The 208,105-nt window shown below is 36.1% G+C and overlaps 3 protein-coding genes across 4 annotated transcripts; 1 reads left to right on the top strand and 2 right to left on the bottom strand.

Moving 5' to 3' along the window:
* Positions 1-26,055: 26,055 nt before the first annotated feature.
* TXNDC16 (thioredoxin domain containing 16) lies at positions 26,056-106,185 on the bottom strand. Its single transcript, XM_037155765.2, has 20 exons — positions 106,039-106,185; positions 98,446-98,681; positions 97,385-97,467; positions 92,250-92,323; positions 91,162-91,236; positions 78,948-79,069; positions 75,262-75,352; positions 66,892-67,042; positions 63,724-63,890; positions 63,304-63,361; positions 61,720-61,843; positions 60,191-60,334; positions 59,616-59,675; positions 55,392-55,560; positions 54,914-55,050; positions 45,854-45,938; positions 43,805-43,943; positions 34,953-35,113; positions 31,922-32,112; positions 26,056-27,198 (listed from the first exon to the last, which is right to left on the bottom strand). The coding sequence occupies exons 2-20, from the start codon at positions 98,606-98,608 to the stop codon at positions 26,936-26,938; spliced, it is 2,457 nt and encodes an 818-aa protein (XP_037011660.2). The 5' UTR covers positions 98,609-98,681; positions 106,039-106,185; the 3' UTR covers positions 26,056-26,935.
* A 598-nt stretch (positions 106,186-106,783) lies between these two features.
* On the top strand, positions 106,784-152,650 carry GPR137C (G protein-coupled receptor 137C). 2 transcript variants are annotated; one of them, XM_053669998.1, is made up of 7 exons: positions 106,784-107,277; positions 129,330-129,373; positions 130,814-131,042; positions 148,084-148,233; positions 149,442-149,567; positions 149,927-150,045; positions 152,368-152,650. In XM_053669998.1, exons 1-7 carry the CDS (start codon positions 106,834-106,836, stop codon positions 152,393-152,395), a joined length of 1,140 nt encoding a protein of 379 aa, XP_053525973.1. In that variant the 5' UTR covers positions 106,784-106,833; the 3' UTR covers positions 152,396-152,650. The 2 variants fall into 2 exon arrangements, with proteins under 2 accessions (XP_053525973.1, XP_037011447.2); XM_037155552.2 differs by lacking the exon at positions 152,368-152,650 and adding an exon at positions 150,933-151,110.
* Positions 152,651-154,327: 1,677 nt separating this feature from the next.
* ERO1A (endoplasmic reticulum oxidoreductase 1 alpha) lies at positions 154,328-199,009 on the bottom strand. Its single transcript, XM_037155649.2, has 16 exons — positions 198,727-199,009; positions 187,036-187,155; positions 185,943-186,026; positions 182,201-182,239; positions 177,695-177,771; positions 177,530-177,603; positions 172,944-173,064; positions 170,890-170,936; positions 168,567-168,578; positions 165,050-165,076; positions 164,843-164,935; positions 163,757-164,003; positions 163,222-163,291; positions 158,666-158,752; positions 158,445-158,578; positions 154,328-157,257 (listed from the first exon to the last, which is right to left on the bottom strand). Exons 1-16 carry the CDS (start codon positions 198,838-198,840, stop codon positions 157,197-157,199), a joined length of 1,407 nt encoding a protein of 468 aa, XP_037011544.2. The 5' UTR covers positions 198,841-199,009; the 3' UTR covers positions 154,328-157,196.
* Positions 199,010-208,105: the final 9,096 nt, after the last annotated feature.

Below are 208,105 nucleotides of genomic sequence, written 5' to 3'. Positions count from 1 at the left end.
TAAAATTTAATGGTGATTGGGTCATGAAGATTAGAGTAAGTTAATGTATGTAAAGTGTTTTTTGTACAATGACTGGTATATAGAAGTGAAATATTACTATTTCCCCCCTTTAAAACATCACATTTTAGCATCATCTCGTTGAAACTACAGCGTACGTGTATTGGAATGTCCAATGTTTTGGTGTTTCTGGGCCACACTGGAAAAAGAAGAGTTGTCTTGGGCCACACACTAACTACATAAATACTAATGAAAATAAAACATTTCACCATGTTTTAAGTAAATGTATGATTTTGTGTTGGGCCACATTCATAGCCATCCCAGGCCGCATGTGGCCCGCGGGAGGCAGGCTGGACGCCGAGAACGATGAAATAAGTCACAAGGCTGCTGGCAGGGCTGAGGCGGTCAGAAAGCCAGAGAGGTACATTGACCCTGGTTTGTGGCAGGCCTGAATGGCTAGGCCAACAAGTCTAGCTTCATCTTGTTGGCATTAGAGAAGCATTTGAATTTTTTGAGCCAGAGAATGAGATGAACATTTTTCTCTCTCAAAATCAACCACAGCAGAGTTCAAGTAGGGTGTGCAAGTGCCTTGCCTCTTCTCAGGCTGCCAGAATCTCTCTGCCCTACTTCTCCAAGTGATACCGTCACAGGATTTGCATTGCAATCTGTGGTTTCCTGAAGCAAAGAAGGATTCTCCAGCCATGGAGGTTTCCATCTCTGCCCCAAGAGGATGACAGTTGAACCAAACTTGGAAACCCCAATGTACATTCTGACAGCTCTCAGCCAACTACAGTCCTGGAGTCATTTAAATTTTTCCTTAAATCTTAAAACAGGTATTTGGATTAGCTCAGGCATTTTGGAGATTTACATTCCAGGCCTCTAGCAAGTCCAAATTAAAATAAAAGAGCAAGGCAACTGGGAATAATGTCAGGGATCTTTCAGGAGTAGCTGAGGCTCCCAGATACTGCAGGGGTTTTATGTAACAGAGAAACTGGTAGCTTGCTCTCAAGTAGCTTGTGGGTTTAGAATCAAGGAGTTTACAGCTGAGACTTTGGGGGTTGGCCAGATGTGATACGGAATGTGAAAAGTTTTACAGGATGAGAATTTTGCCTAAATACTCTCCCATATGTTAAAGCCAGAGTATGTAATATTAGGTAACCTAGCTCTGGGCTTCTACTTAAGAAAAAGACAAAACACTCACATAAAATAAATATATTCCTTCCAAATGAGGAGCAGGGGGTATTTGGGAAGTGGAGTTGAAGTGATATAACTTTTGAACCTGGTTCTTCTCCAATTTGGGGAGAGTCATGTAACACTTAAATCTCTCTTCTCCCAAATGAAATGGTAATAGCAAATGTGCAATCATCCAGATGTGCTAAAGTTCAACAAATGCTAATTAGTGCTTCCATGTGCTAGCTTCTGTGTTTTATTCTTTAAATCCTTGCCACAAGCCTGCCGACTAAGTAATATCATTAACCCCACTTAACAGATAAGGATGTTGAAGCCTGGAGAGGTTAAGTAACTTGCTCAAAGCCACAAGCTCGAAAGGGGCAGATTCAGGATCCAAACATAGGATCTAGTCTTCGTGAGTGCAAGAAAATGCACTCACTGCCCTGAACAAGCTCAGAGCCTGGTGGGGAGAAATAGAGCTCATACAGGCATGCTCACAAGGCAGGCGCATCTGTGGGACAGCCACAGGACAGCCATATGTTAAGGGAGAGAGAAGACATTGTTGCCAGGGTCAAAAAGGCTTCTGAGAAGACTGGTGTTGGAAATGGGGCTGAAAAAGTGTGTGCACAGAATTCTACCTGGCAGAGAGCATGAAGATGTTCTGGATAGAGGAAACAAGTGTGAACACTGGAAGCGGGTGAGGGGAGCAGAGTCAAAAGGAGAGGTGATCATGGAAACAAGGTTGGAGTAATGTCACGTCTCAACCCACCATTGCCAGCTTTGGGGTTGTAAGGCGACAGTGAGTCAAGACGTACGGGCAGTCCCTAGAAGCTGGAAAGGACAATGAAACAGTGTCCCCAGAAGGAACATAGGCCTGCTAACACACTGACATTAGCCTGGTGAAAGAATTTATTTTGGACTCCTGACCCCCAAATATGTAAGTGGTATGTTTTTGTTGCTTTAAGACACTAAGTTTGTGGTGCTTTGTTGCAAAAGTAATAGAAAGCTAATACACTATTATAATTTATTCAATAAAAATTATAAATTTATTTTATAGGCTTTTATTTTTAGAGAGGAAGAAACAGAGGCACAGAAAGATTAAGTTGCTTGTCCAGATCTTGATTACTTAACGTTATTCTTTCTTGGGGGCTTCCTGGTTTTTCTTCTACCTGTCTCCCCACCTTTTCCCCGGGCTCCTCGCAAGTTCCTTTACTCCTACCCAATGTCTAAATCAGGAATTTATCCTAGATATTCTTTCTTTCTCTTTGAATTCTTTTTCTGGGGTGATCTCATCCATTCCCAGAGTTTTAAGTACTGCTTGGAAGCTCATTACTCCCCAGGCCATAGTTCTAATTGGCACCCCTCCTCTGAGCTCAAACTAGTAAGCCTGTCACCTGCCAGCTTGATATCTTCGTTTGGATAGCTTACAAACGTTTCAAACTTAACATGTTCAAAACAGAATCCATTCCTATAAAACCTCTTCCCCATTCCCACATTCAATTACATTTGTCTCAAGTCAAAAAGTTGATTCCAACTTCATTCCTCTCTAACTCACCCTCCACCTTCATCCCACCACCGATCCATCCATTTTTGTCTGCCTTCATTACTACCAGCCTGGTCCAAGTCACCACCATTTCCCACCTCAAGACCCAGAGAGGCTTCCCAACATCTTTCTGTGTCTTCCTTGTTCCTCTGTGGACCCATTTGCCTCTCCCAATGAGTGTCCTTCTGAGCCAGTAGATTAGATCTTCTCAGGTCCCTGTGAGCACCTTTCAATGGCTTTCCATTGTAGTTAGAGTAAGATGAAAACTTCTTTTCAGTGACTCATAAGTCCCCTCACAATCCAGCTCCTGCCCACCTCAACAACCTCACCTGTGACCGTGGCTCCTCATTTTATCACCTTTTTTTGAACTACACCAGGCTTCTCTCAGTGCCTCGATGTCTTTATGTATACCACTTCCTTTTTGTGGGGTGTGTATACACACATACACACAGCTTTGTTTTGGGGAGAGGGATCAAAGCATTATATTGAGGGTCTACAGGGGAGGGTCCAAGGGCTGGGAGGTTGATATCTGATATCCTTGTCCTGGCCAGGATGTCCACAGCTTCACAGCCACTGACGGCCACATGCACACCTTTTCCCTGTCGGAATTTTCAGGTTCAATATTTCCTCCTTAGAAAGGCCCAAACCACACAATGCTATCTAAAGCATTTTTACCCTGCCAGCAACCCCTCCCAACCTCATTCTTTATTCCAGCCCCCATTTGTTTTTTGTTTGTTTTTAGCACTTATTACAACTTACACTTATGTGTCACTTTGGTTACTTTATTTTTTTTCCTAGAATGCTAGTTCCAAAAGGGAAGAGTCTGTGTCTATCTTGATTACCAGTGTAATCTCAGAGCACTATGCTCAACACATAGTAGGTGCTCAATAAATATTTGTTAACTTTTGAATAAATATCATATGTACAAATTCAGTAATGCTTAAAATGATACTGATACTCTACATCACCTAAGAATGCTATATAACTACTTGAATAGTAAATTTAAGTCAATAAATGATAAATAGCCACCAGAGATTATGTTTTATAATATTCTGTTATTCCATTGACTGTACTTATCTATATGTTAAATCCACTGTGCATTCAAAGTAAAATTTCATGTTATGACAAATGTGATTTTTTTTTTTTACCTAAAGATGCTTTGTACTTCTTTTGACCCCTACTTTATACTTGTGGTAAACCACATGGTACAAACTCAAAGAAAGGAAATATATATTTAGAAAGTTGGAGGTGCTAAAGAGAAATGTATGGGCCAGACATGGTTTATAGGAAATCCCCCAGGAGCAATAAAAATAGGACATAAATAATTCAAATTATATATAGCAAATGACTAGTGCTTCTCAACTAGGTGTTTGGAGAGGAGGAACAAAGTGATAAAATCTAGTAGCAAGCAAATGCAATAATAATGTTGATATATTTTATGTCAAATAAGGCTATGGTTGAATTAGTATAGTCAGGAAGGAGCCTACTCCTTTGAAAAGTATCTGTAGAATAAAAAACACCTTTGTACTCCCTCCATCCTTTATGCAGGCAATGTACACCCAGTCCCCCAAAGAGGAAAAGTGGTGATGCAAGACCATTAAGTTTGAGGGATAATGTTCAATTCCATCAGTACATTTTTATTTTTACTTTTACTTTGAGATGATGGCATGCTAGGTGTTTTTGAAAACAGCAAGATGAATGAATCACAATATCTGATTTTAGAAACGTTACAATCTGGTTGAAAAAAAAAACAAAGCAAAATATGCGAATAGTCCAGCAACACATCAGGACCAAAGATTCCACAAGGCAGCATGAAATTACTGGTCACATATATGCCCTCACGAGGCAGACATGGCATCAAGTTTGGGCTCTGAATCTGCATCAGCTGGACAATTTTTGTCAAGCTATACAACTACAGGACCTCAGTCCCTCCTCTGCTAGAAGAGAATGATAGAAGTATACCTACGCCTCATAGGGTCACAGGAAGATACAAGGAGATCATCTAAGTAGAGTGCTTGGCATTGAGCATGGTACAAAGCAAGCCTTCAATAACATTAGACATTGTAAGTTATATGAATAACTGTTTATACAAATGGATACAGAGAAAAGTCTGTGTTGGGAACTATTATTGGCAAACTGTTATTTGTTGTAAGGAATTTGTTGTAAGGAAACTTACTGACATCATTAGGACAAAGCCCACTCTATTACGCCAGAAGTTTGTGATGTTGAGGTGGCACTTCTTGGAGTTAGGAGACTCCTTCCTTCTTTTGAGATGCCCTTCTCTTCATTAAAACCCTTGTGCTGCCACAAGGTAAGAAGTAAAGGGATCTTACTTATGGTCACATGGCCTAATATAAAAATGCAATTATTCAATGAAAACTTTTATTGAAGAATACAAACTACCACATATAGTTACCACCCTTAAAAGGCACATATATGTGTATATATTTATATATGCAAGGTTATGTACATATGTGTATATGTGGGTTGGGCAGGTGACTTTAAGAAAGTTTCTGCTTTCACACCTGAAAAGCGGGTCTGCAGGTTTTTTTCCCTCTAACACTTGTTGGCTTTCCTTTTCCACCTTTCCAAAGCCTTCCTGTCGTCCCTGGCTATATATCGAGGACCTGGGTGAGACACTTCCCGTTTTTCCTGGGGATTTAAAAATCAGTGGTCCCTGGGCGTCAGCATGGACTAAGAACTCACCATAGTTCTGAACACTGGAAGCTTGATTTGTCTCGAAAAATTTGTAAGCACATTTTAAAACAATTTGGAAATTAATGGGATATCTTAAATATACTGTCTTAATTTTTACAAAACATTTGACAGAGGCTCTCATGGTGTTTTTACGGATAGAATGATGAAAGCTAACATTATTGTACTGCTTATGCAGAGGCACAGCCAAATGAATAATACATTGAAAGAATATTGACTTACTGACTCTGAAAAATGTTTTCTTAGTGGCACACCACCTACCCACTGCTTGTCCTTGGCTCTGCCTAGTGCGATATTTTCCATAAGTAATATGAAATAAAATTACATATAATTGATTAACACACACACACACACACACACATACAACTATAGGTTCAAAATGATCCTGACAGGCTAGAATACTGTATACATGTTTTTAAATAATAATCACTTTAAATAAATATTAACTGTTAAGCTCTACATTTATTCTCAGGATAGAAAATTTGGAGCTACAAATCAATAGATATGAGTACACAGTTAATTACAAGTACAAAATTAGTTGGGAAAAAGTGTGGTTGCTTTTCAACTAACTTAGTTTTAAGTATTATCAGGAGCATAATTCTGAGAACTCAGGAAGTAATATATCCCCCAGCATTCAACACTGATGAGATATCATCTTATGTAATATCACAGAGGGAGATGTAGGGGGAAAAAACTAGACTATGTCCCAGAAGAAGTGACCAAATAAATGGAAAACACTGAAGGATCTGGAAAACACTGAGGTCAAAGGGGTCCTGGGGATGTGTAACTTGAGGAGGACAAAGACTGGGAGAAACGTGGTCTTCAGTCCTCCCAAGGCCTCACGGAGCAGAGGCTGCAGGCTTGTTCCCTCTACTTCGCAGAACGGAGAGAGCCAGGACTGGGGGGAAGAGGGACGGATGAAGTGGGCTCCATCTGGCTCAGGATGAGAGAACAAGCAACCGCCAAGGGAACTCTCGAAGGGCAAACCCTCTGTCACAGGCTGGTCTTCAACAAAGACTGCATGCTTCTCAGCAGAGATCTTGAAGAAGGGCAGTTCTGTTTATCTGGTAAAACTGAATGGTAAACTCAGTGGTTCCTTCCAACCCTAAGTTTATGCAATTTGTTTACAAAATAGATATGAAGTTAAATCATATAGACACCAACCCCTTACAACATCCGTATTTTCAAACACGAGGTAAGCAGGAGGAGGTGCCCATGGGAGTCTTGCTGTCTCAGTATTTACCTTTTGTAGTAATTATTTTGCTTTAGTCACTACTGCAACAAAACTGGAATTTCTGTCTGGTTTTACTCCATTCGTGTAGCAGTGAAGAGCATGAGCCCTGGAATCGGAGGGCCTGTGCATAGACTTTGGTTCTCCCAGTGTAGGTTTGGGGCACGTTACTTACTCTTCAAGCCTCGGTTTTCAATCTGGGAGTTAGGAATAATAATAGGCCTGCTCATAGGGTGGTTGCAAGGATCAAATGAGATACTGCATGTCAATCACTTAGTGGGGTGCCTGCAACACAGCAAACCCTCAGTGAATGTTATCTGGTTATATTGTTGATAGTAATAAATGGTACCCACCTTTGCAAGGCAGCTCCTGGGTTTTTACCTTCAAATTTACTCTACCCTGCTTTAGGGGCTGAGTAGCTGACTTTATTTTGCTTCAGGAATAGTAGAATTTGAAATGGGGAATGGGGCTTCTTAAATGGATGATAATGGGCAGGATGGTGCAGTGGTAAGAGCAGGGGGGTCTGGTGCCAGTGATCCATTCAGACCGGCTCTGTGACAGGACTATCATTTTTGCTCTGCGTCAGTACAATGAGAGGATTAGACTGAATGGTCTTTCTGTTCTCTCCTGGCTAATGTTTTAACCTAAATGGGGCCATGGTTAGAAAAGAATAGTAAATCTTGAGGCTAGACAGAGGAAATGAGAAAACTGAAAAGCCCTAATACTATTTAAAGTAGTCTACAAATCTAAGTACCTCCTTACAATTTTCACTGTGAAATTAATGGTTCTTATAAGCCATATAAAATAAAACAAGGCAATAATAACCATAAGGGTGTACCTTATTCAACTGAGGAAAGGCTAAAGGTGACACCTGGCAGACACCGCCACACTAATCACATAAAGTCCCTTATTGTAGGCCCACACCCTATGGAGAGTGGCTATGGTGAAGAGAACAGAAGGCAGCCTACTCTAAAACCCTTTGACTTGCACTGGAATTCTGGGATTAATTATAGGATGAAGAAGAGATGCCACTGAAAGAATCTTTTTACTACCAGATGGCCACTTGAAGCTTTTCACTCTAAGCCAGAGCCACGCACTCTCTGTGAATCAGACAGAGCCCCAGGATTCAAGGGCACAAGTTTCAGTCTCCCTCTTCTCTCTTCCTTCCTTCTACTCCCTTCTCCCAACTTATCTCTGCTCAGGATCCTACTTACTCATCAAATCCCCTTCCCCATCTATAGCAAAGTCAACATGACCTTGTAGCTCAGGGAAATCTTAACACTTCATGGTTTCCTGGGCCAAGCAATATTACAATAGTTAGTAGGGGCCCAGCTTATCAGCTATTTCTGGAACACCAGTTCTGTGACAGAGTGTATTTATATTAATCCCAAGCAAACAGTGCTTCTACATGATGAGGAGGATTCTGACATATTATCTGCTGAAAATTCTAGCTGAAAGATCAAATTCCTTTAAGCCCACCACTGTGTTCTGCTATCACAATGTTATCAATGCTTCAACCCACAACAGCAGAGGCTTTGACTTCACCTCACACCTGCCAGGAAAGCTTTGGAACTTCACGAACATCAGTCCGGCACTTCTTTCCTCCCCAACTTCCTTCCCAGCAGTCAGAAGAGTCCACCTGATCCCTGATCCTGTGCCCACATTTTGGTTTAGTATTTTCACTAAACCTGTAGAAACAAATTGGGAATATGATATCAAATACACATTTCCATGCCTTTCATAGTTTTAGAGATTATTGCTCTAATGAAAGGCCACTCAAGAAGATGAACTTTCATCTAGGAAGCAACACCAACTATTTTTATTTTCTAACCTATTTAGAGAACTATGGAGCTGGACAGAATCAAGCTACTGGAAAGAGATATGTCCTGACAAATCCTTATTAGAGTGAAAATATCATTATAGGTTACAAAAATATATTGGATACATTTTAAGATGTTACCTCTTCATCAGTCAAATATTACACTAATTTTTTATTAAGAATCTCATGTAGACACCATATATATATATATAAATGTTGAGAAATTGGTCCATTCTAACCATAACCCTCTAATTTCCAAGGTTTATTTTTAGCAGTGGAATTTTTAAAATGCTACTTACACCATCTTCTAATATATAAAATAAATAAAAATCAAGTCTCTCTGTCCCCTTTGGCCGTCAGTAGGACACCTCCAGGAGCCCACTGATTCAGAATGATTGATCTAATTTATTCCCAGTAGGTGTGACTAATCTCACTTCATTAATAAAGCTGATAGTAGATGTATTAGAATTCTCCAGAGAAACGGAACCAATAGAATGTATGTGTGTGTGTGTAATATATACCTATACATAGAGGGAGAGATTTTTTAAAAGATTTTATTTATTTATTTTTAGAGAGAGGGGAAGGGAGGGAGAAAGAGAGGGAGAGAAGCATCAATGGGTGGTTGCTCCTTGTGCATCCCCTATGGGGACCTGGCCCAAACCCAGGCATGTGTCCCTACTGGGAACCAAACTGGCAACCCTTTGATTCATAGGCCCACATTCAATCCACTGAGCTACACCAAACCACAGTGTGCTTCTATTTTAAGGAACTGGCTCATACGATTGTCGGGGGCTGGCAAGTCTGAAATTTGCAGGGCGGGCCAGCAGCCTGGAAATCCCAGCAGGAACTGATGTTGCAGTCCCTAGTCTGAAGGCAATCTGGAGGCAGAACTTCCTCCTTTCTCCAGAGACCTGTCTTTTCTCTTAAAGCTTTCAAGTGATTGTATAAGACCCACTCACATGATGGAGGCTAATCTGCTTTACTCAGTGTTTGCTGATTTAAATATTAATCATGTCTGAAAAGTAGCTTTTGCAGTAATATCAAGACTGGTGTTTGACCAAACCAACAGGCTCCATAGACTAGCCAATTTGACAAATAAATGAAACACTACTGTACCTAAAACGCCTTGTGCTGTTTCCTAGCTCCTATAGTAGTAAGAAAGATTCTAAGGGGCTGGGTGATAAGAGACCAAAAAATAAACATCTTGAAGTGCCAGTGTGGTTAAAAGATGCTTATTTGAAAGGAATGTAACTTGAGGTCTAAAAAGTACCATACAAGCAAAATAAGGTTAAGCAGGTCTAATTTTGGTGAATTTGGCTCCTCTCGAAAACAAATGATAAATAGTCACTAAAAGTCTACCAAAAACTAAAAACATTTTATTTAAAATGGATTAACTTCTGAGGTTGATACACCAGTAGATTGGAGTTTCATGCATAACTGTGCCCTATTTCTCAGGAACTGGTTCCTGTTTCCAGGGATTTTAATGAAGGAAATGAAATTTTTGCCTATTGAAAGCTGAGCTGTGCTCCTTCCCAAAAGGAATATTAGCTCTTTAATCTAAAAGAAAGTAGTTCCTAAATAAGTGGCTGAATGCAAAGTGACACAGGTTGTACATGCATTTAAGTTTTGGGAGTGTAAGCTGGGATCTCTGGCACGACACAGCTGAGTCTCAGAATGCGCCCCCTTTGCCCCCACTGCCAAACTTGATGACATAAATCACTCTGCTGCTACCATCTCATCAGTGTGCCCTTGCTGTTGGATCGGGGCAGCCACTGTGTCAATAGCCTATGAAGTAATCTGGTACAAAAGCTCCACCTCACAGAGAAGATGGTCACTGCAGCAACAAATCTAATAGTCCCTTTGAGAGCGCTTTGAATCCTAAAAAAAAAAGTCAGTTAAAAGAAGTTGATGACAGGAAAAAAGACTAAAAACAGACAAGCCAGGAGATAGGAATACAGAGATGACCAAGCACGATTTTGCAATCTAATAAAGCTGTCTGTTAAGAAAAGAGAATTATAGTACAATGTGATAAATATTGAGAGGTACTTAAACTAAGTACCTCTTAGTCTAAGTGCCTAAGGTTGGTACTTAGGTGACTAAGGTTGGTACTTAGGTGACTAAGGTTGGCTTTCTGGAGGAGGAGTAACAGCAGAGCACTGCAGTAATGCTCTGTGAACTTCTGCTATCGAGGGAGTGACATGATAGCTCCCTAAAGCTAGAATTGGATCTTGGGGAATGTAAACCTTCTAGTTCTCAAACTACTTGTGATTGCCCTATAGCCCAGATATGTCTGTCTATGGCTGTCTTTACACGACCTCCGGTCCTGTGGCTATTACATGGTTCCCAAGAGGCCCCAGACACCTCTTTTCTTAAGGCAGTCAAGATAGTCAATGTCACTTGTAATCTGAAAACCAAACATGCCAGTTTTGGTTAACTACTTGTTAAGTAAAGAGGTTTCACACATTAAGGCCAAAGCAACCTAAAAGCCAAAATGTTGGATCATGAGAATTCATAGTATCCTTAAATTTTAAATTTCTCAAATGCAAGAAAAGACTGATTTCATCTAATTTTTGTTTCTAGTGCTGAAAGATTTAACTTACACATGTCATGACTGATGTGCAACAGACAAACCAAGAAGAACTTATACTCTCCTCCTTGTCAGTAGAGACAGGAAACTATGAGTCAAGAATCAAAGTAAATGACCCCAATTCACTGTACCGCAAACCACCTTCAAATGTTAATTTAAATTTTCCATGGAAGACTGAATAAAAATGAAAATTAAACACATACATATACACGTATTCTCGCTTTACGAAAACCATAATTGGATCTATGTTTTTAAACCTGCTCTTAACTGGCATTTTATTTGGCTCTATCTCTCCTTCCAATTGAGTTTCCTCAGTTGTTATACTGCTACAGGGTATAAAAACAACACATTGAGAACGTTTTATTTCCATTTACAGACTGTGTAAGCCATTAATTACAGTATTTGTACCAACAGTGGCATTAGTATCACTATCAATTGTGTAAAATTATTTGTGAATGGTATTTTACAAGCAGTAAAACTGAGTTAAAATTTTGAGCATCCTAACAATTAAAAAGGATTTATCATGCACAATGTAACATAACTAATGTAAATTAGAATTATATTAACTTAAAAAGCCTGACCTTAAAATGTCGTTAGTTTCAATTTCAGAACAAATTTAGAAATTATTTTCTTTAAAAATATTTTATTGTATTTTTCTATTACCGTGTATTCCCCCTTACACCCCCTTCTCCCCTGCAATCACCAGATTGTTGTCCATGTCCAAGGGTTCTTTCTCCTTTTGTTCAATGCCTCTATCTTTAACCTCCACTCACTCCCATTCAAGAGCTGTCAGCTTGCTCCGAGTCTGTCTCTATTTTGCTTGTTAGTTCAGCTTGTTCATTAGATTCCACATATGAGTGCAATCAATATGGTATGTGTCTCTCTGATTGGCTTATTTCACTTATCATATGTTCTCTAGGTCCATTTATGCCGTTGTAGAGTAACATTTTCTTCCTTTTTATGGCCAAGTAGTATTTCACTGTGTAAATATCCCATAGTTGTTTTATTCACTCATCTACTGATGCATATTTGGGGTGCTTCCATATATTGGCAATTGTAAATCATGATGCAATGGGGGTGCTTATATTATTTTGAATTAGTGTTTTGGGTTTCTTCGGATAAATTCCCAGAAGCAGAATAGTTGGATCATAAGGCAAATCCATTTTTAATTTTTTGAGGTGTCTCCATACGGCTTTCCACAGTAGCTGCACCAACCTGCATTCCCACCATCAGTACAAAAGTGTTCCCCCTTTTCCACATCCTCCCCAGCACTTGTTGCTTGTTGATTTATGGATAGCCATTTTGACAGATGTAAGATGATATCTGATTATGGTTTTAATTTGCATTTCTCTGATGATCAGTGATGTTGAACATCTTTTCATATGTCTATTGGGCATGTGTATGTCCTCTTTGGAGAAGTGTCTATTTAGGTCCTTTGCCCATTTTTTTAATTGGATTGTTTGGGGGTGGTTATTTTGGTGTTAAGTTGAATTTTATAAGTTCTTTATAAATGTTGGATATTAACCCCTCATCAGATGTATCAGCAAATAAGTTATCCTATTAAGTGGGTTGTCTTTTTATTTTGCTGATGGTTTCCTTTGCTGTGCAAAACCTTTTTAGTTTGATGTAGTCCTTGTTTTGTTTTTTCTTCTGTCTCCCTTGCCTGAGGAGATATATCAGAAAAAATATTGCTATGAGCAATGTCCAAGACTTTACTCCATGTGTTTTCTTCTAGGATTTTTATGGTTTCATATCTAACATTTATATCTTTAATCTATTCTGAATTTATTCTTGTGTGTGGCATAAGAAGGTGGTCTAGTTTTCATTTTTCTGCATGTATCTGTACAATTTTCTGAAATATTTTTTAATCTTAAAGAATAATTTTAAGATGGAGGAGAAGCAAACAAATTACCCGCTGTGTCTATGCTATTGGCATATGTCTTGGCTACTCCCACTAGTAAACATTTTTTTCAGTCCTATGGGAGCATTTAGACATGAAATATGCAAATTTTGAATTTTGCCAAGTCTTCAGGAACACATTGCTTTCATAGGATGAAGCTGTATTTTACTTTCTTTTTAGTCATAGGCCTGTACCATACGTAGGTCTTAAGAGGCAGAAGAGAAAGTCAGATAAATTTGTTTTAGGCAATTAAGTTGTGATGTTTAATTTTATGTGTCAACTTGACTGGCCTAAGGCCTGCCCAGATAGCTGGTACAATATTATTGCTGAGTGTGTCTGTGAGGGAAGACATTAATTTGATTTGGTGGGCATCATGGAATCCATTGAGGACCTGAGTGAAACATAAAGGCAGACGAAGGGCACTCTCTCCGCTTGAACTGAGACGTCCAGCTTCTCCTGCCCTTAGACATAGGCAGGCACTCCGGGCTCTTGGGCTTTCGGACTCAGACTGGGATGTACACCATCAGCCCTCTGATCTCGATTCTCAGACTTTGGAGCTCGGACTGAATTACGCCACCCACTTTCCTGGTTCTCCAGCCTGCAGACTGCAGATGGAGGGACTTCTCAGCCTCTGTAGCCATGTGAGTTGATTGATTTCTCTAGTAAATCTCCTTCTATATACACAGCTCTACATATATAGTATATATAGAAACTTTATACTGAAATAGAAACTTTATTTATTAATTGAACTTTTAATACCAGCCTTTTCAAGTTAGTACAATTCTAATTTACATTAGGGATGTTACATTGTGTGTGGTAAATTGAAAATTCTTCCTTTCTAATTATTAGAATGCTCAAAATTATGTATACATATAATTTCTATAGTAAATGTCCACATATTATTTTATCCTGTTGGTTCTGTTTTTCTGGAGAACCCTGAATGATACATAAGTGATATTTAGAAAATTTGAACTCCAGAGTGCATTGGACACAGTCATCTTGTAATTCTTTCACCTAGTAGTTTTCTGCCTTTTTCTGTTATGAAATCCTTGCACAATTTGAAGAACGCTAAGAATCTGACCTCCAGAAAAATGCATATATGCACACAGACACTCCGTTTTGTCTACCAATAAAGAAGCCCTCAGTAGACACACAATATTATGGAATGGAGGTCCACATAAGCAAGTACATGCACTCCATCACGACCCCGATCACAGGCAGGTCAGCGGGCGATCTGTAGCCTGCGGTGTACGCGTGCAGGAAGAATAGGTCCTGGGTTCAAACTACTGTTTTAAATGCCCTTCCTTCAACACTCTTAAAGGTTTTGGGATTTTTCTTGGTATGCTAAAGAATTTTAGAGCATTAAACCAAAGATGAAACAAGATTCCTGATGTTACAAATATTTACAAATATTCCTTTTGGTAACCATGAGAGAGCAGTAATGATGAGCAAAACAAGTTAAAACACAGAAACAGAATGAACCACTCATTGTGTTAAACTCCATACAATACAAGTAAAATATAGACAAGCTAATTAAGAGTATTTTTCTTTTAAAATAGTTTCTTAAATAAATTGGTACCAAAAATACACATACACACACAGTTCCACATATATACACATGCACAGGCATGTATAGCCAGGCTCTGAAATTACCTGAACATACACGGAATTTCTGTTAATATATATTTTGAATGTTAATACTGTGATTTTCTTTAAAACACAGCAAGATTTGAAAATCCAAACACATAGTATAAGAATTTTTAGGTGAGGTTTCAGCTAGAAAGCAATCTTTAATTTTTTTAAAAAGGTACAAAATGGTTTAACTAGATTCAGTATATTGATATAGGTAAAGGGCATTTCATAAAGATATGCATACATATAGACATACGCAAAAGACATAATGTTTTTACTGCATTTAAAAACTTTTAAAAATCTGAAAATAAATTTCACCCTTTCTGACTTCTGGAATTATGTGCCTACACGCATATATATGTGTGAAAGGGCATTTACCCACAGGATTACTCATTCAGGAAATATAAAATGTGACTTGAAATATATCATCAAAGAAAAGAAATCTTTATTTTAAGAAGACATTTGAGAGCCATAAAAATCATTATTTTCTCTAGTAGACGAAAAGCTAAAAAAATTCTCAGGGGGGCCAACAGCAATGCACAGAGCCTGAACTCTCAGATTTCCTCTTGTATTCTTGGGATGGAAAGGCTCCAACTTATGAAGTTAAGACTGAGCAAGTGTTAACAAAATAAAGTCACATACACATTTTTAAAAATTCTGATACCAGACCATTAAGGGAGCAAGGGAATTACTAGAAATAACTCTCAAATTCTTTCCCACCAATACTTAATTCTTTTTATAATGCATGCCTGTCAATAACTATGAGAAGGAAGAGTAGAACAAGGAAAACAAAGAGATTACTGTATGATAGGTATTGGACTTTTCTTTTTGGTGGGATTCACTTTTAAAATGTTATGTTCTCAGTGTTAGACATATGTTTATGATAATTGCATTTGAGGTGATGTCTTTAGCCTTGGCAAAGAACAATCATCTTCATTTTTTAAAAGTGTTTTTTTGAAGGAAAATTGCTCTAAGATTTATCTTTTTATTATCAATCCACACCCATCTACATCGTCCTTCAACCCCTGTCTCGCCTCCACCTGACTTGTGAACTATGGAAACACCTTTGACTTGAGTCAGCATCTCTGGTTTGAGTTCAGACTCTGCTTCCTAAGAGCTCTAGAAAAATTTCCTTAACCAGGGGATCCCACCTGGGTTCACTCTCTCAGCATCATCTGGGCAGCTCTTTTACTTTTTATGCAGAGTCCTGGAGGTTTAGTAAAGGAGTGAAGCTCATGAATCTATTCCATGAAAGCTCTCCTAGATGGTGTGAATGAAGGTTTAAGTTTGGGATTTACTTGCTAGAACCTCTGAATAACTTTCCTAGCTTGTAAAGTGCTGAGTCAATTCTATAGTGACATCATGAAGGTTAAATAAGGCAATGTATGGAAAAGGGCATTATAAATCGAAAAACCCAGTACAATGCACGGTATTATGAGTCAGTATTTTTGTGGGGTTTAGAAGAGAATTGGTTCATTGTCAATCATTTCTGCAACAACTGCCACACACAGAGAATTAGAGACAAGAAAGCATATCAATTCCGAGGATCTTCTGAAATGTCTGAGTCTAAAATCTCAGGGTATACCAGAACACAAACCTATAAAAGGGTTTTTAAAAACAACAGACATAATGTTTTTACTGCATTTTAATATTTTAAAAGAATCTGAAAATAAATGTCACCCTTTTTGACTTCTTGAATTACATTAAGATTTCATTGTGGGAATCAAAGATGCATTGTGGCCTCTCAAAGACCCATCTTCTAGAAAAACAGAGAAACACTGGAATTCTTTGAAGCCAAACTAAAGAAGGAAAACTGATGTGCAAATATTGGTCTCTGTCTTTCTTATACCTGAGTTGTTTCCTGGAGCTGTAACAAATGAGACACTAAGAGAGGTTTACTAACTCAGTCCCCATTTGGGGCATTTTATATTGCAGGGGAATAAATGGTACTCTAATAGCCTGGGAAAATGACTACAGGAAATGACTTAGCTGTAGACAGTTTCCAATTTGTTATACTTTCCAGGATAAAGTATTCACCTACAACTTTGAGGTCTCCAGAGGGCTTAATCTACTTAAGCCAATACAAGCAGAGGCTGGTAGAAAGGGACTATTATTCTAAAATGATTGTAATTATCATGTTGGAAAGACCATTGGCTCTACACTCAATCCATCATGAATGTTCTATTTTCCTCTTTCATCAAAATAGAAATATTAGAAGTTTTTTTATACTCTTGGTGGGGGTGGTAATCACCTAATAAGTTTATAATTTAAATTAATAACCCATGATCCATAATTTGAGCTCATTAGTTCATCAATGCTTTGCAGCATCTGGTTCCCATTCCTCTGTGGCCCCCTAGACTTTATTTCTCCAAATACTTTTCATTCCATATGGAACTCTTGCTCTTGACCTGTTGCATGCAGAAACAACACCATGAGAACCCTACCATCAGACATGCCCTTTCTTTCCCTAGAAATTTCTTTGGCAACTTATAGTCAAACTTAAAAATTCAGCTCATGCATCTTCTCCCCTAAAAGGCTGTCTGGCCCTCAGTGAGATTTAGCTGCTACTCCTCTGGGATTCCTTACCATCCTAGCAACCCCTCTGCCCTAGTCCATATAACATAACAAGCAAAAATGATTTCTGCATTTCTCCCTGGATGCATTTCACACTGGATGCTAAGGTCCTTCAGGTAATGGACCATGTCTGATTTGACTTTGTACCCACAACACTTAGCTCAGGGTCTGGCATTTCACAGGTGCCACAGGTGTTTGTGGGTCAAAGAAATGAATGTACTGTAAGTGACTAAATGATATGATCTAAAGATATGTTACATGAAACTTCAGAGAATCCATCATACCATTTGCAAGTATTATAACTACTACATATTTTTTAATTTATCGTGTAGCCAGATTTTTTATTAAGTGGAAGAAGGTTAACTCTACCTCTTTCGTAAGCAAGTAGGCAATACAAGGAGTCACCATGGATGATTTTCCTTGTTCATTAAAGAGTCACTTGAATCATTCTCATATATTATGCAAATGTAAAACAAGATCCACTGCTTATAGAAAACACCATATGGAAACCACTCTGCTTTGGTATGCAGAAAATCCAAGAAGGGGTGAACCTACTTGCATAGGATCGCTGGACTTTGGAAGAACTTCCCAGTGGGCGAGTGTCCCTGAACCCTGCTTAGGGAATGACAACAGAGTCCCTAAAATAAACCTTGTGGGTAAAAAGGTACTAAAATTGTTGGTTGAACTCAGGACTAAGATGACAAGAGAAGAACAACAGGGATCCTGAGTCGTGAGATGGCAAATGCCAGCACTGCCTCGGCCCAGCTTCAGGGCACACTGGCAACCTGGCCAACTAGCTGTGCATCAACCAAAAGAGCTGGTCATTAACAGATGGAACAATTAGAGAAACCCAGGCCTTCTCTTGGCATGGAGTTTCTCAATGGTGGGCCTGTAAGTCAACTTCAGGGCTGTGACTGGGACATGTTTTCTTACTAGTACCAAAAAGATAAACTAAACAGAATAGGTATAGCCCAGCTCTTCATCTCCCATTGCCCCTCCTGTGCCAGAGGCTATGGACCACTTATACCCTTCTCCATTCTGTTTCCCATCCCAGGGGTTGGAAAAACAAATAGCAGGACTTGCTTCCCAGCTCTTTTGCCTGTCCAGTTCTAGCTCACGCCTGATATGCAAGCAGAAGTCTCCCAGGGGGCCTCTGATTAAGCCTCTGTTTTCCTTGTAAAATGAAGAAAGGCATATCCAGCCTCATTTCTTCCTGCCTTGAACACGTGCTAGTTGCCTGAGTTTCAGCAAGCATCTTGTAATCAAGAGTAAACAAGCTACTACATCATAGATGGCAAAGCAGAAAGACAGAACCGAGGACATTAATATTATCACAGAGCTGCTACATCTGCAGAGTTCTTGTCACTTAAAATAAAAACCCTGTATGTTTAAGTTACCATTCGATTACCTGATACATGCAGTTAAAACATTCTTTTTTTTAAAATTTTTATTTAGTTATTTTTCAAGTACATTTTTGTCTATTTCTCCCATCCCAGCCCCCCCCGGCCTGTCTCCCAAAACATTCTTATTGATACAAATTTCACAACTGAAATCATACTCTTCAGACACTATAACAGGGTGTCAAACTCATTTTCCCCGGGGGCCATATCAGCCTTGTGGTTACATTGAAAGGGCTAAATGTAATTTCAACTCCTTAACAGTTAAGGAGTAGTTACATTTATACAGTCCTAAAATTATTTTGCCCCTTTGAAGGCAACTGCAGGGCTGATGTTGCCCCTGGTGAAAATGAGTTTGACACCTCTGCACTATAACCACAGTGATGCCTAGACACCTGAGGGAGGCAGCCCTCAGCAGGACATCTGGTTAGTGCCATCCAGTACTGAATAGTGCTCTCAAGCACTGTCCTCTGGGACACCGGGGGATGTTCTTTTCAGCCAAACGAAGGACACTGTAGGTATAAATACATTATTTTTAAAAGTTCAGGTTTGAAGAGCAAACCCCAGTATTAAAAAAAAGCAACTACAGACTACATTAATGATCAAATGGGATAGATTCTTCCACAACCTCTCTTTACTGACCTTAGTGCGAATACCAGATACTGTATTAACACCAGAAGGTGAAGGGAAAATTTTAATGTTCTATGTGGAAAGAAAAAGTAAATTGAATAAAAAAACATTTACTGCCATAGACATCTCGAACCCTAAGATTAAGTGGAGTATTTACAAGGTCAAATACAAACTAAACTGTTAATAAAGGTTACCTCTTGACTCTATAATTAGAATTGGAGGGAAGTGAGGCAGCTATTGCATTTTTTGTATATTTCTGTGTTCTCTGAATTCTTGTTATGAGAAAGAATGCTATGCTAACAGGAAAAAATTTCTAATAAATGAACCCATCTCTAAGATGACATTTACCAAAGGTTTACTATAAATTCTCCCATTTCATTCTCAACACTGTGTGGTAAGTAGTATTTTCACTGAAAGGAAACTAAGGTGTAAAGATTTTTTTAAATAACTTTATGACATGGCACAGCTACTAACTGGAAGAATAAAGACTTGAAGATTCTCCAGTCCAAATCCAATGCCCATTCTCTAGCCACTGTGAAATATCACCTGTCTGGATGTTTCAGGATCTGTAATTATTCTTAATTCTCTTTACCAATTGTGAGAGTTTCTTTGACACTTTCATTAGACTATTTTTAGGAAAACTATCTTCCTATGGCTTTCTCCCCTCTCCAGGTTTAAGTCTCTTTAGAAACAAAAATAATCCTTAGTGTTTCATTAGGGATTTACTTACTGTTCACATTTGTTAAGACCATTTAGGGCTGGCTGGCATGTCCTTAGAGTCTAGTCCTGGTAACTTTGGGGAAAAGGTTTAAACACATCAGTAGCTCAGTACAATAAACCAGGCATTCAGGAGGTTCACGGCGCAAAGAACTGGGTGGCTGATTATGTTGCATCTCAAATAAGAAAACAGGTTTAAATGTGAGGAAAATTAATTCTTCAAAAATAGGCTTCATAACCATATAAAATATCCCCATGAGAAACAGAAAATCTAGACTGCACCTAATGTCAGAGGAAATGAGTGCTTTATTTGATTCAAAGACTGATGTGAAATTTCGCCTACTAGAAGTCAGGAGGGCTGTCTGGAATATTTTACAAGAGCCAGATTCTACATCTGTTTTTTAATAGCTCTTGATGTCTATATAAGGACTTGATTCTGGGTTATCCAAGTGAAATCTTGGATAAGCTTCTATTAACATATCTTATTAAAAGAAAAAAATAAGGCTTATTTTAAGAGACTATGAAATTACAACCTGCAAACCATAGTGCTAGAACATGAATCAGCTCTAAGTGGGAGAAATGTTTGCATTCTCTTATTCAAAAATCTAGTAATAGGTTGTTTTAGTGTTATTTTTACATATTGCATATATTTAAATTTCATTGCAAAAAGAAATGTTATGAACAGAAAGGACTTTCTATAGTACCACCTCACTAAAAAGGACATGGAGACACATTTAAATCCAAATTTTGTCATTAATACGCTATATGACTACCAGATTTTTATCTCAAGGTGTACCCAGATCCTTAATGCTGTGTGTCTAGTTATCATTTTGTTATTGATTTCTAGATTAATTGCACTGTGGTTAGAGAACATGTTCTGTATTATTTTAATCCTTTAATTATTGAGACTTGTGTTGTGGCTCAGCATGCCAATTTTTATAAATGTTCCATGTGTACTAGAAAAGAATGTGCATTCTGCAGTTTGGTGAAGGAATTTGGATTATTAATGATGTTTAGATCTTTTTTTAGGTGTATTTTATTGATTATGCTATTACACCCGAGGCTACTTGGGAGGCTACAGAATCTACCCAGCTGGGGCTCCAGCTAGCTTTTGATTCGTGCTTGTGAGTTCTCTCTCTTCTCATCCTTTTATTTTTAATCTATTTACATTTTTATTTTTAAAGTTATGGGGAGTTGGTACAGTATATGAGTATAATTCTTTTAAAATCTAACCTACAATCGCTGCCTTTTCATTGGGGTGTGTGGCCCACTGACACCCATATATGCAGTGGGGGGGGCTGAGCCCACCTTTTGCTGGGTGTTTCCTGTGTGTGTCACGTTTGTCATGTCCCGGTCTTGCCTTCTTTTGTGTTATTTCTTATGATTCCACTTTATATCTGCTATTAACTAACTAGCTATATTTCTATTTGTAGTGATGACTAAGGAAGGGTCTGCATACGTCTTTACCACAATTTTCCTATGTCTAAATGGTGATATACCAATTCACATAAATTGAGACCCTCACTACAGTATTACTTCCATGCTCTCCCTTATTGTTGTGTCATGGACTTTTACCTTTACATTTATATTAATCTCATAATATATTAGCCCAGCTTAGCTTCAGATGAGGGTTTGGAAAATTATGGTAAAAAATGGAAGGAGAGTCAGAAAGTAAGCAAGAGAGGAGAATGAGACTCTTTCTTTTCTCTGGCTATCTTCACAATAGTCTTTATCTTTGTTTTTTTAGTAATTTGACTGTTATGTGTCTGGGTGTTTTTATTTTTTAATTATCCTACTTGGGCTTCTCTGAGCATCTTAGAACTGTGATTTATTTTCTTTCACTCATTTTTGAAACTCCTCATCCATTATTCTCCAAGTACTTCTGTTTTCTCTCTCCTCCTGGAATTTCAGTTACATATATGACAGTTTGATATTACCCCACAGCTTTTGAATCATCGGTCTTGTTTTATTTATTCATTTTTTTCTCTTTGAATAATTTCTATTGGCTTTCTTCAAGTTCAGTCTTTCCTCAGCTGTGCCAAGTCTATTGATGAACCTTCCAAAGTCTTCTTCATTACTATTGGCATGTTTTTTTTTTCATTTCTAGTATTTCCATCACAGCTGAAATTGCCCAAGTGCTCATATAGGTTACCCACCTTTTCCACTAACTCCTTTAACACATGAATCATAGTTATTTAAAGCTTCTGTCTCAGAGTTCCAATATCTGGGTCATCTCTGAGTTTCATCCTGTTACTTGTTTCTCTTGACAATGGATTTTTTTTTAGTCTCAGAATTTTAGTTATTAATGCCACCTATCTTATGGAGAATAGTAGAGACAGATAAATGATACTTATGCCTGGCCATGTGGGGGACTGAGTAAAATCTAGTCAGTCAAAATAGGCTTAGATTTTGTTGTTATTTTTACCTTTGGTACATCACAGCTTGCGTGTTCCTCCGGGGACTGGCTCTTACCTTTTACTTAATGTTGGGCCTGGGTGCCAGAGGGTTTGTTTTCCTGCTCTGTCCTCAACTTGAGCAAGTCCTTCTTACTTGTGTCATTCAGAACCTTGTGCCTCCCAAAGCAGTACACTGCTGTTGCTTGTCATTTGATACAGAGCTGCTGATGGGTGGAGGTAGAAGTTCTTGGTTCTCCTCGTGCATTCTCAGACGTAGGTAGGGCCTGTGCACCTGGGCCCTAGGGTGGGGCCTTTCAGAATTTCTACATCCTCCCCATGGCAGCCAAGCATGGCCATTTCTCATAAGGGAAATGTTCCTGCACATCTTCCAGTAATAGCCGATCTCTGCTTGGGATTAGTGCAGGATCCTGGACCCAAGGTTTTCTGTCTGTCCCCAGGGGTAAAAGGTTTTTACATTTTCTACCCCCTTGCAAGGCAGTGGCTCTGCCTGGCCAATGGAGGCAGGTTTCCCCTCTCTTCTATAGTGGCAAATGGCTTTTATTCATAAAAGAGAAAGGCCTGAAAAGTAGACTGTGTTTTACATGTGCCACCCAGTACCATTCTATCAACCACTACCTGCATGTCTGTGTCACTGAGGGGCTTCTTCTCACTACGCTCCTGTCCCAATCTCTCTCATTGTACCCAGTGGATACTGGTGGACAGGAACTCCTCAGTGAAGGAGAACTACTGTTATGTCAGGGCTCCTAGTAATTCTCAGCTAGTATTTTAGTCCACACGTTAAAGAATAATTTAAAATATTAGCTGATTACTGTTGGAAGACGATTCTTCCTGGGTCTCTTATGTTTCTGGCATGATTTGTGAATAGAGGCACTGACTGCCTTTGTTCTAGACTATCTTTTTGGCCTGGGAAAATAGCATCTCTCTCTAGAAGACAGACAGGTTTGATTACTCTCCACAATAACAAATGTGTCTCCCTCCAGAGCAAAGGGTAGGTGTGCTGATGACCCATTATCAGATATTTAGGTTCTCTGAGCTCAATGTTCCTCCCCTATAATGCAACCCACAGTAGGACGGGAGTCAGGGAACCAGCACAAATTGTTCATCGCTGTAACTGCATTTTCAGGATGTCACCAAGTCCTCTGTCTCGGATTCAGGAAACTGGCAAGCTGAAATAATTTGTAGGTAGGGTAAAATTTTAAACTCTTTCAAATTCTTGATAATTTTTTCTTAGTTGCTTTACTCACAGCCTCTGATTCTCTGACAAAGGTGAAGCAGTTCATTTGTCTTGTCTTTCCTCCAAAGGGCTTGTCACTCTGGAATTCAGTTCCTTTGGATGCCTTCTCTGATGGGTATAAGAAAGTTAGGACTTTTTTCTTCTTGGTAAGATGAGAGTTACATTCTCTTGCGGCTTTCTACATCTTAAATGGAAACACAGGCCCTGAGGTGTACCTACCTATTTGACAACTTTCTATTACCAAAGACAAGCACTTACTGATCTGCAAACTCTTATTGTTCAGCATCTAAACATATTTAAATAGATTTTAAAAGAAGCATAGCTTGGGGAATGAACTTCAGGAATTTTGGAGAAACAGCTGATGGAAAATTTCAACACAATGGCTGGAAGCAATGGACCCAGGATGTTTACCTTCCAGCGGCTGAGGCAGAAGAGAGTGAAAGAATCTGACTCAGATGAGATGTTATGCAAAATGTACGTATGCACGGCAAACAAGTCTTACAGAGGGTCTGGGGACAGAGAGCAAAACTACAACCACCTGGGAGTAGAGAGGGCTCTTGAAACTCTCAAAAATGGGCAGGAGGATGTGACAGAAAGACCTGGAAAGGGTTCGAAGGACGGATGGAAGAACAGCAAGCAGTGGTGTGAGGAAAACTTCTCCAGAGTCACCTTTCCTCCCCTCCACATTCACTCTCACTTTTTTGGGTGAACAGAATCTAGATTTCCTTTGTGAAATGTACCTCTTCTGCATTGTGGAAGTCTGTTTACTATTCCCTAACCACGATTCAGGATTCCCTGAATCATGAAAGATTACAGAAATATTTGGAACCAATTCAACACTGAGCTGTTAATTCTTGGCACATCAATCCCTGGTTCCTACCTTTTCTCAATTCCTATTTTTGTTTAACTTTTCTTCTAACTCTGTGAATTACCCAAAATAGTCAGCCCTCCATATCCATGGATTTTGCATCCATGGAATCAACCAACCATGGATCAAAAATATTTTCTTAAAAACCCAGAAAGTTCTAAAAAACAACACTTGTGTTTGCCACACGCCAAGCACTATGCTGAACGCACACGAATGAAGTGATGTGCAGGCACACCCTGCTACAGCCTATATGCAAACATAAATTATGTACAACTAACTTTGTCAGTGTACACATGGGACTTCAGCATCCTCAGATTTTGGTATCCAAGGGGAGGGGATCCTGGAACCAATCCCTCTCAGATACCAAGGGATGACTGTATTCCAATTTGCTTAAGTTAACCAGGGTTGAATCTGTGTTGCTTAAAACCAAGGAAACCCAACTGAAACAGAATGTAGTCCAGTAAAGGGCGTGACTGAGGCCAAAGAAACTTTTGAAGCCTGAAATCCAGATACTTTAAAAAAATTGTTAAAAGAACATGTATTAATAACTGTCAAATTGTACAATGACTAATTCATTTTATGTTTCTTTGTGCTTATAGTTAATTTGCACTTTCTAATGGTTAGGCTGACAATGTTTTATCACTACAAACTATATCTAGAGTTCAATCTCAGATCTCCCATGTCAGAAATAAAAACAGGGGGGTGAAGAGTAATGGTGGAAAGAAGAAGAAGGGATTAGTCAAAGAACATGTATGAATGACCCACGGACACAGACAACAGTGTGGGGACTGACTGTGGGAGCGGGGCTGGGCTGGGCTGGGCAGAAGAAGGCAAAAGGGTAAAAATTGGGACGACGGTAATAAAATAAACAATAATAATTTAAAAAAGAAATAAAAACAAATGAGAATGAACTAAAATAATACACATTACATGGGACGAGAAAAACCAAGGGAGGGGGTACTAGAGTAACAAATGACCTATATTACAATGAGATATATGCATTTATTGAAATTTAGCTCTTTATAATTTTTTAATTCCAGTTATGAAAGTGATTTGTACTAGACAAACCGTATGTGGAGAAATTTCAAGTACAAGATATACCAAGTGGATATTATAAAAAGAAATACAGTGAAGCACCACACAGGATGGTCTCAACAAATCTCGAAAAACACACAGAGCAAAAATGAAACAAACAACTGCTACAAACAGATAAGCCTGACAAGTGCTGTTTGAATGGACAAATTTTTTGGTTAATCTTGCCCTGTCGTTATATAAAAGAGGCCCAATGGCCCAGGAGATCAACTGGTTTGTCCAGAGCACACAAGGGTAGATTTCACACATGATTCAGAAGAGGGAACCCCTCTCTCTCTCTTTTTTTTTTTGAGGAGAATGACAGAACATTAATTCTTATTAATATGAAATTCAGCAATATGACTTGTAGAAATAAAAGGTTTTAAGATTCTCTTTTACATATATATTTTTTATACATGATTATATATAAGAATTATCATATACTCTATTATATATGATTCTCTCTATAAAGAATATATAATATACTAACACAATATATATTATATTGTGATATATATAATATATCTCACTGAGTCTTTTTTAGGGTAATCCAAAATGTTATAGAAAGAACTTATAACAAAAGGTTGTGTCCAGATAATAATCAAGATGAGACCACCCAATATTTAATATCCAAGATTTTTTGAAACACTGAGTACCAGAAATTTCAAGCAGCCCACTCTGCCACTGGTTAGTTTATCACAGGGTTACTCAACCTTGGCATTACTGACACATGGACAGGATAATCCCTTGTTGTGGGAGGCTGTCCAATGTGTTACAGGGTGTTTAGCAGCATCCCTGGCCTCTACTCACTAGATGTTGGTAATACCCCTAATCAAAAATGTCTCTTGATGTTGTCAAAAATCCCCTAGGGGGCAAAATTGCTCCCTGGTTAAGAAACACTAATTTTAACATCTTGATAGCAAACAAATACAACTGCCAGCTATACGATTCCATTGTGGAGTCATCTGTGATTAAACTAGAGTTACATTTATATTTTAGTTCAAAATGTAACAGGCTGGAACTAAAGTAAATTAATTATACCAGTTTTTGTCCAGAGCTGAGCTGTCCAATACAGTAGTTACCAGCCACATGTTGCTGCCGAGCACTTGAAATGTGGCTACTCCAAAGTGAGATGTGCAGTAAGTATAAAATATGCACTTGATATGAAAAAAATAAAAAATATCTCATTTTTATGTAAACTGAACTATTTTGGGTATACTTTGTGAAATATATTATTAAAATTAATTTCACCTGTGGCTACTAGAAAATTCTAAATTACATATATGGCTCACATTATATTTCTGTTGAAAAGTACTTGTTTAGAAGCTTGAAATAATTTAGTATTTTTAATGAAAAAAATTCTTAAGTCTATCAAGACAAGAAGACTTTGGAAAGCTTTCCACAGCCTTATTAAATTAGCTCACATCTGAGCATCATAACTCTTTATTATCATGCCTAAATGACTTTTCTGCTTTAAATACATTACTCCTCTCCCAGTCCTTTATTCTCATTTTAATTGGTTCTTTCCTTACTGCTGATTTATCTTCATGTTGTTCCTTATTATTCTCCTGAATACCACTTTCTTTCATCCACTCGGGATCTTTCCCAGTGGGATGTTGAGACACTGCAGCATCCATCATACGCAGAAAATTGTAAGCAGGAAGAGGAGGCTTCCACTCCTGAGCAGGTAAAATTGCTAGAAAAAAGATGCAATCAAGGGTTAAAGATGAAAGATATGAAAAATCATCCCATAAATATACTAGAAAATGTTTTATTTTGAAATATATATTAGTAGAGAAGAAGACTTTGTCAGTTTTATTAAGCAAAACTTTTTTACTACATTGTTTAAGAAACTTGATGTATTTCTCATTACTATTTTTACTTTTATATTTGTAAGCTATTACACTCCAAATAAAAGTACTATAAATAGGAAGAAAGCAAAAGGTCTCCTGCCAATTAATCTTACTGAGGTTTCAGAAAATACCAATATGTTTATGAGATTACCACACAAACAGGTATAAGTTAAAATGAAAAAGTTTCCTGCTTCCCTCCCTATCGCTCTCTTTATCCCAAAGAACTGGGACTGCTTCTTATGAATCACTGCAAAAAAAAAAAAAGTTTTGGCCTATACATATTTACTTGTTATCTAGACAAGTATTTCCTAAGATTTTAAAGCATTTACTGTTTTTGAAGCTTTTAAATCTGATGTACACACTTCATGAAAACAAGTTCATGTTATAAAAATAATTACAGATAGGAATAATTAAAAATTACTATGGAATCAACTGTATTATAAACAGATACAGATTGAATAATTTCTTAGGTGGGCTTCATAGCAATGAGCTTTAACACTATTTTAAAACATTGTTCATCAGAAAAAGAAAACTGATTTAGGCTTAATATGATGGCTATATATTTTAATATTTTTATGAGATAAATTAGCTAACTTTTCTCCATTTAGTAGAAAGATCTTACAAAATAATTTTAGAGTTTAGTTGCCCATTTAAAATATTCTGAGAAATAAATGATATAAGGAATTAGCCAAGGAAACCTTTTAAAAATAAATTTCAGTGAAATAATGTTACATGAAAAAATGAAGTGTTACCTGAAAAAAGATAAATGTCCATAAAATACAAACTTAAGCATTTCTCATATTTCAACTAAATATCTTTAAAAGCTTAGGAAATTCATTTAAATTCTAATTTCCTAGAGTAGATTAAAGCTGCACAAATGTACATTAAGTGTATCTACACTCAATGATATAATTTCTTTACTCACTGAATTACATAAAATCCTAGAACCTGGAACATCAGCAGGATATTAAGTTTAGGATACCCCTGTAATAGATGTTTCAAATTACTGTTGCCAGGTTAGCAAATATAAAAGTGACAAACAGATATAATATTTTCTTGAATATAATGACTAGGAAGGAAGAATAACTTTGTAGTTTGCAATATGCAAATAAAGTATCTTTATTAAAGATATTAAAGTATCTTTAAGAAAAGTTCAACTAAAGCATAGCACATATTTAGCAGTATTTAAAAAAGTAAACACTGCACCCTAGTGGTCTGAAATGAGAACAAAATGCCTAAAAGTGGGTATCAATTTTGCTAATTATTTGCTGAGGGGACAATACAAAAGTCTTAATGATTTCACTTGTAAATAAAACTGTACTCTCATTATGTATGGATAATAGATGCATTATTATCAAATAGAAGTGACATAACAGTTGAGCATTAATAAACAGCTGACATTTATTGAGCATTTACTATATACCAGACATTATCCATTTAATCCTTGCAAACTCCATGAGGTAAGGACAATTAATATCCCAATTTTATAGATGAGGAAACCAAGGCCTAAAAAGGTTAGAGAACTTGACCAAAGTTAAGTATAAATTTCAAATAAAAGCAGCTAGTGGTCTCAATTTCACAGAAATTAAAACATGCAGCAAGCAAGGTGAGGCAGACACCAGTGGCACTTTTACAGATTCAGGCTGCTTCAAGAATAGCTGCAAGACCCCCCCCCCGGGGCCCCCGCCCCTGCCCAGACCCCTGCTCCTGCAGAGGCTGCAGGAGTAACTTAAGAATTGGAGCACTGATACAAAGAAATAATGGAAACCCCTCAGAGTAAATTGGCAAAGGCATTCATGAACAAAATTGCAATGGGAGATGTACCAGTCTCTTGGGAAAATCAGAAGAATAAATCTGAGTCTTTGTTCTTGGTAATGGCTTGAGTTGAGGAATCAAAGCCCCTCAGGTATGCTCTTTGTAGAAAAGGATCTTTACATGAATTGTGGTAATACTTTAAATTTTATACTTTGTACAAAGTGCATTTGCATACATAATTTTATCTGATTTTTTAAAATAAATTTTTGACATAGAGTAGGTATTACTAATCTCATTTTATAGTTTTAGAGGAAAAAAAAGAGGACTTGCCTACAGACACACAGTAATTAAGGAGGCTTCATCATTAGCTCAGATTTGTGTGTATTTAAACATCAGCACTTGCCCTGGCTGGTGTGGCTCAGAGGATTGAGCACCAACCTGTGAACCAAAGGGTCACCAGTTTGATTCCCAGTCAGGGCACATGCCTGGGTTGTAGGCCAGGTCCCCAGTGGGGGGGCGCACGAAAGGCAACCACACATTGATGTTTCTTCTTTCCCTCTCTTTCTCCCACCCACCCTTCACCTCTAAAAATAAATAAATAAAATCTTAAAGAGAAAAAAAAACAAAAAAATCACTTTTTTTAAAGCAATTTCATTTGTGAGGTACCCTGGCCCTAGCTACGTATAATCAATCCTATATGACTGCCCTGGCGGGCGTGGCTCAGTATGTTGAGTGCCAGCCTGCGAACCAAAAGGTCGCCTATTTGATTCCCAGTCAGGGCACATGCCTGGCTTTAGGGCCAGGTCCTGAGTTGGAGTCGCATGTGAGAGGCAATCACACGCTGATGTTCCTCTCCCTCTCTCCTTCCCTTCCCCTCTTTCTAAATATAATAAATTATTTTAAAATAAAATATAAAAATAAAATATGTCCACAAAAAAATTTTTTAAATCCTATACAACTTAGTCAGAGTCCATGGGGCTTTAGTGTCCCGGCAGCTATATGACAACAGTCCTCTGATTCTCTGCAATAGCAATGCAGAATGAGAAGTGAACACAAGACTACCAGAAGAGTTCAAGGACTACAGAGGAAAGGACCCCTATACTGTGTGGGTACAATGAATAAGTCAGAAATGAATGAGTAATAACCACATAAATGCCTCCTTCCAGATTATGACTTACACAAGACAATTTGATCAATGTTTTATATTTCCTAGAAAAATATTAAAAATAAAATTATCTCAGAAAATTGACTTTAAAATATCATCTACAACTACCCAGCATAGCCAAATGACTGTGGAAATGAAGAACAAAGTTGGAGGAATCAAATCTCCCAATTTAAAACCTACTTCAAAGCTGCAGTATTGAAGACAGTGTGGTACCATCAGAAGGCACCTGAGTATCAGACATAAAACATGTACATCGATGTTCAGAATCGCAACATTCATAATAGTCAAAAACTGGATACAACCCAAATGCCCATCAACTGATGAATGGAGAAACAAAAGGTGATATATCCATACAATGGAATATTTCATCCATAAAAAGGAATGAACTCTTGATTCATGTATAACATGGATGATCCTTGAAAACCTATGGTAAGTGATTTCATTGACATGAAATGTCCAGGTCAGGCAAATCCATAAAGACAAATCAGTGATTGTCAGGAAGTGGGAGGAGAGAAGAATGGGGAGTGACTGCTAATGGTCACAGGATTTCTTTTTGGAGTAATAAAAATATAGGATTCAACAGTAGTAATGTTTGCACAGCCTTGCAAATATACTAAAAACCAATGAATTGTAGGCTTTAAAAGGGGGAATTTTATGGTATGTGAATTATATTTCAATAGAAGAAACAACCTACAGGACATTTACACAGTAATTTGGTTAAACTACCTAACTGAAGAGAAATGAAGCAGGCCACTTGGGAAGAACACATGTGCTACAATGGCTGACACAAAACAAATTCAAGTATCTGGTTAAATATGCACAAATATGCATAATGGTATATTTACACTACGCATGCTGGCTGAGAGAGTACACAACACTGGAGTCTGTGTACCACAACTCTGTGCGTATACACATATACATATATATTCACATATACAGACACGCCCCTTATTTTAGGATCCTACCATGAAGCAGTGCCAAAATACTATTAATAATATAGTTTATCTGGTATATAATAACAAAATCCTTGGATAGTACCTTGGAAAACCTTTCATTACAGCAAATTTCATACTATTCCCCCAATATACTAATGATCTAGGTTATTACAAGTTAACTTATTTAAATTATAGCAACAATCCTGTTGTTGCCATAATTATAGATAAATTAAGCTATAGGTCCATGCCACAAGTATAAAACCAACATCTATTCTCTTGTGGTCCAAAATTCTGACTCTGGAATGTAAGAGATCCAGGTGGAATACAAGCTTACTCATTTACTAGTTAATTATATTGACTTTTAAGTAGTTACTTAACTCTTTTACAGGTAATAATACTTTATATGACTTGTGAGAATTAAATGAGGTAAGACAATACATTTAAATAACAGCATTGTGCTAGACACCTAGTAAGCACTCAATAAATGTTAGCTATTACTATTAAATTTAATACAAGCATACTTATTTTTTGTGGGTAATAATACCTACCACTTAGAAGACTGTCCCATGTTATCAGCATATTAATAATATTTAGGATACTTATAAACATTACAACTCAACTAATTCTAGTGTTCATTAGCTACTATCCAGGTTTTAAAATCTATAAAACAAAATACATAATGATGTACATTAAACAAAAGAGAAAACTTACTGATAGGATGTTCTAGTCCTGCTTCTAATTTCTTAAGCCACAATGAAAGGTTCTGTTCAGTTATAGCCTGGTCTGAAGGAAATGCAAATACTTGGCCACCTGAATGCAGATTCACCACAATAAGAAGAGGAAGGGGAGGTAAAACATCAAAATAGGCCTGCAAGATTCTTCTCCCCACAGGAGTGTTCCTTCTACAAAAGACAGCAATTGAACATGCTAATTAAAATTTCTTTCTATAACACTATAAAGAAAATAATAATTTGTAGAATATTATCTTTTTAATATTTTATTTTAATTGTTGTTCAAGTACAGTTTTTTGTCTTTTAACAGAAATGCCCCATCCCAGCTCACCCCCCAAATATTAACCTTTAAATATATCATCAATCCAGTAAATTTACTTTATGAAAAGATGTCCTAAAAACCATGAGGTCTATAACTATGTTATTAGTAATCAGAGTCTTAAAAACTTTCTTTTAATATGGGGCATTGTTTTCTTCTTCTTTTTTTTCTTTTCTTTTTCCTTTTTTTTTTTAGAGAGAGGGGAAGAAACAGAGAAAGAGAGAAACATCCATCTGTTGCCTCTTATACACCCCCTGACCCCTTACTGGGGACCAAACCCACAGCCTAGGCACGTGCCCTGACCAGAACCAAACCAGCAACCTTGCACTTTGTGGGACGACGCCCAATCAGCTTAGCCACACCAGTCAGGACCCAATGAGTTTTAATAAAAAACAGGCATAGTCCAAAGATTTGACAATTTCAACTTAACATAATCAGTAGATTCCTTCTCAAGTTTAGCCAAGTATCTCATCACATCAGTTTAAAAATTAAATGGCTACAAAGTATAAAATACCAGGATACTTGCAATAAATATTTCTTTTTCCAGATAAAAGTGTCCTTCCTCAGGAAAAAAGAAAAGATTAACTTCAAACTAAAAAGATTTTTAAAATTATATTTATACAAGGAAACCATAAATTTAAGATAGCTTTCCTAATACAGCACATTTCAGATTATAAAAAATACTACTCTACTCTAAGATACCTATAAGAATAATTACCTAAAAAAAAAATCTGTCTCAAGCAGTAGGTTGTAGTGTAGAGAACTCTTCAACAGCAAAAATGTATACTGTCCCATTTTTATAATTTTTCAAATGAGACAAAAGTAAAATGTCTTATTTAATTATTTATTTATTTATTTTATTTATTGGTTGGTTGGTTGCCTCATAAGCATCCCATTCTGGGGACTGGGCCCGCAACCCAGGAATGTGCCCTGACTGGGCATAAAATCTGTGACCCTTTGCTCCACAGGTCTGCACTTAATCCACTGAGCCACACCAGCCAGGGCTATAAAATGTCTTTTATCAAATAAATTTGAAGAATGGATAGTGTGCATATATCTGAACTGTACTCACAAACATTAAATGTCACACATGCCATCTAGGACACACACCAGGAAATACTGTTTGTGAATGCACTGAAAACTTCTGTAACTTTTGGGCTACATTTAAAAAATAAAGCAGTACAAAAAAAGAAACTAAAGAAAAATGCCAAATACCACAGTGTTTATATTTCTGTATTTACCAAAATTTTCTCAATGGACATCAATTACTTTTAAAATCAGAAAATTATTACTTTTTAAAATTTACAGTATAACAACAAAAGCAAAGGCAACATAAGCAAAAAATAAACAAGTAGAACTACATCAGTAAAAAGCTTCTGCACAGCAAAGGAAGCCAAAAAAGTGAAAAGGGAACCTTCAGGATAGGAGGAAATATTTGTAAAACACATCTGGTAATGGATTAAGATCCAAAATAACTGAAAAACTCAGACAACACAACCAAAGAACCCCCAAACAACCCAATTTAATAATGAGCAGAATTGATTAAACATTTTTGCAAAGAAGACACACGGAGGTCAAGGTCAAGGAGTACAAGAAAAGGTGCTCAACACCACCAATCATCAGGAAAATGCAAATCAAAGCCATGATGACCTTCCACCCGTTAGAATGGCTATTATCAAAAAGACAACAGATAACAAGTCTTGGTGAGGAGATAGAGAAAAGGGAACCCTTGTGCACTGTTGGTAGGAATGTAAGTCAGTGAGATGGCACAGTATGAAGGTTCCTCAAATAACTAAAAATAGATTAATTTAAAAATTAGAACTATCCTATGATCCAGCAAGCAATCCAGTTCTGGGTAGGTATCCAAAAAAATAAATAAAAGCATGGCATCAAACAGATATCTCATTCCATATTCAGTGCAGCATCATGAATGAATAAACATGTAGGTATTCAAGTACTTACACATATACACACACACACACACAATATAATACTATTCAGCCATGAAAAAGAAGGAAATCCTGCCGTTTGCTACAACATGGATAGAACTTGAGGGTATTATGCTAAATTAAATAAATCAGAGAAAGGCAAATACCATACAGTATCACTTATATGTGGAATTGTAAGAAGTCAAACTTATAGAAACAGTAGAAAAGTAGTTGCCAGGAACTAAGGTTTGGGAAAATATGAAGAGGTTGGTGGTAAAAGGGTAAAACATTCAGCTGTAATAAGGTCTGAAGATCTAGTGTATAATACGATGACTATACTTGATAACACTATATTGTATAATTGAAATCTGCTAGGAGAATGAAAGTTAAAAGTTCTTTCCCTCTTCCCCATTTGTGTGTGTGTGTATAAATAGGGGAGGTGATGGATGTGTTAATTAACTAGATGGAGGAATCCTTCCACAATGTATACATATATCAAATCATCACAATGTAAATTTAAATTTTACAATTTTGTCAATCATACCTAAATAAAGCTGAAATATACACAAAAATCATTATAGAATAGAATTAAATTTGAAACAAGGTCATTTTAGAGCATCCAGGAGTTACTAAAATATTATGATATATACACTGGTCTCAAAATAGTAACTCCAAAGGTAGAACCAGAGAGTTTCATTTCCTAATAAATGTAATAATTATACATTTTTTACCTTTTAAATATTAAAAGATAAAAATACACTTACAGATTTAACCAGCAAGGGATAACTGAATCCAGGTGTTTCTCTTTCACCACTGCCAATACTGCTCTTGGATACAGAGGGTTTACACTGCCATCACTGAATAAAATAAGTAATGGTTTCTGAAGCCTAAAGTAAGTGGGAAGGTTTTCCACAGTGATTTCTGGCTGTTAAGAAAAGAACAAGGGGAATGACTATGTATACAACAGAAAAGAATGTTCAAATCACTCTTACAATTTTACTTTTTAAGATATAATTCAAACATTTACCATTTAAGTGATTTGCTATTATTATGACTAATGCCTATAAATTTCAAGACCATTTTTTTCTAATCTCACTTTATCTTAACACAGTTATATTCAAAACAAAACTACTATTAGAATTTGAAAATAAATTAACCTAAAGGAGTATCCTATTTTACAATGCTGAGTTTTAGCGACAAACAAAACTCTTGTTACATTTTTCTCTAACATAAAATTTTTGAAAAAATATAAACTGAGCTTTAAAGGTATAATCTTTTAACATTTATGGTTACTTAAAAAGAAGATCTTATTTTGTTTCAATATTATGGCTTCATAGTATAATTAAAATAATAAAAAAATATACTAAAATAAAAAGCAGTCTCATTTATTTTGGGTTTAAAATAACAAAAGCTTGTAAGATGAAATACACCCTCCTATTCTTTATTAATTAAAAAAGAATATCATTTTATATACTTTTAAAGGACAATGTATCATTAATAAGAATTATCATTAATAATAATTAATGATAAGATGTTCTTATCATTAATAAGAGCATCAAACAATGTTAACATATTTAAGATTATGAATAGCAATGACTGACTTCCATCCAAGATGGAGGTGTAGGTAGACACACTGTGCCTCCTCGCACAACCAAAATAAGAACAACAATTTAGAAAAAAATAACAACTACAACTGACAGAAAATTGAACTGTATGGAAGTCCGACAACCAAGGAGATAAAATAGAAACATTCATCCAGACAGTTAGGAGGGGTGGAGTCAGAGTCAGGCAGAGAGGGGTCGCAGCAAAAAAAGCGATGGCACCAGGCATGCAAGGCAGCAGCTGACAAACCCTGGGCCCACAAGACTGCAGCAGGTGGACCCTGGGGGTGCAGGTGGCAGCTGGCAGACCCTGGGCACAGGGTGGCAATGGGCAGACCCCAGCAACACAGCAATTGTGAAACCAGGCACAGTGCACAAGGAGGCTGGCTGACCCAGTGGTCCCATGTTGGAGAGACTCACAGGGTCCTAGAATGTACACAAACCCACCAACCCAAGAATCAGCACCAGAAAGGCCCAGTTTGTTTGGGAGAAGTGGTGGAAGGGACTGAAATCCTACAGAGAGTGGAGCAAGCACCATTGTTCCCTCTTGGATCCGCCCCCACATACAGCGTCACAACCCAGCAACTGGGTTGCCCCTCCCTGGTGAACACCTAAGACTCTGCCCCCCTCATACATAACAGGCACAACAAAACAATAACAACAAAAATGGCCCAAATGGAAGAATAGATCAAAGCTCCAGAGCAAATACAACTAAGCGATGAAGAGATAGCCACCCTATCAGATGCACAGTTCAAAGCACTGGTGATCAGGATGCTCACAGAATTCGTTGAATTTGGTCATCAATTAGATGAAAAAATGAAGGCTGCACTAAGTGAAATGAAGGAAAATGCACAGGGAACCAATAGCGATGGGAAGAAAACTGGGACTCAAATCAATGGAGTGGACCAAACAGAAGAAAGAAACAACCAAATAGAAGAGAATGAAGAAACAAGAATTCAGAAAAATAAGGAGAGGCTTAAGAACCTCCAGGACGTCTTTAAACGTGCCAACATCTGAATTATAGGGGTACCAGAAAGGGAAGAGGAAGAACAACAAGTGGAAAACTTATTTGAACAAATAATTAAGGAGATCTTCCCCAATCTGGCAAAGGAAATAGACATCCAGGAAGTCCAGGAAGCTCAGAGAGTCCCAAAGAAGTTGGACCCAAGGAGGAATACACCAAGGCACATTATAATTACATTAGCCAAGATTAAAATGAAAGAGAGAATCCTAGAAGCAGCAAGAGATAAGAAGACAGTCACCTACAAAGGAGTTCCCATCAGACTGTCAGCTGATTTCTTAAAAGAGACCTACAGACAAGAAGGGGCTGGAAAGAAGTATTCCAAGTCATGAAATCTAAAGACCTACAACCAAGATTGCTCTATCCAGCAAAGATTTCATTTAGAATGAAAGTGCTTCTCAGATAAGGTCAAATTCAAGGAGTTCATCATCACCAAGCCCTTATTATATGAAATGTTAAAAGGACTTACCTAAGAAAAACAAGATAAAAAGGAAAAAAAGAAAAACAAGATAAAAAGCATGTATAGTAAAATGACAGCAAACTCACAATTATTAACAAAACAAAAACATAAACAAACTAAGCAAACAACTAGAACAGGAACAGAACCACAGAAATGGAGACCACATGGAGGGTTAGCAACAGAGGAGTGGGAGGAGGGGGGGAGTTACAGAGAATAAGTAGCATAGACGGTAAGTAGAAAATAGACAGGGGGAGGGCAAGAATAGTATGGAAAATGTAGAAGCTAAAGAACTTAAGACACATGGACATGAACTAAAGGGGGGATGTGGGTGGGAGAGGGTATGCAGGGTGGAGGGAAATGAAGGGGGAGAAGGGGACAACTGTAATAGCATAATTAATAAAATATATTTTAAAAAGAATAGCAATGACTTAAAATATTAACACCTTTACTATTTTTGATATTTAGTTCCACATCTATTATTTTTCATCATCTGGATTCACCTGAACTAGATTAAATCATCCTCTATCAGATAAATAATGACCTGCTGACAAATGAGGAAATCAATGAAGAGAAACTGACTTACTAAAGTCACACAGCTAATAGGAAGAATTGAAACTAGTATCCAGGCACCCTGCTCACCACCTGCACATTTCATCTAATCACATTAGAAATCCAAATGAACAATTTTATTTTTTTCATGGTTGAACCACTTCTGAATGCAGTAATGGTTCATTATCCTCAAACATCAAAATCTGGCATATACTTTTCCCTATTATGTTTTCAAAGGTACTTTCCTTTGCCAATTCTCTTTTTTCTTCAAATTCTTTCCCTTTCACACTCAAAATCCTTTTGCACACCTTCTCCTTCCATGACCTTCATCTTAGATCCCTTCTTCTCCAAAGTCCCCTATGCTGTCTTTGTGTCAACTATCATCTTTAATCTTCTACATGAGTTATATGCCCTTCCTAAAACTGACAGATTTTATTAAGCTAGCAAGCCTCACAATGAACAGATTTAAACATCAGGTCAGATGAAGCCACCACTGTTCAATTCAAACATTTATTGAGAACAAAGTTCAAGATACTATGCTGGGTACTGAATAAAAAAGAAACCAGGCACTTTCCCTGCACCCAGCAAATGTAGCTGTCAGACCAGATGGGAGAATGACTGTATAGGTATGCTAGTGTTAGAGTCGAGGAGGAAATAAGTTGTTTGTGCTAAGCTGTTTGCTCAACCCAAGACTGCTTGCTCAAGCCTGAGTAGAAACCGCACCCACCCCCAGGCAGGTGTTCCAGAGAGTTAGGAATTGGTCAAAACGTATAGAGGGCTTCCATGTGTCAGGAGTTGTTAAGTGCTTCACACCTGAGCTCGTTTAGCCTATCGCTAACTGCCACCTTTGCTTCTGGAAACCCGCTTGCTTGCCCGCTTCTATAAAAACCTTAGCCTGTAAGTGTTAGGTGCGACTCTCATTTGCAGCCATTTTGGCACTGTGTCTCCGGACACCCCGAGAGTTCGCCCCTGCGCAGGTAAAACTTTGAAACTTTGGCCAATACAACATCTTTGACTGTCCGACCGTCTCCGACCCTTCTTGCTTGTGAAAGCGGAATGTAACACTAGCTTCTGGGAATACTTAGAAGATTTTATATCAAATGAGTAAAATGGTTAGGCTTGTTTTAGAAGGATGAGCGACTCGAATAGGAATGTATGGGAGACAGACCAGTGACGGGCTCTGCTATTTTCTATGTCTGTCAGGAAAGAAAAACAGTTCTGTGAGTTTAGAAGTTAAGGTTATAAACTCAGATTTAGGAATCATCAGCTGGCATAAGATGGTAGAATTTAACTGTATAAATAAATTTTCCCAAAGAATGAACACAGCAAAGAAGAAGGAAAGGTTGAGGATGTACTTCGGGAGTGGCCAGAGGATTGAAGGAGTATCTGGGGAGGACTGAATTATAGAAGCCAGAGGAAAAGAGAATTTTTTAAATAGCATAGTTAACAGTTTTGTATTTTTTTCCATCCCTCTCTACCCTTCCCATTGCTCTTTTTTTTTTCACAGTTAACAGTTTTGATTGCTGAGGAGCTAAGGAGAAACAGAAAAGGTCATCAAATGTGGTAACTGGAAGGTAACCTTTAGCTCTTTGAGTATATAAGAGGCTATATTTGTATGGGTTCCAGTATTCTTTTTTTAAATATATTTTATTGATTATGCTATTACAGTTGTCCCAATTTTTCCCCCTTTACCCCTCTCAACCTGGCACTCCTCATTCCCTCTGGCAATTGCCTCCTTAGTTCATGTCCATGGGTCTTGCATATAAGTTCTTTGGCTATTCCATTTCCTATGCTTTTCTCAATATGCCCCTGTCTATTCTACACCTACAAATTTGTACTTCTTAATCCCCGCACCTTTCTCCCATTCTCCTCTTTCTTCCTCCAAACTAATAACCCCCCAAATGGTCTCCATATCTATGATTCTGTTTCTGTTCTGGTTGTTCGCTTAGTTTTCTTGGATTCCATTGTTGATAGTTGTGAATACACTGCCATTGTAATGTTCATAGTTTTGATCTTCTTTTTCTTAAATAAGTCCCTTTAACATTTCATATAAAAATGGGTTGGTGATGATGAACTCCTTTAGCTTTAACTAGTCTGGGAAGCACTTTATCTGCCCTTAAGTTCTAAATGATAACTTTGCTGGGTAGAGCAATCTTGGGTATAGATGCCTGCTTTTCACAACTTTGAATATTTCTTGCCAATCCCTTCTTGCCAGCAAAGTTTCTTTTTGAGAAATCAGCTGACAGTCTCATGGGAACTCCCCTGTAGGTAACTGTTTTTTTCTTGCTGCTTTTAAGATTCTCTCTTTATCTTTAACCTTTGGCATTTTAATTATGATCTGTCTTAGAGTGGGGTCTCTTTGCATCCATCTTGTTTGGGTCACTCTCTGTGCTTCCTGCACTTGTATGTCTTTTTTCCTTCACCAAATTTTTGGGAAGTTTTCTTTATTTTTTCAAATAAGTTTTCAAATTATTGCTCTTTCTCTTCCACTTCTGTCACCCCTATGATTCAAATGCTGGTACATCTGAAGTTGTCCCAGAGGCTCCTTAGCCTATCCTCATTTTTTGTATTCTTTTTTCTTCTTGCTGTTCTGATTAAATGGGTTTTTTTTCATCCTTACATTCCAAATCATTGGTTTGATTCTCGACTTTATGCACTCCACTGTTGGTACTGTAAATTTTTATTTCACTTAGTGTAACCTTCACTTCTGCCTAGGTCTTTGTTATGCTGTTTAAGTACACACGGAGGTCCTTGAGCATCCTAATAACCAGTGTTTTGAACTCTGCATCTGATGGATTGCTTATCTCCTTTTTGTTTAGTTCTTTTTCTGAAATTTTGTTTTGTTCCTTCATTTGGGCCATATGTCTTTGTCTCCTCATTTTGATAGCCTCCCTTGTCTGTTTCTACATATTAGGTAGGACTGCTTTGACTCCCTGTCTCAGTAGCATGGCCTGTTGTAAAAAGAGCACCATTAAGTTGGATGGGGTAGAGCCTTGGGTAATTGCCTAGGTGGGGCCACCTGTGAGAACCAGGTTCTTGGAGTCTCCAGAATGGTGTTACCACTCTGTGGCTCTTTATGGGAGGGCTCAGAAAATGAACAATGGTCACTGCCTGGCCTCTGGAGTTTTGTCTGTGAGGAATCTATCCCCTGACGCTTACCCCAATGCCAGACACTTTAGTTTCTCCCCATATGCCACTGGCACCCTTCCTGCTGCTGCCCAGTGCTGGAGCCCAGAGGGAGTGAGTCTGCCTAAGTCCCAAGTCCATTGAAGGCCCTTTAAGAGGAGAAACCTGAGAATCCTACAGTTTCTCCCACCCCCAACCCCCACTGGTTTTTACTACCAGATATTATGGGGACTTATCTTCCTGGTATTGTAACCCTATTATTTTAACCCTAGGCTAGGCGGTCTGGTATGGGGCTGGATCCCTCGTTCCTGAGGTATCCCTCCCGATTTTTATCCACCACATGTAGGTGTGGGACCTCATGTTCTGCATCTCCGCCCCTCCTACCTGTCCAGATGAATGTGACTTCTTTAATTCCTTAGTTGTTGGGCTTCCATACAGCTTGATTTTTTGATGATTCTGGGTGATAGCTGTTTTGTAGTTAAGTTGTAATTTTTTTTTTACTGTGGTTGTGTGAGGAGATGAGCTGTGTTAATCTATGCCTCCATCTTGACTGGAAGTCTGTGGTATTCTTATTCGTAGTAAAAGCATACACAGGAACTTCATGTATTGGAGATATGTACCATACACATTTCCTAACAACTAGTTCTAAGTGTGACAGCCTGGAATACATAACTACTTATATCATTATGGTGTATTTTATTTGGGGGCATTATTTATTTGAGTTAATTTTCAACAGGTTCACTAAAATAAAAATTTGCTGCCATATAAAAATATTTACCCTCTGGTCACCCACTCTTTTTTATCCAGATGAAGGAACCAGAGTTTTTCTAGTACCTTAATGCAGGCCAAAAGATGAGCTTACTTCTTACTAGCTATTTGCAGTCACTACATGCTTCAGACTTAAACCTCCAATACAGAGAAACTTTAGGAAATTTAATAACCACTTGAGGGCTTTTCAATTCATGGAAAGGTCATAAACTAAAAGCAAAATAATTTTTATTATAGCTTTTCAAGTATTTAGTAGAACACTACAAACCAAAACGTTGTACTGAAACACAGCCACATTGCTTATCATGTTTGCCTAAACTATAAACAGATTTTGATAGTTAAGTTTGCCCTAAGTTTCTCAGCCTTAATGATTATAATCTTAAAGAAAAAAAGATACTCATTTTTATCTATCAGTTAGGAAAAAAGAGCAAAATGACATGAATCTTCTGTTGGGCAAAACAGTAATAAGTATCAGAAGCCTTAAAAAATGTGCCTATCCTTTGTAATAGCAATTAAAATTCTATGAATTCACCATAAGTATGTAATCATGGAAACACCTAAACGTTATCTTCAAGGAAGATCCCTGAGTAAAACAACAAAGACAACTTAAATATTCCTCGAGAGAAAACTAATTAAATAAATTGTTTTTTAATATGACAGATTATTAAAAAAACAATATGCCTGCCCTGTCTGGTGTGGCTCAGTGGATTGAGTGCCAGCCTACAAAGTGAAAGGTCACCAGTTCAATTCCCAGTCAGGGCACATGGCTGGGTTGCAGGCCAGGTCCCCAGTTGGGGGCATGTGAGAGGCAACCAATTAATGTATCATTCATACATTGATCTTCCTCTCCTTCTCTTTCTCTTCCCCTCTCTCTAAAAATAAATAAATAAAATCTTTAAAAGTATTTAAAAAATTAAAAAACAATATGCCTATCTTTACTTCTTTATGAAAATACCCTTTAATATATAGAAAGACAAACATATATACACACACACTTGTGCACAGGTGTAATTTTTTAAAGTTTGGGATAATATAGCCCCAAATTTAAACTTGGTTAAAGAAGTTGATTCTAATTTTCTTCTTTATAGTTTTTTATATTATCTGGAAAATATAGTTAAAGGCTTATAGTAATCCCAATAATATTATATGATATATTTGCTAAAGAAATATTTAGTAACATGTTACTAAACACAAAACTGTAACTTTAGTAAATAATTTAGAAAACTACATCTTGATAATTAGTAATTTAATTAATTATAGCCTTTAACTTTAATTGGAGGAGAGCAGTGAGGAACAGAACTGTGACAAAAAGATTTAATAATTAAAACTACAGTAACTTATTTGAACCTAAAATGTAATGTCATTTAGATCATCATGACAACTAAAAAACAAGATATTTGTTCAGTATTCATATCTGATAGAAGTGTGCCTTATGTTAATTTATAATTGGAGAAAAGCATAAACTTATAATAGTCTAGTTACATTTAATATAAATACAAAACAAGTGAAATCAAGAAATGCAGATTACATCTTGCGCCCCTGAATCCACTATTATACAAAGCACTGAAAAAGGCCTTTTTTCATAAATCAGTGTTTTGATCTAAAACTGAATACGTAATAAAAACATTAGCTGAATGTTTACCAGGGTCCAAACACTGCACCAAATCTCATTTCTTACAATAACACTCTGCAGAGCTACTATCACCTAAATTTTACATATGTGAAAAATGAGACAGCAAGAAGTTAACATACTGCTGGTGAGGAATCAAGCAGGGATCTGAAGTTGAGCAGACTGACTCCATGTGCTTTACACCAAGTTTTAACCTAGATTAAGTATTTCAACTGGCCATCAGCCACGCTAGTCTCAGCAATAAAAATAATCCAGAGACATGTAAACTTTTGGCAGTAGACTAGAGAAGCTTTATGCATAATGACTAAATAAGAAAACAGAGCAACCCAATGAATCTTCAGCTCCCAAACACCATGCCCTATGCCAACAAAAGCTGGAAAATCACAGATTAAAGTAAACTACCTTTAACTGATTTAGATATCCTTATTTCAAATAACATCCTTATTATAAAATATACTCACAAATGTTTCCAGTAATGCATTTGTTATTATCTGAGCCATTTCTTGCGTGTGGATGTTAGCTAATGGAATGCTCTCTACTTTGCCTTCTTTATGTCTGGCAAGCAGCAGGGCTGGAAGAGTTGCAGTATATTTATTTGACCTATGGAGAAATATGTATTCAAAAATTTCAACTAAACTATAGCAAATCATCAAAAACATAAACAATGAGGCCAAGAGGCCACATGAAAGGCAGCAAATGGGAAGCCATATATTATTAAGGAAAAAATGAACTCAATTTACATACAAATCTATCTTCTGTAGCCTTGACAACCTACATTAAAAGAAAAGATAATAATCTACCCAGATTTTTTTTCTAGACAATTTACTCACCAAGATAATGTCTAAATAGGATTAGGTACACATTGAATAGTTCTCAGCTTTCTGAACTATTCTCCATATGCTGAACAAGGAGGTGGGCATTTATTAGAAACCTCCTATTTGTAGGCACTATGCCAAGTGCTTTTAGTTATATTTTCATTTAACCCTAAGAACAGCCCTATAAAGTAGCCACTATCACCTCCATCTTACAGAAGAGGAAACCAGGACTCAGAGAGTGATAAATAGCTGAGAGAGAATTCAAACTGAGGTACTCCAGGTACAGTCTGTGCTTTCTCCATTGAAACAGAGCTCAAACCTGCTCCCTCCTGCCACTACTTTTGCTAACTAAACTTAAAAGAAAAATCACTAAATTAAACAGGTACAAATGCTTTGTGTGAAATTACCAGTGATATAGTCACATACATACTGTGTAAAAACTTAATTCATGTTAAAACAAAAGTATAGACATTGTAGCACTCTGAGCACTGGTAGAGAGGCCTGTCTTCACATCACCTGCAAAACCCTCGTGTTTGACCAGTGGCTTATAAACAAAACATACCCTGAAAATGACTCGTCTTGCTTTTTGGACCATAGTTAAATGCACAAAGAAAGCAGAGAAGACCATGGGTGACTGTGTGTGTGTCAGGTGAGCAGGTCTCATATTTCCTAAAGACCTCGAGTTCAGCACTGTTTTTAAAAATCTTATTTTCAGAGTTTTCAATTTATTTTTTTTAAAGATTTTTTATTTATTTCTCTTTAGAGGGGAAGGGAAGGAGGGAGGGAGAGAAATATCAATGTATGGTTGCCTCTCCTGCATCCCCTGCTGGGAACTGGCCTGCAACCCAAGCATGTGCCCTGACTGGGAATCAATTGAACCGCAATCCTTTGGTTTGCAGGCCCGCACTCAATCCACTGAGCTACACCAGCCAGGTGGAGTTCAGCACTTTCAAAAAATTACTGATTTCATGGATAGAACAGGAGCTTGATCATCAGGAGCATATGCCACCAGTGTTCAGCATAAAAAATTTTAAGTTCGGAAATCACTATTAGAAATATTACAGTCAGAAGTTAAGAAAGATAAACCACTGGGCTTAACAACTTCACTTGCACCTGAAAATGAGCCATTATGCAGAATGTGATAACCCCTGAATTTTCAGTTCAGTACTTCATCCTGCAGCAGATGATATATTTGGTAGTTCACAGGAACCCCAAATTCTACAAATGGCTTTAAAAAGCCACTATTAGAGTATGTTAACAGTAATTTTAAATTAGGTAGAACTATCAGGTATAGCTGCATCAATTAAAACTGAAAGAAATCTGGAAAAACTTTGATGTTTATAAATATCTCGGGGGCAAATCAAAACCCAGACACCCAGGAAGTAAAATCCTCCCCCTACAAAATATGACAACTCCAAAGAATCAAAACTGCAGGTAATTGAACCCAAAGAGAAAAGTTTTTTATAGGAAGATGAAATAATATGAATCCAAGGCTGCCCCTTTGGGGGAGCTAGCCTGAAGTAAAAGAATATCTAAGAATTCTAACTAGCCAGGTGGTCCTTCCCATATCTTCCTAGAAGAAAATTAAAAACTGATGTGTTGCTGCCCTATCTTCTTTGTCAACTGTGTAAAGACAAGCAATGTATAATTTTGCAAGCTTCTTCCTCCCTAAAGTTAGAACACCAATAAACTTACAGTATCGAAACATCTTCTTCAGAATAAATTCCAGTGGTAACATATCCTTTAAGCAATTTTCCTGCTTCAGTGAAATGTTCTTTTGCTAAAAATACACAGATGAGACAAAAAATAAAATCTTCAAAATTATGTGTGCTATTCAACTGATGAACAGATTTATAAATGACAGTGATTTGTTATTCATTAATTATGAAGATAAATATTTGAATGCGGATCCTTATATAACTTAGTAGTTCTAAAATAAATTTGTACTGTTTTTATGACATTTGATTATAGAAATGTAAACTGATGCAATGCAACTATGGTTCTCTAAAATAATGTACTCTAAATTTATAAGATCTATAGCATTCTAATCATACAGATTTACTGGATAAATATTTTTTGCTTTTTTCAATATATTCCTAAGGCAGAATAAATGGAGACAGCTACCCTGTACATAGCCTGAAACAGAAGCAAATATGTGAAACAATACACACATTATAATCACACAATCTAAAAGAACCTATTTGCATAGGCAATAATAGGAGACTGGAAACTGCAGTTCTTTTAACAGAATCTATGTTAGAGTTCTGCAATTGGGGGGATTTGTGTCTTTTTTTATTTCCTGTATTTTCTGTAATCTTTGTTATTTTTAAACCTTGATTAACTTGTTTTTTCTTATTTGTTAGGCTACAGATATTCAAAATTAAAGCTATTATGTCTATACATTTCTCAATACATTTTCATAAATAACAGCATATTTTGGATCATGTTAATGATAACCAAGAAGCAAGTCTGAATTAAAAAGTTGTAAACTAATGAGAAACTAAAGTTGTAAACCAAAGAGCAGAGGTGGACTTATATAAGTGACATATTCTTTCCAAATGGAGGCCAAATGATAGCTCAGCCTGCTACTATCATTTGGTTCAGAGTAGTTCAAACAAAACAACAATGAAAGATCTGAGTCATAAAGCACCTAGCAAGTTGGGCATACTGAACTCAAAAGATCTGTACCTTAGCATACAACACTATATTCAGGATGTAAGCACCAACACTGTTAACATCAGTTAACCACAAAATCATTTTCTTTAAAAAAGGATGCATACTTTCCACAAGATTTAGAAACACTGTCCTGTAGGAAAGCAAAGTTACTAGAGCAGCAGTCAGCCAATAGGCAGCATTGAGAGCTCACTTACAATCACAATTTTAACAAGGAACCAATAATCTATTAAAATATTTTCTTCAGCCTGTACTACACCAAGTAGAAAAGCTTCATAAGAAAACTAAGCAACCAGAAAGGACTGAGTGACTATACTGTTATTCTAAGAGAAAACAAGAATGAATTCTGGTCATTAATTGATTGTTACCTAAAGCAATGATATAACGGAACTGTTTCAGTTTCCTCTTTTCTCTTTTGAAAAGTAACACTGGGAAATTATACTAATGTTCCCACGTAATTTCCACAACAGAAGCCTCTCTGCTCATGAATATGTTTCTTGAAAGGTTCTTTATGAATTCATTTCCTCACAAATCTTAAGTTTCTTGTTTATTGGAGCAATTAAGAATATAGACCTCAGCTATATATCCATTTCCACAAGTCAGAGTGTAAACTTTCCTCTGAATGTTTAAAACCAGACATATTCTCCTCCCTGGTGAAACTGCGTATATGTCAGAGTATATGGCAACTCCAAATATAAGGAAGTAATTAGTTATCTAAATAAAACATTTTAACTACTATAAATATATTTGAGATGTAATGTTGTGGTGACCTACAATATTTACTTGTTTAACTGTAAACGCATTTTAATTGCATAAAATAAATAATTTAGCAATACAGCTTTTTCCCACTGTTACACTTTACTGACTAGTTATATTTATACACACACACACGCACACACATATTTTAACTCTGTCAGCAAGATTTGAGAACACTCCAGTAAGTAAAAGCACTCCTGACTCCTAGATTTTTATTTCTAAATTCAATGTTCCTCTAACAAGAACCTGTACTCCTTGGAGAAATGGCTGATTCCAGAAATGGGGCTGGGAACATATTGTGCCAAAAGGACATATTCAAAACACAATGGAGACATGCCAGAAAGACATGATTCAGATTGAAGGGGCTCCTACTGACCAAATTCAAGCAAACTAATGATAGTAAATTATTATAAACCACTGAATAAAATAACTCAGGTGTCCACACTGATAAATGAGAAAGGAAAGCTCTTTCATCAAATAAATGTAAAAAGAATAATGGAGTTAGAAATTTTCCACTTGGGAACAATCACAGTAATAGCACTTTCAATCCTAAAACTGAAGTGCAAAATTATCATGAAAAATAGGGCATTTACAGAGTTTTAAGTTATATCCCCATAATAAGATACTTATTATTTGCAAAGGAAAAAAATAGCAACCTTCCAGTAAAAGGACCTGGCAAGAGAGAAATTTCACCCTCATGGAATTCACATCATTTTAGTCTTCAAATCATTAGAATCTATATAAACAACAAATTAATATATGATACAAAATTAGTGCTCAGAAAATGTCAGTAGTTAATTTCTGTAAGTTAAAAAGAAGAAGAAAAGGAATGAATACCTGACTGATAAGACTGGAAATAATCAATCCAGTGAAATAATAACAAAGTTATCACATCCAGATCACATCATTCTGGCAAAACAGAACTACCTGTATATAATTTAACAATATACTTTTGATTTTTTTGAGATATAATTACATATAAATTATCATCGTCATTTGTATAGAAACGCAATCAAGTACACAGTTCCTTACAGTGATCTTGTGTGTGTGTGTGTGTAAATGAAAAATTCCTCTCAGCATTTACAATCAAGAAAAAGTTTTCTCTATGGATGAGTCAACTTCCTAACTTGAGAAAATGGCAAAAATTTCACCTTACTGTTTCTGCTACCAGATTGTTGAGGGTTAAGTTTTATGATCAACTTCAGTGTTTTCTTAGATGTTCTACACAATTATCCCCTATACTTTTACTGCTTAACTCTTATGCTTTTAATGATTTTATTGTATTTGTGCTTTTTTTATCTGAAGACTCTTTTTTGGAAGGAGGCCCAATGGAAGTAATAAATGAGGACTTCAGGGCACCAGGCACCTGAGGTAGGCAAGAGACAAAGTCAACAGTGGGGGCAAGTGGGGGCAAAAACATTAGAAAGGGAAAAACAAAGAAATAAAACACAGACTCATTCACTCCACAATTCTTCATAAAGAAAACACAAACTATAAAGCTATGCCCTCTACGATTTTGCTTTCAACATGGTAAGCCACAACACACACGTTAACATTCTTATCCTTTCTTTGTCGTAAGTTCTTTTGGCTTTTAATTTAAAACAATTTGAAGTCAAACTGGAGGGGAATAAGTAAGTACTAGACAGATGTGGACAAAGCAAAATTTAGTAAGTAATTAATAGTATCATATACAAATATAATGCTAAACATGGGAATCATCTTCCCATACAAATATCCTTAAAAGACTTCATTCAGAATTTGAAATATATTTTAAATGAAAGAGACGTAAGAAGGGGGAAGACTCACTAAATAAATGGTAAATGTATGTGAGGAAAACACTAAGGCTAAGCATTTCGTGGCCCAGTCAAGAGGCCATCCATACGCAAAGACAAGGGAATAATGTTCTAAGCAGTACTATGTATGGGTCAGAAAAAATTCCCTATGTGTATGTACCCTTTCTTTTAAAGTTACCGAAAAGCCCTGGACAAATAGCTCAGTTAGAGCGTCATCCCCATACGCCAAGGTTGCAAGCTTGATCCCCAGTGAGGACACAAACAAGAATCAACCAACGAGCGCAGAAATAAGTGGAACAGCAGACTGATGTTTCTGTTTCTGTTCTCACTCCCTCCCTTCCTCTCCCTCTCAATAAACAAATAAATAAATAAATAACCCTAACTGGTGTGGCTCAGTTGGAGCTTCGTCCCATAGACTGAAAGGTCATGGGCTTGATTCCTGGTCAGAACACATGCCCAGGTTGCAGGTCTGATCCCGTTAGGGCATGTACAAGAAGGCAACAATCAATGGCAACCAAATAATAACATACTATTATTTTCATTAAAGAGTATGTTGGGGAAAATATTTCTAAAAAGAGTAATACATAAAGAAACAAAAACTCATCAATAATGATGATCTGAGCCTGTAATATGAGCATGGAGGCTGATATAGAGAAAAAGGCCACAGAAGAAATTAAAAGCATCCTCATCTTCTGCAAGAGGGAAAAATCATTGAAATGGTCTTTAATTGTATAGATTCCAATAGGTTTTGTTTGTTTTTTCAAAAAACATCTTTAGCCTTAGGGAACATAAAACCAAAGAAACATATAGCATACAGAAAAATAAAAACTAACTAAAGAAATATCAATGAAGCATATAACAGGCATCCATATTGTAGGTGTAGACAATACATGTAAATGGCTAAAGTTCACCTGAAAGAGTCCATAGGCAAATAATATATATAAAAAGATAAATAAAAGACTTTACCCAATCATATGTTTTAAAACTAAGTTCAACATGTATTATAAAACTAATATTAAGTGTCAATAGGTAAAGTGAACAAAATAGAAAACATGAACAGAGATATATACATACATATAGATGTGGATTTTAATATGGTAATGGGATCACAAAAAGATGGTAGAATCAAAAAACGCAGAAAAAAAGAACAATTGTTAACTATTTAGACAAAAATTAAGTTGGACCCTAACCTCATACCATACATGGAAAGATCTAAACAGTTAAAAACTTTTGGAAAGGAAAACAAAATCAAAAGACACAATCAACATAGTGAAAAGGCAACCTATGAAATAGGAGAAAAATATCTGCAAATCATATGGTAAGGAAATGATAAACAGAATATATGAAGAACTCCTGCAACTCAACAACCACCACCCAATTCAAAACTAGCCATAGGACTTGAATAGACATTTCTCTAAAGAACATATACAAATGGCCAACATGCACATGAAAAGATGCTCAACATTGCTAATCATCACACGGTTAGGGAAATGCTTATCAAAACCACGAGTCATCACCTCAAACACATTAGGATGGCTACTATTAAAAAAAAACAAACAGAAAATAACAAGTGCAGGTGAGCATGTGGAGAAATTAGAACCCTTCTATACTGTTGGTAGGAATGTAAAATGGTATAGCCACTATGGAAAACAGCATGGTAGTTCCTCAAAAAATTAAAAACAGAATTACAATATGTTCCAGAAATTCTACTTATGAATATATGTCCAAAAGAAAGCAGGCTCCTGAAGAGATATTTGTACATCCAGGTTCAGAGCAGCATTATCCATAATACCAAGATGGTGGAAACAACCAAATGTTGTTGTTTGGTTGTTTACAGCAGAATATTGCTGTACATTGCTGAATATTGCTGAAAAATACAGAATATTTTTCAGCCTTTGGAAGGAAAGAAATGCTGACAACACAGATATGCTGACAACATGCTACAACATAGATAAACTTTAAAGACACTATACTCAGTAAAATAAGCCAATCAGAAAAGATAAATATGAAGGGGGACCCAAGAATATCCAGAATTTATTTATAAAAAATTGTGTATTTATTCTTACATGTTTAAACTTCAGTCACCTTAAAAGTACTCTCCATTCGATGCAATACACCTATCAAGATGTTTTTCACACTGCTCAAAACGGTTTTTGCATTCACTGATTCTGATGTCTTTTCATGCTTCTTTCATTTTTTGTTTCACCCCGTCTACATTGGCAAAAACATTTTCCTTTGAGAATGTTTTTTAGTCAAAACTTGCTTGGGTCAATTGGATGAATAGGGAGAGTGGGGTATGAGGGTCACAGCATTTTTGGTCAAAAACTGTTGAGTACTCAGTGCAGTGTGGGCAAACATGCTTGTAAATTACCCATCAAGAAATGGGCAAACACATCAAAAGAGTCTACAAAAAATTCACTGAAGCTGAATGCAGCTTCTCACAACAATGTCAATTGGTACACTGATATAGATGGGTTGCTAAAACACCCACTCAGCAGGAGAAGGCTATATACTATAAGGGCTCACCCTCCAGAAGATAATTCCAGTTTTTTGGGTCCCCCCCTTGTACTGTATGATTCCACTTATATGAGGTTCCTAGAGCAGTCGAATTCATAGAGATAGAAAGTAGAATGGTAGTTGTCAGGGGCTAGCAAAAATGTTGAGTTGTTCAACGGGTATAGTTTCAGTTTTGCAAGATGAAAAAGTTCTAGAGATTGGTTGCACAATGATGTAAATATACTTAACACTAGCTACCTATACACTTAAAAGTGGTTAAGATGATAAATTTTATGTGTATTTCACCATGGTTTTAAAAAAGATATTCAAAGCAAAAACAATATAAATTAGAGTAGGAAAATATAAATAAAGCAAGAAGAAAATACAGGTATTAACTGATAATGATAATAGAGAATTTCTATAACTAAAAACAATGGAAGAAATCTCAAAATAAATAAATTTGAAAACAATTTTAAATTGCTACATGTAAAATTATTAAGCAAAGCCACAAAGCAAACAATTAACTAGGGGAAAAATGACTGAAAAAAATGACAAAAGCTTAATATCCTTAATATGTAAAAATCTCATAGTAATTCATTAGAGAAGCAATAAAACCCCATTTTAAAAAATGAATAACACATACAGTTTATAGGAGACAAAGTTATTCCCTTACTGGGAATCTACACCCATTAAACCATCTAAAATCCTCACAAAATCTCATAAATAAAAATGTTGTTGGGGACTTCCGCCAAGATGGAGGCATAGGTGGATGTGCCGTGCCTTCTCCCACAACCAAGATTAGAGAAAACTAAATATTAGCAACAGAAAACACAGCCAGAACACGGAAAATTGAACTTTTCGGAAGTCCGTTAACAACAAATTCTTCAGCCTGACCGGTAAGGGGCGAAACCAGCGGCTGGCGGAGCAGGGTTGCACAGGAGGACTCGGCCAGACACACTCAGGCCCGCGGAATCCAGACGCAGGGTCAGACCTAGTGAGCGACCCAGCGAGCAACCAGGCCAGCGACCGCGGGGGAGACAGCCGGGCCGGGGCTGCGTGTTGACTGAGGTCACGCATTTGTGCGAGGGTGGACAGGCAAGGAAGTGGGCGGTTGGACCAGGCCGGCAGGTCCCCACGGCAAGCGGCAGTGGAGGGCGCCGCCATTTCCCTGCTCTGACCCCACCTCCACATACAGCGTCATAACCCAGCGACTCTGAGTGGCCCGGCCCAGGTGAACCACCTAAGGCACTGCTCCTCCGCACCCAGCGGTGAGGAGCGGCAGAGGGGATCGCCATTTCCCCGCTCTGGCCACGCCCCCACATACAGCGTCACAACCCAGCAACCTGGGAATCCAAGCCGAGGCTTCTCACACTTAAAGGGCCCGAACAGACCAAGAATGGCGCAGGAGGATCTCAGAGCCCCAGAAATAAATCTAAGCGATGAAGAAATAGCAAAACTCACAGACGCACAGTTTAAAAAATTGGTGATCAGGATCCTCACAGAACTGGTTGATTATACGGACAAATTAGACAAATATATGAAGGTGAAACTCATTGAAATGAATGGAATTGCACAGGACACCAATAGCAATGAAAAGGAAACTGGGACTCAAATCAATGGAGTGGACCAGAAGAAAGCAAATAATGGCCAAACAGAAAAGAGTCAAGAAGCAAGAATTCAAAGAAATGAGGAGAGTCTCAGGAACCTCCAGGACATCTTTAAACGCTCCAACATCCGAATTATAGGGGTACCAGAAGGGGGGAAAGGCACAGCCACCAGTGGAAAACTTATTTGAACAAATAATAAAGGAGAATTTCCCCAATCTGGCAAAGGGAAATAGACTTCCAGGAAATCCAGGAAGCTCAGAGAGTACCAAAAAAGTTGGACCCAAGAAGGAACACACCAAGGCACATCGTAATTACATTAGCCAAGATTAAAATGAAGGAGAGAATCCTAGAAGCAGCAAGAGCTAAGGGGACAGTCACCTACAAAGGAGTCCCCATCACACTGTCAGCGGATTTCTCAAAAGAGACCTTACAGGCAAGAAGGGGCTGGAAAGAGGTATTCCAAGTCATGAAATCCAAAGACCTACAACCAAGATTGCTCTATCCAGCAAAACTTTCATTTAAAATGGAAGGACAGATAAGGTGCTTCTCAGATAAGATCAAATTCAAGGAGTTCATCATCACCAAGCCCTTATTATATGAAATGTTAAAGGGACTTATCTAAGAAAAAGAAGTTAAAGAAACATGAACAGTGAAAGGACAACAAACTCACAGTTATTAACAACCACACCTAAAACGAAAGCAAACTAAAAGGACAGCTAGATCAGGAGTGGAAACATAGAAATGAAGATCTCAAGGAGGGTTAGCAACAGGGGAGTGGGAGGAGGAGAAGGGGGGAGAAGGTACAGAAAATAAGTAGCATAGACAGTAGATAGAAAATAGATGGGGGGGCAAGAATAGCATGGGAAATATAGAATCTAAAGGACTTGAGACACATGGTCATAAACTAAAGGGGGGTGATGGTGGGGATGGGGGGTAGGGTGGAGGGGAATAAAGGGGGAATAGAACAACTGTAACAGCATAATCAATAAAAAAAAGTAAATAGTTAAAAAAAATGTTGTTTTCATACAGCAAAGAGAAAAAAGAAAACAACAAATATTATTGTTAGTAGATAGTTAAATACATTATGGTATATTCAGTCATGTTTCTGAAGAATATTACTTACTTGAAAAAATGTACCCATGTAATTTCAAATAAAAACAGCAAGAATCTAACTTGGATACATATACTAGCCCAATTTCATTAAAACATATGTAAATATGCAATACATAGGCATACAGAGAAAGAGGGAAGAAATTACATTAAAATCTAACAACTCTAATTATAGATCTGTATTTATTCAAATTTCTGTGTTTTCAAAACTCTATAATTTGAGTTCTCTGTCATTTAAAAAGACAGTAATTCTTTTTTAAAAACTAGGAAGTGAGTTTTTAACTATATATTGTATAATTTAAAATTTCAATTCTACTTACCTGTTGTCATGGTTGGACTGAACAGTCCCAGTGCCGACACACTAGAATAGAGAATCAGGTCTTCATATAACCCGCCACTTAAATATTCTTCTGCTTCTCGCACAGAGGTTATGTTCACTGGACATGAAATCCTGTTGCTAGATGAATATATAATTATGTTGAAAATTAATTTTTAAATACTTTTCAGTTTTTAAAATAATAAAAATACTGAATTAGAAAAGACCATATGCCTCAAGATAAACTTCCAACAAAATAATGAAAAACACTACTCTAAACAAGCAAAGAAAGTCACCCTCATTAAACAAAATTTCTATCTCCCCCAAAGTGATGGAATATGGATGAGCTCTATCACAGTTCATCCTGAGATGCCAATTCTAGTATCCTTCTTAACCATTCAAAAGTGTGTCAACAACATATGGTAATTAGAAGTCTTACAGACCTAAACGTTTAAAATCTTAGGGTGAAGCTGAATACTTACAGCTGGATAAATTTTAGGAGCTCTTCAGTTCCTAACATACCACCATAAGATACTGGGTTTTCACCTTCCTTATACATCTTTACAACAGGAAATTCAGTCACATTTTGCTTATTACATATATCAGGCCAATCTGCACAGTTTATTCTAGTAAGCAGCATAGGGGATGCACCTAAGTAGAAGGAAAACACACATTTTATAAATATTAATGTAGAAAACTCAGCTGAGAATTCTCAATATTTTGATATCCCACTGTTTTTTTAACCTCCCAGCAACAGGAAACAGTGCTGTGGAATACTCTCTTTGCTTGACTTTTGCAACACCTTCCCCTCCTGGCTTTCCCCACCCCTCTCCTGCTGCTCCTTTTTGTTCCTTTGGCAGGTTCTTATGCCAATAGAGGTGGGATTCCTCAAGGATCAGTTTATGCTGCTTTATCTACTTGCTTTATACTCTCATCTTAGACAGTCTTGAAAATCATCACCTATCTAATGAATCTTAAAATTTTTATCTTTGGCCCATGCTCCTCCTGAAAGCTCCAGACCCATGTATTCTTACTGACATAATTATTTCCATTTGAAAGGAAACATCCTCAAACCCAGTACGTCTAAAACTAAATATGGCTTCCTTGCTGGATATACTGATGAACACTGCCATTCTTGCACAACTCAGAAAACAAAGTACCATCTTCCATGCCTCCCCCTTCCTAACTTCCCCACGTCTCATCAGATCAATCTGCTATCCTGCCAATTTTACCACCTACATTTTAAGTATTTATTTTTTCTGTCCATTCCTCTTTACTACCGCTACTCAAGTCATTAATTTTCCTGGATGACAATAGGCTTATAATTAATCTCCCTGAATCCAGTATGTCTACACTGAAACTAAAAGTATCTTTTTAAAAGTCAAATCTGTTTTGTTAACAGCCCACCCAGCCAACTGTTACAGAGGTGGGTCTTTCTCATCCCTTCATGCCTCTGCATGTGTGGCTACTTCAAGAAAGCCTTCTTGGACACACTGATCTACATCAAGTTCCTATGCTCCTATGGAAACATGCTTCTTTCTTTACCTCATTAGGTAATTATATACTCATTTGTGTGTTTATCTGATTAAAGTCTGTTTGTACCAAGAGAGCTTCCTGAGAATAAGGACTGTGTCTATTTCACTCATCACTGATTTTCTAATGTCTAGAGCAGTCCTTGCACATGAAACACCTTAAATATGGGTGTGAATAACTGACACACATGAAACTCATCCAGGGCTTCAGAGATCCATCCTGTCTAAACACTGTGATTTCTTTTCACCCTAAGAAAACACATAGTAGAAACCCAAAGAGAAATTCCCACTTGTTCTATAATAATATATGTAAAGTTCTCCAAAATATGTATATCACCAGGTAAGAAGAGATAAAAAACCAAATAAAACAAGTACCACACAATTCAGCTGTGAAAGGAAACTTTAATATTATATTAGATCAAAGAAGGACTCTTTGTACAATATATCAATTCAGGATAAAACTTAAGCATGTGATTCAAACTATAAATGCAATATTTTGATATTTTTATCACCAAAAGTTTTTAATACTAAAAAATCTCCTTTTATATTTTAAATGATTCTAAATTATATAACATAGATGTGATAACTTATCACTCGATTTAATGCCAGCGATCTGTTTGATAATACAGGCATGGTGTAATCTGTCATATTCACCACTATATTGCTTTGCCTAGTATGATGTTGGTTATATAGTATGTAGACAACAAAAATTTCTGAAATGTACCCTAATGTTTCTTCATGAACAAATTCTAAATTTTACACTAAAATATATTAATACCTGAATATTATATGAGCATACAAAAATAAACCCTTATTCCTTCTAAAATTATATCTGCTAAGTGACTTCTCTACAAAATTCTGTTATCTTTTATTTTCATTATTTAGTCAATAAATATCTAGTGATGGTCGTTAATATAGAGCACCATATTATATACTGATCCTCAAGTACGGGACTATAGTGCTGCTACAAATGCGGTTCTCCTCCTTCAATACGCATCCTCAACAGGTCTACCATGGCTACAAGTATTATTGTCCCTGTAGTCCAAATTGAAAACTTTAATGTTACCTTTAAAACTGAAGAAAGAATACTGATACATACATATCATTAAACATTGTAAGGCTACCTATATTAAGCAACGAAAATGTTTTCTTTCCTATAAAATGGTTTCAATATTTAATCATGTGTCAATTAGAACAGTCTAATATTCTAATATGCCTGGAGTATTATATCCCATATATTTTATCAATGCAGTAATTTCAAATAAGGTTCTTAACTTAAAGGGGAAAAAAAGATTCTCTTAGCTACAGATGCTATGATAGTATAAAAACTTGACATTTGCTGCCACCTTGTGACTGAGTATAAAATAATTTTCATTGTCTTGGATTAAGAAATGAAGTGTACTGGTCAAGTCAATGTGCCCGAAAGTAGGGCAGTATTTACAGGACTAAATGCCCAAAGTACTGTAATATTTTCCTAATTTACAAAGTTACAGTTTTGGCTTCTACACAGACACAAAGCACTATAGCTACCTATATTAATACATTTCTACATTAGCCCCCTAAACTTCCAAAAGTCCATTTATCAGATACCTAATTACTAAAGCAATTGTTACACATTAAGAATGAACTAAATGAAAAAGGAAATCAGTTCTGGGTTGGTAATATGCTGTTTTATTCTACAAACTCATACAACCCAGAGTCCTTGCATTGAAAGGTCAGATAATCTCTTTACTTGGTCATTAATAGAAAAGAAGGTAAGGGAATCTTTTTCCATTGTCTTTTTTAAACTAACCAAATAGGCTAGGGAGATTATTCTATTATTCAGGGCATTATCCAATTACTATTTTACTATGGTTTGTATTTCACCACCCTTCTTTTCCTTTCTTCTAATAATTTTCCAATAAGCCTGATGAACCTGAAAAAAGAAACTTAAATCAAGGATAAATTGAAAGAGAATAATGGGATTTGCTTTAAAAAAAAAGATTAGGAATCAGAGTATCTAAAGACTTAATCACCTCTTCATTTGGGTAATAAAATAATCAAAAGCTGAATCAAATGTGATTAGAAAAATATTAGAGAAATGCTTCAAAAATGATTTTGAAAATCCTTGATGTTTTTATTACTATAGAACATGTTATATTTAGGGTTGACTTTCTGAAATCAATTTCTTGAGTTCACAAAAGTTCCCAATATATAAATAAGTCTGCATCAGTACACATTTTCCACTAAATAAAAGAAAATTTATGAAGCTCTACTATATTTGGTTATTCATTTATTCAACAATTATTAAAAATCAGGTATTTTGCAATGTAAGATAGTGCACTAAGTACAGTAAGCTCAGTATAAGGTGTATTACCTACCCATAATGAACTTACTAAATAATGAAATGACCTGTAAACTAGTGCCCCCCAAAACTAAATAGTGGATTCATTCCTATGGTAGCCAAGAATAAGCCTGTTTAACTATAATAGCTTCTATTTAAAGAAAAGCAACTGAAAAAAATCATATTATAGATATGAAGTATGACACATGAAAATGATGACAAAACATAATCCTGACCCACTCTCCCTCTCCGTGTCCTTCTGTGTGTACCTCTCTCTCACTAACAAACCTTTCTGTATCTTTCTTGGGATGGTAGCATAGGCATTTTGAGTTCAAGTTCACTCCTTGGATTCTTATTTTCCTACCACTGGGTCAGGTTTCACAGAACAGTTAAAATAAAAAGATCCATGAGGAGCCAACTATATAGCTTCAAGAACACTGAGATCCTGTGTCTTTTTGATTAGACTGTAAGACTGGGTCTTATCTGTCAAATGTATATTTAATAACATTTAGCACTTATTTAATACTATTTAATAGTAACTGGCACAGAGTAGGCACTCAATAAATGCTTCCTGAATGACTGAATTCAGCTAGGAAGGTTATGGATTAACTATGTGGCAGCAAGTACTTAATATATGGGCTCTGTACTTTCCACTAAAGACAGTTCCATGAAGACAATCAAAATGAATGCTTCTGAGCATTTTTAAAGATCATGGCTAATTAACCTGACCTTGCAGACAAAAACATAATAACCTGAAATTTTTGCAGTTTTCTTCCTCTTTAGCATGACAGTTTTACAAACGGCTACACCTCAGAATCAGGAAAATGAGCATGCACACCACAGTACAATACCTTTCAATTTTACTGCCAAATCAGTGTAGGAATGCAGAAATGCCATTGATACTGCCTGCCCTGCATTAAAAAAATTCAACAGATATTATAACATGCACATCTCCAAAGCACCCATAGTTTTATATAAGAAACATACAGATTTATGGGGGTTCCCAAAATTGCTATTTATTGTTCTAAACATTTAAGAAGGTTCCAAATGCAACTCATTTTCTGCATTCATATACTGCAAGGAATATAGTTGAATAGCTATTATTTGATGATAAAAGCAATACACTCCCTATAAACCTGTAAGTACTGTTAATATATTAAAATCATTATCTTGAATTACAATAATTTTTCTGAATTAATAAACTGAACATCTAAATTATTAGCCTTCAATTTCTAAGTCAGATATATAATCAGTTTTACAACCCCAGAACCAGCTAGAAGTAAATGTTCCATTATGTGCAGTCTACCTAAGACATCAGAAAGTTATAACATCTTATAACGTGCAATATACAGAATGCAAAAATAAAATTTGCCTACTTTAAATTTCCTAATATGTAATACAGTCTCCCCTGAAGATCCATACTCACAACCAGCATAGAAAAGCACTATGCTGTCAGAAGCCATTACTGTTGCATTAAATGTTTCTTCTGTTAGTTCCAATATGAGTTCCAAAGGTAACTGTCTCTTCCTATCTCTGGAAACACTTTCTGCCACTTCATCATCTTGAATTCCTAAAATGTTTGAAAAGAAATTAATTCATACACAAATGTACAACTAAAATATTTAAGCTCTTTTTGCAGGTATGGAAATTTGATATTTTATTAAAAACCTCTGAATTCACACTATTTTATTAGTTAAAAAGGCATGATGTTTAGAAAACTTTATAGTTCCCTGGCTTCCTATCCTAAATCACTCTGAGATGCCTCCTGACTCAAAAGGCTGTGTTTATTTAGCTTCCACTATACAATAAGCACTGTGATAGACACTAGGAGAAATAGTAAACAAAATGGATATAGTCTGTGACAAGATGGAGCTCTTATCTACAGAAAGGTCAGACAATAAATAACCTGGTTAAATGATATTACTGAATAAATATATATAATTATAAATTGTGATCAGTGTAAGAAGGAAAAAAGACACAATAAAAGATTATAACAAGGAGAGTTAGATTAGGAGACCCAAAGTCTTCCAGGTAGAGAATTAAGAAAAAAATGTGTGAGGCAAGAAGAGTAACTTATGCATATGCAAAGGCTCAGAGACATAAAATTACTTAGCATATACTAGGTATGAAAGGCAGGCAAAATTGATTGAAACAAGGTAAGCTGAAGAAATAAATGGTATGAGAAAATTCTAGGCTAGCAGTGGCTGGATCATAAGAAACCATATGAGCCAAGGATTTTGAATTTTACTCTGTGTGTATCAAGTTATGGTGAATTCTGAATATGTAAAGATGTACCATTAATTTAGACAGACAGACAAACTGACCAACCAACTGATCCATCCATCCATCCATCCACGCATATGGTAAAAAACACATTTTCAATTTATATATATTGTGTTGGAAGTTTGTGTAGATTGCATGCTAACAATGAAGGAGCACCTAACTTGATTACAGAGACAATTAAATTTTCCTAAAAGAACTGACACTAGCTGAATACTAAAAGAAAATAAAACTTAGGTGAGAAAAATTTGAGGACTTCTGGTCAAGATGGCAGCACAGGTAAATGCGGCTCACCTCGCACAACCACATCAAAATTACAACTAAGATATAGAACAACCATCACCCAGAACCATCAGAAATTGAGTTGAATGGAAGTCTAACAACTATGAAGTGAATGAAGCCACATCTGTCCAGACTGGTAGGAGGGGAGGAGATGTGGAAGGGGCTGGTTCCACATCCATATGTGGTGGATAAAAATTCAGGAAGGATATCTTGGGTGCAACGCATCCTTACATCTTTCAACTTGATAAAATGTAATTCAAAATAAATTTCTTCAAGTGTCTTCATAGTCTTGAATATGAATTCATTCCATAAGAAAGATAATTCATTGAAATTTCCCTGACCTAATGGATGCTGGGCAGGAATGGGTGGGGTGAGCATCACAAAACAGATTACCCATATCTGGACCTTCCACGTCATCATCTTCATCTTCTCCTGTTTCCTCAATGTCCATATTATTTTCTACATGAGATATTACTAAATCAACATCATGTAACACCAAAAATTCCACTGGCATTCCCTACAAATAATTAAAAAAAATAACTAAACTATAACAAAGCATTTTAATATAAAAATATTTTATTTGTTGATACTAAAATAAAGTTAAATCATTGAATTACAGTTTTAAACTAAATAAAACAAACAAGAAAGGAAAATTATCACTATGGTCACCATCAAAAGTATCCAAAGCGTACCTTACTTAAACATAGTGTATACACTGCTGAAAAAGATGGCAAAAAAGAGAAAGCGAAAGTCTTGCTTGCCAGACAGGAGGGGGATTGAAGGCTGGTAGTAAAAGGCTGAACTAAAGGATAGCTTGGGGAATACAGTCAATAATATTGTAATAACTATGTACAGTGCCAGGTGGGTACCTGAAATATTGGGGGGAACACTTTATAAAAGACATGATTGTCTAACCACTATGCTGTACACCTGAAACTAATGCAAAATAATATTGAATGTAAACTGTAATTAAAAAATAAAATTTAATAAAAGACTGTCTCGCTTGCTTCTTTTCACAATTATACTGGGTCTGAAACATTTCACACATACCAGTAAATTCTACTTCAATAAAAATGGTAATTTTTACCATATAAAATGGTAATCTAGACACTTTAATTGCAAACAGACCCAATCAAAATTATTTGAATACTACATAGATGCAATGACTATTATGACTATTCCAAAATGAGAAAACTGAGCTTAAAAAAGTTGATTCATTTATCTGGTCCCAGAACTAAAAGAAACAAAATCCAAGTCTTTTCCCTAGTATTTCTGCCATACACATAGGCAAAAGAACTTAAGTTTAAATTATCTGGTAGTTTATAAATGTATCAATCAATATTTTAGCATATGTATATAATATTTAGATTTTCAGAGTTAAACAGTTCTTTATAACTATGAAATTTTTTTAAGATTTAAGAAAAAAACACATCAATAGAAATGTACAAATTAAAAATAAATGGCCAATAAACCTTCTAAAGTTCAGTCTCACTAATAATCAAACACATGCAAATTAAAAACAAGAACTTTCTTTGCCTATTAAAACACATTTTTTTTTAGATTAATGCTCAGTATTGGCAAAGATGTATGAGAAACAAGGAATCCCAAACCCTTTCAGTAAAAGTACAACTCTTGTGGAGGGCAATTTGATAATGTATTTTAAAACCCTTAAAAATTTCACTTCTAAATATTTAGCCAAAGGAAGAAATCCATGATGTTCAAAACAGTATACAAAGGCAGGCATCATAGCACAATAATCACTGAATTTATATACATATTCACATATTACATATGAATATGCATATGAATATGGGAAAAGAGACAAAAGAAAAACAACCAAAATGTTAACAGCAATTGTGTTTGAATAGTGACAATTTATAGAATTTTTCTATAATAAGTATATATTACTGTATGGCCCCATGTATTAACTTTCTTTAAGTAATCAGACACTGTAGACCAATACATGAAATGACTAACCTCTTCTCTTTTGAGGACCACATTAGCTTGCTGAGGAATGTCCACTTCCAAAGAGTCCCTTTTCCAAAATGGAAATAAAAGTTTTATGTTGCTAATATGAAGGACAATAGTTATCCAGGATGTAAATCTAAAAAACAACTGTTAAGTTCTCATATTAAAAAACAAAAAAGTTTACGAAAAAAGATTAAAATTTTGTGAGTCAGAAATTTTACACATAAATACAGGCCAATTTTCTGGTCTCTACCTTCATTTAGAAAAATTTGAAGGTCTAAATTTTAAACAAGCTAAAAATATAGACTTTAGCTCAGCAACTTGTTCTGTTACATTTGAGTTTATTTCCAAGTGAACATATTACCACATTTAAATACAAGAAAAATATTAGTTTTACTAAATGTAGTGAATATTTCATGTTTAAGATACCTTAACAAGAGCAGAACTCCTGCTTTTCCCAGAAGACGCCAAGCCACCCATTCTGCGGTTCTTCTATCAGCTTCATAGGTAGCTTGTTGACTGACAATAAAAACCAGTGGTAATCCTAGCTGTAGATGAACAGTTGAAACTCGTTGAGGATCTTCGGCAACTTCAGTCTTCATTTGTAAAAAGAACAAAATGTGATCATACTATTCCAACATTTGGATTTAAACCCTGCTAATTCTTACTTAGTCATGAGTGTAAGTACAAGTCTGTGAAATAAATCCAGCATTACCAGAAATGGCCTCATGACTTCTAAGTTTAATGCTGCCAGTGTACCTACACAGTTTAAGAACTGTAAAACTAACAAATTTTATTAGGCATTAAACATAAAATTATAACCATAAGGAATAAGCATATTATAAAGAAAAAAATCAATCAATAAAAGTGGGGTACTGATAAAGAGATAGATTTTCAAAATAAATAGAACAGATAACTAAGAAATACATTCTTTCATGTTAGAATTTAACATATAATGACACGCTACAGAACAATGAGGAACATCGGAGTTAAGACAGAGGCTTGAACACACATCTAATTTTACTGTCTCCAGAAATCCCAGGAAAATTACAGCAGTAGGATTTTTTAGAAGACATACACCTACATATGTAAAGAAATGAAAACAGAAAAGGCAGCAAAATTTTTGATGCTGGAAAACATTTGTAGTCAGGATAACGGACTACCAAACAAAACGCTAAGCCACAAATGAAAGCTAAGAAACAATTCGATTTGAACTGCGGAAGAAATCCTAAAATTGCTCAGGAACTGTCAGTGCCTGGGATCTCTGGAACTGGAAAAGAAATAATGGAGGAGGAATGGCAGAAAGTCTTTTTTTAAAGGAGGAATAAGTAAAGGTTTTGGAGGAGCAGTTATACCCCTAGATTCCCCTCCCCAACTTCATAAGCATAGCCAACTGTCTCCCTCATACCAGGAGAAATCTGGGGGACTTCAGAAACAACCTGACAGTGTGAACAGCATGCCAAAAGCAGGGGAATTAAGTAATCAAATGCTGAGTTGCTCCCCAACCCCCTTCCCACTCAGTTCCAAGAATGCTAGCAGCCAGACTTCTGTCTTCCAGCAGAAGACTGGAAGATATTTTTCTGAGGCTCTTGAGGAACCCTGAGTCCACTATTCTGTGTTTCTTGGACTGCCCAACCTTTCTAGTCGGACACCAAGGTGAAGATTTTCAGCTTGGCTCTCCAAATGGGCACTGATTTCAAAATTACAATTACATAATTCCTACTAAGTATAACAAAGTGAAATAAAATCGGAGAATCTCCCTCTTCATTACCTACCTAAAATAAAAGTTGTTTTTTAAAACAGCAAGAGAAAAAATTATGAACAGAAATTTTAGGAAAGGGGCACAACTTCAAGTCATAATGTTGTAGCCAAAGAAGAAAACAGATTTTTAGTAAAGCTAGGGCTGAGTCCTAATCCTGCCCCAAGAGCAAAAACAGTATTGACAAGTAGACAAAAATCCTGAGAATACTTAGTATCTTAATATTGGAAGAAAAGGAAATGAGGCTGGAGAGAAATTGTGAAGAACTGATAGCTCTCTTTCAGGGCTCTATGCTCAAATGGGAGAGCAAAACAAATTCACAGGGTATTCTCCCCATTGAAATGAGATAAATGTTCCTTCTTCATCTGAAGGGAAAAGAAATATACCACTTTAAAAAAAAAAAAACTGTTTGAAGCCAAAGTCAAACCAAACCAAAAACTGACTCAAAGAACTCAGGAATGAGGCCACTAAAGTTGGGGGTGGGGAGTTCTGAATCTGTTTAAATGTAGAAGTGATAATTTTTTTTAAATTTTTATTTATTTTGGAGAGAGGGAAAGGGAGGGAGAAAAAGAGGGAGAGAAACATCAGTGTGTGGTTGCCTCTCACCTGGCCCCTACTGGGGACCTGGCCTGCAACCCAGGCATGTGCCCTGACTGGGAATTGGACTGGTGATCCTTTGGTTCACAGTCCATGCTCAATTCACTGAGCTATACCAGTCAGGGCAGAAGCAATAATTTTTTAAATGTGAGAATTGTTATTACAAAACACAATATAAATATCATAATCCTTAATAATGTAAAAATTAAAAAACTAACAATAATCATCAACAGGGTAAGACAATCTGGGATGCAAATAAATGAATGAAGTTAATTTTCTCATCTTTACAGCAAAGGGTGAGTCAATCCTATCTCAAATGAAAACATAGTTTTTAAAACAATGATTTAATTTCCTAATGTTTTTCATAATCTTTTATAACAGGACAATATTTCCTGAGGCCTCTAATGAAGACATGATTTATCAAAAGTTTCATAATCTCCCTAGTTTCATATAAATTTCTTTTTTAAATTTCTTTTTCTTCTATTAAATTCAAATAAGATTAAATATAACACTTCTTACCATAAAGTAGCATATGCAATATAATATATCCACTAATCTATTCATTCCTTCTATGGTGCATTTAGACCTCCCATGATGGTCCCCTCGCAGTTCATTTCAGAGGGATGGAATTATATAGCTTTAAACTTTCTTCTTTACTCTTTGCTCCACTGTTTGAATTATTTATAATATATATGCACCATTTTTATTTTAAAAAGGACATACTGAATGAAAAGGTCTACTGAAGGTTTTACAAATGCTCAGCACAACCCTTCAAACTTCCGGGGAGAGAGAAAAGTATGCTGGTCAACGACACCTACTGAGTCTCTGTAAAACTCATCTAGGCTAATACTAAGAAAGAAGGAACACCACAAATGCTCTTCTTCCAATACTTACCAACTTTTAAAACAGTAGTCAAAATATTCACAACAGGTCTTTTATTGACCATGATGTGGTCTTTGTGAGCTGAGAGTAGTCACAGTTCATTATAACCACCACAGAATATTTCTAATACACAGGCTATATTTGAGTTTTAATATATCAATACTTTAAGACATCAAATGATCATTTTATGACAAGTCTATCATCTCTTCTACCTTTAATAAGAAAATACTCCTAAATTCAAGACATATGTCCAAGGAAAGGGTAAAATATATAGCTTATCTAAGTTAAATGCATATCTGTGAATCAAAACAATAAATTTAATACACAGATTATCTAATATATTAAAATAAGGCACATACCAGAAGTGGTGCTTCCACTGACTTAATAAATCGATAAATGTTCAGGGTAGTCAATGGCTGCCCCATTAGTGTTCTTCTACATTGCTGGGTCAAGTCCAAGACTGGTTTACAATGAAAAAAGTAGAGATGTGCATATTGTATATCCTCCAATCTGCAAATTAAAAATCAGGGACAGACCCACTTGAAGTTCAATGTGTGATCATTCTACCATCCAAAAAGGCATAACAAATTTCTTTAAGTATCATGTTTTTGAATAAATGTTTTAGTAGAAGCCTAAAAGAGTATAACATTAAAATAAAATGGACCTAAGCTAAAGATATAGAATCTTAAAGAAAACCTTTAACTGTAATATTTTTAACAAACCACATATGTTGCATAAGCAATTTTTCCCCTGAATTCTTTCATATGGTAGCTTCTAAACTAGGTGATAGGCAGGTCTACCTCAGTTTTTTTAAAGGCTGTCACCTTGAGGACAATAAGATTATCCTTAAATATAGTTTCTTTTCTAGAAATTTACTAAATAAAACTCTGTAACACAAATTCTCTAGGTTTAATTTAAACCCAAATCTGTTTTGAATAAACTTTAGCCAACACATGCCTTAATATAGAAACCATGTGCCACTTTGTGGGAGTTTGTGAATTTGTATCTGAAATATTATAAAACTCAGCAAATATGGTATATAATTTGAGTTTTGGCATTCCCTTCAATATGAGAATTCAAAGATAAACTTATAGTAGGTAGGACTTGTCAAAATTAAAATAGCGTTTAAAAAATCTCTATATGGCATTAGAAGGGTTTGGCAAAATACTTCAAAATTTTATTTTTAAAATGTTATTTTAATTCTTGATACATGCTTAAACTTAGCTCCAAAGCTCACTGATTTCAAATTTAATTATAAAGCAATTTCTAATACATTCAATGATTAAAGAAACGATCACCATAAATGACCCTGAATAGCCCCAGCAATTTTGAAAAAGAAGAACAAAGTAGGAGGGATAACAATACCTAATAATCAAACTATATTACAAGGCCACTGTAATCAAAACAGTCTGGTACTAGCATAAGAACAGACGCATACATCAATGGAACAGAACAGAGAGCCCAGAAATAAACCCATGTCTGTATGGTCAATTAATACTTGACAAAAGGGGCAGAAGCATAAAATGAAATAAAAATAGCCTCTTCAACAAATGGTGTTGGGGATCTGGACAGCTGTACGCAAAATAATGAAACTTGACCTCCACCATACACAAAAATAAACTCAAGGTGGCTAAAGGACTTTAATATAAGTTGAGACTCCATAAAGTCCTAGAGGAGAACACAGGCAGGAAAATCTTAGATATTCCATGTAGCAATATTTTTACCCTTATGTCCCCTAGAGCAAGGAATATAAAGGAAATAATAAATAAATGGGGCCTCATCAAATAAAAAGCTTCTGCATGTCTCAAGAAAACATCAGCAAAATGCAAAAGGAACCAACTGTATGGGAAAACATATTTGCCTATATTTGCCTCGAACAAAGGTTTAATCTCTAAAATAGATAAAGAACTCACACGACTCTACTCCAGGAAGACAATCCAGTTAAAAAATGGGCAAAGGACCTGAGCAGACACTTCTCCAAGGAGGACACAGAAAGAGCCCAGAGACATATGAAAGGATACTCAGCATCACTAGCCATCAGACAAATGCAAATTAAAATCACAATGAGATACCACTTCGCACAGGTCAGAATGGCCATCATTAAATGAACAAACAAGTGCTGGCGAGGTTGTGGAAAAAAGGGAACCCTAGTACACTGTTGGTGGGAATACAGACTGGTACAACCACTGGGGAAAACATTGTGGAATTCCCTCAAAAAACTAAAAATGGAACTGCTTTTTGACTTGACAATTCCACTGTTGGGACTACACCCAAGAATCCTGAAACACCAATTGAAAAGAACTTATACACCCCAAAGTTCATAGCAGCACAATTTATAATAGCCAAGTGCTAGAGGCTGCTAAGTGCCCATCAGTAAATGAGTGGCTCAAAAAACTATGGTACATTTATACAATGGAATACTACGCAGCAGAAAGAAAGCAGCAGCTCCTACCCTTTACGACAGCATGAAAGGAACTAGACAGCATTATGCTAAGTGAAATAAGCCAGGCAGAAAAAGACAAATACCATATGATCTCACCTATAAGTGGAACCTAATCAACAAAACAAACAAGCAAGCAAAAATATAACCAGAGACATTGAAATAAAGAACAAACTGATAGTAACCAGAGAGCGGGGAGAGGGATAACAGGGGAAAGTAGGGGAAGGAACATATATAAAGGAAACATGAACAATGCCAAAGAAGGGTAGGACTGAGTGTGGGAGGTTGGGGGAGAGTCATGGGGGGTAGATAGAAACAACTATACTTGAACAACAATTAAAAAAATAAATAAATATCAACAACAACAACAAAAGAAAGATGATCACACAAAGATTTACTGAATGCCTACTGTATACTATGCCCTGTGCTAAAATACAAAAGATTAAGATGAATAAGACAATTCAAATCCATGAAGGGCTTAAACTAAAGGAGATATATTTAGTAAAACAATTAAAATGTAGTTTTTAAGTGCCATAATAAACAAAGTGCTATGAGAAACAGAGAAATACTTAATATTGCCTCAAGTTGAGGAGGGGAAAGAAAGAAGGGATTCAGGAAGATCACAGCAAGGGAGACAAAGAATACTCTAAGAAGATAAAACAAATGGGTATTTCAGACAAAAACAGTATAGCCAGGCACAGAGTGCTTAAGTTTTTGAGGGGGCCCCTTAATAGTCACATATTGAAAAGTAAGTGTTGAGAATAGGAGGACCTTGCTGAGGCTAGAATTCATATCACAACTCCTGAAATAATGTTGAAAAGAAATTTAATCAGGGATCATTTGGTTACAGATAACAGAAACCAAAAAGAGGGATGGGGAGAAACACCTACTGGAAGTTTAGAAGAGTATCTCACTGAATACAGGGAAATCTAAAATAACTGGATCAGAGAGTAAATGTAGAGATCTGAATAGCAAGAGTTCTGAGACCTCCATTTTACCATTAAGTTTGCCTTCAACTCCCAACCTGCTATAAAGACAACTCTCTGGTTTACTTCAATATGGGCAAAACATTTCTGTGAGCAAGAGAGCCACCACACTGTATGATCATTTTTCTATGCCCAATTCTAAGTTTCTTGGAGAGGAGATCACATTTGCTCAAATAAACTGATGGACTGATTGGTCCTAGGTCAGCTGGCTGCCTCTAATTTAATAGAATGTGATATGTATGGGGTAAGGGTAACATCCTTCTTGGTCTATACACAGATTCTTTAAGCAGGGAATACAGGGAGGTAGCAGAAAGTACTGGTGTCTCTATGGCATGTTACCTCTTTTACTACCTGTCAAAATACCCCTTCTTAACCAACCTACAATTTCAAGTATAATAAGGTCCAACATTATATAACAATTGGTATACTAGCCTCATTGACTGCTACAGCCCCAGCAACTGGAACAGTTCTTAGCACACAGAAGGTATTCAATAAATATTTGTTAAATGAAAGAATGAACACGTGAAAGAAAAAAAGGCATTCTCTTCTCCCTCATCAGGAGACAGTCTAAAGTTATAGTCAACTACTTCACCCAGAGGTGGTGTAACTGGACTACTGTATTCTGAACCCAGAGTCCTTCCCTGTCACATCAGGTCCAGGTAGGACTCCTCACCACCTTATTATTCATGAATAAATGAGAACTCAAATATCTCCAATATTTCATATACTCAAAAGTATACCCAAATAGGATAACTGTATGTTTTTAATTCCCATTTTTAAGTGGAGAAAAGCAAATATTCTTTCAGAACACTACTGTGTCTAGTCATAGGTCAGAATAAAAAAAATATATAGCATACCTCGAAGAGGATTTTTAAAGTAAATAATAGGACTTATACATACCCTGCCAATAAATAACCACCCCTTGTGTTTTAAGCATGTCACCATTATTTGCAATTATTCATTACATGGAAAACAAGCTGGTAATACAAGAGAAAGTACAAACAATTAACCCTGAGAGAAACTGTGGGGCCACTGGAGAATCACCATGGCTGGAGAATAACAAGGCTTTCCCTGCTCCCGGGTGGGAAACTGGCAGCTGGGAGTAGCAGAGCAGCTGGATGAATGACTGCTTATTGTAGCTTGAGACTCAATGACTACTCGCAGTAAAGGTTTATGATACTATCAGCAAAAATCTCAAATTGTTCAAAATCTTGATTCTTATATGAGTAGTAAACATGCGTCAAGGTTTTATTTAACTCATTGACAAGGGGTCCAGCAGAATGACAGTTCAGTAAGAGACGAGTGGAAAAGGAATGCTGGCTGTCATACAGATCACGATAAATGCACAACTTCTCTGTGCTGGAACTTCATTTTCTGCCAACCCATTCTCCACCCCCTTACATCATTTAACTTTATCAGTCTCCTATGCACTGAATTTAGAGAGTTGTAAAATGTCTGGGACTTAATTACTTGTGTGTGGTGTATCAAATAATTACTATTTTCTTTTCTTTTTCAAGTCTTTTTTTAAAATTTTTATTTATCTTTAGAAGGGAAGGGAAGGGAAGGAGAGAAAGAGAGAAATATCAGTGTAAGGTTGCTTCTGGTGCATCCCCTGCTGGGAACTGGCCTGCAACCCAGGCATGTGCCCTGACGGAGAATCGAACCGTGATCTTCTGGTTCGCAGGCCCATGCTCAATTCACTGAGCTACAACAGCCAGAGCTCTTTTTCAAGTCATTTTTTATTGAATGTACTGGGGTGACATTGGTTAACAAAATGATGTACGTTTCAGGTGTGATCTAGGGATTTCAACATTTGCTGGGGCTCACACTTGGCTGAGTCCTAACTATGGGGAGTTGGGAGCTCAGCAGTGAACAAGGAGACTGGGACCTGTCCTGTATTTGCCCCAAGATGCAGAGCATGAACACCCAGTCCCTTGTCCAGTCTATCAGCTCCAGTCCACATGCCTTACATCAAAATCAGGAGACCAAGGCTACTAGAGAGGGTACTACTCCCCAGGGAAAGGTCAATCCTCCCACCAAAGACAAAGCCACACCAACATCAAGCCTATACCAAGCCCCTCATTTCCTACCAATACACTGTGAGTTGTTTACATCCAGTCTGTTGTCAGCCACCACTGAGCTTCACAGCTACAGGGCTTCTGCATGGCGCAAACCTTGGCAGGAAGTCAGAAGTGGCACTTAGTAACCGACTCAGTGAAGAGGACTGCAGTCCTCTTTCCATACTTCTGACCATGGTAAGGAGCAAGTCTCACTTTGATGTCAGTGTCTGAAATCCTTCCCGGAAGTGGGCTAATCTCTCTTGAACAAAATCATCAGGATTTAGGGTCCAGAACCTTTGGCAGGTAACAGTATTCGGGGGTCTGGCAGAAGTAACGCCTGCTTGAGTGTGGTTGGTAGGGTAATAATATGGGTGTAATAATTTATAGTTTTCATTTGAACATTTTACCTAAGTCATATGGTGTGTTTGAATGTGATATTATATTACGGAACTACATGCTTTTAACTTTGTAATGAAAAGGGGGCATTATTTGTGTCAGACCCTGTATGATTAAAATTTAGTATCATTTTCATGGCATTTTAGAATTAACTTATTTCTGTATTCCAGTTTTATTTATGTTTACTGATAACAGTATTTAATGATTCCTGACAGGATGTGGTTAGGATCAAAGACGGTGATATATGTTTCAGGATTCAGTGACAGGGCTGGGAGTTACAGTTTGAATCATGGCTCTGCCACCGTCTTGGAAAAAATAAAACTTTTTGACCTGCACTTTTTCCTAAGGAAAATGGAAATGCAGGCTGAGATGCTCCTTTGCCCCCAAAACAAGGATTTAAAAATTGCCATTTGTCCAGCACACCCACAGTACAAGTAAAAGGTCTAAGCACCAATACTCACAAGCAAAGCACAAGACAAAATCACAACAAAGCTGGCTGTTTCATCTCCTGGTTTTAGAAACTGGTCATAGGCCACCTAGGTGAGAAAGTTAGTCTCACTCTGTACATTTAGTTTTTAAAGTATGATTACCATAACCTAGCTAACTGTCAGTTAACATGTTCCTTTCCATAGGATTCTGTGTTTTAAAGGTTTCCGAAGTATAACATAACCAGAATGTATGATTCCCTATAGATTTCAAGGTCAGAAAATGTTTTATTATTCCAACTCACTTTAACATCACTATTAATACACAAATGGTAAAAGGAGGTTGTTCTGCAAAAAGTTTCTCTGTAAAATCCAAAGCCATACCAATGTTAATCTCTAGCTTGGTACTGCTTATATAAAATGTTACCATTTAGGGGAAACTGGACAAAGGGTACAAAGGGTGCCCTGTATTATTTTTCCAGTTTACTCTGTAAATTATTTCAAAGTAGTTATTTCAAAGTAAATTAAAATAAAAATGCTACTCATGAAAATTAGAGTATAAACACTGCAGCTTAAAATTAAAAACAAAAATCTGAATGGTTTTAGAAGAGCCTGGAAATCACCTGTCAGAACTAATGCCTTGCTCAAGGGGGGCCACAAGGCCCAATAAAAGAAGCTTACTTACTTACGTATAAAGCCCATTACTAACCCTGGCAGTGATTAACATTATATGGTCTTGTCGCTTCTGCTCTCCCCAACTCCTACACCAAAAAGGCTCTAAATTAAGCTCTGGCTGGCGTGGCTCAGTGGATTGAGCGCTGGCCTGTGAACCAAAAAGGCTGAGTTAGCTTCAGCGTTGGGAAAATGTGAGAGGGAGGAAGACTCCCTAGTTTTGTGAAAACCCAGCGAGGACATTCTGCATATAACTTATTTCAGTCACGCTGCACCTGAGGCTCACTTACACCAACTGCACGAGTTCCGGGCAACTAGTCTGCCAGCACTCGGAGCTGGGTCCGGATCCAGGCCTCACTGGGTTTCATCTCGGGCCCTCCCCATCAGCCTGGCTCAGGGCCAGCTTGTTCTTCTTTTTATTCTGCAAGACCTGCTCCTCCCATAGCGCCTGATCCACCTGATCCACCTGATCATCGGTGAGCACGAAGGGCTGAAACTTCTCATCAAAGAGCCACTCACTGGCTTCCGAATGCAGCTGATGGGCCCCGAAGACAATGCGCAAATGTGCTAGCAGGTGAAGGAACTCGTCGTCGTCGTCGTCGATGTCGTACTCACGCATCCGAGCCCCCAGCACCCACCAGCGGCCCACGAAGCCACGTCCAAGATCCGGCCTGGGAACTCCGCCCAACGGGGCTGCAGATAGCTGCAGTGGGCCTGGTAAAGGCTGGACTGGGCGTCGTAGGGAGCCTCATACACCAATGAGCAGAGGCCTAGACTCACGTGGCACAGTCGCCCTTGGCCCCACAGCCAGAGCAGCTGCTGCACACAAGCTTCCGAGTCGCGTTGCGGTTTTGTGTGGAGGGTGCCAGCAGCAGCAAGGTCCCAGACTTCGAGCAGCGCCTCCTCGAAGGCCTGCTTGCTGGTCGCTGCGCCAAAGCCTACGTACACAGTGGCACAGCAGGGCCGGGCCACACCAAGCCTTCGCGTGGTCCCGGAGCAGTGCGCAAGCCCAGGCACCCGACCTCGCCCACTCGCCTGGCTGCCGAGTCCCCTCTAATTACTATTTTCTAACAAAACAGTCGGCAAGATGCAAAAACTAGCGAGGTATAAAAGGGTCACATGATCACCATTTGGCCCTGCTTTGGATTAATTTTCCTGAATATTTTAAAGCCAAAAAGAACATTTTAAAGTCTTTAAAATGCACTGGCCATTCCTTGTGTCCCTAAATACTAAAAAGAAAAACTTTAAGCCTATGGAACCCAGACAACAGTCAAAAGAAGGCCTCTACCTAAAATTGTAAGCTAGGAAGTAGACAAAAAAAGTAAACATCTAAAACATTCTATTCAAAAAGCTGTACTTTATATACTTAAGATTATGAGAAAGTAAGTTATAGAATCCTCAGAAAGACTTTGTGGAGCTTAATTATGAAAGCTGTTATTTTATCACCTATCTCATCGCTGTGGACAATCCATTCCTGAATACACTTGGACTCTCATAGGATCACATCTTGTGTCTTACCCATATTGTCTTCATTCACCTTAGTCTAACATCACTTCTACATATTTAAATTCATTTTCAGACAGTAGTACAGTGGATAATAGTAATGAAGGTGATTTCAGATTTCATTTATATGTTCACATCTGCTTACAATTTCTCTTAAGTCCATGCTGTGAGAGTATAATGGAAATGATAAATACCTACTGTGAAATAAATAAACTTAAAATTGTTGACATATGCCACTTATACATACCCAATACTTTCCAAAAGGGCAATTTCTGTGGTTAGGACAAATTGGTATGTGTTCCCATACACAAAAGCAGCTTCCATGACTGCCCTGTGCTCTGAAGAAGTAAGAGAGTTGGGAGAGAGGAGGAGTTAGTTTGTGTGACTCTATATAAACTTCTGTTCTCTAGATTGCCCTACAACCTTTTATGCTCTACTTCATTTTTATTTTATTTTATTATTTATTTTATTTTTAATTTTATTTTAATTGTTGTTCAAGTACAGTTTTCTGTCTTTTACTCCCACCCCAGCTCACCACCCCCCTAGTTTTTGTCCATGTGTCCTTTATACATATGCTCTATTACATTTAAAGACAAATCCTTTGTAGGGATCCCGCTTGGGAAAATGCAAGCAGTTAAAGAAATTATGAAAAGCCTGCTCTTCATAATTCAAAGTAAGAGGAGAATTAAGGAGCAGAAAAAGAGTTATATTTGACAATGTAACATGAAAAAATCTGTGAGAGCTTCTTCCTAGTAGAAGGGAAGAGAATACGAATCCACCATACAACTTTTACATGTTACATATCTGTATTGTTTCTTGGCTAAGTTTTTTTTGTAATCAAACTTATTCTTGAATATAGTTTAAAGAGAAAACTATCATTCCTCAGGCATGTTAAGAAAAAGAGTTTCTCTACCTTCCACCCTATTTCCAATTTCCAAGGAACAACTACTTTCAACTCTTTTATTGTTTCTTTAGATATTTACCTCTAAGTCTCTAACTTAGATTGTTATATTCTTATTTTCTAATTTTTTTGTTAGTCTTATCTACTGATTTCCCACAGGAGAAAATGATAAATTAGCTCTTTTTTCCAAAACTCCACAAATATACACATTTCTATCCCCTCAATTTTCCCAATATAGTTCTAATTTTTATTAAATCAATAGTCATTGTTTATATTGTTATGAGTCAGTAAATACTATTTACAAATGAGCCATACAGTAGAAAATGAACACTTTTCCTTTACTGAACTCTTTTCACTATAGTTATATGTTGGGAACCACTCTGCCTGGTTTCAGACGTTATAACTGCCCCCCATGGCTAAGGCTGAGTGTGACCTCCAGACTTAAAGCCACTAAGGAGACAAAGTTTATCCCTTGCAGGGACACTGCTTCTGCTTCATCCCCTGCCCCCAACGCTTGGTCAGTTAGTCAGAGACCAGTACGACCCCTCAGGGGGGGCAACCTAAGCCAGACATGATCACTTGGGAGGCTTTCAAGGAAGGACTTGGGGGTTGCAGCAAAGAGGGAGTGATGGACCCTCGCCCCCCCCCCCCAGCTATTCTAACATAGCCTGAGTCCCCATGTCGTCTGGGAGAAGTGCTTCCTGGCTCTAATCCACTTAAGCCTAAAAACCTATGACTGGGAAGGCGGTGCAGCCCTTTGTGGGCTAGAGAGGGTCCCAGGTGATTGGGTATAAGAAAGAATTCCTAAAGTCCTGTGAAGCCCACTTTGCTAAAAGTACTTTCATTCATATGATAAGGGTCCAAGCAGGAAATGAGTATATCTCCCAATGTTTTTGCAACCCCCTTACCTGACAGATACTGACTCAGATTAAGCCCTCAGATTTCTCTGAATTGTTATCTATTATTTGATCCTTGCTGCCTGACATTGATTGATGAGCTTTACTTGTATTCCTGTGTATTACAACCTAATAAAAGCTGTTGAAGAAGAGGTTCTTGGTCCTTCTCCTCTGAGAGACTGACCACCTCTCCTCCCCAAGCAGATCATGTCTTGGTAGTTTCACTTTCATCTGTGGTGGACAGGGGGACTTGCTGCAGGCAAAGTTGCCCCTACAGTTATACCTATTTTTTCTTTATTTTTGTATATATTTATTACTAATTTATTCCTAAATTCTTGCACAACTGCCTAACCTTAACACTTCAAATATATCAAGTATACCATCTATTCCCTCTTCTGCAGAAATGCCCTATATAAACCATTGCTACTTTACCTGCTATGCAACTTTCATCCTAAGAACTCACTTCATCATCATCCCAGGGATCTGTTATTCTCTCTCATGTATTAGCTCCATTGGCCTGTTACCCATGTCTTCTTGACTGATTTGCCCCCCCCATTCCCATTCTCTAGCACTTCCTATGAGAGGAAATATGGAATACACATTTTTTTGCAAGTTTGCACTTCTGGAACTGTCTTTATTCTACTTTCATATAACTATAGTTGTCTGCTTATAGAATTCAATGTTTGAATCATTTTCCTGAGAATTTTAGTTTTCAGGGCTGCAACTGAGAAGTCCAATGCCATTTTGATTCTTGATCCTTCAACTGCAAACTTTTTTCTTTCTGGAATATTTGAGAATAATTTTTGTTCCCAATATTCTGAAATTTCCAAATGAGATGGTCTGGTGTAGATCTACATGCATCCACTATGCTGGGACTTGATAGGTTCTTTCTATTTGGAAGCTTGAATCCTTTGGTTCTGGGAAGTTTTCTTGAAGTGCTTCATTGAAGATTTCTTCCTTTTCATACTTTATTTTCCCCCTTTTCCTCACTATCCTTTCAAGGCAGTTACCTTCCCCTCCACTACCTAATCTTGTACCACTTGCATCACATATCATCAAATTATTCCACTCACCATGCTGCCTTGCTGGAGTCATTTACCTCCCCAGCTAGGGCCACTCTCCCTCATTACAAAAAGATTTTACCTTCTGTCACATTGTCGCTTTCCCCAATACCACTTCTGTCACAATCCTTGGTGATTTTATTATCCCCATAGATGGTCCTTTCAAAATCCTTGGCCTTGCCTATAGACTCCAATGATGTTTCTTTAATCCTACCTTTACCACTCAGTGCTCTGGTCCCACTGCAGGCCTTTAATTAGCAATTACTGCAAACTCCTCCATAATTTCAATGTCTAGCACGATCCCTCTCCACCCCCATTCCTCCATCTGACTAGGTCACTCAGTCTGGTACAGAACTCTAACCCTTCAGGACCTATAATGCTACCCACTTTTCACTGTCAGTCACCCCCTCAAATCCTCTCTTTTCTCTTAACTCAGCTTAAATTCCATAGTCAATCTTTATAATCACTCCCCTGCCCATTTGGCCTAAACACAATCCAGGTTAAATCAAACATAATGCCTATTCTGTACTTACAAATTGATTCTATCAAAGTTAGACTTTTGAAATATCAAGAAAAATATCTCATAAACAGCAAATACCAAAATACCTAAAAAGAAAGCTAGTGAGTCAACAACATTTACCAAATGCTATAAACTACTACACCAGGTACCATGAGGGCTATAAAGAAATAAAAAATAATAACAGCTAACACAGAGTACATATTACATGCCAGAAATTATTTTAATTATTCAAGCTCATCTGGTCCTTACAATAACACTAAGAGGTAGGCACTTTTTTTTTCACCATCTTAGTGAATAAGAAGCAGCCTAAGTAAGTTGTCCAAGGTCATACTCTAAGTAATTAATGGAGCAAGGGGTCTAATCTAGGCAGTCTGGCTCCAGAGTTCAATTCAACCACTATGTTATGCTGCCAGCTGAAAACAAAACATAATAGTAAAGATGCTTTACATTTATTTTAAAATATTAAGACTGTGGTCAAAATACACTATTTTAAGTCTTTAATATACTCACACAAGTACAGACATAGCAAAGATTAAAGTAAAAGTTAATAAATACCTGGTGTTCCAATGGCTCTTACATATGAAAATACAATGTTTGCTTTTCCTTTCAGAGCATTTTCTATATTCTGAAGGTTTTCCAGGGTGGTAATATATTTTACTTCATTAAAAAGTAGGGCACTAAAATAAACAGAGATGTAATTAGAAAAAACTGTATGAACTTAGTTATTTAATACATATTTGTTAAGTACAGTAGTACCACAGTACTCGTCATTAATTCATTCCAGAACTCATGATGAGTGTCGAAACCAATGAGTACCCAACTGTTTGCGAGCGACCATGAGACTGATACTTCAGACCTGTTTCATCATGCGAGAGGGGCGCCGAGTGGCGAGTAAGCACTGAGTGCTAAAACATTTTTTTCTCATCAAAATGCTATCAGTACAGGGTTTGATGAGTTCTGAAGATGAGTATCCAGGTATAACTGTAAATTAAAGAACCTACTAATAAAATTTAGTGAGAAACTACACATCTTATTTATTTATTCTTAATTTAGTGATTTTAGCGGGGGGGGGAGTGGTAGTGGGGGAGAGAGACAGACATCAATTTGTAGTTCCATTTATTTATACTCTCATTGGTTGATTCTTGTATGTGCCCTGACTGGGGATTGAACCCATAACCTTGGCTTACTGGGATGACTCTCCAACCAGCTGAGCTACCCAGCCAGTGCAAGAACTTAAGCATTTTAACACTAAACTAAAATCACTCTCCAAATCATTAGTCTGTCCCTAAGAGCATCAACCAGGGACAGTTGTGAGTAGTGGTGCTCATTCTCCATCACAACCACCTCAACGAATTTAAGCTGTATTCACTAACATCCTAGGCTGGTCAAATAATCCCTTACAGTTAGTTTTCTCAACTTGAATACATTTGATCCCTTCACACACTTAAAATGCAGGCTTCTTTCCATGGCCTACAAGGCCCTGGATGATCTAGACCTTGCCTACTTCTCCAACCTCACTTTGTTCTACCATTCCGCATGTATACCATACTTCAGGCTCACCTCAGGCCTTTGCAAGCACAATTCTGTTTGCTGAAAGCTACTCCCTTGCTCCTTCTCAGACATCTGGTCTTTCAGAAGCCTTCTCTATTGGTCCTATGTAAATAGGTCTGTAGCATTTTTCTCTTTCATTTTACATTATTTGATTCCTTCCTAGTATTTAGCACAATTTACAAATATTTATATACTTATATACTGGTTTATTCCTTCTCTCATTAAACTGTTACCTTCCTGAAGCAGGTACCTTGCACATTTTACCACTATTTCTGTAATAACTTAAAATAGAGCATAGTATATAGTAAATAATAAATATTCATTGAATGAATAAAAGAGTAGAGTAGAAATTATTTATTCCCATTCTTCACTTGAAAACACTGAAAACAAGTTCAAAACACTGAAAAGCTTACTTAGTTGACAACATTTACTGAATGAAGGAGCCAGGAACAGAACACAAAACAGGGCTTATTCCTAGTTCAGTAATCTTTCTACTCGACCACAATTCTTCCAAATCATCTTTTCAGTGTGTTAGACTAACTAATTATATTTCTTCATCCAAAAGAATCTTTATTAATGTTCTACTTCTATATAAGTTCTCTAATAACTCACTTCACTTTTCTGTGTGCATGTACATGTATTTTTCTTAGGCAAACTTTAAGGATTCTTGAAAGTCATTCCAAGTCCACATGCTTGAGCAAAGGTTTATTCAGCGGTCTCCAACAAATTAGTCAAGTATTGTTTTCCTATAATGGAAAACATGGGACTTTTTGCTAATACTGCAGTTCTTAAACTCTTTGGTCTCAAGATACCTTAACAGCTCTAAAAACAGCTCCTCAAAGAGCTTTTCTTTATGTAGGTTACATCTATCAATAGTTGCCAAAATAGAAATTAAAACGGGAATTTTTAAATGTTTATTAATTCTTTTTAAAACCATAATAAACACCATAGTATGTTAATATAAATAATACTTTCTCCTAAGAAAAGCAATTTTTCAAAACAAAAGAAAAACAGTGAAAAGAGTGGCATTGTTTTACATTTCTGCAAATCTCCTTCATATTAAACTAAACAAAAGACAGCTGGATTCTCATAGCTGCTTTTGCATTCAATCTGTTCTGACATCACACAACACATCACTAGCCTGTGGAAACTGCACTCTTAAAAGAATAAAAGTGGAAAAAGGTAAAGAATGTGTTAATATCATTAGAAAAGTATTGTGATTGCATGAACACCCTGAAAGTACTGCTCTAAATTACAATGGCTTAAATAGTGACTTATTAAAGATTTCTTCAACTTTTTAAAAGAAAAGTAAAATGTGACCTACTACAATTCCCAGGGTTCTTGTTTTGTTTTTTAAAGAAATATTTACAGAGTAGTGCTCACTATATGTGAGGTATTGTCACAGGATTTCATTTAAATCCTCAACAATAATCTTGGAACATTCTTTTTTAACACATGCATGCAGGTAACAGTTTGAGGGATTAAATAATCTGCCCCAGATCATGTGGTAGTCACTGGTAGAGCTGACACTAAGCTGGCCTTCTGACACTAAAGCCAGGACCTGTAAACTGCATTATTACTGACCACTCTTGTAAATGGGAAACCAGGCAGAAAGGCAGGCAATGAAGGAGTGGCAGGGGAGTCTCAGTGACAATTCAGGCTATTGGTGGCTTATATATTTTGGCTAACAAGTCCAGAATTACTCTTGAGTTACTTCAAAACAGTTGGTTGGTGCCATCTAGTAAACTTAATGGACTTCCACGTAAATTCTAGCCTTGGAAATTATACCCACCCTTTAACTTTTATTGCACTAGCCCTAATGTATGTGCTTGGAAAATCAGATCTGGGAAAAGAAATCTCCCGAACCTTTTTTCTCAAATAAGCACTGGCAAATATAAATTAATAAAAGCCAACATTTTGGGGGCACTTGCCCCATGTCAGGCATAGTACTAAACATTTTATAGTACTGGCAGTTAATCAGATTTCAGACTCCTCCTCTCTTTTGCTTTGAGAACTCCCAGTTTTCTAAGTCTTTGTGGTAAGCAGAGGCCTCCTCATATAAGAGGAATGAATCCCCTCATAAAATCTAATATTATGATAAACTTCTTTCCCAACTTCTCTGCTGCAAGGCACAGCTATACGACCCAGAATCACTTGTCTGACATTTTGGACAAGGAGCTAGTGATACAAAGAATTGGGGACAAAGCGGAATTATTTCAAGAGGCAGCAGCAGCAACAGTCAGCTCCAAGGCAGCAGTGAGAACAGTACTGATGACAGCCCCAGAACAGGAGATGCAAGCTCTCTCACCCAATACCTTGGCAATGCAGCCATCCCCTCCAGACTAGTTCTGTGTCATGAACTTGACTATATTTCAGAGCTGTATAAATTGAGTCCAGTTCTCCAGCTCTTCTAACAAGTCAGATATATCTGCTCCAAATCCTTTTCTGCTTAAGCCAGTCAGACCCAGATTTTAGGGTTATAACTAAGAATACTCAGCAATGCACTGTTTTAATTTTCATGGCAACCATCTGAGAGTAGTGCCATCCTGAACTCCATTTTACAGATAAGCCCACGGGGCTTAGAGAGGTTACCTTGCCTAATGTCCCAAAGCTCATTAAGTGGACATTATCCATGAGGTAATATAAACCAAAACTATTGATATTCTACCTACTGATCTCTATGATTTTCCCCAATGGCTTCCTAACTTTATTTTTTAATGTTAACTTCCAGAATACAGGCATACCTAGGGATCTTTAGGATCCTTTCCACAAACCTGCTACTTCACTCCAGTTTCAAGGAGGAAAAATACTGACAGAAATGGGTTAAAGAAGAAATCTGTCTTGGGATTTTCTTTTCTTGTCCTAATGATGCAGTAAAATTTCTCATGCATTCTACAATATGAATATTATTACTACATTCTAATTACTGTTGTTTTGTTTTTCCAGTGTTATTCTAAATAACAAAAATTCAGTAAGGTAGAAGGACACAAATTTAATAGAAAGAAATCAATATCTTTCATATACATATATGTATATATTATACATATAAGTATGTTATATATCTACATTTTTATATTAAAATAGATGTGTTAGAAGACAATGTAAGAAACACCTATTTATAATAGAAACAAAAAAGACAAAATACCTTGTAATAAGTTTAAGTGTCTAGGCATATATGAAGAAAGCATTAAAATATTACTAAAAGACACAAAAGAAATTGGAACAAATAAAAAGACTTCAGGTTCTGGGATGGTAAGATTTACTATAAAATGTCAACTGTCCCTAAAATAACTTACAAATTTGATGCTAGTAGGATTTAGTCAGAGAGGGGAATAAATTGGACAAGTTAATTTTTAATGTTATCTGTAAATGAAACAAGCAATTCTTTTTTTAGTTACAAAATTAATTTTATTTTATTTTTTCCTTTTTTAAATTGTTTTTCAAGTACACTTGTCTCCAATTTTCCCCCACCCCATTCGTCTGTGCCTCCCATCCTCAATCCTACCCCCTTTGACTTTGTCTATGTGTCCTTTATACATGGTCCTCAATGACCTTTCCCCTACTTTCCCCATTATAATTCTTAAAAGAGAAATATGAAGGAGCCTGGATCTTTCAGGTATTATAAAACCTCAATAACTAAAGCAATGGTACTAGTATACAAATGGATAATTGAAATATGAAGTTAAAACATAGACCCAAATATATATATGAGTGATCAGTATAAATAATGGCATTTTGAATAGTGAAGACATTCATTAATCTCAGTTGTGTTGGGACAACTATACTGTAGCCATTGGCTCTTATACAGCTAAATCCATCCCTCATACCATTCACCAAGTTAAATTCCAAACAGATCAAAGATTTAAATAGAAAACTGAAACCATGAAAACACTAAGAAATACACCTACAGAAATAAGTGTCTGACCTTTGACAAGGGAGAAAAGCCACTTAGTGGAGAAAGGGTGTTAAAACAACTGGACATCACATGCAAAAAAGTAAATCCAGACACTAACTTCACAACTTCCACAAAAATTAACTCAAATGGATCACAGGCCTAAATGTAAAATGTACAACTATAAATCTTCTAGAAGATAACATGAAAGAAAATAGGTAGCCTTGGGTATAGCGATGATTTAGATACACCACCAAAAGCATAGGGAAAAAATGTTCAGTTAGAGTTCATTATTATTAAAACTTTTGCTATACAGAAGAAACTGTTAAGAGAATGAAAAAACAAGCCACAACCTAGGAAGAAAGATCGCAAAACATGTATCTGATAAGGGACATATCAAAAATATACACAAAAAATCCTTAAAATTTATCAATAAAAAACTATTGAAATATGTGCAAAAGTTCTTAACAGATACCCTACCTAATAAAATATACAAATGGCTAAAAAGTAGCACAGAAAATGTGCTCAACATCATTATGTCATTGCAAAACCGTAAATTAAAATGATGAGAAGCCACTATACACCTATTAGAATGGCTAAAAAAATTGGCAATGCCAAATGCTGACAAGAATGTAGAGCAACAGAAACTCATTCACTGTACATGGGAATGCAAAGTGGTACAGGCACTTTGGCAGGTAGGGTGGCAGTTTCTCACAAAGCTAAGCACAGCCTTACCATATCATCCAGAAATCACATTCATTTACCCATAGGAGTTTAAAATGACAGTACATCCACACATAAAGCCTGCACAGGAATGTTTGTAACAGCTTTATTCATATTTGCCAAAACATGGAAGAAACTAAGAAGTCCTTCAATAGGTGAATGGATAAATGGTATATCCATACAATGGACTATCAATCATTGATAAAAAGAAATGAGATATCCAACCACGAAATACAAGGCAGAACCTGAAAGACATATTGCTAAGTAAAAAAAGTCAATCTAAAAAGGCTATATGCTATATGATTCAATTATATGACATTCTGGAAAAAGTAAAATTATGTTGACAGCAAAAAAATCAGCACTTGGGGACCTGACTGGTGTAGCTCAGTGGATTAAGCGCAGGCCTGCGAACCAAAGCCTTGCCAGTTTGATTCCCAGTCAGGGCACATGCATGGGTTGCGGGCTAGGTCCCCAGTAGGGGGCAAGCAAGAGGCAACCACACATTGATGTTTCTCTCCCTCCCTTCCCCCGTCTCTAAAAAAATAAACAAAATCTTTATAAAAAACCTAAATAGCATTAATCTTTAAAAAAAGATCAGCAGTTGGGGAGCAGAAGTGCAGGACGAATAGGTGGAGCACAAAAAAATTTTTAAGTCAGTGAAACCATGCTATCTGATACTGTATTGGTAGATACAGGCACGTGTTGAAACTTATAGAACTGAACAACAGAGTGAACCCCCAAAGAAATATGTACTTTGGTTAATAATAATGTGTCAGTATTGGTTCATCAACTGTAACAATATACAACACTAATTCAAAATGTTAACAATAAAGGAAAACTAAGCACAGAGAAGAAAGGAGGTATATAGGAATTCTGTGTACTATCTGCTAAATTTTTGGTCAACCTAAAACTGCTCTAAAAACAGGTGAATTCCTTTGTAGCAATGGCATAAGAGAGATCTTAATACAATTTAAAAAGTCCAAAAAAAGAAGATAAATTTGACCAGATAATTTTAGAAGAACAAAGTAGGGGAATATGAAGACAAATGACAAACTTTCTGGGGAAAGGGAAAAATGTGCACTTTAGTCTCCTTTACATAAGGAGAGTGACTAGATATAATAATAAAGTTTAAAATGTTATAAAAAAAATGGGGAGAAGATATCAAGCAACAGTTTAGTTCCATTAGTGGGAATAGTATGCAACTGCCAAAGAGTACGTGATAGAAACTGCTTAACAGACACTGGGCATTTCAATCTAATAGATTTAGCACAAGAAAGTAGGATGATAGAGTGAAAGGAATTTTTTCCCCATGGTAATTTACAAGGCGTAACTCTGATATGACACACTATTTAGCACAGTTCTTCAGTATTCCAAATATTACTGAAAAAAATTTAAATACTGTATTTCACAAGTCATTTTTTTATATTTTAAACAAAAATGAGGATATTGCCTCTTTGGAATTCTACTTGACATTTAGTTTTCTCCTCCTAAGTTTCCTCTTCCCTTAAGTGTTGGGAAGTGTAGGGAAATGCCTTCTTCCCTAGAACACTCCCAATAAGGCCTCTATGTTAGCAGCACCTAGATCCGCACTCCTTGGGGGCTCAAGTTCCTGTAACTGTTTATTTGAGACTTAGATATGATGGGCATTTGACTCAATGGAGATTATCTTCTTCTGAAAATCTGCTCTTCTCCCTTGCCGACCTGAGACAATGATCAGATCAGATTTGGAGTAGAATGAAGTGAAAAAGAAGTCAGGGACTAACCCAAGTTTGTAGTTTTGCTCATTACAAAATTACCTGTCACCAAGTCCAGTTAATTTTACCTCCTAAGCATTAAAAAGAAAATTCCTTCTTTGCTATCTCTACTCTCTCTCTCTAGATTGTACAACAGCCACACAATGGTTTCTCCATTTGGGGGGTGGGGGAGGGATTTTCAGGAGAATAAATATCTTCTCATTTTTTTTTGTTTTCCAAAGTATGTTTTACTGATTATGCTGTTACAATTATACCATTTTTTTTCTCTCCTTTATTCCCCTCCACCCTGTACCTCCCCACCAGCTTTCCCCCATCTTAGTTCATGTCCATGCATCATACATAGAAATTATTTGGCTTCTCCTTTCCTATACTATTTTTAATCTCTCCCTGTCTATTTTGTACCTACCATTTATGCTTCTTATTCCCTGTACCTTTAACCCCATTCTCTTCCTTCCCTCTCCCCACTGATAACCCTCCATGTGATCTTCATTTCTGTGAGTCTATTCCTGTTCTAGTTGTTTGCTTAGTTTTTTTTAGGTTCAGCCGTTGATAGTTGTGAGTTTATTGTCATTTTACTGCTATTTTTGATCTTCTTCTTTTTCTTAGATAAGTTAACATTTCATATAATAAGAGCTGGGGGATGATGAACTTCTTTAACTTGACCTTATCTGGGAAGCACTTTAACTGACCTTCCATTGTAAATGATGATTTTGCTAGATAGAGTAATCTTGGATATAGGTCCTTGCGTTTCATGATTCTGAATACTTTCCAGCCCCTTCTTGCCTGTAAGGTTTCTCTTGAGAAATCAGCTGCTAGTCTTATGGGAACTCCTCTGCAGGTAACTGTCTCCTTTTCTCTTGCTGCTTTTAAGATTCTCTCTTTATCTTTAATCTCAGGTAACTTAATGATGATGTGCCTTGGTGTGTTCCTCCTTGGGTCCAACTTCTTTGGAACTCTCTGAGCTTTCTGAACTTCCTTGAAGTCTATTTCCTTTGCCAGATTGGGGAAGCTCTTCTTCATTACTTTTTCAAATAAATTTTCAATTTCTTGCTCTTCATCTTCTCCTTCTGGTACCCCCAAGATTTGGATGTTGGAACATTCAAAGCTGTCTCAGAGATTCCTAAGCCTCCCCTCATTTTTTTTTTTTTAATTCTTGTTTCTTTGTTCTGGTCCAGTTGAATGTTTTCTTCCTTCTGCTCCAAATCATTGATTTGAGTCCCAGTTTCTTTCCCTTCACTGTTGGTTCCCTGTATATTTTTCTTTATTTCACTTTGCAGAGCCTTCACTTTTTTCTCCATTTTACAACCACACTCAACCATTTCTGTGAACATCCTGATTGCCAGTGTTTTGAACTCTGGATTTGATAGACTGACCATCTCTTTATCACTTAGTTCTTTTTTTGGAGTTTTAATCTGTTTTTCACTTGGGTCATTTTCTTTGTCTCGGTGCACCTATTATGTTGTAAGGGGCAGAGCCTTAGGTATGCACCAGTGTGGGGCAACCCACTTTGCTGTGTTGTGGCACTGTATGTGGGGGAGGGGTCCAAGAGGGAATAATATTGCTTGCTCGCCTCTTGGTTGGCTTTCAGTCACTTCCTGTGCTACCCATAAGCAAATTGGGCCCTTCTGGTGCTGATTCCAGGGTGGGTGGGCTTGTGTACATTCTAGGACCCTGTGGGTCTCTCCAATGAACTGTCCTATGAGACTGGGAGTTTCTCCTTCCATGGCAACCCCCACATGTTTTTACAGCCAGAGGTTTTGAAGCTTTCTTGTCCTATGCTGGAACCTCGGGTTGCACAGTCTTGCTCCCCAGTTGTTCCTTCCAGTTTATCTGCATGTAAATGTGGAACTGCCAGCCACCTCCTCACCTGCCTGGTACTCTGCCACCTTGCCACATGTCCTCTCTGTCCCAGCTGCTCTTCTCCACCCGTCCTGCCAGTCTGAATGAATGTTTCTTCTTTAACTCCTTGGTTGTCCACTTCCATGAAGTTTGATTTTCCAGAAGTTGTAGCTGGTTTTATTTTCAAATTTGTTGTCCTTCTTTTGGTTGTGCAAGGGAAAAGTATATCTACCTATGCCTCCACCTTGGCCAGAAATTGGTTTCTCCAGGTTCTTGGACCCCACAAAACTGTCACATCCACCAGAAAGAGCTCTCTAGTACTAATTTAATCACATCACTTGCCTGCCAGCAACCCTCTATTGAGCAATCTGGTGTTGTACTGTCAATTAAGACAGCAAGCCCAACTGAAAGTGACAATCCAGCTTTCGATCACTTACTGTGTCAGTGCAAGTAAGAGGCAGAGACAGGCATCAGTTCCAGAAAGTTTCTTTCCTTTCCCTGCCATGAAACAGCCCCAGGTGAGGGTCAGGTGCACAAGGCACAGATATAAGGTATCATGGCATTCCAAGGAGCACCCGACAAAAGGCTCCTGGCTTTTTATGGACTGGTGGGCTGGGGTGAAGCAAAGAAGGGCTAGGAGTGGAAAGGGACTGAGTCAAAGTAGAGATAAGAGGGTCTTATCAGAAGTACCCATGAGGTACCCAGCCAAGGTTTCTGATAATGAGGCTTCAAAATGGAGAAAACTGAGTTGAAAATGCAGATGTACACAGGGGCATGTTTGGCTTAAGGGATTGGGAGAAAGGAGAGACCTCAGTTGTTGACCTCCATTTTTTCTAAAAACAAAACAAAAAACTGCAATGTGCTGGCTGCGCACCAAGTCTGGTGTGAAGGAGGTACCTGCCCGCTATGAGGCCTGCCAGGCAAAACCTTGTAATTGCCTACGGTTGGGCTCAAAAGATGGCACAGGGATTCTGATGTGGAGCTGGACTCCTCACCCAAAAGCCTGAACTTCTCACATGGTAAACAAAGATTCCCTTCATCTGACCCCATGCCTGCCCTCTCTGCCCTCACCTCCTGCTTCACATTTGATACTCTTGGTAAAATCTACCCCTTCCATGCCCTGACTGGTGTAGCTCAATGGATTGGGTGCAGGCCTGTGCACCAAAGGGCCACATGTTCGATTCCAGCCAGGGCACATTCCTGGGTTACAGACCAGGTCCCTGGTAGGGGGTGTGAGAGGCAACCACACATTGATGTTTCTCTCCCTTTCTTTCTCCCTCCCCTCCCCTCTCTCTAAAAACAAATAAATAAACTCATTTTAAAAACAAACTTAAAAAAACACTACCCTCTCCAGATTATCCTAACCTCCATGCCATTGCTCACACAGTTCCCACTGCTTTACCCACTTTCTGTTTCTTTACCAAGCAAATGCCCACTTATGTTTTAAGTATCATCCCCCCCATGCCACCTCCTTCAGGAAGAGTTCTTAGTAAATATCCACCCTCATTGTAGACCCAGTAGGAACTATTCCCTACCCTGTGGGTCCATAAGCCCTTATACATACTTCTATTTTACTTGCTATATATATTTTCTGTTCATATTATCTGTCTCTGCAACAAAACCCTATATTCCTAGAGAACAGAAGCCACATCCTATTCTGTTTTGAATCCCCAGTACCTAACAGGTATCTGGCACACAGGAGGAATGAGGGGAATATTCTCTGTGGAATTAGGGTTCTACAAACCAGCATTAGCAGAGCACAAAAAACAGGACTGCATGACGCAAGCTCCACAGGCTAGCCAGTTCAGAGAACAGGGTCCCCAGCACTGAGAGCCACTCCACATCTAAGGCTCGACTGTTTCAAAACCACCTTATCATCAGGTTGTCGAAGGTGGACATGCTGCTCCAGGATTTGCTGTCAGACTTGTCAAAGACGATCTTAATCACCCTTCCCCCATCCCTCAAAGAATCTTCTTTGTTCCTTCTGGGTCAAAGACAGGCATCAGGTTTCCACTGTACAACACGTATCATATCTGTTACTTGGACTTTCTGCTAAGCCTTTTATGATCAACCCCCACCTCAGGACAGCCACCCCTTCTCTAACCCAGGAAAGGGCTCCTAAGACAGTCCAATAGCTCTTTGGAATTCCTTCTTCAAAAGGCACCTTTCATTCCTTAGAATTGGCTTCTCACTCTATAGGCCTCAGGATCCTTGACTGTCAGGATCTTTTCTAAAGGCCTTTCAGTAATATACTGTTAGTACTGCAACATTTCAAAGTATCCATTTTCAAAGTGATAAACACGACTTTTCACCAATATGTTTTAAGTTTTCTGTCATTTAACTTTCACCCAATTTTTCTGGGAATCCAGTCAGAGAAGAGAAGGAAGTGGGAAGCCAAGCAGAAGACAAAGAAAGTCAATGTCAGCAAAGGTCTTAGTTGGAAACAAACCTACAATAATGTTAAATCAGGAAAGGCCATATAAATTCATGTCCTTAACAAGTCATAGTTTCTAGCTTTTTCATTAAAGAGAATAACTAGACTTTATCCAGAGGTGAAGTGCATGAATGGACCTCAGACAGGCCTGACTCCCAGGCTTAAAGATTCCATACCAGGGAAATGAAATTAAATTCACTTACTCTCTCTCAAAAAAACATGCAGGTATGTTCTGGGACTTTTTGAACTGTTTCTGTACTTACAGAGCAGGCACAGAGCTACAGATGCCAGAAAAAAAATCATCTGGATGAGAAGGATGCTAGATACAATAGCACGACCCATGTAGTCATGCTGCGCTATCTACTATTTTAATACAGAGTATCTATATGTTTCTGTATTATCTGCCACTTAAGAAATGTCAGATCCTCTATGTGGGAAGACAGACCAGGAATTTATGTGAAATTGATGCCTACAAATATAATGTTAAAACTCTAAAATATTTTAATTGGGATTGTCTAAAATGAAATCACTAGATAAATAATAAGTAAAGAAGTGAATGGTACCCCCTATACTTACAAGAGAACATGAGCAATGATGGCATTCACATCAAACAAGGTATCAGTAGGGAATTCTCTGAGTAGTATGTTGCCCCTGTAAAAAGTTTGAAAAGTGTTACAGAAATATTTCCTTAGCATTCAATTTACTTGTTCCTCAGATATTCTAGGCTGTAATGTTAGAGCCTATGTCTTATCCATTATCCCATTCACATCCCCAAGTGCTGGCCATAATATACACTCAAATGCTTACTGAATACAGACTCAATAACAGTGTCAACTTTGAAAAGCTTAGACCCTGGACCTAGCAAAAAGACCAGAAGAAAAAAAGTATAAACAGGGCTTCCTATCAACGTCCCTGTTGCATACACACAGATTCTCCAAATTGTGTTGGGAAGGAGACAAGTAGGAGAAAGAAATGTCCTCAGCAGCAGGTCTCTGAGGAGACAGGATCTCTCCCCATTTCCTAGGTCAAATCCTAAGAGTTTGAGGAAAGATTTTGAGAAACCTCAGATAAGTTGGCAGACCCAAGTACCCTGGAATCTGTAACCTGGACATTGGCAGATCCCTTGAAAATAAAGTACATTTGTTTCACATCAGAATATGACCTGACACATCCACTTAAACACTGAATTTTCTTAGTGTTTACTTACCGGGCATTTGTAATAGGAATTTACATAAGACTTTCATGTAATATGTAAAACAACCCTGCCGTGGCTGGTGTAGCTCAGCGGATTGAGCGCGGGTCTGTGAACCAAAGGATCGAGGTTCGATTCCCAGTCAGGGCACATGCCTGGGTTGCAGGCCAGTTCCCAGCTGGGGACGCATGAGAGACAACCATACATTGATATTTCTCTCCCTGTCTCCTTCCTTTCCCCTCTAAAAGGTAAATAAATAAAATCCTAAAATAAAAACAACCCTGTGAGGTAGATATTATTCTTATTTTATAGACAAGGGAGTCAAAGTACAGGTAACAAATCTAATACTTGGACTTTTTGCTAAGCATCATATGACCCCCAGTGCATACAACTTTATTCTGGATTAGTGATATTTTATATACTTGCATATTCTAGAAGCATAGTTTTATATTTGTCCAAAATAATAGTTTACCTGAATAAATATGCTTTCATCAAATCCTTTTCTTTTCCACAGTATCTTGATATTTCTTCTTTGATACAATTGACCTTTAAAAGATTACATTTAAGATTTAGAGTATATCAAAAGGTGAATTTTCTTGCTTTGGGAAACAAGAAATAAAATTAAATATTATAATTTTGTCTCCATATCATATTTTTTATTTTACTTTTCTTTCTGATTTGAATCCCATAATTGCTCATTTACTCGAGTGCTTGAGGTAACCCAGGAAAAGGACCTGTTTCTACGCCTAATAGTAATATTTACTTATACCTAAGAGTTTACATTTAACTCACTTTTATGAGAGAAGTAGAAGGTAACCAGGTCGAAAAGGAAGGAAACAACTAAGGCAGGACAAAAATCATGAAGAAAAGCTAGGAAGCACAGCAGTGAGTGGTAAGCTGGAACCATAAAACCATCTCAACAGCGGGCACACGTGGATAACAGACAGTGGTGGTTTCTCATCCAAAATCCATCCTCCCCTTTGGTTTTACTGACGGAACTTCACTAAAAGCAAATTCCCCATTCAAAGACTTTCCCAGACTCCCAACAGCCAAGGATGGGTAACCGGTGTTAGGAGAAGTCAGTCGACTGGAATTCTTAGAAGACTCCTAAAAGGGGGCTGGCTGATACACTTATTCTTCCCACTTCTTCCTGACGAAACAGATGCGATAGCTACAACACCAGCAGTAATCAGGGATCCTGAGGCCTCTTTAAAGAAGAAACCCTTGCTAAGGATGGTGCCTCAGAAAGAATGAACCTAAGTCCCTGATGATGTCACAGCAGCCATAACAGCCCTTGATCAGCTTACAAACAGCTTACAATCAGGACTCTATGTTAAAAGTATAAGGACAATCCTGGTAGCAACATGAAGATAAATTGAAAGGCATCAGAGCACAAAGATAAGGAGGGAGGTTAAAAGAATATCCCATCAGTATAGGTTAAGGATGACTGAAATGTGAAGTGAAACAGAAAAGAACAAAAAGATTCAAAAGACTTTTCACAAATACACTAAGTAAAATTAGGGAGAAAATTGAGCATGTACATGCAGCATGAAATAGAGGTCAGGAAGGAATGAGATAAGAATGAAGAGATTACTAGAAGGGGAAAACAGACAGCCACCAATGCAACTTACCAAAACAGAGGCTAAAAGAATTGTTACTTCGTTTTAGATTTTGTACCTTTGGGTTTTTTAGAGGAGTTTTTGTTGTTTTTGATATGCAATTTAATTTTAGGAGAGTTTGAGGAATCAGAATAACAATTAGGGAAGCTACATTTGTTTTTAAAGAAAAGCTACAAAAGGAGAACTGATACTCAGAAAGGATGTTAGAAATAGAGAATTAGAATTAAAAGTCATAGTATAGTCATAACCAAAAAACCCCTAAATTTTAGTGTATGTAATTTTAAAAGTCAGAGGATAATGAATGGTTGGCATTATGACAATAGATTTGTTCATTTATCCATTCAATATATATTTGAATACCTACCATATTTTAGTCACTGTTCTAGTCACTGGGGGTACAACTAAGTTCCAAATAAAAAAAAAACACTTTATCTTCAGAACTCACATTCTAAAAATAGAGACAGATAATATAAAAAATTAAGTAATATATAATGTTAAATGTTATTAAAATATTAAAGAATTTTAGGAAGCCAGGAAAGCTTCTCTGAGGGGGTGACATTTACACAAACAACTGAAGTAATGGAGTGAAACATACAAATATAAAAATACGTGGAAGACACGAGTTCTAAGCACAGTGGGGAAATACCTGCAAGGGTCTTGTGGAAATAACACATCGGGTTCAGGTAACAGAAAGATGACCATTATGTGTCAAGAACAAACTGAGGAAAGTGGAGGAACTGAAAACGAGATTAGGGAGGAAGCCAGTGTTCACAAGATTGTATCATAACTGTAATGGGAAGCCTTTCTGAAAGGGTAGCAACGTAATCTGACACATCTCACCTACATGCAGAGAAGAGTTTAGTTGACAAAAGTGAAAGGAGAAAGGCCAATTATTAGAAGGCTACTGTGGTTTCCCAGATGAGAAATGATAGTTTGGACAAGGGAGGAGTAAGAGCGAAGGTACAGGAAGTGGTCAGAGTTGGAAAGTTTTGATAGTGGAACCTAAAGGACTTATTGATGGATTGGTTATGATAGAACAACAAGTCAAGGATGACTCAAAGTGTTTTTATTTTAAAATCTACCTTGATATAGTAATACTGCGTTACCAGCCTTCTTTTAATTATCACTGGCATGGCATATCTTTTTCCTTCATTTGTTTTGGAAATTTCTGAACACTTTAAAGATGCATTTCTAAATGGCATACAGTTGGGCTTGGTTATTGTACACAGCTTGACAATCTTTGTGTTAATTGGAACATTTAATCCATTTACATTAGTGTTTTCTTCATCTATCTCTGCCTCCTGAAATCTTAACTTTTGAAGATAATATCAAAATTCTAGTATTTGGGTAGTCTTTTCCCAATACCATACATGACCTTCCACCCCAACAATCAGATATGCGCTCTCTTTCCCTTTAACTACTATGGCATTTTATTTGCATCACATTAAAATTGGGTTCTGCTAGTTACTAAAATAATTTGTGAATGTCTTTCATCCTCCCTATTTAGAATATAAAGTATCCAAAGAAATAGAATGGGTCTTAGGCATCTTTCTGTTCAATAGCCTAAATATTACTAAGCAAATTTTAATCTCATATACATTTACAGAGTATCTGTTATATGCAAGGGACCGAGCTAGATACTCAATATAGGTCTATCTTATTCACCAGTCTACCTTCCATATAGTTTGGCATCCTCAACCATAAAATCAAGTTCAGTTAGTTCATAAAGATACCCCGGGTATGAACCTCAATATTCTACACCAGTTATTAGATATATAACTACTAGTTATACAACACAATTATCCTTTTTGATTATCGTATGTACATATTATTTAATTTCTAAATTTCGGTTTAAAATGTTATTCAGATCTCCTCAGAGATGAGTACCATTATCATTCTAGAGTGTAATCAGTTGTTCAAAGTTAGCTGACACCTCTATACAAACAGAATTGAATTATTTTTGTAAGGTATACAACCATAACATAAAAAGTATGTATTTGGTTTCCGTCCCCGGTTCTTGACACAAAGTTTCTAAAACCCTTGTAATTTCCTGAGTGACAGGAATACTAGAAGCATTTTGGTCTTTATTTGGGCCTCTAATATTTGGCCTTTAACTCCAGTTTCTGATATAGGACCTTCTAAAACCCCTGAGTTGTCTTTTTTTATGCTAAAGAGATGACTGCTGGCTGGAGGCTCCTATATAGCTTCAGGATACAGTCTGGTTGTCAGAAAGAACAATCATTAAGAGGGCTGGAACTTTCAACCCCACCTCCCATCCTCCACACTGAAGATTGTTAATCACCAATGGCCAATGATTTAATCTGTCATACCTCCATAAGGCAACCTCCACACAACTCCAAATAAGATTTAGAGAGCTTCGGGGTTGATGAACGCCATCCAAATCTGAGAATGACACACCCCAAACTACACAAGGATGGAGGCTTGCGACTTGCTGACCTCACCCTATGCATCTCTTCCACTTGGCAGTTGCTGAGGTAGCCTTTATGATAAACCAATAATAGCAAGTAACGAGTTTCCCTGAGTTCTGTGAGCCATTACAGCAAATTATCAAATCTTAGGAGGGGAAGGTGAGAACACCCAATTTGTAGGCAAGTCCTATAGAAGTCAATTGTAGGTAACCTGGAGACCCACTACTTGTAACAGGTGAATGAAGTGACAGGTGGTCTTATAACACTGAACCCTTAACCTGTGGGGTCTGTACTAACTCTGGGCAGTTAGTGTCAGAATTGCCTGGTATGGAAAACTCACACATTTGGTGTCAGAAGTGTCCTATGGGCAGAGGAAACAATATCCTTTTAATAGGCAAGGTTAGTTAAACTTTGTGCTTCTTGCCCTGGGAACTAGCTGCAGAGACTAAGAGGGACAACAACCATCTCTTGGAAAAGGAAGGCTAGTGAACCAAGAAATAGATGTACACAAAGTGTAGAAGTAAAAGGAATTGTATGGAAAGTAACCTCATAGGACAAACTGATCATAAATTCCTAACTGGGGAAGTCATGATGAGTAATCATGCCCCAGGCAAATAACTTTAGTAAAAGGCTTATCTTTGCCTTAAGCAAGCCTCATCTTTGTTTCTGTGTGCCCAGGTTAGCATACTTTGATGTTAATATGACACCCTTTCAGATCCCTCCTTTTAAAGTGCTAAGACCACATAATAACTATCCTATAATCCAGTCCTGGCCTTGCTTTCTCCCATCTCCATGTAATCATCTTAAAATTCCCGCAATTTCAAATGCATAAAGGAAACTGTTATCCTCCAGATCATTTGAAATCTTGTTCCATAGGGTATGTTGTCAGTTTGGCTCAAATAAGCTCTTATAAATATTCTCTACAGGTTTGGACATTTCTTATGTCGACAACAGAAAGTTAGGTACACACTAATCTGAAAAAATTTAATGACCCCTGGGTTACTTCCTATTCAGTTTTCTAAGGTACCAATTCTAAATTTAAACTAAGTAAAAGGCTCGTGTAGCTATCTAATCCACGATGCCTATGGAAATTTTCCATGGCAAGTTTGAAAATTTTTTGAGAAAAGAATATATAATTTTGTTAGGTTATTTTAACCTTTTTCTAAAAACAAATGAAACTACAGCATAAAAATTCTAAAAACTTATAATAGAAAAGAAAAAGTACTTCAGTTACCTCAATTTTGGTACCTCCATTTGTGCTAGTAGAAATTTAATAAATAATTGAATTGTGACATGTTTGTCAGGCAAAACAAAATAAAAGTCTAACTACAGGACTAAAAATGACACCAAAGCCACAAGAGAATAATTTACAAAATTAAATTGATCTGGAACTATTTTTTTGTGTTTCTGTCTACACTTATAAAAAAAAGGTAGCAACTGTTTTTTTTACAGTTTGGAAAAAGAAGTGAAACAACATAAGCATTTTTAGATATTCAGTGTAGTCATTCAAATGTAAAATGTCTGTCACTGATAATTTATTAACATGAATATCTTTCTACCTTTGCAACAGAAATTCCATAGTCTTGGAGAGGTTTAACAGCCTTACTCAGTTCTTCAAGAAATATAGAAGTACCTGAAGAATCTAAAATAAAAAAAGGTTTATGAATGCTTAACGAATTACACCTTAGAAAAGATAAAATCTTAAAATTAAAGTCCAAAGCTGCATAAGTAAAAAGAAATATATTAGTTTGCCCAACCAGTATGCAACAACAACAAATAAGCAGTAACTAAATACACCTAGTTATAGTATATTTATAGCCTTATTTCCAAAGCCTCATTATTCTTATTTATAATGTCTTTATAATGACATATTTTAACTTTGTAGGCAATTTAAAAAACTTTATAAAACAATAGGATAAATAAATATTGAATTTAAACCTAATATTTGGCATTATTTTACCAAGTTTAATACCATATACAAAAAACCACATGTATACATACATAAAACTTTCAAAATGGTTTTAAAATATAATTTTCAAATAATAATTATAAGGGAACCAATAGAAATGTGGATTTAGTTCACTTACTAATTGCAAGAATAGCATTTTTTATGCATGAAGCCTTAAATGAGACCATTACAATTATCAGTTACGTTTAAGAGTTACATTAGTTAATTTATCTTAATTAATGGTATAGCTAAAGCATCACTGATACTACATTCAAAGTTTAAAAACACTTTAAAATTACTTACAAGCTAAAAGTATAAAAGAGTATACTTTCAGAAATGACTACGTAAATTTTAGATGCTATTATCTTAATAGTTCCTTTTTATCTAGAATTTAGTATGGATTAGTACATGAGTAAAGTCACTTATCCTTATCCTTATCCTCACAACAAATTATAAAGCAAGTACTATTTCCTCATTATGAATGACAAAAAAGACTTGACCAAGGTCATACAACAGGTCAAGTGGCAGAATCAGGATTTAAACTGAGGCAGGCAGGCATATTGTAGTAAAGCATTGGAGCACAATTATTAATTCCAACAATAAGCTCTCAGTGAGCATACTGATTAAATAGCAATAGAAATGTCATAAAATCAGAATATAAAAAATACTTACCAGCTTGATAAAAATAAGCTAAGGAGGCTTTTCCTGCTTGCAAGGTACTGAAATATTGCTGAGGACTCAGTTCTGGTAGAGAGTTGACTGCTGCCTTATAAACAATACACATGATGACAAAAGAGATGCCAATTCTAAGTACATTGAAACTGAAAGACATCATCAGCTGTAGTCGTATATAAGCAGGAGATTTTGTCCGTTTGTTCACTGTTGTGCTCTGTTGCCTCAGACAATACCTGGCAAGAGTAGGGGTTCAACAAAGTTTTGCTGAATGAATTTGTTAAATAAATGACTAAACTATACAAAAAAGAATATAAGGCATTGCTTATATGTTTGATCTTCCCAGCACTTTATTAATTTCTTTCTAGTAAAAATTTGAGAGGGGATGATATGTAATGACATTGATTCGGTAACACTATTGATTTTTGATACTTCTAAAAGTCAGGAAAATGCAATACTAAGTATCTCAAGTTTAATAGGTAGTTTCTAGAATATGTGAAGCTAAGTGTCATTTTTAAAAGCGCTAAAATTTATTCTCAAACATCCAATTTGTTTTTTAAATTGCCCATTTTACCCTTCTCTACTGGGAGTATATTTATAATTAATACACAAATAACTATTTAATACCATTAACATGGGAATGACACATTCAAAATATGCATATTTATCTACTATGTTTACATTTTTTTACTTTAAAGTCCCTAGAAAATAGTTATTAAAGCTACTTATGAACATTTTCTTATTACACAGTTTTAATGCTTAAGACTTTGATTTATTCATACAACTTAGAAATTCAAATATCTTTTCAATTCAGTTCTGTTTTCTGATCTCAGATTTGTTCTAGATTATTGTCCTCTCATCTTTCATGCTGCGCTTACTTCCACATTGTCCTCCACATCTGCTTTCAATTCTATTCTGTTTTGCTACTTTCATGTTTCTCTTAAACAATTTCTTCTTTCAGGAAGCTTCTCTACTAACAATCTATATTATTATGTTTAAAAGAATATAGTTAGGAAAATTTGCATAATATAAAAATATACTTCTAGAAGGTAAACATATGCCCACAGGTACAGGTGAGAATTTTGTTTTAATTTCTTTTCAAACAAACAATCACTATCTTAAAACAAGAGACAGCTGTGTGAGGGGAGGAGAAACAAAAATTACCCATAAACATAGGGGTAGAGTTTTTCAGTAAATAATAAAAGAATTAAAAAATTAGAAAAAATGATATTAAATTGGATATTTACTCTGTTTTTTCAATATTACCAATAAGCATAGAAAATCTCTCCCTAAGGAGTGGGTATATCAAAAAAGGAGCTAATCACTTGTGATTACTTCCTGATATTCTTTTCATTACAGCTAATTAATATCAAACAGTGAATTAATTTACCATCAATTTTTAATAATAAGCCCCTTAGAGTTCAAAAACTCAAGTAGAATGATGAGTGAGAACTGTGAGAGGTATATAAAAAAGTAATTTTAATGATATAATTAAGGGATACACTTGACATTAAAATTGATTATACATTATAGCCATTTTATGCCAACATATTTTAAAGCCACTTTATATTAATAGGAATGGTTTAAAAATAGGTCATACAAGATTTTATTTATATTCTGGGGGCGGAGAAAATGCACATATCTTGAACCTAAGAGAATAACTATATAAAATCTTTTACCAATGAAATAATTCCAACCTAATTAAAAGGTAAAATATTTAAAGTACAATTGTAAGATTCAAATATAAAGTATCACTTTTCCTGTCTTTGTGGTTACAATTCAATTATTTCAACACTAAATTGAACATTGGGGTTAACATAAGAATGTATTTTGTAACACCAAAAGTTCTAACTGTACATTCAAGACTTCAATACTTTCCCACATCTCTCTCATTAATCAAATGAGATTATACATTTCAAAGTACTTTGCATTTGGTTGGTTAGAGATTTTTAGTGGTTTTGCTTACATTTTTTGGAAATAGAAACTTAATAGTAACTTCTGCAGTTTGTTCCATCTTTGATAAGTTTGATTATTTACTAAATGACTTAAAGCAGAGAATATTGCATAGGTCAGCTAGAAATAGAGTTTACATGGTCATAATAAAATAAATACTGAATGATAAATTAACCAAACCTATGACAACCACAGTTGAGTAGATGGGGAGACAGAAAATAAGGGATCATGCAGTCAGGGTGAAAAAGGAGATAAAAGAGAGATAAATGTTCATCTTTCACAAGACCAAAAAGCCAAGTTTATTGGAAACAAGAATATCAATGCCAAAAGAAACAGGGAGCAGTTAAAAGTAATTGCCTTTAAGGAACAATAAATTGAAGAGGGGAAGATACCAAAGGGGCTTTTGAAACCCTATCAAAAGATCTGACTCTTTAAACAGTGTACCTTTCACTTTGATTTTTAAAATTACTTCTATGTAATGAAATATTTTACAGCTTCTACTCTTATCAATCCAATCTACCCCATGGGGCCACTGAAGACTGTTCATTTCACATGAATAAACTGCATTTTCCCAGGGACATGGTCTCCTCATAAAAAGATCTTAAAAAGGTAAGTGTGGATGGTGAGTGGTGGGGAAAGAAAACACCCACTTCCAGTGAAGTCTGAGGCCACCATGTGACTTATTCTAAGCGAAAGTGGTATGTCTCTTTTAAGCAATAGTTTTAACAGCTACTGTGTAATATACCAGGCTTTATTTTCTTCTGTCACAGGCACTAAAAATGCTCAAATAGTGGCTATTTATCAACTTAAGTTCCTGTTTATGAATGTAGTTTCACACGTTTATCAACAACATATGAATGCAACAAAGAGAGCCTGTAGCTGACATGCAATAAGCATGTGATGCAGAAGAAATAAACCTTGTTGTCTTAAGCCACTGAGATTTGAGGAATTATAATTGCAGAACAATTTAATTTATCTTCACGGGTATAAAACTAGAAATGAGATGCTGCCTTAACAAGAACTCTAAAATACTACATCAGAGATTAAGCAGCAAGGGCCTAATCAAGAAAACTTTTTTCCCAAGAAAACTTATCAGAGATATGAGCTCAGCAAATGATCCACATTAAGGGGTGACAAAACATCTGATGAAACTGTCACTACAATAATTCGAAAGGGGCATGTACCTAATGAATTTATGAGCATGTACCTAGGTGGCTAAAGTACTTATTTATAGCCCTAAGAGAAAAGGCTAGAAAAGGGAAGATGAGTACTGTGTGATAGTTGCTGTTGGTTGGGTATAATAAGAAAGGTACTCAATTTTTGGCCAAGATGGAGGTGTAGGTGGAAACACTGTGCCTCCTCATACAACCAAGTTTAAAGACAACAAAGTTTTAGTAACAAAAATGCAGCTAAAACACAGAAAATTAAACTGTGCGGAAGTCTGACAACAACGAACCATTCAGCCAGAAGGGTAAGAGGGGTGGAGTCAGCGGCTGGCAAAGCAGGGTCCAACAGGAAAAAGAAGCCGGACCAACACAGGCACACAGGCAGCGGTTGGCAGATCCCAGGTGTAGGGTGGCAATGGGCAGACCCAGTGGGGGCACAAGGTGGCTGGCTGACTGCGGTCATACATTCACACTCAGGTAAACCAGGCCAAGGAGCAAGCAGTGACACAGACCACACAGGCTAGGGCCCCAGCAACAAGAATTAAAGCCAAAATCTGAGAGCGTGGAACAAATGCCATTACCCCTCTCTGACCCGCCCCCACATACAGCGTCACAACCCAGCAACCTGGGTGGCCCCGCCCTAGTGAACACCTTAGGCTCTGCCTCTCATACATAACAGGTCCAACAAGACAAAGAAAAATGGCCCAAATGGAAGAACAGATCAAAGCTCCAGAGCAAATACAACTATGTGACCAAGAGACAGCCAACTTATCAGATGCATAGTTCAAAGCACTGGTGATCAGGATGCTCACAGAATTTGTTGAATTTGGTCGTCAATTAGATGAAAAAATGAAGGCTACGCTAAGTGAAATAAAGGAAAATGTACAGGGAACCAATAGTGATGGGAAAAAAACTGGACCTCAAATCAATGGAGTGGACCAGACAGAAAAAAGAAACAACCAAACAAAAAAGAAGGAAGAAACAAGAATTTAAAAAAATAAGGAGAGACTTAGGAACCTCCGGGACATCTTTAAATGTTCCAACATCTGAATTATAGGGGTACCAGAAGGTGAAGAGGAATAGCAACAAGTGGAAAACTTATTTGAACAAATAATAAAGGAGAACTTCCCCCACTTCTGGAAAAGGAAATAGACTTCCTCCTTCCTTCTGGAAAAGGAGGAAGTCCAGGAAGCTCAGAGTCCCAAAGAAGTTGGACCCAGAGAGGAACACACCAAGGCACATCATAATTACCCAAGATTAAAATGAAGGAGAGAATCCTAGAAGCAGCAAGAGATGGGGGACAAAGTCACCTACAAAGGAGCTCCCATCAGACTGTCAGCGGATTTCTCAAAAGAGACCTTGCAGGCAAGAAGGGGCTGGAAAGAGGCATTCCAAGACATTAAATCCAAAGACCTACAACCAAGATTGCTCTACCCAGCAGAGCTTTCATTTAGAATGGAGGAGCAGATAAAATGCTTCTCAGGTAAGATCAAGTTCAAGGAGTTCATCATCACCAAGCCCTTACTATATGAAATGTTAAAGGGACTTATCTAAGAAAAAGAAGATAAAAAAGATGAACAGTGAAAAGACAGCAAACTCACAGTTATTAACAACCACACCTAAAACAAAAGCAAACTAAGCAAACAACTAGAACAGGAACAGAACCACAGAATGGAAATCACATGGATAGTTACCAAAAGGGGAATGGGAGGAGGAGAGAGGGGGTAAATGTACAGAGAATAAGAAGCATAGATGGTAGGTAGAAAATAGACAGGGGGCGGGCAAGAATAGTATGGGAAATGTAGAAGCTAAAGAACTTATGACACATGGACATGAGCTAAAGAGGGGGGAATGTGGGTGGGAGAGGGTGTGCAGGGTGGAGGGGAATGAAGGGGGGAAATGGGACAACTGTAATAGCATAGTCCATAAAATATATTTTTTAAAAGAATAAAAAAATGAAAGGGACCTCTTGTAGGGCAAAGCCAAGGTCCATGGAGAACTATGCTCTAGAGCATGTTCCAGAATATGAACTATCTGTTACTGGTCTATGATAATAAGGTAAACACAGAAATCCAGTGTAAATGTTTAGAAGCTTTTATAGCAATTTCACACAGTTGCAAATAAAATGCTTAAGGGTAACAAAAGTTTTTGTTTGGCACCAAAATACTAAGAGAGCCCCTACAGGGAAATGAGGAAGAAGTACTTCAAGGGAAAAACACATTCTTGCTAGTGAGAGAAGGGGGCAAGGATTTTCCTTCATATGTTCTCTGGGCAGATGGAGCAGCTGGTGGTCCTCTTTAGCTAGAGCAATCCCATTCTGGGATTGGGTCCAGCATATAATACTTGGTAAACAGTTTGGCTTTAAATGTTTGAAAAACCATTGTACTGAAGCAATCTGCTCTCCTAGAAACAATATCCAGTCATTGTGCATTTGGACACATTTCTAATTTTAAAATATCTAGCAACAAGCTTTTCTAGAATACCCTTGATTCAGTTCCCCTTTATAGGCTTAAATTTGCCTTATGATTAACTGTAAAACTAATGGTTTTCCCTCTTAAGAAAAAGAGGAAATTAACAACTGTAAACATTAAATAAATTATACCAAATCTGTGGGCATCATTCTCTGGGGAAAGACATGTTTCATACTTTGCAACAAATGGGGCACTTAATGCTTACAAAGTTTCTGTAAGAGTATTTTGTCAAAAAATCAGCTTACTTACTAAACCATAAATAAGTTTAACGCTGCTACTGTAGAAAAGAACCTGCTCACTGAACTAGCCTCAAATAAAACATTGATTATATCTCATGACAGCTTATCATTTAAGACCCAAAGGCGGCAATAAAAGGAGTCAACAGTGTCAGCATATATTTTACAGACCCTTCAAGACAGCTGGGGCAAAATCCTTTCTCTCCATCCATACCCTGCAACAAACACCCCCCAAAAGGAGAAAACAGAAGGCTATCCAGACTTGCAATGACAATGGAATAAAAAGTCTTACAAGCAAAGACCTAAAACTAGTATGACTACTATCCAGAGGTTAACTATCATTTGAGAATGTAGGCAAAAAAAGAAAAACACCTTCATGGAGAAAATCTATTCATGACCTAAAATTTGCACCTCATGGATTATGGAAGATAAAAAACAATGAACATGCCAGAGAACAGGAGGGTCTACTGATTTTGCCAAGTGCCTCAAATCACATAATTCTGAGTTCATGCTTAATTTGTGTGCTTAAGCACATAACTGCAATTAGTTAACTCACTGTTGCCATGAGCACTCTGTCCCTTTTCAAGTAGAACTGTGTACAGCCCTAACCACATGCTCTAGGAATCCATTAGGTGAATTTATTACACTCTAATGAACATGAGATCCTTTTCAAAAGCATTGTTGGAATAGGTCTGTTAACTTCTTTATAGCAAATTGTACCATACGTAGACTGCACCGCATAACTGCTCAGCTGCCGTTTCATCCGATACCCACCTAACAGTGCTAGGCCTCGACATCTATCACAGTTTGTTAACACGCCTATAAAAGAACCCCAAACCCACCAGCATCTGGGGCCAGCAGGGACTACTGTTCCAGAATCTGGAGTACAAAACAGACTTTAAAGTTCCCTATGGATCACTAGCTAGGAAAAAAGGTATGAACACTCTTCTCGGGCAAAGCATTAGAGCGAAGGATAGTGAGTCAGGAAAGGCTGGATCTTGGCTGTGCCAGTAAATGCACCCATGTCTTCCAGATACTGAACCTGTGGTGTGCGGCTCATTCTAAGAAAAACACGAATTATTTTCTCATTACTTTGCACTATTCTGTTTATTTTATTACCAAACACACACACACACTCAAAGTCAACAAATGTTATATTAGTCCAATACACGTTGGGAAATTTATTTACTCATTTACAGCAGTAACAAAGCTTTTATTTTGTGTCTATGAGCCCCAGGAACTGCTAGCGCCACCATTTACCACAGACAGAAGGAAGGTTTGAAGAACACATGTGGGATTTTAGGGGCACAGACTATTCTACTTCTTCCTCTGCAGACCTTCATCAATAACAGAGTTCTAGTTCTGCCTTTTCCCTAAACTTATGCCGAGAGCATCTTTCCGAATTCTACATTTCAAAGGGCCACATTCCCCTTAATCATATCGCTTGGATCTGTATCTCATCCTAATACCACTCCTCTTTAAGGGGCAGTTCCCGAGGAAGAGAAGTCTTCCTTAGAACTTCGGTTCACCCTTAGCCTCATTCCATTCCCTCTCCCCTCCAAGGGCTCAGAGATTTTCTCGCCGCTCACGCTGGGAAAGAAGTAAGCAAAATGCCCCTCAGAAGAATCCAAGTGAGGCCCCTCCTAAACCACTCTCCAGAGCTCAGCGGTGCGGCCCTCGCTGGGGGAGAGATGCTTGGACTCAACCCCCATCCTTGCAGGCAGAGACTACATCCCCCTAGACCCAAGGATCCGCACTGCTACCCACCTGCTTCAGCGCTTCCGACAGGTCCCGCCACGTGAAGGAGAGACTCAAGGCGGGTCCTCGCTCCACACAACCCGCTCGCCCCGCACCGGCGAACATCTAAGCCTAGCCGCTAAAAAAACTGCCTCCGGCTGCCACCACTGTGTAGAATCTGCCAGAGGGGCCAAAAAAAAAAAAACAACCCAAGGCTCCTCCCTCTCCTCGTGCTCCCTACGTGCTGCCTCTCCTACCAATTGATAGCACAGTGGGCGGAGCGAAATCCGTCCCAAGTGACAAGCCACAATCCAGTCCTCCCGCCGGTGCCAGGGAGCCGTGCAGTAGCTAGGCCAATCAGCAGCGGGGGTGGGGAGTTCAGGGGAGGGAGAAAGCAGAGACAGTGAATGCCCAATCAGATCTTAGAGTCCTGGAGCGACGGGTTCCGGGGCCCGTGGACGTCCGAGCGCGGCGCGCAGGGGGCGTGCCCGCCTGGCCCAATCCGCGCGAGCCCACCGTGCGGAGCGAGCGCCTCAAATGCTCGGGTTTCTCAGCTGATTGTCTCCAGCCGAGAGTTGTTTTTTGCAGCTACCGAGCGAAGCCGCAGCAGGAGGAGCCGAGACCCCCCGGGGGGCGGGGAGAGGAGGAGGGGTCGGGGGAGCCGCGGCTGCTCTGTGCGGGGCTCCGGGTCCTGTCACGGCGCTTCTCGGGGTGGAAGGTTGGGGTGGGTGGGGGGTAAGGCACAAATCCTTCTCCTCCTCGACGGCGGCTCCGAGCCCTGCCCCTTCCTTCCCGCGCTCCCACGCCCGTCCCCCAGGCCCCGTCATGAGGGTGTCCGTGCCGGGTCCCGTGGCCGCCGCCGCCCCCGCGGCCGGCCGTGAGCCCTCGACGCCGGGCGAGGGCGGCGCAGGCGAAGGCGCCGTCGCTGCCGCCTCAGGCGCGGTGGTGCCGGGCTCCGTGCAGTTGGCGCTGAGCGTCCTGCACGCCCTGCTTTACGCTGCGCTCTTCGCCTTTGCCTACCTGCAGCTGTGGAGGCTGCTTTTGTACCGCGAGCGGCGGCTGAGTTACCAGAGCCTCTGCCTCTTCCTCTGTCTCCTGTGGGCAGCGCTCAGGACCACCCTCTTCTCCGCCGCCTTCTCGCTCAGCGGCTCCCTACCCCTGCTCCGGCCGCCCGCTCACCTGCACTTCTTCCCCCACTGGCTGCTCTACTGCTTCCCTTCCTGTCTCCAGTTCTCCACGCTCTGTCTCCTCAACCTCTACCTGGCGGAGGTAAGGCGGCAGGACCCGCTTGCGGGGCCAGGAGGGCGAGCGGGGGCCCCCGTGATCAACTCCCGCCGAGGACGGGGGGCGGGGGGGGGCGGTGATGGGCGGACCAGAGACCAGCCTGGGGAAACTGAGGCATACCTGGAGGGCGCGCCCGGGTGCTCGTCCTAAACTTGAGGAGCCGATTGACTCGGTTACTGAGGGACTTGAGGGGTGAGTGAGTGAGAGAGTGTGTTGTGACAACTTAAAGCAGCAAGACGACCCTTTGTTCGGCGTCCTAGCCCTCTAAGGTAAGGTGTTGCTGCCATCGCAAGAAGTGGGAGCCCCGGTCGCTCTGCCGAAGCTGGACTGTGTGTTGCGAGAGGTTGGATGCTGAGGTAGCAGCAGCCCTGCTGAAGCTGGACTGCTGCCAGCCATTACGTCACCAGGCAGAGCTGTTTCTCTGCTATTGTTGCTGCGTTTCTTTTATTAGCAGCTTATATTCCCTCCTGCATCCCCCTCCCTGTGGCTCGATAAGCCTTACACAGATCCCGTTCGATAGTTCTCCAGCAGAGTTAATAATCGATAACCAATACTGAGGGTCAATTGGAAGACCTCTGTAAAGCCCTTGATGTTTGCCCCAGTTGCTTCGTGCTTTGGCTATTTTTCCTGCTTCTTACGTCCTAGTCTGTCTGTTTCTCTCTCTCTCTCTCGAGCTAATTAAGAGAAAAATACTAGCTTAACCTGTGCCTATTGCAGAAACAAACCACTGAACTGTTTTTGCAATAACTTGCTTAATAGCTGGAAGCTTAATCACACCCCCTTTCTTTTTTATGAGGAATTACTGGTTGGATTGCATTGTTCTGTGGAGCTTAGGTATTTGACCCATTTCATACAGGTTTGGGAGTGTAAGGTTGCCAGTCAAGTGTGTCAGCTAGTGGTATTTAAGCCATAGAATTCTGAGAATTGTCCAAAAAGTATCCCCCTCCCATCCTGCAAAAAAAAAAAAAAAATCTCTGGAGGAGAGGAGGAAACAAGGTGACATCATATACTTAATACTAATATAGAACAATATTGGTCTCTGCAGCTAATCCTCTCAAAGGCTTTTGGAGGTGATGAGAATTAACATAGCTATCAGGAAAAGTAAAAACATTTGATGCAGAATCAGTGTTTATATTCCCTGCATACATAAATTAACTGTTTTCTCGCTGAGTGGAAAGGAAGTAGAATGCACAATTTTTAAATCCAGTCATAACTTTAGCTTTTTAGCATGCTAAAAACAACAGTTTAAAATGAGTAACAGAACTTGAATTCTTTTCCTTTCTCATCCCTTTGGAAGTCCAAACAATACAATGACTAAAAAACAATGAGAAGCATAAATAAAAAGCATGGGTAATTGTAAATCAAATTATCATGCCACAGTCACGTCACTTATTTGACAATGTTCTGATCTTCTAGTTGTTTAAACTTTAATTACACTTCTCTCCTTTATAGTTAAACTGATACATATATTCTTCCTGACATTTCTGATATAATACCAATGACCTCCTTTCATGGAAGCTTTACTCTATTTTCAGATATAGTTAATTTACCTGAACATGACTAGCAATCCTTTGCCATAAGCAACAAATAAGTTATCCTATCTATACATTTGGACTTACAAAAATTATATTAATGATCCACTGTAAAATAGTTGGTGGGCATTTCATAATTTAGCTAAACACTCTACTCTTAAGATATATACATAACATAAAGTGCACAAATCTTAAATGTGCATCTAGGTGAAATTTTACATATGGATACATTCATGTTACTACCACCAATTTAAGATACACAGTATTTCCAGTGCCCCAGATGGTTCCCTTGTGCTCTCTGCCAGTCTTATCTTTCACCCTGAGTTAAACACAAAGTAGCTAAACACTATCACAATAGGGGGAAAAAGCCTTTATAATTAGGCTCAAAATTTAAAACTATGCTTCTTCAGCATAAACTACACAATAACTAGATTGGGTTTTCAGATTTATTTTTAATTGATGGTATTCCTAGCTAGTGAGGTAGAACTTAAATATCTAAAATCTTCCTGTTAAATCAGTCTTGTTTGTGTATTGTAATTTTTAAAAAGCAATAGAACTCTATTAACCTAGGAAATATAATTGGGAAGGAAACTGGACTAAAGCTTTTTCCTTTTGTACTCTATTAAAGACAATGTAGGTTGTTTGTCTATGCTTGCCTTTTTATAATCAAATCAATTTTATGACACATCACTATATGTAAAAGAACAAATTTTTAACCTGTTTAAAAAAGTATTTTAACAGAAATCATTTCCCTATTTATTGGAAAAAATCTAGAAGAATCTGTATTTAAAAGAATATTTTAATTCAAATTTTTATATCAATTTCAAGGTATTGAAAATACACTTTCCACTGATCGTTCTGAATTAATGAAGCTTTCTCAGTGAGTTATTCATATTCCCAGTGAGCAGAGCAATAGGAAAAGTCTGTGGTAACAAATATTTACAAACCAGCTGATTTTTTTAAACAAAAGGTCCTATATCTGTTTTGAATAGATGTGCACCTTGGTTACCAAATTACTCTGTCTTCACTATCTGTCTCATTACATACCAATTTTATCTTACTGTTGATCTCTTTAAATCATTTGTTGTATCCACTTCTCACTAATTAAAAACAGTCTAACTTTACAGACTTAGTTACAAAGAACAATAGAGCAGTGTAAAAATAAAGTTGGTAAAATAGCCATTACTACTTTGAACATTATTGGTGGTTCCTCTAAAACTCATTATGTTTTCAAAAAGTTAAGACTGCCTGAACCACTCTTTTTGTTGTTGTTGACTGTACTTGAATAGAATTGAGATAAAAGTAGCACTTTCTGAAATAATCAGACTTATCAATAGAACTTTACCTTACCAGAAAAAAGTTCACACTTTTGTACTTTTAGCATAGAAGACTTTAGTTTTTAAAACAGATTTCAGTGGGCCCCTGTTTGCCACAGAGATACATTCCAAGACCCCCAAGTGGATGCCTGAAACCATGGATAGTACCAAACTCTATATATACTATGTTTTCTCCAATATATACATAGCTTTTCACTTAAAGGAGTCACATTATGGCCTTTCTTTGGAATATCCAAATTGCCAACATCACTACTCTTGCATTTTGGGGCTATTATTCAGTAAAATAAGAGTAACTTGAACTTTTACACCCCGATAACTGCCACAGTCAATCTGATAACCAAGACTGCTACTAAGTGACTAATATGCAGGTTGGTATTACAGCATGGATGGATACCTTACACCAAAGACTTTCAACAGATATGCTGCAAGAATTTTTTGAATATGCAACACCTGACTAGTCAGGGGCACTTACCACTTTTCCCTTAGATTTTCCAATTTTAAAAAAAATGACGGCTAACACAACAATAGCTATCTGGTGTGAATGAATCAAAATTATACCTATTTTTTGTTATCAGCAAAAAATATATTTTGTGGTGTACTACAGAATTTTAGTCATTAGTTTATGTCTGCCATGAAATGAAAAAGGTTGAAAATCTCTGTGCCAAAGGGTCACCACCTAAGGTGAAAACTCCTTTAAAGATAAGTTATTTCATCATATTTTTTTCTCATAGCAACAAGAACAATGGAGGAATATATTATTGAGGGAGAATCTTGAAAAGACTAAAATCTGGAAAGTATTTAGCCATTAAAAATTTGGGAATTAATTTTGATGAACACTAGAGGGAAAGTATTTGTGTAGTTTCTGCGATCTCTATATTTTTTTGCCTAAAAGATTGCTTATGGTACGAATACTAAGATTCTCTTAGGTTATCTTGGTTTAATTAGATAAATTTAATTTTGATTGATATAGGTAAATCTTAATGAAATCACTTTATATATTGTAGAATTTTGCTTAGCAAAACTATTTTTATTTGATGGCAAATGGCCCATGGTATTTAGAGCTTTGGTAATTTGGTTTCAGTATTAAATAGAGAAGCCAGTAAAACAAATACATCTTACATCATGAAATCAGTTACTATTTACTGAAATAGTGGTTTAGTTCAGTGTTGGTTTTTATCTGTAATTGTGATTTTGTCTGAATCTCTTAAAGGGTTTTATCCATTAACTTGGTCCTATTTTTCCTGAGATCATCTGTGATGTAAGAGTTTGTTGACATACAATTCTGTGGTAGAAGACATGGTTACAATGTCTTACATTTTGGGTGATTTAATATTTTCAAAGTGCTTTATAACACTTGTCTTCACAATCCCCATGACATAGGTAGAAATAAATGGGGTATAACTTGTCCAAGGTTGTATGGCTAATATATATTAAATATGGGACTACCTTATAAGCAGGGACAATCAAGTCTTATCAAGTGATCTCTCCCAATGAACTTTCCTTGATACTATCAACATGTTATTATTTAGTACTTCATTATACTTCATTATTTAACTTTCCATATTCTACCACTTCAAGCTTTTTTCACTTTCCAGCAATCTTCTTCCCCCTTCATACTCAGCATATGACTCTCATCTCCTAGTTTATAAAAGTAGAAACCAGAGCCCTGGCTGGTGTAGCTCAGTGGATTGAGTGTGAGCCTTTGAACCAAATAACCACGGTTCCATTCCCAGTCAGGGCACATGCCTGGGTTGCAGGCCAGTTCCCAGCAGGGGACTCAGGAGAGGCAACCATACATTGATATTTCTTTCCCTCTCTCCTTCCTTTCTCCTCTAAAGATAAATAAATAAAATCTTATTAAAAAAAAAAGTAGAAACCAGAGCCATATCACTGAACAAAGATCAGAGAAATGCCTTAAAATGCTGCAGAGATTATTTAATCTTTCTCAATTAATGATTGAGCTGATAAGTGAGGGAATTCCTCAGAGGCAAGAAACCACAAAAGAAGATGTGAATACAGAGTGATAAAGTATCACATAGATGTTTGTCTTGGGACTGGGGTACTTTTTAGCTGCTTTGTGTTAGCCTAAAGCCTGGATTTTAATTTTATGTGTTGGTGGTATAGGGAGGTGACATTTAAGGCAATACTTTGTAGTGAGTTCTAATCTCATTCCCTCCAGATATTAATCTGGAAGGAATCATTATAGTATACATCTTCAGTGGATTAGGGGGGAAATAAGCAGATCCTCAGAGGTTGAGAGGATTTGTGCCTGTCTCTGCCTTGGCTCTAAGTGAAGAAGATACAAATTAGAGGAAGAAAAGCCTTCTATGAGAATTCATAAAGCTCTCACACAAGTTTGAAGCCTAAATTCACAGTGCTTCTACGACTTTAAAGGAAGAAAATAACCTGAAAATGTAGTTACGTTGGCTTGATAGTAACCTCAAGCACCTGGAAAGAGCAAATGCAAATTATCTTTTGGGGAGTATGCATTAAAACCAGAATCCTGACAGGTAAAAATTTAAAGAACATGAGCTCAAAGTGCAAAATTACACTAAGGAGTCTTACCTACCAAGATTTAATATGTCAGAATTAACAAATACATAGTATGAGATATTCATATGTGTGAATTAAGCAGTGTTGATATATGATCAAGAAATAATCAAAACTGGGCACGTTTGGAAATAAATCTCATTTAAAAATGAAAAATAAAGTTAGAAACGGAAATGGATGGTAAACAACAAACAGTTTAAAAAATTAGTAAACTAGGAGATCTGAGAAAAAATCACCTAGAATATAGTCCAGAGAAATAAATGAAAAATATGAACAAGGGGTTAAAAGAGAATTAAGATATAATGAGCGTATTCAACATACAGGATCCAGCAGAAGTAAGGTCTGCTAAGTGTGGTTGGTAAGGTAATAACATGGGTTAATAATTTATAGTTTTAATTTGAAAATTTCACCTAAAATGTCATATGGTATGCTTGTGTGATATTGTTATGTTACAGAATTACATGCTTATGATTTTGTAATAAAAGAAATGGGCATTATTTGCTGGACCCCGTATATCTACTTGGAGTTTCAGATAAAATTATTCAAAAAATTAATGACTTAAAGGTTGCCCAAATTTACAAGTGACACCAAGTTTCAGATTCAGAAAGCCCAATAAATTCAAGTCAGGTTAAATGAAAATGAACTCCTTAGAGTAAAACCTCAAAATACCAAACACAAATATTTTTAAAACAACCAGATAAGAAATTGATGACAAAGGTACTTTGAAGTTTTACTTTAAAGTGTTCAATAAAACATACACAATTTCAACAAGCCATGAGAATTTCAGCAGAGATGGAAAATAGAAGTACAAAACATAAATTGTAGACCTGAAGAACACAAAAACTGAAGTGTATATAATTTTAAAATAAAAAACTATTATCTAAGAATAATATATTCTTCAAAACTATTCTTCGAAAGTGGAGAAATAATGATTTTCCCAGATAAACAAAAGCTAAAGAAGTTTTTCACCACTAACCCTGCCTTACGTGAAATGCTAGAGAGAGTTCTTGAAGTTGAAACAAAGGATATCAAACAGTAACACAACAGCATAAATATGAAACTCATTGGGAAAGATAAATACATAGACAAATACTGAATACAATTTATAAATGTCTATGCAGCCTACATCATGGTACCTAAATATGTCAAGCAAATACTGACAAAAGGGAGAAATGCACAGTAATACCAATAGTAAGACACTTTAAAACCCCACTTTCAATAATGGATAGAACATCCAATCAGTAAGGAAACAGTACTTGAGCAGCACTATAAACCAAATGAACCTAACAGACTTACACAGAACATTCCACCCAACAGCAGCACAGTACACTTTTTCAAGCACACATGGGTATTTCTCCAGGGTACATCACATGTCAAGTTACAAAAATGAGCTTTAACAAATTTAAGAAAATTGAAGTCATACCAAGTATCTTGTCTGACCACAGTGGAATGAAACTAAAAATCAGTAACAGAAGTAAAACTGCAAAATTCACAACTGTGGAAAATAAATAGCAAATCATTAGGTCAAAGAAGAAATCAAAAGCAAAATTAGAAAACACATGACAAAGGAAAACAACATGACAAAAATGGGATGCAGCAAAAGGATTGTTAAAAGGGAATAGTGATAAATGCCTACATTAAAAAATAGGATAGATTCAAACAAACAGCTTAACTTTTAATCTCAAGGAACTGAAAAAAGAACAAACTAAACCCTAAGTTAGCATAAGAAAGAAGGTAAAGATCAGAGCCCAAATAAACTAGAGAATAGAAAACCAATAGAAATCCATGAAATTAAGAGGGTGTGTTTTTTTTTTGGAAAAAGTAAACAAAATTGACAAACTCTTAGCTAGATTAAGGAAAAAAATCAGAAATCAAAAGAGATAACTCCATGAACAATTATATACCAACAAACTGGATAATTCCTGGAAACATAAGAAATGGATAAAAGAAATGGATATAAGAAATGGATAAATTCCTGGAAACATTCAACCTATTGATTCTTACGTCACATCACAGACATGCATGACATGTAAAAATACTCAAGATCATTAGTCATCAGGAAAGTGAAAATTACAATCACAATGAGGTACCACTAAATATTGACTAGAAAGACTAAAATTAAACAGGCTATGCCAAGTGTCAGCAAAGATGCAGATTAATTGGAGCACATACACTGAATGTAAACTTTTACAACCACATTGGAAAACAGTGATAGTTTTTAAAAAGTAAAGCATAAGCTTGTCATAAAACACAGCCATTATAGCCTTAGAAATCAAAGAGAAAGGAAAATATATGTCCATACATAAACTTGAATATGAATATTCTTAGTAACTTTGTTCACAATAGCCCCAAATTAACTCAAGTGTCCAAAAGCAAAGGGAGAAACAAAATATGATATATCCATATAGAGGAGTACTACTTGGCAGTTAAAAAAAAAAGGTACTGATGGAACACACAACATGGATGAATCTAAAAATTAGTAGGCAAAATGAAAGAAGCCATACAAAAATGAGCTTGCACAGCATTCCATTTATATTAAATTTAAAAAAATGCAAACTAACTTGTAATCACAAAAAGTGGATCCCCAGTTGCTTGGAGCCTAGGCAAAAAGAGAGGGTGTACAACGAAGGGGCAGGGTGAAATTCAGTGGGTATGGAAATATTCTGTATTTGTTTACTGCTAGTTTCACAGGTTGTATACATATCACAAAATTCATCAAATTTTACACCCTATATGCATGCAGTATGTAGTACATATACCTCAATAAAATTGACCGTCCCTTCAGAAAAAAAAAAAAGCACAGAGCTATGTTTGCAATTATTCCAAGAATAAAATCTAAGTGGGGAAGAGGTCTAAAAAGTGTGACCCCATCAGTTATCGGCTCTGTGTAACTTGATAAAGTTACTTGAGTAAATTACTTAACCTTTCTGTGCCTATTCCCAATTTTAAAAATGAGAATAATAGTACCTACCTCACAGAATTGTTGTGAGGACTAAATTATAATAATTTATATAAGATCTTTAGTGGTAGTGGCATATAGTGTTGATTGTTAGCTATTAACAGTAATTTTCAAAGAATTGGGATTTTGTAGACTACCTTCTCTCACTGAGAAAGTAGTGTTTGAATTCAGTAACAAAAATAACATGAAAGTTCATCTGGAAATTTTTAAAACACTTATGAACATGTGCATAAAGGAAGAAGTCACAATGGAATTTGAAAAATATTTAGTATTTGGTAATAAAAATACTACATATCAGAACTTGAAAGAAGCAACTAAGTTGGCATGCAGAAGCAAATCTATAACTTTAAATGTTTAAATTAGAGAAGAGCCTGTAATTTCCAAGCTAAGATCCAATTTGTTAGAAAAATAGGATAAACCAAAGGAAACAAACAGAAGGCTGTGAATGTAGAAGTTAGCAAAATAGAAAACATACAATAAAGAGACTTGACAAAGCCAAAAGCTACCCCATGCCTTTCTTCACAATCAAATTTCAGGGGTGACCACACGTGTGCTCAACATCTCACTTCTACAGCCACTGTAATCTGCCTTTGCTCTAACACTCTACCAAAATAGCTGTTGCCTAAGGCTTACAGTAACCTTCATGTCAACAAGTTCATTAGATTTTTTTGAAATCTTCACCCAAACTAATCTCACAGCAGCAGCAGACTCCATATTTTGTTTTTGTAATACACACTGGCTAGCACTTTGGCTAGCACACTGTCCTAACTTTTTTTTTATAACCATCTAGCTTCTCTTCCAGCTCATCTGCCTCTCCCTTGCCATCAGAAGTTGAAGTTGCTGAACACCTAAGCCTAGGCCACCTGTTCTCTCCAATCATTGTATCTACATTTGTGGCTTCATTCCATTTAAAAGCAGATGACTCATACACATATCCTAGCGCAGACTGTTCCTCTTAGCTCTGGCTTTCTATATTTTACACCTATTTGACATCTCAAGGATATTTGAAGCCCTCATATTCAACATATCCAAACCTGAGCTCGTGATCTTTCCTCCTCCCTCCCTATCACACATCTGCCTACCCCAAAACCTGATCCTTCTCTTTTGTTACCCAAGTCTGTAATACACTGCTATTTATTATTTATATAATTCAGAAACCTATGTGTCCATGCTACCTTCTCCCTCATACCTCACATTTACTTCATTAGCAAGTCCTGCCTATGTTACTTCCTAACATCTCTTGAGTCCACTCACTTCTCCCTGTCTACAATGCCTGGTCCAAGCTACTTCCATCTATTGCCTAGTCTGTGTCGGTTAGCCTCCTACTTGCTGTTGTCTGTTAACTTCTGGCTCCCCCAAGTCTGTTCTCCACTCCAAGATTCCTCCACTGGCTGTGGTTACTCTTAGGCTAATGACAAATTCTTGTACATACTACAAGGGACTTCATGATTCCCATCTCATTTCCTACTGTGCTCCTCCTTGTTCTTTGCCTCTCCAGCCACACTTAGCATTCTTTCAGTCCTTTGTACTTGCTGTTTCCCTTCTGCTACAGAGCTTTTCCATATTCTTTTCCCTCTGCCTAGAATGCTCTTTTCTTCTTCAGGAAAGCTTTCATCCAACTATACATCTAGGTTGTATTTCAAAAGTACAGACTCAGAGCATTATGCTCCTTTCTTTCATGTTATTTCAATGCAATTTTATATTTGTATGATTTCCTTGTGGGAGCTTACTAGTTTGTATGCATTATAAGAAAATGGACCAAGTCTGTCTTACTGTATATCTCTAGGTTAATACCTGGCATGTATCAGATGTTTAGTAATTATTTATAGAATGAAGAAGGCCCTTGTTTACCATATCCCAAATATCATGGGGTACGGAAATCCCTAAATATATAATTTCACAGGGGAATTCAGTCTCCACTCTTCTTTTCTTTCTCTTTTCCCACTTACCTGTTCTCTCCCTGTCAAAAAGAATGCTTGATTTAAAACAGGGATCTCAAACTCAGATTCCTGGAGGGCCCTGCATACTACCATTTGAAGACTGTGATGAACTAAAGAGCACATATCTAAAGAGGGCAGTCACATTAATTCAGTCTAGCAGCAAGGTACCATTGCCAAATCGCCTGATTTTTTAAGAGAAATCAGAAATTCTGATTTGATTTTTTAAACTAGAAACTTAATGACAGGGTATTAAAGTATTATTAGTACCAAAAACATTTGTGGATCAAACCCAAACCAGGAACTACTAATTTGTATTTTCTCCTTTTCTCCCTTCTACTTCTGTATTATGTTCCCTGAAGGAGTAAACACAATCTGTCTTTATAATTTCCATATAACAAAGCTGAATTATATTTAATACCCATCAATGATAGTTTTAAGTGAATTCTGAGTAATTAGCAGGTTAAGTTATGGGAAATTTATGGTGTTCTAAGTCTAACCAAATACAAGGAAAGCACCATATATCACATGATATACCACTGATTCTGCCTTCCTCTACTACCCCATGTGTTGTTTAGCTCAACCACTATGTGTTACATTTCTTTTGAAGGAAATTTTGCGTAATCTTCAGCACCTGGCACTGTTATCTCTGTGGTCAATGCTTAATGATTTGAATGGTTGAGCAAACTCAGTCAAGTAAAAGGATTTGAAAGACATGTTTCTGTCCCTCCACCTCCACAGATAAAATCAGGATGTCTAACTTTGCAAAGCAGTTAGAACTTTGTATGTACTCTAGTTTAAATAAAGACAAACTTACATTAATTAAGTGTCCTTGTATCTTTTTATTTTAACTTTGTTAAAGTGTGTGTTTAAAGTAGTATAATTTCAGCAGTAGCTCTGAACTAGAGCTCTGAACTAGAGCTGAACTAGCTGAACTAGCTCTGAACTAGAAATTTGGGGATCTGAGTTGTAGTTGAAATTCAGTTCTACTTGGCTGATTGATATCTGTCAAATCACTACTTTTCTAGGCCAGTTGTTTAATAAAATTAGTCTCAATGACATTCAAGACACCTTTAATTCTATTGGTCTGTCAGTAATAAAGCAAACTAGAATTGAGAGTTAAGAAAGAGAAAAGCTCTTCTTTATGGCTTAGTTCTGAGATCTAATACAGTGCCTGTGGATTCTATCTCTGATAGATGAATGCCAGTTTTTAAAAGTTACACATGTTAAAACTAATCAGTTAAGTTTAGGACATAAATAAACACAAATACTTTAGAATCATCTGTGTTCTAAGATATGATGTAGCTGGGTATGTCAAAGCTGGGCGTTTTTTTAAAAAACCTGTATGTTCTATCTTTTTGCAAAGCCTCAATTATAACTGCAGTTTTTCATTAGCATATTGATCACGCTAAGTTTTTCACCTTAAATCTCTCACTGTAAAAATGCTTAAGTAATATTTTCTTAAACTTCTAGGCTCTTTCCTCAGCTATTGTGTAGAACTTTGTGTAATTGCAGATCAAATGACTTGGGCCGGTTTGATGTGATACTGTATACTCTAGGGAACTTTTCTGTCATACCATGGAATTAGCAGCTTTTAAGCTAATGTGAATGACCATCATCACTGATTATGTTCAAACTGTTATTGTCCTTAAGAAATCAAGATGAGAAGAAAGTAAGCAGCATTCTTCTGTTTCTGTCTCTCTTGTGATGTTCCGTTACTTTTTCTGAAACATTCTGCCCCTTTTTTCTCCACCATTAGTCAGATGTTTCTAATGTATCGGGCTCTCTGTCTGTCTTTACAAAAAGCAACCCGGCTATCATCCTAGCTCAAAAGCATGAAAGGTTTTATGAAAAATCAGTAATATACAATGAGGGATTTAATGTTGGAAAAACTTTGAAGGCTAGCACAGTTTCAGCACAAATTCAGTTTAAATCAGTCTCTTCAGGAGTCTAAATCTATAATGTATGAGACTCAGTTCAGAAATAAATTCTGTATATTTCTTAACATAAAATTTAGCTTATCTTTAAAGAATGTCCATAGTAGATGAATGATCAGTCCATAGTAATCTGCTGTATTTCGGGGTGATATTCAATGATGAAAGCTCACAAATTTTTCTCTCATTCATAAAATTAATGCTTCATTCCTGAATAATTTAGTTATTTATCATTTTTTAAAATATGCTTTTAGTTAAGTAAAAATACTTGATAGTTTGCAAAGCAACATAAAATGAAGGTGTTATTGTTTCTAGGTCATTACCTTTTAACTAAACAGAGAATTTGGTTTCTGAGTACATTTTTATTGGGTATGTTAACTTTGCAAATTTTGAAATAATAAGTAGTAGCTGTGACATATAGATGACACTATTAATAAAGCAGTGTTTGTCACCTTAAAAATTAGGGAATTAACTCGAGCTGTATACCATCAAAGATTTAAATGTACCAACATATCAGAGAGAGCCAGAATTCCCACGAGACTTAAATTAGGAGTCAGGTCAAGACACCTGGCTTTTAATCCTTTCAGTTTCCTGTATGTTCCTGGACAGTCCACTTAAATTATTTTCTAAAGTTCAGCTTTGTTATTTCTAAAATTATGTTATTGAATTAAATGTCTAAGGTTTTTCTTAGTACAGGAGAAATTAGAGGCAAGCTTCTTGTTGTCTTCTCCCAGCAGTCTTACACACAACACTTATTCTCCTAACAATAATATGTGACAATACCTGTAAAGTATTGCCAACAAAGAGCACTTACCTGAGACTTGGTGTCCAGGGTTTTTATTGGGGATCAGTCATATGGTCATGAAGTACCTTCATGGCTTGTTTTAGTTATTCAGTCTATAGCCTCTTCAAAGGTCAAACTGATAACCACATGGCCCAGGGCCTCCACCATAAATCACATTGTTAGCATAGACTTTGGTGTGACCCAAAGCTCTCGGCAAACAAAAATATTCTCAGGCAGGGTGTTTTAACATCTTACAAATTATCTTCCCAGAGCCAGGAAAGGGCCAGATCTTTCTTAGGAATGTACAGGGTTTTGGCAGCTCAGGCCTGCTGAGTTAATCCTTCACTGCTTCCTTGTTTCAGTGAAGTAATCCTTTAGTACCTTCTTGAGAAAGGTGCTTGATAAGCAATTTTTGAGGGGTTTTTTCTGTCTAAAATATTTTAATTGTGTCATACTTGATTAATAGTTTAGGCAGCAATTCTAGGTTGAAGATAATTTTTCCTGACAACTTTTAAGGTGTTGCTCCTCTTCCAGTGTTGTTAAGTTTGAAAGCCATTCTGATTCTTGATCCTTTATGTGTGACTTGTTTTCTTCCCTTACTGAAAGCCGTTAGATTTTTCTTTACCTCCTGTTCTGAAATGATGTGTTTTCATATGGGTCTGTTTTCTATCCATTTTGCAGGGTATTGAACAGGCCCTTTCAGTTTAGTCAGATGTATCCTTTAGTTTGGGGAAATATTCTTAAATTTTTCATTGATTTTTCTCTCCTCCTTTGTTTTTGTCCTCCCTTTCTGGAACTTCTAACGTTTGAATGTTGGACCTACAGAGCAGATCCTTTTCTTATCACTTCTCTCCTATTTTGCATCTGTCTCTTTGCTAAACTTTTTTGAAGTTTTCCCAACTTCTAGCCCTTCTTTGCATTTTTAAATTTCTACTAGCATGTTTCACTTCTATTAGTACTCTCTTATTTTCTGAATTTTTAAATATTTTATTGATTATGCCATTACAGTTCTATTCCCCCCTTCATTCCTCTCCACCCTGCACACCCCCTCCCCCACCATTCCCCCCCTTTAGTTTATGACCACGTGTCTCAAGTTCTTTAGATTCTGTATTTCCCATACTATTCTTGCCCTCCCCCCAATCTATTTTCTACCTACCATATATGCTACATAATTTCCGTACCTTCTCCCCCCTTCTCCTTCTCCCACTCCCCTGTTGCTAACCCTCCATGTGATCTTCATTTCTATGGTTTGCTCCTGATCTAGCTGTCCTTTTAGTTTGCTTTTGTTTTAGGTGTGGTTCTTAATAACTCTGAGTTTGCTATCCTTTCACTGTTCATCTTTTTTATCTTCTTTTTCTTAGATAAGTCCCTTTAACATTTCATAGTATAAGGGCTTGGTGATGATGAACTCCTTGAATTTAATCTTATCTGAGAAGCAGTTTATCTGACCTTCCATTCTAAATGAAAGCTTTGCTGGATAAAGCAATCTTGGTTGTAAGTCTTTGGATTTCATGACTTGGAATACTTCTTTCCAGCCCCTTCTTGCCTGTAAGGTCTCTTTTGAGAAATCTGCTGACAGTCTGATGGGAACCCTTTGTAGGTGACTGTCCCCTTATCTCTTGCTGCTGCTAGGATTCTCTCCTTCATTTGAATCTTGGCTGATGTAATGATGATGTGCCTTGGTGTGTTCCTTCTTGGGTCCAACTTCTTTGGGACTCTGAGCTTCCTGGATTTCCTGGAAGTCTATTTCCTTTGCCAGATTGGGGAAGTTCTCCTTTATTATTTGTTCAAATAAGTTTTCCACTGGTGGCTGTTCCTCTTCCCCTTCTGGTATCCCTATAATTCAGATGTTGGAACATTTAAAGATGTCCTGGAGGTTCCTAAGCCTCTCCTCATTTTTTTGAAATCTTGCTTCTTCATCCTTTTCTGTTTGGTCATTTTTTTCCTCCTTCTGGTCCACTCTGATTTGAGTCCCAGTTTCCTTTCCATTACTATTGGTTTCCTGTGCATTTCCCTTCATTTCAATTAGTTTAACCTTCATATGTTCCTCTAATTTGTGACTAAAATCAACCAGTTCTGTGAGCATTCTGATCACCAGTGTTTTGAACTGTGCATCTGAGAGTTTGGCTATTTCTTCATCGCTTAGAGTTATTGGCTCTGGAGCTTTGAGCTGTTCTTCATGAGCCATAATGTTTTTGCTCTGTTTGCGCCTATTAGGTATGAGGAGCGGGAGCCTTAGATGTTCACCAGGGTGGGGCCACCCAGGTCTCTGGTTTGTGATGCTGTATGTGGGGGTGGGGTCAGAGAGGGATAATAGTGGTCCCTTCTGCTGCTTCCCGCTGCTGGAGTCTGTGTGGCCTGCTTGGTCTGTCTCAGTCTCACTGCTTGCTCCTTCTCTAGTTATCTGCGCACGAATGTGTGACCGCGGTCAGCCCTCAGTGGGTCCACCCGCTGCTACTCCACACCTGGGATCCGCCCACTGCCTGCCTGCCTGGGTCATGTGCCGGTTGCTCCGGTGGATCTTTCCAGCCTGACCCACTCTGCTGCTGGCTCTGCCCCTCTTACCGGTTTGGCTGAAGGGTTCGTTGTTGAGAGACTTCTGTATAGTTCAGTTTTCTGTGGTTTGGCTGCGTTTTTGTTGCTAAAACTTTGTTGTTTTTAGAACTGGTTGTGAGAGAAGGCAGAGTGTTTCCACCTACACCTCCATCTTGGCGGAAGTCCTCTGAATTTTTTTTTATTAATAGCATCTTGTTTTTGTTTCATGAGTAAAGTATATTATCTCTCTGACTCTAATGAGGATAGGGTTTTGCTTGTTTAGGTTTTTTTTTTTTGTATAGACATGGACTAGGGCAAGAGATTTGGGGATTTAACTGATCTAAAACAGTTTTTTATATTCCTGTTTTAGCCACCTCCTCCTCTTGCTTTGAATAATAATTGGTTCCTATACCTTTTAAATATTCCAAAACATATCAGGTTGGTTCTCAACCCTCCTCATGACTGGCTTGGGATTCATCTTTCTTGGATAAAGCACACATTGTGTTGGGATCCTCTGGACTACCCTCAGCCTTGATGACTTGCTAGAAGGACTCACAGTTGTTACACTCATGGTTGAAGTGTATTACAATGAAAGGATAGAGTGAAATCAGAAGAGGAAAAAAAGAAAGGTCCAGAGAAAACCAGGAATCAGCTTCCAAGAGTCCTCTCCCAGTGGAATCACAGGATATGCGTAATTTCTTCTATAACAAGTTGTGGCAATATACATGAAATGTTATTTACCAGGGAAGCTTATTGGAAACAGTGCCAAAGTTTTTACTGGGGTTTAGTCATGTAAGCACTCTCTACCTTATACATACTAAAATTCCAAACTCCCAGAAGGAAAGCAGGTGTTGAGTATGAACCATATTGTTTGCATAAACAGTTTAGGCACAGTGAAACACCCTTATCATTTAGGGAGAAGTGGGAATCCTCCCAAAATCCAAGTTCCCCAATGCCAGCCAAGGACCAACTTTACCAGCAGGCTATTCTAAGGATAGCAGTCTCAGGCCTGCTATGATGCAGACCGTTTCTGCACACACGTAGGTCTGCTTTTTGGCTTCCAGCATTTTGTTGTTACATCTTTTCTCACTTATTCAAACATATAGTTTTGTTCCTTTTAGGAAAATTCATTTCATAATGCTTTAGTGGAGTTTCAGCTGAGAACAAAATTAGATATGTAAAAATCACTTTTAAGCAACTCGAAAGAAAACAACTAAGCAGAGAGAAGAAACTTCAAAAAAAAAGTATTTGTATTCCAAGAGGGAGAGACAAAAAAAATATTGTGTCCTAGAAAGAAGAAATGTCTGCTGTAAAAAAATGTACATGTATTTAGAAGATTTAAAATGAGCTTTTAAAAATGCACGTATGATAGGCATTGAAAGAGGACATTAGAGAAAAGTCTGGCTCTTTATAGTTAAAGTAGCTAAAAGCCTCATTGCTTTATGCAAGCAGTAGCAATGGTAAGCTTGGGAGTGGTGGACTACTCTCCATAGCAACTTAAGCAAATGAGATGGAAACTGGATAACTGCTCTGTAAAGCAATCCACATAGCTGTGTGTATATACCTATCTATTCACCATGGAGAAGAGATTATGTTCACCACAATTTATTTTTGTATCAATTTTGAATTTTATATACATATGTTCTCCAATTAAGTTTACATTTAAATTTTTTGAAAAGCAAGAAATCAACTAAACAACCAAAAATTCTATAGAAAAGCACCAGTTTTAATAAGTATTCTGCTACCTACCATCTTCAAGCAACATGGGTCTACATGCCATGGGGGACAACAAATTTTACACAGCTCTTTTTCCATTTGAGGAAGAATTACCTCAAATCTTTTGATACTTGTATTAATTAAACTTATATTAGGTAACATTTACAAAAAAAGTTTATTTGTCATAATCTTCTGTTTGAGGAACTAAACAGGGAAATAAAATATGGAAGTCTGCATTCTTAAATGGAAAATCATTTCAGATTACTTATAGTTTCAAATTTTTAAGTAAAATATTCTAGTGATACACAGTATTTTCAATCTCCATTAATTCAAAAATTTTGAGTAATTTTTAAATTAAGGGATGCTAGTTTGCACATGAGGTAAAAGTAGATTACTAGGGGTGACCCAAAAACTACCAGAATTATCTTCTTGAGGGAAGGCCCTTGTAGTACAGGTTTCCCCCACTAGGTGGGTATTCTAAGAACACATCTGCATCTGTACCAGCTGGTATTGTCGTGAGAGGCTGCATTCAGCTTCATTGAATTCTTTTTGAAGACTCTTTCAACACATTTGCTCATTTCATGATGAGTGATTTACAAATGCACCTGTCCACACCACTCTTGAGTGTTCAGCAGTTTTTGACCAATAATGGCATGACCTCTATACTCCCCCCAATTCAACCGATCTCAACTGGAGCTTCCTGGATGAACAAACTCCGCAAAGGGAAATGTTTTGCTAATGTGTAAAAGGTAAAACCAAAAGCAGCAGAAGCACTAAAAGGTATGCAAATTGATGGGTTGAAAAAGTGTTCTGAGCAGTAGAAAACATGTTTTGATAGGTGTATTGCATTCAATGGAAAGTTCTTTGAAGGTGACTGAAGTTTAAACATGTAAGAATAAATACACCATTTTTTATAAATAAATTCTGGGCTTTTTGGGTTCCCTCATATATGATGAAAAACATTTGATATCCAGCAACCCACATAATTCTTCATACTTTTATAATAACGTTTTTATAAATGGACCATTGATTCAGTTTTTCTGCTATTAAGAAAGACTTGGGAAGATAAAGCCCCTGCGATATAAATTCACATCAGAAAAGTCATTTATTTGTATGTTATTTACCATTGACTCTAAAAAATTTACATAAAGAACATGTTAAGTTTCATGAACTATTTTTTGCTGTCTTAAATAATACATTATTTCTTGACATTTTTGATATTTTTTTTTCAGAATCATATCCTATTAGCTAAATTCTATAAAATACTTGGAATCTACTAATAACAGATCATTGTTTTTAACCTTATTGTAATCTAAAAATGATTAAAGCATCAGGTTGTGTTTATGTATTGCATTGTAATATATTCTGCAAATCTTGGATAATAGCTGACCTTTAATTATCTCCTTATTTGGTTCAGCTTTCTTTCACTCTCATTATTTATCTCATCCCAAGACCTATAATTTCATTCCAAGATTTATGGATTATACTCCCCACGTGTCCCCATTCTTTTAATCTGAACCTTCTAAAGCTGCTTTCCCTGAAATCTATTTTTCCAGAGGACATTTTGTGTCTTATAAACAAACCCTCTGTCTAAATTTGTGGGAAGAACAATCAGCCTATTTTATGTTTCCCAGTACTACATACTGGTGTTATACCATCATCATCTCTCTGAAATCTATGCCATCTGATTAGGTCATCTTTGGCTGTAATAATAAATTCCACTTCCCTGTATGAATCAGCACTTTTCTTTCTTCTGGGCTGGTTCTGTTATATAGATCTTTTTTTAAAGCTCATATTGATCACCCGCTCAATGTCTTAATTCAGTGGCTTCTCAGAGCTAGGTTTTCTCCATTTCTATTTGAGCCACCCAACAGCATGCCCACATCTTGGATCAGCTTTTGAATGAAGCAGTTCTTCCTGACTAGTGTCTTCCCCTTTTCCTTATACATTTCTAATTTATCCTTTTATCTGATTTTCACTCTCATCCTATATCTGAATTATTTGTTCCTTCTGTTTACCCCACTCTATTAGCTCCCTTCTCATGTTTTTTTGCACTGAGAACCAATGGTCAGTCTAGTATTCATCCTTGGACTTTCTGTTGTGGTTACTTGCCTACTTTTTCTTTCTCTACATTAGTTGCGTGTTACAGTTCTAAATTAGTATGTAAAAATGCAACCTCATTATTGGAACTTTTTATAATGGCACCCATTTTTTTTCTAATGGCAATCCATTATTAGATTGTTTCAATTTTAAAATCAGGAAACTGACTGATTTTAACAGGACCTCTCTGCTTCTCAGTTCAGTATTTTCTTATATAACCCTTCTAGTCATGTGTTCAAAATGTTTTCTATATTCCAATTGCTTACATCTACATCCATTCCAAGGATATGACCTTGCCTCCTACTTACTAGAAAAAAATCTATCTGCCAAATTCTTATCTATCTATATCAAAATATCTGTATCCATGTTATGTTCAAATTTATTTTAACAAAGGGGTTTTATGTGCAAACCTCCATGTTTCCCTTTAACTATCTTTTCCTTTGCTGTTTACTCAAAAGTATGTGTCTTCCTTTTCAAGGATAACCTGCCTCATCTAAAGCCCTCTTTAACAATTGAACTATCCCTTCTCTCCCACTCTCCATCTACCATTTCACCCTCTAGTTCATTTTTTAAATTACAGTTTGCTTTCGATATTATTTTGTATTGGTGTGAGGTATACAGCATAGTGGTTAGACAATCATATATTTTACAAAGTGTTACCCGTGACATTTCCACTACCCATCTGGCACAATACATAGTTATCACAATATTATTGACAATAATTCCCTGTACTGCACTTTAGTTTATTTCTGACCAGCAGATGATTAAGTCAGAAACTGAAGGGTCTGAGATTTTACTCTTCTTGAAAGCTTGTTAGCCTGCCACGGTTTTATATATTGATTCATATACTGACAGAAAACACAAGACTCATGGGTCAGAGAAAAAGACCATTTATTTATTCATGGCAAAAACAACCACCAAAACAATGTCTTGCATCATGTCCCAAGCCCTAAGTGCTATAAGACAACACTGTTAAGGCCACATATTACCTGTGCATGCAGTAGGGCATGTTATAGGAGAGAAGCTCCAAAATAAGGAAGAGAGACAAACACACCTTATCTTAACTCTTAAATGTAAGCAAATTTTTCACCAAGGAGGGAGAAAGAATACTCCCCTGGAATGTCTCCAGGGAGGGAGATGTTCTCTGTCTTCATTATTATAGGAAACAAATCTTCCCTCTGACCTTAAGGTAGATATTATCTCTAATTTTCAAGGATGTTTGTTATATAAACCCCTTCACTCAGAAGACCTGGGCCGTGCAGAAACATGCAATATTCATAGAGACTTTTCTCCCAACACAAATTTTCCCAGATGTGTTGTCTTCAAATTTCCCTCAGAATATCTGCCAGAGTATTATCATTGCCTTTGTCATTTCTGTTAACTCTGCACTATTGCTCTGTCACTCCACTGAAAACAATTCTCTTCAAGGTACCAGTGATCTATTAGTAAATTGACCAATTTTTAAAATTGTTCTTGAATTTTCATAATTTAACAAGGGCTATATTTTCTTTTACCTCTAAACTACTCAGCTGTTTTCTATGACTAATTTGAGTCTTAGGTCTGTCTCCCTTGCCCATCTCTCTTTTCTTCACTCTTTACAGTCTTTCTCCTTTCCTGTTACCTCTTACCATTTCCTGGACTGAAATAGACCTCCCTTCCCAGATGTTGCGATAGTGTCTTTTGAATGGATGTCACAATGTATCAAAATAGATAGTACTTCTTTTATACATGGAGCTCCTTGAGAGCAGAAACAATTTATGTACAATATTTATGAATCCATGGCACCTTTCATAGTGTGTGCTCGTAAATGATTGGAATCAGTAAGTTATCAAATACATTACAGTATTTCTCTTTATAAGATTTTATACTTTCCTTTTTCTTTCCAGACTCCCAAAGTTCATATGCTATTTTTGGTCCTATAATTGGTCTTCCTACTTCTAGTCTGTAGTCCCTTTATAGTAGCACTGGCACCAGATTAATGAAATTCAATATTTTAGAGTGCCTACATAAAAACCTTCAATATCTTTCAATTATCTAAATAATAAAGCCAAATTCACTCATAAGGAAGTGAAAACTTCCACACTATGCTCTCAGAATTTTCTCTATTTATTTCAAATTCTTACCTACCTTCTTAACTTTGTTTAACAAGTATTTGAGGATCTGCTTCCCAAGGCTTTGAGAAAGAAGTTTACTATGTATGGTATATACTCATTAGCTTTGTGTTCAGGTTTTGGTCCCTTGTTTCCTCTTACTACTTCAGTTCACCTCCAAAATAATCTCTGGAGAACACTTAGACATATTCATATAGTAAGTAGTTCCACTTTAAGACAAAATGTAAGGAATAAGTTTAAAATAAGTGGCATGCCATTCAGCACAATGTCTGGCTCATAATAAAAGTTTAATAAATGTTTAGACTGAATTAGTTCTGTGTAAGTTTTTAAAGACAAATTTAGGACTATAAAAATTATTTATTATTTTAAGCCTTGGGAAACCTGCCTATTTTTGCCTCATGGTACTTCTGCTGTTAACATTTGAATTTTATATGTTATCTATTGTTATTGGTAGTTTTATTGCTTTGAAACACAAAGTAAAAAACAAATTTAAGAATATTTTATTACATGTTTTCAAACTTTCTTCTGTACTCTCTTTATAGGTTATATGTAAAGTCAGATGTGCCACTGAACTTGACAAACACAGGTAGGTTTCATGAATAGCAAGATTTAAATTTTATTCACAGTAGACTCCTCAAGGTCTAAGGACATGGTATTTGAGGGTACCTTAGCAGTTCTATAGAAAATCAAATCATTAGATTAGTTCATAGGAAGTGAATTGAGTAACCAGTAGACATACAGCCATATTGTTGCCTAACACCCTTCTTTTTTGCTGCCCTGCTACTGTCCTTCAGATATCAAATGTAGTTTCACAGAGTTCACAAACACTAATGTTAGATTATGCTACTTGGGGAAAGAATGTATTGTATAGTTCCATGAAATAAGTAATGTTTCAGTACTGATTAATCTAAAAAATTCGAGCCAGTAAATTTGGATTTCAGACCACTTCTCCTGCTAACTTGCTAACCTTTGCTTTGATTTCCTAAACTGCTATAATCCCCAGGCTATGTGGATAATTTCAAGACCTGTTTTGGATTTTGAACCATATAATTAATTTTTTCATCTATGATACTAAGATCTAAACTCAAATTAAAATCTTTGTAATTTGCATGTACATTTATCAAAGATCACTTGTTACAGATTACACATTACCTTCAATTTACCATGTGTAAACTATAGCTGAAGGCAGACAATGTTTTATGACTTCCACTATTGAAAGTGACCCCAAATAGAAGGTATTAGCACACCAAATAAATTTCTGGATCCTGTTAATTATTAGTATAAATGTATCTGAACTGGGACTACTTTCATGTAGATAGCTGTTACAGCTACTTGATATAGATAGCCAGTCCTTACCCTGAAGAGTTTTATGAGGTTGTCTAATATTTCTTTGGGGCAAATTTTTAACCATTTCATTTTCAGAGTTTCTCTGTATGCATAGTAAGTGTGCAACTTCATAAGAAGATGAGGTGTTGATAAGTGCTTAAAAATCTACTTTCCCTATATTCTTTAGTCATGTTTGGAAGTAATGTTTGCTATGGATAATGAGAAGTTCATAAAATTAAATGTTGTTTAAGACATATTTCCCTTTCCTCTTAAAATCAATGCTAGTGATGATCAATTTAAATTTAGGTAGTTTATTAATTTTCCAGGCAAATTATAAAACCAAGGATTTATTGAAATGGAAAGATCAATGAAAATATGCTTAGTAGTTATAGAAATGAAAAATTGAGGATTATCTGAATTAATGTTAAAATAATTCTACATTCTTCTTGGTGGAGGCGATTGAATTCAAGTGCTTATGAGATTATTTTTAAATTAATGCTTTAAATTCTAATGCTATTTTTAATGGTGTAGACATTAATTTTAAAACAGCAAAGATAGCTGAAGTAACTGAGTGATTGTTAAATTTTTATTTAATGAAGTTACAAACATTTTAAACTGAAGGAATTATTATATCTAAAGTAACACACTAATAATTTATTAGTTTTGTAAATATCTAATAAACTTATTTTTTTTCTTTCAGAATTCTATTGCATTTGGGCTTTATATTGGCAAGCCTTATCTTTTTAGTGGTGAACTTGACTTGTGCAATGCTAGTCCATGGAGATGTCCCAGAAAATCAGTTGAAATGGACTGTGTTTGTTCGAGCATTAATTAATGATAGCCTGTTTATTCTTTGTGCCATCTCTTTAGTTAGTTACATATGCAAAATTACAAAAATGTCATCAGCAAATGTCTACCTCGAATCAAAGGTAAGTATGTTTCTTATATTTTCACTTGAAAATCTAACTTCAAATCATCTTATGAAGCATATTTTAATGGCAAGTTTATATATTTTTAAGTGTATCCTGAATGTCAAGTACACTTTTTAGCATGAAAGAATGGTCACTAGAAATTAAAAAGTATCCAAAACTTGGCACTTAACTAAACAATGATTTTTAAAACTTAATACTGAACATATTATATTTTCTATGATTTATATCTTCTGCACTGAAGGCTAATTAAATGAAAAAAATTATATCAGTATATTATAAATAGCCTAATACTTAAAGTCACAGTAATAACTTAATACTGCCTCAGTAAGAGTGGCAGTATTGCCATTAAACAAATTTACCAGATTACGTATACAAACATTTGGTTTAGCAGTGTTGATTTCATACTAGTAAAGTGGTATTTATTTGTATAAAGGTTTAGAAAATGTTATTTCACCCCATAATAGGAAGTTCCTATAATACTTGAAACAGCTAGTCATGTAACTAAATTTATAAATTCCTTGCTTCTTCCTTTCCTTATACTTTGGATCAGCAAAGGAAATCAAATGCTAACCCATTAACAAAGAACCCTGGAAGTTTTTGTTGCTGATTAACAATGTGGTCAAGCCATGAATCAGTCGTCACAGTGGCATTGAATGTGGGAGTATAGATGTGTGGTTATTGGAGTGTGGGTGTATAAGTACATGAGTTTGCTTTCATTTGCCTATTCACTGAAGATAAGCAAGATGGTGTCCTAAACAGAACCTTTCTCTAAAATATTTTTAGACTTCTATATTGTTGTTATACTTAATATAGTCCTAGTGAAATGAAATATTATTATTAAATGTATGACATCAACTTGTCTTTAAATTTAGGTGGAGGCTTTAATTTTACCTTTCAGACTGTATCAGTAGAGTGCAGAGTAAATATAGAAATACATATAATATTACATATAGAGAGAGGTGGGGGAAGGGAGAGAGACTAACTTAGACTTTCAAACCTATTAATCATACCTGGAAAATTATTTTATTCAACTTCTGTTCTAAAACATTAGTTCCTAAACTTTAAATATTTTATCTAATTCTGACTTTAGTTTACGTGTTAAAAATAATATTGTCACTATTGTGGTACATAATCTTTTGGTATAACAATAGTACCTTTGCTTAATGTAATAACATCACCATAGACTTCATACCTCTTGTCTGTCTAGTAATAAAGCATAAATAGATGTGGTTGACTTTAAAGAGCTTCCTTTTTGAATACCAAGCACCTTTCCAAGTTTGGTTTTACTTGCTTTGAAATACATAATTCTCTGAATATAGTAAAATTGCCAATCTGAGGAGAAAAGTTCATCTGATAATTCCTTCAGAATTATTTCAAGCATCTTTCCCCAACTATCATGTGACAGGTATTCACTTTATTATTATTTTTTAAATTCTTAGATATAAAAGGTGTGTGGATTCAGAATTATCTAGGAACACTACAGACGCATGTTAAAATGCATACCTATAAAGGTAAATAGATATAACATGAGATACTAGGTTACTTGTATTATATTGTATTGTTATGTAGTTCTTGGTTTTCCTAACTAGGTTATATACTTTTTTATTCAAAGAATACATCATCTTGCTTCTATATTCTCCTTGTAAAATCACTAGACTCATTCTTTTAAAAATTGTGTAACAGTTACAGTAATGGCCATTTCTTTTATTCAATCAACAAATGTCTTTTTAGCCATTTACCTCCTTACTGACAGTTTCTTGCTATCTCTAAGAGCATTTCCTTAAAGCTCAGACTTTGGTCTTCTATTTTTCTCTCTTTATTCTTCCTTCCTTTTTGTACATATTTAGTGATAGTGATATCCTTCATAATTTTTCTCAAGCACTCAGACCTACCTTATTTGTAAATGGCACATAGTATGCTTTCCTGTCTCTATATCCTTTGGCCGTTTTCATCGGCCAGGATGCCTTTTTCCCTCCCAGTGCTCTGTACCTGTTTGTCCTTATCATACCTAATTTTAAAGGTATAACTCTAATATTTCCCCTCTTTAGGCATTCTCCTTCATCTCCAAAATAAAATTTAGAAATAACTCTTTACATTATCTTAAAATTTTGTTTTATTTTTACCAACTAGAACACTTTTCCAAAGTAGTGATTCTAACTTATTTTTTAAATGTTACTGTCAATTTAAATAATTTATTTCTGCTTTCATTATTTTAATTTTCTTAAATATTTAAGGTTACTTTGTTCCATGTTTAGGTTCTTATATAAATATTTAATATTTATTTCATAAACTAATATAGGTATTTACAGCAGTATGTTTTCTCAAGTACTGCTTTGGCACTTTTCTATAATCCTGTTATATTGTAGCAACATTCTTATTTAACAAAAACAAAGAGCATTTGCTGTTTAGATTTCAACCATGTCTCAAACATTACATACTTATGTATCAGTGTGAATTACATATTATCTCTCTATAAAGGTCTTCCTTCAATTCACTTTGGCAGAAAGTCTAAAATTCAGGCATCTGTCCAGTTCAGGCCCTCTAACTTCCTTAAGAAGTTATCAGTTTTACTCTCTTCTGCTTTATTATTCATGCATATGAATCAGTCCTACTATATAGACTCTAGCATTTCTGAACTCCAGGTCATTGTTAGGGAAAATAAACTCTCAACCATTAAATTTTAAAAATTCATTGTCATAAAAATTACCTAAAGGATGTACAGTCTGTCCACTTCCCTATTATACATTTTACCCTCAGCCCAATCCAAATCATTGTAAAATTTTGTGCTAAGAATGCATCGTACCCTGGATAGAGTTATCTTTTCCAACCTACACTTTGACATTGTGCTTTGATCTACGTCAAGAAATATGTAAGAAATTTTTGTACAAAACATCTTAAAATCATTATTATATAATATTGTTGAGGATATTGTCCATACAATGTTCCCCAGAGAATATCTTTTTCTCCAAGTACCGGGTAAAACATTATTGATTACACCCTTCTTTCCTCTGGTTACTATGTTGTTCAGAACAATTATGTGGCTCATTAATCATAGATAACCCTATAATACACATCAATCATAGATAACCCTACAATACAATACACACACACATGCCTACGTTGTTTTCTTTTTATGTGTATCTCTGTAACGAAATTCTGTTTTGCAATGTAAGTGATATAAATAAGGAATAGAATTAGATATACTTTTGGATATACTTATATCTCTTTTTTCAGATATATTGATTTTTTAAATTAATTTGTAAAGCCCTATTGAAAATTAGTAGATGATAGTGATTAAGGCTGAAAACCTGGGAACAGAGAGATAAGATGTAAATCTCATCTTTCCTTCTCATTAGCTGTGTGACATTAGATAAGTAACAGCCTGAATAAGCTATACTCTCCCAGTCCATAAAGAGGAGATAATGATAGTGTTGATCTCCTAGGTTGTTCTGAGAGTGAGGGTAGTATCTACCCTATAAGGTTGTTATAAAAGATAAATGAAAATGCATATAAGGTTATTAGTGTAATGCCTAGCACTTGGGAAGTACTTATAAATGTTAATTATTATGATCCTAATGTGTATTAGGGAATGGTAATGTAGCTTTAGGAATTTGTTGAATACCTGAAATTGTTGGCAAAATTTATCTGGAGAGGGACTATATATGTATGAAATATATATATATATATATATATGTGTGTGTGTGTGTGTGTGTGTATTTTCAATTCTCAAAAGGAACAATGATAAAAAAAGTAGGAACTGCTGAAGACCAGATTTCTCTTTTAAATATTGTATTTTAATTTTGACTATTCTACCTTATTTGTGTACCATCCGTCACAGACTTTGATAAAGGTTGATATCTCTGACAGATTACATTTCATCTATTATTTAACTAGTTTTTCCTTAGAAATTTTTGGAACAAATATTGTTGAAATTATGTAATGGCCTTTTAAATTATAGATATTTTCATTCTGAAATCTAGTATAATATTTATTATAATCTCAGTTTTGTGTGCATGGGTATAAAACAGTACTTTTTGATGTTAACATTTCAGGTGTCATTAACTGAGACAAAATATGATAGTTTCATGGGATTTTTAAAAAGTAAACTATAGGGTAAAGAAATAGTTTATATATATATATTGAAATTGTTAGTGCTGGTCTTTTCTTTTATTACTTTTTTATTGCGCTGTTGCCTCCCTTCATTTATATGATTTCTTGGTACATTTTGTTTTATTTACTTTTTTAGTTTTTATCTTTTTATTTAATCTTCACTGTATTTTTTTCTGCTACCATTTATCCCCCTTGTTCTCCCCTCTCACCAGCAATCACCACACTGTTGTCCATGACCATGAGTTCTTTTTCCCTTTTGCTCAATCCCTCCACCCGCTAACTTCCCACCCTGCCAGCTGTCATTCTGCTCTCCATCTATGAGTCTGTCCCCATTTTCCTTCTTAGTTCAGTTTGTTTGTTAGATTCCACATATGAGTGAAATTGTATGGTAGTTGTCTTTCTCTCACTGGCTTATTTCACTTAGCATAATATTCTCCAGGTTCATCCATACTGTTGCAAAGGGTAAATTTTTCTTATTTTTGACAGCTGAGTAGTATTCCATGTGTAAATGTCCCATACTTGTTTTGTCCACTCATCCACTAATGGACACTTGGGCTGCTTCCACATCTTGGTGACTGCAAATAATGCTGCAATGAACATAGGGGTGCTTATGTTCTTTTGAATTAGTGTTTTGGGTTCTTTCAGATATATTCCCAGAGGTGGGATAGCTGGGTCAAAATGCAGATCCTTTTTTAATTTTTTGAGGTATCTCCATACTGCTTTTCACAGTGGTTTCACCAATCTGCATTCCCACCAACAGTACAAAAGTGTTCCCTTTTCTCCACATCCTCACCAGCACTTGTTGTTTGTTGGTTATTAATGGTAGCCATTCTGATAGGTGTGAGATGGTAGCTCATTGCGGTATTAATTTGCATTTCTCTGATGATTACTGAGATTGAGCATCTGCTTTATTTACCTTTAATCAGAATTATAACTTTTAACATTAAAAATGCATACTGATATAAAATTATTTTTATTTGAATATCCATATGCATTTCAGACAACAAAAATATAAGAATAAAGAAGACACTTGTTTTCTATCTTTTTAAATTTTATTTATTTAGTTTTAGAGAGAGGAGAAGGGAGGAAGGAAGAGAGGGAGAAAAACATCAATATGTGAAGATACATTGATTGATTGCCTCTCACACACCCCCAACCAGGGACCTGGCCCACAACCCAGGCATGTGCCCTGCCTGGGAATCGAACCAGTGACTTTTCAATTCATAGGCTGGTGCTCAATGCACTGAGCCACACCAGCCAGGATGACATATATTTTTTAATGGAAAAAATAATTTATCAGGACAAAAAGGTTCAAGCTATTTTAAAACTGTTTAGGCTCTATAATTGTCAGTATATGTTGTTTTCTTATTTTTGATGCTTAGTTTACCATTTTAATTTCAAAATAGAAATAGCATTTATGATATGGTTTCAAACAGTACATGCAGGTGTCTGCTTCTGGTAATGACCGAGTAGCTTCTATTGGACCAACCTTCCACATAGCAATGATAAATTCTGGACAAAATATAAAAAACACTGAAGGCACTGGAGAGCAACCACTTAGAAGAAGGAAATGACACTGAGTGAGTTTCCTGTTTTTTACAGCTTCTAGCCTGAGGTGAGTTCCCATCCATGGGACAGCCAAAACCTGAAGAGCAACCTGCTGTTTTACTTGCATGAAGAATTCAGAAGACAAAATTCAAGTAACTACCACAGATGGAAAGTGAGTGGGAAATCTTAGGAAGAAGACAGCCAAATAGAAGAAACCCCAAATTCTGATTATAAACTATGCAAAATTTACCCACATTTATCTGATACCTGAACTACATATGTGCAGGACAGATTCTAAGTAGCATAGTTATGGATAAAGGAACTGAACTGAGATTTTCTTTCAGCTGCTATCCATGTGTGGGTAACAGTTTGAGATTTGAGCCTAGCAAAATTTTATGCTTAAAAAAAGAGAAAGAAAAAGAAAATTGAAACTTTTATAAGGAAGATAACTGAATCCAGATTTTCTAAAACATCACTCACAATGTCCAGAACACAACCAATTATATATTTGAAGAAACAGAAAAAATTTAATTCAGATTTAAGATCAGAAAGCAAAATTCAAAAGTAATCATTGGAGGCAATCCTCCCCAAATAACCTAGATTTATCAGACAGATTTTATAATATACTCAAGGATGTAATGGAAAATGTACTTGGATGAATAAATAAATAGGAAATATCAAGAGATATGGAAACTGTGAAAAACACAAATTTTAGGATTAAAAATTTAATATTTAAAACTTAAAAGTCCCTGGTTGGGCCTAGCAGATAGGAGACAAAAGAAGTCAATGAATTTAAATCAATAGAAAGTGTTCAGTCTGAAGAACAGAGAAGAGTAGGGGCAGATGATAATATAATGAACAGAGTCTCAAGGCCTAATCATGTATAATTGTAATACCCAAAGAAAAAGAGGGATAAAATATGGTTGGAAAAATATTTGAAGAATACTGACCTAAATTTTCCAGTGTTGATGAAAGACAGAAATGTAAGTTTTTGTGATGCTCAGCAACCCCTATCAGGATAAATAAAAAGAAAATCTCACCTAGGTTCATTATAGTCAAAGCGCTTAAAACCAAAAAGAAAAGAAAACCTTGAGAGCAAAGAAAAATGACCCTTGATAAGGGAACATTGACTCAAATGATCTCGCTTCTCATCAGAAATAATGGAAGCCATAAGACATGGAAACAGATCTTTAAAATATTGAAAGAAAAATGTTGTCAACTCTGAAATCTATACACAATGAAAATATTCTTCAAGATTGGTGAAGAAATAAAAGTGTCTTCTGATAAAAGAAAACAAAGAAGGCTGGTTACCAGCAGATCTGTATGTAAGAAATGATCAGAAAATTCTGCAGACTGAAAGAAAATAAAAGCAGCTTGAATTTCAGCTCTTCAGGAAACAATGAGGAACACAAGAAATAGTAAATATGTGGGTAAATATAATTTCTTAATTTCTTTAAAATTAACTGCAAAGCAAAATTATGAGGCATACATATGTAGATATAATGTATAATTCTGTATATAATAAACAACTGTAGTATAAAGAATGAGGATAAATGCAACTATATGATTGCACATTATATGCAATCAAGTGATAGATGTAGTCAAGTGATATATATTATATCAAGTGATATAATACTAAATATTGCTTAGATTGAAAAGTTAAGGATATATATTATAATCCCTAGACAGTGTTTCTCAAACTTTTGGTCTCAAGACCTCATTATACTCCCAAGAATGATTAAGGACTCCAAAGAGCTTCTGTCTATATAGATTGAATCTACCTGTATATATATTTTTAGAACTAAAATTTGAGAAATTCTAAAACTGTTCATTAATTTAAAGTAGCAATAATAAATCTATTATATGCTAACATAAATACAATGTTTTTATGAAAAATAATTATATTTTCCAAAGCAAAAATAAAGTAGTGAGATGAACATTGTTTTACATTTTGAAAACCTTTTTAATGTCTGACAGTAGAAGACAGCCGAGTTTTCATGTTCGCTTCAGCAGAAGCATTGCTACCAGTCTTATAGTGGGTACAGGTGCTTACAAGTTTTCAAATATTCTTTTTTTCACTTGCAAGTTCATATTTCATCATTGGCAATAAATATTGTCAGGTGTTTTCTTTAAAGTGGTAGGCTAATTTCATTTAATTTTTAAAAATGTGTACCCAGTAACCAAGTGTGATCTATCACAACAGATCACAATGTATATGTTGTGATACATTGTTTAGGTTGAAGTATATGAAGAAAATGAAGAAAATCTATATCATGCATAGATGTAGTTGGAAAATGAAGGAAAATTTCAGTAGTCTTTTAGGTAATTGTGGTTATTCTTCTTTAATTCTATATCAGACCTCTGAAGTGGAGGTTTATTAAAAGTTAGTTGCCATGTGGAATCTAAAACAATATTAGGGAACTTTTTGTAATCTTCATTAGTCTGTCTTGCACTTTGAATAATCTCGTAACATCATGCATTGATAATTGGAAAACAGTGGTCACAGATCTTCAAAATGTTGATTCATTCCACTGACAATATCCAAAATGATATTTGTTAATATCACCAGCAATCTCATTAGAAAAGTGTTTAAGTTTTGGTATGCTGCCAGTTTTATAGTGGATACAAGTGCTAATAAGTTTTCAAAAATTCTTTTTTCACTTGCAAGTTCGTATTTCATCATTGGCAATAAATATTGTCAGGTGTTTTCTTTAAAGTGGTAGGCTCATTTCATTTATTCTTTTAAAAATGTGTACCTAGTAACCAAGTGTGAATAACCATTATTTGTTAGCCATAGTTAGCTGTTAAGTAAAATTGGTATTCTATGAAACACAGTGGTGAGTTCAGCTTACAAGTTTATCACATTAGTGCATTTCTTCAAGACAACCAGTATACTTCAGTATGCAGCAGAATTGCTTTAAGTGTACATCTTATCTCATCACACAGTGTATTAAATAAACACATCCTCTAGGGTTGATAGTTTTAAAATATTTTTACATCAAGTATCTCCTTAAGTGAAACTGACTTTTTTTTAACTGGAAATGTGTAGTAGTGAAGAATACAATGAATGCACTTTGGTGCCACTGCCTTGATTTATACTAAGGTTCAAAAGTTGTACCATTAGTGAAAATTTTAACACAGCCCAGGGTGAACAAGCAGGAGTTTTCAGAGCTTTGACTATTTCAGTACCAGTTGTCTCTGTCAGGCATTGACATAAAAGAGTATCTTCTTGAATGATTAGTGGGTACTGACACCAGGTGAATATAAACAAAATTAGTCCCGCTACATTAGATTCATTTATCTATAAGGCAAAGATATAATTCAGTAGATGAGATATTAAATCACTATTTATATTTTCAGTTAAATTTTTAAATCGGTAAATTTTTGAATTATTGGAAATTGTCAGTGCCATACTTTCTTTTATGGACCTTCCATCTACCAGGTATTTAGTAATGTCAACCATGTAAGGCTTTACTCATCTCTCAATTATTCTTTGTACTTTAATAGCCAATGCAATATAGTAACTTAGCCTGTGAAATGTTTGAATGGCTTTTTTATTTCCACTTTGGAAAGTTATAAAAACACCACACCTACATTTAAAACTTCAATTCCTTTGCTTTAAATTGTGAATGATTGGTCTCAAAATGATTCTTGGACCACAGTGTTATTACAGATGTTCTGTTGCAGAAGACACAAAAGGTAAATTATTAACATTTATAAAGCCCATTGAAAGATAGTTTTTATTATATTTCATTTGATAAAACAAAAAAAAATCAGTTTCATCCGGTCCCTTGAGGTGATTCTTTGTTGAGTCAGAGAATTCTAACACTTTCATCTTCCCCATCATCTTCAGAGTAAACAGGGGAGCTGTGTGTCGAGAAAGATATTTTTATTGTGCTAAAATATATATAACATAAAAGTTACCATTTTAACCATCCTTGAGTATATAGTTCAGTGGGTTAGGTACATTCACTTTGTTGTGCAGTCACCACAACTGTTCATCTCCATACTATTTTCATTGTTTCATACTGAAACTGTGTCCACTAAACAGTGACTCCCTACTCCTAAGCAATAATCCATTCTTAAATGTGAAAATAACTCAGAGTAAAATATGATTAACTTATAAAATGAGTTTAATATCAAATTAAGATTTTTTCAAGTTTTTGGAGAAAATTCTTTAAAACCACAAATGCACAAGGTATGTCTATTCTTGTAATTTACCTGTGGGTGACAAGGAAAATTTTAGGTTTTTAAAATAACTACTTATTGGATGATATTGAGGTTTTGACAGGTATAATCCAAAAAAACTAGCAAGAACCCAGTAAGAGTACAGAGAACAAGCAGGATTAATCTCTGAAAATGTACATATTTATACCATAATTTTATTATATCAGGAATTATACAAAACACAAGAACACACATGCACACAGAGTGTGGACATCAGGACATAGCATGTAGCCTCTGGAAAACCCTGCTGTACATACAAAAGAGAATGAGACTGTACTAGGAAAATAATATCTTAGTATTTTAAAATCATACTGATTTTGATCATTAAGGTCCTTGGACTATGCTTTAAGTACTGCTTCACTATAGTGACCACTAAGGCAAAAAACAAAACAAGTGTGGTTAAAAGTTCAATAGATAGCTTAAAATGAAATTTTAAAAAGTATTCAATTAACCTGAGAGAATACAGGAAATGATGGGTAGAGAAACAATAAGCAACAGCGACAATAAAACACAAGAAGGGCAAATACATAACAAATAGTAAAATGTAAGATCTAAATGCAGACATACCATTAATTATATTAAATGTTAGACTAAATACTTTTGTTTAAAAGTGGAGACTGTCAAAATGGGTTTCTAAAGAAACAAAACCAATTATATGCTGGCTTCCAGAATGTACTTTAAATATAAGATAAATATAAGTTGACAATAAAAATAGGAAGAAGCTCATGTAATATGTATTCAGTAGGCATAAGAACATACTTTTTTTTTAGGATGTAGGTCAAATTGATTGCATACTAGTAATAAGTGAATCAGATCACATTGCTTTTTTACTTAAATCCTCCAGTGACTGCTCATTTTAATAAGCAAGAAATATAAGCTCCATACCTTGAGTTTCAATAGCTGATAGGATATGCCTATCCTAGGATCTTTCTTCTCTAGCTTTCTTTTCTCCCCTCTGCCTCAATCACGCCATTTTTTTCTTGTCCCTCAAACAAGATGAATTCATTTTGCCCATGGACTTTGCACCAGCTGCCAACAAAGGTCTTATAGACTATGGAATCTAGAATTTTGAGTGGCTCTTTTCTCATATTTCAGGTATCAGCTTAAAAGCCACCTCCTCAGAGAAGCCTTCTCTGACTACTATCAAAACAATTCTTTTCTCCTGGTTTGCTCTTTATCATACTACTCATTATTTTCTCCATGTCTGTTATCACTACTGGAAACCATCTTACTTTATCTACTAACTATTAATCATAAATTCTGTGAGGGCAGAGATTATGAAGAAGGCACTTCAATGTCAGGTAAAGTAGACTTCAAGACAGAGTATTTCCAGATATGAAAAGGTACCTTTTGTCAGAAAGCAAAAAATATTATCAAGTATAAAGGGGTACATTTAATCAGGAAGACATAAAAATCATAAATGTGTACATGAGGCCAAAATAGTAAGAAATGAAGGGGTAGGAATGCCTTACCAAATAATTAGAAGTAAAAGGAAAAAAATAATCTCCACCATCATAGAAATTTTAATGCCCATCTTTAGCAATCAATAAAACAAAAAAAAAAGTAGACATAGAAAATCTGAACAACAATCTCAACAACCTTTGAGATAACTGACTCTCAACTGGATAATACAAATTCCTTTCAACTGAACATGGAATTGGTCATCAAAGTAAACCATAAATGGACCATAAAACAAGTATCAATACAATTAAAAGCTTGGAATCAGAGAGTAATTTCTGGGCATAATGGAATTAATATCAATAATACTATGACATCTAAAACAATACAAATATTTGGAAATTATACAGCATAATTTCAAATAACCCATGGGAAAAAGAAGAAACACAAGGGAAGTGAGAAAATATTAAAAACAGAAAGATAATGAAATAAAATATACCAAAGTTTGTAGGATACAGCTAAAATAGTGCTTGAAGTGAACAGTATAACTTTAATTGCTCTGTTATAAAAGAAAAAAGATAAAGTCAGGAAAAATAGGAAAAAGTTTTAAAAAGGAGCATGCCCAAAATAAGTAGAAGGACTGAAATAGTAAAAAATAAAAATAGAAATCAATAAAACATAAAATAAACAATAGAGAAATTAAAGCCAAAAGTTAATCCTTTGAATATATCAATAAATTTGATGTGCAGGACAAAGCAGAGTGAAAACACCGATTACCAATACCATGAATGAAAGAGGGATTATCACTATAGATTTTAGAGATATTAGAAGAAAAAAGGGAATATTATTAAAAACTCTGGGTAAATTTAACAATTTAGAGGAAATAGGAAAATTTCTTTAAAAGTAACAAAGTTGATAGAAGATATAACACAAATCTGAATAGTCCTTTATTTTTAAAAAATGAATTTATCATAAATTTTCCTCGAAAACACTCAGACCCAGGTGGTTTCATTGATTAATTCTTTCAAATATTTAATGAAGAAATAACATCAATGTATAAAAACTCTTGAAAGTAGAGGACAGAGGACAGTTCCTAACATGTTTTATTTATGAGCATTACTCTGATACAAAAACTTGACAGAGATATTACAAAACAAGTAAAGTACAAACTAGTACCCCTTATACTTAGAGACACAGAAATTAAGCAACATATAAAAAGGATAATACATTATGACCAAGAAGAATTCCTCCCAATATTGATTTAACATTTTAAAAATCAATCAACATAATTCACTTCCTTTGGAGAGCAAAGGAGAAAAATAATCATTTGAATAGGTGTAGAATACACATTTAACAAAATTAAGCACCTTTCATGATTAAAAAACAATGAAACAACGGATAGGGTATAGAATGAGTGTTCCTCAATCTAATCTATAAAATACCTACAATTACTGTCATAGTTAAAGTACTGATTGTAGTGTTTCTAAGATTGGGAACAAAGCAGAGATGCCCACTCTTGCCATTTCTATTCAATATTCCAGTGAAGAAAAACAAAACAAAAGGTATAAAATTAAGTAAAACTGTCTCTGATTGCAGATAACATGATCATTTATATAGAATATTTTAAGCACTCTACTAAACAACTACAAAAACTAATAAGTGAATTAAGCAAGTTCTTAGGATACAAGGTCAAAATATAAAATTATATTGTGTTTATATATATACATATATATATAAACAGTTACAATCAATTAAAAATGAGATTCAATGAATAGCTCCATTTACAATAGTATCATGAATAAAGTACTTAGGGATAAATTTTCCAAAAAGAACAGGCAGTAAGTACCTCTATACTAAAACTATAAAATATTGCTAAGAGAAATTAAAGACCTAAGACAATGAAGACCATTGTTCGTGGATTGGAAGTTGCAGTATAAAGATATCAGGGCTTCCTAAAATGATCTATAGATACAATGTAATCCCAATCATAATTCTACAGAGAGGTTTTTAAAATAGAAGTTGACAAACTGATTCTAAAATTTATATGGACATGCAAAGGACCTTAAATACTTTAAAAATAGTTCTTTCCAATAGAACTTCCTGCAGTGATGAAAATATCTTTCTTTGCATTTTGGGTTTAGATAAAGATTTTTAAGACAGGTCACAGCAAATAATCACAAAAGAGTATATTAGAATTAATTAAAATTTTTAATTTCTCATCAAAAGTCAAGATTAAGAAAATTGAAGGTAAGCCACAGACATCAAGAAAATACTTGCAATACAAATATATCTGACAAGGGATTCATTTCCAGTTTATATAGAGATCTCAATACATAAAGATACAAATCAGCCCTGGCTGGTGTAGCTCAGTGGATTGAGCATGGGTCTGTGCAGCAAAGGGTCACAGGTTCGATTCCTAGTCAGGGCACATGCCTGGGTTACAGGCCAGGTCCCCAGTAGGGGACACATGAGAGGCAACCACACATGGATGTTTCTCTCCCACTCTTTCTCCTTCCCTTCCTCTCTCTCTAAAAATAAAACAAATAAAAAAAATACAAATCAATGACAAAGACAACCCAATTTAGAAGTGGTGAAAGATATAAATAGACTGTTCACAAAGAAGGTATACAAATGGCCAACAAGCACAATATCATTAGTCATCAAGAAAATGCAGATTAAAACCAAAATGAGATACTACTACGCATCCACCAGCATGGCTAAAATTAAGTGACAACACCAAATGTTGTCTAAGATGTGAAGCAACTAGAACTCTAATACTTAGTTGGAAGTGTTAAATTGTACATTCATTTTTGGAAAAATCTGGTAGTTTCTTATGCATCTGAACTTATTATCTACCATATGATCCAGCAGTTCCACTCTTAGGTATTTACCGAAAAAAAAAATATGGTGAAAGCATGTCCACAAAAATAATTGTATAAAAACGTTCATAGAAATTATTTATCAACATGAAAATGGATAAACTCATATAAACAAGCAGATAATTATACAGTGGAATTAGTGGAATTAACTGTCCTGGTTTGCCCAGGACTAAGAAGTTGTCTCGTCGTGGGACTTTCAGTGCTGAAACTGCAAAACTCTTGAGTGATCCAGGCGTTGGTCACCCTAATTATTCACGTCAGCAATACAAAGACCTAACTGCTGATACATCCAACAACATGGATGAATTTCAAAACATTGTGCTAAGTGAATGAAACCTACTAAATATATTCTATGGTTTCATTTATATGAAGTTCTAAAGCAGGCAGCACTATGTTGTGGTAAAAACAAAAGCAGGAGATTATTTGTGTCTGGGGCTTTGGGGAAGGGGTATGAGGGAACTTTCTGGAATAATGGTAATGTTCTCAATTTTGGTAGCGATATGATTTACACAAGTGTACACATTTGTCAAAACTAAAATGGTCGGTTGAGGTTTCTATCTGCATTCTAAAAACATCCGTAAATAAATATTGAACTCTAGTTAATGACAGGCAAACAAATGTTAATGATATGTGTACTAGAATGAGTGTAACTCTAACTGGTCAAGTATGAAAACTTTTTTTTAAATGGCATATTATTGTCAGAGATGGAAGAAGGCAGAATTATTCCTTGAGGATTGCTCCTGAGTAGAATTGTTTGTTATGGCTATTCATTTACAAAGATTTTCTTTAACTTCTGACAACACTTTCCATGTTGCTAGTTCCCCATTTTTTATTTTGTAATTTTCTGTTTTGCAGGAAGAATTTTACTTTGTTTTCTAAATCAGTGAGATTCTTTTATTGTTATATATATGTAATTTGGCTGCAATTTTGTTTTAATAATTGCTTTGGTATTACTGATTTTTTGCTCTTTTCTCGCAACTTGTTTTTGAAGTTTTTACAGTATAAGTATAAGAGTCTCTCATATTATAAGATGTCTTTTAAAAGTACTACATTTTTTAGCATTTTATTTCTTAAAGCAGTGACTATGTAAATTTGTGGTTATTTTAAAGGATGGTATGCTTAGAATATTCTAACTTTTCTCATTAACTTTTCTTTAATAATGTACTTTAAAAATTAAATCTGGATTAGTTTTAGATTAGCTATTAACATTTTTTGATTCACAAAAATAAAAATGCACATTATAAAAATTTACCCTGTATTTATAAAAATTTTAAGATAGCTAGAGTTTTAGTTCTTTTCACACATACTTTTTGTTAATGTTAATGGGTTAGCTCAAAGAAGGTGCTCTATTACTATTCCAAAATCTTTTAAGATATCTTTCATCTTTTAATTCTCTTTTTTCTTATGCTTATAAAATGCAGTGGTCTTATAAGGAAGTTATTTATAATAATGGTTCTTAATCCTACCAAACCCACTGCAGCCTTCTAATCACAAATATTTTTAATAACCTGTTTCTATCCTGAAATTAATAGAATGTTTAACCTACCTACACATATAACCTCAAAAATTCAGTGTCATTACCCTAATTGCAATAGAAAGAGGAAATAAAAGAAGCGATTAATAAATATTTTAACAGTAAATTTTGCAGCATAATGTAGTACTCAAATGATTGTGTCCATACATAGAAACTGTGAATGGAACCACTACAAATGCAAACTGTTACATGTGTATCGCATTGGTACCTTACATACCACAAGCAGTATTGCTGCAGGTTCATGATTTTCTGAAATATTTTACTATTCTTGACAAAGTTCTGAATAAAAGACGTATTTTCCTCAATTTACATGTTTATATGTTTCTGAAAATGTTGGTATTTAAACTATGCAAACATAAACTTTGTATGTATACTATAACAGAATTAGGTTTTGACTCAGATCATTAAAAACAGATTTTTCATCTTTGTGAATGTCCAGGGGACAATGAAAAGTATGAAAGTCATCTAGCATCCCTGGCCCTTGGGCGCCAGATGCCATCCTTGTCCCTTAATCATTGTTAACAACCAAAACACAACCTTCCAAAACACCAGATTGGGTGTTTTTGCAGTGTATCTCTTTGGCAATTGTGTCACTTCTCAGAATAATGTTTTTAATGCATAAGATAAATAGGATTACAAAATAAACCAATAAACCAATAGTATTGAAATACAGACCCCAGGTTAAGTAAGATCCCTGCAAAAGTTGATACCACACTTCCTCCCCAATATACACACTCCAGTTGAGAACCACTAAGTAAAATGGCTCTCTATATTTGGGGAATTGGTGAAAAACCTTAGGATTATGGATTTGAAAGTACACTTGGTACCTACATCATTTTATCTTCAGCATAAATTGTATCAATAGGGGGTTAACATGAACTAATAGAATGAAAAAAATAGCATAGGAACTGTATTTCTATTTTTCTATCTTATTGGAAATTAAGTGTGTCAAATAGGCTCATGCTTCTATTCCCCATTCTTTACTCATTATGACTAAACTACCTCTCTGATTAATATCAGTCACAGCTTAGATCTTTTGTCAACTTGTCTATTTATGTATTACTTAAGGGAATGAGGTAACTATGGCAGAAAAAAATCCTCCTCCACATGCCATTGGACAAGTTGGCAAAGAATTTACTTGTATTAACAGGGTAGCTTAAACACAAGTGGTTCTAATAGTAGAAATTGTAAAGCAAGATAATAAAGAGTTTATTTCAAAGGTACTCACTCAGTGTTTTCTAGGAGTGCATTGCAACAGGTGGCTGTACTATTGTAGGTGGGTGAATAGCTTTGCTATGACAAATGTGTAGAGTACTGTGATGATGATTTTTATTTCTTTTAGGGTATGTCTCTGTGCCAGACTGTCGTTGTAGGCTCTGTAGTGATTCTTCTCTATTCTTCAAGAGCATGTTATAATTTGGTGGTGATCACCATATCTCAGGATACATTAGAAAGTCCATTTAATTATGGCTGGGATAATCTGTCAGATAAGGTAAGTACCTACCAGGTATTGCCAATCTAATTATAGGATAATACAATTAGCTTTAAGTAGGAAAATATTTTAAGTGACTTACAAACCCTTTTACAGAATCTCAAACTACTATCAATAACCATACTTAAAATTCTATGTTTAAAAACCCTCATTCAGATGTTGTACTTGAAATTATTCTTCAGAGAGAACATTTGTCTTTCTTTTGGTAAATAATACTAATAGTGCCATAAATCTATTGGTCATAAATGTATTTTACTAATTTTTATAGGACTGGATTTAAATATCTATAGATAAATTGATTGCCTGTCATTAGCTAGTGAATATGGGTATGTCTTTAATTTGTTAGGATATAATTAATTCTCTCTTACCCTAGAAGTATACATAACTTAAATAGGTATATATAACCTATTTTGTTCATTTTTAGATGTTTACGTAATAACTTTTTTGAAAATCCAGCATTATCAGTCTTGTTAATGGGAGAGCATTCATAGTTCTTGGTTAGTTCTTGGTTGTCAGATGTTTGCCATAGTAATTCCTAGTACTCTAGTTATGCATACTTATTAACCTTCCATCGTTCTCCATACTCTTCCTAAAAGTATATATTGATAAGACTACATGTCACAGCTTTTATTTATATTAATTTAACTTTGTACTGAATTTAAGAAATTCTGGAATTTCCTTATATCAAAATTTCAGTTACCTTTCTACAGAAAAGAAATTTTGATATATGACAGATTCTCTTCAGTCTCTTTGCCACTCCTCTCTCCCTACATCTAGCAGAGTAGAAACAAATTGAATATGGACTTTATAAGTGGAAGACCTGAGCAACTTACATATTACATTCTCTAAGGAGTGACTCTGGGTGCTGTTTGCCCACGGAGCAGCTGGAACCAGCAGTCTACTTTATAACCCTTTTCCAACTGTGGGGACTAAAAATGAGATCACTCCATATTATCTGTATCTAAAAATATTGTCATATATCGATGCATTGAAATTTAACAGCTTTTTCTTCTATTTAACATCAGTGCATTTTTATATCCTTTAGGTAAATATCACTACATTAGAAACCACAAATATGAAAAATCCGAGTTTTTTGTTTGTATTTGATATATTTTAACTTACCCTACTTAAAACAAGTCAATTGTGGAGGGTGACTGATTATACATAAAACAGATTTCAAAATTGCTCTGCCATACTCTGTTTTACAGGCTCATATACAAGACGTAACTGGAGAAGAGTATATAGTATTTGGAATGGTCCTCTTTCTGTGGGAACATGTGCCGGCATGGTCAGTGGTACTGTTTTTCCGGGCACAGAGATTAAACCAGAATTTGGTAAGATATACTATTCCCTAATGCCTCTTCTCCTTATTTTTAAAAATAGTGGAATGTTTATATTGATTTTCTATTTTTGGCAAAGCATTATAAAATAGATCCCAACCTCCTGTTGTAGTTGAAAAGTAAGTCTTCAGGCCCTGTCTGGTGAGCTCATTTGGTTTTAGTGTCATCCCAATGCACCAAGGTTGCAGGTTCGATCCCCCATCAGGGCATATACAAAAATCAACCAATGGAGACATAAATAAGTGGACAAAGTAATGTTTCTCTTTCTCCCCTGCCCCTCTCTAGAATCAATAAATAAAAAATTGTTTTCAAAAACTAAATCTTCATATGCTATCTAATACATTTTTCCACAGGCACCTGCTGGCATGATAAATAGTCACAGTTATAGTTCCAGAGCTTACTTTTTTGACAATCCAAGACGATATGATAGTGATGATGACCTGCCAAGACTGGGAAGTTCAAGAGAAGGAAGGTATATGAACTGAATTAATACTGAAGTAGATTAAAAAAAAAACAAATCTAAGCTTTACCCCAAATATGAAAGAGGTGATTTGGTGATGTATATATCAGTAGATAAGATCATTTCATATTGAAGCTTAGAGCAGATGTTAAACCCCCCATAGGACCTGTACTATAATGACCTCTCATTGGACTCTAAGCCTTGGGGGTAAAATGGTACCAGTTCATTTCAGGATCCCTCATTGGTTTGAAGCTGGCAATCATTGGTAAGCAGGAAGAAATACTGTTGTAGTGATTGTGTTTCCTTATCTATAATGCTATGCAAAATTCACAGAGAAACCATAAATAAAACTCTTGGGAACATTAGATGCCATAGGAAATATTTTTGTGACTTCCTTATTCCAAAATCATTGCAAATCCATACCATTAGCTGTGTATCAGGGAAAAATGGAAGCCGTAATACACACCTACATAATACTTTCCGCTTGACAGAGCACTTTGTATAATTCTCACTTCATCTGGACAAGTTACTTAACCCAATTTTTTAGCTTGTTTTTCATCTGTATAGTAGGAATAATAGAACCTGTAGGACTGTTATGAGGATTTAATGAGTATGATGTATGTATACATAATTCTACATGTGTATACCAAATGTCTTAGAGCCTAGTATATAATATGCACTATTATTATTACCTGGTAATCAGGTTCTAGTTGTGATATTTACTCATTCTTTTATATGATACAGAATCAAAGGTATTAAAGTCATTAAATTTTATAGAAAGCCATTGTGCTATTTCAGTATTTGATACTAACTGTATTATAAAATTTATTGAAAAAAATGCCAATGTGACCTGTTATATACTGATCACAATCCTATGGCTTTTTCTTTTGTTGTTGCAGTTTATCAAATTCACAAGGGTTGGGCTGGTATGGCACCATGACAGGGTGTGGCAGCAACAGTTACACAGTCTCTCCCCACCTGAATGGACCTATGACAGATACTGCTCCTTTGCTCTTTACTTGTAGTAGTTTAGACTTGAACAATCACCGTGGCTTATATGTAACACCACAAAACTGACAGCATTTCCAAGTTGTGATTCTCCAATTGTTTTTCATGAGTGTATATATTCAACATGCTTAAATGCCATCTACATAAACATTCCATTATCATTTGCAACTGAAAACAACACCTGGAGACGTAGCTGTGTTCAGCAGAGGACACGGCATTACGTTGACCTCTCCATAGTAAAATGAAGTTAACTGGAACGTTTGAAGTGGGAGAAACGAGAGATTAGACCTTACGGCACTTGATGGCCTCCATACATCTTGACTTTGGAACATCAAATGCATATTTGCATATTTGCACTTTTATCTTTGTTCTGAAGAGTACACTACAGTCCCCAGAGTCATTAACTCCAGTATTCATCCTGGGATATATTGTTCAACAATTAGGAGGCGGTTTTCCTATTAAAATCAAAGCCTGTATATTCAGTGGTGTAGTCTATATGGCATTCTTACCCAATAAAAATTTTAGTATGAAAAGTGCACAAAATTAAGGCATAAAAATGTATTATTCTTTTAAAAATATGTAATCATTGGAGATACTTCTAAGCATGATCATAAAATACCAACTGAAATTATTCAATCATTTTTTAAATGATAGTAAACTTTAACAGTTATGAGGAGCAGTGTTCTTTGGGAAGCCACAGTTATGTCTTCAAGAAGAAAGTATGCCAGTGAAAATTATGTGGCTACTTTCAGTAGAACTGGTCAAGTGGTTATTTTGTATGACTAAAATATATATAGTAGCTTAAGCATGATTCTTCAAGAAAGCAATAGTGGTTTTTGCATAGGGAGATTTTGGTAGGAACTTCTTGGGACTAAACAAGTTTACAGATGCATTTAAGAATTATTCACAAAATATACAATTCTAAATTAAAACATGATTAAATTGTCAAGAGCATTTGATTTAGCTGAAGCAAGATATAGCTGATTTTACCTAAAAATCAGGATTGTCCTCAGGTAAATTAAATCATGATACATAATTGCAGTGAACTCAAGTGCAATACTTAGTAGGACATAAGACCTTTCGTTTTCACATTTTTCATCTTGTATATGGGCAAAGCCAAATTATATTTAATTTAAATTAATTCCAGCACTAGATAAATAAGCAAACTGATATGAAGGTACTAAGTAGGTAAGTATAAAACCAGTGATTGACAATATTGGAATACTTTATGAATTATATTGAAAATGTCTTGAATGTCCTATCTCAAATCTAAAAATATATATGGTAGGCTAAGGTAACAGAATTTTTAAATGCACTTTCTACCAGTGTCTATATTGAAAGAAGAAGATGCTGAATACCTCAAGATACCAAGGGAACAGGCACCATTGGGAAGTTGTCACAACATACTTAAAGACACCTAACTTTATACAATTGTCTGATCTCTTCCTTCAGAACTAGGACTATGACAACTGTCTTTTTCTGTCTCCTACTTTGATTAGAAAGTTATGTTTTCTTTCCACTCTTGCTTAAAATAGCTTTCAACTTTTTAATAATTGATGCAGTAACTTCACAAAAGTATAATGGTAGGTGAAACCCCAAGGAATAAGTGAAAATTTTAATGCTTTCCATCTTTTGGGAGGCTGGTACACAGCCAAAGAAACTTTTTTAAAATCATAAAACAATGACTGAATTCAGTCAGAAGCATACATCTGTAGTTATGTTTCTTAGGTTTATTTGCAAGGTCTCTTATTGTAACAAAATTATTTAAAGATTGATAGTACAGAGTTAATCCTGGTATTTACATGACAGTGTATTATGCACCTGAGAATATTATGATTACAACTTTAGTTGATAGATTTCTTTTCAGAATTCCAATTATTTATTTTTCTAATGTTGGTTATCTAATTTCTAGAGCTATCTGAAAAGATCTGTTTTCTTGTTAATCCTTGGGTTCAAATAAATTTTTTTTCTAGTAAGGTTTCCCTAATGTTCCTATTTGACCAGATAAGCAAAGACTACTTTTAAAAAGTATTTCAGATAAAGAAACTTGGTTCTTTCAGCTGCATTAGTTGATTCTTCCAAATTTGAGATTTATAAACTCATTCTTATCACAGACTAGGATATCTGAATTCTTACATTTGTCTCTTTATACACATCTCCCACAATACATCACCAAAGACAACAAAAAATAAGCTTCTGGCCCAGTTTTTGCTTGAAAATTCCAAAGCACTAGGAGCACTTTAAGTTTGGTCTTGAAAGGAACTGTTTATAAAATCAAAGGGCTACCGATTCCCTGTTCATCCTGCACTGAAGCACATGATGACAATTTCAAACCTTCCTTTTGGGTTTATTAATTAGAACAGTGTGTTTCATTGCTTAAGTGTGTAATTAATTCTACAGTGATTAGCAGTACTTGTTTTTATAATTTCATTTGGGTGGCCATTAATTTTGAAACTCTTACCACTCATTATAGCTGGTTGTAATTTTATGAAAGATGTAATTTATAGCTAGTGGCTTTTTTATGCATAGCTGACTTTTTTATTGTTTAACAGTGTTTCCCAGCTATATAATCAGTTTCAAACTGGTTGTAAAAGTATAGCTGTGGCCAATGAATGTATTTATTTGTTGTCTCACTAAATTGTAACAAAACACTCCTGTTAAAATAAAAGTGTTTGTGCTTTTATTTGGAGGTCTGGTTTTCTTAATCTCTCTTAACAAACTATACCAAACGAGTTTCTATTGTATAAGAGTAAGAACCCTAGTGCTACCAAAGAAAAAATAGAAATTACAAATGATAGTCTACTGTTTGTGAGTTTATAATTACAAGTTATCGTGTCCCTTAGTATTATACACTAATTTGATAGGAACTGCCATACACTTTACTTTAAAGTAACAATACGATATTAGATAGTACATGTTTATTCAAATATTAAGATAAGAAAAACTTATATAAAATGTTAAAAACTTATATAAAACTTATATAATTTGTAACATCTCTTTCCATTCCCTTAGGATCTTAAATAGGAATAAATTTATCTGGCCCATAATCTTGGGCAGCTTTTCTTTGATTATTCAAAAAATTCCTCACTGATATTACCTTTTCCCCTGAAAGAAGTGGTCTTACTATTTTTTCCATAACAGACCCCTTTCATAACCTGCCAAAAACATACTGGTTTTGAATACAGTTTCAGGACCTTTACTGATGTCCTAAAGTCTACAAATCTTTGGGAGTCTACTGACTCTTGCTGTAAATAATATTTGGAGTAAAATTATGACCTCTAAAAACAAAGTTTTAAAAGCAATTTATTCAACAAACATTTATTAAGTGTTTATATACAGAAAACTATGCTGTGGAAATGCAAAAATGGATCAAGTTCCTTTTCCTGCCCTTGAGGAGCTCACATTCTAGTTAAGGAGGCTTAAAAAAACAAAAACTATACAGTAAGTGACACAATAGAGGTAGGTTGTAATTGCAGTGGTAACACAAAAAAAGGAAGTTAGTTGTGGCCCTCCTTGGATGCAACAAGGAAGATTTCACAGAAATGATGCTTTTGCTGGGCCCTCAAAGATACACAGAAATTTTCCAGGTGGGGAAAGATAGATACGGCACTTGATGCAAAGTGTACAGCATGCACCAGGGTGTGGGGGGACTGACCATGGTGCATTGGAAGAACTCTTAAGTCCATTTTCTCAGAACATGGGGGTTGGGGGAAATGGGACTGGGAGACTGCATCAGAGAACCTTGTTAGAGTGCTTCTAGAAAACCCACTCTGGCAGCATCATGGAGCAAAACAGAGGACACAGGCTGGGTATAAGCAGACAGGTCAGGGTAGTTTAGTTAAGAGCAATGAATATGGGAAGAGAGTGATGTAGCAGAGATAGGGAAATCAAATCCATAGCTCCTAGACACCGATTGGATCAGAGGAAGATGGAGAAGAGGAGTGAGTCTAGAGAATTTGGATGATAATGGTTCTGAATTTAACCAGAGTAAGGAACATGGGCATAAGAGCAGATTTGGGGGAGAATGATTCTTTTAAGAAACACACACTGGTATCTTGGAGGACAACCAAGTAAAGGTTTTCAGTAGACAGATGAATAGAGAAGTCGGGCTGAAGTGAAGATAAGGACTTAGAAATTACTGAATTGGAATTACCCAAAAGTGAGAAGTGGTGGTGCTTAAGGGAGCAAGAATGAAAGCCTGAGGAATAACACTTAAGGCATAAATGAAAAGAAGCAAAAAAGGAGGCATCCAGGATTAAGTGAAGAAAGACAAAGAAATCAAGGGTTTAAAAAAAAAGATTTTTAAAGAAAGAACTGTCAAGAGTATCAACTGCAGAAAAAAAGTCAAGAAATGCCTCATGAACTGAACTGTGGATTTAGAATTGGGGTTTTAGACTTCAAAGGAAGAGATTGTTAAGAACTATTACAGAGCCAAAAGCCAGATTTTAGGTAAGTGGGAGGTGACAAAGTGAAGATAAGAGTATTCTTTCAAAAAAAGCTGGCTGTTGGAAAAAAGGGGTAGAGGCATGAGAGGTATACAGACAGATTACCATTTAAATACATAAACTTTTATATATGGTGCTTATGACATAGTCCTTTGAGTCTCCAAGAATATTGACTTAACTAGTAGCTTAAAGTCTTTCTTTTCTTGCCCTATTCAAATGAAGGGGAAAGGAAAATACAACACATATTGTTATACTTAGCTCTGTGATTATTCATTTAAAATATACTGAATGCATCTTCATACATTCATCCAACAAGTATTTCCTGGAGATCCACTATGTGCTTGGCACTATCCCAGGCCTTAGGGACACAGAAAAGAAAAAGTATACAGCAGTGTAAAATGGCATTTCTAAACCATTATATAAATCAACCCTGTTTTATTAATAATGTGACATCTCAACATAACCTGCTAAGCATATAAAGAGGCACATAATTTTGAGGTATACAGTTTTTCCCCACAATTATCATGTGATATAAATTCCTAAACCCCTTCAAATATTTTTATCATTGAAGCGTTTCCACTAATGAAACCTCCCAAAATTACAGTTTAGTTTTAAGGAGAAAAAGGAAATGAACACAAAAAACAAAAATTACATATATTATGAGTGTACAGATCAAACATGAAAAGAGTAACAAAACTAAAAAAGAACATTAGATTAAAATCTGAAATGATTCCTTATTCTATTATAATTCCAGATTTTTTTCTGAAATTATTTTTAATTATTCAGTATTACACACTAAAGTATGGAAGATTCAAAGGTCATGATTAAGCAAATTGAACAATCAGTGAATCTGGGTGAGAGTTCTTTGTACTATCCTGAAAACTTTTCTGTAAATTTGAAATTATATAAAAATAAAAAATTTCTCCCAAATTTTACTCAGTATTAGGTAAAATATTATGAGAATAAATATATAAATCTATTCAATTTTCACAATGTATAGAAATCCCCTATGCCTTTCAATTGTCACTGTATCTTTCTACAAACCAAAACAAGCCAATCAAAATAGTAATTCTAGAAGTGACTTTTCTTCATACCAATGTATTTGAGGGTTGCCAGATAAGACACAGAACTACCAGTTAAATTTGAATTGTAATAAGAAAGAATTTTTTGGTATACGTATTTCTCAAATATTGCATGCAACATACTTATATTAAAAACTGTTTAGCTGCAATTCAAATTTAACTGGTCATTCTGTATTTTTATTTACTGTATCAGTTAACTTTAAATGCATTGAAGAATTTTAGGCTGTTAATTATGGGTCGTTCATGAGCCTCCTTAGCATTTTTCTATTAAACACTTATCACAATGGCCATAGTTTTATTTATATTACATTTTACATAAAATTCTAGTTTGAGAGACTTAAAACATCATGTATTTAATTTTACCATATATGAATTTAATAATCCTGGTTTTATTCAATATTAAACTTCAAAATTTGTACAGCATTACCAAAGTATAACTTTTACTCACAATATTATACATAAACTTAACACAATTCAAAAATATTTACTTAAATCAGTATGTCTCCTTTTACAAAAGCAGCTTTATAAAATATTTGCCTTAAGACCGTCATTGTTATTATGTCTTTAAACAAAATTCTACTCTTTGACCTCCATTGGCCAGAAACAGGCATATTTCAACTCCTTTTCTTTAATGAATATTTTGTAACAAGTTTCTGAAGTTTTCTAATTCTTTCACACTTGTAGAAATTCTGTAACCAAAAGAAAAATTCAGTGAGAAACTATCTTAGATAATTTTTTTGTTATTCAACTTTGCATTTTTAGAGCACAAAAAACAATTTTAAATAATTTATTTCAACAAATTTAAAGGTGCAGAAGTCATTTAATCTATTTTGATGTACTTTAGTTCTTTACTTGATGTGGTAAAACTAAGATAACATTCCCCAGGAATTTGTTACCTTTAAGTATGCATAACTTAGTATTAAAGTTTTAAATTATAGAACTACCAAGTATAAAAATGTTAAAACACTTAGGCATTTATTTATTTAAGTATATACTTATGCCTTGTATTTAAAGTACAAAGTACATAAGCATTAAAATACATATTTTAAGTATGCATGAGTATATGAGTACTGAAAACTAATCAATATATCTAGTAATTATACAAAGAACCAAAGCTTTTGAACTTTACAGAACAAGAATAGTAAATGCATGATCAAATCGTTTTCACTAATTTTCACAAGGAGTAAAGTTTATTCATTATGTTAAGTGTAGTTTAGCTCTGCTCTCCACCATGAAAAATGTAGCAGGATACTCAATGAATATATCAAGCTTCTGTATACTAAAGAATAACTTTGAAGGTATATTATATCAAATCCAAAATATTAAATTGTAATTGTTAGTCCTTAGGAAATGACTAGCTTTTATAAATCTCTGCATTCTTACATATGATAGGCCAGAAGGAAATGCATCTATATGTAAATTTTTATAATGTAAGTGGCCTGTTTTCAAGCTTATCTTCCAATCATTTTTATAAAATTATTTTTAAAGAATTATTAACCTTTTTGCAAAATGATGAATTCACAAAGAAATTTTACATGTACATCTATATTAGACAATATGAGTTTTTGCAGGATCTTTAAAAAATTTGGGCAATGCAAAAAACTACTTTCAGATAAATAGAAAAAATATACAAATTCATGAAGATGAATATTGAAGTCCAATCAGCAAATTAATCATGATTATAAAGGTCAGGTAAAAATAAAGAATATCATGTAATGACTGTGTCTACCTATACTGTAGTTCATAGGATCATAGAATTCTGTAGTGAAATAATTTTACCATAAAGGATATCCCTTACCCAGTTTTACCTGAAAGTATACATGTTGCATTAGACTTACATGACTAGCAGAAACAATTTTAACATATTTAGACTAACCTTCCAAATGCATTAAATAATGATACTATTTCTTGTCTGGTTAGATGGAATTCATAACTGGGCCCACTTTCTGGCATATTCGCTATCAGTTTCTCAGAAAACAGGATCTTCAGAGCAGTACCCAAACCCTGAGTCTACAACAGAAATTAAAAATGAGGAAAATCAGAAAATTCTTTGTGTAAGGAATGAATGAAAAATAGAATTGAGATAGATTTGCTTACCTGAAGCTTTCCCCACAGTCTACATTTAAAACAACCAACACAATCCATGATTCTTGAAATATTTCTAAAATGCAGTCGAAATTCCTCCTAAAAAGCAATTTGATAAAATTGTATTTTCTGAGTGCCTTCTATGAGGTATTCTATTGAAAGTGATTATTAACTATTATGTCTATATTGGGAGATGGGAGACAGGGATTGGATGGCCTCATTACCCACCCCCTCCCAGAAAAAATAGAGAGGGAGGGAGGGAGGGAAAGAAAAAATAAAAACCTTTGCTACATAATAGTTAAATTAAAGCCCTCTTTCTGGTATTTATTAGGTGAAATAATCAGATATTATTATTATTATTCAGAAATATACAGAATATAGTGAACATCCATATACTCTTCATCAACTTTTATAAAGAAACTATTACCAGAAAAATTGAACATTCTGAATTCTTTGCTTTTATACTCTTAATAGATACTCTTAATAGATATGTATATACCTTTGAACATTAGGGTATTACATTGTTTATAATAGGGCATCAGGCATCCAGTTCTAAAAGCAGTACACTAAAAGCAATATATGTCCTTAACTAATAAGGAACAAAGAAGGGAAGCCAAGAACACATTCTTCACTTACTCCAAACACAATTATTAATTGATTCTCCAAGTGACTCCCTCTGTCTGAGACTTATACTGGAATCAGTTTATAGTACTATAGGCAGGAAATCGGACATACATTTCAAATGGAACATCCAGTATACCAACTGACCTGTTACTGGGGGAGCATATGGTGTTTAGTGTTTTCTCTCTTTTTTAAAAATTTTTTAAAATTAATTTTATTTATTTATCTTTAGAGAGGAAGGAAAGGAGAGAGGGAGAGAAACATTAATGTATGGTTGCCTCTTGTGCGTCCCCTGCTGGGAACTGGCCTGCAATCCAGGCATGTGCCCTGACTGGGAATCTAACTGCAATCCTTTGGTTCACAGGGCCTGCGCTCAATCCACTGAGCTACACCAGCCAGGGCGTCTCTCTCTTTTTTTTAATGTAATAAATCACATACTGGACTCAGCAGAAAAGAACAGGACCAAAGATCTAAAAATGGGAATCAATCAACAAAGATTGGAACCCATTATTCAAAGCAGACCTCAGTTCACTCTAATTTACTCAATTCAGTCTTTCCCCAGATGTTTCATTCAGTTTGAGACTCTGAAACAGCTGTAACATGTGAAAGATCTTTAACAGGATCCCAGATCTTCTATCATTAGTAATACAAATTTTCTGTTAATATAAAGCCCAAACTGTTACTATTAGTTATTACCATACATTATCAATATTCTATATCTTATGGTTCTGTACCTTTTGGGTTGAGCCCAGTAAGAGGTTATCCTAATTTTAAATCTACTTTTTAAAAAATATTTACCCAATAATATTACTCATACTACTCTTTGATTTTGGTGATTTGATTTGAGGTTCCCTCTAAATTTATGCTTTGACTTTGAATTAAAGAAAAATCATGCTTTAACACTTATAACAGAGTAGTATAAAATTACTCTAAAATAGATGTTCTATCCTATGAGGTGTTGACCTCTAGAAGACTTAATTGTTGATATCCCAGTCTATGAAATCCATTTGTAGACAAGCATTGTATACATACAGAATAAAAAACAGCTCACATGTATGCACTATAAATTTCCTAATGACATCAATGTTATGATCAATAAAACACAATTTTTACTTTAAAGAATATTACTATAAGGATAGTGGCTTTTTGGCAATTATATTTTCACTATCAATAGATATTTAAAATAACACTGTCATGAGGAAAGGCCCTGAAAGGTTTTGACTTTAAGAGACTCCTACTGTGCTGTCACCTTGATCTCAGGCTTCTGGCCTCCAGAACTGAGAGAATAAATTTCAAGGTCTGCACCCCTGCCTCTTGCCAACCAAAAAAAAAAAAAGAGAGAGAGACTCATACTTGGAAAGGATGGAAGCCTCTGTTATAAAAGATTGTGCCTATTATAAACAGTCTAACTTCAGTATTTGAATCTATGTTTGTTAATTCAAATACTAGAATGTGACAGCTCTTGGGTAAATCTTTGTATGGCATATACAGAGAGTAAGCATGGTGTCTTACAGTAGCCAAATAGCAGTACAAAAGGAAAACCAAGCACAAGTGCTCAAGTGAACTTACTGGGCTAGAACCAAATCAATAAGCTACGAATTTACTAGCTCAGAATAGGAAAATATCCTTGTGACTTCTACAAATAAAAATCAATGTCCAATACCCTGAGTATATTCCAAAGTTATGTCCAATTAGAAAATTTATGATCCTTAAAATAACCAGAATCTAAATCACTTATAAATTCTCCTTATGTACAGTTTAGATCAACACTTAAATTATTGTTGGTGGGTAGAATAATCAAATATGTTGTGGATATATACTACGATTTATATTCAATGAAACCAATTGACCAAAAAAATAATTCTCTTCCAATTTCAAACGTTTTATAAGCCTTTAAGTGAATCATATTCTAGTTTCAGTTCAACATTCAACAATCTTTTTTCATTCAAGTCCCCCATTTCTTTTTTTCTTTTTTAATTATTTATTTATTTATCTTTAGAAGGGAAGGGAAGGAGCGAGGGAGAGAAATATCAATGTATGGTTGCTTCTTGTGCAGCCCCCGCTGGGAACTGGCCCCTGCTGGGAACTGGCCTGCAACCCAAGCATGTGCCCTGATGGGTAATCGAACCACGATCTTTTAGTTCGCAGGCCCGTGCTCAATCCACTGAGCTACACCAGCCAGGGCCAAGTCCCCTATTTCTAACCTAACACTGACAGAGTATAAAGGAGACAAGGTGAGATTTTTAAATGAACTTATAAATGACTGTTCAAATCCATGGTGTTCACCATAAACTTCTTTCCTTAGGAAAAAAATGATATTAACAAGTTTTCTTGTTTTTTTACTCTTTTCTCATAAAACAATTCAGAAAAATTATCTGTTAAATGCCATGGTAGGACATCAACTTGAGTGTTTTAGTTCTGATAAAATTAAAACATTGTAAGAAATATTTTTAATCTGCACAATATAAAAAGAGTAAAAGCCAAAACACTCTCCAATAAAACAGCAAGTATCCTAAAAATAAGGAAGATATTGAAAATAGTAGGGGAAAAAAGTCTTATTACAGCATCTTCCCCCTCATTTCTAAGTTCCTGGAAGCTGTCTGGGAGGTTATATAAGCAATGAGTTATGTATTTCTAGCAAGAATGCTTTAAGTAGGAGGTAGGTGGGAGGTCAGAAATAACTATTATCTAAGAGGAAAAACTGAATGCAAAAAGTATTTTGCTTGCAAGCTGCATAAAATCAGGTTCTTTCCTTACAGAAAGAAACAAAGAATAAAACAGAGGAAGATGGTTGAAATCAGATGAAATATTCTGATAAAATCAGAATAAGCCTGTTGTTCCTGAAGGCCACCTGCCTTTATTTACCTCTAGCTTTGTAACAGAGAACAGTAATATAATCTTACTTGAGTCCCCAAATAGGCCAGAAATCCCTTGAGTATAGAAGTTGTCTCTCCCTTTAATGACAAAAATCATGCTCTCCACATTAGTAATCATTTAGAAAATCTTCCTACTACTATTTTATATTTCAGGTAATTTAATGCAAGAGACACAAAGATGGTGTTGCCTGAAGCTCTACCTCTATTAAGAAGCAAGGCAAATTATACACCTAAACTAAGGCAGTACTGTATGTCTTCTGCAGTTGAAAATTTTTAATGCTATATAAACAAACAAATCAATAAACAAACAAAAAGAGGTGAGGCAAACCCCATTTTGTGGGTCTCTGTTCTTCCCACAACCGCATGCTGGCATTCCTAAATGCCTTTAATTCCCATTGTGAATAAGATAAATGGAAAAAATAAATAAATAACGCACCCTGGCTGGTGTGGCTCAGTGGATTGAGCGCGGCCTATGAACTGAAGGGTTGCCAGTTCAATTCCCTGTCAGGGCACATGCCTGGGTTGCAGGCCAGGTGCCCAGTTGGGAGCATGCAAAAGGTAACCAACTGACTGATGTTTCTCTTGCACATTGATGTTTCTCTACTCTTCTCCCTCCCTTCCCCTCTTTCTAAAAAATAAAAATAAATTCAATCTAAAAACAAAACAACACTGTGCCCTCTTCCCTTAAAGAGAATCCTTTAATTCAACCAAAAACATTTTCAGAATTCTCTTCAACCAAAAACAGACTAATACTTCTACTCATGCTCCAGATTCCTTTCCTTTAATTGACAGCTTCTCCTCATTACCTGAGACCATCAGTATGGAAGCCATCTATAACGTGTGCAGGGGCACTCAGGTTTCAGCTGTTGTTATTTTGAACGTAACACAAACTAGATCGTAAGTTGGACCTACCTTGGACTTCTGTTGTTTTAGGAAAAGAAACATTATGACTGTGATTTTTCTTACAATTTCAGGATGTATACCAAGATTTACTGTTAAGTATAAAAACATGGGCTTATATTCATACCTGCCTAAGAGTTTATATCTAAAATTAAAGTATAAAATAATTACCTTTAGTTTGTTTGCTTCTTTTTTATCCCCAGCAAAAAATGAATTTTCATCGAAATGCAAAGGAAATGACCTGCATTTTAAAACAGAGAATATTTAATTTTATATATTATAAAATATGAAAAGTTCTGCTAATATAACATTTTGCTGATCAGTGATGAATCACATAATTGAAATAAGAGTAGAAAATATAGTAAAACTAACACTCTGATGGCCCCAAATAAATTCTTACCCTCAAGTCCAAAGGCTAACTGTAAAATATACCTGAAATTTGGCCCCAAACCCAACCTTTTCAACTAAATGTGAAAATGATACCGGTATCTAAGAACTAAAAGAATGGCTCTTAAAATTAAAATTACATACTTTTTAGTACCTAGGTTAAAAAAAACATAAATCAATTCTAAAAACCTACAGGCAAAATTAGCTTTTAATTGTTTTTAAAAGTTTTCCTTTCTCTATATTGCATATTTAAGAACCTAATTTTAGATACTACTTGTCATTCTTCTATTAATGTATAAGTTGTTAATACATAATTTACTTGATTTCATGAAGTATTTCCAGAAGTAACATTTTGTTTTCTTCATCCTGAACTTTATTCCCAGTGAAGAGCTGAAAATCTGGGCGCTCAAAGAATGGTATCACTTTAGATAAAGCCCTTAATTCTATTAAGTAGAGAAAATACAAGTTCTTAAGCCTTCTTGGACCTTCTCCTTCAGTCAAAATTCCATCAAACCGCTGCTGAAATTCTGTAACGTTGTGTCCCCATATCTTTTCTAACCAGGTATCTAAGAAGAAAGAAGAATTAAATATTAAAAACTGAATTTTAAAATTAAGTAAATTTCATTTTATTTATATTAGGTTTAAGCCTATAGCAGTTAACTTTCTTTTATATATTAAAGTGTATAATAATAGAACCATGAAAACTGGTTTTCATAATTTAGCCTTTAACAGTTCTATATGAATATTTTATCTTCTAGAAACCAACCACAAAAGAAGAATAAATTAAATGTTTTACTGAGAAACCAGTCTAATAAAAAAATCAAATTTCTGAATATAAACATATTCATAAAACCAATACACAATTTAAAATGATTATCTGAAATTACTAATGAATTTAAAGCCTTAAGGTGACTATATTTTATTTCTAAAACATAAAAAATACTTTAATTCTAGAGGAAATATGTTATTGATTAAAGTCAACCGTGGTCTCATTTCCAACAGCATTCTTAAAGTATAAGGAACACCAGACAATGCTTTCCCCCATTAAAAACTCCAGGCCTGAAGCTGGCAAACAGATAAAGGAGTTCTGATACAGTAGTACCTAAATAACAAATTGTACCTTTAGGGGCTATTGTGATTCCCACTACAAAAGAACATTTCCAAAGATATGTGTAAAGTTTTGAGAAGCTTCTTAAAAGAAGGTGAAGAGCTAGCTAGGATAATGCCAAACTTCTCCTTAAGAGTATCTATAGTTCCTATATTCCTGATTACTACCATTTAAGAATAAATTTTTTTGCCTAATATTCAGTAGGTCAATTTTGTTCCATTCAGGTAGATATAAAGGAAATGTTAAGAATGCCTGAAAATAAGGGTGGTGAAGGGAATAGAAGTGAATGTCACGTACCTTGTAGCAGGTACCGTGCGCTCAAGTGCACATTGATGCTTGCATGTAGACCAGATATAAGTCTGTAGAATGCTCTTTTTTCTACACAAAGGCCTAAAAAAAGTAATTTGGAAACAGAAATTGCATGTTAAACTTGTAAGATTATGAAATTCATGTCTTTAAAAATGAGAAAGAATTATTTAAATTTGCTTAACAGTTTTCAATTACCTTCTAGCCAACTGTAAAAAGTATTCTCTGAAATTAAAAGAAAAATAAGTCACAAGATTATAAAAATGCCAAAAGGTAAGTTTTTCTAAAGTTTAAAACTATAGCATATTTGTGCCAAACAGTGATTTAAAGATTTTTTAACTAAAGGTCCAAATTTTATTTGCAATTTCTCCTAAGGAAAGAGAGCAGTCCTGACATGAGCTCAGTACCAAGCTTCTGGTCAGTCTTTAAGGAACCTTTAGCATCGTCCTAGGTAGCCCATCTTGTCACTCTCTGGATAAGGTGTTTTGTAGGAGGTCAAAACAGAATTTAAATGTCGAATCAATACATGGGAAAATACTTAGCCTGTATAACAGTTCATGCTATGAAAACTAAGAATCATTATGTGCTTTTGAAATTACTTTTTATAAATTTTTAATTTATAAGAATTATAAAGTAGAACTGCAGTATATGATTTATATATAGCTCATGGTATTATATACTATTCAATATTTCAAAAGAGCAAATCAAAGAAAAGTCAGAGAAACCAAACACCACTTATATGACCTAATAAGATCACTGTTAATATACATAGACCTGGTAATTATGCTTTTAAAATTATGCTCTAAAGAAATAACTCAAAATGGGGAAGGGTTATAATTTGTAGATGATTATGATGATTATGTTATATAAGTTCTAAAACCTGAAATAATCAAAAGGTACAATGATGCCTAATTTAACATGACAGAATGCTACATAACTAGTTAACATGGTAGACTAACACAAAACTATTAAAATGACAAGAAGTGTAACATGACAATACATAAAAATGTTTATTTGAAATAATATATTTAAAAACACAAAATAATTATAGCTATGTAAAGATTCTAAGTATGCATTTGCTAGAACTGGCAAATGTACTATGTAGATCTTTTGACTAATGTTGCTTATCATAATATTAAAAATGAACCAAGCAAGCATAAAAGTAATGGAAGAAGTAACAAAGAGAATAAGCAATAAATGAGACTATTTGAAAACTTAAAACATGTCAGAAAACTCACAAATAAAAGCAATATACAAACAAGAAACTGGGTAAAAATGGATGCTGCAAATACAACAAAGGGATAACATCCTAAAAATCTAAAAAGCCCATAAACTGAATAAAAATGCTAAAGTGCCCATTACAAATGGGCAAATAATATGAATAGAGAATTCACAGGGGAAAAATACAAATGGTAATAGATAAAATTGCTCTGTCTCATTAGTAATAAAAAATACAAATTAAAACTAGAGAGATACCACTTTTAAGAGAAAATATAATATTTAATGCTAACAAGGGTTAGGTAAAACTAGCTAGCATATTGTTAGGAAGGTGTGTAAATTAGTACATGCTTTCAGTGACAATGCAATCTGGTCATATGTTATCAAAAGCCTAAAATGTGCATATCCTTTGAAATGGACAGGCTGTTGGAAGTGAAAGTTTGTGTAACCCCTAAAACTCATATGTTGAAGTTGATGGTATTTGAAGGTGGGACCTCTTGGAGGTAATTAGGTTTAGTTGAGGTCATGAGGGTGGGGTCCCCATGATGGAATTAGTGTCTTTCTAAGAAGGGGAAGGAGAGGGGTGGGGGTGGGGAGACCACTGTACTTGAATAACAATAAAAAAAGCAGAAGGGGAGGAAGAGACCTGAGCTCTTTCTCTCTTTGCCATGTGAGAATACAGCAAGAAGGCGGGTTATCTACAAACCAGAAAGTGGGCCATCCCCAGAAACCAAATCTGCTGACACCTTGATCTAGCAATTCCCAGCCTCCGGAACAGTTAGAAAATACATGTCTTTTGTTTAAGCCACCCAGTCTGTGATATTTTGGCAGAGCAGCCTGAACTGACAAAGACATAGGCCAAGGAAGCAAGTAGTCATGGGAAAAATAATACACAAAACTGTAGTAATATATCTATTATAAAATATACATATATTAATAATTATCCAATGTTAACAGAGAAGCAGTATGAGATAGTAACTAAAAGCATGGCCCCTGGAGCAAAAGCACCTCATCTGAATCCAAATTCTGCTACTCAGAAGCCATACAATTTTAGCTTAGTTGCTAAACAACTCTGAAACTCCTTTTCCTTATCTATAAAAATGGAAATAAAAATAGTACCTTCTAGGATTGTTGAAGGATTAAATGAAATCATATTTATAAATTTCTTAGAAGAGTACTGGCATGGTGTCTTCACCATTATCGTTATCAATTATTTTGGAGTTACGGGATTATAAGTGATATGTTTTGGTATAAAAACCTTTAGTTTTATTTTCAAGTTTTGGACCAGGAATGGAGGGGGGGGCAGGAATGTAATGCTGTTTGGGACCTAGCCTTCAAAAAACTTTTCAGTTGTATGATCCTGAAGTAGCTGTTCTCAGCTTGACTTGGTGGTGATCCAGTTAATCACTGAATGTGACAGCTGTTAGAGATAACCTTTTCATACTTGACCCAAATGAATACTTATACATACAGTCATAAATAAGATAGTTTCTCTAAGGATAGCCTCCACAGGTTAACAGTATTTTCTTTGATGAGAGAGGTTGAGATCTTCAAATAGTATTGAAAAAGCAAAACAGCCTCTTCTGATGTAGCTGGAATACAGAATAGAAATAGGGACATCCATGGGAGAATAAGACTACTCAAAACAGAATTATAGGATCACCACTAATAGTAATAACATATGAGGCATCTTTGGAAAAATAATGTTACTGCTAGAAAAATTTCCAAATTGTACAGCTCTGATTCAGTATTTTATTTAGCTACTACCATTACCATTAATATAAAGCATAATAGTAAAATAGCAATGTCATCAGACTTCAGTATCATTTTTTAAACAACGCAAAAGCAATTCATAAAAATAATGTTCAGAAGATTTTAAGGGAGAGGAAAGTGATACTTCACATTTAGCAATTTCATCTAGCTGGACTAAAGCTAAGTACAGCTTAATAGTCTTTTCATATTGTTAAACACATGGCCTTAATGACAAAAGCCATTTTCATCTCACTCATAAAGCAAAAGGATTCTCAAAAAGATGAAGTAAACCTACAATATGTTAAAATTTTAGCATTACAATGAACTGAAAAAGCTGGCAAAGATGCCCGCACCCAAGAGTCAACATAAACCTTGAAGTCAGTAAATCAACACTTGGATCATGCCTAGAACCTTTCTATCTGAAACCCAGCAGATCCTCAAGATCAACCAATAAAAGGGTGTTTTTCCTGAGAGAGGGTGGGGGAAATGTCTAGCTTCCGTGTGCAGTGGGAAATGCAGGGGTGAATTATTACAGGCTGAGGCAGGTTGTCTCCTACTGCCTGATCCCAGGCACAAATAGTCATTTTTCCCTTAACCTGTGCTTTCACCTCTCAAATTGTAGAGAAGGAAATAAGAATTAACCTCTTCTGAGTCTTAGAAATGAAAAGAAAAACATTTCCCAAATAAGTATCTGAATATTTAACAAATTCACATATGTAATATATGATAAAGAGATTCTACTTACCTTCACTTTTCCCTGAAAAACAAAACAAAAAGTTTATTATTATAAACTTCCAAATGCCCCTTTTTAAAAATGCTACACTTCTGTGAAAATGAGGCTTATTAAATAATGGTTAATTTAGGTCCACCTGTTCATCCACATAAGCAAAATCTGTAATATGCTTCTGCCTGCAACTCTTACCAGGAATAGGACTAAATGGCATCATCTCCAAGAGCCCAAACGCAGAGTGGTTTCTTTCAGCTCATTTGGACTTAATATGGGCTAATGGGAGATGAAAATCTAATCTATCACTTAGAGTGCTCCGGATTATCGTAAGGACTTAGGGTTATTGGCTGACAGAGCCTTCTTCCACATTTATTTATCCTAGAGTTACAACGTAGTTTCTGCTACAAATTTGTATTATTGCTTTGAAAGCTCCACACTGGCATTATAAAATTTTACCCTATTCAGGAATATTTTTAGAGACTATTTGTTAGATTCAAATTACACATGATTCAACAGTTTGTATGCAGCTGCTCATTTACTATTGAAGAATTATCTTCATTTGCCCACTTTCATTTAATGCCATCATTGTTGGATTACTAAAGTAACATATGCTCGTTGCAAATATGTGTTCTTAAAAAAGAGAACACAAATGAAATACAAAAACATCATCTATAACTCCTTCTGCCCAAAGATAAATACCATTTACATTTTGGTAAATGTTCTTTTTCTTTGTGTATAGATATTTACATGTTATAACTATTTTTACAAAATTGTATTATTCATACTTCTGTAATGTTTTGATACCTGTTTTTCCCCAATATGCTATTGATCACTATTTTTTTCATAAGAATAAAACATTTATTTTTTCCAAACAACACATCAGACATTTAAAGGGAAGAATCTAAAATTCTACTCCAAGATCTGAACACTAAGAAGGGTTCTCTGTACAACTGTGATTCATCCTTTAGCATCAGTTGGGTCCTATTGATCACTATTGATACAAATGAATACAAATTTCCAGCAACATTTATAATGGTTGTATTCTACTAAGTGAATCTACCATAAATTATTTAACAAGTTCTATAATGACAAACATTTAAATTGTTCCCACTTATCTTCAAGATAAGTGAGAGTGGTTAATTAGTTCATCAGATCATAATTTGAGTTCATAGTGAAGATCCCCTCTTGTCTGAGAATTTGCATTTTGTCTGATATTAAATCAATAGCTTCCACTGAGTTACCATATGGCTGCATAAACTCAAAAGCCTTGTTTAAAAATGTTCTTTCATTTCTAATCTAAGAAAGAGTAGTCTGCCAACATTTAAGGAATGATGCAACCCATTGCTTTCCAGGAGGAAATTTATGTTTATGGACTATATGAGTTCAGCAGCTTTTCAAATTTTAAAAATTACAACCTTACACAGTTTTCTAAAAGTACATCAAAGATTTTATTGGTAAGCACATATTCAGAAAATAGGGATATATTTATAACTGCTTATTATGGACTGGATAAAGGTTTGTGATTTTCAATTTTACATGCCCTCTGCACCTACATACTGCCTAGCACATAGTAAATGGTGAATAATCATTTGTTGAAGGAACAAGTGATTTTTACTATTATAGACAAGACCACTAAATAAGGATAATTTTCCTCCATCATGTGCCAGGCTCTAGATTAAAAGATTAAACCAATAAATGTTGCCCATGTGTCCACAGTACTAGGGTAGTACTTATATACAATAAGTATATAAATAATAGTCAAATAATTCTAGACAGTGGAAAGGGGTATAAGGGAAATAAAATGTGGCATAAGAACACTTCACAAGAAGACGAGATTGCTTCCAGTTAGGAGAATCAGAGAAAGTTTTGTGGAAAAAGGAATCATTTAGGCCAGACCTTAAGTGTAAGAAGAAAATGAAAAATGTTAATGCCATATAAAGACGTGAGTTTGCAATCAGATTCCCACTGCATACAATAATTTCAAGTGTTGGGAAAGATCTGAGGCAGACATTTTTTTGGGGGGATATTCATTTAACTAGAAAATGAGTACAAATAGTAGAAAAACTGAGCATATACTTTCTGTGAAAATGAATAGAATAAATGTACTATATAACCTAATCTTCATCCTATGGTAGTCTAATACCATGAACTTCATTACAAAAAAATACTCCTTCCTGAAGTGTATCTCAAACCCCAATTTCTCTACAAGGGTCAGGCACAACTTCTATGGCAAAAGAAATGTATGACCTCACGTGCTCTCGCCAACACTTACCTGTTCTCCCCCCCTTCTAATCAAAGTTCACCGGGCTGAGAAATACAACAATGCAAATAAATAACTCACCTTGACTAGAAGCCAAAGGATTTAAAGGCCTTTTAATTGTCTGTGGCCTGGAATCAAAAGAATTAAATTATAAAATATAAATGGTATGTATCATTTTATAATTAAGTAAAAGTAAAATTTATCTCAGAAAGTTTCTTAATGACTATATCCCAAATTAAATTGTTTTATTGAGCTTATAAAATATTTAGTTTTCTCTAATTGCTTTAAGGGAGGATGGTTGTTATTTGTTTTAATGATAATAGTTTATGATTTTTCCCATGGTAGCAGCCAGAAAGTCATTTCCTAATCACTTCTTCAAACAAAGGAGTTAGAAATACCACTCAAGCTCTTCTCCTAGAGTCATTAATATGTCTTTAAATATATTACATATACATGTATGTGTGCACCACAAAGTACACGCCAAATTGGAAGAAAAACAAGCAAAACATATAAATACTCAACAAAAGCATTAAAATTAAAAAGGAAAACATTGTGGGTAGATTATTTTCCACTTAGGAAATCTTAGGTACATCAGTTGGCCCTATGGCCATCAAGTTTGGTATGCTTTCAATAAAAGATGTTTTTTTAATAATAAAAAAATAGAGTTGCTATGTCACTAAAGTGCTTTTAAATCACAAAATAAATATTCATTGGCATCATTATATGAAGTGTACGGATCGTTTTAATATCCATTATTTAAATTTTATAAATTTGTACAAGACATTCTGAGAACAAAACATGAGTTATATTTTAATGTATTCAATTTAGCACCTCATACATTGTTTCTATTCTAGAAACATTATTCAAATCATGATATAAATTAGTTAGAAAAGAACTAATACAAAATCTAACAGATGGTTCTGTTGGACTCTGTTTTAGTTCACATTAAATAAAAACCTTTAAAGTAAGAGAATAAATCAAACATTCTGAGTAACAAGAGAATTTAAATGAAACATAGGGCAAAAATGAGTAAACAATGAAAACTCTCTACTTCCCAAACCAGAGAAATTCTTCAAGTCAAAGAAAGAAACAGTCTGACACTTTATTGGTATAAGTATACTTGGTGATCTCTTAAGTTTACATTTTATGTATAAAAAGTGAAATGTACTATCACCCTATCTGGAAACTCCAAAGTTTTTCCCAGAATTTCCCCCAATCTCTAAGATAGCATAACACACACACACACACACACACACACAAATTTCTTCCAAAAGCTAATAAGCACATTGTTTACAGAACCTGGAGGCTCACAAGCGGGTAAACTTGAAGCACGTCCCAGTCATCCAGTGGTCACACTGACTGCTTCCATTTCAGTGGTTTAGAGTACAGAGTGGGTTCTCCCACGTACTAGATCTTTGTTTGACACTGGACAAATCACTTAAAATCAGCTTTCCAAATTTTTGTTTTTCCATTTGTAAACAGTGAAGACTGCAACACAGTGTGATTGGAAGCGCAATGCCTGGTACATAGTGAGTGTTCGGAAGTATTAGCTATTATGATCATTTTCTGAAATTAATTTAACGTTGAAGTGGGAATATAACTATAGAGTTTAAGTCACCAGAAAGAGAATTAGGAGTTACATATTCTAATCTATTCTCTGCCACTAATTATATGATCTAGGAAAATGAAGTAAATCTCTCTGGTTCTAGGTTACCTCATCTATAAATTGAGATTCTATGATCCACTCAAGGAACACGTTTTAAATGCCCACAACACTCCCACAAAAGTATAATACTATTCTAAGTCTTTTAAGGAAGAAAGATTACTGTGATGATGACCACAGGGAAGGGGGACCTGGGGCTGGGAGGAGGAGGAGGACAAAGGTGGGGTGCAAACAGGGACCTGTACAACAGTGTCAACAATAGAAATAAAGAAAAAAAGAAGAAAGATATATATTTATTGAAACATATCTACTTGTTTCCCCAGAATAGAACTGGATTAATGAATACATATGTTCCTATATTCCAATATATCCCTTAACAAAGTAAATTTGATTTGTACTTTTAAGTCATTTATTTGTTATAAAGAGAAATCACTACATTTTCTAAAAATTTCTAAATGGAAATGACACATACTTAAAACAGTTTTCTTCATAGATGACATTCCATATCTTCCAAGCATCTGGTCCTTTGTAACCGGTGTAGCGCTCAGGATTAAGGAGCAAATCTACATACTCGGCATCAGGAGACTGTATATCTATAAAATAAAATGTCTTATTAAACCTTTCTTTTCTTTAGTTACCTTTAAAAAGCTAGTATACAAGACTGTATTCCATTGATTCTAAGGCATCATAAATGTATCAATGCCTCAGGGATTTAAAAACAACTTTTCAGGAGAAAGATAAGAGGGGAAAGAGGAAAGAACCAATAAAACCACATTAAATATACCCACTGGCTGCAAAAGCATCCTGCTTTTAGAAATGGTACAAAATATGGCCCTGTCCAGGTAGCTCATTTGGTTAGAGCATCATCCCAATATGCCAAGAATGCAGATTTGATCCCTGGTCAGGGCACGTACAAGAATACATAAATAAGTGGAACATCGAATCAGAGTCAGTCTCTTTCTCTTTCTCTCTTTTTTTCTTTCTCTCTCTCTCTCCCTCCACCCTACCCCCAAATCAATAAAGAAAAATTAAAAAAAGAAAAAATGGTACAAAATAGGAGCAGGTGAATTTTAGAATCAAAGGAATGTGGTAATTCAATTCTCATAAGTTGACAAAGAATATACTATACATTTTCCCTCCACATTAACCATAATAGTCCACCAGTAATTAGAGGTAAGTGAGGTGTTAGTACCATACACTATTACAAAATACTTCCTTTTTACATGAGCACCATCAGGATCCACTACAAAGCTGTCCCAGAGGTATAATCCTAAATATGCAAAAATTTATATGCAGGATTGCATTTGTGTCAGCATTATTTATAAAAGGGAAAATTGGAAGCAACCTAAATGCCCAAGAGAGCAGAGAATGGGTTCTGGAGCCAGAGTGCCTGGGTGAGAATCCAGGACAAATTATGTAAATACTCTGTGTCTTGTGTCATCATTTCTACTAAGGGGGGACTACTCACAGTACCCACAGTGATACTGTGAGACTTTAGTTATTTATATATGTGTAGAATGCTTAGGACAATGATGAAAGAATAATAAATATTAGCTAGTGGTTTAAGTGTTATGATGTATCTTAATAGAGTATTTTACAGTCAAAACTATTAAATACAAAGGCTAATAAAATGAAAAGCAACAGTAGAAAAGTCAATTACATATATATATATATATATATATATATTAAAAAATATATAAAACATACCAAAATTGGTGGGATATTGCTTTCTCATGTTTTATAAATTTGTATATATAACTTCAAAGCCAAAAAATAAGGAAGGCCCCTAGTCCTCCAGTGGCTTGGGGAAATTATTTAATAGTACAGCGAAACTTTATTCATCAAGAAAGCTTAACAAAATATGGACCATCAAAGAATGAGGAAGTGAGCAAAAATGACCTCAACACAACCAAAATTGATGACAAAAATATGAGCAGAAAGGTGCAATGAGAGTCCATCAAGGTTTCAATAATACTACTTATCAAAAAAGACAAAAAACTAAAATTAAGCTCAGTTACTTTTATCACAATTCACAGTATGTTGGAGGCATAAATTAGGAGGAAATTTGCTTCTAGAAGCAACACAGTGACAGCATCTAGAAATAACTGAAGTGTAATGCAGAAGTAATGCACAATATAGCAAATTACAATGAATTCATAATTGACTGTGATTCTTAAAATGCTCAGTATCTATTGAAGACAGAAAACTAACCTCCAAGAAATGATTAAATTTTTTATATTCTGTCTAGAGATAAACATTAGTCACCTCATAATTTTACTTAAGATCAGTACTTCATTTCTCCCAATTCTGTTTTTTTTAATGTTACTATAACTATATTTTGCCAGATGTCAAAAGTTTGAATTTCTAATTTGGATTTATCAAATACCTTCTATAGTCTACCTACCATTTACATACATTATTTACTTGCTACAAAGCTTTCCTTCTTCATAATATTCACATTTCTTTAACAGAATATACAAATCATCAAGTGATTTACCCAAGCTAACAGAACACCAGGAATGAATTATTGATTCTTAATTCTTGCCACACAAATGTAAGATGTGGTCTCAAAAAGATACTTTTAAAATAGAAGTTGAAGTATTACCATTCTTTCTAACATTTTAGGCCTTAAAAAAAAAAAGTGCTGCATATGGCCTTGGCTGGTGTGGCTAGGTGGAATGAGCGCTGGACTGGGAACCAAAGGGTTTTCAGTTCTATTCCCAGTCAGGGCATATGCCTGGGTTGCAGGCTAGGCCCCCAGTAGGGGGCACTCAGAAGGCAACCACACATTGATGTGTCTCTCCCTTCATTCCCCTCTCTAAAAATAAATAAAAGCTAAAATAAATAAATAAATAAAATCTTTTTTTTTTTTAAGTGCTGCATATTATAGGTTTAATTTTATCTCAGCAATGTTTAGGCAAAAGAATCCTTGTGGAAAGATGGCAAAGCTAGGGGGCTGGGAGAGCTTTTTACCTCTTTTCTTTACTAGTCTGAATCATAGTATGTCCACACTCCTTTTCCAACAACACCCATGAAGCCCAGTGTGTTCCGGAATTCAGAACTTTTCAGATTTTCCAAAATACAGTACATGCAGCATAGATTCAATATTAGCCCAGCAGGTACTGGGGCAGCGACTTTTGATCAAACACATAAATTATTTCTGTGACAAAATATGAATAATCACACAATGAATCTGTACTAAACTTAGGGGGGAAATATTCACTTTTCAAAGTTTTCAGAATTTGGAAAGAAGAATAAAGAATTGTAGACATAAATATGCAAAAACATGGTTGTGTTTTATGTTAAAGAAAGCAAGTATTCTCTTTTTTTTTGCCCCTCCAAAACGCCACAAAATTCAAAATAAGTACTTTCTCTCTTTCTTTTTCTTTTTTTGGGGGTTTCGGGGAGGATTGCAGGCTTCATATTTTACATGTAATTAAAATGATCTGCTTTCTTTTTACTATTTTTTAAAAGATCATTAATCTGCTCTAAAAGAGCCACAGAAGAATACTCAAGTTCAGTTTGATTTGCTGTTGTTTAGCCAATTAAAAGGCTAAACAATTCAACTTAGGAAAAGGGAGACACTAGAAAAAAGAAGAATAAAAAGAAGAAAAGAAGAATTTATGCATTTAAAGAATGCATAAATTTTGATCAAAGAGTTCTAATGGTTTGTATAGCTCCTATATTTTAACAGCCCCAGCCCTCTGGCTTAACTCTAGATGTAGCAGATACAAATCAGGGGTCATTATTCTCTTTTTCAAAATAACATAGATCATCATTAAGGAATATATTTGAAAATCCAATGCCAATAAAACAGAAGCAGGTTTTTGCAGTCTCTAGCTATTTATGCAAAAATGCCTATATATATTATAAAAATTACATTTATATTAATAGAACTATAGAACTCAAGAGGTGAAAACTCAAAATATTAAGTTTCCTTTTTAAAAAAATATTTATTTATCTTTTATTAAATATTTTATTTATTTATCTTTAGAGGGGAAGGGAAGGAGAGAGGGAGAGAAATATCAATGTGTGGTTGCCTCTCGTGTGTCCCCTGCTGGGAACTGGCCTGCAACCCAGGCATGTGCCCTGGGAATCAAACCATGGTTGCTTGGTTCCCAGGTCCACACTCAATCCACTGAGCTACACCAGCCAGGGCTTGATTTATTTATCTTTAGAGGGGAAGGGAAGGGAAAGAGAGAGGGAGAGAAACATCAATGTATGGTTGCCTTCGTGCATCCCTTGCTGGGAACTGGCCTGCAACCCAGGCATGTGCCCTGACTGGGAAGTGAACTGCTGTTGTTTGGTTTGCAGGCCTGCATTCAATCCACTGAGCCACACCAGCCAGGGCAAAATATTGAGTTTTCTTTTTAAACATTTTTATTGTGGTAAAATATATGTAATATAAAGTTTACCATTTAAAACATATTTAAGTGTACAGCTCAGTGGCACTGCATTCACAATGTTGTGCAACCATCACTACTGTTTCCAAACTGTTCTATGACCCCAAATACAAACTCTATAACCATTAAGCAGTAATTCCCCATTCTCCCTTCCCTCCAACCCTTGGTAAACTCTAATCTACTCTTGGTCTCCATCACTTTAGCTGTTCTAGATATTTCACACAAATGGAATCACTCGATACTTGTCCTTTTCTGTCTGATTTATTTCACTTAGCATTATGGTTTGAAGGTTAATCCACATGGTAGTATGTATCAGAACTTCATTCCTTTTTAAAGTTAAATAGTATTCCATTGTATGTATAAATACTATACATTGTTTAAACCTTCATCCATTCATGGAAACTTGGGTTTTTCCACTCTTTGGCTATTGTGAATAATGCTGCTGTAAAGATTGGTATAAAAATATCTGTTTCCCTGTATTCAGTCTTTTTAGGTATTTGCTTAGGAGTTCTTTTGTTGGATCATATGCTAATTCATGTTTTGCTTTTTGAGGAAATGCCAAACCATTAGAAATGAGTTTTTAAAAATAGTTTTTACAGAATTATTTTTTCCTAGGTACAATTTTAAACAAAATGCATGCTATAAAGAGTTATACCATCAGCTTCACAGAAGTTGTCTGAGGAATCATCATGTTTGGTCCACTGAAGAACAGCCTTCTGCGTTTCTTCACTTCAAACAAAGATAATAGTGTTATTCTTTTTTTCAAGTTAACATTTCACATGAAAAAATATAAAAATACTGCTGAAAGAAAAAATCAAACCTCAAGGATTCATTCACGGCTCCAAGTCGTTCAGCTTGCTCACATTCTTCAATGAGATTATTGGCTTCTTCAGAATACTGAAATGAAAAGAGGAATAAATAGAATATACCTTGCCACACTTTTTGAACTTTTAAAAAGAATGTTGAAATTATCTGAAGTTTTTTTATACCTGGCACCATCACCATGGCTACAAAACTTTTTTAAAAATTAAGCCCTCACATTGCAACTGAAGCTAAAAAAATAAGTATAAGGTTTTGCCCCTTATTTTTGTTGGAGAACACATTTACTATTGTGCTCACCAAAAACGAGAGAGAGCAAGCGAGAGAGGTTATAGTTCTAATTCGTCACCAAAATTTTCACTAAGAAAATCTTTGATGTATAAGCAAGTCACTAGGCAAGGAGCAATGAAGCAATGTTCTGCTTTCTCCTGACCTAATTAATTAATTGTAAGCATCAGTTTTTTCATCCAGAAAAAAGTGGTTACACTAGATCATGTGTGTCTAAGGTCCATCTCAACTCTAAATATTGTGATTCTTTCTAAAAATGTCCTGAAGCCTCAAGTCTTATAAAATGTAGTGGAATATCTTCAAATGTTTAAAATATGCTCTTTAACAACCACATTTCTCCTCAATGTCTAAGTCACTTTATATACATATTCTGCTCGGCGTGTATGTGGCACAGGGGAAGTGAGTATGGGTGCTAAGATTTCACAACACAGCAGTCCTCACCAACATACAAATGAAAAACAGCATCGAAAGCAGGAGGCCACTGTTCAATCACTGAGCAAATACAAACTGAGTGCCTGTATAGCCTTATTGTTAGGATGTCTATAAACATGACTGTCCAGACTAGGACACTTCTGTGGATAGCAGAAAACACTACCTGCTGAAATGATACAATTTTTTCAAATACTTATTTACTAAATAACAACTCTGTTTTCTTACACTGGTTGATCTAAAAGATAGTTTAATTCAAAAACTTTTAAAAATGTGTATATATAATTAGTATAAAAGAGTAAAGGGATGTGGTCTATTCAACCAACTCTCAAATGGCTCAGAAAATCATAACATATATGTAGAAAAAGTGTGTTAAAGCAAATGAGGAAAATTAAAAATTACTGAATCCATATGAAGAGTATATAAAATACATTTATACTAATCTTGTAACTTTTCTATAAGTTGGAAATTACTTCAATGTAAGTTAAAATACATAACAAAAAAACAAAATTTGTTCAAGAAAATCACAAACCTGTGAATATTAATATGACAATGTATATAAAACTAAAAATTTTAATTTTACTATTGTAATTATTGGAACATTAAAACATAAGATAACTACTCTTAGTTCCTATTTAATAATTTAATCAGCTTCATTAAGTCACATCTGTCTCGTACTATGTCACTAGCATTTTTCTGAAGAAAATTCTTTTTACAGCTTATTCTTATCATTAAATTTTCATGAAATTTCCCACGACCTTCTTGAAAGTTTTTTTGGTTATTCAGTTTGAAACTAATACCTTCAGTTGACTCTTCTCTGTAGATATAATTTTTTTTTAATTTGTCAAGTATTTTTATTATACTTGACAATTTTTTAAAGATTTTTATTTATTTATTTTTAGAGAGAGAAGGGAAGGGGAAAGAGAGGGAAAGAAACATAAATGTGTGAGAGAGACACTGATTGGTTGCCTCTTGCATGCATGCCCCTTACTGGGGACCTGGTCCGAAACCCAGGCATGTGCCCTGACTGGGAATCAAACTGGTGATCCTTTGGTTCACAGACCTGCACTCAATCCACTGAGCCACATCAGCCAGGGCTGTAGATATAATTTTTAATTGAGAAAATATTCTCTCTACAGGCAAAGACGGGAAAATAAAATATTTTAGCCCAATTATTTTTACAAGTTCTATTCTTTTGCAAATGACATTTCTTCAATAAACATTTTAAGACAAAACTCATCAAAAAAGTTGTCTGTATTTTTTGTATTATTTTCAATGTTTTGCCAAATATAGATACTATAAAATTGTAACCCTTCTTAAATCCATTTCATTTCGGGTCAGAATATAAATTTATCCCATTAAAAGCAAGAGTTTCATCAGGAGGAGACTCTTCCCACAAGTAAAGACAATTATAAAATTTCAGAATTAAACCCAGTACATTATTTGAAATTTCCTCACTTAGCATGTTCAATTCCTCCCTCATTTTTGTAGAAATAAACATCAAGGTCTTTGTTTACAAGTTTTATTACAATAATTGCAATTTGCTAAACTTTCAAAAGCTGAAATTTCTTTTGTTTTTTCCTTTAAGCATTCTAGTTAGTGATACTTTGAATAACAATTTTCCACCGAATTTAACATTTAGAGGCCTCAACATTTAGAGGCCTCACTTACTAAAAATTTTTCAGTACCACTGCAAACACTTGAGTGTTTTACAAAGTAGTTTTTCATGGGCTCAAACACTGATAAAGTCTAATTGATGATGGACAGCAAATGAAGTACTCCTGCCACACCAAAGTAACATTTCTTTTTTTTTCCCCAGCATTAGCTTCATTTTGAAAATGTTATGGTCATTACTAGTGTGTATATGTAAATGCCAAAACCTATATATTTTCACAATTAGCACTTCTATCTTAACTGGATAACTACCACAGTGTGTTTGGACACAATTATGAATTATGTGTGTATTTTAGCCACTTGCAAATTCATTCCTGCTCCACAGATTTCTTGATTTGCTAAGGACACTGTTTTTACCACAACATTGTTTTTATCAAAATTTATATATGAATTATCACCACAAAATAAAAATTTTGTCTTCAGTTTTGAACTTCAAATGAATTTATACTAGCATCCACAGTAGTAACAAATGTTTTCCTTCAGCAAAATAAGCTTCCAAAAGTTTGAGTTCATCAATTTAATGAAAAAAAAACCACAATTCTGGATTTTAAAAATTTCTATTTAAAACGGCTAATGAGCCCTAGCTAGTGGCTCAGTGGACTGAATGCTGGCCTGCAAACCAAACGGTCACTGGTTCTATTCCCAGTCAGGGTACATGCCTGGGTTGTGGGTCAGGTCCCCAGTAGGGGGCACACAAGAGGTAATTGACACAATAATATTTCACTCCCTCTCTTTCCCCCTCCCTTCCCCACTGTCTTTAAAAAAAAAAACCTAAATAAAACACACACTAAAAAACGATAGCATCATTTATGTACAAAGTTCTGCCATTGGAGCCAAGACATTGCCTATGACTTCACTCTTTGTATGTAAACAAAAAAACACGGAATCAAAAATGAGCTAAATTACAGTCCATAGTAAATAACTAAATAGAAGGAAAAGATACAAATCCTCCATACTGAAGGATTCCAAGTAATTAATATCCTCAAGGAGATGAAGCACTCCTTAAGTGTGGGCTGTGCATAGTGACTTCCTTCCAAAAAATATAGTATGGAAGGGGTGAGAAAGGTGAATTCATTTAAAACCACCTCAGCCAGGTGGTCAAGGTTAACATTAACAGTGATAAGTCATGTTGACAGTGGATGATGTACTGTGATGTGACATGACGTGATGTGACAAAAATGGCTCATGACTGTGGTTTTCTTCCCCAAAACACATAACCCTACTCTAAGCATGAGAGAAACAGACAAATCCCGACTGAGGGACATTCTACAATGTCTGCCTAGTGCTCCTCAAAAACAGCTTATCCAAAATAAGGAAATTCTGAAAAACTGTCGCAGCCAACAGGAACTTAAAGAGATATGACTCCTAAATGTAACTTGCTATTCTGCCTGGGATCCTGAAACGCAAATGGACATTAGGTAGAAAAGCAAGGAAGTCTGAAGTATGAATCTTAGTTAGCAATAATGCATCAATATCAGTTCATCAAATGTAATAAATGTAATAAATGTATCATACTAATGTAAGATGTTAATCATAGAGGAAACAAGGTATGGAGTATATAGAAACTGTACTATCCTCACAATTTTTCTGTAAATCCAAAAGTATTATAAAATTAAAAATTTATTTAAAAAGAGAAGAAAGACACCTAAGAGACACATCAACCAAATGTAATGTATGGAATATATTTGAATCCTCTTTCAAATGGACTATTAAGGCACTTACGAATCAACTAGAGATACCTGAAGCCTGACTGGGGTTACACTTTTTAAAGTATCTTCTTGTCTTAGAGATGCATATAAGAGTATTTATAAACAAAACAATTTATCTGAGATTGGCTTTAAAGTACTTGAGAGAATAAACTGGTACACAGACATGAAACAAGATTGACCATACATTGATAATTGCTGAAGCTATGTAATAGGTACATGTTGTGGGGGGGTTCCCCCTCTTATTTTTCTTTCATGCTTCGCATAAAAGGATTGAGCAAAAAAACTGGAACCACTGAGTACAAATAACTGTCAAGCGATTCCACCGTAGAGGGGACAGAGAAGTGGGGTAGTAGCTGGCAGGGGAAATGAGTATTGAGTTTGTTAATATACTGGACACACACACACACCTTGTAGCTCGCAGATTTAATTCCATCAGGAACTTCATCCTGAAAAAGAAAAAAAGTGCTTTTACATGGCATTTATTCTACTGAAAAAGTATTTTAAATTTCTATGATTTATGAGAAAAATTCATGAAACAAATTATTGAAGTTAACATTTGATAGAGAGTAATTAGGCAGTTTTTATATTATTTTCTACAAGTAAACAAAAAAATTCAAAAACAAATTATTCCATGGATTGTTGATACATAGTAAGACATGGAAATGTAAAAATAGTCAGTCACCTATTACTCCTTTTGATGCTCAAATTGTCCACATTTGGCCACTAGGGGACCCACTAATGCTTACCTGATATTTGCTCCTGTGTCCCATTGGCCTAACAATCTTTAACGGCATTTTTTGTTTCTGTTATGACCATATACTCCAAGTTCATCTTGTATATTTCTTGTTCCAGTCTTGGAATCAATCATTTCTTAAGAAGCCTTAGTTCTTTTCAGAGAAAAATGGTACGAGTTTTCAATGGAGCCTCTTGCTAACTATAGAACCTACCTGCCTATCGCCAAAGTGATGTTGTGAGTACAGATACTGATGGATGTGGGGGAACTCTGTAAATTGCAGGGGCTAGTGCTCAGTACATTACTGAATTAGATTATGCCTGCTCAAAGGGAAGGGCCCACACAGAGATATCCACTTTATTGTGTACCCTTTCAGGCTTTGAACTAGGTTAATATATATTCTTATATTCTTTTTCTATGGCCTGATATGCTAGAAAGTTTCTAATTTTTTCATGTAATAAACCATGTCAAGTTTATAAAGTAATTTCAGCAGCACTGACATCTTTACAAAGTCCAGTACTGCTTTACAGTCATCTTTAAACATCTGTGGATGCAAGTCAGCTATTGGTTAGAGACCTTTTATTCTTAGATTTGTGAACTCTCTATTTTTACATGACAAGTCTTCAGTGCTTTAGGATATGTGTCATAAATCATATCAGCCATTCTCCACTTTATCGGTTTTAACTTTACACTGTGGATACTTAGTCTTTTAAATGTTCCAGAAAAATCATTTCTTCATTTTGATTTGTTGGAGGTAAAACCCATTTACTGAGCAAAAAGTCAGTCTCAAAAAAAAATTTTGTTTTGAATTATTTTAGGAAGTAAAACTTATATTAGAATTGCTAGGTCCAAGAATATGTACCTTTTTAATTTTTTTGATACATTTGCCAAATTGATCTTGGAAAAGATTTCACCACCATTATGCTCTTTTTTCTTAATTTATTGATTTTTGAGAGAGAGGAAAGGGGGAGAGAGAAAAACACAATTTGTTGTCCCACTTATTTATGCATTCAGTGGTTGACTCTTGTATGTGCCCTGACTGGGATTGAACCTGCAGCCTTGGTGTTTTGGGCTGATGCTCTAACCAACTCAGCTACCTGGCCAGGGCCAGCGTGCTCATTTCTTAATGCCAGACTAACACTGGCTATTGTTAATCTTTTTCTTTCTTTTTTTTTTTTTGTTAAAGATTTTATTTATTTATCTTTAGAGGGGAAGGGAAAGAGAGAGGGAGAGAGATATCAATGTATGGTTGCCTTCGTGCATCCCCTGCTGGGAACCAGCCTGCAGCCCTGGCATGTGCCCTGACTGGGAATCGAACCACGATCCTTTGGTTTGCAGGCCCACACTCAGTCCACTGAGCTACACCAGCCAGGTATTCTTAATTCTTTTTCACATTGGCCAATTAATAATGGAGGTGAAAGAACATTGTTTTGATTCATTGCAAAAGGAATAACTGATGTTTGAGCTTATAGAGAGAATCCAGCCTCTGTGGGCAGGCCGCCAGCCACACTGAAGTGTTCTCTGGAATCAGGGGTGCAAACAAAAGGATATGGATTTTAAAGACCAAGTTGGAAGAAGAAAATTTTAATTTTTATTACTTTTCTATCTCCTTCTGGGTCGCAGAGTATAACCTGAACCCAGTCTAAAAATGAACCGAAAAAGGAAATCAGTGTTGACAGAAAGGCAACTGGTGTTGGTCCCCTGTGGAGCCCAAGAAGGTCCTAACAAAACAGCACAGACCATGCAAAGTTGTGAGTTAACTGTATTTAACCTTGTGCATTAGATTAAGGAACAATTATTAAGTGTTTTAGGTGTGATAGCTGCACTGTGCCATACTGTAATGTCCTTTTTTTTAAAGATGCAGACTGAAGTGTAATAAATGTCAAAATATCAGTAATGCACAATATAAATACTAGCTGTGAAAGGTGATTATTTAGGTTGAAGCAAGTATTTCAAAGTATTTGAAATGATGTCTAATCACTCTTTAGTTCTGACAGACTGCCCTATTTGGGGACTGTTGGCACTGCGCCCAGGCTTATCCTACGAGGAGTGTACACGGCTCATTCCCTCACTGTCACTTAGACTGGAGTTTCTCATGTCTCCCTCCTTTGCTCCGCTTTCTCCTCTGCCCCCAGTGTGTACACATTCAGCACATCTATTACCAGGCTATCACATTTGCACTGAAATTTTCCCTACTAAACCATCGCTCCTTGAAATAAAAGCTCACCTTACAGAGCCAGATTGTGGCACAGTGAGTGACCCTCCAAAAGTACTCACTCCAGAACCACATGACATTTGATTGCTAACTGATATTCTGTTACCAGTTTCTTCTCCATCCCCACGTCCTCCTCTCCACTCTCCACGATGCTGACAATTATCTTTCCAAAATCCTGGGTCTAATCATGGCACTTAATGCCAATGAACTGTACACTTAAAAATGATTAAAATGGTAAATTTATGTTACTTATATTTTACCACAATAAAAAATTGAAATAAGAGTATATACTTTTAAAGGAAAAAAAAGGCTTCATTGAAAAATGTGAAATTCTCTGCTTTCAGATTAGAATACTTTAAATTGTAATGCTCTGAGAAATCCTACATAAAACCAGGTATTTTGTCCAACCCCTCTCCACCCAAGGAAATGCAAGAAAAACAATACACCCACAAAAAAAGGAGAGGGATTTTGTTTATACCTTGATTAATTTCATTTACTATACTATAAACATAACTTTGTTCAGGTAAGACATAAGAAGAAAAACAAATATCAAGCCAAAAGAACTACAGATGCTCCTTGACTTATGATGAGATTATATCCCAATAAACCCATCACAAGTTGAGAATATAGTAAGTCGAAAGGAAGTCAAAATTTAATACACCTAATCTACCAAACATCATAGCTTAGCCTGCCTGCCTGAGTGTGCTCAGAACACTTACATTTGCCTACAGTTGGGCAAAATCACCTCGCTGACCCTGCCCAGCATCACAAGAGTATTGCAGCACATATCACTAGCCCAGAAAAAAAAATCAAAACTCAAAATCCAAATTACACTTTCTGCTAAACACACAGAGCTTTCACACCATCATAAAGTCAAAAAGCCATAAATTCAACCATCAATTAAGTTGGGGACCATTTATATCAATCTCACTATTCAATAAAATGATTAACCACAAAAGTTTAATTCTATTATTATGAAGGCAGTACAATTCAAAATGTTTTATATCTGTAAGTTTAGGGTTTTCTAAAAAACACTTTTAAATTTTATTGCTGTTCAATATAAGTTTAGGCTTTTAATATGTAAATATTACATATCATATTTAGCCTAAGGATTAAAATATCATTTTAGTTATATCGGCCCTTTATAAAAAGTTGTTATTTTAAAAATGTAACAGTTCTCAAATATATACATAATTCTTACAGATTGACAAGGCCTGACAGCACAGTCTCTTCTTCCACACTGGTTGATATCATTCCAGAAAGGACACGGCCTCTTCAGGTTTACCTGTACAATAATAATAGGAAAAGTTTCAAAATAATCTCTAAAAACAGAAAAAGTCTGTAACAGCCAGATGTTGAATTGTGATGCTATCACCTGACCATGTTACTGGCTGCAGTTATTCTGTTTCTTTCACTGACCAACTGTCAAGTTCCAATGATGACATAAATGTGTGGCTGGTGTAAGTAAACTGGTAGGCTTGGCTAGAAAGACACAGATGCCACTCAACACGGAACAGACAGCAACTAGGAGCCAAAGTAGCTCAGATCACCGCTGCTCAAGTCATATTCTTTTAAAGCAAGTAACAGTTAACTTGATAGAATAGTGAGACAATTGTCAGTTCAGACTGTAACTACATAATCTAATGATCAAGTTCTCTATACTTTTTCAGTAGATATCTCAAGAAAAAATATGAGCCCTGGCTGGTGTAGCTCAGTGGATTGAATGCGGGCCTACAAACCAAAGGGTGGCCAGTTCGATTCCCAGTCTAGGGCACATGCCTAGGTTACAGGCTGCGTCCCCAGTAGGGGGCGTGCAATGGGCTACCACACATTGATGTTTCTCTGCCTCCCTTCTCCTCTCTAAAAATAAATAAATAAAATATTTTTTAATTATAAAAAATATGACAAATGACTAGTTAAAATAATACAGGTCAAAATAAAGTTGTGCTTCTTAAAAATATTTAATTTAATATTGATTACCTAGAAAAAAATCTGACAAAATTATGATCAACTCACAATTTGGATAACAATACATATAATAGTTTCTGTTCTGACTTCAGTTTAACCAACCAGTTTCTAACTCTTGAGTGCAAAACTCAGTTATTAAAATTAAAAGTGTACAATGAGTAGTCTCAAAACCACATGGTTCACTCTTGTGAACTGAATTTTCCTAATAGCCTCGATCAATTTCAAGCAATAGCCACACAATCCTGAAGCTTAGCAATGCCTTAAAAAACATAATTATCCATTTAAGCTTTAAGTATTCTTATACAAAAAATTAAAAATAAAAATACCTTGTAATATCTAAAGTAGTCACTTTCAAGAAGTTTTTGTAGTCTTGGGAAAAGCCTGTAGTTATTAAATCTATCAATGGTTTCAACATCGCAGGTACAATCATCCAAGTAACCACTAACCTGTTACAAAGAAAATGAAATATTAAATCAAAATTCTTAAATGCAAGAGTTCTTTTTCCTCATATGGTAACAGTGAAAGCATTCTATTCAACCAAGTTTTATCCACCCTCTTCCCCATAATTTTCTGAGATAAGTTAGGACAATAATCTAGTAATGCTATTGGTCCTACTATAGACCTAGAGAAATGCAGTGAATACCTTTTGCAGGGTGTACTGAGCTCAATAAAGACATGTACACAACTCAGAGAGTTGGTCCCCCGTAGCCACTTGGTAACCCTGCCCACCAGGACTGACCAGGGGTGGGCATCTGACCTAAACCATGTCACGCTCCCTTCTCCAAGAATCTGGCATTGAGATTAAGAGGGAGAGATGTCTCTCCCTGTGGCTAAACCAGTAAAGAAGTAAACTCAGACTCTATTCCGTCACGTGAACTGAGGAGCACATCACCAGTGAGCAGAGAAAGGGAAGATGTTAAGAGATACACAAAGAAGCAGGGATAAGAGATAGAAAACATACACTACCTGGATTCCCTGGGTTTTCCTGACTTCTACCCATCTTTCCCCAGGCCCACCTGCATTCCAGTTCTTGGCTTTCCTAAGACTCGAGAGCCTTATAATGCAACTGTCTCTGTTTCCTTTATTTTAGTTTCCCACAGGATGTGTAGGTCTGAGACAAGATGGGTGAAGTGATAATGAATTTGTGAGACAAACAATCATTTATTATAAGGATCCAACAACCCTGAAACACTAGGCCACAATAATTCTTGTAGGTTTGAAATGGTACCTAGAAATTACTTATCATTAGCAACACTGAGATAGCAAAGTGCCCACAAAGCCAATCCTGATCTTCAAATACTGAAAAATTATGTCTTAACTATAGTTACTAAATCAAACTACTAAATATACCTATAGTAGGATATAGTGGGAGGTCATATTATAGTCAGACAGCATTATTAGATGTGAAAATAAAATTCTTAGATGTTGCCCTGGCCAGTTGGTTAGAGCATTGTCCAGACACATCAAGGTTGCAGGTTCAATCCCCCGGTCAAGGCATTCACCAGAATCAACCAATGCATGCATAAATCAATGGAACAACAAATCAATGTCTGTCTGTCTATCTGTCTCTCAAATCAATCAATAAAAGTTATTTAAAAAAATAATAAAATTCTTAGATGTTTATTTGGGGCTAGACAAACACCTAATAATTAGTTAAACATTGCTGTAAGAAAATAACAAATACACCATGATTTTTAAAAAGTATCTAGAAATATTTTTAATATAAAGTATGCTGCAGAAAAGAGATCCTTGTTATATATTTTGGCCTGAATATTCACATTATAAACTACTTTTGTTTATATTTTAGGGAAATGTTGCCGACAGAAAAAAATTTTTAGTCTAATGGTAAGGAAGCAAATAAACACTTTATTGAAATATTTAGTTGAAATTTAGATGTTTACCTTTTGGAATATATAGCATCCTATACTAGCTTTTAATTATAGAACATAACAAAACAATAATGAAAAATTTTCACCTAACAGATAAGAATACTTTGAATAATGACAGCAATATTCAAGAGCTACATTTTTAACCAATTTGCCTAGTCTTATTTGTTTTAGAATAACTAATTCAGTTTCTAGAAAACTGATCTACATATTTGTCACTGCACTATTTTCATTTCACATGCAAATATCTTTGTTTCCTGTTAAAAGTTCTCTTGAGTATACAGTAACCTAGGAGTCCTAATTCTGGGTACCGAGAAAACAAGTGCTGCTAACCTAGATGACTTGATTCTTTTACACTGTTTTCAAGTCTTAAAAGCAGAACTTGTAAAGATATGAAATAAGTACTGTTTCTCCCTCTGGATACAAAATACAGGGTCCAGTACCAATGATGCCTCTTTTTTATTACGAAATCTTTTATTACAAAATCATAAGCATGTAATTCTGTAACATAAGAGTATCACACTCAAGCACACTGTATGACATTTTTGGTTAAATGTTCCAATTGCTGTCCATCTAGTGCTAGACATTCACATACCCAACCAACCACACTCAAGCAGGTGTCACTTCTGCTGGACCCTGTATTATGCAAGAATAAGTGGTACAAAGACTGCAAAGGCCAAAGGGCCACATGCCAGATAGAGATACTAAGTTACAAACACACAAACACACACACCCACACACAAAGGTGAGAGGGTATGAAGCAATCCATTTTCCTCCTGAAGAATTCTTTTTTAAGGCAAGCATCTATCTTCAACACTCAAGGTCAGGCATGGCCTCTTTTGGGAAGCTGCCCTCAGGTACCACTCGACCCCTGCTGGGTTAACTGCCTCTCCTACATTCTCCTGTGACAGTCCACATACTCCTACATGACAATCACCTCACTGTATTGAATTCATCTATGTCACTCCCACCCACAAGAGTTTAAAATCCTTGAGGGAGAAATGTTCGTTCTTCTTTGTATGAACTTAGTACTACTGCACTTCTAGAAAGCACACAGTAGATGATCAATAACTGTTTGTGGAATGGGTGGGTAAATGAATGAATGAATGCTGTCCACTCTCACTCTTGCTGGAGACCAGTACTGCACTACCTATACTTATGTACTTCTATGTCACCTATGGTGCCCCAGACCACACCAGCTCAAGTGGCAGGAATGCACTCACAGAGCAAGGAAAGCAAGCAGCAAAGATAATAACACTTTGCCTCCAACATCCTATTGATACACATCCTAATTACAAGAAGCTATAAGAAGCCCCAAAGCAGAAAAGGAGGCAAGATGTATCCAGAACGAAGGTGGCTTATAGCCTAGAGACCTCAAAAGGAAATGAGGCAAGACAATGGTAGATTTTAAAAGGTGTCTGTCCTTAACTTAGAAATTGAGCAGGAGGTATCCCCAACTACAAAAACAGGTAGCAGGACAGCCAAGGAGGTAGAATAAGGGTGGCAGGAATTTCAATAGATGGAGAGAGCCCAGCAAAGAAGAGACAGGAAGGTGTCTGGAAACCCAAGCCATCTGACCCTTTGGGAAAGCCTGACAACAGGCAGCAGAACCTGAAAGCTGGCAGGATATCTGGCAGTATAACACCAGGCCCAGTTCTAGCAACTAGAGAACCAGGCATGTTACCAGAATAGGGTCTCAGGAAAAGACTAAGGTGGAAATCCGGTTAATACACCCAGGGTAGAATCTTGGAAACAAAGTAAAGTTCTATTGCCTAAACTAAAACCCAAATGCAGGTGACAACATATACCAAGGATGACTTGATGCTATACTTCAGAATGTACTGAGCTGTGTAAATAACTACTCCCCCTGTCTCCCAAAGTGAAACAGAAATCTGGCCATACCATAGAAATCTGAATTTTTTAACAATGTACACCGCCCCCCCCCAAACACACAGTGATTGATGCATGTTAAAATTCAACCTGACTGGTGTAGCTCAGTGGACTGAGCGAGGGTTGAGAACCAAAGGTCACCAGTTCAATTCCCAGTCAGGGCACATGCCTGGGTTGAGAGCCAGGTCCCCAGTATGGGATGCGAGAGAGGCAAGCACACATTGACATTTATCTCCCTCTCTTTCTTCTTCTCTTCCCATTCCTCTAAAAATGAAAAAATAAAATCTTTTAAAAAAGACTTGAAGCTTACTGCTCTAGGCTTCAGGTGACACTCAGCCATGGGTAGGGGCCCAACTTAATAGGTAGTGACTAAAAGGCCCTTGTTGAGCCCTGGCTGGTGTAGCTCAGTGGATTGAGCATGGGCCTGAGAACCAGACAATTGCGGTTGATTCCCAGTCAGGGCACATGCCTGGGTTGCAGGCCGGTTCCCTGCAGGCCAGTTCCCAGCAGGGGACCCATGAAGGCAACCATACATTGATGTTTCTCTCCCTCTCTCCTTCCCTTGCCCTCTAAAGATAAACAAATAAAAAAAAATCTTTAAAAGGCCCTTGTTGAGGAATGGTAGATATGAGGACTGGTACAGGCCTGACATAGCACACCCAGTTTAAAGTCCTAGTCCCTGAAGAACTGGAAAGCCTTGGAAGGCCTCTAATGCAACCTCCCAAGCAACATAGCAGTTCCCTCCTACACACCTCCCAGGAGGAGGCAGCGTGTAACAATGGTTAGCACGCAGTCAGGGTGGAATCCCATCTCTACTACTTCTTCATTGTTGGCCTTGCCTACATTTTTGAACTTCTCCAGGCCTCCGTTTCCTACCTAAGTACAAAATAGAAACAATAATAGTTCCCATCTCAAAGAGTTGATATCAAATTCAAATGATAAGTCAAATGCCCAGTAAATATGAATCATTATTATTACCTTGCCACTGCTTAAATGCTTCTAGTGAAATGGGACTTAACATGTGTTGAATGAAAAAAAAAGGCCAAGTTTGTAGTTAAGTATTTCCCCAAAATCTTATATCTGCAACCCCGATGGAACACAGAACTAGATAAATAAATGTCAGCTGTAGAAGGAGCCTCAGTTGCTTTCTCCACTGATTCTGACTGGTTTCAACCAAATACCAAAATACTGTAGAAAAGGCCAGAGAAAAGAAAATAACACTGGCCTGCTCATTCACTGTCCTCTGGTGAGAAGTGTCCATTAGTATGCAAAGTCCTATCACAGATTATCACTTTTTTCCCCAAAGCAGTGTAAGAATATACTCCTCAAACTCATATTTAATGAGATTCATATTTCATATTTAATGAAATACCTTTTAAAAGTGCTCAAAATGCACTTTATTTGGCAAAGAACTTTAGTTGTATTTAATTTCATTATTTTGTGACCATAAAAAAGAACATAAGTATTCATTCTTTGACAGAGTGGACTAGAACAATTCTTGGTAATGGAATCATGAAAACCCCAAAGATGCTATACTTGGTACCATTCTAAGAACATGGAATGAATGTTAAGAGCTATTTCTACATTAAAGTCCTGGTCTTGCTAGAACTTTAAATTATTGGTAAATGACCCAAAGTATATCAACCAATGTGAAATGGGGTTTGTTCCACACACCTTGTTCAGAAAAGCCTGGAATATGGCAAGTACTGAGAGTCAGTGGACAGCTCCCTAGTATGACCTGTTTCAAAGATCCCTCTGCCTAAAATTTTAATCCTGGGCTTATATCCACCCACCCACCCCAACATATTATTATCAAGTGCCTCTTCCAAGGCCCCGCCACTCTAAGAAATTAAAAACTATTTTTTAAATTGACATAAACAAGACACTAGACAAGTAAATCTGCTGAAATTCAAGTATGCAGGGTGTATCTACAATGTACTCCAAACAAAAAATAATCCATTTTCTTTCTTTTTTTTTTTTACAATATTTTATTTATTTTTAGACAGAAGGAAAGTGAGGGGAAAAGAAAGGGAGAGAAACATCAATGTGTGGTTGCCTTTCACGTGCCCCCTACTGGGGACCTGGCCTGTAACCCAGGCATGTGCCTTGACTGGGAATCAAACCAGCAACCCTTTGGTTTGCAGGCCAGGTCTCAATCCACTGAGCCACACCAGCGGGAGCAAAATAATCCATTTTCAAAGTAGCCATTTTAGATTACTTGAGCTACTCCCCATTCATTAGCCTGATAGAGATTTACTGCACTCAAATAAGTGGATCTGAGTGTTATTAGCACTAGTCATATGGAGACTGCAAACTCCTATGTAGTCAAAATGTTTTATCAAACTCATTTATAATTAATTTAAATAAAGGTGTCCATACTGCCTTGTATCTGAGCTTCAATATTTCTAATGAGGTTATTTCCTTAAAATGCATCCTGGGATTCCCTAAATTGGGACTAAAGTTCTGTTACATTCACTCTCTCTCATTCATTGAACATGATGGGGCAATAATTGCCAAAAAGAAGTAAGAAACTCTGAAGGGTCTTCATTTACTTCAAGCTCACACCTATTACAACAAATACCACAAATATTATTTTGTTTTAAAACAGTGGGTCCTGCCCTGGCTGGTGTGGCTCAGTGGATTTAGTGCAGGCCTGCGAACCGAAGGGTCACTGGTTGGATTCCCTGTCAGGGCACATGCCTGGGTTGCAGACCAGATCCCCATCAAGGAGCACATGAGAGGCAATTTCACATTAATGTTTCTCTCCCTCTCTTTCCCCTCCCTTCCCCTCTCTAAAATAAACAAAACATGTAAAGAAATAAATGAATTTAAAAAAAAGAGTGGGTCCTAATTACGAGGTTGTTTACACAAACTATACATAGATTTATACACCAAAAGGAGAAAAAAGACCAATTTTCTGTGTAAAAGATTTTTAACTAGAATAATTAAAAACAAGTGAAAGTTTGTGTATAAGGAAGATTCATATGTCCCAGAAAATTGATCACATATTTCCAGCAAATAACAGTAAAGTACTGTTATAAAAAGAACTTCCAACCTACAGTGAAAATGGTTTTGATATCAACTAACAGGTATATCAACTAGCAGGTACTAAGTTTAAAGATTGATTGATTGGTTGGTTGGTTGGTTGATAGATAGGGGAAGTAAAGGAGAAGGAAAAAGGTAGGGGAAACATCAATAAGTTTCCTCTCCTTTGTGCCCAACAAGGGACCAAACCCACAACTCAGTCAAGTCTTCTGAGCAAGAAGCGAACCTGTAGCCATTTGCTTTGCAAAACAATGCCCAAGCAATTGAGCCACACTGGTCAGAGCTGTAGTAACTACGTTTAAAGATTCATTCGGAACCCTCAAAACCATCTGAGAGATCAATTCCAGAATACCATGTAAATAGCTTGCTAGGCAGAAGAATTAGAAGAATGTACTTTCTGCTAGCATGGTGTTCCCATCTTGAATTGTGATCTTCCTAAAACTTAGCACCAAGTATGTAGCAGGCTCAAAACTGTGGAAATTCAAGAATTGGGACTAAATTTTTTATTTTTTAATTCATTTTTGACTCTTCAAAGCTTGTTCACAGTAGGCCTCAATAAGTGCCTGTTGAGTTTAACCTGATTGTAGATTTTTGTACGTTTTACTCCAATGACTTTCTAAGGTCAAATAACTAATTACATGCTGCTGTGGCTCAAATAAAAGCTGATATTCTGTTAGGTGACCCCCTATTACAAGCCAGGTACCCAGGCAACAGTGATGTAAGGGGTGATGATGTGGTAACTCAAAGAAGTGCTAAGAGGAACTGTAAACAGGAAGGGGCAAAAGGGATGTGACTATGAAATAACAAAATAGAATCAGCAGGACCTGGCAGCTAATGGATAATGCAAATAGAGCCAGAGAAGATTTCAGCTGGTATTTCCAAACATCAGGTAAAAATTTAGCTTTTAATTTTGTTTCTATCGATATTTACTAACTTTTTTTTTCAACACTTAGCATTTCTGCCTCTCCCCAAGCCCCAAAGAACATAACTGCTAAAGTCTAAGGTCTTCAGGGCAGGGATCATGCTATTGTTATTTCTGTATTCCAAACACTCAGCTCAATGCAGAGCATCTATAAATGTTTGTTGCATGTTCATCTCACCTTATCTTTCCTTTCTCCATTTTTTTCTCTTTCTCTTGTTCTGTTTGTGTATGTATGTTTGTATGCTAATTTCTATTTTTCTCTTCATGTCTCTTCATCACCATACTCTCTCCCTTGTTCTCTCTTTACCCAAATCCCTTTAGGACTGACCATCACATAACTAAAATATACTTTTGTTTCATTAATTGGATTGGAACTGATGGTCTCTAAAGTTCATTTAAGCAGACCATTTTAAATCTTTCTAAAAATTGTTTTTTAGTATGTGACTCTCAACTTACCATTTTTTATAGTTGACCCTAGGAGGACAAACAGCGTCTCTCTAGTTCTAAAAGGAAGAGAAACAGGCCTGACAGATTTTTGTGTTGGGGAAGTATTTAAATCTTGAAAATATCATGAAAGGAGAGAAAAAGTATAAACACAAATCAGAAAAAAGAAAATCAAATTTTTTTAATGTAAAAGCTCCCCAACTTTAGTCAGATACCTGAAAAGGTCATTTGGGGGAAAGTGAAAGATGAAAAGCTCAACATGTACTTTTATTCCATTATCCAATTCTAGAATGTGGCTGAAAATGTTATATTGGGTATCTTCTTTCAACACCGAATGTCTTATTTTAAAGACACTTATTTCTACATTACTTATTTTTTAAATGCTTAAACTTTCTATTATTTTATGTCTGTAATCAGAGAGAAAATGACCCCTTTTCCTTTTAAGTACTGTGTGCTGTTTATAAAGCAGCAACTTCTTTACAGCTTCTCTTACACGGTTCCAGGCAACACCTCAACATTCAAATCACCCAGCAAAAAAAACAAAGTCTAAGAATATAAACCAGGACAGAGGCATCTCTCCTTCTCATAATCCTGAAAGTGTTTGTATCCTCTATGAAATACTATCATTGCCTCTACATACATAAAATGTCATTTCTGACAACAAATAGTGAAATCCACTTTAAAAGAATGACAGCCTACCCTCAATTTTGTAATTATACCCTCAAATACAATTTTTATCTGTGGAAGCCAACCAAATGCTGACTTTAAGAGTAACACCATTAATTACCCCTGGCTGCCCTGAACTCGGGCCTGAGAACTAAAGGGTTGCCAACTCAATTCCCAGTCAGGATACATGCCTGGGTTGCCAGGGCAACCACGGTTTCTCCCCTTCTCTTTCTCCTTCTCTTCCCTCTCTCTTAAAAATAAATAAATAAGACTTCCGCCAAGATGGAGGCATAGGTGGATACACCGTGCTGTCTCACACAACCAAGTTTAGAGACAACTAAATATTAGCAACAGAAAACACAGCCAGGACACAGAAAATTGAACTTTTCAGAAGTCTGATAACAACAAATTCTTCAGCCTGACCAGTAAGAGGGGCAAAACTAGCAGCTGGCCGAGCGGGGTTGCACAGGAAAACTCGGTCAGGCGGAACCCTGACGCAGGGTTGGACCTAGTGAATGACACAGCAAGCGATTTCGAGGAAACAGTGAGGGAGCAGGGCTGCGGGTTCACTGTGGTCGCGCATTCGGACGTGCGCAGATAGACGAGCAAGGGAGTGGGCGATTAGATGGGACCTGGCATGTCCCAGCGACCAGTGGCAGCAGAGGGGGCTGCCATTTCCCTGCTCTGACCCCGCCTCTACATACAGCATCATAACCCAGCCACCTGAGTGGCCCTGCCCAGGTGAACCACCTAAGGCTCTACTCCTCACCCAGCGGCGCGAAACAGCAGAGGGGGTCGCGGTTTCCCACTCTGACCACTCCCCCACATACAGCGTCACAACCCAGCGACCTGGGAGTCCAAGGTTCCACTCCTCATACTTAACAGGTACGAACAGACCAAAAATGGCTCAAGAAGATCTCAAAGCCCCAGAGCCCATAAATCTAAGTGATGAAGAAATAGCAAAACTCTCAGACGCACAGTTTAAAACACTGGTCATCAGGATCCTCACAGAACTGGTTGATTATAGCCACAAATTAGAGAAACATATGAAGGTGAAACTAATTGAAATGAATGGAATTGCACAGGAAACCAATAGCGATGAAAAGGAAACTGGGACTCAAATCAATGGAGTGGACCAGAAGAAAGCAAATAATGGCCAAACAGAAAAGAGTCAAGAAGCAAGAATTCAAAAAAATGAGAGTCTTAGGAACCTCCAGGACATCTTTAAACGCTCCAACATCCGAATTGTAGGAGTACCAGAAGGGGGAAAGGAACAGCCACCAGTGGAAAACTTATTTGAACAAATAATAAAGGAGAATTTCCCCAATCTGGCAAAGGAAATAGACTTCCAGGAAATCCAGGAAGCTCAGAGAGTGCCAAAGAAGTTGGACCCAAGAAGAAACACACCAAGGCACATCATAATTACATTAGCCAAGATTAAAATGAAGGAGAGAATCCTAGAAGCAGCAAGAGCTAAGGGGACAGTCACCTACAAAGGAGTCCCCATCAGACTGTCAGCAGATTTCTCAAAAGAGACCTTGCAGGCAAGAAGGGGCTGGAAAGAGGTATTCCAAGTCATGAAATCCAAAGACCTACAACCAAGATTGCTCTATCCAGCAAAACTTTCATTTAGAATGGAAGGACAGATAAAGTGCTTCTCAGATAAGATCAAATTCAAGGAGTTCGTCATCACCAAGCCCTTATTATATGAAATGTTAAAGGGACTTATCTAAGAAAAAGAAGTTAAAAAAACATGAACAGTGAAAGGACAGCAAACTCGCAGTTATTAACAACCACACCTAAAACAAAAGCAAACTAAAAGGACAGCTAGATCAGGAGTGGAAACATAGAAATGAAGATCTCAAGGAGGGTTAGCAACAGGGGAGTGGGAGGAGGAGAAGGGGGGGGAGAAGGTACAGAAAATAAGTAGCATAGACAGTAGATAGAAAATAGATGGGGGGGGCAAAACAGTATGGGAAATACAGACTCTAAAGAACTTGAGACACATGGTCATAAACTAAAGGGGGTGTAATGGTGGGGACGGGGGGTAGGGTGGAGGGGAATGAAGGAGGGAATAGAACAACTGTAATGGCATAATCAATAAAAATAAATAAATTTACTAAATAAATAAATAAATAAATAAAATATTTTTTAAATAAAAATAATAATATTAAGCCCTGTGTGACTCATTTGGTTGGAGCAGTCATCCCATCACAGAGAGGTTGGAGGTTCGATTCCCTGGCTGGGGCACATATAGGAGGCAACTCATTGATGGTTCATCTCTCATGTTGATGTCTCTCTTTCTCTCCCCTTTCCTCTCTCTTTAAAATCGATAAACATGTTTTTTTTTTAATTTTTAAAGAGTAATGACATTAAAATACGCAAAATTGTTAATCCAGAAACTTCGAAATTTCTTTGAATTTTTTGCTCATGTCGTACTAACACAAGGAAATGGTCATAATACGCCTGATATGAAGTTTGTTATCCGCCCGATTTAGACCAGTTGCATTAGTGTCACGGTAAGAGAAGCTCATGACTTTAAGGAAAATGAAAAAAACAAACACACAGGGCAAGGAGCCACAGAAGTGCAGCAACCCCAAAGACACGAGCCACTGGGCTTAGATATAGAAAAGTCACACGAAGCGATTCCCCTGCCTGACACACAATGAAATTTGACAGCAGCATCCCGACCCCCACCGCTTCCCTTACTGTACTGGCCGGAAAGGCCGGAGAAAACACCGGCACAGGCACAGCGTACACAGGTCCAGGTCAAGTTAGAAGTGAGACCCAGGTTCTGCGGAAACTAAAAAATTGAGTGTGCGTGCACACTCTGCATACCCTCTCTGGGTAGGGAAAATCAACAAAGATGCATAAATCAACTCAGTAAAAACATAACAGCGTGCACCCACACCCCTCGCCCCAAGCCTGACCCGAAGAGCGGGAGAGCAGGCAGAGGTCCACGCTGCGGGAGAGGACACGTCCACACCTACCCAGGAGAACTGCAGAGGACCCAGACCAAGCCAGGGAGCAGGAGCATAGGGGGGTTATTCTGGGGAGATGGAGATGCAAAGATGCACCCCAGCGACTCACCTGCCCGGGCGCGCGGGATACAGCGCAGCCCCGGGCCAGGAAACACAGGGAAGAGCAACACGCATACCCCTCACCTGGCAGAAGCACCTCTGCGCCGCCGACTCGGGGGGCTGCTGCCCACCGTGGCCTGAGCCGAGCAGGCACACGGCGCCCAGGAGGCCGATCAGGAAGCCCCAGCAGCGGCCCATAGCCGCTCTTTGCGGAGCGCCTTGGAGAACCCCCGATTCGCGAGCAGGCCGTGCGTCCTCGGATGAAGCCCGCGCGGGCCCGCCCCCGCCGGGGCCCCACCTCCGGGCCGCCTCCCAAGCCCGCCCTCTGCTCTCCCGCCTCTCAGAGGCCGCCACCTCGCCTCGGAGACTGCGGACGTGCCCCAGCACCCGCGCCTGCCAGCCGGGGCCTCTGACCGGTTTCCTTCCTGGCGTGTGAGGCTGACTAACGAACCCGCTTCCCGGATCCGCCCGCCGGGCCGCACCCCCGCACGCCTGCTGTTCTAATCCTGGTGACAAGGCCCGACTGGCCCGCCCCGAGACCCCGCGTAGTCGTCGGGTCCTTCCAGCCAAGCGCGCGAGCGAGACCCGGTGGAATCAGTGTCTTCCCGCAGGGCCCGCACGCTCTCCCGGACAGTCCTTCGATATCTTAATGAGAGGAAATCGAACCGTAATAAATACGCGTCCCCTGTGTTCCTGGCAGAGTCTTGAGGCTGAAAGGGGTATTAGTGATCATCTGTGTAAGTAATTTAGATTGTTCTCGTCACATGAAAAGAGCAAAAAGAAACAGATGAAGTTATTCTTAATGATTTACCCAATATGCACAAAACATTTCAAAATATACTCAATATTAAATTATTCATAAGATATTTTCATTTTTTTCTGTTTATCTGTGAAATCTGGTCTGTATTTTATAAGAACCAGCCACATTTCATAGTCAAACGTAGCTCCGTCTGGGCAGCAAAGGTGGACACTGCTCGCTCTCACTTTGTAACAGGAAACACGCCCAGCGAGGTGAAATGATGTCAGCGAGAGCTGAGAGCTGGGTAGTGGGTAGAACCAGGTACTCTGTTTCTGGGTCATGAGACACTAGTCTATTAGCTTGTTGTTGTCGTTTTTTAAGGAGAAAATTTTAAGGTGAAACTGGCAGGCTTTCCAACATCTTACACATTAAGAGTTCAAGTATTTCAGATTATCTGTTTTTGCTAAGCCTTTTTTTTTTAAGCCATCATTTAATGGAATAGTTTAGGATATGGTAGGCCCAAAGTAGGTATTGCTTCTATTTTGTAGCTGAGAGAAATAGGCATAGAAAATTACATATTCCTTTCTTAAACCCCCTAGCCTATACTCTGTCCACCACTGCCAAGCAGATTGACATGTTAAAAAGTTCCCATCGGTGAGCCTGGTGGGCTTGAGAAGCTGTGATTCTAGTATCTACAACATGCCACAGTAGGTACATATGAGTACAATCTTCTTCTTTATCTAGAAAGTCCTTTTTCATTATAAATGTACACAGATCTTACTTACCCCTCTAGGGCTATACCCAGCTCAAACTCCCTCTTCTACTTGGACTCCCTGGTTTTCTCCTCAACCAGTTGGGCACTTAATATGTAATGATTCATGACATTTTCTACTTTACATTTATACCACTGAAATGTAATCTTTTTAAACTCCTTAAACAGGGATTATGACTCAAACATGCTTGGTGACATCCAGAGATCTTCACATGCAGATTCTCTGCACATGCTTGTAAAATAAATGAATGTTCTTCAGGTAGCCACGGTTTCAATACCTGAAGATTAGGCCATCAAAATGAGACACAATATGAAAAAGGAAGCTAAATGAATAAAGCCTAAAATTGCAGAAGGAAACAGTCCAAACGTGAATCAGCTCTGGATTTCACCCTGATGCAACAGACTGTAATTTGGAAGAGTTTTAAAGTATCAGTGTCCTCAGAATGAAAGCTCTATTCCATAAGACTCTAACTCTTTCCCAGAACAACTTCCTAGCAAACTTATAATCAGAAACAATCATCATATAAGACAACATTTTTACTTTATTATCCTTTTTAGCTTTTTGTTGAAGTCTGATTGACAAGTAAATTTGTAAGTTATTTAAATGTACATGGTGGTGATTTTAATATACATATATATAATTAAATGATTCCCCCTATAGAGTTAATTAACACATCCATCATCTCACATATTTAACATATTCTTGCCTTGGTGAGGACATTTAAATTCGACTCTGTTAGCAAATTTCAGTTATACAATACAGTGCTATCAACTATAGTCACAGGGTATACATTAGATCCTCATACCTTACTCCTCTTATAATTGAAAGTTTATACCCTTTGCCAACCTCTCCCTATTTCCCCTATCCTCTAGCTTCTGGAAACCATTTTTCTACTCTGTTTCTATGACTTCTACTTTTTTAAGTGATTATTCCACACGTAAGTGATACCATGTCAGATTTTGGGAGTTTTTCTCTGTTAGGCTTATTTCTCTTAACCTATGGCCCTTAAGTTCCACCCATTGTTGTAGCAAATGGCAGAATTTCCTTCTTTCTCATGGGTGAATAATAGTCCATTTTATGTGTGTACACCACAGCTTCTTTATCCATTTATTGCCAGACATTGAGGTTGTTTACATACTTTGGCAATTGTGAATAATGTTGCAATGAACAGGGGGGTAAGATATCTGTTCAGGATCATGGTTTTGTTTTCTTTGGATACGTACCCAAGAAGTGAGGTTGCTGAATCTTACTTTATTTTCTTGATAATTATAATTTTTCCTTTCAGATTTATAAAGGATTTTAGAATGTGTAAAATACAGTTTATACAAATTCTGTAGCCAGCACTGACATTTCCCAGAGAATCCTTCAAGTCAGACCTTTTTTATGAATTGACTTCTTCACCTGTGCCTACTGTGGCAACCATCTCATCCTGCTCCTGTTAGAGCCTATGAAATAAATGCTTAGTCATTCAATAACTCTTTAGGGAGTGCCCACAGGGTACATAGTTCAATCTTTTATTTCTTCAAGTCCAGCCTCCCTTCCATTATAACTTTGTCAAACAACATTAAATCTTTCAGAGACAAACAAGGCTACAACTTTGTTATTCTAATACTAGTCATTAAAACAATAAGATGGAATGTACACAGCATTTCTTGATAGAATCTGATTACTGTGCAAATAATAGCTTTTTTTTAAATGACTAAAGCTGGAAATAACTTGAACTTAGACATAAAGATTTCTGTGGGAAGCTTCGTAGTACCTAATCATTTTCTGGCATTTAATGGACTGGGCAGAAATAATGTAAAGGAAAAAAAATGTGGTCAAGGAAAAGGAATATTATGGCACAAAAGAGGAAGAAAGGCTAGATAAAAACCTGAAAGTTTGATGCTGATATTTGATTAGATCTACTTATTTAATTAACAGTTATTAAATGTAAATACACTCATAGTGTATTGCTCTACTTTTCTTTCAAGATGCTTGAGATCATCTGAGTTGGAGAGACATAGCCACCTAAGCTCTATCTTTACCTTCATTATTTAGGGGATGTTCCTGAAAGAGCAAGCTATGTACAGTAAATGACTTCACTTCCTAACTCCCATTCACATCTTAATCCACTACTCAATCTGGTTTCCAACTCCACCCTCCTGAAACTCCTCTTTACCTGACCACATTGTCAAGTCTAATGACCATTTTTCATGACATCATGAAATGTCTACTGCATTTCAACAACGCTGATTCCTCCCTCCTTCAATTAAATTTCCTATGTACCTAACACTCCAGATTCTCCTTACATTTCTCGCTGATATAATCTCACTCTTTCCCAAGCTTTCGCCCAGCCCACCTCTAAGATGAGAGTGTTTCCCCAGATTCTATCCTTTGTTTAGTGCTCTCCTCCATCTATATTTGCCCCTGAAGAAACTTTTCTATACTGATGACTCCCAAATCATATTTTCAGTTTGGATAGCTCCCTTGAGCTTCAAACTCCAACAACCTATTGGACACATCCATCTGGTTTTTTTAGAAATGTTGGGTCACACTACCATCCACATCCAGATACCTAGAAAGCAGGAAGCCATCTTCAGTTTCCTCCCTCTCACCTCCCATGACCTATCCGAACACCAAGTTCTACCAGTTCTGTCTTCTATTTATCCTTTCCCTTCCATCTTTACGACCAAGGACTTAGTTTCAGCCCTTGTTGTCACTCACCTGCTTTACTGCCACATTTCCTTAACTGATCGCCCAGCCTCTGGGCTAGTGCCCCTCAAAAAACAGCCTGAATGCTAGCCTTTTTAATCAAAACTGTAAATCTGACCACATCACACCTCTACTGGAAATTTTCAATGCTCCCGATTGTTTGAGGAATAAAATTTAAGATTTTCAGCATAACGTTCAAGGTCCACCTGATCTGGCCCCACCTACTCCCAGCTTTATCTCCAACACCTCTCACTGCAAGTCAATGAAAGTTGTCAATGAAAGTTTTCAATTTCCTGTATGGACCTTGTTTCCAGCCTCCACATCTTTGCTCAACCTGTTGCCTGCAATGTGTTCTACCCTGTCCCACACCCATCACCATCACTTCACTTGGCTCCTCCCTAACCTCTCCTCTGTAGTTGGATTAGATTCCTGTAAGGTCACATAATTGTGCTTACCACATGGAATGAAGTATTATGTTTATGTATAGGTTTCCCTTATTCAACAGATGGGTAGGGAACTTGCCTTGGTAGTTTCAGGTTCCCCATTGTGTATGTGCTTTACAGGATGACTTCTGAATGAATTAATGAGGGTACAAGTAAATTAGCTAACTGACAAACTTGAAAAGATAATAACAGCATGAGATGTCACAGGGCAATGTGTGATTATGATTCAAATAAATTCTATCAGCTTAGAGGCAAAGCCATCATTTTAGTCAGAAGTAATTGTGGATTGGGGAGAGAACACAATAGGATTGGAATCAACAAGAGAAAATTCACAAAAAGTATGAATGTGGAAAAACTATGACAAAGTGGGGGCGCAACTACCAGATGATTCATTAAAACAAATAAAATGCTTTCTAAATGAATTTTAGAATTCATTTAAAATTCATTTAGAAAGCATTTTACGATCAGGATTATTCAGTCCAGAAACAAGAGTGGCTACGAACAGAGGGGCTCTATTTAGCACAATTCCAAGGAGAAGGGCGAAGGAGAGTTAATGTCCTTCCATGCTGAATGTCAAAACTTTTCCCCTACCTCCAGCAGACCACCTGTAAGGCTCAACTCCTAAACTGCAGATCTTGTGCTGTACACACCTGCTTTCCTCTTACCCCATTGGGCCTGACCCCTCCTCTCCCATTTGAAAAGGGGGGAAGAATTCTTCTAGGAATAAACAGTGGCATCAAAAACAACAAAACAGCTGACTCTTCCCATTCACACACTCAGAATTCTACTGCGTTTTAGTGCCTCCATGACCAGAAAACCAAGGCTGGCCAGATTTTAGAGAAAGCCTCCAATATGAAATAGAGAGACCAAAAGCAATAAGAAAAAAGGAATTTCAAGGAAACAAAAAGGGGAAGAAAAGAAGACAAACAAAAAGTTGTAATCAATATCATCAAAAATATAACAGGATTTTATAAAAAGAAACCATCAGAGAACAAGAAAGAGTTCTTAGAACTAAATATATGATAGCCAAAATTAAAAAAAGTTTCAACAGAAACTTTAGAAGAAATATTGAGGAAATCTCATAGATACTAGGAGAAAAAGACAGACACAGATGAGAAGAAATGGAACAAATAGAGGATTAATTCAAGGAGAATAGGGTCTGACTAATAAGAGTACCACTGAGAACAGAAGACAGCATCATCTTAGAATTCAAGAAAATAGCCAAGATTGAAGGACGGCTATCTAGGTGGTAGGACACACAGAGTGCCATTCTCTAGGGTGGGAAAATGCCCCTAACAGAGATAAAAATTTTCAGAAAGAAAAACAAAAAATGTCCCTACAAAGAATTCAATTTCAGAAAACCAACTACAAAAGTACCAAAAGCTACAGGACAATGGAGCAGGGTCTTCAAAACTCTGTGAGAATTCTATAGCCAGTCAAATTATTAGTAAAATTTGAGAATAGAATTGGGATATTGTTAGCTATGAAGAATAATGTATAACTTTAAATCCTTTCTCAAAAAATTACTGAGAGGAAATGATCCAAACAAAGGAGTAAACAAAAAATGAGGAGACGTGGGTATCAGAAAAGCGAAGATAACACACATAACACACAAGAGAAGAGTTAAAGATGTTCTAAAAGAGAGCTATGCAATGGACCCAGAGAGCCCAGACTAGAGCGAGAGGACTGAGGCCTTCCAGAGCAGTGTCTCTGGGTCAGGCATGGGACTGGAGGCACACCTGATGGTCTGGCTTGCTGAAAAACATTATTCAGAGGGAATTTACAGTCGTAAAGAGGGAAGAAAAGAAGAGTTTATTAAAAAAGCCCATTTTTTAAATGAGGCAGGTTTCATTCCAGAAAGTACAAAACAATTTTACAATAAGGCAGATCTAACTATCGTATATTACTTGATTTACATCACCCCACAGTAAGAAGAATATTGGATGGTGATTTAACCAAAACTTGTATATATTGTATGTATGGAGGGTGAAGGTAGGGAAAGTGGATACCTGGAGTGATGCAGGGATGCTAAATCTTTATTTTCCTTGTGAGGAAGTCAAAAGATAAATCCTAAAATGGATCTATCAAGAAATAGCAGTATAAGCATATTATGTAGAAATAGGGAGATAAATACAAAAAAACATGTTCAAGAATTGGGGAATGGGATTTGTGTAGACAGGGTGCAGTACTAGACTCCCCCCTTTTAACCTAGATCTTGTAGGACTGCTTTTTTTTTTTTTAAGAAACTGTCTTTGTGCATACTTTGATTAAAGTGAGTTATTAAAAAAGCCTAGGATTTCTAACTTCTATTCCTACCTTGACATCTTCTTACTGCTTAGCCATAGAAGCATTTAATTGAGTATATTCTGAGAGATATTTGGGGATATGCACTTGGGATGACAAATTTCTGAAGACTTAAGTGTTGTGCCTGATGTGTGGGCAAAAGTAGTTGCTACTTGCCTATCTGCTACTATTTCCAAGTTTCTATCTAGAAAAATATCAGTTCCTGCCTGATTAGTTCTCTATCACTGCACAGCAAATTACCACAGAACTTAATGGCTGCAAACAACAAACTTATTGTCTCAGTTTTTGTTGGCCAGCAATTCAGAAGCACCTAAACTGGGTTATGTGACTCAGTTTCTAATGATGTTGCAATCAAGAGTAGGGCCTCAGTCACCTGAAGGCTTGCCTAAAGCTGAAGGCTCTGCTTCCAAGAGGGCTCACTCACATGGCTGCTGGCAGGAGGCCTCAGTTTCTTGCTGGCTGTCCCTTGCCATGTGGGCTTCTCCATAGATCTGCGGGTGTGACCTCATCACATTAACAGCTGGCTTCCCCCAGAGGGAGTTATCCAATGGAGAATGAGGAGGAGGCCCCAGTGCCTTTTATTATCTAGTCTCTAGTTGTATACTATCACTTCCAATTTATTCTATTTGTCTAGAGCAAGTCACCAGACCTAGAGGGCGGGGGGAGGGGTGGGAATTAAGTTCCACTTCTTGAAGTGGGAAATATATTTTAAAAAATTGTGTACATATTTTAAAACCACGACATCCATCAATGTTACATTATAGTTAAGTAGATTAGGAGACTATCCTTAGATAATTTTTCAAAGACTTAAATTTATATCATCACTGATTATTATAATATCCCTTTTAATGACCCCCCCAAATAAGTTAGCCCTCCCTTCTCACATCTCTTTTATTCTATGATAGTGTAACTTTTTTGAGTACTAATAACATTTCTTAGTCTTTTTAAATCTCTGCTCCCCTATCATGGTGTCTGATATACATATTTACTCATTCAATTTTATATATATATATATATATATATATATATATATACACACACACACATAAACCATCTTCTGGGGAATACAATAATGAGCAAGAAATAATCACAGTCCTTGTTTTCCTGGAACTTATAGTCTACCAGGAAAAGACATTAATCATTTAATCACACTTATGAGTGTATAATTAAAGATTGAATTACATTTTCTGATGGAAAAGAATCCAGTCTTACAGGTACATATAAAGAAGAAAAAGGGTTGTTCTGATGCAGCATAGGGGAAAATAGATGGGTTCATCTGTAGTTGGAATTTTGCCAGATGAGAAAAAAAGAACATGAACCAAGGGAGTTTAAAATATTGGTATGTTATGTTGAAATAACGCATTGGTTTGTACTTACACATACTTATTGAATTGAACCAAACTGAGCTGTCTTTTTTTTTTCTCTGCCTCATCCTCCCTTTGTTATTTCTTGACTTCAGAGGTGCTATATTTTGGTACAGATGGACTCGGTTGACCAGAGTAGTTGCAGCTGAGTGGGAAAGGGACTATTTCTGCTCAACCCATTTTCCTTGTTTATTGTCAGCTGCAATTCCCAGTTATATTTAGAAAAACAGAATAGAACATTCACACAAACACACATAAAATTTTTTCCTAATAAATTTGAAGACATCATTTATGTGAGTTTGGTAACTTAATTCACATAAATTTACACTTTATATGTATAGATAGGATATACCTATCTAAACTCAATTTAGAACTATTTTATACCTATTTAAACTCAAACATTCAGGCCCAGTGGATAAGATGAAATCAAATGGACTCTTTAGGAAATTTGACTGATTCTACTAGAATAATGATAAATTCTCCCCAGGAACAAATCTGGGAAATAGTACAACATTAGGGACCTTTATTGCAAAAATTGAGGTCATGACTATTTTCAAAATAAAAATTTAAAATAACACTATTGAATGCTTACTATGTATCACACATTATTTTAACAGCTATAGGCACACTATCTTCTTTAGTACTCATAACATCCCTATGAGATAGGTACAATTCTTATGCTCATTTTACAGAGTATTGAGAGATTAAGTAATTTGTCCAAAAGGACAGAAATCTGAAAGACAGTTCTATCAGACTTCAAATTCTTGACTCATCCTACTTCAGCTTCTTTTTCTTGTGCTCACACCTCCATAACCCATGGCTTTCTGCTGTCATTGGTCTCCTTCCTGTTCCTAGAAGTGAGCCAAGCTCTTCACCTCACAATTTTTGCACTTACTGTTTCCTCTGGAAGATTCTTCTCCAGTTTGTTGCCAACTGAATCCTTAATTCAGATATCTGTTCTAAATTAGTTCTCCTCACCTTGCTCTATAACATCCATGTTTTATTTCCATTAAAATATAGTACTTATTACACTCTGAAATTATTATTAATCTCCCCACTAGATTGCACCTCTGTCACTGAATGAGTGAATGAGATAGCCTAATCCGTCTGTACCTGGAGGTCGTGGATAGTAGTATTGTGTTATAC

The sequence above is a fragment of the Artibeus jamaicensis genome, unplaced genomic scaffold, assembly GCF_021234435.1.
Source record: "Artibeus jamaicensis isolate MK-2021 breed Jamaican fruit bat unplaced genomic scaffold, CSHL_Jam_final contig_548, whole genome shotgun sequence".
Classification (NCBI taxonomy): domain Eukaryota; kingdom Metazoa; phylum Chordata; class Mammalia; order Chiroptera; family Phyllostomidae; genus Artibeus; species Artibeus jamaicensis.
Note: the sequence above shows the minus strand (reverse complement) of the source record. Positions and strands in the feature narration are given on the sequence as shown.

Excerpts from the sequence above, each read along its gene's own strand:
- TXNDC16 (XM_037155765.2), bottom strand. The coding sequence starts at position 98,608 with ATGATGTCTTTCAGTTTCAATGTACTTAGAATTGGCATCTCTTTTGTC. Across the intron at positions 61,844-63,303 it reads TGGTCCTCAAAAGAGAAGAG|GGAATGCCAGTGGAATTTTT; the intron begins GTTAGTCATTTC and ends AATTATTTGTAG. Across the intron at positions 59,676-60,190 it reads AGTGCTTTTCTATGCTGGTT|GGCAGGCAGTATCAATGGCA; the intron begins GTGAGTATGGAT and ends TTTTTAATGCAG.
- GPR137C (XM_037155552.2), top strand. The coding sequence starts at position 106,834 with ATGAGGGTGTCCGTGCCGGGTCCCGTGGCCGCCGCCGCCCCCGCGGCC. Across the intron at positions 129,374-130,813 it reads ACTGAACTTGACAAACACAG|AATTCTATTGCATTTGGGCT; the intron begins GTAGGTTTCATG and ends TTTTTCTTTCAG. Across the intron at positions 148,234-149,441 it reads GGGATAATCTGTCAGATAAG|GCTCATATACAAGACGTAAC; the intron begins GTAAGTACCTAC and ends TCTGTTTTACAG.
- ERO1A (XM_037155649.2), bottom strand. The coding sequence starts at position 198,840 with ATGGGCCGCTGCTGGGGCTTCCTGATCGGCCTCCTGGGCGCCGTGTGC. Across the intron at positions 187,156-198,726 it reads CGCAGAGGTGCTTCTGCCAG|GTTAGTGGTTACTTGGATGA; the intron begins GTGAGGGGTATG and ends TCTTTGTAACAG. Across the intron at positions 158,753-163,221 it reads AAGAAGCAAACAAACTAAAG|GAGGAATTTCGACTGCATTT; the intron begins GTAATTATTTTA and ends ATTGCTTTTTAG.